The sequence below is a fragment of the Prionailurus viverrinus genome, chromosome B4 (genome assembly GCF_022837055.1).
Source record: "Prionailurus viverrinus isolate Anna chromosome B4, UM_Priviv_1.0, whole genome shotgun sequence".
Lineage (NCBI taxonomy): Eukaryota > Metazoa > Chordata > Mammalia > Carnivora > Felidae > Prionailurus > Prionailurus viverrinus.
Window position 1 is genome coordinate 11,282,041 of NC_062567.1, and position 266,777 is coordinate 11,548,817.

Below are 266,777 nucleotides of genomic sequence, written 5' to 3' on the forward strand. Positions count from 1 at the left end.
AGCCTAGAGCCTGCTTCGGGTTCTGTGTTTCCCTCTCTCTCTCTGCCCTTCCCCCACTCACATTCTGTCTCTGTGTCTCTCAAAAATAAACATTAAGAAAAAAAAAGGAAAGAAGCCTTGGTGGGACATGACTCATTGGGTATGAGGAAGGAGAGGGAGCCACGATGGCACAAAAGACTCAGAATCTGGTTAAATACAGAATAAGGGAGGACACGAAGAGGTCCTTTCTCTGGTACTCAATGCCTTGCTGAGTGTCGGGGCTTGGCGTATGGTAAGGGAACAAGACTGAGACGGGCAGTGTCCAGGGCATGACTCCAGACAGGTACGGCGGCCACCACTGATGAAGATGTTGAATTAGACTTTTGTTCTTAGAACTTAGGGCTTACAAATTACCAAGCACAAAACGGACCTAATTTTATATGGAAAGCTATTTGTGCACACCATCCAAAAAGCTGGATGCCCATATTCTAAGCTTACAGTGAGGCATCTAATAGCGTATCTGTGTGTGATCAAGAGAATATTATTTTAATCAGTTGACATGTTCTTAGCTTGTACAGGTAAAAATAACATGCAGAATGCAATATGTCTGCTTGTGCTATGTAACTTATAGGTATATGTGTTCACTTGACTGGAGGAAGGTCTGAAGTTCAAAGCAGGAATTTTTAATAGTTCATGAGAAGTTTCAGCTTTATAGTAATACTACCATTGTAAAAGCAGACTATAATGAAGTCTGAAGATGACAGCACTTCAAAGGATTGAAGAGTTGCTAACATACTGTTTACCCTGTTATAGTTCCATCCATATATACCTGTGACACTTGCCCATACACATTTTCAAAATGTTCCATGCACATATATATACATATACACATATATATAATATGAATATATTTTCACATGTGTAATACATCATTATACTTAAATCATGACATGTAGCCCAAGAGTGATTTCTCCCTTTTCGGCATGGGAACCCTCCTCTAGTTGGGGAGAATGATCCTATCTCAAGATCTGTCGTGTGACTGGGCAGGGGACAGGGTGGTGGAACGGAGGTTGAAGAGGAAGACCCTCCCCGCTCCCAGGCCACCATGGGTCCTGCTTACTGCTGGGAACTCCTGGACATGGGCGCCTCAATGGGACGCCCTCGCCTCACACAAGCTAGAGTGGAGGAAGATTCCAGGGCGTGTCATACCTCCCTTTATTTGCCTAGCACCTTTATCCTTCACAGGAACCGCACAGCGTGGTGGTGAAGACTGGCCTCTGCATGAGGGCTTCTGCAAGCTTGTCTTTCTCTCAGACAAACCGCTTATATTATTAGGTATGTTATTTCTCTGGTTGGCAGGGGTCAGGTGATCTACACTGGGCTTGGGTGGGGGTGGTTCTGTTCCATGTGTCTCTCACCTTCCTCCTGGTGCAAAGAGCTTGCCCCTGGCATGTCCTCTGGTGATGGCAGAATTAATGGACAGCAAGCTTTATTATGCAAGCATCTTTTCATGCCTCTGCAAGCTTCCCATCTGCTAACATCCCACTGGCCAAAGCATGTCACGTGGCCGAACTCAGACTCATGGTAGAGAAGGATGGGGGGCCTTTTGATGGGGGAATAACAAAGCCAACATGGCAGAGGGCATAGACACAGGGAAGAGTGAAGAATCCAGGCCATTCCTGCAGTCTGCTGTTGAAGTGCGGATCGAATTCCACTGAAATGAAATCCCTGAAAGGCACTGCTGTGTAGGCGGGAAAGACTTTCCCATTATCCTCGGGAAGAGCACCCATGGAGTATTTCCTTCCTTACTCCTGTCCTCAGTTTGCTCATTCTACCAAGCTTCCCTTTTCTAATCTCCATGCTGCAGATCTCAGTCTGCCCTGAAGGAAAGGCCGCTTCTCACTCACCAGACCGCCACATGGTGCCCATCCCTGTCCACAGCATGGCGCTTCTGCATGTCTGAGCATTGAGGCTAGTGGAATATTCATTAGGAGGCTTTATTTTTATTTTTTTCTTTCTTAAATTCTTTTTTTAAACATGAAATTCATTGTCAAATTGGTTTCCATACAACACCCAGTGCTCATCCCAACAGGTGCCCTCCTCAATGCCCATCACCCACTTTCCCCTCCCTCCCACCCCCCATCAACCCTCAGTTTATTCTCAGTTTTTAAGAGTCTCTTATGGTTTGCCTCCCTCCCTCTCTAGCTTTTTATCCCCTTCCCCTCCCCCATGGTCTTCTGTTAAGTTTCTCAGGATCCACATAAGAGTGAAGACATGGTATCTGTCTTTCTCCGTATGACTTATTTCACTTAGCATAACACTCTCCAATTCCATCCACATTGCTACAAAAGGCCATATTTCATTCTTTCTCATTGCCAAGTAGTATTCCATTGTATTTATAATCCACAACTTCTTTATCCATTCATCAGTTGATGGACATTTAGGCTCTTTCCATAATTTGGCTATTGTTGAAAGTGCTGCTATCAACATTGGGGTACAAGTGCTCCTATGCATCAGCACTCCTGTATCCCTTGGGTAAATTCCTAGCAGTGCTATTCCTGGGTCATAGGGTAGATCTATTTTTAATTTTTTGAGGAACCTCCACACTGCTTTCCAGAGCGGCTGCACCAGTTTGCATTCCCACCAACAGTGCAAGAGGGTTCCCGTTTCTCCACATCCTCGCCAGCATCTAGAGTCTCCTGATTTGTTTATTTTAGCCACTCTGACTGGCATGAGGTCGTATCTGAGTGTGGTTTTGATTTGTATTTCCCTGATGAGGAGTGACGTTGAGCATCTTTTCATGTGCCTGTTGGCCATCCGGATGTCCTCTTTAGAGAAGTGTCTATTCATGTCTTCTGCCCATTTGTTCACTGGATTATTTGTTTTTCGGGTGTGGAGTTTGGTGAGTTCTTTATAGATTTTGAATACTAGCCCTTTGTCCGATATGTCATTTGCAAATATCTTTTCCCATTCTGTTGGTTGCCTTTTAGTTTTGTTGTTTCCTTTGTGGTGCAGAAGCTTTTTATCTTCATGAGGTCCCAATAGTTCATTTTTGCTTTTAATTCCCTTGCCTTTGGAGATGTGTCAAGTAAGAAATTTCTGTGGCTGAGGTCACAGAGGTTTTCTCCTGCTTTTTCCTCTAGGGTTTTGATGGTTTCCTGTCTCACATTCAGGTCCTTTATCCATTTTGAGTTTATTTTTGTGAATGGTGTAGGAAAGTGGTCTAGTTTCATTCTTCTGCATGTTGCTCTCCAGTTCTCCCAGCATCATTTGTTAAAAAGACTTTTTTTCCATTGGCTATTCTTTCCTGCTTTGTCAAAGATTAGTTGGCCATACTTTTGTCGGTCGAATTCTGGAGTCTCTATTCTATTCCATTGGTCTATGTGTCTGTTTTTGTGCCAATGCCATGCTGTCTTGATGATTACAGCTTTGTGGTAGAGGCTAAAGTTTGGGATTGTGATGCCTCCCGCTCTGGTCGTCTTCTTCAATTTTACTTTGGCTATTCGGGGCCTTTTGTGTTTCCATACAGAGTTTAGTATTGCTTGTTCTAGCTTCGAGAAAAATGCTGGTGCAATTTTGATTGGGATTGCATTGAGTGTGTAGATTGCCTTGGGTAGTATTGACATTTTAACAATATTTATTCTTCCAGTCTATGAGCATGGAATGTTTTTCCATTTCTTTGTATCGTCTTCAATTTTATTCATAAGCTTTCTATAGTTTTCAGCATACAGATCTTTTATATCTTTGGTTAGGTTTATTCATAGGTATTTTATGATTCTTGGTGCCATTGTGAATGGGATCAGTTTCTTTATTTGTCTTTCTGTTGCCTCATTATTAGTCTATAAGAATGCAACTGATTTCTGTACATTAATTTTGTATCCTGCAACTTTGCTGAATTCATGTATCAGTTCTAGCAGATTTTTGGTGGAGTCTTTCGGGTTTTCCATGTATAATATCATATCATCTGCAAAAAGTGAAAGCTTGACTTCATCTTTGCCAATTTGGATGTCTTTGATTTCCTTTTGTTGCCTGATTGCTGATGCTAGAACTCCCAACACTATGTTAACAGTGGTGAGAGAGGACATCCCTGTCGTGTTCCTGATCTCAGGGGGAAAGCTCTCAGTTTTTCCCCATTGAGGATGATATTAGCTGTGAGCTTTTCATAAATGGCTTTTATGATGTTTAAGCATGTTCCTTCTATCCCAACTTTCTTGAGGTTTTTTATTATGAAAGAATGCTGAATTTTGTCAAATGCTTTTTCTGCATCAATTGACAGGATCATATGGTTCTTATCTTTTCTTTTATTAATGTGATGTATCACATTGATTGATTTGCGAATATTGAACCAGTCCTGCAGCCCAGGAATGAATCCCACTTGAGCATGGTGAATAATTCTTTTTATATGCTTTTGAATTCAATTTGCTTGTGTCTTGTTGAGAATCTTTGCATCCATATTCATCAGGGATATTGGCCTGTAGTTCTCTTTTTTTGCTGGGTCTCTGTCTGGTTTGGGAATCAAAGTAATGCTGGCTTCATAGAATGAGTTTGGAAGTTTTCCTTCCCTTTCTATTTTTTGGAACAGCTTGAGAAGGATAGGTATTATATCTGCTTTAAACCTCTGGTAGAATTCCCCAGGGAAGCCATCTGGTCCTGGACTCTTATTTTTTGGGAGATTTTTGATAACCGATTCAATTTCTTCGCTGGTTATGGGCCTGTTCAAATTTTCTATTTCTTCCTGTTTGAGTTTTGGAAGTGTGTGGGTGCTTAGTAATTTGTCCGTTTCTTCCAGGTTGTCCAGTTTGTTGGCATATAATTTTTCATAGTATCCCCTGATAATTGCTTGTGTTTCTGAGGGATTGGTTATAATAACTCCATTTTCATTCATGATTCTATCTATTTGGGTCCTCTCTCTTTTCTTTTTGAGAAACTTGGCCAGAGGTTTCTTTTTGAGAAACTTGGCCAGAGGATTTTGTTAATTTTTTCAAAAAAGCAACTCTTTGTTTCATTGATCTGTTCTACTGTTTTTTGGGGGGGACTCTATATTGTTTATTTCTGCTCTGATCTTTATTTTTTCTCTTCTTCTGCTGGGTTTTGGGTGTCTTTGCTGTTCTTCTTCTATTTCCTTTAGGTGTGCTGTTAGATTTTATATTTGGGATGTTTCTTGTTTCTTGAGATAGGCCTGGATTGCAATGTATTTTCATCTCAGGACTGCCTTCGCTGCATCCCAAAGCATTTGGATTGTTGTATTTTCATTTTCATTTCCATATTTTTCTTAATCTCTTCCCTAATTGCCTGGTTGACCCATTCATTCTTTAGTAGGGTGTTCTTTAACCTCCATGCTTTTGGAGGTTTTCCAGGCTTTTTCCTGTGGTTCATTTCAAGTGTCATAGCATTGTGGTCTGAAAGTGTGCCTGGTATGATCTCAATTCTTTTATACTTATGAAGGGCTGTTGTGTGACCCAGTATGTGATCTATCTTGGAGAATGTTCCATGTGCACTTGAGAAGAAAGTACATTCTATTGCTTTGGGATGCAGAGTTCTAAATATATCTGTCAAGTCCATCTGATCCAATGTATCATTCAGGGCCCTTGTTTCTTTATTGATCCTGTGTCTACATGATCTGTCCATTGTTGTAAGTGGGGTATTAAAGTCCCCTGCAATGACCACATTCTTATCAATAAGGTTGCTTATGTTTGTGATTAATTGTTTATATATTTGGGGGCTCCCGTATTCGGTGCATAGACATTTATAATTGTTAGCTCTTCCTTATAGGTAGACCCTGTAATTATTATATGATACCCTTCTTCATCTCTTGTTACAGCCTTTAATTTAAAGTCTAGTTTGTCTGATATAAGTATGGCTACTCCAGCTTTATTTTGACTTCCAGTAGTATGATAGATAGTTCTCCATCCCCTCACTTTCAATCTGAAGGTGTCCTCAGGTCTAAAATGCATCTCTTGTAGACAGCAAATAGATTGGTCTTGTTTTTTTATCCATTCTGATACCCTATGTCTTTTGATTGGAGCATTTAGTCCATTTACATTCAGTGTTATTATTGAAAGATATGTGTTTAGAGTCATTGTGATGTCTGTAGGTTTCATGCTTGTAGTGATGTCTCTGGTACTTTGTGGTCCTTGCAACATTTCACTCACAGAGTCCCCCTTAGGATCTCTTGTAGCACTGATTTAGTGGTGATGAATTCCTTCAGTTTTTGTTTGTTTGGGAAGACCTTTATCTCCTTCTATTCTGAATGACAGGCTTGCTGGATAAAGGATTCTTGGCTGCATATTTTTTCTGTTGATCACAGTGAAGATTTTCTGCCATTCCTTTCTGGTCTGCCAAGTTTCAGTAGATAGGTCTGCTACTACCCTTATGTGTCTACCTTTGGAAGTTAGGGCCTGTTTATTCCTAGCTGCTTTCAGAATTCTCTCTTTATCCTTATATTTTGCCAGTTTCACTATGATATGTCATGCAGAAGATTGATTCAAGTTATGTCTGAAGGGAGTTCTCTGTGCCTCTTGGATTTCAATACCTGTTTCCTTCACCAGATCAGGGAAGTTCTCAGCTATGATTTGTTCAAGTACACCTTCAGCCCCTTTCTCTCTCTTCTTCTTTTGGAATTCCGGTGATATGGATATTGTTCTGTTTGATTGAATCACTTAGTTCTCTAATTATCCCCCTCCTGATCCTGGATTTTTTTATCTTCCTTTTTCTCAGCTTCCTCTTTTTCCATAATTTTATCTTCTAATTCACCTATTCTCCCCTCTGCCCCTTCAGTCTGTGAGAGGCTGAAGCAGCCTCCATTTTATTTTGCACCTCATTTATAGCATTTTTTAGTCCCTCATGACTATTTTTTAGTCCCTTGATCTCTGTAGCAATAGATTCTCTGCTGTCCTCTATGCTTTTTTCAAGCCCAGCGAGTAATTTTATCACTATTATTCTAAATTCTTGTTCCATTATTTTGCTTAAATCGGTTTTGATCAGTTCGTTAGCTGTCGCTACTTCCTGGAGTTGCTTTTGAGGAGAATTCTTCTGTTTCGTCATTTTGGGTAGTCCCTGCGGTAGATGGGCGGGTCGCAGTCAGACCCAATGTCTGCTCTCAGGCCACCGCTGGGGCCACAGTCAGACTGGTGGGTACCTTATCTTCCCCTCTCCTAGGGGCAGGACTCACTGTGGAGTGGTGTGGCCCCTGTCTGGGCTGCTTGCACACTGCCAGGCATGTGGAGCTGCTTTGATGGGATCTGGCCAAGGGCGTATCAGATGGGGTGGATCCACAAGGTGCAAAGGGGTGGGAGGGGCAAGCTTAGCCAGCTTTGGTGTCAGTGGTCCCCTGCGGCAGAGGCCCTGCAGCACCAGGAGGGAGGCAGGCCCATCAGAAGGATGGATCCACAGAAATACAACGTTGGGCGTTTGCACAGTGCAAGCAAGTTTGGTGCCGTGAACTGGTTCCCTTTGGAATTTTGGCTGGGAGGTGGGAGAGGGCAGTGGCGCTGGCCGGTGCATTTGTTCCCCGCCGAGCTGAACTCTGTCTTCCGGGGCTCAACACCTCTCCCTCCCAGTGTCCTCTCGCCCTCCCACTTTCCGAGCAGAGCTGTTGACTTAACAACATTCCGGATGTTAAGTCCCGCTGGCTGTGAGAACACACTCCGTCTGGCCCCTCCGCTTTTGCAAGCCAGACTCGGGGGCTCTGTCTTGCTGGGCGGGCTGCCCCTCCACAGCCCCGGCTCCCTCCCACCAGTCCGTGTAACGTGCACTGCTTCTCTGCCCTTCCTACCCTCTTCCGTGGGCCTCTTGTCTACGCTTGGCTCCAGAGAGTCCATTCTGCTAGTCTTCCGGCGGTTTTCTGGGTTATTTAGGCAGATGTGGGTGGAATCTAAGTGATCGGCAGGATGAGGTAAGCCCAATGTCCTCCTAAGCCACCAGCTTCCTTTCTTTCCTTGGAGGCTTTACAGTACAGTCTGCTTTTCCAGTGAAGCTCCCTTCAAGGTTTTCCCACCAGTGTGCATTGCACATTCTCTTTACACACATATTTTCCCTCTCTCTCCCTCCCCCCCGCCAACACACACATCTCATTTACATCCCTTCCACACCTATGGATAAAAACTAGTTCTTGAACACAGTGTGGTCCAAACCCCTGAAGAGAAAGTACAATGTCTTCTGTATTTCCCTGTCTTCCTACCCAGCCCAAATGAAATGTCTGCCCCATGAGGCATAGGCAAAGCCACACATCATTACTTTTCCTTGACCCATGGTCTTTCTCACTGTCTGTCCAACAGGAGAGCGAGTTAGGAGAGATTCATTCTTCTAAGTGTACACATAGCATCTTGATTTAAAAATAAAGTTTAATATTTCAGCATCACAGATCCTGAATTACATATGAACGGACATCAATGCTGATGCAGTTAGCAGACCTCCTAGGTGTAGGATTAAACTGGAATTCTATTTGTCGGGGGTTAATCCTTTATTACCTCTGGTTTCCAAAAGATAGGAACAAAACATCAGATTAGTCCTCTAAATAACTAGGTCACTAGACAGCAATTGTTTTAGGCCTTGGCAGGACATTATATGAGATCACGGTTTGCTAAAATGAAACTGGAAAAGTCTAGATATTTTGATCTGACACACTAAGTTTATTCCAGCTTTAGGGCTTCTAACCAGTAGCTTTTTGGTATGAGGAAAACTATTTAAAGTACACCATTTTCCAACTCTGATATCCCTGTGGCTTTGGGAGTCAGTGTCAATCTTCATGAATGACCTAAAGAATGAATTTCTCAATCCATATATTCTTCAAATAAAGTAATGTATATCTAACTTGTAAGGTGTTCACAGGTGTTGAGAATATATCACCATATGCATGAATCTAAAGAGAGTTTGGAAAGTAAGAGAGGACAGGAATTCTCTTGTTCTAATCCAGACTCTGTAACTTGAAGGACCCAGCTCTGTGCTTTCATACTGAGAAGCTGTTATTATTTTTAGTAATAATAAATTGAGGTAGAATTTAAAATTAAACTAAAATTTAGAATTTAAAATAAGTTCTTGGAGAATTTAAAAGAGATCATCGAGGTCATGAAAAACAATTTAACTCTATTTTCTTAAGTGATTCTGTCTCCTTTGTTTATTTACTTAGAGAGAGATTGGGAGGGACAGAGAGAGAGAGAGAGAGAGAGAGAGAGAATACCAAGCAGGCTCCACACTTCAGCATGGAGCGCAATGTGGGGCTCAAACTCATGAACCTGAAGTTGTGACCTGAGCCAAAACCTAGAGTTGGACACTTAACCACCTGAGCCACCCAGGCGCCCCTTAAATGGTTCCTTCTCTAGTCTCCACATAGAATATAGCAGGTGCTCTTTTTTTTGTTCTTGGCCTCTGGAGGTAGGCAGACCCAGATTTGAATCTCAGTTCTTCCACCAGCTATGTTGTAGACCATCAAGCTATTTACTCTTTCTAGACCTCAGTCTTCTGGAAAACAGGGATAATCCTAGTATCTGCCTCCTATGGTGGCTGGGATGAAAAATGCACAGGAGGCACTTAGCAGAGGGCTTGACCCAGAGTGCAAGCTTAATGAATTTCCATTTTGTTGCTGTTATTACCTTTACTATTCCATCCCAACTCCTTCCTACTTCTGCCTCCTACTCCTTCTATAGTCCTTCAGGGATTTCCTGTCAGATAATATCCCCTAGATGTTCTTTTCTCTATATTAGCCATCCTCTTCACATTGTGTGCTTGAGGCTTGTCCTATCTTTGCAGCTTTTCTCAGCAGTGATATCCCACCAGGGCAGCTGATGCCTGGAGCTTGCCGGCTTGCACAGAAGCCTGAGGCTGAGTGTGGGGTAAGAGGCCAGTGGCCAAAGGGAAGTGTGCAGGGCTCTCCCCCTGGAGCGGGAGCCACCCCGCCCACCCCACGTGTACACTGATGGAGACTTCTGTTGAGGATCTGGAAGAAAGTGGTGGGAAGAGCAGACAGGTGCAGCAGAAGCCAGAGACAGGGCGGCTCAGTGGGCTCTGACTCTGACCTGTTGGGCAAACGGTGAGACCAGACTTATGTCTGTTGTTAGGCACCGAGGGCCTCATCTTCTTTCTCTCTCTTTTTCTTTTTGGGTAAACTCCCCTGCCACACACAACACGTGCCCAGTGAATGCTGGTTATCTTTGCTTTGTTTTCTTGTCTCTTGTCTGTTTTCAGCCGTCCATCACGGTAGCTGTTTCTCTCAGCTCTGGTTATTGCACGTTTAAGAACTGTGTTGACCAGTGGGGCTAGGGTTCAAGCCCTATGTCCCCAAATAGAAGCTTTTCTTGGGATTCCCTTACACAGTACCAGCACCGTTGGTTTCTAACCAGGAGGGAATCTAGTCTCTCGTATCACAAAGCTCACATCTGTCCATTGAGTCTTGAGAATAAGATGGTTTTTTTCTAAAGAGAAGGAAAGTGGGGAATGAGAAAGTCGGGGGTGGCAGCAGAAAACTGCTGAGCAGAAGAGTCAATCATATGACAAACGCAACCATCTTAATCTTCTAATATGTGTGTGAAGCAGTAGGTGGCAGGGGGGAGGGGCAACGAATATTTATGCATCTATTAGGTACTTGGCAACACTAGTATATTACCTGTGTGAGTAGAAATCAAAAGACATACAAAGATACCCTCTTTAAACTCGTCAGCCTATCATTAATTCATATGTGCTTTATCACCTTGTCATCTATCTGTCTTGATATTTTTGCAAGAGGGTATTATGACTTGAATTGTGTTTTCCCAAAACATCGTGTTGAAGCCTCCCCCCCCCCCCCCCCATATCTCAGAATGTGCCTGGATTTGGAGATAGGGTCTCTAAAATGAGATCATTGGGATGGACCCTAAACACCTTCATTTCAGATTTCTGGCTTCAAAAAATATGTGACAATAACTTCCTGCTGTTTTAAGCCACCCAGTTTGTGGTACTTTGTTATGGCAGCCCTTTCAGGAAGCTAACACAGAAAAGAAATAGGGAGTTTTTAAAAAATTAAACATTCTCAGAAAAATAAAAATGCTTGCATATGCTCTGACCCTACAATCAATTAAGTGAATGAAAGTTAAATCTGAAATTTTTAAACCAGGGGGGCCCCCTGTTACTGCTTAAAAGATCATCCAAAGACAGGTTGGGTAGCAGGGCAATTTGCTGATAACTTGGTTCTTTCTACAACACAGTGCCCAATCAAGATATGCAACAGCAGACAGATACTAAGAACATTCACACTGCGTCCTATCATGGTGCTGAAAGAAGTTAAATTCAAGACTTTTTATTGTCAAGAGGCGCTCGTATCAAGCTACATTTCCATATGGGTTTTGGCTAACAATCATAAATAACAGAGAACTTGCTCATGAACAATCCCAAAAGGCAGTGTGTCAGGCAGATGGCATTTTGGGGGTGGGGTCGGGGAGAGTTTAACATGGCAAGCAGAGTTGTGCTTTATGTGTGTGCTGGCCATTCTGAACGTGCCATTGACTTCAGCAGCACTGGGGGGTTATGGTTTTGCTCAGCTCCCAACTGAGTCTAAAGTTGCAATGCTTTAAACTTTTCATGCTAAAGAAATCAACCTTTTAAATTTTTTTTTAATGTTTATTTATTTTTGGGACAGAGAGAGACAGAGCATGAACGGGGGAGGGTCAGAGAGAGAGGGAGACACAGAATCGGAAGGAGGCTCCAGGCTCTGAGCCATCAGCCCAGAGCCCGACACGGGGCTCGAACTCGCGGACCACGAGATCGTGACCTGAGCTGAAGTCGGACGCTCAACCGACTGAGCCACCAAGGCGCCCCAAGAAATCAACCTTTTAATATCATCAGAGTTCTGAAGGAGAAAATCTGCTACATTTGGGGAGAAGAACATCACACCCTAGGGAGGTAGTATCTTAGCATTCATGGATATCAAGCAAAGGTTTTCACGTTTAAAAAAATTTTTTTTAATGTTTATTAATTTTTGAGAGACAGAGACAGAGCATGAATGGGGGAGGGACCGAGAGAGAGAGAGAGAGAGAGAGAGAGGGAGGAAGACACAATCTGAAGCAGGCTCTGGGCTTTGAGCTATCAGCACAGAGCCTGATGTGGGACTCAGACTCAGAACAGCGAGATCATGACCTAGGCTGAAGTCGGACGCTTAACCCACTGAGCCACCCACGCGCCCCTAGGTTTTCACGTTTTTGATCTCCTTGGGGGTGCCAGGGTGCTGTGTTCTATAGGCATAACCTGTAAGGCTCTGCGCAAACTTCACAGAGCAAGTGTGCAACTTGGAAGGGAATTTCGCTTTATCACAGAACCTTACATTCTGATTAGAAAATACTGATGCAGGGGTTCCTGGTGGCTCAGTTGGGTAAGCATCTGACTCTTGATTTCCGCTCAGGTCATGATCTCCTGGTTTGTGAATTCGAGCCCCACATCAGGCTCTGCACCAAGGTGCAGAGCCTACTTGGGATTCTCTTTCTCTCTCTCTCTGCCTCTCCCCTGTTCACTCTTTCTCTCTCAAAATAAATAAATAAACTTAAGAGAAGGTATTGATGCATTTAAGTGTCTACATATAAAATGGCTGGAAGGGACAAAGATATCAACAGAATTTGTTGAGAAGAGCGAGTTCTCACTGCACACATCCAAGTACAAAGCCTTTTACTTCTGTAAAAGACATGGGAAGATGGTTTTTTCCCTCACCATGAACATGTTTAGGCTTTAACCAGTGTGGTTGGCCTAGAATAGACCCTTCTGTGTGTGTCACGGGAAGTCTTGCGCCACTCAGGCAAGTTGGTACTGGGATGGTGCTTTGATGGTCAGCTCCCATATTACCAAATCTCAGATTTGGTTTTGCATTTTTTTCATCTGGGATACACAGGCATCCTTGAAAACCACCATAAGCCTTTAGATATATATATATGCAGGCTTTGAAGTGTGAGTGATATATAATATGAAGTGAGAGATTCATCTGATAGCTTGCTTTAGGCTATAAGGAAGGCTTGGGAATGTGGGGTTCTTCTTGTTGGGATTCATGAATACTGGCCAGACAAATGGCAGGTCTTTAAATGTCTTACAGGGTATGGCCAGCACATTGGTCTATATTGAATGGTTGATAAATATTAGAACTCAAAATTAAATGTGTAGATCAAATAACTGAATTCTAGTGAAATACAATTAAAGTATTTCTTGGAAACAATTACCAAAATATTTTAGAATACTGATAGAATTATGAAGGAAACAGTATATATAGGTTAATGCAAATTGATCTAGTGCTCTTAAGAAGCAATCTTTTCAAGAACCACAAAAAGCTTCTATACTTTGACCAAGTAAAGACATGTGAAGTTCATTCATTGAAGTAACCAAGAGAAGCCTCATGGATGAAAGTTATTCTTAAAATTATTCTTATTATTCTTAAAATTATTAAAGTTAATTATTAAAATTATTCTTAAAATTATTCTTAATGGTATTCTTAAAATTTTTTAATGTTTATTTATTTTTATTTTTTAAACTTTTTTTATGTTATTTATTTTTGAGAGAGAGGGAGAGACAGAGCATGAGCAGGGGAGGGGCAGAGAGAGGGAGACACAGAATCCAAAATAGGCTCCAGGCTCCGAGCTGTCAGTACAGAGCCCGACGTGGGGCTTGAACCCACAAACCGCAAGATCATGACCTGAGCCAAAGTTGGACGCTCAACCAACTGAGCCACCCAGGCGCCCTTATGTTTTTTATTTTTGAGAGAGACAGAGACAGATCGTGAGTGGGGGAGGGATGGAGGGAGGGAGACCAAGAATCCAAAGCAGGCTGAGCTGTCAGCACAGAGCCGGATGTGGGGTTCGAACCCACAAACCGTGAGATCATGACCTGATCTGAAGTTGGATGCTTAACCGACTGAGCCACCCAGGTGCCCCTCAATTTAATGTTATTCTTAATAAATGAATCTGTGAAGAACTATTTCTGATGACAGGAGGGATGTTTAAGCAAAAGATGGCCTACTAATCGAAAAGAACTTGGGGTAACTATTAAAATAACATTGCATGAACACTATGAATAATGTGTGCACCCTGGGACTTTGTGATGGAAGTAGATTACAAAAGTACATGTTCCCTGTGATTATTATTATACGCATAGGTATATTTATTTATTTATTCTAGAAATGTTTGTGAGCACTGACTATATAGCAGAGGTTGGTCCTAGGTCCTGGAGACACAAAGGTGAAAAGATTATGTTTCCTGCTCTCATTAAGGGTCAGTGCAGTTGGAAGATAGTCATGCAAACGAAAGGAAAAGGGTAGTGATTCGTAAAATGCCATTAGGCAGCTGGAGACACAGCTTGGCTGAAGACGCAGAAGAGAGCTTCATAAAGGAGCTAAGATTTTGGGGAGCCTGTGTGGCTCAGTCGGCTAAGTGTCTGCCTCATGATTTTGGTTCAGGTCATGATCTAACGGTTCATGAGTTCAAGCCCCACATTGGGCTCCATGCTGATAGTCTGGAGCCTGCTCGGGATTCTCCTTCTCCATCTCTCTCTGCCCCTCCCCAGCTTGTGTGCACTTTCTCTCCCTCTCAAAAATAAATAAATAAACTTAAAAAAGGTGCTAAGATTTTTATATGGACAAAATTTGAAAGGCAATGTAGAGAAAAGTAATCAGTTGTATAAGGGTAGAGTTATTAGAAGTAACTTAAAAATGTTTTTTAAATACCTTTATTGGGATTTAATTAACATATTATAAAACTTACCCATTTAAAGTGTACAATTCAGTATTTTTTGGTGTATTCATGGAGTTATGCAAACATCACCACAATCTAAGTTTAGAACATTCTCATCATCCCAAAGAAATGTTGTATTCTCACTCTTCCAGATTTCTTCCAACATTAAATGTCTTTATAATAATGAAAAATCAAAGCATAAAGACAGAAACGTTTGATCTGTGCTATTGTGGGAAAGCTGTACGTTGTGTGCAAAACAGACCACAAGTATGTCATCATGTCTTTAATTTTTCATTTTATTAGTGACAGGGTTAATAGGCATGTGAAAATCTTCACAGATATCTACACATGTATTTAAATAAAAGAAGAAAAAAAAGGAGTTGAAAAAGTGGGGGTTTCAGTGGTGACTAGTCCATGTTTATTTACTGTATAAAAATCTCCAAGTGTATAAAACTTGATTTGCCCCTTTTTCCACGTCTTCTAAGCCAGCTGTAAGAATTTCAAAAGGGATATCTAAGATATACATAGACTCTAACAGAAGCATTGTACAACATGAATTATGAAAGTGATCGGCAGTGTTATGGAGAGAAGTAGATACTCTCAGTGCATCGACAGAGTGTTCCTTAAGCGGCGGTGCTGCTCGGGAACTGATGACCGGTGGGTTCACCTGACCTCAGGTGCCCCCTTTCCTCCATTTGCTTCCACATCTGAGGTGGCAGAGGGGGCCACTGTGTGTGTGATGGTCCTCTGTCAAATGTCCGTTCTCTGCAGAGAGGACCACTCTTGGCTGAGACTGTGAGGAAACCTCAGATCTCGCTCCGTTCCGGGTCCTAGTCTTGTTCCTGGCATCTGTCCTTTCCTCCAGGTGTCTGTGTGACCCAGCTCATGGGGTCCTACATTTATGTAGCCCTAGCAGTTCTGAGTTTCTTCACAAATGTTAACTTAAAAGGCAATGGGTGGGTTTTCTCAGGGTCCTTCTAGAACCCCAAATCCTTAGGAGCTAACCTCTGTTGGCCCAAAGTCAGGCATGATGACAAGAGTTAGGGTGTTATGTGGGGGCGGAGAAACCTGTTTGGCACTCCTCCAATCATATATAGACAGCCACCTCCTTGCCAAACCAATTCTACCTGGAGGACTAACACAGAAGACCTGCAGAGCCTTGTGTGGGACCCTCAAACTCTCGGAGGCACCTGCGGTTCTCACCCATAGTCGGCCATATGCCCTGGGAGCCAGACTTCTGTCCTTACAGACTTGAAACTGCTACCGTGACAGGATTTAATTCACAACTGGGAAAAATATGAACTGCGTCAGAGTATCCTTCCATGAGCCTTGCATTTGGTTTCCAAGGAAGATCTGCAATTGTAGCCAAATGGCTGGCCTCCAGGCTAAGGCACAACAGAAAATTTAGTGTCTCTGAGTTTGGCTCATCTTTCAAATAAAGTGTGATTGCTGACGCTGGGAATACAACTTTTCCAACTGCTTTGTAAACCTAAGGATTTTGGTCCACTTGCTCGATTATATGTAATAGGATATTAATTAAAAAAATAACTAATGCCAGTGTAAACATACATGCTTTAGATATGTAGGTCTATAAAATATTGCACATAAATATAAAATTTGTTCAGCATTTCTTCATGGTAATTTTTCATGATCATAAAAAGGCTACAAAACTGTGCAGATTATATAACTTTGGCTGGTCAAGTTTACTTCAGAAACAATGACATTATACACGACTATGGATTATTTACAAGAGTTTTAAACATCAACTTTCTGTGGTGGTTAAATTTTAGGTGATGGGAGAATAGCTTAAATAAAGGTTATTTTCCGAAGTTGTGTATTATAAAGATTAGCGGTAAAAATGAGTAGTAAGGTTAGAATAGGAAATTCTAAATAAAATTCTTAGGAATCCCTTTTCTGGGTTCATCTCACATCTACATAACTTTGTATTTCTTTCCCATGTATGCTTGATGTGTCTTCTCTGTGTATATAGATTTGAGGAATAGTAGAGAAATAGGTTATTTAATCCCAAGCTAAGTATTGCTGTTGTTCCTTATAGATATTAAAAATAATGTTCACCCATATTGTAAAACTGTTTTTGTATCAATGGACTCAGAAATTTTACCCTTACTTTTAAACACCACACAGGTGTGAGAGGACCTTGAAATCTGTGTATTACTAATTAAGTCAATAGAAAGCATTTTTTTTTTGTATGAAAGGAAATATAAATACAACTTTTTGCCAAGCTAAATCAAGCAGATGTGAGTCCTCGGTAAGTGTGAATCCAAGTGATTTCAGGTAGCAGGCAGCTAAGTATTAAGTGAAACTGTCTGCTTTTTCTTAGCGCTGTCTAAAGATGTTCTGTGAATTTATCTGCACCAGATGGTTACCTTAGAAGGAAATTTAGTGAGTGATTTCGAGAACCAGCTAACCAAATCTTAATGTCCAAATCTTCTAGATGACCAGGATATCTGCCCAGAGACATGGAAAATAAATAAATAAATTGTTATCCTCAGTTACAAGATTATCTTTGTCGTTTCAAAAGTACTTTCACAGTACCAACAACATATGCTTGTCTCCCTGAGCCATAACTTCATTAGAAATGCTTCTTTTCCAAGGGAGGTGTCAAATATTCCGCTGGATACAGTAGTGTTGGAAGGTTCGGTCCTAGTTCACCTTCTGAAGTTGACCGTAATTCCGATAGTTCATCTCTGTGACTTGAGTTGGATTTACCTGGAAAGCAACTTGAGTTCCCATGCCCATTTCAGAGTGTCTGCCAAAGGCAGAATGACTAAAGCAAAAGATGTCTTCCGTGATGGCTAATGGTTTCCACAGTGTTGAGGACGTTACCTCTCCCAGAAGGGTCTCTGGGCTCCGTGGCGTCTTCTCCAAAGTGCAGCACAGATGAGGTGATCTTTCTGGGGCCCTTCCATTTCCTAGGTCGCTGGCAGGTACAGGGAAACCTTTGTTTAACCTTTATGTTCCTTCTTTGCTTTGAACAGGACCAGTGCTCGAGTGTCTTGAACTTTGCTTTTGCTTTTCATGTCTCAATGGTTTTCTCATCTGTGAGTTGTTCCCTGTCATTCATGTCATCCTGGGGTGGTCTTGCTCTGTCAAAGAATCCGCACTGTGAAAAAGAGAAACGGGCTATACAATCAAGGTGTTCTGGGAATGGGTGAAACTCCTCGTTCTAAGAATTTTCACTTTATTGTATTTTCTATAAGAAACTGAAGCTCTGTGGATATTATCTGGCCAATTCTCTGAATTCGGAGGGGAAAGCCGAGGATCCTTTACCTGCGGTGACGAATTTATTGCATAAGGCAGTGTTCGTGCTAGTGGGAGAATTTCCCTGTGTTATATAATCCACTTAGAGACCTCATATATTTTTCCCGAGATTATAGCAACAAGGCCCAAAGATTTCCTCTCTGCTTTTCTGCATGTTTTTTGGAGCCAGCAGAAGTCCTAACTGCTGCTGGCCAGGGAAGGGGGACTCTCTCCTGAAGTGTGTCATAGGCTATCTCAGGGTGGAATTTAGGAAAAAGAGAGGAGAAACTTGCATATCCCTCTGTACTTGTGGAACACAGAGCATATACAGGAAAAGTAGATTGTCATTCTTTGTCTAGAAAGGTCATTCCTTTAAATCCCAGAACATCTAAGCAACTTTCTAAAGATCAACCAACAACTTGGGGAAGAAGTGATTCTAGAATCTTAATCCTCCTGAATTTCAAATTAGTATTTGGTCTAGGAGAATCTAACTTTCCCTAGAAATCTTGACCTCAATCCTTATTTATTGCTTCTTACACCAGAAGCCAAATGCATTGGGTTTTGTTGATAACTATTGAGTTGTCTTTTTTTTTTTTTCTGCAAGACTAGGACCATATTCTGTCAATTGCCACACTGTCATTTATAGAAACAAAAATGGTATAAATAACAGAATAACACAAAGGTCTATTTCAAAAGGTAAAAAAATTCAGTAGACCGTGTAGGCTCAGGATGGCACCAAACAATTGATAATGATCAGGAAAGCCGTTATTTAACTCACATGGCAAGGTTTTCTCCATTTTTTAAGCATGCCACATATTGTTTTAAAATAAAAATACACTATGATTTTGGGGAACCCCAACAATAGCGGTTAACTAAGATGTGACTAGATTAATTACTCTTACAGTCATGTAATTGTGCCACTGTTTCTTTTTTGGAATGGAAAGGTCTGTGAAACTTGGCAGTCGTGTTGGTTTTCAGGCCAGAAACACATGAAAGAATTCATTAAGCCTTCCTAATGGAGATGGACTTATTGGCAAGATCAAAAAAAAAAAAAAATTCCAAGCATATAACATGCATGATCTATTTGGCCCAAGAGTCCAAGTATCAGTTAACTACTATATTAATTGCATTTGTGGTGCTTAAAAAGAAACATCTCAAACAATTGCTGATGGGACCATGTCAGCAAAAAGCTTGAGATCTTGATTAATTAAACGAGAAAAAGAAGGCTTCACAGTAACATTTTCACCACAAGTATATTGGAAAGAAGATCACAGGTCTTAGCTAAGAAAGTCTAACTTTCTCTGTATTTATTTACAAGAAATCTCCAGATAAAAGCAGCATTAAACACTCTTAGTCTTCTTAAATGTCAGCTACACAGGCATAGTAAGTTTGCCAAGACAAACAAGACACAATTTTCCCTTTATGTCTGTTAAAAATCCCCAAATCGTGCCTCTGGCATTGTCTTTTCAAATCACTAGGTGTATCCTTGTAAATCCCCTCAGTGGCCTCTCTACTCAAAAAGACAAACAAAATAAATAAACTTACCTTCCATAAAGCTAAGGTTAAGATGGCCAGAACCAATAATCCAAGAAGTATTGCTAGTATTATTACCCATAATGGGATTGAGAAGGAAACATTTGGGGTTGCCCAGATAACTGATGTCTTAATCTGAAATGGAAAATAAAGCAAATGACCTCAAATTTGAAAACTGTTGGGTGAAATAAAGTAGTAATTACCATACAATACTGGGAGTAGTTCTGAAAAGATCCATATAATAGTCAAAATCATCCTAGGGGAGATCTGAATGTCTACAGAACTCAAACAAACTCTTAAAAAACAGCACATTCTGAGGTCTCCTAGGTTGAATGGAAGATCTAATTACAGACACTTGGTGGGTGTTTGGCTTAGAACAGCCCAGAAACCCTGGAATGGAATTGAAGTGGATCAAGACTGAGAACCAACAAGGTGAAAAGGAATGACCTCAAATTGGGCTGGACCTTTTGTGGCAGTAATGACTGCCATTGACCCTATGAAAGGCCAAGTCTGTCCACACACATTTCTCTACAGAACTGGGCTAACCTCACTGAGAAGTGAGTTGAATTGGATCCACTGGACTGTTGAATGTGCAAAAAGATTAGAAATCACCTAATATAACCACCACTACCCCCCCCCCCGCCATTTTATTGATGAGAAGATTGAGTCCCAGAGGAGCTAAGTGAGTCACACAACTAATTAATGCCACCACCTCTTTATCTCTAGCTTCTGTGTTTATGATGGCCCACAGCCTCACTAGCCATCTTGGAGTTTATGGAAGTAAGCAAAGTGAATGCTAATTGTCTGGATGCATTGGGGTTGCCTTCAATCCTAGATCCAGTTTTCAGTTGCTATTAGAACTCATTTCATTCCCCACTGTCGCAAGGGAATTTGGAGGAAAAGGAGACCTTCCCAGCAGGACTGCATGCTCAGTGTCCATGAACCACCCCTCCCCTCCCCCATGAGCAGAAGCAGCTCCCCTATTGCCCATGTGCTGGGGAAATGTGTCTTTGGAGACCCCGATGGCAAAGAAGCTGTAGACCCCCAGACAAAACCAAGAGACCCAGTCACGCTGCTAACACCTCTGCCAAAGAAAATAGAAATGAAAATGTTCTTGGATCTGAAATGTTATTCATCCAGGCAGGTCTATCTGGTTTTAGAGAGAAGTAAGTACTGCCTCAGTTAAACCAGGCAGAGTGCTCCTCGTTTTAACTGTGTTGGTTGGAAGGATCATAGGTCCAGTTCTGATACATGTTTGGGACCTCTAGGTCACAATTCTCTAACCCACCAGTCAAGAGATGATGGACTCATAGCAAAGATTGGTGGCTCTGGAATGTGTCTTGGCTGGAAATGTATGGGTGTTTTCATAGCCTGTACCCAAGTATTGGGCCCTGACCATGATCACCTCTTTCTTCTGCCTTCTTAACTAGATTGGAGCATCCTGCCTCTGGTTTTCTCAGCTTATTAGGCTTTTCACTGCTCCTTCATCTTGGTCCATTTCCCCTATGCAGCGGACATACTGATGACTTAATTCTCTCAATTCTCCGGTCCCAAGTATCATTGATATCCAGACCAAACAAAGGCATCAACAGTAGTGAGACTGCTAGTCATTCCACTTGCTCACTAGTGCCAGGGACTTGCTCCCTGCTCTCAGTGAGGAAAAGGCTGGCCATAACCTCCTCACCATTTATACCTTCCTCCTTTGCCCGTTAATGCCCATTGCCAGCACAGTCCCTATTTCATCCAACACATCAGCAGGAAATGCAACAATTCCATGACCATGATGGGATTACCCTCGCCCTGCTTGTTGCAGTCTAAGGACAGGACACACGGCATGTGAAGAAATGATGCACTGAAGGACTGAAAGCAGTCACAATGCCACCTGGATTCTGCAGCCTAAGTGACTTACTCTAAAACAATCCTTTGCATGTATATGGCTACATGAGCAAGATAGGGACTGATGACTTCTGAATCACTTCCCTTTATATTCTTTTCCCTTAGTAAATTACATCTAATACCTATGAAGTCAGTGCTCAATCCTCCTCTTAAAGTGTTTGGAGGAAGGACATGAGGTGATCTTTCAAAATGAAATAACATTACTGGAAGCAGACTCAAACAGTTTTGGTAATGAGAATTTCAGAATTTTGAAACTACCAGGGATGGTATTGATCATGTATGTATTCACTGGCCAGTTAGGGTGGCCCAGGAAAGAGAAAATCTGGAGCCACGGCCAATTCTGGGGTTTCTTATAAATGTTTCTTCCCCCACCCCCCCCCCCCCGAGCTCTAATTTCACTGAGAAAACAACATAGTTTCAGGCTATATTTGGTGCATGTGTTAGAGATTGCCAGAATTTACTAGTAGGTACTTTACAGTAATACAGCTAAAAGGGTTGAAAGAAAGTCCATAGACTATTCTGTTCATATTGTTAGCTTAATAAAAAGCAATGGATTGGGAGAAGAGCTACTAACGACTTTGCTGGGTTTCTTGGCTACTGTAGGCTTTGATGTTATTATTTAAAAAACTTCTCATTCTTGGGGCACCTGAATGGGTCAGTCAGTTGAGCTTCTGACTTCAGCTCAGGTCATGATCTCGCGGTCTGTGAGTTCAAGCCCCGAATCGGGCTCTGTGCTGACAGCTCAGAGCCTGGAGCCTGCTTTGGATTCTGTGTTTCCCTCTCTCTCTCTGCTGCTCCCTGCTCATGCTCTGTGTCTCTCTCTCTGCCAAAAATAAATAAACATTAAAAAAAATTAAAAAAAAATAAACTTCTCATTCTGTAGAAACAGGTAGGGAGGTCACTTACAAAGAATAATGCTACATATGAAGACTTTTTTTTTGCAGCAATGATGGAAAAATATGCATAAAATATTAAATTGAACAGGATATGCTTATTAGAGTCTCTTGAAGCAGAGAACAGCATATAGGTACAATTACAAAATCTGTTGGCTTTTTGTTTGCATTCACTTCCAAAGATGCTGACAGTAGTGTCTTAAAAATGTCTGAGACCAGATGATTGCTACTGTCCTTTTCAGTTCCAAAATTCTGAAATTCTCATCACCCAAACTGTCATCAGTCTTCTCCCAGTAACATTATGCTCACTTAAAAAATACCACTCCTGGGGCGCCTGGGTGGCGCAGTCGGTTAAGCGTCTGACTTCAGCCAGGTCACGATCTCGCAGTCCGGGAGTTCGAGCCCCACGTCGGGCTCTGGGCTGATGGCTCAGAGCCTGGAGCCTGTTTCCGATTCTGTGTCTCCCTCTCTCTCTGACCCTCCCCCATTCATGCTCTGTCTCTCTCTGTCCCAAAAATAAATAAACGTTGAAAAAAAAAAATTAAAAAAAAAAATACCACTCCATGGGGCGCCTGGGTGGCCCAGTTGGTTAAGCGTCTGACTTTGGCTCAGGTCATGATCTCACAGTCCGTGAGTTTGAGCCCCGCGTCGGGCTCTGTGCTGACAGCTCAGAGCCTGGAGCCTGTTTCAGATTCTGTGTCTCCCTGTCTCTCTGACCCTCCCCCATTCATGCTCTGTCTCTCTCTGTCTCAAAAATAAATAAACGTTAAAAAAAAAATTAAAAAAATAATACCACTCCATTCCCCTTCTCTGGGTATTTTAAACGTTAAGATTACACATGTCATGTACATTTCCTGTAAATCATCATATGTAATTAACCAGGAGGAAAGGACAAAGAGTTCTAAAAGAACACAAACTCAAAAACTTTCCTCCTGTGCCTGCATTCTGCTTTGCTTGCCAGCTGCCTTTAGGACATCCATGTGGCACTGAGGCTGCCCAATCTTCTCAATCTAAAATGGGAGCAGCTGCAAAGACCTTCCTTGGCCCCTGGTGTTTTCCTAAACTTATCTAGGCTTTTCGGTGCCTAGTCAAGAAGTCACTACACCAAGGCCAGTGGAAATATGGAAAATCAACAACACTGCCCCAGAGCATTTCTCCAGATTTCCAGGGCAGGAGAGCTCATCGGTTGTTGCTGGAAAGAGGTGGATGAAGAGTCAAGTGTAACACGTCATTGGAAGAGTCACACATGTCTTGGAAAGAGAAGTCTTTCTGAAAACACATTGATCAGGGAGTCATGTGACCTATTCATGTCTATAAATGGCAATGGGGGCATTTCATCTGTGGGTGGAAATAGGTAAAGCCCAGCCTTTCGTGAAACTCAATGCTTTGTATAAATTAGAAACTTGAACTGCAAAGGCAAACTTACTAGGGAAAGACTTAATTGACTACTTTTATATGACCAAAGCTTATTTAAATCTGTATCAGTGCTATGGAAATTTCAGAATGGTTTGGGAAAGCTTGGCACAAAATAAAATGTTGGAAAATACTGAAGCTTTGTTACTCATTGTTTACGTTCATCTTGTAGCTCATTTTGATAAGCCCACAAGAAGCTTACATTATCCATTGGAAAATAAATAGTAAGAAAAATAGGTCTTAATTGTCAGAGTTTGTCATGACTAAACACTAATTTACTGTAATAATTTTTCACTCATTTCAAATAAGACTTATTTAACACCCCCGTGTTCTCTGGAGCTCTGTAGCTATTATCACCAGCTCCAAACTGGAACCTTGTATAACCCTGCAATAGATCAGTGCTGTCCAACAGAAATATAATGCAAGCCACATGTGTAACTTAGGAATTTTTTGAAAGAGGAAAAAGAAAGATGAGACGTTAATTTTAATAATTTATTTAACCCTAAATATCCAAACTATTATGTCAACATGTAGTTGATATAAAAATATCCACAAGACATTTTATTTATTTTTATTTTTTATTTTTTTTAACGTTATCCATTTTTGAGAGACAGAGCCCAAGCAAAGAGAGAGGGAGACACAGAATGTGAAGCAGGCTCCTGGCTCTGACCTGTCAGCACAGAGCTTGACGTGGGGCTCGAACCCACAAACCGTGAGATCATGACCTCAGCTCAAGTCAGATGCTTAACCTACTGAGCCACCCAGGCCCCCCTCCACAAGACATTTTAAATTCTTTTTTTTTAACGAAGTCTCCAAAATCCAGTGTGTATTTGATATTTGCAGCATATAACAACAAACCAGATTTTCAGTGGCAAAAGCAAAATGTAGTCTCACCAAAAAAATATAGCTGCATTTAATGGACAAAAAATCTTAGACTGCTACAGTTTTTAGGTTTACATTTAAATGAGTTAAAATGAAGTCAAACTTCTAGTTTACTTCTTCAGTCACAGTGGCTACATCTCAGGTACTCACTATCCACCTGTGGCTGATGGCTACCATACTGGACTACACAGCTCTAGAACATTCTGTATAGTCTCACACAAAGGTGTGATTTGCCTGATTACCTAAGCCCCTCCTTGTAAGAATCATTCATCTAGAAGGTGGTCCGATGGCAGAAAGGGTGGATTGAGGACTAAAGGTTTCCTTTAAAAATGCAAGTGATTATATATTTCAGCTGCTTTCAGAAAGAAGGGTAGGGGACCTGGGTGGCTCAGTCGGGTAAGCGGTTAAGCGTCTGACTTTGGCTCAGGTCATGATCTCACTGCTCGTGAGTTTGAGCCCTGTGTCGGGATCTGTGCTGACAGCTCGGAGCCTGGAGCCTGGAGCCTATTTCAGATTCTCCATCTCTCTGCCCCTCCCCCACTCATGCTCTGTCTCTCTCTCTCAAATATCAATTAAAAAAAAACATTAGGGGCGCCTGGGTGGCGCAGTCGGTTAAGCGTCCGACTTCAGCCAGGTCACGATCCCGCGGTCCGTGGGTTCGGGCCCCGCGTCGGGCTCTGGGCTGATGGCTCAGAGCCTGGAGCCTGTTTCCGATTCTGTGTCTCCCTCTCTCTCTGCCCCTCCCCTGTTCATGCTCTGTCTCTCTCTGTCCCAAAAATAAAAATAAACGTTGAAAAAAAAAATTAAAAAAAAAATTGAAAAATAAAAGAAAGAAGGGTAATGTTGACTAACTGAAGTACTTAAAATTTAGGGTGAAAAAGTTAAGTGTGTGCCAACCAATCAATAAACTGTTTCAATTCATCTTTATCAAGAACCTGTAGCTATTTAAAGAAATAGTATAGGGGCACCTGGGTGGCGCAGTCGGTTAAGTGTCCGACTTCAGCCAGGTTACGATCTCGCGGTCCGTGAGTTCAAGCCCCGCGTCAGGCTCTGGGCTGATGGCTCAGAGCCTGGAGCCTGTTTCTGATTCTGTGTCTCCCTCTCTCTCTGCCCCTCCCCCGTTCATGCTCTGTCTCTCTCTGTCCCCAAAATAAATAAACGTTGAAAAAAAAATTAAAAAAAAAATAGTATAAAATTTTAACAATTCACTTATTATAATTATCTGCAATCTTAGGAAGTGAGATCCATAAATTATAAATGGAATTTAAACTTTCTTAAAGTGATGCTAAGTAGGGAACATTTAATCTTACGTTCATCATGTCATAAATCTCGTTGTTCTTTATTACGGTTGAAGGACCATATATAACATTTTAATATGCCTACATTTTATCATTGACGTTTATGATATGTTTTTGTATATTTGACAAAATACCAAGGTAGAAGGAAAAAGCTCCCTTGTATTTGCAACTGTAATTAATGTTGACATCTGTATTTATGTCTCACAAAATCTTGTGTAAACATACTTCATAGGGGTCGCAAGAATGGTTTAAATGTACCAAGATACCCTACCTACGGTGCCATTTAGAATAAAATAATAACATAAAGTGGACCAGCTGAACACACATTTTAACATTTCAATGGCCCCTATGAGATAAGCAGTTTGAACTCCACAAATAATTGTTGAATATAATAACTCTATTTTAAGGTTCTAAAGCTGTGCTAGCAATGAAATGGATTTACGGTTTCTGTATGAGGTTTTTTTCTTTAAAAATATTTTTTAATGTTTATTTTTGAGAGAGAGAGAGAGACAGAGCATGGACGGGGGAGAGGGCGAGAGGGAGACAAAGAATCCAAAGCAAGCTCCAGGCTCTGAGCTGTCAGCACAGAGGCCGTTGCGGGGCCTGAACTCAAACCTGAGCCACCCAAGCACCCCTGTATGAGGTTTAAGGAAAGATTTTCATTAACTAGTTTCTAATAACTACAGTTGGAGTTACTAGACAATAATATTCCCTTTCTGGATGTAAATTATAGAATTTGGCTTCAGTGGCACCACATACAAATGCCAAAGATGATTATTAAGCAAAGTGTTCAAATAACTGAATCCTGTTTTTTTCTCTGCTGCACTGTAATGACTCTGTGTTCAGTCTATTCCTTGCCTCATGCAACCTTTCCCTCACCTCTGAACACGGCAAGAGTCATGCTTCATGAGTTCATTTGTCACAAACAGACATCCTGCAGGTAGCAAATGGGGATTGCTCTCTTCTTCAAAGAAGCTCACACCGGGCTCGAAAAAATGGCTGAATCATGACCTTGTTGCCAAGGAAGTACAAACAAACTAATCAACCCGCACAAGGGCCTAGGAAAACAAGCCACCAGTCTCTAGTCTCGTCACAAAAAAAGTATCCGAGAAGGTTTACCCAATGGCAGAGTAGGGATTGGGGTTCATAGTTATGATTCCCAACTACCCATTCCAACTGATTTAGCGCCTTAAAGCAATTCTCTTCTGCTGCTTTCTTTTCCATATAAGAAGGACCTTTGAGAAGAACTTGCTAGAAGAAAACATCAGCCAGCCCAAAGCCCAGTCCTCTCAAAGCAAGCCACAGGAAAATCATTTCCCTTGAGCGTGGGATGGGGCAGATCTGCGAGACCTCAGAGAACCTTCATTCCGAAATGTTTTCCCAATAACCTTCATGTCCATGATGTGGTAAATCATTCACCCCAGATAACAAGGCTTTTGAAAAATGCAATGACAGGAGTGGTGGGGATGGGGGAAGCACATGTATCTGATGATTTTGTGGATCTTTTGAGATGGGTTGAGAACAGCAGGCTGTCACCTGTGGCCAGTGCAGAAAGACACAATACTGTTGATGGGACTGACTGTAACATATGTTTCTTTTATGAAACACATGCTCGGAGAAAACAAAGGGACCCAGATTTATCTCCCTTAGAGCAACAAGCCTTTGAACCTCTTCGGAAGAACATCCTATATTAAAAACCCAAAGCCTCTGTCTTCTAGGTTGAACATAAATCCAAACTATGGTAGACATCTTGCTAAGGAAAGAGAGATGAGCCACATAAAGAAAGATGTGGCAGTGCTTACTTTCAAATGCTACCAAAGTTTACTCAAATACTTTGACATTTCCAGTTTGGGCTTCCTCAACCTATAGGGAGAGGGTAAGGCATTTTGGGAGGGTTGCTATTACTGACTTGAATACCTTGTTCTAGGTGTAATGCTTGGGCTCCTCAGACATCATTTTATTAACCTTCTCGACAATGCTTTCAGGTGAAGATGGTTAACAGCCCCAACGAAGCAGAGTGATTTCCTGAAAGTTTCTTAATTAGAGTGGGCGGAGCCAGGATGAAGCCTGGAGAATGTGTTTTTTTTTTTAAACGTTTTATTTATTTTTGAGACAGGGAGAGACAGAGCATGAACAGGGGAGGGGCAGAGAAAGGGAGACACAGAATCTGAAACAGGCTCCAGGCTCTGAGCTGTCAGCACAGAGCCCGACACGGGGCTCGAATTCACGGATCATGAGATCATGACCTGAGCTGAAGTTGGACGCTTAACCGACTGAGCCACCCAGGCGCCCCCCGGAGAATGTGTTTTGAAACACATTGGAAATGTGGGTCTTGCTCCATGCTGCCAGACTAGGTGCTAGAGATTCTCAGCGCTTTCAATGTTTTGGGGGTTTTTTGTTTTGTTTTTTTTTTTTGAGAGAAAGAGTGAGCACAGGGCAGGGGCAGAGAGAGAGAGAGAGAGAGAGAGAGAGAGAGAGAATCCCAGCAGGCTCTACACCATCAACACAGAGCCCACTGTGGGGCTCAGTCTTACCAACTGCGAGATTACGACCTGAGCCGAAATTACAAGTTGGATGCTTAACTGTCTGAGCCACCCAGGCGCTTTTAAAGCACAGTGGCAGACCTACTGAATCCTGATGTTTGGGGTGAGGTCTTAGCATGTTTTTATCTTTAAAGTCACATGAGTGATGCTTCTTTGCATACTCAAGAGTTGCAAATCACTAATCAATGGATTCATCTAGTTTAAATGACTAAAAGTAGATCAGGCTATAGAGAGATTAAATTTTATAATTATATTTAAGACCTAGGCTGATAAGACACATTATGATAGTATCAACTTATATACCATCCACAACAGTGCTTCTCAAATTGTTCTGGGTACACGATGCCCTGAGGATTTTGAGAAAATGAAGATTCTAACTCAGCAGGTCTGAGTTGGGTGTCAGTAATGTTTAATCGCCTCAATTTGAAAATAACATTTCATTCAAATGAAGCTCATAGTGTACTTTTCTTTTCAGGTGAAAATTATAGTTCTTTGCCTGGAAAGGAAAGATGACTGTCTAAGGTCATCCAGCTGTCCCTAAGGAAGAGACTCCTTCCTCCCCACCTCACTCACCATGCTGTCCTTAAAGTTAAACAATCAGAAAATAAGTAAATAAATAAACAGAATTAAACAATCGGGGCAATTTCATTATAATGATCATTGCTATCTGGACTCCTTTCAAACAAAATGGCTTGATTAAAAAGTGATATTAGTCTGGGGCACCTGGGTGGCTCAGGTGATAAAGGATCCAACTCTTGATCTCGGCTCAGGTCATGAGCTCATGGTTCGTGAAGTTCAAGCCCCGCCTCAGGCTCTTCCCTGACGGCGTTGAGCATGCTTGAGATTCTGTCTCCCTCTCTCTCTGCCCCCCCCTGCTTTCTCTCTCTCTCTCAAAATAAATAAATAAACTTAAAGAAAAGTGGTATTAGTCCTGCACTCTCAAGTTTCTCAAGTTAATGTAATAAGCACTTAAATGTAGCACAAGTTGAATAGTGATTTAAAAAATGATTAGTTCAGTGAAATTATTGTGCGTCTATATTTTTCAGATACTTACTCCTATGCTCCCCTCTGGGAGTTTTGCTGGCTGATCTTGATAAGGCATCTTCTTAACTTTGAAGGACACCAGGGATGCAAGAGAATAGGGATCATTTTTTCTCTGAAATTAAAAATATATATTTAAATATATTCCAGGTAAATCTTTTAGAAGTTACAATGGCAGCCAACTGTTTTCAGTGTCTCCCATTTCCAAAGCAAAATTCCACCTTCTTTCTTTCTTCTTTTTCTCTCTTGAAATAAATTTTTTCCCCATCCTATGATCCATCCATCCATCCATCCATCCAGACATCTTTGTAGATATCCATGCAACTGTCCATCTTAACCGCCCCCCCAACAATCCATCCTCTTCTTAGTTCTAAAAAGAATTTGGCTTATTAACAAAAGACTTGGTACAATGATGTTAGAATAAAAGCAGAACATCAGAGTCCCTAAAAGGAGTCAGTACGAGGATTACTACAGTTGCTGCGAGTGAAGAACAAAAGGGAGGTATAGTGAGTTACAAAACTCTTATTATATGATAGAGGGAACCGTTTTAGGAGAGAGACTGGTACTAAATTATAAAGGAATTTATCACATTTCATCCTATCAGAAGACCCGGGAAGGCTCTCTCAGTCTTAGTACTGTTAGGATTTGGGATGAACGCGGGACTGTCCTGAACACTGAAGGATGTATAGCAGCAGCTGTGGTCTTTACCCGCTAGATGCCAGTAGCACCTCAACCCCAGGTGTGATAACCAAAAATATCTGTAATTATTGCCAATGTCCCTGGGAAGCAAAATCCCTTTGGTTAAGAACCACAGACTTAGAGCCATAGCGTTTTTGAGAAAACTTTTCAGCATAAGTTTTTGTCTGTTTGTTTAATTGGTTCTCAGATTAACTGTTGATTAAAGCCAAAGGAAAATATTTAAGAGCAAGTCAAGGAGAGCCGTTTTGAGAATGTAAGCCTCTGTGGTTCTCCTCCATTTAACTTGAGACAGTGATTACAGCTATCCAGTCTTGGGCTGTAATTGGCTCACAAGGCTCTTGAGAGGAGAGTGTTAAAATTTCAGCAGTTTTGAGTATCAGTCGTTAAACAGAACCATTATTAAAGTTTAAATATACATAACCTTCAGAAAATTCGATTTTTAAAAAGGTAATACACACTCAAAGCTCACTATTTCTTAATTATTTTATTATATTTTACTGGTGTCTGTGCTCTGGATATTATTTAGGTCTATTGTACCTGGGAGTGGAAATACCACGTGATGGTGTACAGGAGCCTCACCTCCCAATTCCGTATTTGGTGACATTGTGTTGGCAGCTTGAAATCGGCCATGGTGGGGATATTTACACCATGGGAATCAGCAAATGCTACATATTGGAGCTTTTCTCCCACTCCCCCAGAACAGTTTATTAAACATTCACGAGCACTTCCCCACCTATAATCCAATGTTGGGTTGCTTGCGGCCAGTTCATCAGGTTGGATTGTAATAATTTTGTTTACATTTTTTTTTACAAAGTTCTTTTCTTTTCCCCCCTGTGGCTGAATTTTTTCCCTCCCTTCAATAAACCCCATTTCCTCTAGATGATAAGCATAGGCTAGACCATGCAAAACTTTTAAATACTTGAAGTCACTCAATCTTTGACTTTTTCTTTGTTTCTACCCTAACATTCCAGGATAAGTAACTTTATTCATTTGGAAAAAATTCTTTTTTTGGTGGCTCCTGTCTTCTAGCTTTTCCGTTTTACCCGAAAGCTGGATTTTTTGTTTGTTTATGTGAGAGGTTATCTTTTAAAACGTGGAAAACCTTGGGGCACCTGGGTGGCTCAGTTGGTTGAGTGTTTGACTTCGGCTCAGGTCATGATTTCACAGCCTGTGAGTTTGAACCCTGCTTCCTGCTCTGTGCTGACAGTTCAGAGCCTGGAGGCTTCTTCAGATTCTGTGACTCCCTCTCTCTCTGTCCCTCCCCTGCTTGTGCTCTGTCTCTGTCTGTCTTAAAAATAAATAAAAGTTAAAAAAATTTTTTTTAATGTGGAAAACCTGGCTAATAAAATTTTGTGTGCACTTGGTGAATTTTTAATTTTTTATCTTTCTTTTTGTGAGAGAGATTGTGAGCAGGGAAGAGGGGCACAGGGAGAGACAGAGAGAGAACCTTAAGCAGGCTCCACACTCAGCGTGGAGCCCAGTGTGGGGCTGGATTCCACAACTCTGGGATCATGCCCTGAGCTGAAATCAAGAGTTGGACGCTCAACTGACTGAGCCACCCAGGCGCCCCTGATCTACTCTTTATTCTCCAAAACAAGGTTTCTGCCACTCCTTTCAGTAGGAAAATGTATTTTTGCCCATTTTTCTAAGATGCTCTGGAGCACTAAGGAATGAGAAACGTCAGCTATTAGGCTACGATCAGCTAGGCACACCAAAGATTCACTCCTCTTGTGGATGCAGGTCAAAGGCATGGTGCAGGTTAAGTATTTAATTCGTGAACAATAGTTGGGAGCAGATTCATTCCATGTTTAAAGGTGAATGCTTTCAGCCATGGTCTTTACATAACTACATTATTCTTGTTATTAAAATTTTTTTTAATGTTTATTTATTTCTGAGACAGAGAGACAGAGAGCGAGCGGGGAAGGGACAGACAGAGACAGAGACACAGAATCCGAAGCAGGCTCCAGGCTCTGAGCTGTCAGCACAGAGCCTGACGCGGGGCTGGAGCTCCCAAACGGTGAGATCATGACCTGAGCCGAAGTCGGTGGCTCAACCAACTGAGCCACCCAGGCGCCCCCATTATTCTTATTATTAAAATAAATCATGGGGCGTCTGGGTGGCTCTTGCTTAAGCGTCTGACTCTTGATTTCGGCTCAGGTCACTATCTCACAGTCATGGGATGGAGCCCCACATCGGGCTCTGCACAATCTCTCTCTCTCTCTCTCTCTCTCTCTCTCTCTCTCTCTTCCCCCTGCCTCTCCTTCCCCCTCTCCCCTGCTATCGCTCTCAAACAAAACAAAACAAAAAAGCTCTTCTTCCATATAGCAATCTATTCATGTAGCTGCAATAGGATTGAAAAAGCAGCTGGAGTTAATATCCCTCGACAATATCTCAGACCTTCAACCTGCCCCAGCTAGCAGTTAATCCTCAGAAAATGCCCAATTCCTGTTATGGCTGTGTCATTTATACCCTGGTTTTCAGCTCACTAGCTGCCTCTGTTATTCACTTGTGCACAATGATTTGCTTATGGTCTTGGTACTAATAAAAGTCCTCTAGTTGGTAAGAAATGGAGAGTGAGGCTTTTGAACTGGTTAAATACAGAGTGTGGCTAGTAACATCATGAGTTCTTTCCTTCCCACCTTCCCACTGCTTAATTCCTTCTCAAGAATTGTTTTTGACCACACAGCCCATGTGTAAGTTCTCAACATTTACCAGAAACAAAGCCTTGTGAGACGACAAAGATTTTACTGGTAAAATCTTACACTGTGAAGGATTGTTTTAAGCCACAGTCACAGGACAGGGTGTCATTTAGGATTAACCTAAATAAAATCTTTTTCTGACCAGTTTGCACGTTCACCAAGTGGACAGAAGCAAACACAATGCAGCAAATCATGTCATGCAAGAATTGTAAACTTTCTAGTTTGGATTAGGAAGGCAGAAAATGTTTACCTCCTTCTGGATTGCATGACCTCCAGTATATAGTATATTCTTTGGGAGGGTGGGGAGGGAGGGAGAAAGGGAGGGAGAGAGAGATTGCAATAAAACACTCCTCTTTGGCAGTCACATTCCAAGAGAGGAGTAAGCAGAAACTGGGGTGGGGGGGGGGTACTGAAATTTGGGCTATGGCTGAGGGTAAATGCTGGTGACTTGGGCCACTCTCTCTGGTATCTGGTATCAAAGTGGTACTTTGTTCCGATAGGACTTAAGAACGTCCCTGCAGATTGTTCTGGTTTGACTCTGCTTGTGCTAAATATTTATAGTTTGCAAACTTCCTCAATTGGTATTGACTTCTTCCAGACTTACTGGGTCATCCTTAACAGGAAAATGAAGATGGAATTTTCTTTTTTTTTTTTTTTAATGTTTATTTTTGAAAGAGAGAGAGAGAGAGAGAGAGAGAGAGAGTGTGTGTGTGTGTGTGTGTGTGTGTGTGTGTGAGCAAGCAGGGGAGGGTCAGAGAGAGAGAGGGAGACACAGAATCCTAAGCAGGTTCCAGGTTCTGAGCTGTCAGCACAGAGCCTGATGCGGGGCTCAAACCCACGAACTGTGAGATTGTGACCTGAGCCGAAGTTGGACACTTAACCTACTGACCTACCTGGGAGCCCAGCCCCAAGATGCAACTTTCCCTCTGAAGTCCTCCTGCTGGAATAGATTAACATCACAGAACTGACACATGACATCGAAAACAATCATGTTTCCCTTGACTGTGGTGTTGTAATGATTTTAGTCCTGCTCCACCGAAATTATTCTCCCTTATTTCAGTAGGATGTGATGATACCCAAAGTAATAGAAGGGATGGATGGTCATCATTGAGAGCATATGGGCTTGGGAATTCAGCAAGACTCCTCCTCTCAACTCCTCAACGCTGAGATCAGAAGTAACAGCCCCAAAGTACAGGGACCATGAGCAAATTGATGGAAAATACATGCTACTAGAAAGCAGTGCCTGGTGCAGAGTTGGTACTCCATGATATTTGTTGAGTGAATGGATAAATAATGGTTTAGCTTAAAAAAAAATCAAATAAATTGGGTACTGCACTTCTCCTTGGTTTAGGCATTCAAAACTGGGGTGATTTTGCCCCCAGGGGCTATTGCCAATGTCTGGAGACATTGTTGGTGGTCACAAGTGGGGTGTGGGTTGCTACTGGCATCTAGTGGGCAGGGGCCAGGGATGCTTCTAAGCATCCTATAATGCACAGGCCAGGGCCCCACAACAATGAATTATCCAAGATATTAATGCTGAGATTAAGAAATCCTGCCTTAGGGGGCCGCCTCGGTGGCTCAGTCGGTTGAGCGTCCAACTTCAGCTCAGGTCATGATCTCACCGTTTGGGAGTTCGAGCCCCGTGTCGGGCTCTGGGCTGACAGCTCGGAGCCTGGATCCTACTTCGGATTCTGTCTCCCTCTCTCTCTATCCCTCCCCAACTAGTGGTCTGTCTCTCTCTCTCTCAAAAATAAATAAACATTTAAAAAAAAAAAGAAATCCTGCCTTAAGTTAAAAAACAAAAACTTCACGACCTTTTAAAAAATACCTTTAACTTTCTATTTATCTTCTTTTTATTTAAATTAAATAAGATTTATGAGACAATGGAGGTATTTTCAATCACACAAAACGTGAAAATACCGAGGTATGAAATTCTATATTTTAATAGCTACACTCGACAGGATTCTACCATTTGATTTTCTATGCACAATGAACCAAATGAATTTTTTAGTAGTTAAAATATGAGCAAGAACGTATAGACTTGGTGGGGGTTTTATTTTAGCTCATTTCCCCCTTTCTAAATCCTTTCCAAACAACAAGGTCACAAACAAAGTAGTCTCATTTAAATAAACAGCTCTTTCCAAACGGAGAAATTAATCTGCTTAGTATAAGAGATTTAAAGCCTTGACAATGCACACAACCAGCAGAATTATCTGCAGCAGTGTGGGATGCCACAGTACAGAGAGGCCAAAGTAGCGAAGAAGAATCTATGAATCACACATATGTGTCTCTTCACCGAGATGCCTCCTGGCTGGAACCCAGACTGTAGGAACACTAAACAACTGCAACTTTCTAGGGCAATCTCCCTTCTCCCTTCTTTTAAAAAAATTTTTTTTTTCAACGTTTATTTATTTTTGGGACAGAGAGAGACAGAGCATGAACGGGGGAGGGGCAGAAAGAGAGGGAGACACAGAATCGGAAACAGGCTCCAGGCTCTGAGCCATCAGCCCAGAGCCCGACGCGGGGCTCAAACTCACGGACCGCGAGATCGTGACCTGGCTGAAGTCGGACGCTTAACCGACTGTGCCACCCAGGCGCCCCTCCCTTCTCCCTTCTTAATTGGGTTCTATTTTGACCCTCCTGGGCCTGTGGCTTGCACTGTGCTCTTACACTCACCATCATCCCACTGGCTAATATTTACTGAAGAACTACTGTGTGTTGGGCACTGGGTATAAAGAGGTGAGCTAAAGAGATTTATTTGAATCTGAGTTACTGTCTAAAGGTCTTAGGGACACAGGGTATTTAAATGGTCTTCACCTCAAAGCTGGTGAAGGAATATTACTGAGCCATAAAAAGGAAGTCCTGTCTTTTGTGACAATGTGGCTGGACTTGGAGGACATTATGCTAAGTGAAATAAGGTAGACAAAGAAAGGCAAATACTGTGTGAAATCACTTCCATGTGAAACCTAAAAAAGCAGAAATCAGAAATAGAGTAGATCAGATTGGTGGTCGCCAGGGGCTGGGTGGGGTAATTGGGGACAAGTTGGTCAAACGGTACAAACTACCAGCGATAAGATGAATAAGTTCTGAAGATCTGATGTATAATTAACAATACGGTCTTGTGTTCTTGAGAGCTGTTAAGAGAGTAGATCTTAAAAGTTAACCACCTGCCCTCCACAAACATGCCAAGGTAATTACATGAGGGGTTGGAGGTATTAACTAACTTCAGTGTCGTAGTCATTCCCAAACGTATACGTGTATCAAATCATCACCTTGTACACCTGAAATTTACATACATTGTATGTCAACAATATCTCAATAAAGCTGGAAAAAATAATGTCTTCAGCTGATGGGAAAGACGACCGCCTGATACCGGCTCAACTCCTTCATAGACACTTCTCTTAAAAATGTTTTAAAATTGAGGGGCGCCTGGGTGGCGCAGTCGGTTAAGCGTCCGACTTCAGCCAGGTCACGATCTCGCGGTCTGTGAGTTCGAGCCCCGTGTCAGGCTCTGGGCTGATGGCTCGGAGCCTGTTTCCGATTCTGTGTCTCCCTCTCTCTCTGCCCCTCCCCCGTTCATGCTCTGTCTCTCTCTGTCCCAAAAATAAATAAACGTTGAAAAAAAAAATTATAAAAATGTTTTAAAATTGAAACACTTAAAAATATTCATAAAAATTTTAAGTTAAAAATTAAATCAAAATTTTCAAATGAAAAAAATTCAATCTGTTTTAAATTTTAAAATGACAACATTTAAAAATCCTTTCTAGAAAAGCTTCCTGCTGAGCTTTTGAGAAGAGGTTCCCTGCAGGGTGTGTGCATATGAGTCAGTGTTGTTACCTGGAGGAAGGTCTTGGCCCATAACCGTGATCTGACTTTTAGGACGGCGCTTTCTCCTCCTTCTAGTCGCCCCACCACGCAGGAGATTTGTAAGCACTCGATATTTGTACAATTCTGCAAAAAAGACAACAGCGATGTCTTTAAATTGTGGTAGAAAATCAGCATTGAAGTCAGTTTATCTACATTGCATTTTCTCAGAAGTCACCGCCTAATCCATAAATTATTCATTTAAATAACAAACAACTACAGTGAAACAGCTTGGTAGTAATGATGCATCAATTTTACTGGTAATCAAATTTAAGCTTTTTTTTTTCCCCCTAAGAACTTAAAACAGTCTTCCTGCAGCAGTGATTGGACTGTTTTGTTTCATTTTCTCAGAACTTGGGAAGACATTTCTTATAGACATTTACAACACCTGACCCTAAACTGAGCAAGCCCTGAAATGGCTTCAGACAAAGCTCCCTGTGTCTGAATTATCTCAAAGACCCAGTGTTAGCAACGCATGGACAAGCATATCTCTATGACATTCTTCTCCCTAAATTACTTCCTGCTTATAAAGCAGAATCTTGCAGGTTCCATCCATTAAGCTATTTTTAAACTAGTTTCTAGGTTTGCCAATTTATAATGGGTAACTTTTCCTATATGAGATGCATCTTTCTGGGAAGTATTCATTAAACTGATGACATTCTACCTGTCAAATCATATTTTCTGATTGGATCCAGTATGGAAATAAATGGACAACTCCCCTCCATTTTCTGTGTACCCATGTGTAGGATGATACTTTTTGAATTGTACTCCCTCGCTGATTTTAATTTAATGCATAGGCTATACTCTATTTATTTCTCATGTCTCAGGCACTGGGCACTGGCCTATAGATGCTCAATAAACATCAGTTTATTGGACATTATGTGCAGGATTTAACGGAGGCATTTCACTTTAAGTAATGGATAAGCCACAGAGGTACATGTTGCCATGAAAATCTTTTTCAAGAATCTCAGAATTCTCTAAAAGCAAAGCAGTCAGTAATGTGTATCTGGTAAATTCTGGGAAGGCCAAATTTCTTTTTTTTTCTTTTTTTTTTTTTTAAGGCCAAATTTCTACATGCTATTTCCAAATTGAGGTGGCTGGGATTTTTGTTCTACTTGGGCTGGGTGCTGAGGTGTGTGGGGTTTTGTGCCTCCAGCAGGAGCAGGAGTCCTGCAGTCCCTGCAGTCCCTGTCACCTGTGAGGACCTGCATGTTTACCTGCACTCCATTACTGACAAGCTGTGTATCTCCAATCCCACCCTCTGGAGGCAGAGGAGGGGAGTGGGAAGGAGGTGATTCTTATAAATCCCTGGAGCTGTTGATCCTGGTGAGCTAGCTCTGTTGGAGGATTCTGGAGACGGTGGTGCTCAGAATGAACCTTGAAGGGTGAGAAAGAGTGAGCTAGGCAGATGAGGACAAGACCAGTGCGCGTTCAGAAAAGAGGAGAGAAGGGTATTTGGGGCAGGGTGGACAGGTGGAAATGAGATAGGAATGAGAGAAAGTCTAGGTGGTAAAGAATTTTCCTATTTGAGCCAAGGAATTGTATTCAGAAGATCCCATTTAAGCAAGAGTTATGATTGGGTGTGTGTTTTAGGGGCAGGTGGTATGTGAGGCAAGAATGGCGGGAGGAGAGCAGGAAGCAAGGAGGGTGATAAGGGCTTGTTGCAAGAGTCCAAGTGGGAGGCAAGGAGGCTCTGAACCAATGCTATGGGGATGGAGAGAGGAAGACAAAGTTAAGGGCAGCTCGGGAAGCAGAACGGGATAGTTGGTGACAAATTGGAGATCTTGATGAAGAAGAGGGAGGATGGTGGGGGGAGCCCTTTTGGCTTGGGGAACTGAGTGGATGGGCACCGGCATTACTGAGATTGGGAATTCTAGAGAAGCACATTCTGGGGATCATGGAGACAGGGTTTTGGACATGTTGGGACTGGCGTGGCTATTAGACATCCAGATGAACATATACGCTGCACCCCTCGGGTCCAGAGTGCAGCAGGGATGGCTAAGATGGCAGGAGGCACGTGGGTATGGCTGGAGTTAAGATCTTGCAAAACATTTCTCTTAAAGAGTGAAGTTGGTGGGGGAGGGGTGGGGCCCAAGGATGGAATGCAGAGGTACAGGGGCGGATAAGAAGCCCAAGAACAATTCTAAGACGACGCAGGCCAACAGGCTAGAAGAGAACCAGGGGAGAAGGTTTTTGGGGGAGGCCAAGGGATGCAACTGTTGCAGGAAGCGGTTAATAGTGTCCTATGCAGAAGAAGGTTTGAAAGATAAGGTTTCTGTAAGCTGAGTAGGGAAAGGACAAGAAGAAAGCCTGGAGATGAAGAGATGGGGTGGTCACTACAAGAGCAGCAGGGGCCCAGGATGAGAAAGGCAAGGACATTCTTAGGCGGAGGAGAAATTATATTTCAGTGCTAACGGATACAAATTTTTCCTATGCAAAGTGGAAATTATGATCCCAACACAGGATGTTGGCATTTTGCACTTTCAAATTCCTAATCAGAAATGGGATTCAGTAAGTTGTTTTTAACTAAACAAAAACCATAGGAGGTCTTATTTAACTTTTGATTTTAGAATAAACTTTGTATAATCACTTTCTATCCAGGACTGTTTTGACTTGAGGACATGGGGAGGCAGAGGATTTGCAATTTTCAAACCAATAAGAGAGAAAGAGAATAAAGCATGAGTTCATAAGGTCAGACATGGAAATCAAAAACTGCCTTGCTGTCATCTGCAAGTAATAAGTTTCTATGATATTCAGAAATTAAAAATCATCTTGCCTTAAAAATCCTTAATGAGAAAGAACAGGAGGGGGGGAGAAAACCTAACCCTACAACAGAAGTGCATATAATTTTCAAGAGAATTTTAGTTACTGATCCCTACTGCCTCTGTGAACTCATGAGACATACACTATAATGGAAGTTGATTTTTCTAAATTGTTGGTTCCCATATAGGTCTGGGCACTGGTTCTCCAGAGGGCGTTTGCATTGGTACTGCAAATTAGAGAACTCTGTAGATGCCAATCATTGTTTTTCTTTTTTAAAAATTAAATTATAAAATTTTTTATTGAGGTATAATTGATTAATTTTATTGAGGTATAATACACATAATGTATTAGTTTCAGGCGTACAACAAAATGATTTGGTATTTGTATATATTGTGAAATGATTGCCACAATAAGTCTAGTTAATATCCATCCTCACAGATAGTTACAGTTTTTTTAATGATAACTTGGAAGATCTCCTCTCTTAGCAAGTGTCCAGTATGCAGTGCAATATTATTAGCTGTAGCCACCATTCTGTATGTCACATCCCCAGGACTTAAATCATTGTTTTCTGTTCTTTTGTCCCTCCTGGAAGGTTCCCTAAAATAATAATATGCAAAATTGTATTATTTTATCCTAAGCTGAAGAGCATATCAATTTCCCTACTCTCGGGTTTTGAAAAACATGACCATGCCATAAAAATTTATAGGGACTCGGGGGCACCTGGGTGGCTCAGTCGGTTGAGCATCTGACCTCAGCCCAGGTCATGACCTCAGGGTTCCTGAGTTTGAGCCCCACGTCGGGCTGTCTGCTGTCAGCCTGTCAGAGGGGAGCACGCTTCAGATCCTCTGTTCCCCTCTCTCCCTGCACCTCCCCCACTTGTGTTTTCTCTCTCTGTTGCTCAAAAAAAAAAAAAAAATATATATATATACACACACACACACTGTATATATACGTGTGTGTGTGTGTGTGTGTGTGTGTGTGTGTATATATATAAATATATATATATGACTTAAAAATTTTGAAGACTTGAAAAAAAATCTGCCAATGACTTTTGGCCAGGTTACTTCAGGTACTTCTATTATAATAAACATTCTTCCCTTGATTTCAGTTTAACTGAATAAGTCAGACTTGCTTGTTGTATTTTTCTGTCCATCTCTGCATTTGAAACTTTTTATGAATGTTAGAACATGTTCAAGACAAACATTAAAAAATTTTTTAGCCTTTTTAAAAAATGTTTTTACTTATTTTGAGAGAGAAAGAGAGTGAGAGAGAGAGAGAGCACAAGGGCAGGGGAGGGGCAAAGAGAGAGGGGAGAGAGAGAACCCCAAGTAGGCTCCGTGCTGTCAGCACAGAGCCTGACACAGGGCTCGAACTTAAAACTGCGAGATCATGACCTGAGCCAAAATCAAGAGTCAGACGCTGAACTGACTGAGCCACCCAGGTGTCCCACATTTTAGCCTCTTTTAAGCGTAGAGGTTGGTGGTATTAACATTGACCTTGGAAGGAGTGAGAGAACTGAACAGAAACTACTGACTCTTGAGCACTCTTTCAGTTTTGCAAAGGGCTGACTAAGCTCAGGACGGACCTCTGACATCCCCCAGTGCTAAGACTCTGTAGGATTTTGGCCCAGGAAATCAGAAGGCCCCCTTCTCATCTCTTCTGGACGAGCAGAGGAGCGTGAGATGTAGGGGCACGTCTGACCTCCCAGGACCCGCTGCCCACAGCTTCTTTCGCACTCTTGTGCTCAGTGTCTGGGGGCAGGCTCACAGAGAGAGCTTTGTGTTCTGCAAATGCATTCCCCGCCACGGTTTACGTTCTCATCATTATTTCTCTAACATGGTCTGCATGGCAGCTGGAGAAGAGTGAAAACACTATAATGCAAATACTCCTTTGTCCCCATGGAAACGTCGCTTTCATGGCTCACTTTGTGTAGGGCCAAGACATGGTGGGCCTACCTGAGCACTGACTGACAAGGAGAAACTATAGTTGAAGTTAAAACCATCTGTGTTTGGGAGTTCTGTCCTATCCACCCTTTCCTCTCCCATGTGCGTGCACTGAGACAACTCACGAGGATTTTTGCGGGGCTCTGTCTATGGGGCTCTGGCACACGCACGTCTCTCTTCCTGACAAGATGAGGGATGGTCGAGTTCCGTAGAAAGGCGCTCAGCTCGGGGGTGTCCTCTGGGGGGGTGGCGGGCTGCAAAGAGAAAGCAAGAGATGGCATGTCAGTCGCATAAATGCTTGCCTCCTTTCCATCAGCCTTGAACTTGAGGCATTTTTCCCCCTCAACTGGCCATGAGTCACATGAGAAGTCAGACCTGTCCTGATTTACCAGCAGCATGTTCAACAGCAAAATGAACTGCTCTGACAAGGACCAAGGCTTCCCATTCTCCAACGATAGGAACTCCTGAAGGATGGGGAATGCATTCCTGGAAAATTTATCTCGTAAGGGTCCGATTTTAGCAGAAGTGATTTCCCCATAAGGGAGTGACTTTTCAAGCAGGAGTCATTTACTTGTTACTTTAATCTCGTTGCATATTGGGGCTGGTGAAACTCAGGAACCTTCTGTGTGGTGAGACGGATCCTGAGGTGGCAGGAATGTGAGGCGATGGCCATAGGGAAACAGCGTGATGCGGTCAGGGACCCAACTTTGGCATGTCTGAGCCCCACACTCCTAGAGTTGTAAAACATTCTCCCTCAGGAGTGAATTGTGTTCTAATAAAAACGACTTTTCCAAAGCATGCCAGATGAACACTGTGCTGTGAGGGAGCTTGTTTTTAGCCCTGAGTTTGTTTTGTGAGTGTTCTAGAACTTATGATTTTTATCTGAGGCTCCATTCTGGGTACATCTGATAGCTGAATAAATTTTTTTTTTTAAAGAATAAATATTTTTAAAGTTCCAATAAATCTCACACAATATCCTATTAAAACTCTTCATTTTAAACCAACTGAATATAGAACCTTAATTTTCTGTCTCCCTAGGTTCCCCAAACACATGTTTTCCTTTCTAGTCCCAGGAAAAATAATAGTATGCTTATTTCTATGGGATGAAAAAAGATACTCTTCTATTGCAGATGTAGGATGCACCACAAAAGATGAAATGAGAGTGCTCAGTGTGTCGTAAGAACCTAGAAAAATCTAGTGGATAAACAGGTAGAGTCCAGACTCCTTAGTATGCCATGCATAGCCTACTTCTCCAGCCTCACTTCTTAACCAAGAGCCCTTCACGTCCTGCTTTGCACAGGATGCACAGAACCTCCGTCCACTCCTGATGTGCACCAGGCTGATTCCCGAGCCCCTGTTTGATATCCCACATGATGGCTCCACTCCCCCATCAGTACCCATCAAGCTGTATGGTAACTGCTGATGAGTTGCCCAATGAGAAGATGTAAAATAATAAGGATAGGGTTACATATAACACCGAAGGAAATACCAGGAAACAGGGCGAGGAAGAAGATCCAGGGAGGAAATTGGATGTAAGAGACAATCCAAGAAAGTATGGATCTAGGGAAGCCCAAGGAAAAGGAAGCTGCAAAAATAAAGAGTGACTGAGGATGTCCAATCCTGCAGCCAAGTAAAGAATTAGGACTAAAAGGAGTCATTAAGTTTGTCACATAAGAAATTATGGACACATCATCTAGCAGTTCCCCTCTGGGTATTCATCCGAAGAAAGGGAAAACACGAGCTTGAAAAGATCTATGCACCTCCATGGTCACTGAAGCACTACTTATAGTAGCCAAGATACGGAAGCAACCTAAGTGCCCATTGGCAGATGAATGAATAAAGATGTGGGGTACACACACACACACACACACACACACACACAAATATTAGCCAAACATTAAAAAAAAGAAGAAAATCTTGCCATTTGCGAAAACATGGATGACCTCACGGGCATTATGTTAAGTGAACTAAGACAAAGAAAGATAAATATCATGTGGAATCTAAAAAAAAAAAAAAAAAAGACCACCCCAAATCCCCCCAAACCCAAACTAAACCTCTAACTCATAGATACAGAAAACAGGTTGGTGATTGCACAGTTGGGGGACTGGGGAGGGGGGTGAAATGGGTGAAAGTGGTCAAAAAGTACAAACTCGCAGTTATAAAATAAACAAGTCCTAGGGGTGGAATGTAGAGCATAGTGACTACAATTAATATCGCGCTGTGTATTATTCCTGTAGCGGTCGCAGTAGCAGTAAAATAATAGCCCATAGAGAAGAAAACTCTTCAGCTTCCTGTGTGGTTGCATCAGATGCAGCTTGTGCACAGATAAATAACACGTTTGTGGTGGCCCCTGGTGCGTCATCACTTACAAATACTTAGGAGTGGTCTCTCAGCAAAACACAGGACTTACTCTGAGCCAGAGAATGAACGAGACCCACAGCAGGGGCTGGTAAAACGTGCTTCTTTCTTTTAGCGATATTGTTTTACAGATAGAGGAATGTCCCTCCTAAACACCACACTGAGAATGTCTTCCAGTGACTTCCAAACCAGTGTTCTGAAGTGGCATTCCAGAAATTGTTTCAAGATACAAAACAAAAACCCAAAACACAAAACGAACCAAAACCAAACAAAAAAACAAAAAAAACAAGGGAGAAGTTATCCAAGAAACCTGTTGTAAACAACAGGTACAGCCTATTTTCTAGATGAACTTTTGGAGCCTGTTTCACAATCGATTGTGAAGCCACAGGTCATGTGTTTCCTTAATCTGAAATCCTTAGCGGTGAGGGCCTCTTAGCACCCCTGTTAGGCAGACGTTCGGTGCAGAATACAATTTGCTAAGTGCTCCGAGCAGCTGGTGGCAAACACTCAAGTATCTTCTTCAGAACAAATGTGAAAATTGCTCCTTTCTGTAATAAGGAAATGATTGTTAGTAAATACGGTTCTTTCCCCCCAGCTGCTACTCAGATTTTGACTCCAACAGGAGTTTTCTATTTTCATGACTCTTCACCAAGCTTTTCACTCTGGGCTACGTTTAAATTTATGAATTAAAGGGATACTGGATAGCTGGATTGCGCAAGACAGCTGGAAATGCAGCTTTTGAAGAACACAGTTGGGTGAGGTAAGATTAAGGGCTCTTTGAACCCAAACAAACACAACGCATGCTCTCGTCTTCTTGTTTGTGATTTGTCTTTGCACCTCAGGTAGTCCTAGTTCACAAAAGATGGTGGACTTTCTTTCATATAACTCTTCGTCTACAATTAAGTCGAAGTAGGGACAGACCATGGAGGTCAGTCTACCATGTAATTTTCCTTAAGACATAAATGTTAAGTATTTGTCAGGAGAGGAAAAAAAATCCACTTTTTTTTTTAAAACATTCTGAAAAGTTCATGCGAAGAATGACTAAAAGAATCAATTCATTCCATTGGCGATTTTGAAGCTTTTCTTAGTTGTGGGACATGTTTTTGCATTTTAAAATTTACAGGAGGACCTGAGGACCATCTTAAAGAGAAGATAAGGCAGGGGCACCTGGGTGGCTTGGTCGGTTGAGCATCTGACCTCGGCTCACGTCTTGATCTTGCCGTTCGTGAGTTCCAGCCCCGCGTCAGGCTCACTGCTGTCAGCCTGTTAGTGCAGAGCCAGTTTTGGATCCTCTGTCCCCCTCTCTCTGTCCCTCCCCCACTTGTGCTCTCTCAAAAGTAAGTAAGCATTTGAAAAAGAGAGAGAAAAGATAAGGCAAAGAGAAATTGACCCTGGAGAGTGTATTCCCTTTGGTGGCTGAAAATCGGACCTATAGGCACTGTTAAAAAGAAAAGGTGGGGCACCTGGGTGGCTCAGTTGGTTAAGTGTCCGACTTTGGCTCAGGTCATGATCTCATATTTGTGAGTCTGAACCTCACATCAGGCTCTGTGCTGACAGCTCAGAGCCCACTTCTGATCCTCTGTCTCCCTTTCTCCTCTGCCCCTGCCCTGCTCAATCTCTCTCTCTCAAAAAAAATAAACATTCAAAAAATTTTAAAAAAGTGAATGAAATAATTGTATCAAGGGGAACATGAGAGAGAGAGGAGAGAACACAAGTGGGTTGGGAGCTGTAACCAGTGTTCCTGCATTCTGAATTAATAAGAAGCAGTAAGTAAATGGAGGCAGTAATGAAGGAAAAAATTCTCTTAAGTGTAAGACACAACTGCAAATTTGCCAAGCCAAGCCACAGTCTGTGTGCTCACCGATTAAAAAAAAAAAAAGAAATAGAAAAACCAACAACTAGTTGTAGAGCTCTAATCCTTGGCAAACAGCCTCTGTGTTTCTGTGTCCACGTTTGTACTATCTGGTTGTAATTCGGGCTTCCTGTGAGAAGGATCTGGTTCCAGACAGTTGTAACCTTCTGCCTTCCAGGCTCCAAGGTCCGTGCTTTGGGCAACAGTGGCTTTCTCTCTTGTTGCCGTCACCCTAGCCCAGCCTCTGTCCCATCGTTTGTGCCTCCGGCTTCTTTCTTGCGCTGGGGCCCAGAACGTGGTGCCCTGATCTCCGTGCAGGTTGAATTCCGGCACCTCGCGTGCCCCCCGCCTCCCCGGGGTACAGTCTGACATTGCGCAGCCCTTTTGTCCAGTTCTTATACTTGGCTGTTGGTGATGAAACCTCGCCAACTTCAAAAAACATCCTTTACTCTTTATGCAACTTTGGTTCCTAAATAACGTTTGTTTTTTCAGCTACATCTTATCGAGAGATCATAGCTTGTCTGGAGGACTCCCCAAACCCCAGGATAAAGTTCACCAAAATAAGGTAACGGATAGTTTGAAATCCTTCTTTGACTGCCTTTAGAATGGCTGAGAAATGCTGTATCCAACTGTAAAAATTTATTTCAAGAAGGATCTGGAGTGAATTAGATGTAATGGATTGGTTGGGAATGCTGCAGACAGTTGAATGTTTCACAATGTTTCAGATGGTACAACGTGAAGAGACTGCCGCGCTAAAATCCTGTCTCTGGGGGCGCCTGGGTGGCTCAGTCGGTTAAGCGTCCGACTTCAGCTCGGGTCATGATCTCACTGTCCATGAGCTCGAGCCCCGCATCGGGCTCTGTGCCGACTGCTCGGAGCCTGGAGCCTGTTTCGGATTCTGTCTCCCTCTCTCTCTGCTCCTCCCCTGCTCGTGCTCTCTCTCTCAAAAAAAAAATAAATAAATAAACATTAAAACAAAATTAAAAAAAAAAAAATCCTGTCTCTGAAGCCTGGAGGCAGAACCTTCATGGCCATCTGCTCATGCTCCTAAGTTCTTAGAAGACAGAGAGATGAACTTGATGAAGTGAAACCATCATGGGAAGAACAGAAAACAAAACACAGCAACCATTTCACTGGGTGGCAGAAGTGAAAGCAGGAGTGAATGTACCCCAGGTGCTGCCCCACCCTTTGGTCCCCCTGTGCTGGGTTGTGTGGCTGACTCACTTTTCCTGAACCCCATCACCTGCACACACTCTCATTTACCTTCACACTTGGGTGTTTGAACAGCATCAACAAAGCAGGCTAAGCGAATCCCCACAAAGCCTGATATGAGGCAAGTATTTAAAAAACAACTCACAAACTTCTGGAGGCATTTGAGTGTTTCCTTGCCTGCACTCCACACCCCCCAAATTTAGTCACTGATGCTCTGTATTTGGGCGAGAACTTCTGCCCCTTGTCTCCCATGATCGTGGTGGTGACTTTCAAAGGCAGACTGCTCTTCAAACTTTGGGGACATTTGGGCCACTTGGTGGGATAATGAAACTGTACCGGTCACTGTTTGGAAGACTGAATTCTGTTCAGACCTTATCAGACTTTGAGGTTTATGTGAGGAGACTCACATTTGGAATGCGTGTTCAATTTACAGATGGGTTATATTTCAGATGATTTTAGACTAGGTGTTTGGCACTCAGAATGCATTTCTCTTTAGAAGCAATCTTTTAAATGGTGGTTCAGTTTTCAGGCCAGCCCACAAAAAAACCCTTACTTTATCTACAATATGGCTTTGATGAGTAAAACTATGTATTTTCAATAAAAAAGCCAGGAGGTTGCTATAGGAGTAATTTTTTTTTTTAAAAGCAGAAAGAAGCCATATTGTGTTAAATACATTAGTTATATTAAATGCTATAAGATTTAATTAAGCAGAAAGGAGAAATTATTTTGAAATGTTGTAGAGCGTCTGCAGGGGATATCTGGGGAATTGCAAAGGTTTTAGAGTTGGTGGTGGTAGGTACTTGGAGCGGATGGCCTAGAAAATGCTTCTAAGGAAATCTGGACAGTCTCTTTATTATCAGCACATTTCCTGAGACATTTGTGGGAGCTGCAAAGAGGCAATGAAGAAGGGAGCTACTTTCAGTAGTTAAGTTGGAAAAATGAGAATATATACAGAAGGGGGAAGTGGACAAAAAGGCGTTTGTGACCCCGAGAGAAAGGGACTTTGCTGCGGGGAAATCAGTTGAATGGTTGGAGAGGCAAACATGGTGGGGAACTTGAAAACCGTCCAGAGGATACTTGAGAAAGTTGCTGTGGGAGCTTTCCCTCTGACAGACCTGTGGCTGGCCTGGGATATTGTGGTGGCTTATCCAGTGGGGACTACAGTATCCCCAGGAAGAACTTAGAGAAAATGAACTGCTCGTAGATGCAGATGTTTTAGGAGGCACTCACTAATTATTGCTCTATTTATAAAGAAATTGTAGGAGCACGTGGGTGGCTCAGTCAGTTAAGCATCCTAGTCTTTTTTTTTTTTTAATGTTTGTTTATTTTTGAGAGATAGAGACAGAACACGAGTGGGGGAGGGGCAGAGAGGGAGGGAGACACAGAATCCGAAGCAGGCTCCAGGCTCTGAGCTGTCAGCCCAGAGCCCCATGGGGCGGGGCTCGAACTCTCGAGCTGTGAGATCATGATCTGAGCCAAAGTCGGATGCTCAACCGACTGAGCTACCCAGGTGCCCCAAGCAGCCTATTCTTGATTTTAGCTCAGGCCATGATCTCACGGTTCCTGAGATTGAGCCCCAAGTTGGGCACAGCACTGAGCATGGAGCCTGCCTGGCATTCTCTCTCTCCCTCTGTCTTTGCCCTTCCCCTGCTCAAGCTCTCTCTCTCTCTCTCTCTCTCAAAATAAATAAACTTAAAAAAAAAAAGAAATTATAGAACCGAATCATAAGAAATTTTACCTTGGTGGGCAAATGAGATTGATTGATTACTAGGATTTAATTTTTGCCTAGATGAATGTATTTTGACTGCCTGTTCCTTTTGCTACACCCACTCTTTCTCTGCTTCCTAAAGAACTAAGTTAAAAAAAGTATATTTACTTTAAAATATCTATATTATGGGGCACCTGGGTGGCGCAGTCAGTTAAGCGTCCGACTTCAGCCAGGTCACGATCTCGCGGCCCGTGAGTTCGAGCCCCGCGTCAGGCTCTGGGCTGATGGCTCAGATCCTGGAGCCTGTTTCCGATTCTGTGTCTCCCTCTCTCTCTGCCCCTCCCCCGTTCATGCTCTGTCTCTCTCTGTCCCAAAAATAAATAAATGTTGAAAAAAAATTAAAAAAAAAATAAAATATCTATATTAAAAATATAGCAATTAACTTTGATGTAAGGATCTGAAATTGATACCTAAGTTAAAAAAGTTTCCCACACCTATTCTAGATCTAATAAATAATTTGTTCTTTACTAATTTCAATTCATATTTAAGACAGAGAAAAGAATGCTTGGCTCTGTATTATCTAGGAAGAAATAAATTGCCAAGTAAGTTTATAGCAACTTCACCAAGAAATTATTTAATATCTTAAGCAGAAAATAACTTTCAGGTACTCTCAGTTTTTGATAGCTGCTAATATAAAATTTACTGATAATTAATTTTTAAAATCTATTCACTGATAAAATCCCTTTTAGACTGTCCGGGTTATACATGCTACATATAAGTAAAGGTACTTGGAGTACCTGAAATTAAAAACACTTCAGGTTTTTCCTTATTCTGAATTTTAAGAATTCATGAATTGTTATCATTTGTTATTTTGGGGAGCTATTCCTTCACCCTGTAATCAAATCTTCTTATATTCAATTTCCACAAATTGAGAGTTTTATAAAAGCATAATTAAGTTGTATTTGAAAAATTACTAGCCTTAGGTTTTTAAAAGATGTTTATTTATTTATTTTGAGAGAGAGAGCATGCTTGAGTGGGCAAGGAGCAGAGAGAGAGACAGAAGGAGAGAGAGAGAGAATCCCAAGATCCCAAGCCCCAATCAGGGCTCGATCTCACAAAGCGTGACATTATGACCTGAGCCAACATCAAGAGTCAGACGCTTAACTGACTGAGCCACGCAGGCACCCCCTAGCCTTAAAGTTTTAATCAAAGGCTATACTTTAAAGAAAATCTGTGTGGCAGGGAATGCAGGTGCACGAATCTGTCAACACTGAAGGCAAACTATCTATTGGTATTGTTCCAGTCACTGCGAATAATTGTTAAATCGCAAGAAAAAAGAATTCATAACCAACATGGGTCATATCACACAGGTTACATAAAATATACAAACATATATAAATAGTGTCATATATAAACCAAACATTACACTCGGGAGTTTAGAAACCTTCCCCATGATCACGTGCTCCAGGAATCCACCCACGACTGAAGTAGAGAACCCAGTAACTACAGCACATGAAATGTGAAAGCTTTAATTGCTTAGATGTTACACATTATTAACATTTGAAGATGTTACTTTATAGTAAGCCACTGTCCTTGAAGACATTAAAATCATCTCAATGAAGAGCCAAGAGAGAGGAAATGGAAAAAAAAAAAATCAGGGAGGCAGTATTTTAAATAATTTTGTGGAATACAAGTGGCCTTATTTATTATTTCCCCTTGAAGAAGGAGACTTTTTGCCCTATAAATCCTTTAATACTGAACCCCTTTTACTCTTCCTCTCTTGGAATAGAAGGCACGTTGGGTTGAAGAAGAAAGCCTTTCATAACTGGCCACGTCTCAGCGCCACCTGTTCGAGGAGAGGCAGACCCGCGTTCCAAATCGTTGAGTTAGTATTTCATGAAGCACCATTTCTAACAGAGACACTCTCTCCCTGAGCTACTAGACAATGTTCATTCTTAACACGAAGTTCTCTTTTGAGGATAACATCGGGTTACAAACGTTTTTTTCCCCCTCCATTCAAATGTGATATTCTCCAGCGTTGATGCTAATTATGTTCTTTTCTTCCCAGAAGAAACTTAAAGCCAGATTTGGATCTTAATGTGAATGAGATGAGCTCCTTGGACATTTGAGCTCCCAGCATGGATGTCAGGTGGGGGTTGCAGAGGGGCAGAGTTTCAGGCCCCCCTCAGGCCCTGCCTCTAAACAGACCTCCAGGTGATTGGCTATGCTTAAGAATTGGAAAAACACTGCTCTAGGCTTCTCTATAAGCTGCACTGAAGAATGGGGTCCAGAAATTTCCAGTCTGGGGGTTCTCAGGGCACTGAGATGGCCTTTGGCAAATTATCGCATTTTACTACTTGCTATTGGCAACATCTGGAGAAGCCCATTTTGGCAAAGATCCTTATATCTTTTGGCAATGTACCAAAAGGACTCCAAAAATAGCATTTGGTACGAATTCTCCAAAACACGACATGTCTACTTATGATTTTGGTTTGGTTGTGCTGCAAGTCAAACCATATGCAAAAGGTACACATTCAAATAGACTAAATAAATGACAGGTCGCCATGAGCAACAGAACCAAGAGAAATGTAAGTTTTCTAGGAGTGACAGTTTAAGTTAGGTCTGGCATTTTAGCCATAAAACAAAAAGAAAAGGCTGGACAGATTATCACTGAAAGAACTTACTCTTGCAATTATTTTGCCTTAAAAAATAAAAGCTACAGTTTTAATTTTTTTTTTCCTTACCCTAATAAACAAGCAGAACAGCTTAGTTGGACCAGGCTCCTACCTTTATATCTAGTGGGTTGATGTCAGGATTTGTTTGACACTGCAGAGGTCCGAGAGTTTGAATATGAAAAATGTAGAGGAGAAATTCATCCCGGGCAGAGAATGGCCAGCCCACCTCCAGGAGAGTGTCACTGATGGTACTCGGTCCAATATTGTGCAGCTACAAACAAGGAATACATCAAATGATGGTACAGCACAAAACAGAAAGATGAAACCAAACTCCACATACTTCATGCCCAGTCTAAAGAAGCACATATTTTTGGCTTTAATGCATCTGGGCTACGATAGTGTCTATACGAAAACAGAATCTTTATCAGCCAGAGATGCTCCGAAAACAGGTGCTGGTGCTCAGACAAGAATCTTCCATTTTATGAAGCTTTAAGGGCAGATTTCGTTAGCAAAGACCATGCAAAGACCAGGTCCGATGATGATGTTTACCTTAAATTTATATTAATTTAATCACAGTGCTAGAAATGCAATTTTAATTATGTGCTTTCAAAACCTAGTTACTCTTTCTTTACATTGAAATCTGCCGTTTTCCTGACTACCGACTTGTCAATTGTAACCATCTGTGGTGCACTGTCTTTCACCCTCTGGAAAAATGGTTATCCATCAAATGCTGAAGACCATCCAGCCTCACCACAGTTCACTGCAAGTGTGCATTTCAAAGCTGGGCTTCTTCTGTTTTAATCAGTGAATCTCAAAGAAAGGCCACATCTCATAAAGAGATGAGCATTTTAAACACATGAATCCTATACTCACAGGACACAAAAAACAGCTTGAGAAGTTCACTAAATGTATTTAAATTTCTTGTGGTTTTGAAAATTCACTTCAAAGTTAGCAGGAAACTTTTGCCCCCTTTTTTTTTTTCACAGTTCTGATCATTATACTGATCAATGAAACAATTTATAATTGGTTTTGCTTATTAGGCGGCTCACTTAGTTCACATTATCAGAGCAACATGACATCCACTGATAACAGTATATTTTGAGACATGAGAATAGCACGGAAGAAACATGTGACGATTGCTTTGTCACCATGGATTATTACCCTAAAATCTTATGATCGGTTTCTTCTAAGATTAGAAGCAGGGCTTCCCTGAGAATCACTGAGCTTGAATATGGTGGCCGACTTTAAAGTTTCACCCTTCTTAAGAAGAAACTGGTGCACACAAGTTTAATCAATTATTTGACAACATTTTTTTTTTTCTTTTCCAGCGAGGTTCTTAATCCAAGTGGCCTTGGGGACTATGTTATCCTTTTGCTATCAAGAGAGTTTAGGGCAGGGGCGCCTGGGTGGCGCAGTCGGTTAAGCGTCCGACTTCAGCCAGGCCACGATCTCGCGGTCCGTGAGTTCGAGCCCCGCGTCAGGCTCTGGGCTGATGGCTCGGAGCCTGGAGCCTGTTTCCAATTCTGTGTCTCCCTCTCTCTCTGCCCCTCCCCCGTTCATGCTCTGTCTCTCTCTGTCCCAAAAATAAATAAACGTTGAAAAAAAAAGAGAGTTTAGGGCAAAGCTTTGATCCGGCTTTGGACAGGGCTGATTCTGAACCTCAGGTTGGGCAGATGACAGAGGTTTTCGTGTTGACACTGTGCAGGAGTTGATGCTTCTTTCCCACATATGTAAACAGCTCATCAGTTTTGAAATGGCTTCATTGTTAACCTTAGAGAATGCTATTCATGTCCCTTGTAGCTTGAGATGAAAGTCACAGTCAGGATTATTAGGTCAGTGGAATGAGTTATACAGGAAACAGACAGCATTAAATAAAAAGGGACCTCAAACAGAAGACGGCTTGGAGCATCATTTTTACCAAAATTCTATTCCTGATCCTTTGACAATGAACAGGAATAACTACTCTCCACTAAGGGTATTTATTTTATTAAAAAAAAAAAAAAGAACAACTACTAAACTAGCCCTTTACTACATATTAGTTTCTAACTCTAAGAAATTTAAATGTTTCAGTAATTTTTGTAATGTTTATTTATTTTTGAGAGGCAGAGACAGACAGATCGTGAGCAGGCAAGGGGCAGAGAGAGAGGGAGACACAGAATCTGAAGCAGGCTCCAGGCTCTGAGGTGTCAGCACAGAGCCCGACGCGGGGCTCGAACTCACAGACTGAAAGATCATGACCTGAGCTGAAGTCAGGTCATTTAACTGAGCCACCCAGACTCCCCTAAGAAATTTATATGTTTCAGATGATGCGTCAACAAAGTTACTCTGTATTCACAATTTAACACTTGAAGTAGAAAAAGATCATCAGGGCTTTTTCATGAGCTGCTGGTTTCCTTCTGGAAAATATTTTTCTAATTGAGGACTATTTCAAATCTCAGAATAAGTTTTATATATATATATATATATATATATATATATGGTTATAAGTTATATATATGGGTTTTAATATATATATACATGTATGTATATATGTGTGTATATATATGTGTGTGTGTATATATACATACATATATATATACATATACATATATATATTTTGTACAATAGTGAATAATCCATAAAATTTTCCCTGTCTGGTACCTTCTGGTTGGTGACTTTCAGTTTAAGAGGTGGGTAGGTTTTAAATGTTTCTACATTTGAAAATGTAGGAAGAGGCAAAATACAGTTTAGGAAGCTAATCATTTTGATGCTTAGGCTGTCCAAACGTTAAAAGAGGAGGAATTAAGGAACATTTAAAAGAGAACAGTAGGGGCGCCTGGGTGGCTCTGTCGGTTAAGCATCTGGCTTTGGCTCAGGTCATGATCTGGTGGTGCTTGGGTTCAAGCCCCACATCAGGCTCAGCGCCTGGAGTCTACCTCAGATTGTGTCTCCCTTTCTCTGTGCCCTCCCCTGCTCATTCTCTCTCTCTCTCTCTCTCTCTCTCTCTCTCTCTCTCAAAAATAAAAAACATTAAAAAAAATCTATAATAAAAAGAGAACAGTAACAAGATAAAATAGTCTCACTACATAACGGCTCTTACCACTAAAAAGCAAGCGACTCATACAGTCCCCCGCTCCAATATGATAGCAGCATATAAAGCTCAGATCTTGGATCGGTGTCTTTCAAAATGTTACTAAAAGTTTATTTGGTAAAGAGTGTAAGAGAACACTCCCAACACAGCTTTAAGACAGACGAAAGCTACCTCATAAATATGTTCCACCACTGGTCCAACTCCCTCCTCTTTGTGGAGCTCCTCTTCTGGTTCCCAGTTAGGAACGGGCAGAACGATCTGCGGAGGGTGCGACACTCTGAAACACGGAGCGTTTTGTTAATTGCTGCTGATGACACAGGTGAAGAAGGCTTCACTAGTGGACGGTATACAAACAGCAACTGGACAAAGTGGCCCTCAATTTATTTGAACTATTGAACTATAGACTTATAGTCTATATAGACTTATAGACTATTTGAACTATAGACTTATTTGTCTATAAGGAAAAAAGTATGGAAAGTGATGTCTAGCAAAACAGCTAAAGGAACAGTAAAGGATCTAAAACATCTTCCGAAGGCTCTTAATTCCTAGTCTCTAGCTCAGAGATGGACCATTTTATAGTATCTCATCTCTTGGGCACTAGGGGGCAGAGTGGAGAGCATTCCTGAGTTGAGATGGATAATTAAACATATACACATATAAATGTATAAAGCTACCTATAGGTCCTGTGCAAGTGTATGAGTGTGTGTGTGTGTGTGTGTGTGTGTGTGTGTGTGTACAGGATATAAATGCCTGCTTCAAGCCATACCAAGAACTGGGACTTTTTTTTGTGGATAAAAATCTAGAATACCGTGTGGTGTGTTAAATAATGACTTGTGAAGAAATGTAGTTTTTAATTAAATACTTCAGAGGAGAAAAGCAGCCACTTGTGTACTCCTCCTTCTGAGATTTCTTGGGCTTTCCCCAAGGCTAGGCCCAGAGCCAAAATAAAGCCTGATGGAGTTCTAGAGTTGTCTTCTAGATAAGTGAAGGGTAAGAGACAGAGAATCACATGATTTAATCATGTAAGTAGGATATTAACTTGATACATGGATATTTCTTGCCTGCCATTTACACTTAGAAAGAGAGCACTGGGTGAATACAGTACAGTACCTGGCATTATTCTATAGTAAAAGCTGGTTACAAACCAAATTGTTATTTTTATATAAGCTTAAAAAGGTGAATTCCCAAAAGAACAATTTTTTTTTTTTTTTTAGCAATTTTTAGGTAAGGTATGTTTAAAAGAATTCCTAGACCTTGAACAGAACAGAACTGTTAAAAGCAACTCGAACAGAAAATCCGTCTTTTGGCAATCAGATGTCTTAAATGCCCTTTCAAAGGCATTAGTACTTAACACAGCCTCTAGCAACTTCAAACAGCTGTCTTTATTTTCCCCTCTGAGTAATCTCTTTCTAAAGCAGAAAGCAAAATTTACTGGGCTAAATACTGACCCAAGGGCAAGTAACTTAATTTTCTGTGTGCCCCTATTTCCTCATCTGGAAAATTATGATAAACTCTTCGGGTTGTATACCACAAATGATTGGAAAACAACTCAAATGCTCTTGGTCAAAGTTAATTTGGCTGCATTGTCTTCTGGGGGTGAGTGGAAGAAGTAAGTGTATTTTTTCAACTGACAACCCACAGAAATTCTACTAAATTATAAAACGCTTTGCTTTCATCCTTAATGGGCAACTGTTCAACAAAAAGTGCAGGGCACAGCCTTGCGGGGCTGGTACCTCAATGTTGCCCACCCTTGTATTGCTTTGTTGGTATGTGATACTCCCCCTTCTGACTTGATTTGATTAATCCATGTTCAGACCAAACTCTGGGAACTTGGCGAGGAGAAGAGTACAGAACACAGAAGGTTACTTTCATTTATCCATTGTGAGGCTCTAGGGAAAACTTTTGTTTGTTTTGTTTTGTTTTTGTTTTTGGCATAGAGAACAAGTATAGGACACGTATAGAACAAGTGTGAAAATTTTTTTCTGAAAAAGTGTGTTCTTATGATCATCAATCCTGTAAGACTGGTCATAAATGCTCCAGTATCACAGAACCATAAATACTTAGAACTTGACAGGTGCTATGGAGGCGATGTGTTCAAAACCCCTCATTTTATTTTATTTTATTTTATTTTTTATTTTTTTTAATGTTTATTTATTTTTGAGACAGAGAGAGACAGAGCATGAACGGGGGAGGGGCAGAGAGAGAGGGAGACACAGAATCGGAAACAGGCTCCAGGCTCTGAGCTGTCAGCACAGAGCCCGATGCGGGGCTCGAACTCACGGACCGCGAGATCATGACCTGAGCCGAAGTCAGACGCTCAACCGACTGAGCCACCCAGGCGCCCCCAAAACCCCTCATTTTATACATGAAAGGAAAACTGGTGTTCAGAAAAGTAGAGGTTAGTTGCAGGTGAAGACCAGAGCTCAGGTTTACTCAGTACCCTCCGTTTTATTTCCAGTATATGGTTGACCCTTGAAAAAAAAGATTTGGACTGTGAGGGTCCATTCATATGCAGATTTTTTCCATATATAAGATACAGTACTGTAAATGGTTTTTTTTCTCTTCCTTATGATTTTCTCGATGACTTTTTTTCCCTCTAGTCTACTTTATTATTAACATACAGTATATAACGCATATACAAAATATGTGTTAATCAACTGCTTAAGTTATCGGTAAGGCTTACTGTCAACAGTAGTTCAGTTTTGGGGGAATCAAAAGTTACACGTGCAGGGGGTTGGTGGTTCTAACTCTTGTGTTGTTAAGAGGTCAACTGTGTTAATGCACCAACAGGGGCCACTAAGCAGCAGTGATTTTAGCAAGGACAACTTAAACTTCCTGCCCCATTTCTGTAACAAAATCATATAGAAATCTGTAAGGAAACAAATAGTCTATTATAGGGCATGGCAGAATCATTCAAAAGGTATGGCTCACAAAATTCAGTTATCTACCCTCTAAGACTTTTTCTTTTCTTTAAAAAAAATTTTTTTTAATCTTTATTTTTGAGAGACAGAGAGAGACAAAGACAGAGCATGAGCAGGGAAGGGGCAGAGACAGACAGAGACACGGAATCCAAAGCAGGCTCCACGCTCTGAGCAGTCAGCACAGAACCCGATGTGGGGCTTGAACCTACGAGCCATTATATCATGAGCTGAGCTGAAGTCAGACACTTAACTGACTGAGCCACCCAGGTGCCCCTAAGACTTTTACAAATCTGGGGAAGCCGTGGCAAAAACAATGACTCTCTAAAGATTCCAAATAAATAAGTGAAAGGTTATTCCTGGTTTCCAAAATTATTATTTTTTTTTAAGAACGAAGAAAGAGTGTAATCAACTATTAGCCTAGGATAAACAGCCCAAACAGCCCTTACTGAATAGTGCTCACATTCTAAGATGGAGGACAGACCATTGTTCCATGGAGATGCACCAGTAATATGAAGTGTGGGGCACCAATGGTAATACTAGACATTAGGAAGGGATTAGGGAAGCAAGGAATTGGGTTTTTGATAAGTTAAAGTCTATATGCTATTGGATGTTCAAATCTGATTCTGCGGTAGTATGGTAGGGACCCTATTTTCGTAATCCTATTTTCAAACACTATTAGTCCCAAATAGCAGACTATTATTTATTGTGTGGAGCAACAGTGGCTCTGACCGCGATGGCCAGTGTCCATACAGACCATGGTTGTTCATGATGGTAGTGTCCCTTAATCAAACCCACTCAATCCTGATTATATTACAAAGGACATGATTTTATTACTCGTTGTGAGCTCAGTACATGTGGTGCTGCCTCTTGTGGCCAGATTTACTTCTTACAGACTTCAAAGCTAAATTAATCCTTTGTCCCAACAAATGACATGTAAATCTGCTGAAAGACAGTGTTGACACCATCTGGCTTTAAAATCAGTAGAACATGGGGTGCCTGCGTGGCTCAGTTGGTTGAGAGTCTGGCTTCGGCTCAGGTCATGATCTCACGGTTTGTGGGTTCGAGCCCTGCGTCAGGCTCTGTGCTGACAGCTCAGAGACTGGAGCCTGTTTGGGATTCTGTGTCTCCCTCTCTCTCTGCTCCTCCCCTGCTCATGCTCTGTCTCTCTCTCTCTCTCAAAAATAAATAAACATTAAAACAAATTATAAAAAAAATAAATAAAATCACTAGAACAGTTCTCAGTATTTTTCCCCATTAAAAGAAATCAATCCATTTGAGTTTATTTTTAAAATTATAAAAATGAAATAAGAACTGCTAGAGATAGTGGATGATAAAATATATTGGAATAAACCAACTGGCAAAAAAAAAAAAAAAGATTTTTCTGGAGACTGAGTGTGGAAGATTTTCAACACAGCGGCTGTTGGTTCCTTGAAGAATTAAACATTGGAACTAATATTTTTGCTGAGTATTTGGAATAAAGAGTTTTATTTTGCAAAATGGTTAAAAAGAACTTTATCACTACGTTAGAGAATAAACTGTGGTCAAATGCTGGACATTTATCTAGCGATTAAAAAACCTGCACCCAGATGAGAAATCCAATATTAATGACCTGCTTTGAACATTGGTAAAATGAATAGAAAATGTCCTTCTTTTTAAACTTAGAAACATTGGTGTCATCATAAATGATGGCAGAAATGCACTTGTAAATATTTGTCTTACAAATTGGATACATAAGAATAAATACAGTTATTTTACGCACTGTGCCGCCTTGGACTGAGTTATGTCTTATGGAATAAAAATAGATCCCAATTTAAAATTTGTTTTGGAATTTAAAAAGTTTCAATTTATTTTTGGTTAGCAAAACAAAGAAAAACTGAGCTTAATGAAGTAGACAACATTTCATGTATTCTAAGGTATAAATGTTAAAAGTATGTCAAAATAAGATAGTACAAAAATGCTTATTTCTTCTCTGATTTTCTTTAGTGTTTTTCTCAGACAGGGGAGTTAAATAAGAAATGCACAAAAATGAAACATCTGGATTAGCTCCAATTATCTATAAATCAAACTCACTTCCTGTGAGTCAACTCATGAATTGAGGAAGAAATCACAAAGGAAATTACAAACGCTGTGACTGAAAACCCAACATATTCACATTTTGGTATGTGCTCCAGCAATTCTTAGAGGAAAATTTACAGCACTAAATGGTTATGTAAGAAAAGAAGAGAGGTCTCCAGTCAATGATTTAATTTCTACATAGAGGAACCAGAAAAAAAGAGAAAATCGAACCCAAAGTGAGCAGAAGGAAGGAAATAATAATAACAAAAGCAAGGGCCAATGGAATAGAAAACAAACAAACAAACAAATTAAAAGAGAGGGTAAAAAAAAAGAAAGAAAAAATATGAAACCAAAATGAAACCAAAAATCTGGCTCTTTGGAAAGGTCTTTAAACTCTCGTTAGAGTGACTGGCGGCAGGGGGGGAAGCAGGGGAGTAAAAGATAAAAATTGCCAATATGGGGAATGATGAGGTCCTACATACATTAAAGGGCAAATGAGAGATTATCATGAGCCATGCATGTAACAACTTAGCTGAAACAGACAACTTCCTTGAAAGACAAACTGAATGTTTCCCCTTAAGATCAAGGTAGGATCTAAAAACAAGGCAGAGATGTCTTTTTGCACCATGTCTATTTGATCCTGCCTTGATACTCCTAGACTGTGCAGTATGAGAAGAAAAAGAAATAAAAGGCATAACTACATAGTAAACAACTTAACCTTTCCCCCAAACTGGTCTGGCCTTTGGCCTCAGCTTCTGAGAGGTAAAATCTAAGCTCTAGAAATTTTATGCCTGAGAGGAAGAAGTATCTTTGTTTTCTTGGGGGTCTTGGGTCCCACTGGATATTCTAACTATGATTTAGAGTGAGAGTTGCCCACATCAGAAAGACCAACAGTGTGATTCAGGGTGGGAGCTTGATCACATCATATCAGACAACCTGGAGACTGAGATCAATTAAGTGGTCAATGAATCGGTCATGCCTACGTAGGCAATAAAAACTGTGATTGGGGATCACAGTTGGATCCTGGGTTGGGGATACTCCATATATACTGTTATATACGAGGAAATTAACATGTGCTGACTCCATGGAGGATAACAACAGAAGCCTTGTGTCTGGTGGTACTGTCCCCAGGCTCCAACTTATACATGTCTTCCCTTGGCCAATTTTAATTTTTATCTTTTCCCCGTAATGAACTGAGCCCATGAGTATAATAGTTTTCAGTGAGTTCTGTGAGTTCTTCTATGTGGATTATCAAACCTGAGGGGGGTTTGGGGAACCATTCAAATCTGCAATTGGTGTCAGACATAAGGGTAATCTCTTGGGGCACCTGTGTGGCTCAGTCGGTTGAGCGCCGACTTCGGCTCAGGTCGTGATCTCACAGTTTGTGGGTTCGAGCCCTGTGTCGGGCTCTGTGCCGACACCTCAGAGCCTGGAGCCTGCTTCAGATTCTGTGTCTCCCTCTCTGCCCCTCCCCCACTTGCGCTTAGTCTCTCTCTCTCTCTCTCTCTCAAAAATAAACATTAAAAAAAATTTTTTTTAAAGAAGTAAGAGTAATCTCTTGTGGGTACTATTCCCTCGAACTTTGGAGTTGGCTAAACTTTTGCACATACAGATGAGATCAGTCAGGATAAAAAATAAAACTTTGTATTCACGGATGACATAGGAATGTTATAGAAAATTCTAGGAAATCAACAAACAATAAAGCTACTAGAATTTGTAAGTGACTTTAGCGACATCTCAGGATATATTGCTTGCATTTCAAGACTTATTATACATGTAGATCAATGGAACAGAATGGGAGGTCTGGAAACAGCTTCACAGATAGACAAAGGTGTCAAGCAATTCAATGGGGGAAGGATGGTCTGACAACCAATAGCATAGCAACAACTGGATATTCTTATACCAAAGTGAGCCTTGGACCTTACCTCAGATCAGATTAAAAAATAATTTAATCATAGACCAAAATGTAAAATTGCAAAACTTGTAGAAGAAAACAACAGAAAATCCTGCGACTCTGCAGAAAGCAAAGATTTTTTTTTTTTTACAAAGGACAAAAAGAGGGCAAACTATAAAATATTTAAAGTCGAGTTTCATACAACTAAAAATTTTTGCTTTTTGAACATCACTGTTAAGAAAATAACTAAGCCAAACCATAAACTGAAAGAAATATTTCAGTAAGAAAATATTTGCAGGACACATATCTGTTAGATGATTTTGCATCCAGAATATATAAGGAACTTTTACAGCTTGATAATAAGATAGACAATAATAAATGGGCAAAATTTTATTTATTTTTAAAAATTATTATTTTTTAAATTATAAGGTTGGTTTTCTTAATGTTTATTTATTTATAAATTTATATTTATTTTGAGAGAGAGAGAACGTGACTGGGGGAAGGGACAGAGAGCGGGGGAGAGAGAGAGAGAATCCCAAGCAGGCTCCGTGTTGCCAGAGAGCCTGTGAGATCATGACCTGAGCCAAAATCAAGAGCCAGATGCTCAACTGACTGAATCACCCAGGCACCCTGGGCAGAATTGTAAAAGGCACTTCAAAGAGAACCCTAATGGCAAATGAGTTGTGAACAGATGCTCAATATCACCAGTCATTAGAAAATGCTAATTAAAACTCCATGAGATTCTTCTCACATACTTATTACAATGGACAAAAATGAACAAAAAAAAAACCAAACCTCAAGCACATGCCTACAAGCTCACGGCACAGCTGGAACTCCCATCTGCCGGGGGGGGGGGGGGGGGGGGAGGGGGGGGGAACGTCAAATGAAAATGGCACAGCCACTTTGAAACACAGGTTGGCAGTTTCTTGTAAAGTTAACCATACCTTTGCCATACAACTCCACTCCATTTGTGAAAACAAATACCCCAACGAAGACCTGTATGTGAATGCCTCTAGCAGGCTTATTATTTATAGCCCCAAACTTGGAAACAACCCAAATGTTCACCAACCTGTGGATGGATGAACATTTCACGGGACTTCTGTATAATGGAATACTTCTCAGCAATAAAAAGAAACAGACCACTGATACATGTACGAACATGGGTGTTTTTTTCAAATGCATTATGCTAAGTGAAAGAAGCCAGATTCAAAAGGCTACATTCTGTAGGAGTAGATTTATATTATTTTTCTGGAAAGACAGTGACAGAAGATAGATCAAGGTTTCCAGAGCCTGGGAGTGAGGGCTGGGTCAACTACAAAGGTGCATGAGAAGCTATGTGGGGTGACAGAACTGTTTTACATTGAACGTCCTTGTGGTGTCTTAACGCTTCAAACTGAACATCTAAAAAAAAAAAGGGTGAGTTTTACTTTATATAATTTATACCTCAATAAACCTGACTTAAAAAAAGATAAACCCCATAAACTGAAAAGATATTTGCAACCTCCGTAGCTGATAAAGGATTAGTGTCTCAACTCTAGAATAGGAAAGAGGGGTGCCTGGTGGCTCAGTTGGTTAAGCATCTGATTTCAGGTCAGGTCGTAATATCACAGTTTGTGAGTCTGAGCCCTGCATCAGCTCAGAGCCTGCTTCGGGCTTGGAGCCTGTCGGCACAGAGGCCACTTCGGATCTGCTGTCCCCTTCTTGCTGTCTGCAACTCCACCGCTCACATTCTCTGTCTCTCAAAAATAAATGAATATTAAAAATAAAAATTAAAAAAAATAGAAAAGAGTTCCTATGAATATGAAAAAAAGTCTCTTAGTAGAAATGTGTCTTTAAAAATGAACAGAAATTACCCAATTTGGGAAGAATGGAGTCAGCAAATGCATGAAAAAGCTACTTGGTCTCATTTAGGAATCGGGGAACAGCAAATTGAACCTTCAGTTAGATAGTATTTCTTATCCATCAAAATGAAAAACTCCACCATTCTGTGAGTTTAGTTAACAAAGTGGAGAGTTCTTTGAATGGTAATTTGGTATAATTATTTTGAAAAAGTTTGGTACTATTTAAAAAAAAATTTTTAAATGTTTATTTTTGACAGAGAGAGAGAGACAGATCATGGGGGGGGGGGGGGGGGGAGGGGCAGAGAGAGAGGGAGACACAGAATCCGAAGCAGGCTCCAGGCTCTGAGCTGTCAGCACAGAGCCCGACGCGGGGCTCGAACTCACAGACCACGAGATCATGACCTGAGCCGAAGTTGGACGCTCGACCAACTGAGCCACCCAGGCGCCCCAAGTTTGGTACTATTTAGTAAAATTAGTGTACATTGTCTGATCCTGAAATTCTACCTCTAAACAGGTACCCTTCCCACCTTCTTCCACATGTGTACCATGAGGTATGCACAAGAAAGTCTGTAACAAAGGAAAAAGAAAAGCCCCAGTGTTCATCAAGAGTGGAATGGATGAGCAAGTATCGTGTTGCTTTACAATGTTAGAACCTACTGCAATTAAAATGAATGAACTATAGGCACCTTCCCTAGAGTGGGTGAATGTCAAAAACACTCATTTGAATGAAAAAAATCACAGAAGCATAAACAAACAAGATTTTGCGTAGCTAAGGTTCAAAGAACTCTCTCACAGGCCGCACGGCATGATCATTTATAAATATGCACCTGGAGGCAGGCTGCCTGTACTTCCATGGTACCTCCCCACTTCCTAGCTGGGTAGCCTTCAACCCCAAAATTCCCTCATCTGTACAGCAAGGATACTGGTCCACATTAAGAGGTGCCAATGGGTTGGGGTAGCACATGGAAGGATCAATCCATGTTAGGTATTCTTTTCTAATCCACTAAGTGGCACCTCACTGGTCCCAGGAGGACAGGCAGGGCTCCACCTCCCCACCTCCCCCACCCTCACAGAGGGCAGCCAGAGGCTGCAGTATCCTGGAGACAAGGGCTCTGAATGCAGTGGCCCTAGCTGCCAACATGGAGAAGTGGGAACCACTCAGGACTATGAAAAGGATAAGGGAACTGGGATTGCCAGAGCCCCAAAGACAGTTTGGCCCAGAATACCAAGTCCTAGATTGTCCTGAAGGAATAAGAATTACAATGAAATCAATGAGGTCCACATTTGTGTAAGATAAGAACTCTATCCCTCCATTTCTAATGTCTTTTCATCCCCCAGGCATGGATTTCCCAAGATAGTAGTTCTTCTAAGCCTTTTACTTGACCACTTTCCTCTCATCTCTCAACTGATTGCTTATTGGTACATTTTTCAAGGAATAGGACAAAAGGAAAAAGATATAAGACGGAGATCCCATCAACCCTCACATCTACAAGCTAGCCATTTGTTAAACTCAACATGTGGTATGGTGAGGCTAGGTTTTCATTATATTTCCAGAATAATTTTTGGAGAAGTGAGACTCTCAGGGTATCAACTGTCTGTCTATTTTATCTGGCGTCTTATCACTAGTTTTTATAGTCTGATTACTGAACTGTCAGTTTGGGGAGTAAAGTGATCTCTTGTTTTGATATCCTTCGAGTCAATTACCATACAGGGTTTACTCTAGTTTTTAATGGAAGGCTAATGAAGGGTAGAAAAGCATGAAATTTATAACCAGAGTGAATTGTGATTGCTAATGCATTAGGAAAATTCCATATAGTTTTTCCTAGTGTTTTTCATAACTCTCACATACCGGAAGCCATTATTATAGTATAACTACTACAATATCTTGATTATTACTTACCCTCTTATTTCTACTTGAGCTACAGCAGTGATGTTGATTTGCAGGCTCACAAAATTGCTGTCTGGGTTGTCCTTGTTGGAACTAAAACACAGCGACAATATGATTTCAATATATTTTCTCAGCCATGTTACAACATATGATCATAAAAAACATTCCATATATAAAAAGAATAACAAACATTACTAATACAGTCATTCAGAAAACAATGGCATATCCATTCTACGAAATCACAACCATCTGAAAGTGGAAATGCTAAGATTTTCTATGGGTAAAAATAATGTAACTTTCCATGAGGCGGCATCTTATCTGAAAACACAACAGACATCTAGGAAAGCTAATGCTTTTTTGTTTCAATGGCTAAACCAAAAAGGCAGTGAGCTGAATTCATTTTCCACCTTCTGCCTTGGACACATTCCTTAACTTCTCTGTGCATCATGTTTATTGCCCACCAAATGGGAAAGGACGGCACAGTGAACTCCTGATTCTCCATGCTAATAAAGAAGAGAACTGGCAAGAATAATCCAAGAGCAGCACATAATGGAAAAAGCGTTTGCATTTGGCTCTGGAATGCATCATACCATACATTGTTTTGGCAGCAAATTTATCTTCCTTATGGTTTATTTCTGAAGTAATATTAAAATAAGTGCACATTCACTGCATCCTCACTGGCTGACTAGGGTGGGGGGCAGGGACTGAATTAGAAGCATAGCCAATGGCAATGGCAGGAAGAAGCAAGACCCCAGGAAGTCTGGCAGCTCAGACTGATGCAATTAGGAGAGGCCATCGATGCTTCCCAGGGCATCAAGAATCTCAAGATAGAAGGTGAATGTTTAATGATGTTTCTTGGACAGTGGCAAAATTATTTTTAAGTCTGCTTTTTTTTTTTTCTCTCAAGCAAATATAATCACGTATGAAATTTAGCTTTTGAAAAATACATGTGTTGGGGCACCTGGGTGGCTCAGTTGGTTACGCCCCCGGCTCAGGTCATGATCTCGCAGTTCTCAAGTTCGAGCCCCGCGTCAGGCCCCGTGCTGACAGCTCAGAGCCTGGAGCCTGCTTCAGATTCTGTGTCTACTTCTGTCTCTGCTCCTTCCCCATTCGCACTCTGTCTCTCTCCCTCTCCAAAATAAATAATAAAAATATTTTAAAAATTAAAAAAAGATGCCCGTGTTAAGCGGGCAGTAAAGAAAATGAAACACGGTCTCATGAGAGGCTTGACCAGTAGCTGAGCTTTGAATGCAGATGTCATTTGCCTTTATTACCCTCTTGTGCTTCCACTGAAGTCACCCTCATATCCCCAAGATTATGCAGCTTTCAGCAAACAGATGTGGCCACACCACCACTGACAGGTCATGTTTATATCCAGGTCTCATTAAGAAGAGAAAGCGTCCGCTTTTCATCATCGACTTTCACACAGATTCAATGGATAATGCTTTAACACTGCAGGAGTGGTAATGGGGTATGTTCTGACTAGCTTTTGAAGCTTCCCAAATGTGGGAGCTGGAAAGGAGATGTAAAAGTCAGCTTTCAAAGGAGGAGGAGGAGACAGAATCGTCCCCGCAATGCTTTTGAAAAGCCTTGTCTGATTGTATATACTGATAAGGCCACTTAAACCACAAACACACATAAAAGATATAAACAGGCCAATGTCAGGCTCATTTCCTGCAATAGGGCATCACTACTAAGCTAGTGATGAGCCTAGGGGGACTTGTTCACCAAAGTTTGAACCCCAGTTTCCAGGCCACTTTATTATTATCACATCTGGGGAAAATCAGTTAACTAAAAAGGTTTTTGGGGTTTTTTTTTTAAGGCAGAATTCTTAATTACCAGCAAGAAGTCATTAAGTCTACTTGTTGTACATTGCATGGCTCTGAATGCATTATGGGAAACTCTTCAGTTTGGAAATTTAGGTCTCATTGTTGCACATGTTACCCAGACTTGGTTCTATTTTCTAGTTCACACTGCTTTGCAGCAGTGAATGTAAAAATGATGAAAAAAAAGTCATTTCATTTAAGCGATCCTGTAACTTCATTGTGTTTTGTTTCGACGTGGTTTAAGTAACACACTTGTCTTTACTCACAAAAAAAGCCAGCAGATGTCAAGCCCTGAAGTCATCTTTGGACAGGAGTCTAACATGAAGCTTACGGAGGCTATTTTACCATGTAATGAAAGCAATGGCAGACGTGGAGACGAAACCTGGTTGGCTAATCAAAATCATCTTCTGTCACACAGCCTTGTCACGACACTAGGTACTGCCATCAGCCAGTGGTGTCAACAAAATCTCCCGGTAAGAAAGGCACCAGGCTTGATATACAACTTAGATGCTTCCTTGACCTCTTTTCCTGGAAGGAAACCTCCTTCACTAACACCACTGCTACATTCAAACAAGCAATCCATCACCGTCCGGGATGCTGAGCTATTTATACTGTCGGTGCTAATTCTGCATGGGAATGATGGATTTCCTCTCCACAACTACGCCCCATGTCATGCACCAAGGATAAACACGTTTTTCATTTATCACTCTGATGCTATTTTCCTTTTCTTTACTGTTCCCTCTTTTCTAACATTCCCTCTGTACTCTCTGTGGTCTTTGGAATGTTAGCAAATACAATACGATGTTCATTTCACCGCTGCTGAGGAAGCAGTTTCACTGATATCACAAAAGACCTGTTTGTATGTGGGAACTGCTATCTGAGACCCGCTCTACACAGGGAGGAGAATGTTTACATGTCACATAGAGCTGCGCCATGAAGAGACCATTTAATGAAAACATTTGGTAACATGAAATATTTTAAGTTGATTAATACATAAAGCCCGTTTCTCTTTGGGTTCTGTTTGTGGAAAGGGGCATTAAAAGTGGGTAATGGCGATCAATATGGTCAAAAGCTTAAGAACTTAGACTTCAGAATATTTGGTTTAATTTACTTTTGGTTTTAGCACATCTAAATTGAACGCACACCATCCATAAATATTTATTTATGCCTTTGGAGTCTGCCAACGAGGCATGTAGATAAATGCTCACTCGTGAATACTTCACTATTTGAGTGTTAAGTATTCTCAAACATTTTTATCTTGGAAATGTCTGTTTTTGGAATTTGATGCTTTATGTATGTTCCTGTAGCCTCTCTGGTTCTTCCTTCATTTCCACATTTTTATGTTTTTTTCAGAATAATGTTAAAATAGTCATGAGTTTCTATAGCACGTAAGGATGGAATATCATCATGGTCCACTCTTTTAGACGAAGCGAGATGTTAGAAGTGTGACCGTTTCTATCTTCCATCAAATTTAGCACTTTTGTTGCTAAATTCACTGGTTGGAGGATGATCTCCAGGATGGGTCTGGGGAAGGCATTTGGAATATCAGTTGTTGTCCTTTGTCCCCAGAGTGAACTACTAGTTTCATTTATTCTGTTATCTGTAGCTGCAATCAAAAGTAAGAATGATGTGTCAAGGAATTTGCTTTGCATCTTTGTAACAGATTTTATTTCTAAATAAATGATTTCTATTTTGTGAGGATGTATCTTCATACCATTTGCGGGACTGACATCACAGACAGTGATGGTAAGAAATAGAAACTTTAAGCTGCTGTCTGGAGTGATGGTTCTCAGTATAGGGTGCCTTTACTTTTTTTGTCTGAAAAAGTTAAAAATATAAGCAAAGATTCCCCAAATCAAAATATTTAGGACTACCTAAACCTTTTGGAAAATATACATTTATGTAGACATAAAGAAGTGATTTAATATGCTTTTGGTAAAATGGTATTACAGAAATCATTGTGTCAGCGTCTCATCACTAATATGGGTAAAAAATTTTTTAAATCTCTTAAGAATCAGCAGAAAATATTAAGTTAAATTTTTAAAAAGACTTAATTAAGGTCAGAAAAGGACACAAGGTAGGTGAGAAAAACCTTCCTTCTTAGAAATCTATCACAAAATTTAGGGGATGTGGTTTGTGATACAGGTTGCAGATTTTTTTTTTTTTTAATGTTTATTTATTTTTGAGAGACAGAGACAGACAGATCGTGAGCAGGCAAGGGGCAGAGAGAGAGGGAGACACAGAATCTGAAGCAGGCTCCAGGCTCTATGCTGTTAGCACAGAGCCCGACACGGGGCTCCAACTCACGAACCACGAGATCATGACCTGAGCCAAAGGTGGACACTTAACCGACTGAGCCACCCAGGCGTCCCGCAGGTTGCAGATTTTAAAAATCTGCTATGTTCTTATACAGTTTATATATTTTATTTTATTACTATTTTTAATTTTTTTTAACGTTTTATTTATTTTTGAGAGACAAAGCATGAGCGGGGATGGGGCAGAGAGACAGAGGGGGACACAGAATCCAAAACAGGCTCCAGGCTCTAAGCCCAACATGGGGTTGGAACCCACAAACGATGAGACCATGACCTAAGCCAAAGTCGGACGCTTAACCGACTGAGCCACCCAGGTGCCCCAAGTTTATATATTAAAAAAAAAAAAAAATAGAAACCTTCAATCCAAGTAGCGATTAAAAAGTAATCCATTGCACAAAATCATCGCTCTCTAATCACTTCTTACAGGATAGAAGATAAGTGTAGAGATTTATCCATATTGCACACTAGTATTTGAGGACCAAATTGTAGATACTGACTTCAGAGTTGTGTTATAGAACAAGCGTTCACCCAGCTGAGTATGTGCTGTCGACATCAATGCTGTTTGAGCTTTTTTTTTTTTTTAATGTTGTTCAAACTTTTAAAATCGCAGACCACAGAAAATTATTGTATTTCACAGGTTGTCTTACTGTGCACATTTACATTTCTCTAATTGGATCATTTCATGAAGAAGACTGTGATATATTGTATTCCATTCACTTTCCTTTTCTTTTAGTAGTGGCCTGGAGTCATTACATTTATCCCATCACTGGCTAATGGGTTTAAGTCCACACTTGGGCTTTTATGCACACTGCTACCTCCAAGTCTTTCCACTCATTAAATATTGTTTTTGGCCATGAAGGAACAAACAGAATAGACAGTGAAAAGGTAAGTCACACTTGAGTCTCTGAAAAGTGTCAGTCTTAGAAAAAAGGGGCAGCTACCTATATGCTTTGTCTTACAGTTACCAGAAAAGGCTCTGTCCTCTGAATCTCACCTGCTTCCTGCCATGGGGCTCACAGTGAAACCGTCAGAGACCCATTCATTCCTGACAAGTTAGATTTCAAGTTTGCAAACGCATAATCGATCCCCAGCTCAGAGCCTGGCAGAGATATTGTTGGGGTGTTGGTGAGGGCGGGAGAAAGGATGTAAATCAGAATCAGGAAAAATGGAGGTAAACCAGGGTGCGAGGGTACCCAGGACAAAATTTTACTAAAATAACTTGGCTTACAGAATGGATCTCTTTTCAAAAGCAAACAAACAAAAACCAAAAACAAACAAACAAAAACTTACAACACTGAAAAAACCAGACACAAAAAATGATCTGTGAAAAGTCTGGCTTCTAATTTCAGGTTAAGGAGTTTGATTCGTGGCCATTCATCTCACTATGGATCTCTCTAATAGTGGATGCTGACCATGATTTTAGGCATTTAAAGATCTAACCTTCTGATTTGGAGATCGAAGTTAATGCTCATGTTTGTTTTCTCAAGACGTGGAACTGCAAATCGGAGGCCCAGAGAGTACTAAAAGAAAAAAAATCACAAGACACTAAGGTTATGACAGGGAGGGACCATATACACAGCATAAAAATCTTTTTAAATCATCCCTGCACTTCTCTCTCTCTCTCTGCCCCTGGTGGGATTCTCTCTCTGCCCCTCGCTCACTTGTGCCCTCTCTCTCTCAAAAAAATAAAAAAATAAAAATCATCCCTGCAAATCCCTATCTCATGTTGCTGCCCCTTTCCCTGCTTCCACCCCGGGGGTTGCCTAGAGGAAGTCACGGAACTAAGACTGCAGAGGCCAGACATTCAAGTCCCTCTACATTGTGGTTCATTCTCTTCATTTAGTCCTGTACGAATTCTTCTGCCACCTTCCCATGTGCTAAATTAAAAACAACCTAAATATACAAGAGGCAATTGATCTGGAAAACTGTAATGCTTGTGTTTGATGCACATTTACGGCGTCATTGAAACTGACTGCGAATTGGGTCATTTGGTGGGACGCCTACGCACATTCGCGGAAAATGCTTCTAATGGAACGATGACCGATAAAGACAAAGGTTACAAAGTTGTACATGCAGTGTGTTTCAGGTATTGTTTTAAAAGTTTGTTGGTGGATGGGGCGCCTGGGTGGCGCAGTCGGTTAAGCGTCCGACTTCAGCCAGGTCACGATCTCGAGGTCCGTGAGTTCGAGCCCCGCGTCAGGCTCTGGGCTGATGGCTCGGAGCCTGGAGCCTGTTTCTGATTCTGTGTCTCCCTCTCTCTCTGCCCCTCCCCCGTTCATGCTCTGTCTCTCTCTGCCCCAAAAATAAATAAACATTGAAAAAAAAATTAAAAAAAAAAAATAAAATAAAAGTTTGTTGGTGGAAAAATGACTGTACAGGAGTGAGGGTGTACTGTAAAAAAATATATATATACCAGAATACTATGCTATGGTAATAATATTAAGGTTATGAGCGTAGGGATTGTTTTTCTACCTTTCTTGATTTCCCAAAGTTTTAAACCTGCTCTTATTTTTTTTATTCTGAGGACAGGTTTTTAAAACTTTGGGGAAAATTAGTCCAATGGTAATATCAATAAGGAAGTAAAAATAAGAGCCAATAATTCTGTCACTTACTCTCCTATGTACTGTGCTAAAGCCTTACATGCCTTGTCTCACATAATCATGACAACCACCCCATGAGGTGGGTACTCTGTTGACATTTTACACTCTGAGCAGTAATCTGAGGATTAGGGAGATCAAGTGCCTTCCTCCAGGTGCACAGCAAATGAGCTGTAGAGTTGGAATTGAAATTCTTGCAAGCTGACTCTGGAACCTGCACTCAAGGCCACTACACCCCGAGACTCAGATCATTGATTAAAAACTCGTGTTAATATGAACCAGTAGTAATATGAACTAATAATAAATCATCATTCTAATCATAAATCGTCACCATTTCCCTAGCCCTTACTGAATGCGTTACAAGCCAAGCACTGCCCCAGTGGCTTTATATATATCATGTCAGTGCACTGCTCCAAACTTTCCTAAATGTGGTGATTCTCCCATTTGAATGTGACTCGTCCAAGGTATCACAACTGATGAGCAGCAAAGCTGGGATTTAAACCCATGTGTATCTATTAAGCCTATGCATCCTTATGCCCCAGCCATGATGAATTCTTTTATGATATCAAATGTGCCATTTTTGGTCAGACCCCTGGGACTTTGCACATACACTCCCCCCCTTCTTTGAAAACCTTAAAACTTTGCTGCTTTCTTCTACTTGAAGATGTTCTTCTCATGCTTCAAAGCTCAGGACAAGAGATCCTCCTGCAACATACTATCCGATCCCACAGGCCCGGTCAGGCAGAAATTTTTCTCTTTATTTCCCCCACCTCCTTCTTTGCAACCTCCGATAGTGTTAATGTTGAGTTTCTTATTGAATGGGCGTTGTATATTTTCATCTTGATATTGTCAGACTCTAGCTTGGAACCAGGCATACAGAAGGGATGCACTAAAAACAGTTCCAGTGGTGGGGATCTTACTCTATTGGGATGAAGCCTGGCTAATGTCGGTCCTCATTACAGAACAATTCAGCCTGGGACAAAGATACAATAAAGATGTGACAATTTCATATTGTAAGAGACACATGTGTTCTCAGCTAGAACCAAACACCAAATATCTGGGCGTTGATTCTAAAGGAACTTTGCTGAACCACCACTTACTCGTCTTCCTGCTTGAGAGATTTTCCAAGTTTTTATAAATCCTGTTGGCACCTATTTTATAGGACTATAGCTATTATATGAAAATGACATTACTACTTACAAATCAGGAGGAATACTTCTGAATACTACCTTGAATGTTTTGTTAAATTAAAATAAAATGTCACTCGAAAACTTTTTTTTTTTTTTTTTTTAAATATTGGTGTGGGACTTAACTAAATGTTTCTGGTGATTTATGATGCTTTTTAATATTTAGGGCTGCTTTTATATTTGGAATTTTACTACGATCCACTGAGAGTATTTTTTTTTTTAAGTACAAAAATGAAGAAGTAAATAAATCAAAGTGTTTTAAAAGAAAACAGAATGCAATAAAATTTGATGTGTTTTAAGGGCATTAAAGGGTGAGATAAGAAAGCTATTAGGTTTCTTCCACTAGAGACCTCACAGATAAAGGAATACAAACAATTTACCTCCTTGACTTCCAAAAAATTACTTGCTGGTAAAATGGGCAGACATCATTTCACACATAAACACATCCATGGTCAAGACCACACTGCATTTTTACCCTCCACTTTGAATGACACCAGTGGCCAGTTTTGCTCCAAGATTATTATTTGTTATTAATGACCTTGGATGATCTCTGGTTGAGGTTGAACACTTGTAATACTGAAAAAGGAATGAGTGCCTGGTCATTTTTATAAAATGTCATGCAACTGCCACGGTTCCCATGTCAATCTGTTCCTCTTTAGTGTTAGGTAGGCCTCTTCTTCATGCCATCTTAGGTGATTGGGATTTTTCTTGATAACCAGCAAAAGGATTTGTTAGTTTCTGGACAAAAGGATTCTAATGGAAAATGTCCCAATTTCTCAGCTGAGAAATCCCACTTCTGTCTTTCATGGCTTCGTTTAAAAATCTCATCTTGTCTGTTATTCATTCGTTTTTTATCCAAATACTTTTCCCAATTTTGCAGACCAGACAGAACATGGACCTTTGTGTGAGGTCCCGGTTCGAATCTTGGTTTCATCGTTCATTATCTGTGTGATTTGGGGAAATTTATCTGATATCTCTCAGTCTCAATCTCCTCATCTATAACATAGGAGAAATACTCAACTAATGGGATTGTTGGTTGTGAAAACTTAACGAGATAACATAAAAAAAGTTCTTAGTGATGCATTTATAACACAGAGAGCAAATCAGTATATGTTAGCTAATAAAAAACTGTTATAAAATTTTATCTTTTCATTTAAATAGTTACTTCTTTTGGGCTAACAAGTGAATTTACCAGACTATAGCTTGGCACACTTTATAGAGCATAAAAAGTGTGTAAAAAAAGCAAAAATATTATTTAATTTTAGAGTGTAAAAAAGCAAAAATATTGTAGCAGAATACCCTAAAGTAAAAATTGGGAATAGGAATTACTTGATACTTTCAAATGCATCAAAATAAATGTGAGAGATCTTGGGCTAAAAGGTTTATTTACTGCAGGACTTCTCAGCACCTTTAAAATGCGAATGTGCACCTAAATGTTCCAGAGGAGAATATGATACCCAGCAGTGACCACAGAACTCCCTTTAAAGTCTTATCTCAAGGGATCAACAGCTCTTTGGAATATACTTTGGGAAGCTATTCTAATACAAACCCTATGCAATTATGAATTTTTATGAAATTTTTTTCAAAATAGGCCACTTCATTGATAATCATATCTAATTTAAAACAGAGGAAATACATATGTTTAGTTTATGAAACATTTAAATATTCAGTATTTGCAGATTTCAGAATTTTTTTCTGATTTATGACTTCATAATAAGTATGTCCACTGGGATATTAATTACAACAAATTCCTATGTGTACTTAAATGGCAATTGCATAAAATTAACTTATTGTCCACAAGAAAAACCCGAATGAGAAGTTCCTAAATCTGGAAACAAGGAAAAGAAGAACAAAAACGTGTCTTTATTCTTCCAAATTCACATTACAGATCACTATTAACTCTTTTTTCTTGCTACAAAACACATTTCGGTATTATTCTCAAATTCAAATGCATGGAAAATATAGACCTGGCAAAGCTGACTCAAAACCTAGATCATGGTAACATATTTAATATGAAAATCCTGTGAATGATACCCATACGGGACGTATGTCAAAAATCCAAGTGTAATCACCTTTGCTAAAATCTTTACTTATGTTATTTCTTAAGTCATTTATGGACAATACCGAGAAAACAATTGAACTGCCGTGAGACTCAAAGAAACAAATATCCCAAGAAAAGATCTGTAGTAAAAAAGAAAAAAAAAAGTCTTCATAGATGTGTACCATCCAAAAGACATGTTAAGAGTAAAATCAAAAGACGGGGCGCCTGGGTGGCGCAGTCGGTTAAGCGTCCGACTTCAGCCAGGTCACGATCTCGCGGTCCGTGAGTTCGAGCCCCGCGTCGGGCTCTGGGCTGATGGTTCAGAGCCTGGAGCCTGTTTCCGATTCTGTGTCTCCCTCTCTCTCTGCCCCTCCCCCGTTCATGCTCTGTCTCTCTCTGTCCCAAAAATAAATAAACGTTGAAAAAAAAAATTTAAAAAAGAGTAAAATCAAAAGAGAAAGCATATAAAAGTATCCATCTTTACGTGTGTTTAACCTCAGGGTTCCCACCCTGTATAGGATACAATGCAACCCCCCCCCCCCCCCCCCCCCCCCCCCCGCGGTCGTTTCCTGCCTAATCTGTTTTTCGTTACCAGGTGCTAAACAGCTGAGTGCCAGTGGGGGCGCTTTCCACGAGCTGTCTTTAAAATGCAATTAGAACTTAGGAAGGGCTTCTGGGTTTCTCTTACATTTGTTCCAGCCACCATAGGGTTGCCAAGGTCACACACCACCATCCGGCTTGTATTTTCCATCTTGTACTCACAGCTCAGTGGACGTAGCCCCTGCAGTGGGAAAGAACACCAGCATGGAGCTCGGGGTGGGGGGTGGGGTGGCAAATAAGTTACATCCGGTCACAAAGGCAACGCGGTGTGGGCGGCAAGCTTCCCTTGATTTCAAACACCTGTGTGGGCCTCCGTGCCCAGGAGTTCACGGAGTGACCATTAACTCGGAAGAGACGCTTGGGAGCCAAAAAGATCAGAGTTTAATTTTAGAAGGAGGTTGGAGCGGTAAGCGCGATGTGTTTCACGGAGGGGCAAAATGCTTACCAGGTGCAACAAGGAACGTTTTAGAAATTATTTGCACTATTGCTAATGTTACATTTGGGCCAGGAGGATCACAGATGAGTAACCACCATGGAACAAATTTATTCTTGCCAAGATGAAATGGCGGCTATTAGCAGAGGGTATCGTATGCCTCGGTGAGCATGTGCAAGAGAACTGCTCTGAACACAGATTCCTACACACCATGGTCCTAATTTTGAGGTGACACAACGATCTTTGTTCGTTCCTCTAAATACTCAAGACGGGAAGAGAACGCTTTCGTGTTTCCCCAGTGCTTCCCGTCTCCCTTCTTCCCCTTACAGCCTGTTCTCATCAGAAAGTATAAAAACTCAAGTTTGAAGAGGCGTTTAGAGCTCTGTGCAGGACAAGTTCTCAAGGTTACAGCAAACGAAAGGGAGAAGTGAGGGAGCTTTATCTTTGAACTTCTTCCCTCTGAGTCAGGTCTCTCTCGTGTCTTGATGCTACTCCCAGCTGCCTCGAAATCCGCACCTTGCTGTCCACCCTTAGTCCCTTTCCATTTTCCAAAACCTGATGTCCCTGTGGCCCTGCTCCACCTCCGGTGATAGCTACAAACGTTCACCCCTTATTTCCCTCTAACTTACGAAGTGCCACTAACATGACCCGTCATCCTGATACCCAGAGATAAGCTGACAACAGGAGGACCTTCACAAGGAGCAACCTTTTGGGAATTTCCGCCCCAGGAGAGGTCCGTGGAAGGAAGAGCGTTCCAAGTATGAGGACCATCTGTCCATCTGTCAGCTCTACTGAAATTTCATTTAGGGAAGTAATGTGAATTCTCATGTAAAAGTTTCAGAAATCACCCTCTATCCCATTCTTCCCACTTCACTGAGAAAAACCAAGATCCAACACCAAAACAATGAGAAGCTAGACAAACAACCAGACATCAAGGTGAAAAATTTTGTTAATTTTGCTTCGAGAAAATTAACCTCAGGGGGACAGGGGTTTTTGTATCTCTATTATTCCCAGTGCCTGGAGCCGTGTTGGGCACAGAGCAGTAAATGGTGTCAGGAGACAGCAGAAGCGGATCACACGCTTTGCTAAGACGGGGCTGAAATGAATGGAAACACAACTAATTATAAAATCCTCCCTCCTGGGGGCGCCTGGGGGGCTCAGGCAGTTAAGTGTCTGACTTCAGCTCAGGTCATGATCTTGCAGTCTATGAGTTGGAGCCCCACGTCCGGCTCTGTGCTGACAGCTCAGAGCCTGGAGCCTGCTACGGATTCTGTGTCTCCCTCTCTTTCTGTCCCCTGCTCACACTCTCTCTCAAAAATAAATTAAAAACCACACACACACACACACACACACACACACCCTCCCTCCTGCAGTCAACCAGGTAGGAACACCCACTGAAAAGTCTGTTCAGAATGATCAGAAAGGAGCAACTGACTGATATCTGGAGGCACCTTAATATATGCTCTCTCTAAATAACTTGCATGACACATTAGTATCTAGGCAGCTAAGATACATATTTTCAAAAAGCTGGTAATGCTCTCTCCTCTGAAAGATAGTATTAGCATGTATTTAAATTCTTTTTTTTAATTTTTTTTTTAACGTTTATTTATTTTTGAGACAGAGACAGAGCATGAACAAGGGAGGAGCAGAGAGAGAGGGAGACACACAGAGCAGAGAGAGAGGCTGACAGCACAGAGCCTGACGCGGGGCTCGAACTCACGAACCGCGAGATCATGACCTGAGCCGAAGTCGGACGCTTAACCGACCAAGCCACCTAGGCGCCCCAAAATTCTTAAGGATCTGTAACTAACCCTAATTGTACAGAGATGTTTGTGTTCAAATTATTAAGTCAATCCTGAAAACAGAAAAAAAGAACCCAGCAAAAACGTTTTTTAAAATGTCCACGAGCCCTTTGAATATATAATTCAAAGTTAGTTTCTATAGTAAATATTTTTATCTTATCTAAAGGTTAAAAGTTATATGTACATTTTTCCCAGCTTTCTAGAAATAGCTTTTTCACATCAATCAAAGATCTTTTCTTTCCCCAGTCCCTCCCACCCTTTTTCTTTTTTTAACCTTTACTTCCTTTCTCTGAGTGAGAGGAACAATGATTGTTTTTCTAGATATTTCTAGATTATTTTCCTTAGCTGTTCCAGGGACACTCTTGCTGTAATCCATTTATAGCTCTTAACATATTATTCATTCACCAAAAATATGTACTGTGTACCTGCTATTTACCAGGAACTGATAAAAACTCCTCGTCCTCACCGCATTTCCAATTACTGTAACAACCGTAATAAGTAATCACAAGCATTGTGAAAAGCAATGGAAACATAATCAGTGCAGTTTCAGTTTTACGATAGGAGAGATTCATAGTGATAGAGAAGGTTATGCACTTAGATGTAAGTAGCAGATTGAAGGAGGTGACATCAGGCTGCTGGGGGGCAGTGCAGACCGGTGGTTAAGAGCACGGGGTTGGACCCACCAGTGAGGTGTATGCTAGGCAACAGCTGTGTTAGGCATGTTAGTAAATCTCTCCTCCTCTGTAAGTGGGGGATACCGATAGCCTTGCTGTTTTGCTACAAGTCCACTACGAAGATTGAGTAAATTAAACCCATATAAGATCTCAGAGCAGTGCCCAGCCCATCTCGATTCTTCAATACACGTTTGCAGCCTCAATCATGACCGAGCTGAGACTTGAAGGGTAAAGAGAAAGAAGTGAGCTGGATAAAGGGGAGGAGGGAGTGGAGTTGGTGCGTCCGAGAGAATGAGCAGCAGCCACAAACTCTTGTGGCAACAGAGCACACGTGTACTCCAGGAACTGGAAAGAAATTCCGTCCTGCTGGCATGTAGGGTGCGGGGGAAGGGAAAGGATCCAAGCCCAGGGACGAGAGGCTACAGAGGTGAACAGGGGTGACAGAAGCAAGGGCCTCGGTAGTTACTGAGGGGCTTTGGGCTTTATCCTCAAAGCAATGGGGACTTAATGAGGGGTTGCAGCAAGAGGGTGCTGTGGTCAGATTTACATTTTAGGGAGAGGACGACCCCTTGCAGAGAGGGGAGGGGAGGCAGGGAGATGGGGAGATTAGTTAGGAGACATTTGTGACCTCGGCAGAAGATCAGGCCAGCTCTGATGAAGGCGGTGTCAGGAGCAGTTAGGTGGAGAGAAGAGATGAACTGGGGACAGAGGTGGGCTGGAGAAACGAGGTGGCTCCTGGTGCCTTTCTCTGACCCAGGCCATGGAGGCGGGAGAAGCGTGAGTCTGGGAGGTTGACAAATCTAGTTCTGGACACGCTGGACGTGAGGTGGCCAGGAGGCATGGGAGGTGGTCCGTGAGGTCCCCCGGATACCAAATGCACAGAGACAGAAAGCCGACCTGTGGTTACCAGGGGCTGGGGGAACAGGTGTTAGCGTCGCGTGAGTACAGGGTTTCCATCTGGGAAGATGAAAAAGTTCTTCGCTGGATGGTTTTACGTAAAGGTTGCGCAATCATGTGAATGCACTTAATCCCATTGAATGACACACTTAGAAATGGTTAAAATGCTAAAATATATTACATAGATTTTTGCCATAATAATAATGCCAATCATAATCATCACATAAAGCACACAAGCCCTTATTCCTAGAACGTTTTAGAAAAAGTCAGCAAAGGGAAGTATGAAGTCTGGCTCGGTGAAGGTTTCCAGAGAAGGAGATGGTCAGCATTTATATTTTTGAAATGATGAATGTGTTCAACAAAAGAATAACAAAACTTACAATCAGATAATCCTAATACGTTTTCCCCTGAGAGAAGATTGTCTAAAAAAAACCCTTGAGCTGAGTTCAAAAACAAAGGTACGCAAACCTCAAACTGCTTAGAGAGAAAGAACAAATTAGAATGTGGCTTCAGTCATGCGAGATTCAAAGACTGAGCTAAGTCTCTGCCCAAGGGAAGCTGATGGAAGAAAAAAAGTTAAGGGGCTTATTTGAGACTGTGGACGATGTCCGTTGTAATGTTTACAGCCAGAGATGGAAACGATAAGCATTCTCCCGTATTTTCCATGCAACCACGTCCACGGTAAACTGGATGTTTTGCTAAAAGAACATTTTAGAAAAGACGCTTTGTTTAATGAAGTCGGGGGTGGAATGACACAAAGGAACTGAAATGAAAACATGAGTGAAGCCACGGAACATTTTTAAAAATAACATACTCGAGCCTCATTTCTTTGTTTGTTTACATAGTATTTGCATGTAAGTGTGTACAGGTGATATTTTTCCATAAATTTCTCCAACAGAAACTCGTAATGATTCTATGACTGTCAAAGATATGTGATGATCACTCACCTGGATTTATTTATCTATTTTTCACTAAGAAGATAATTTAACCAACACAGAAACCGCACGCCTAGAGGGGTGAGTAGAGAATTTAATAATCTCTGCATCTATAAATGCCTATGAAGTATCAACATTGCAACAGTTTTCTGACATTAATTTTTTTTAAGTTATTGTCTACTTTTTTTTTTTTTTAATAATTTCTAGGGGTGCCTGGGTGGCTCAGTTGGTTGGGCGTCCGACTCCGGCTCAGGTAATGATCTCAACAGCTTGTGGGTTTGAGCCCCTCGTGGGGCTCTGTGCTGACAGCTCAGAGCCTGGAGCCTGCTTCGGATTCTGTGTCCCTCTCTTGTTCTGCCCCTCATCCACTCGTGCTCTGTCTCTCTCTCTCTTAAGAATAAATAAAAAACATTCGGGGCGCCTGGGTGGCGCAGTCGGTTAAGCGTCCGACTTCAGCCAGGTCACGATCTCGCGGTCCCTGAGTTCGAGCCCTGCGTCAGGCTCTGGGCTGCTGGCTCAGAGCCTGGAGCCTGTTTCCGATTCTGTGTCTCCCTCTCTCTCTGCCCCTCCCCGGTTCATGCTCTGTCTCTCTCTGTCCCAAAAATAAATAAAAACGTTGAAAAGAAAAAAAAATTTAAAAGAATAAATTAAAAAACATTAAAAAAAATTTTTAAAGTAATCTCTACACCCAACGTGGGGCTCGAACCCATGACCCTGAGATCAAGAGTCACATGCTCTTCTGACTGAGCTAGCCAGGTACCCCTGCTAACATCTCTTGAGAGAAATCGTTTTTCATTAAATTATTTAGTCTTTATGGGGCACCTGGGCGGCTTAGTTGGGTATGCAACTGACTTTTGATTTCAGCTCAGGTCATGATCTTGTGGTTCATGAGTTTGAGCCCCATGTTGGGCTCTATGCTGACCGCGCTGAGCCTGTTTGGGATTCTCTCTGTCTTGCTCTCTGCCCCTCCCCCGTTGCTGTCTCTCCCCCACACCCTCAAAATAAATAAATAAACTTAAAATTAAAAAAAAATTATTTAGTCATTAGAATGTTCATACGCCTCAAAGTATGTGGTATTTGGAAATTAACAGACATTTAACAAATAGTAGTTCAATGAACAAATCCCTCGGCATGTCTCAAAGGAGTTCCTGTTGTGCCTCGTTCTATGTGAAGCACAGAGGTGGCCATGAGGGAATGTTAAAGTGGGTCTCTGTCCTTGATTGTGAGTCTGTACATTTCTGAAAATGAGGGACTTTCCCCACTGTCCTGCAATGTATTTTTAATGTGTTTTTAGACCAAGTGATTAAAAACACAGCAGAACCTGAGGATACCCTGAGTGGGAAGATTCATGTTCTGATAAAGGAGAGGAAAGATCGTAAAAAGCATTGTCAGTTTAATAAATGGTGGCATTGCCCGACCAGCAAATAATGACAAAGACCTGGCTTTTCTCGGTCCTGGTCCCCAAAAGGTGGGCCACGAAGAAAGAAAAATGAACGTGTTTCCTTTCCAGTGCCTGTCTCTGCTGTTATCAGTGCTCAGCTGGGATTGGTCAGACCTTCCTCTATAAGCAATAATGAAAACCAGAGCTCCCGGGACCTGCTTGAAACGAAGGGAACTAAAAACAAAGGCCTGAAAACAGCCAGCGAGGGTGGGAGTTAACAGGGGAGTCTAGCTGATAGATCACATTAGTGAGATTCTTCTCTCAGCCAGCTGTATTCTCTTCCTTGCTTCAGCTCTCCATCTTTGGCCAACTGATCTTTGCACTATGGCCAAGAAAGATATTAATATTACTTAAGACCACCTCCCCTTCCTGGCTCACTGCTATTATGATTAGCAAAGCCGGGTGCCATTTTGTTCTCCTTCATTTGGGAAGAAAGTCTCAGCTAAGATGGTTCTACTTAATGTCGCTTTGACTTCAAATATATACCTGAGTTCTTTCCGACTTCAAATACTGGGCAAGGCATTACCTTGTTGCTGCGTTCAATCCCAACATAATCTGCCTCTTCTGGTATCATCACGAAGAGTTCAGCTTCGTAGGCACCTTCTCCTTCATTTCTTGCATTGATTACGAGCATAAGATGATTTTCATCTCCAATGATGACCTGATACTTATCTCTAAAAACGTAGTTTAAAAGGAATATTAGTTACCATACTTCTCTGGATTCACACATATTTTATCTAAGGACTTGGAAGGAAAGAAGGAAGATGGGGAAATATGAGACTTGGATAAGAAGATGGATGGATCATCACGGGGGGGTGGTGAGAAGAAGTAAGAGAACTGCATCTGTATGGGCAGAGCAGGAGGACATCCAGTGGTGTGCTGGTAACGCTGAACATTACCAAAAAAAAAAAAAAAAAAGAGTACCAATGTGTAGCATTTGCTGATTCCAGCGGCATAAATCCTCCCACTGTGGTCAATTTCAGGCTACTGACATACTTAATCTGCCAGAAAGAAATCCAGGAAATCGGATGATTGGTTCCCAAGCCAGAATAAGGCAGCCCTGGCGTATCACTCAACACACCCCACAGGAAGACGATGAGCAGTGGGTGAAAAGGCAGAGACGTTTTAGAAACGGACAGGGGGAGGTGTGGATGCCAAGAGAACCGTAAGAGGGAAGGAAAGAGGCAGATACAATAAAGTCTCAGCCGGTGGAGGATTCTGAGGTATTTTGAGGAATTTTCCTTCTCTCCAAACCTCAAACTGAGCCGATTTTGCCACTTTTAACCCTTAATCAATCACAGCTGTTGTTTCGGACCCTGGCTCAATCGTGAAGTTTGGGAAGAACATCCCCTAAAAAGACTGCCAAGCAGATTCCCAAACACTGGTGGCGAGATGGGCCTTGGGTGGGTGTGTGTTGGGGATGAGAAGCCTGAATCTGTTTTTCCCGACATAGGATGTTGTCCATCTGACTCTTGTTTCTTGCCCTCACAAGATGCAGTGTAGTTACCAGTGCTAGACTGGTGACTCTCCATTACAGGCAACCGGAAAGACTTTTGATTCTTAATTTGACTTGGGGACACCTTCTGCCTGACTCCCCAGAGTGCCATTAAAATAGTTGTTTCAGCAAAGTAAAAGCGATTACGGTTTGACAACTTTAAGGATGCTTTTGAGCCCCGCACAAGCTGGTTTGGGCTAAGGCGGAAACAGAACCAGCCTGAGTCTCTTGCACGCACGACTCAGGCAAGTACGTACAACTTGAATCACCCCCCAGATGGGTTTACTTTGAACAAAAGCATTTTTTCTCCCGCTTTTGCTGAAAGATGAAAACAGCCCAAGCAAAATCTTGGGTGTGTTCATTTCACACCGGTGACAAAGGACTGACCCGAAGTGTTGCCAAGCTCAAGAATTTCACACAGGGTATTTTTTTTTTTTTTTGTAGTCATTGGAAGTGTATACTTTCTCCAGAGAAGCTTTAAATAAACACCTGTATTCCATTAGATAAAACGCACAAGTTTATTTATTTAAACTTACGGTCTAGCTGACAGCTTCAGGTCAGGAATGCACATGTTGTCTTCTCCACAGTCCACCAGGATGTGAGCCTGTGTTGTGCAAACAGGCATCAGGAATAATCTCGGAAAACCTGAATCACATCCTTTTTTCTTGACAACTATGAACGATTCCACAGATTAAACCAAGGCTTTCGTTTCTCTCTGTGTGAATTCTGCCCAGCTAAAAACCCGAAGCAAGGCAGTGATCTTCCGGTATAACTTCGTTTACATAATAGCCTGATCCCCATTCATTCGGAAATGTCCATAAAGAAGGTACTCGGGCAGCACTTTGAGGATCAGAGGCTGTATTGATTCCATTACAGCCACATTTTGAACAAATTAAGTCTTGGTTGCACAAGGGGAAGGGCTTCTGAAAACACAGTGATGCAGCGTTTCAGGAAACACGTTAGGAAAATCTCCCAAACGTTACAAGTTTGTGCGCAGGAACGAAAACAAAAGAGGCTGGATTTGGTGTTAAGGTCACAGGAGCGCTGCCCAGGGCCTGACCGAGAATCAACCATCAAAGACCGTCGGGGACCTACCTGCTCGGTGACAGTGTTTTCCTTGTAGTAATTCAATATTGGTTTCACGTCCAGGCCTTCTTTAAAGGTGGATTCATCCAAACTGTAATTCAAACTAATGTTGATTGGAGATAATTTATCTCGGAATTCGGTTTCATCCTAGGGAAAATAATCACAAACGCAAGGAAGGCTCTGTGAAATAGCTACATGATGTTAGTCTGCGAGAAGCAGGCAACATGTGACCTCAGTCAGTGGACATGAACGAGGAGGTAATTATCACGGCAGCGGGCTTAGGTACACGCTGACTGAGGTGGTATATAGGATTAATTAACACATGCTCGGGAACGAAACCGTTTAGAGTTGTGGCTTCGTTGAAATAGATGCTTCTGGAGGCAGTTTTCAGGTTCTGCAGATCTCAGTGACTCACACAAATTGGTTAAATTGCAAAGGAAAAAAACATACTCATATACGCAATAAATGTCATGGAAAGTTTCGTGAATTTTTATTTTCATGAGGTTGGCCGCATTTAGGAGTCCTCTTGGGCTCAGGAGAAGAAAACATCTTGATTCTTTTCCTCTCTTATTATCTCTTTCAGCTTGCATGAACTGCAAAACACCTTCAGCACCCTCGGAAAAAACAAACAGAAGCCCTCCAGGGGGAGAGGGTCGTACCCCCAAAGGCCCGAAGGGCGGAGACAAAATAAGAAAGAGGATAACCTCACGACTGGTAAAAAAGCTGGGATAATAGTGTTATATATATTTCAGCTCTTTTATTCCACGGTAGGTCTTGGAGTTACTGTAAATATACATTTCTTTAAAAACAGAATTATAAATTACTTTCAATAAAGGCACTGAATGCCTGAACGTTTTCCCAACTTGGCTCTGAAATGCACATCGATAACATCTGGCCGAGCATCCTCACGCAGGAGAAAAATTCAAATAAATTGCGTTTAATGTTTATGGTTTTTTGGGAGGGAGGCAGTGAGATATAAAAACCACCTGAGCGAGTACTATTATCAGGCTAGTGTGCAGGACAGAAAGAAGCTTTGGGAATTAATAGCCACATGCTGTTCGGTCAGCTGAATAAAAGCTCAAAAATGGAGCGTGTGGCCCTCAGAAGAAAGTTTCCTCCTATAAAATGAAAATAGATGTGGATCTCTATGGACCCGAAGGATGGTCCGGTAGAGAAAAAAGGTTGGAATTGGAGTCTGAACGTTAGGAGGCCAGAAGGGTGATTCTGGAACACTCACTCGGAGGTAAACGACAAAGTCCTGGCATTGGAGGGATTTCTGCCGCTTGATGGTGAGAGAGAAAATGAAATGTGACTGATTGTTGTCAAGGAAAAGCGTGCGTTTGACGGCTCCTTTTTGTTTCAGAGTATCCAAGTATACCTCGGCGGTCAGGCCTAAGGGACAGAAATAGAGCAAATATAATCAGGAAAGGCAAAGTATTCAGTGAATGCAGTGCTCGAATGAATTTCTATTTCCACTTGCTTATTCAGAAAACATTGTTTTCATAGTTGGGATCAAAAACAAATACACGAGCTGCAAAAGTTTTATAAAATACTCCCCAAGCTATGAAACTTGTTTTGTAATGGTTTGACACAGTCACTTCCCCCTCCCCCATGATGATATCTGTTTTTACAGATAATATTAACACCAATTATTCAAGGAATATTTACAGAGAGGTTTCCATATATACAGTAGAAATCTTTTTTTTTTTTTTTTTTTTTTTTTCAACGTTTATTTATTTTTGGGACAGAGAGAGATAGAGCATGAACAGGGGAGGGGCAGAGAGAGAGGGAGACACAGAATCGGAAACAGGCTCCAGGCTCCGAGCCATCAGCCCAGAGCCTGACGCGGGGCTCGAACTCCCGGACCGCGAGATCGTGACCTGGCTGAAGTCGGACGCTTAACCGACTGCGCCACCCAGGCGCCCCAAGAAATCTTAATATTAGAAACAGGCTCATTGAAAGTTTAATAGGGTCTGCAGAGGAACATTTATTGTTAACTTTTCTCAGTGTAGCATAGGAGTGTAAAAATGAAGACATGCTCACCTATTGTATTTGAAATGCTCTGGCCCGCTACTGAAGCACATACTTTTAAAGAAAAGCTACGGAAAATAATAGTCAACAATGTATTGGTTAATAACATTTTGAATCTGAAATAGAAATCTTACTTCACCTCACCCCAGGTCAAACGAATACATCATTTTTCCTTTATACTTCTCAGTATACACACACACAACTAACTAAATATACATATATTTGTAAAAAAAATACATACATACATATATACATACATACATATACATATATATGCATACATATACATATATACATACATACATACACACACACACACACACACATATATATATATATATACATATCTCACCAGTTGACCATAATACAATTAAGACAACTAACATTAATACATAGGAAGGTAATACTTTAAAGCATTACTAGCAGCTAACTGATTTAATCATTGGATTAGTTAATTACTGGCTGCTTTGATTCAACAAATACAAATGAATATCGTCCATGTGCCAGGGAGGGAAGAATAAGGCAATGCAGCTGGGGAACAGCCAGTCATAGAGCCTGGAGATAAGCAAGAACATGACTCCATTTGAGGAACCTGAGGAAATTCAGTATGGTTGGTGCATTTGAGCAAGGCCGGAAGCTAGAGGAGGGGAGGCTGGTTGGGTTGATCTGTGGGGAACAGGGCTTTGAAAGTCATGTTAATCCTAAGAGGCACGGAGCCCTATGGGATGATTAACCGCATCCCCACCCAGCTTAGGAGGAGATGGGGACCTGGTGGTAACTTGCTGGGTGTGGGTATAATTTGAGGCAGAGACATTCCAAGAGGGCAGGGAGAGAGAAGGAACATAAGGAGCTGAGCGTGGCTGTCTCAAGCTGGGTAGGCACAATGATATGGTGTAGAGAGACTATAAAAAGAGGGTAGATGTGCATAAGAAACACCTTATAGTTTTGCTGGGAAATTGACCTAAAATCCAAAGAGATGTCTGCCATGGTTTGTAGGATGACCGGCACTCGGACCTGTTCTGTGGGCAAAGAGGGAATGAGAAATGGCCAGTTGTCTCTGCCTGGCTTTGCACAATGTGCTCATGTCCCTCCTGAACAATGGTAAGCCGTAACAGCCAGCATTCGGAATGGGGCTTTTTCACATTTCTAAGGAAGTAAAAATAGAAGAGACTACTTAACAATGATTTAAGGACACTCTTGATGTTTTCATTAATAAAATACTATAGTATAATTTGAATATTTCTACAGCATCCAAAAGCTGTAAATAATCCCCAATCATACTTTAATTATGTGTCAGCTTCCTGTGTCAAATATAATGAAAATGTGTCACATCTGGGACTCATCTATCTACCGTGACCTCAGTCAATGTCTCCCTTCAGGGTAAATAATTTGCCACATGCCATTAAGCCAATAGTTTCCTGAGATGTCTCTGCTATTACAAGTGTTTGTACCCCTTCCCCAGAGAAATCACAAATTCCAGCCCACTTCGACTTTAATTAGAATTATTTAAGAAAGATGAGTAGTTAACCATATCTTTAAATTCTGCAGCAGGTATGGCTTTCAGAACTGAAATATTTTCTGTGTCCAACTTTTTTTTGGGAAGTACTTGGCTGTGTGTTAAAATCATAGACAAAGTTCATTAACTTTTACAAGATAAATTCCTATTTATAATGAGATTGTCAACTTAGCTACGTTAAAGTAATTTTATAGATAGGACTTTGACATTTCAAAAGCAATGGAGTTTTTGAAAAAGTAATAAATGAAACTATGAATGTGAACATGATTGTCTCTTTGCGAGGAGGTATTTGATCGACAAATGATGTTAGCAGCTGAGTTATGAATTGTATCAGTTACCTGTCATTGTTATTCTTAACTCCCCCTTTCTGTTACCTTCAAATCATCAACTGGACGACTGTAACTTTCTCTTTTTTTAATTTTTTTAACGTTTTATTCATTTTTGAGAGAGAGAGACAGAGCATGAACGGGGGAGGGTCAGAGAGAGAGGGAGACACAGAATCGGAAGCAGGCTCCAGGCTCTGAGCCATCAGCCCAGAGCCCGATGCGGGGCTCGAACTCACAGACTGTGAGATCATGACCTGAGCCAAAGTCGGACGCTCAACCGACTGAGCCACCCAGGCGCCCCTGTAACTATCTTTATACAGGTTTAAAATAACTGCTACAACTGATCGAGTTATTGTTAGTAGCACCTCAACCTAAATGTGCTAGTTTGTAGACGTCTTTCACAGAAAAGAGTTACCAAATCAAAACGTTCCAAGCCCCCTGGTTCTGATCTAAAAGGAAAACCTCAAAATTTTATAGTAGTGGACAAAAATATTCATTCTTTTAAAGAAAATTTTTATTATCGGGCACCCGGCTGGCTTAGTCCCTAGAGCATGAGACGCTTGATCTCAGGTCCTGAGTTCAAGCCCCACCCTGGGTGTGGAGCTTACTTAAAAAAAATTTAAAAAGACCTAGTTTTATCAGGTGTCAGAAAATGTCATCCAGTTATAATAAATAAAACATTTAGAAAATTTTTATTACTGAAATATGGGAATATTTCAGTAATACAGTAATATAGTAATATCACATACAGTGTTCTATTTGTTTCAGGTGAACAACCCAGTGATTGAACAGCTCTGTACATTACTCAGTGGTCACTGTGATAAGTGTAGTTACCATCTGCCACCAAACTTACAACAAAATGATTGACTCTGTTCCCTCTGCTGTCCTTTTCATCGCTGTGACTTACTTATTTTGTTAACTAGAAGTCTGTACCTCTTCCTCTTCCTCTTCATCTATTTTGCCTATCTCTCCATCCCTCCCTCCTCTCTGCCGACCACTTGTTTGTCCTCTGTATGAATCTGTTTCTGGGTTTTTTTGTTTGTTTGTTTATGCATTTGCTTTGTTTTTTAGGTTCCCCGTATGACTGAAATCATATGTTATTTGTGTTTCTCTGTCTGACTTATTTCACTCTAGGTCCATCCATGTTGTTGCAAATGGCAGAATCTCATTCTTTTAGGGCTGAGTAATTTCCACCGTGTATCTATACCCCATCTTCCTTATCCATTCATCTACGGACACTTGGGTAGCTTGGCTATTGTAAATAGTGCTGCAATAAACATAGAAATCCATATATCATTTCGAATTAGTGTTTTGTTGAAGCATTCACTCTGAATTTAGCAAACTATATATGGTACGTAAACATACACATATATTCGCTATGTGTTTTATCTGCCAAAACATTTGGTCCACTCACGGTCTACACCTAATTATAAAGTACTCTTGCATTTTCAGGGAAAGCTGTGACCTATAATTAATTAGAGTTAAAACTGCAAACTTGAATTTATGGTCACATCCAATATGGTGCATTAGTCTGAATAGGTCTGATTGGAGCAAAGACAACAAATCAACCCAGATCCTTCATCACATAAGTTCTAAAGGAAACTGACGTCTGTAGCGCTTCTAATATATCAGAAAGCAGGACAATGCGTTATAAATCCTCTGACGCCAGCCCCAACCCGATGTACAGTTGGAATAATGATGCTGTGGTATAATGGTGAGCGTAGCCATGCTTGATGGAAAAAGAATGAGGCGGATGTGAAACAGGATTTAAAAGTACAAAGCAGTTCAGTCTTCAGCCTATGCAATTTAATTCGATTTCAGTGACAGCAAATATCAGATTTTGCATGAAGGTAGGCATACTGGAAAAGGTGTTCTCAGATTTGAAAAGTGGATAGGGATGATCTTTTACATTCATCAATTAAAACATCTTACTAAATGCTTTTTATTTTTCTAATTGATTAGTAACACTATTAATATTTGTTGTGCCATTTTTTTTTTCTAATTTAGAAATACCAGTAGCAGATCGTTTCTAAAAGGACACAGCTGTTTGAAAGACAAAGAAATTTACATTGGCAGACATGAAGAACTATTTCCCAGTCCGGGTTCACTCAAATAGTTTTCAGATGTAGAATACAAAGTTCGATCACATACAGACATTACTACAAGAAAGCACATCAACAAATGCCTGTCAATTATTTTGGAAATACTGACCGAAATTCCTAAAATAAACTTACAAAGTGTCAGAGAAACACATTCTAGACTGAGCCAGCTGTTAACTTGCATCTCCTAGTACTCTGAGGCACCATTAATTCCAAATTTTTGCATGTGAAAATGAAATGTTTTGCAGAGAATGCATGCAATAGGATGAAATAAATAATTATAAAGACATATACTATGCCTTTTCCCACATAACAAATTGCATTTTACCTTAATATGATGTAGTGCAATAAGGAAAATGGCTCATGAAAAGAAATATGTTCTTTTACATAATAAATAATATATATAAGCATATATGTATAATAAATATATAATAAATATAATAAAGTAATACCCTTTCCATAAAACCAAACAGACCCCATCTCTGTTAAAAATACTTATATTTTATTTATTTGTTTATTTATTTTTAAGTTTATTTCTTGATTTTGAGAGAGAGAGAGAGAGAGAGAGAGAGAGAGAGAGGGCACACGCCAGCATGAACAGGGTAAAGGAAGAGGGGAAAAGAAAGAATCCCAAGCAGGCACCACGTGGAACCTGATGCAGGGGCTCGAACCTACGAATGCTGAGATCATGACCTGAGCCAGGAAACCAAGAGTTGGACTGACTGAGCCACCCACACGTCTCTTATTTAAAAACAAAACAAAACAAAACAAAACACCTAAAAATCCTTTAAAAAAAATGATGTAGTTCAAAACAACACTTTATATCAAAGTGTGCCACACACAGATACTTCAAAGAATCCAGCCTAGGGTCCATTGAGCCATGAACCAGGGAACACCAGACTCTTTGGGGAACTGAAGACTTAACACTCTTGCCCAAGTAGCTCCCACAGAACATTTCAGTTAATCACGCCAGGGTAAGGATAGATGCTGACTCTTTCACATATTTTCTCAGATCAGGTTTTCATTATAATATTTTATGGTTTTAAACCCTTTGAAAATGTGCTCAGGGCACTTCCCCGCTCTGTCCAAAAACTGGCAAAGGAGAGGGCATGCCTTGCAGAGCCTTTGCCCAGCAAAGGACATTCTTCAAAGACTTGTTCAGGGTCCCCCTCACTCCCCACCCTCCACCCACGATGGCTTTGACTCTGGTATGAACTCCTGTCAAAAGGCCATCAACAACATGCTGAAACTGGCTGGAAAGAAGTTCTCTGAGTCAACACTGGTTTGTTGTGCCTCTAACAATTCTCAGGAACTGAACATACTGTCTGAGTTCGACCATACCTTCTGGAAAATGAGGGCAAATCTCAAACACTCCCAAGTATTTGTTGATTTTTCAGAGGCTATGCCCTGTTGGCATTACCCAATGAAGACAGACCTCTGACCCTTGAGGACCTACATACTGAGAAACAAAGTGACACGTTCCCAACCCGTGTTACAACTGAATTCCATTTGTACTTCCTTCAGATGCCTGGCAAGATTGAGAAGGAACACTTCCAGAAGCCATATAAGTTGTGTTCTCCTATGGCCCACCAAAGGAACCGTAATTTTACGGCTATTCCTGATAATGCGATCACAGCCACAACCACAGAGTTTAGAGCAGGAAAATCACTATTTTTATAATGTTTACCTCCTGTCAAATTGTGCGTGCTAAATCACGAAACTGACATGTGCTTTCAGCACAGGAAACTGAGTAGTTTCACTAAAGCCTGACTAAAAGAGAGAGACATGTATGTCTGGAAAGGGGTCTCCATAAGCATACACAAATACGAGAGTCAAGGTATTTTCTCCTATTTGCAGTGCGGTTAATATTTATTTCAGCATGCAAAGAATCCAAAAGAGATCACCAAGATTAGTTACACTGGGAATTTTCCCAAATGTTTTTATGTTTCTCCTTTCACCTGGAGCCTGTAGACTGGGGAAGTAGCCTTCAGGTGATAGGTTAACAACAAAAGATCAGCATTATGTCATAGATCCTTCTCTTTTTTTCTCTATCTGTATTTATTTCTATCCCTATAGGTTGAAAAACACGAGCTCGCATTCAGGCCTCCCATTCCAGCTTAGCACCACAAGAAATATTCTAAATTCCCTCCTTTCTGTGTTTGTACCTTTCTTCTCCCAGGCTGAGAAATATTGCCACCATTCTCCTCATCACACTTACTTACATCTCCAATCTCTCTGAATATCGTTATCTTAAAAAAAAACATTTCTTGAGCATCACTGCCACACAATGTTACATTAGTTTCAGGTACAGGATTTCGTGATTTGACAAGTTTATACGTTGCGCTCACCAGGGTAGAGCTACCATGTGTCCCATTACACGGCTCTCACGGTCAATATCGTTGACTGCATTCCTTATGCTATGCTTGCATTCCTGTGACTTACTCGTTCCGTAACCGGGGGCTTGTATTGCCGTCTCCCTTTCACCCCTTTTGTCCAACACCCCCACCCCCTTCCCCTCTGGTCGTTCTCTGGATTTATAGTTCTGATTCTGCTTTTTGTTTCCTTGTTCATCTCTTGTAAAGATTCCATTTACGAGTGGAATCATGTGCTATTTGTCTTTCTCAGCCTGACTTAATTACCCTCTAGACCCATTCATATCGTCTCCAATGGCAAGATCTCATCCTTTTTTACAGTTGTATAATATTCTATTATATATATATATATATATATCCGTATATTGTAATATATTGTAATTTTGTACATGTAGCAATATATCACATATGTGTATACAGTAGGAATGTGTATGTATGTATACACATCACATTTTCTTCGTCCATTCAGAAAGACTAACTCTTTGCCACTCAGATTGGGTGCGCAGACCCACGGCATCAACATCTGACTGGAGCTTTTCAGAAATGCAAAGTCTCAGGCCGCACCCCAGGAGTTGCATTTCCCGAGATGCCCGGGTGATTTGAATCCACAGCAGAGTTTGAGAAGCGGCGGACTAACTCACCAGGCCACAGGTGACACAGACTCCGGAATCTGGCATGTTTTATTTTCCAGATTGATAATCATCGGGTGCAGCAAAAGCTGGGCATCCACAGTCACGACTGGCCTTGCTCTGCAGGGAGAAAACAAGAGGTTTCCATGAGCCACATGAGCAACACTGCACTTCTAGGGACCACTGCCAACGTTCCCAGCCTTCAGGCCAAGAATTTGCCTCACTGCACGAACAGGTGGGCTCCAGACTTAACTAATTACCTTAAAACACATGTCGTCGCTCATGACTCCAAATGAAGGATGCTATGGGCCCCATCAAGCAAAACTGTGTCCACAGACTCGCTTTGTTTATGGAGGGGGTTCAGGGTATTTGGTGCTATCGCCGTGCACTGCCTCTCTGGAATCTGCTCTATTCCTATCGGAGCAAATGCGTCATTCTGTATTCACTCGTGCCTGTAAGTACTTGAGTTTTGCAAATTCTCTCATCTTACGTGCTGATGGTGTTTTATTTTGACTGATAATGTTCTATGCAAGCTTTGCAGATTTAGCTAAACTCATAAGGGTGGGTTGACAAGATCATTCTGGACTTCACGCAGAGCAGTGGCTGTCGATCCTGACTGCACAATATAAGCATTCCAGGAGTTTCCAAAAAGGTAATATGTCCAGGCCCCACCACAGATGAAGTGCATCAACTCCTCAGGGGGTCAGGGCCAGTCACGGGAATGTTAAACAAACTCTCCAGGTGGTTCTAATGCTCAGCCAAATTTGAGGAGAGGGAGGAATGTAGAGCAAATGGAGTTCCACCCACCCAGGTGAGGCTAACCAGAGAAGCAAGTAACTCATTAGGGGAGGGGACAGGGCAAGTTTTGAACCTGGGCTCCGAGATTCGAGAGCTAAGAGCCAAGTCCCCAGATGACAACAAGAAATGATGTCGCGTTGGGTAAGTTTCCTTTGACAGGAGGGAGGGCCGTGCCTTGGGACAGTGTGTGTTCATGATTATCACAATGGGCCCCACCGGGAGTTTACCCTACACTCCTTACCTCTACTTTGTTACATAATTTTGTTTTTAATATTGTGTTAGCTCCAGGCCTTGAAAAAGCAAGATAGTAAGACCGAGTAAGACATGCCCGGAGTTAGACAACCACTGGGGCAAATACCTATGAGGAAAGACAGGGAGGGAGGGAGAAGCCTGGCGACCAGGCGTCAGCCTGCGAGGCAGGTAAATAGTAATCTTTCCCCACGGGTAGCCCTCCTCTATAAGCACCTTTCAATGCGTTTTCAAAGCAAAGAGAAAAATTCAAACATAGCGTATCGTTTTAGAAGTTCTCCTAAGATTCATATCTTAATTTAACATTATGTGAGTAGGGGCTGGAAGTCTGGTCATAAGGTATGGGAATAAAAAGACAGAGAGATGAGGGGCGCCCGGTGGCTCAGTTGAGCGTCCGACTTGGGCTCAGGTCATGATTTCAGGGTTCATGAGTTCGAGCCCCGCTCGGGCTCTGTGCTGACAGTTCAGAGCCTGGAACCTGCTTCAGATTCTGCGTCTCCTTCTCTCTGCTCCTCCCACGCTCTATCTCTCTCTCTTTCTCTCAAAAATAAACAAAAAAAGACAGATGAAGGAAAGCAATTGAGAGCAAAAATTCCTCCAAACTTTAAAAAGAGCATCTACATGTTCTCCAAAATAAATAGTTGGGAGGTACTCTCTAAGGCAAAAAGAAACAATGGAAAGAACACTTGCATACTGCAAAGCACGTACCTGTAAACAGCTACTTTTCCTGTTCCGAAGGCACCTACAATCAAATCTAAAAAAAGACAAAAACTCAAAACACATGCACACACTTTACAGAAACAATCTCAGCTCATAATCATAAAGAGCATATTTAGCACCCCAAAATGCTGATGGTAGAGAGTGAAGCTCATCAAATGAGAGCGGCAAACTGCACCGTCCTGAAGACATTCTGGAAAGGATGCTGGAACATCACTGTAACCCAGGAGGACACACAGACCAGTACCCTTCTGGACTTAGGAAGGCCAACTTTCTCGAAGTGCTTTAGAAATCCATCATAACACCCTTTCTCCCATCCTCTGGACTTAAGACCTACGTGTGAAGGAAAGCAAAAGGGGAAAACACTGGTGCTTAGTGCCTGTATGTACCAGGCTTGTGACACACATTGTTTTCCCATTCCTTCCAGCACCTGTGAGGCAGGTACTATAACCCATGAAGCGATACATGTTGACTGTCAGGTTGACACAACCATTCGCTCTTTAGGAATAGAGTGGATGGTGAGTATCCTCTTGGCAAAGCGATTAGTAGTTTGTGAAGTAACCGATGTGTCATTATCACGATCTTAAATGACAATAACGTTGGTAATAATAAATAGCATGTGCTGAACACTTCCTCTAGGCCAGGAATTCTTCTGAAGGGTTGACCTTAATGATTCCTTGCGACAAGTTAGGAAGTCTCTATAATTATCAGCACAGTTTTGCAGGTGAGTACATTGAGGCTTAAGAAGGCGAAACTATGGGGGCGCCTGGGTGGCTCAGTCGGTCGAGCGTCTGACTTCGGCTCAGGTCATGATCTCGCGGTTCGGGAGTTCGAGCCCCGCGTCGGGCTCTGGGCTGATGGCTCAGAGCCTGGAGCCTGCTTCTGGTTCTGTGTCTCCCTTTCTCTCTGCCCCTCCCCCGCTCATGCTCTGTCTCTCTCTCAAAAATAAATAAACGTAAAAAAAAATTTTTTTTAAAAAAGGCGAAACTATGAATTCACTGGGGCTGGTCTACCGCCGTGCTGAGTAATAGAACAAGCTTAGGTGGTCTGAGGGGTAATGTTCACACTGATCCCAGTGATCGGCTAATACACAGGTAAAGCAGTCTGCGCTTCTAAGTCTAATGTATCGTGGTTATCCCTGGCAGAGGGCAACCAAACAAAAATAAAAATGACAGTGGCTGAATCTGAGGAGCAAAATTTAGATGCAGATGTGAGCAAACTGGACCTGGTAGAAATAATGGCCACAGAAGGAAACTTGCAACAGTTGAGACCATAAGTGGTTAATCCTAGCAGAACAGAAATGAAAACACACACACACACACACACACACACACACACACACACACACACACACACAAAAGGAGGGGAACGTATCTGGCCGGTCCACATGGAAAACCGATCATGGAATTAAATGGGTTTAACGGACTTTGCAGGAAAATGATTTGTAGACACTCACCTTTCCTGGATGTAGGAGCAACATGGGGCTGTGAACAGGGATGATTCCCCTTGGAGGACGGAAGTGCCCTGGCCTGAGCCCTCAGCTAATGATGGATGGATGCCGATGATAACTGGGGACGCCCACTTCCTCACCCCTCCAGTGGGATAACTCTGAGGCATCTCTGCCCCGTCTCCCACATGTCCCCAGCTCCCGCTGTCCACCGAATCAGCCTGCTTCATAAGCATCTTTATGGTGTTCTCCCTTCCCACGGCCCTCTTCCCTCCTGCCTTAGCAACGTTTCTTGGAACCACTTCTCACAGAAACTCCTCGCTTTCCAATCCTTGTCTTAAAGGTCAGTGCTGGAAGAACCCAACCTAAGACAACAATAATTCTTGTGAAAAATGTTGGTTTTTCAAAAAAAAAAAAAAAAAAAAAAAGAAAAGAAATGGACTCCGACATCTTCAAGGTTAAAACCACAGTCAAAATGCCTCGTGTTTTATAGCCACAGAATCCGATTCAGATAATAGGCTCGAGACTCCAAAAGCTCCGCATCTAAAAAAGTGTGCATGCTAATGTTCAGAAAGGTGAAATGAAGGTCGTTTTAAAGGATTCTGTATTTGTGAGATTAAAAGACACAGATTAAAAGAAAAAAGACAATTTGGGGGCGCCTGGGTGGCTCAGTCGGGTAAGTGTCCAACTTCGGCTCAGGTCATGATCTTTCAGTTCGTGAGTTCGAGTCCCGCGTCAGGCTCTGTGCTGACAGCTTGGAGCATGGAGCCTGCTTCAGATTCGGTGTCCCCCTCTCTCTGCTCCTCCCTCGCTCTCTCAAAAATAAATAGACATTAGAAAAATAATTTTTAAAGGAAAAAAGACCATTTGACAACTGTGGCTCATGGAATAAAATAGCCTTTTCCAAGGATCCAAGTCTTTGAAAGCCAGAAAGCAAAGTTTCTGAGTCTACCAATTTTAAAAATTTTATCAGAATTTCAACTTTTTCAAGCATTTTCACATATATTTTTTCTGTTCCCTTCTTCTTTTCTAGCATATCCGTGCATTTCTGCTATGTCAGAGGAAAAAGAGTTACTGATTTGAAAATACAGACTCCAGTATTCAGACAAGTGTGGGCCACACGGTCCTCAGGGTGATCCCTATTTGTTGAAATGACACCAGATGAGAGTTCTATGAAAAATGACTCAAGAGGAATTGTGTGCTTTGTTTTTGGCTCCAAATAAGGTTAAATATTAATATGCCAAGATTAGACATTTTATAAAAGATGGGTTTTAAGAACGGACTGTCCAGAAATGGCAAAGAAAATAAGACTAGAAGCTCTTCCAAGGCAAGAATCTTTCTTCACGCTTGCACATGACAAGTACTTCATGGGATGGTACAGGTTGCAATAAATGAAGATAGAAATAATGTTGGGATGCACAGCACCAGGTACAGGGCCAGACTTGGAACGGGGGCTTTATAAATCCTTGAATTAGGAGAATAAGTAATAATGAGATAATATACTAAAGATAAGAGAGATGAAGTGCAACAGGCTAGCTAATGGAAAACAACGGTTAAGTTCTGCTAGGGTTTTGTATAGGTGTGCATGCACACGCACGCACACACACACAGAAGCCCCAGCCAGATTCTAGAAAATTCCAGAAAGCAGTACAGAAGCTGCATCATGACTAGATCATCGTTGTAGACAAGAAGGTGAGAAACACCGTCCTGACAGTAATGAACAAGAGGCCTTTTCCTTTAGGAACTTTGATTCATTCCTGTGCCTCAGGGTGGGAATTTGACTACTCTGGAAAAACAAAGTAACTGGCAAAAGAGGCCACAATTTTCTTCAGGAGGATGTGGCCACAGTTATTCAGAGACCAAGAAAGCAGTTATCTACCAGGAAAGTATGTTTGCCTTTGGAGACACCATCTTGGTATTGTGCCTGCTGGAAAAGGCTGGAAACATTGAGGCTCCGGACCTTAAAATTCTGGGATCTCTGTAGGGGGAAGAACTGCTCTTCCAGTTTTTTTCCTAACCAATTTGTCCTTTCAAAATATGGGATTTGTTTTAAAAAGTACTATGCAGTTTCCACATATGTGTATATGTATATATACACACACACACTCACACATGCCCATATTATCCTTATATATACATACATATATTGATGTTTGTGTATATATGTACACACATATGTATGTATATACATACATATATGTCCATACAGATATACATGTGGGTGTATATTATTTTTATATATATATATATATATATATGCATATATATGTGAACACATAATTTTTTTTAACCTTGTGTAATCCCATCATGCTTAGGAATTTAAAGGATAATTGGAAGAAAGAGTAATTTGAGTACTGACACTTGGATTCAGAACTTCCTCCCTTTGAGATAACAGGTCTTATACTATTATTTGATGGATATTCTCCTTTCTTCTAGAAACTTCTTAGAGGCAGATTCTGAAAACAAATTAAAAATTTTGCCTTTCTTTATATAGAGACACAGCCATTTTTTTTTTTTCTTGAAGAAACAGCTGGCAACTAAAATTGGTTCTTTCCCCTTAATCCAAAACTGTTCCCAAAATGCTGGAGTCCTTTGTTATCACCTCACATTGCCTGAGAAGCATAGTTTATTTTCCTTTTGGCTTTTGATGAAACAGCTGAGTACTTTTAAGGATACAAGAAGGGGGACATTAGCATGAATGCAGGATCAGTTGGCAAGAAAAAATAACCCTAAAAATGTGAGGTCGTAGGAGATGTATTACACCTCCGGTTTGTATTTTATTTCTCCGCAATTATGATTATTAAATGAGGAAGAAGAAAAGAGCCAAACTTCTAAAGTGGTACTTGGAAGGAAATTTTAGAGGTGGAAGACGTTCTACGTGAAAACATCAGCTTGGTTTTGAGTATGGATGTAGGTGGGCAGGAGGGAGTGGAAACTTCCTAGGGGGAACAGAGGGGAGTCGGTGGGAGGGCAGACAGCAAGAAGAGGAGTGACCCTGCTGTGTTAAAGGATCACCCAGAATCCTTTAGTAGAAGTCCTCTTGGCCATCCAAGAGCCGCCATTTCACAAGATGTGAGCCTCTTACCAGCCACCTTCTCACTTTTCCTTCCCACACTCATCTTGTTGAAGAATGTACCAATGCTTACAAAAATGCCATCAGACCACTCTTTTTATGTTTTGGAATTAAGAAGCATTTACTATTTTAGAATAATTCTGCACAATGAGAATCACCATAAAGAGCTTCCAAACAAACTTTCTCTCCATCTGTCTCAAAATAAATAAATTAACTTAAAAAAAATGAAAAAAAAAAAAGGAGGGGGGGAGCCTGGGTGGCTCAGTCAGTTAAGTGTCGGACTCGTGGTATCAGCTCAGGTCATGATCTCACACTTTGTGGGTTCAAGCCCCGCGTCCAGCTCTGTGCCCACAGTGCAGAGCCTGCTTGGGATTCTCTCTCTCCCTCTCTCTGCCCCTCCCCTACTCTTTCTCTCTCGTCCCCGCCCCCCAAAATAAATAAACTTAAAAAATGATAACTTCCAGACAATTGAGAAATAGGGGAACATACAACCAATAGTTGTATAAAAAGATTACAATTACTCAAGAGAGAAGGCTTCCTCAAACGTGACCAAAACAATGTGGGAATCACAAAGAAATTTGAAAGTGTAAATTCTTTTGCAAAAAAAAATCGAAGCAGGGTCAAAAGAAACAGGAGAAGATGTTTACAATGTATATGCTTGATCAAATGTGAGTATTTTTCAATGCTTACAAGAATGTCTGGCATGGAGTGAAAAATACATAGTAGTTATTATTAACCCCAATTCATACTACACCCATAGAAATTAATAATAAAGCTATAAATATTCTAGTAAAAAGACCGTAAAGAGGCAATGTACATAAAGATAAATAGCTATAACCAACAAATCTATAAAAAGATGTTCAGCCTCATTTGTCAGCAAAGGCATCCAAAGGAAAGGGACAATGAGGTATCACTCTGACCTTTTGATTGGAAGATATGAAAGGTTAGTATCAGGCAGTGATGGGTGGAGAGCAAAGGACTGAAGTCATGCTGTCTGTGGGAGGGAGGGTAAACGGGCACGATTTTCTTGGGAGGTAGTTTGCAGAGGGCTGTGACAATGCAAACTTTTGACCCAGCATTTGCACTTCCACAAATATATATATATATATATATATATATATATATATATATATATATCCTGAGGCTATATTGGACAATTGTGCAGAGATGTGTCAGACATAAGCTAACTTTATAAACACTTTATTATTTAAAAAAAATTTTTTAATGTTCATTTATTTCTGAGAGAGAGAGACGGACTGTGAGCAGTGGAGGGACAGAGAGAGAGGGAGACACAGAATCCGAAGCAGGCTTCAGGCTCTGAGCTGTCAGCACACAGCCCGATGTGGGGCTTGAACACATGAACCGCAAAATCATGACCTGAGCCGAGGTCGGGTGCTCAACTGACTGAGCATTCAGGTGTCCCTACAAACACTTTAAAGATACAAATTCCTTTGCTGCAATAACTCCAAGAGATGCATCCTTTAATTATTCCCATTTCGAAATGAGGAAAATGAGATACAGAGAAGCTGAATACAGTACGTGACAAGGTCAAGTTTTAAACGCAGGCGGTCTGGCTGCAGAGCTGATCCATTTCCCGTTCTACCATATTGCGTCCCAGCAGCACGTCTACGGGCCATTTTTTCTCTCTTTAATTTTTTTTCAAATTAAGGTATATTTTTCCTAGAGTAAGTGCCTCCTTTCTAAGCAATCGTGTTTCAAGAGCTTTGATAAATGCATCCAGCCATATAACCACCACCATAATCAAGGCATAGAACCGTTCCATTATCCTACAATGTCGCCCATGCTGCCTGTCATCATACCCACCCCACCTGCAGCCCCAGCATCCACTAATCTGTTTTCCAGAATGTCAGAGAAATGTACAGTGTGTGGCCTTCTGGGTGTGGCTTCTTTGACTCAGCTTGGTGCCTACGAGAGTCACCCACCATGCTGTGTCATGAGTCCATTCCTTTTTATTGCTGAGCAGTATTCCACTGTGTGGGTGGCCCGGAGTTTGGCCATCCCCGTCTAGGGGACACTTGAGTTGTTTCCCGTGTGGGGAAGATCACTCTAAACATGCGTATACAGGATTTTGGTTTTGATTTGTAAATTGTCTTGTTGAATCTCTCTCACATCCTTGAATCTCTCTTATAAAGCAAGTGTTTTAATTCAAGTGGAAAATCACTGAGCAGAAGGTAAAAAATTGGGAATTCTAGACTCCAGTTCATCTTGCCACTGGTTTCCTAATGGCTCTGGGCAAGTCACTGTTCTCTGACAGGTGTCTGGCAAAATCTTCAACGTTCTCGTGGTTCGAGAAAGCCACGAGCTCTGTAGAGTTGGTTGGGGTCCCATGACTGTGCCTCCCGTGCTCTGTTTTACTGTCCAGGCCTCTCCCTTGCCTGTCATTCAGCCTTGCTTCGACAGAGTTTCTATCTCCCCTTGCCCTCACTCTGGGACGGCCAGTTTCTGCCTTTCTTCCTGACTTACCCAGACTCAGGCCTGCGACTTGCTTACCTCTGTCACTCAGCTGCCTGAGCTCTTCGTTCAAAGACTTCTGGCTATTGTCGTAGCATTAAGTGATGCTCACAGCTCCCGACATCCCCTCCAGGCCCTTCTCCTCACTGTCCTCACTGTCCAGGCTCCATCTCTGCTAAGCCCTCCCCACAGCGTGCAAGTGTCCCCAAGACGAATGGAGGTTGTCCAATAGAGTTCTATACCCGGCCCCGCCCAGGCTCTCCTCATTTTCCTACAAGGACGCCATTCAGAGAAACGGTGGGATTACAGACGATGTATAAAATGGCGGGGTCAAAGGTGGCGAGTAAATATGGCAATGTTGACTTGTAAATAGGTTATGAAATTGGCTTCAGCGTTTAGCACTAGAGAAACAGCTCACGTCTGCGGGAAGCAGGCATTAAGATAAGTCTCCTCGAGTTTGGCAAACGTGTTAATCTAAAAATAGACAGAGGCTGCCTTTCTTCCTTGCTTTTTTATTGCAACATGCAAAATATTACTGAGAGGGGAGGTTATGAGTTGAGGAAGAAATGCCTGAAAAAAAAAATTGCTTGGTTTTATCCCAGAAAGTAATAATCCTAACAATCTGTCTGAAATGCTTCCAAATGAACTCTGGACAAAAACATTTATGAGCTGGAATGCAGTATTAGGTTGCAACATTCTAATTTACGGAGAGTTTATTTTCCTTTTTTCAAAAAAGAGTCCCACAAAAAAAATAAGAGCGAAATATCAAATGATGAGTCTGTCTTGTGAAAACAGTTTTCCAAACATTACTGGCTTCTTGGGGCGGCAAGGATCACCTTTTTCCCTCCGCTGTTGCTTGATGTTTTACTTGTTGCGTTCTGTCACCAAATCAAAGGCATTTCACTTTATCCCTGGTGTGGCCACGTTAACAATATGTGTGCCGTCCAGTCAGTTGCTAAAAGTCTTGGAGAAAAGTCTGTTTCTTTAGGACCAGTCCCATTTATGAGTGGCTGCCTATTGGGAGTGATTTCATAGTCTCCAGAAGAGCGTGGTATCTCACGAGGCACTTGCCCCACATGCAGCCTGATAGATAGAAGTCTAGGATCCAAACCTTGTGAGGCTTTGTAAGTTCGCTAATTGTTAGAGTTTACATGTTGTAGTCCTAACCCCCAGTACCTCAGAGTGTGACTTTTTTGGGGTCTTTAAAGAAGTAATTAAATTGATATGAGGTCACGAGGGTGGGCCCTATTCTAATCTGTCTGGTGTCCCATAAGAAAATTTGGGCGCAGGCACACCGAGAGGGCAGACCCTGTGAGGACACAGAGAGAAGACGGCCATCTAAAAGCCAAGGAGAGAGGCCTCAGAAGAAACGAACCCTACCTACACCTTGATCTTGGACTTGTAGTCTCCAGAACCACCAGGAAATAAATTGCTATAGTTTGAGTCCCCTAGCAGGTAGTACATTGTAATGGCCGCCATAGCAAACTGATACACTAAGATACACGTTTATAGAGTTGCAAGGGAAGTAGGAGGGGAAGAAGAGAACATTTATGCAGTGGTTCCCTCATTCAGACTTGCTATTGAACACCTGCCATGAGCCCAGTCCTGTCCTCGCTACCAAAGATTCAGCAGAGGGCAAGAAGACACATTGCTTGCCCGTGAGGCACCTGTAGTCTGTCAGCCATCTCTCTGAGGGGACTTGTTAAAAAGGCAGGCCGGTGCCCTCTAAGTCAGAGTTCCTGGGTGTGACCCACTTCCCTGGGTCACTTATATCCCGATAAGAATGAGAGTGTTAGCTCCTTCCCCACCACACATTTGAGGAAAGGAAAGAGTGTATGTTTCTGTAGCTGGTGTGGAGGAGTGATTGGGGGCAGAAAGAAAAGGAAGAGGGGGATGAGAGGGGCTGAACATCCCCCCAGTGAGCTTCACCTACTTCACCATTTAGCTTGAGGGCTGGCCAGACCCTGAGCTTTCTGTTGCACCTTCATGCTCCCGTGAATTTCCGTCAGGGTTGATAAGTTTTTAGGAAACCGGCTATTAGTAATGTCACCATGGGAAAATGTCAGTAAGGAAATATAAAATGATGGCCACATAGAAAGAGGAGCATCACATGAGCAATGTTGGCAAAGAGGAGGTACTGAGAAGGATTTTTTGCTCGTGTTAGTTATTTTGAAAATTTCTCATCCCTTTCTTGTTAGGAGGCTTTAGGCCTAAGTTACCTAAGTCATCACCTTAAGGCAAAGGCGTAGGTCTGGCTCAAAGAGCCTGGATCTCTGCCTTAGAGCTAGATCCCCATCCCTCCCACCTCTGTTTGGTGAGTGTGTTAAGAAATAACAACAATCGACTACGTAGAGGCCTTCACAGTTGGCAAACTCTCTTCACGACAGTCTTGAGGGGTGGAGAAGTCAAGGTGAGGAGACGTGTAGGTGGTATGTCCCAGGCTACAGAGGTGATAATGACCCTGACTCCAGTTTGCTGAGGTTTCTATCATGCTGGCTACTAGTTCTCCTGGCTTAGCAGTTTGAACAGCAGGTGGTAGTCAAATGTCCAGCAAATACAGAACTAGGGTCAAGGGTTCTGCTTGGCAAGAATGAGGGCACCACTTGAATCAGGCTTGCCGTGATCCCAGGAGAGGATGCCAAGGTTTATTTTAAAGGGGCTCAGCATCTCTGTGTACATTTCCATTCTCATTCCGCACAGGAATAAAATCGTTTACTGGATCTAAGAGGAGCTGGAAGGTAATGGTCAGGGCAATAGTGTGTGTGCCAAGGTGTGTGGCTATGAGAAAACTGATTGATTGATTGATTGATTGAGTGAGTGAGTGATTCACTCATTCATTCATTGAACACATATTTACTAGGTGCCTTTTCGTGTCAGCCACTGCCTTGGGCACAAGAGACTCCACAGTGAGCAAATCCAAACCAGTGCTCGCCCTCACCTAATACAGGGTCCAGTGTAGTGGGTGAAATAGATATTTATCAAATAATTGCACACGTGTACTTCCAATCGGAGGTAAGTGTTCTTAGAGAAAGTCAACAGTCAGGGAAGACTTCTTAAGGAAGTGACTTTTGAACCGAGTTCATAAGTGGGAAGTGAACTCCCGGGAAAATGTCCAGGGTGCATAAAGACAGAAGAGATGCTTCAAGTGAATGACTCTGAAATATGGCTTTTAAATCACATATTAATAAATCAAAAATGACTTGCAGAAAGAACATGCAGTGGGAGGTCAGAAATAATGCAGAGGTTCTAAGTCTGCGAGAGCTTCCTCCTGCTCCTCCACATCCTGCCCTCCCTCCCCCCGCCCATAACAGGAACCGTGGCAAGGCATCAAGTTTTTATTAGCTATATCTCTACAAGTAAGATCAAGTATAAATGATATCCTGTCATATTTACTGTTGCCCTGGGTTTCATAAAGAAGCCAGCTTCTCCCCTTTCTGGTAAGGCACAGATGAAGCTTGGAAGTCACTACTCCATCCTAACAACAAGTCAAAAGCTGAATAAACTGGGGGCGCCTGGGTGGCTCAGTCGGTTAGGCGTCGGACTTCGGCCCAGGTCATGATTTCACGGTTCTGAGTTTGAGCCCCGCATCAGGCTCTGGGCTGACGGCTCGGAGCCTGGAGCCTGCTTCAGATTCTGTGTCTCCCCCTCTCTCTGCCCCTCCCCGGCTCATGCTCTGTCTCTCAAAAATAAATACACATTTAAAAAATTTTTTTAAAAAGCTGAACAAATTGGAAAAACCAACAGCTCTTCTGATATCCACAAGAGAAGTGACGTCACAGGGCAAAGAGCTGTGCAGAAGTGGAGAAACTGACAGGCGGATACAGCGAACCGCCTACTGGAACAGCAGCTGCCTTGGGAGCCAGGGCCGGGATGCAGAAACCTGACCAGCAGCTGATGAATTGCTGGAGGCCAAGTGTGGAGGACTCGGAAGACTAAAAACTGTGGGGGGGGGGACCCAGTCACTGGGGGGTGGGGGGAGGTACACCTTAGTGAGTTTTATCTCCTGCGTCTCTACCAGGTTCTCACAATAAATATTAGAGGAAAAATCCCTTTACGCTTCTGGCAGGGGGAGGGGAGATACATGCTCCATTCTTTAAAAAAAATTTTTAATGTTTGTTTTTGAGAGAGAGAGAGAGAGAGAGAGAGAGAGAGAGAGAACATATGCAGGGAGGGGCAGAGAGAGAGGGAGACACAGAATCCAAAGCAGGCTCCAGGCTCTGAGCTGTCAGCACACAGCCCGACACGGGGTTCGAACTCATGAACCAGGAGAACATGACCAGAGCCTAAGTTGGATCATGACTGAGCCACCCAAGCACCCAGATATATGCTTCATTCTTAGCAAGGTCTGCCCTCAGGAAAAACTAAACCAGAGCCGAACCTGCTGGGGTATTATCAGAGCCTAACTGAGCTGGGGGAAGAGAAATACTAACTCCAACCCACTCTTGACATTCTGCTCAACATAAAGGCGGGGGGGGCTAAGAAGCATGTATAAAGTTCACGGTCCAGAGGCTCACTAAAAGACTGAGACCTAATCACGAGATTATAAAACACTTCCCCTCCCCCAACACCTACCATCTCGTTGCTAAGGCCTGTTTATAGCAGTTCCTTTTATTCAGCATATCATGCCCAGTAATCAAAATGTTACAAGACACAGCTAAAAGGCAAAAAATACAGTGAGGAGACAGAAAGAGCAAACCTTAGAACCAGATTCAGATATGGCAGGGATGTTGGAATGATGAGACTTGGAATTTAAAATAACTAGGTTTAATATGCTAAGGGCTCTGATGGATGAAACAGACAGCATACAGAACAGCTGCTCAAGGTAAGCTGAAGGATGGAAACTCTAAGAACCCAAAACGAAATGGCAGAGATCAGTAACACTGTAACAGAAATGAAGAATATCTCTGATGGACTTATTAGTAACCTGTACATAGCAGGGGAGATATCTGAGCTAGACGGTTCTCAGACTGAAAAGCAAAGAGAAAAAAGAGTGGAAAAGAACAGAACAGAATATCCAAGGACTGTGAGACAACTATAAAAGGTGTAACATATGCATAATGGAAATCCCAGAAAGAGAAGAAAGAAAGGAATAAAAGAAATGTTCAAATGATAATGATGAAAATTTTCTTGAAATCAAAGTTCCAGGAAGCTCGGAGAACACTGAGAAGGATAAATGGCAAAATAGGTCACCTGTGCATATCACTTTCAAACTACAGAAAATAACAACAACAAAAATAAATAAAAATAAGAAAATAAAGAAAAAAATTCTGAAAGAAGCCAGAGGGGGAAATACCTTACTTATAGAGGAGCAAAGATAGCATTGCATCCAACTTTGCTCCAGAAACCATGCAAACCAGAAGAGAATGAAGTGAAATACTTGAAATCTTAAGAGAAAACCCCCCCACCAACCTAGAATTCTTTACCCTGCAAAATCATCCCTCAAAATTCACTTCAAAAGTGAAGGAGAAACCAAATCCTTCTCAGGGAAACAGGAATTGAAGGAATTTATTGATAATAATCCTGTCTTCAATAAATACTAAAAAGAAGTTCTTTAGAAAGAAGGAAATGATATAAGTCAGAAACTTGGATCCACATAAAGAAATGAAGAGCTGGAGAAGGAATAAGTGAAAGTCAAATAAAAACTCTTACTTTCATTATCCTAAATGGATCTAACATGTAATAGCAAAATGATCATAGCAACACTGCATTTGACTGTGTGTGTGTGTGTGTGTGTGCATATATATAATTTAGCACGTATACATTTTATTTACACGTTATGCGTGTATGTCATATAAATAGATGGCAGCCATGATACAAGGAATGGGAAGGAAGAATTAGGATTATTTTGTTACTATAAAGTACCCATACTACCTGTAAAGTGCTACAGTGTTATCTCAAAGTGCATTTGGATTAGTTGTAAAAGTATACCGCAAACTCTGGGGCAACCACTTAAAAGTCGAAAGGAAGTATATATCGTTAGTAAGAAGAAAAAAAATGGAATCATAAAATGCTCCATTAAAATCACGAAAGGCATAAAAAGAGTGAAAGACAAAAATAAGAATAAAGAATAAGGGCAACGATGGAAAGTAGGAACGAATCCAGTAGAACTTAATATAATTATATTAATAATCACTTCAAACTTCAATGGTCTAATATACCAATTGAAATATAGAGACTGTCATAGTGGATTTAAAAATAAGACCCAAACGGGGCGCCTGGGTGGCTCAGTCGGTTGAGCGTCCGACTTCAGCTCAGGTCACGATCTCGCGGTCCGTGGGTTCGGGCCCCGCGTCGGGCTCTGGGCTGACGGCTCGGAGCCTGGAGCCTGCTTCCGATTCTGTGTCTCCCTCTCTCTCTGCCCCTCCCCCGTTCATGCTCTGTCTCTCTCTGTCTCAAAAATAAATAAACGTAAAAAAAAATTTTAAAAAATAAAATAAAATAAAGACCCAACTATATGTTGTCTGTAAGACACACATTTTAAATATATAAAGATGCATATAGAATAAAAGTAAATGGATGGAGAAATATATCCATGGTAACATTAATCAAAGGAAAGCAGGGGTAGCTATATTAATTTCAGACAGAGCAAGCTGCAGAGTAAGGAAAGTTATCAGAAATATAGAGAGGCATTACATAATGATAAGGGAGTCAATTCTCCAAGAAGATATAATGATCTTTAACATGTATGTGCCTAACAACACAGTGTCAAAATACATGAGGCAAAAACTAATAGAAATTAAAGGAGAAATAGATTAATCCACTATTATAAAGTATTCAACACCTATTTGATAATGGTAGGTGAAGTGGAACAATTTCTTGAAAGAAACAATATGCCAAAACTAACACAAGAAGAAAGAGAGCATTGGAATAGGCCTGTATCAATTAAATAAACTGAACTAACAATTAATATGAGTTCATCTGTGAATTCTACCAAAGATTTAAGGAAGAAATTATAAAATTATCTACATTCTTTTCCAGAAGATGCATGTGGAGGGAATATGTCCTAACTCATTCTACTAGGCCAGCATTACCCTAATATCAAAACCAGACAAAGGCGGGGCACCTGGGTGGCTCAGTTGGTTGGGCGGCCGACTTCGGCTCAGGTCATGATCTCACAGTCCATGAGTTCGAGCCCCATGTCGGGCTCTGTGCTGACAGCTCAGAGACTGGAGCCTGCTTTGGATTCTGTGTCTCCCTCTCTCTCTGACCCTCCCTCGTTCATGCTCTGTCTCTCTCTGTCTCAAAAATAAATAAACATTAAAAAATTTTTAAAAAAACCAGACAAAGGCAATACAAAGAAAGAAAACTACAGGCCAGTACCTCTCATAAGCATAGATACAAAAGTCTTCTAAATATTTACAAATTGAATCCAAGAATGTATACAAAGAATTATACACCACAACCAAAGATGATTTAGGTAAGCAAGGTTAGTTCAACATTTGAAAATCAATTAATGTAATCCATCACATCTAAAAGCTAAAGAAGAAAAAATCACATGATCATACCAGTAGATGCAGAAAAATAATTTGACAATATCCTACAGTTATTCAAGACCCAAACTCTCACTAAACTAGGCATACAGAACTTCCTCAACTTTATGAAGAATGTCTACAAACACCAAACAACCAACATTATACTTTGTGGTAAGAAATGTGAAGTTTTCCCATTAAGATCAGAAATAAGACAAGATATCCCCTCTCACCACTGCTTTTCAAGATCACAACAGAAGGCCTAGCTAATGCGATGAGACAGAACAAGGAAATAAAAGGTATATAGATTGGGAAAAGAAGAATAACACTATCTTTGTTCACAGATGGCATGATCATCTAAGTACAAAATCCAGAAGAATCAGCAAATAAACTCCTGAAACTAATAAGTGATTATAGCAAGGTTGCGGGATATAAGGCAAATATACAGAAGTCAATCATTTTCCTATATACCAGTTACATATGAATAAGTAAAATTTGAAATTAAAAACACAATACCATTTACATTACCATCCCCCCCAGCCCCCCAGTGAAATACTTAGGAACAAATCTAACAAAATATGTACAGATCTGTATGAGGAGAACTAAGTAACTCTGATTAAAGACATCAAAGAACTAAATAAATGGAGCAATATCCCATGCTCATGGATAGGAAAACTCAATACGGTAAAACCTTGCTTTGTGAGCATAATTTGTTCGGAAACATGCTCATAATCCAAAGCACTCAAATATCAAAGCGAATTTCAAGGACCATTGGCTCAGTTATGATCATGTGACATTCAGTGTCATGTACTACGTGTATTACAAGACATCGCTCGTTTATCAATTAAAATTTATTAGGAATGTTTGCTCATCTTGCAGAACACCTGCACAACAAATCACTCACAATGTAAGGTTTTATGGTATTGTTAAGATGTTACTGCTCTATAGATTCGGTGCAATCCCAATCCAGATCTTAGCAAGTTATTTTATGGCTCCCAACAAACTAAAGTGCATACAGGGAGGCAAAAGATGCAAAATAGCCAATATAATATGGAAGGAGAGCAAAGTTGGAGAACTGACACTACCTTACTTGAAGACTTACTATAAAGCTAGTGTAATCAAGACAGTATGGTATTGGTGAAAGAATGAACAAATCAATGGAACAGAACTGAGAACCCAGAAATACATCCACATAAATGTGGTCAACGGATCTTTGACCTAGGTGCAAAGAAAATACAATGGAGCAAAGATAGTCTCTTCAACAGATGGTGCTGGAAAAACTAAACATCCACAGGCAAAAACAAAACAAAACAAAACAAAACTAGATACAGACCTGATACTCTGAACAAAAATGAACTCAGAACAGAACTGACATACATGTAAAACACAGAACTGTAAAACTTGTATAAGATAACATAGAAGAAACCCTATGGATGGCCTCGGGTATGGTGATGACTTTTTAGATACGATACCAAAGACACGATCCATGAAAGGAAGAATTGATAAGATACAATTCATTAAAATTAAAAACTTCTGCTCTGTGAAAAACAACGTCAAGACAATGAGAAGATAAGCCACCAACTGGAGAAAATATTTGTAAAAGATACATCTGATAAAGGATGCTATCCAAAATACACAAAGAACTCTTAAGACTTAAAAGTAAGACAATGACCCCAGTAAAAAATGAGCCGAAGTCCTTCACAGACACCTCACCAAAGAAGATACACAGGTAACAGTGAGCATATGAAAACATGCTCCACTGTATACGTTACCAGGGAAATGCAAATTAAAGCAACAAGATATCACTACACAGCTATTAGGAAGACCCAAATCCAGATCACTGGTGAGGGTGTGAAAATATAGGAGTTCTCACTCACTGCTTGTGGGAATGCAAAAGGTTGACGGTGACCCTGAGCCTGTTGACCCCAACACACCTCCAGGCTGCAGTGGTATTAGTGCTGGACTCTCCTGGTTCAGTGCACGGCTTTACCTGGGATATTTTCATGGCTTTTGCCCTCAAGTTTCTTTTTCATTACTGCTCGTTCTGATCATTGCTGAAGACTGAAGTATTTGAAGTGTCATTTTGAAATATAAAATACAATCTCTTTTCCCCATTATTTTCCTAATAAAGTACCAATTATTTATGCTATTCAAGGCCCTTCATTACCTGCCCCAAATCTACCTTTCATCTCTCCATTTATGCTCCCATGAGTTTGACCCAAATCACTTCCCAACTCACCTTTTCTTACCTCTGAGCCTTGCTCAGGCCGTGTTCCTCTTTTGGAAAGCTGTCTCCTTATAACCACTTAAAATCATACCTATATCTTAAGACCTTGCTTAACCATTACTTCCCCCAGGAAGCTTACTTTGAACACTTTACTTAGCTACAAGAAGCTTCTATTTTTAACTCATTCAATATTATTATTATTTTTTTTTTACCTCTTAAAACTCTTCTTATATGCTGTTTGTACTATAGTTAATTGTTGGATGCTTTATCTCCAAGATTGGATTGTTTCTTAAAGGCTTGGATTAAGTCAAAATAGTATCAATAGGTCACTTATAACTAATATTTAGCAATTCCTACTAGGTTTTGTTCACAGTGTCAACCGCTTTATACATATTATACATACGTATCTAGCTTAACTTTCACAACATCCCTTTAAAGTAACTTGTCAGGGGCGCCTGGGTGGCGCAGTCGGTTAAGCGTCCGACTTCAGCCAGGTCACGATCTCGCGGTCCGTGAGTTCGAGCCCCGCGTCAGGCTCTGGGCTGATGGCTCAGAGCCTGGAGCCTGTTTCCGATTCTGTGTCTCCCTCTCTCTCTGCCCCTCCCCCGTTCATGCTCTGTCTCTCTCTGTCCCAAAAATAAATAAACGTTGAAAAAAAAAAATTTAAAGTAACTTGTCATGCTTACACAGTCAGCCATGGTAACAGCTAGAATTTGAACTCTGGCCCATGAGGACAGGGTCATTGTTTAATTCAGTGCTATATCCTCAAAACCTAGAAGAGTGCCAGGCACACGAACGGCACTTAATAAGTATTTGTTGAATAAATTAATGAATTGTATTTCAAAAGTACAATTTCTTGAATATCATATAATTAGTAAATATGAAAATACCTTTATCCTTAAAAATGAAGAAAAATGGTGGCTGTTCTCAACATTAGCCGAATAATATTAATGTTGCCCAAATACCTGTTGTTGGCAATTAAAATGAAAAATGTTGACTTACAAAGCGTAGGTTGAATAATGAAAACATGATTTGTTGATTTCAAGCAATATTGATGGTTTGCAATGGAGCTGTAATATATGACAACATGGCAATCTACAGAATTCCATGCATTACAAGTCTTGACATGCTCGTTACCATGACAAAACCTAGTGTCCAGATCTTGATTTCTAAAGATTGTTCTTCAATAAAGAAACTGTAGGTTTTTGAAGAAAGGTTGATTCCAGGGCTGAAGCACCGAAAATACAAGATGAGCTCGGAGCATACTGTGATGTTATACAGTGAGGAAATTCTTGTAAGAGGATGGGAAATATTAAAAGAACACATGATTTGGGGCACCTGGGCGGCTAGTCAGTTAAGCGCTGCACTTCGGTTCAGGTCATGATCTCACAGATCGTGGGTTCAAGCCCCATGTCAGGCTCTGTGCTGACAGCTCAGAGCCTGGAGCCTGCTTCAGTTTCTGTGTCTCCCTCTCTCTGTGCCCCTCCCCCGCTTGTCCTCTGTCTCTCTCTCTCAAAAATAAATGAAAATTAAAAAAATAAAATGAATACAGGAATGAACTGGAAAGCATTCCCAATGGCCAAATATCGAACACAATAGGCAACAAATATAAACAAATGTAGTAATAGTTTATAGCCCCAAAATAAACATCCATGAAATCATACAGATTTAAAAAAATTAAATGGGTAGATGAAACATCATTTTTCTTAAAAAAACTATTTTGTATTTTAATTCCAGTATATTTAACACACAATGTCACATTAGTTTCAGGTGTACAATATACATTATCTATACATTACTCAGTGCTCATCATGGATGAGTGTACCCTTAAGCTTCTTCACATATTTCAATCACCCCCCTGCCCACCTCTTGTCTGGTAACCATCAGTTTGTTCTCTATACTTAAGACTCTTTTTTTTTTTTTTTGGTCCGTCTCTTTTTCTTTTTGCTTGGTTGTTTTGTTTCTTAAATTCCACGTATGAGTGAAATCATACGGTATTTGTCTTTCTCTGACTTATTTCACTTAGCATTATACTCGCTAGATCCAAACATGTTGTTGCAAATGACAAGATTTCATTCTTTTTTATGGCTGAGTAATATTCTTTCTTTATCCACTTCTTTATCCATTCATCTATCGATGGACACTGGGCTGCTTCTACAATTTAGCTATTAATGGTGCAGAAATATAAGGGTGCATTTATCTTTTTTAATTAGTGTTTTTATTTATTTTTTTTTTAATTTTTTTTTCAACGTTTATTTATTTTTGGGACAGAGAGAGACAGAGCATGAACGGGGGAGGGGCAGAGAGAGAGGGAGACACAGAATCGGAAACAGGCTCCAGGCTCTGAGCCATCAGCCCAGAGCCTGACGCGGGGCTCGAACTCAGGGACCATGAGATCGTGACCTGGCTGAAGTCGGACGCTTAACTGACTGCGCCACCCAGGCGCCCTGAATTAGTGTTTTTATATTATCTGGGTAACAGCAGTGAAATTATGGGATCATACGGTAATTCCATTTTTAATCTATAGAAGAAGCCTCCACAGTGGCTGTACCAGTTTGCGTTCCCACTAATAATGCATGAGGATTCCTCTTTCTCCACATCCCCACCCACACTTGTTGTTTCTTGTGTTTTGATTTTAGCCATTCTGATGGGTGTGAGGTAATATCTTATTATGGTTTTGATTTGCATTTCCCTGATGATCAGTGATGCTGAGCATATTGTCATGTGTCTGTTGCCCATATCTATGTCTTCTTTGGAGAGATCTTTGTTCATGTCTTCTGCCCATTTTTAATTGGATTATTTGTGTTTTTTGGATGTTGAGTTATGTATAGTTCTTTATATGTATTTAGACACTAGCCCTTTATTGGATATATCATTTGCAAATATCTTCTCCCATTCAGTATGTTGTCTCTTAGTTTTGTTGATTGTTTCCTATGCTGTGCAGAAAACTTCTCTTTTGATGTAGTCCCAATAGTGTACTTTTGCTTTTGTTTCCCTTGCCTTGGGAGAAATATCTAGAAAAATGTTGCTATGACCAATGTCAGAGAAATGACTGCCTGTGCTCTCCTAGGATTTTTGTGGCTTGAGTTCTCACATTTAGGTCCTTAATCCCTTTTGTGAAGCTGTTTTTAAGTTTATTTATTCATTTGAGGGGGTCCGAGAGAGGGAGAGACAGGATACCAAGCAGGCTCTGCACTGCCAGCATAAAGCCTGACTCAGGGCTCGAATTCACAAACCATGAGATCATGACCTGAGCCAAGATCGAGTCAGACGCTTCACTGACTGAGCCACCCACGCACCCCTGGTCCTTAAATCTCTTTTAAGTTTATTTTTGTGTATGGTGTAGGAAAGTCATCCAATTTCATTCTTTTGCATGTAGCTGTCCAGTTTTCTCAACACCATTTGTTGAAGAGACTGTCTTTTCCCCTTTGGATATTCTTGCCTCCTTTGTTGAAGATTAACTGACCATATAAATAACAGGTTTATTTCTGGGCTCTCTACTCTTTTCCACTGATCTTTGTGTCTATTTTTGTGCCAGTCCCATACTGTTTTGATTGCTACAGCTTTGTATAACTTGATATCTGGGATTGTGACACTTCCTGTCTTGTTCTTCTTTTCCAAGATTGTTTTCACTATTTGGGGTCTTTTGTGGTTCCACACAAATTTTAAGATAATTTGTTTTAGTTCTGTGAAAAATGCTGTTGGTACTTTGATAGGGATTGCATCAAATCTCCAGATTGCTTTGGGTAGTATGGACATTTTAACAATATTTGTTTTCCCAAACCATGAGCATGGAATATCTTTCCATTTATTTGTGTTGTCTTCAATTCCTTTTTCTTTTTTTAAAAAATTATTATTATTATTTCTTAATTTAAATTTAAGTTAGTTAACATATGCAGTATTGGTTTCAGGAGTAGAATTTAGTGGTTCATCACTTACATGTAACACCAGTGCTCACCAAAACAAGTGACCTCCTTAATGCCCATCACCCATTTAGCCCATCCCCCCACTCAACACCCCTCCAGCTACCTTCAGTTTGTTAAAAGTCTCTTATGTTTTGTCTCCCTCTCTGTTTTTATCTTATTTTATTTTTCCTTCCCGTCCCCTATGTCCATCTGTTTTATTTCTTTTTTTTTTTTCATGTTTTATTTCTTAAATTCCACATATGCGTGAAATCATATATGTGTCTTTCTCTAATATAATGCACTCAGCATAATACATTCTAGTTCCATCCGTGTTGTTGCAAATGTCAAGAATTCATTCTTTTTGATCACTGAGTAATATTCCATTGTATATATACACCATATCTTCTTTATCCATTCATCAGTTGATGGACGTTTGGGCTCTTTCCATCTTTTGGGTGTTGTTGATAGTGCTGCTATAAACATTGGGGCGCATGTGCCCCTTTGAATCAGCCTTTTTGTATCCTTTGGATAAATACCTAGTAGTACAATTGCTGGGTGATAGAGTAGTTCCATTTTTAATTTTTTGAGGAACCTCCATACTGTTTTCCAGAGTGGCTACACCAGTTTGTATTCCCACAAACAGTACAAAAGTGTTTCCCTTTCTCCACATTCTTGCCAACATCTTTTGTTTCCTCAGTTGTTAATTATAGCCATTCTGACAGGTGTGAGGTGGTATCTCAGTGTGGTTTTGATTTGTATTTCCCTGGTAATGAGTGATGATTGGATGTCTTTTTTGGAAAAGTGTCTATTCATGTCTTCTGCCCATTTCTTTACTGGATTGTTTTTTGGGTGTTGAGTTTGGTAAGTTCTTTATAGATTTTGGACACTAACCCTTTATCTGATACGTCATTTGCAAATATCTTCTCCCATTCCGTCAGTTGACTTTTAGTTTTGTTGATTGTTTCCTTTGCTGTGCAGAAACTTTTTATCTCGATGAAGTCCCAATAGTTCATTTTTGCTTTTGTTTCCCTTGCTTCCAGACGCATGTCTAGTACAAAGTTGCTGCAACCAAGGTCAAAGAGGTTGCTGCCTATTTTCTCCTCTAGGATTTTGATGGTTTCCTGTCTTACATTTAGGTCTTTCATCCATTTTGAATTTATTCTTGTGTTTGGTGTAAGAAAGTAGTCCAGTTTCATCTTGATGCATGTTGTTTTCCAGTTTTCCCAGCACCATTTGCTGAAGAGATTGTTTTTTTCCATTGGATATTCTTTTCTGCTTTGTTGAATATTAGTTGGCCATACATTTGTGGTCCATTTCCGGGTTCTCTATTCTGTCCCATTGATTTATGTGTCTGTTTTTGTGCTAGTACCATGCTGTCTTGATGATTACACCTTTGGTTCTATCCATCAAGAATATCTAACAAGTGTAAATATTTATGCCCCCAACCTGAAACACCCAAATATATAAATCAATTACAAATACGAAGACACTCATTGGTAAGAATGTAATAATAACAGGGGACTTTAATACCCTACTGACAGCAATGGACAGATTGTCTAAGCAGAGAATCAATATGGAAACAATGGCTTTGAATGACACATTGGACTGGATGGACTTAACAGATAAATTCAGAACCTTCCTTCTAAAACAGCAGAATACATATTCTTCTCAAGTGCACACGGAACATTCTCCAGTATAGATCACATACTTTGTCACAAATCAGCCCTCAACCGGTACAGAAAGATCAAGATCATACTATGCATATTTTCAGATCACAACTCTATGATACTCAAAATCAACCACAAGAAAAAATTTGGAAAGCCCTCAAATACGTGGAGGTTAAAGAGCATCCTACAAAAGAATGAATGGGTTAAACAGGAAATGAATGAAGAAATAAAAAAAAATACATGGAAGCCAATGAAAATGAAAACATGACAGTCCAAACCCTTTGGGATGCAACAAAGGCAGTCCTAAGAGGAAAGTATATTGCAATTGAGGCCTATCTCAAGAAGCAAGAAAGGGGGGCGCCTGGGTGGCGCAGTCGGTTAAGCATCCGACTTCAGCCAGGTCACGATCTCGCCGTCCGGGAGTTCGAGCCCCGCGTCCGGCTCTGGGCTGATGGCTCGGAGCCTGGGGCCTGTTTCTGATTCTGTGTCTCCCTCTCTCTCTGCCCCTCCCCCGTTCATGCTCTGTCTCTCTCTGTCCCAAAAATAAATAAACGTTGAAAAAAATAAAAAAAAAAAGAAGCAAGAAAGGTACCAAATACACAATCTAACCTTACACCTATAGAACTATAAAAGGAACAGCAAATAAAGCTTAAAGCCAACAGAATAAGGGAAATAGTAAAGATAAGAGCAGAAATAAACAATATAGAAAAAACAGACAAAACACAGTAGAACAGATTAATGAAACTAAGAGCTGATTCTTTGAAAAAAATTAACAAAATTGATAAACCCTTAACCAGACTTATCAAAAAGAATGGGAAAGGACCCAAATAGATAAAATCATGAATGAAAGAGGAGAGATCACAACCAACACCACAGAAATACAAACAATTATAAGAGAATACTATGAAAAAATTATATTCCAACAAATTGGGCAACCTGGAAGAAATGGACAAATTCCTAGAAATATACAAACTACCAAAACTGAAATAGGAAGAAATAGAAAATTTGAATAGACCCATAACCAGCAAAGAAACTGAATCAGTAATGAAAAATCTCCCAACAAACAAGAGTTCTGGGCCAGATGGCTTCCCAGAGCAATTCTACCAGACATTTAGAGGAGAGTTAATACCTATTCTCAAACTGTTCCAAAAAACAGAAACAGAAGGCAAGCTTCAAAACTGATTCAAGGTCAGCATTACCTTGATTCCAAAACCAAAGACCTCACTGAAAAGAATTACAGGCTGATATCCCTGATGAAACTAGATGAAAAAATACTCAACAAGACACTAACAAATTGAATTCAACAGTACATTGGAAGAATTATTCACCATGATCAAGTGGGGTTTATACCCGGGCTGTGGGACTGGTTTAATATTTGCAGATCAGTCAATGTGATGTGCCACATTAACAAAAGAAAGGCTAAAAACCATATGATTCTCTCAATAGATGCAGAAAAAGCATTTGTTTGTGTTGTCTTCAATTTCTTTCATCAATGTTTTAGTTTTCAGAGTACAGGCCTTTCACCTCCTTGGTTCACCTCCTTGGTCAACTTTATTCCTAGATATTTTATTATTTGTGCAATTGTAAAAATAATTTTTCTTAATTTCTCCTTCTGCTGCCTCATTATTAGCATTTAGAAATGCAACATATTTCTGCACATTGATTTTGTATCCTGAGACACTACTGAATTCATTCATCAGTTCTAGTAGTTTTTTGATGGAGTCTTTAGGGTTTTCTATATATAATTTCATGCCATCTGCAAATAGTAACAGTTTCACTTCTCTCTTACCAATTTGGATGCCTTTTATTTCTTTTTCTTGTCTGATTTCTGTGGGTAGGATTTCCAGTACTATGTTGAATAAAAGGGCTGAGATTGGCCATCCTTGTCTTATTCCTGAGCTTAGGGGGAAAGCTGTGTTTTTCACCATTGAGTATGATGTTAGCTGCAGGTTTTCCACATACGGTCTTTATTATATTGAGGTATGTTCTGTCTAAAATTACTTGGTTTGGGGTTTTCTTCATGAATTGATGTTGTACTTCATCAAATGTACTTTTTCTGCATTTATTGGAATGATCACGTGGTTTTTATCCCTTTTCTTATTGATGTCATGTATCACTTTGATTGATTTGGGATTATTGAACCACTCTTGCATAAATAAATCCCACTTGATTTTGGTGTATGATTTTTTTAAATGTATTGTTGGGTTCAGTTGTTGAGGAGTTTTGCATCTATGTTCATCAGAGATATTGGCCTACAGTTCTCGCTTTCTCTCTCTCTTTTTTGTAGTGTCTGTATCTGGAAGGCAGTAAGTCTAGATCTTGGATTATAAAATCTGATTATAGAATCAGAAATCTTGGAGAAGCTTTCTATTCATCCATATCACGTTCAGGGGAGGAAAGTCAGGCCCAGAGAAGCTGAGTTACTAAAATAACATTATCTTGGGAGAACTGGTTCTGGAACTCACATGTTTTATCTCTCCATTCATTTTTACTTCCACTTTACTGAATTCAAGTCAAGGAACTCTGTCAGTTGACTTATTTAATCTAATTCATAAGATTTTTTTACAAGAAATGTTAATATTCTAATTTACAATGTATTTATAATGAAATTATGAAAATCTTGCTCAGTAAGGAACATAATGTTTTGCTTTTCAGGAAAACCTGAGTAGTGGGGTTTGAGAAGTAGAAATAAACTTTGACTATAGATTTGAACTTACTTCAACTAAACTTCAAATCAATTTCAAGGAGTTCAAGGTATGACTATCCATTATTCCCTTTGATTAAAACCCTTTTATTTCTTATGTGTAGGTTCTCTCTTGCTTGGTTGTTTGCTTGCACGCACACACACACACACACACACGCACACACACACACACACACACACACACTCATGCACACAGCACTCATTAAAACAAATAATGGGTCATTTTTTTTTGTTTTCCCATTTGGTATAATTGTCTGAGATGGCTTCATGGTATAATCATCATGCATTATGGGCTTCAGCAAGACAATGATAGTCTTGGCATTCAGCCCATGTCTTCCCCTAGTTTTCACTGCCTGTAAGATTTCTGCACCTCAACAGAATCTGTACTTCCCCTCCTCCGCTCTCCAAAGTCTGGGCTATGCATTTAGCAGATGGTCTTGTTATACAATCATGTTTAACAGGATTAGGCTAGATCATTGAATTTTAGGGATTTCTGGCTATCACAGCTGTTTCTTCTTTGAAATGTTTTCACTCAATTAATGTATACAAGATACTCCTCTGCCCAACCCTCATTTTCTAATCAGCACCAGAACAGAAACCTGAATACATCCATATTTGGAATAGGAAAAAGAATTTTGGTGCCAGGAATCAATATACTAATGACTCCTATTTATATATGTATACTGATGATACTATTTACTGTAATAAACCTAAAAAAATACTGAATGGTTAATCTAGATATTAGGAAAATTATTCCAAATACTATTTCTATAGCAGAATCTCTTTATTTCTGTAACTGAATCTCCCCATGTCTGTCCACTATGCCATTCTTTTCTTGGGTACACTGGATAAAAATTCCAGAGTCATCTTTAACATCTCTTCCTCACTAACCCCACCTCCTCTACCTTCTATCACGGCCAGTCATTATCAAGCCTTGACTATTTTTCATTTACATGATTTCTTTAATTCCTTCCTTTCAGTTTCCATTGTCGTCACCTAGTTCAGGCCCAATTTATATGAAATTAAATGCGTCTAACGGGTTAAGAGGTTAAGAAGGAAGAACATTTTCCATTCTTGGCATCCAATAAATCACAGTAGTGAGAAATGGGAGAAGTCCCCTGTGCACCATCTTCCATGTAGGGGTGGGAGGTAGGATGGGGTGAGTGGTGGGGCTACATCATAGCAGGGCAGTAACCACATGACATTAGCAGAAGATTCTAGTGAGGGCCTAGCAACAGGACTTTTACAAGAGATTGCCAACCCAACAGAGTCTCAATGTCAGTGTTCCTCCTTTCATATTCCTATTTGTCTGGGTGGGGGAAGAAAATATATGGGGACTATGGGAATTAAATAAGCAAAAGAAAATAATAGCAATAGTGTGCATAAGAAAATAATGCCTCCAAAATGTAGTCTTGTTTCAAAACTTAATTGGGGGGCAACCAATCAGTTAAGTGTCTGACCCCTGGTTTCAGCTCAGGTCATGATCTCATCGTGTGTGGGATAGAGCCCAGGGGTGGGCTCTGTGCTGACCCTAGGGAGCCTGCTTCGGATTCTCTCTCTCTCTCCTCTCTCTCTCTCTCTGCCCCTCCTCTACTCTCTCTCACAATCTCTTTCTCTCTCAAAATAAATAAACATTAAAAAAAAAAAAAGAGTGGAGGACATCAGTGAGACCCTGAACAAAGAGAGAAAAAAAGAACAAAGCAGAGATTAAGCGACCGACTCTTGATTTTGGCTCAGGTCATGATCCCAGGATTGTGAGATCGACCCCACATTAGGTTCCACACTGGGCATGGAACCTGTTAAGATTCTCTCTCTCTCTCTCTCTCTCTCTCTCTCTCTCTCTTTCTCTCTCTCTCTCTCTCTCCCTCTGCCCCCTCTGCTCATTCTCTCTCTCTCTCTCTCAAAAAAAAAAAAAAGAAAGAAAGAAAGAAAACTTGATTGGAGAGCTGCCATTTATTAAACTATGTTCTATGTAATCTCATTTTAACTTAAACACATCATCTCATTTCACATTATATAAATAATGCCATTTTATCTTTAAACCAACTTATTATATCCAATTTCACAGAGAAGAAAATCGAAGTTCAGAGAGGTTAGGAAATTGTCCTATGCTTTTATACAGCTAGGAAACAGTGGGGTCAAGTTTGAAACCCATTTCGCCCATCTCCAGAGTCCTAGAATGCAGCTTTTCAGCATTTTATGTGGCCCGATATGTCTGTGAAGTAAATTAGCTTTGTTTGTATTCATGTCAATCAGATGGATTTCCTTTTTTGTTCTAAGCCATTTCACAACATTTTGTAAACACCTTTTCCAGACTTAGAAAGTGCAAACACACACAACCAAGTGAAGGAAATATTATTAGCCTTATAATTTCAGATAAGGAAATAGAAACTCAGAGAACTCAAGTAATTTGTTCATTGCCACACAGCCCATCAATGAGGGATGGGAATCTTAACCTGGCCAGTCTGATTTCCCTTCTCCTGTTCCCAGACACGTTGCTAACTTTAATAGGTTATTTTTATACGGGTTTGATGTTTCCCAAAAAGAAAAATATGGAGTATCATCTAACCTTACCCTATAAACTCTCTTGGGGTACACATACACACACACACACAAAATACGCATGCATATATACACATATGCACATATAAGTGTGAGTGTATGTACATGTGTGCATAAGAAATATTCAAAAATAATATTCCAGAGGATATGAACTGTATTTCTCTGCTATGCAGTGGATGGCATAGTAGTAAATCAAGCCACCTTTTGCACGTCTGTGCTTTTGATTATTTCGGGTCCTATGTGACCTGATTTTTCATCAGTCCGGAAGGTGAAACAGCTGTAATTTGCAAAGAAACGCACATCAAACATCACCATCAACCTTACTCTTTCTTCCTGCAAAAGGCAGCTGGCTTGTATCACAAACATGTAAAGCGTATCTATCTTTAGAGAGAGACAGCACGCTATCTAAGGAATGGGCAACATGTGTGCCTGCCATTATCACAGGTAGGTTTCATAGCAGTGTGCCTGGAAGTGGGTAGATGGCAGGCAGTGAAGACAAGGGGAAGCCAACACGGCTCTGCTCGCAGACACGGCTGCTAACACTTGGTGCCTAAAACGAGGTAAAAAGCGTTCAAAAATAAGAATGGGATAAATTACCCCTTCAGAAGCCATCAGTTTGGGTAAGCCCAGGTTTTCAAGTGTGTTCCATTTAACAGCAACTCCTATGGGTTTGACTGATTTCAATGCAGAATGTCAAATCTACCGTTTGCTTGGGGACTTGTCTTTACCTGAACTCTGCAGGTGACCAAGTAGAAAGAGGGAAGAGTTTTGGGATTTTTGTTTCTGATCTATTTAGAATGGAGGGCCACTGAGATCCCACCATGCCTGTGTGTGCATTTAAAAAGGTGGCCCTGCCCCATCCTGGAGGGAGGGAACTCCCTGGTATATGAATCTGCCCTCACCTGCCCCTTGGCTGGACACAACCTGGACATAATTTGTAGCCCTGATCATGGAGTTAGCCTGGCTCCTGGAAGTTTGTCAGGGGGAGTGGAGGTGCCCATCTGAGGAACCGCAGAGCTCATAGTTCTTCCTCAGCTGATTCATTTAATGAAGACCAAATCATTACAGAAGTTCCAAAGGCCAACAATACTTTTATCATAATAGACTTAAAATTCATAAGCATAATGTTCAGCAGCCATGCTTGAATTTTTTCAGATGTTATTGTGTTCCAAAACCGGTTTAGCGTTTAAAGCCTTCAATGTTTCGATGCTCACACTTTATTGTAATTAATTAACTGTCTTTCTTACCTAGAATGTCAGCTCTGGGAAGGTAGTGACAGTGGACGCCTTGCCACTGTCCCCCCAGCACGATGTCTAATACATAGCAAACACTAATACATATGTTTTGACTGAATGAAGGAATTTCTTTACGTATTTTTCTTCTGGACCTTGAAACAAAAGGAACAAACATTCAAAGAGCGATGAGCAATTAACAACCACTTTTATTACTTAATTTTTATAACGAAAGATTTTTGTTTTCAATTATCTTCTTCCCTTCGTATTTCCTAGGGCCATTTTGTTTTGTTTTGTTTTGTTTCACAGGGGCATCAAGGCGTGTATTCCCTGGCATACTTGCCCAGTCCACAAGTCAACACCTGCTTTCTTTGGAAGATGTCACCCTTTGCCGTGGAGTCTATACAATGCCCTTCCCTACAATGTGGGACTGAGATGAATTGTAGACAGTCTCCTTGAGTGAGTAAAATTGCGGCATGCAAAGCCTGCAGATGACACTTCACTATGTGCTCAGAGAACTGTGGTCCAGACAGGGAGAGGGAGAGAAGGGGAGTGAGAGAGAGAGGGGAAGAGAGAGAAGCAGATGTGCAAAGAAAAGCAGAGGCAAGAGTAAGAGAGAGGCATAAAGGAAGTCTTGGCCATCCAGGATCTCAGTCAGTCAGTCCCATCCAGGGGCCTAGGAGAGTTGCTGTCTTTAGGTTTCCTTGAGATATTCCTATAGCCTTAATATAAATGGCTCCCTCTACGGCTTAAGCCAGGTTAAGGTGGGCCAATCCCTAACAAATGGATCCTATATTTTAAATGGAAGCCAATGAGGCATCATTTTAAATGCACAGGTAACTCCCAGGAGATGCAGAGCAGTGCATGCAAAAAAAAACCCCAAAAAACAACAACAAAAAAACCCTGAGTATTTTCAGTGGACCTTCCTTAGTTTTTCCAGATGAGGCCAGAGCATGTATCAGGACCATGCATCCCAATGGCCGTAACCACACAGAGGCGACCTGGAGAAAAGACCCTCGGGTTAGTTTGACAACTTGGAAAGAATAAATGGAATGGCAGAGTTTAGTGAACGGGTCCTTGCCAAAAGAGAACACTGCATATCCAACTACCGTAGGCATGGGAACTGAGCACAAAGCCTTGAGAGCATTGTTTCTCACAGTAAGGTCCTGGGTAAGAACCTCATCTCAGACTCCATAGGTCAAAATAGCTTGCTACTCAGGATGTAGTATGAAGCCGTGAGGCAGTGATATAACTTGGGAAGCCGGTAGAAAGGAGGAGTCTTTCCCACTCCCTTGACCTGAATCAGAATCTGTATTCTAACAAGATGCCCCATTGGTTCGATACTCATTAAAGGGGGAACTTTGTTCTATGTCATTAGTTCTCAGGTGGGTTGAACATAGGAATCACCCAAGTGACTTACCCATGTTACTCTGGTCTGAACTCTACCCCCCTCCCAGAGGTTCTGACTTTGGAGAGTTTGACTCTATACTTGGAGAGTGACCTGAGCAGACAGAGTTTTTAAAGTTCCCCCAAGTGATGGGGCGCCTGGGTGGCTCAGTTGGTTAAGCGTCTGACTTCGGCTCAGGTCATGATCTCACGCTCCGTGAGTTCAAGACCCGCGTCGGGCTCTATGCTGATAGCTCAGAGCCTGGAGCCTGCTTTGGATTCTGTGTCTCCCTCTCTCTCTGCCGCTCCCCTGCTCATGTTCTGTCTCTCTGTGTCTCAAAAATAAATAAAAACATTAAAAAAAAATAAAGTTCCCCCAAGTGATTCTGATGTGCAGCTAAGATTGAGAATCACTGCTTATTGAAGACCACCAGATATATCTTAGAAGAAAGTCAACTTGTTAAATGGATTTTGAGACTCCTGGAAGGCACCATAATCTGAAAGAAGATTAATTTTGATTTGGGAGAGCAGGACCCCAAAGAGAAAGAAAACTATACTTCTTTGTAAGTTCCAGGTAGAACTGGTTTGGAAAAAAATCACAAGATAGACCATGGGGGACCAGGACATACAGTTTATAAAATGAGCTATAGGATTTGGAACGCATGCCACCCAATAGCCTCAGGGTGAGGGAACACTGCTATTTCCCAGGCAAAACCTAAGAAGGTTGAAACTCCATTAGGCTGGAGTAATAAGGTGTCTTGGTGATAACTTAGCAATGGCTAAAGGAATAATCCAGGGGGATAAACAATCTCAGAAACCTGAAAACCTAACCTGTAAATGTCTGGGTCCTAACCATAGCATGGAAGCACATGCTAAGAACGGACCAGAAGAGGCCAGAATAGAATGAGGACTCATGACCCATGGAACTTTCGAGCAGTGGCCACTACAGAGGCCATGGGATTAACCACAGAAACTTAAGCACTGCGTGAAAGGCCTGGAGAGACTGAATTATCCTTCAGGCAGAAGCTAGTAAAAACAGATGATGCACTTGGGCCGGATGTCCCTTTCCTAGTCCCTGGACAACAGGCACGCCCTTTGCCACTCCCTTCCTTGAAAGAGTGGCCTCAGAGACAGGAAAGGAGAAAGTCTTGAATCTAAATGAACATCTGCTCAATTGATTCCTGAATTATGCCTGTGGATTTCAAATCCATCGTAGTGGGGAAGAGAATGTAGTTATTACCACCCCCCCCCCCCATTAGGGTTTTGCCTCTGCACAGGTCTCTGGGGACTTGGCGTCACTCTAAGGAGAATTCTTTGAATGTCATTCTTTTGTAAAGAGATGGGGATCAAGGAAAATGCTCTAGGATCATGAATCACAAGACATCCACATTTCCATTCGAGAGGCAGAACCGGGACCAGAACCCAAGTCTACTAAGAAGATGTACAGTCGCACACCGAACGCCTCGAGATGATCTCAAGGGATAAGAATCCAATTAGTGACACGAATGGTCTTGCCTTAGTGAAGGACATTTACTTTACAGACAGATACACAGACTGCATTAACCTCATTAATTACTATTAATTGAATCAGCCTCAGTAGGTACGGTTAACGAATGGCTTCAAATGACCTTTTTCCGATTGTTAAGAAGGGATAAAAGAAGACATAATTAAGAGGTAACTAGTTGCCAACATCTACCTACTTTAGCTTCTCTCTTCCCTGTCTGCCTTCTCTTTCCCCGCTCCCTCAACCCTCCACCCACCCCCAGAAGAAATATTCCTGGAGATAAAAATTGTCTCATGATCCTCTCCTTCCTGGCTTTTATTTAGGAGACTTGAAAGAAAGTTGATGAACTTCCTAGGCGCGCAATACATCCCTTATTTCCTTTACCTGGCGGAAGGTACAGCCACCTGTCTGTCAAGTTCCCTGGTACTGAGGTAAGTATATGACAAGCATAATGAATAGCAACAGCTTTCCAAAAATAACTCTTCATCTAAGATTACAGCCTATGAGTTGAATTTCATGAATCATCCTGACATATTTTGGGAAGAAATCACATAAGGGACTAATTTTTGGATTATTTAAAATAGAATGGATTATGAATGACACCCTCCTCCCCCCCAAAAAAACCCCACTAACCTCATTGATTAGACTAGTATAGTATAACCTAAGAAAATAAACTTAACTAGACGCTCTTGAAATTGCTGAGGTAGGATGTATTCGTATACGATATAAAACTAAATCTGCTTTGAGCCCATTAGAACGTCTTTGGTGGTGCCAGGAAAGATTTCTGGCAAATTTATGAGAAGATGATACAGTATCCTTTTTGCCTGATGCCAGAGGGGAAGAGAAAACGGAAGGATGGAATTAGTTATGTATGTTTAGGCAGTCAGTGTATTGGAATGTTGCCCCAAACCAGAAAAAAAAAAAAAAAACCCTCGACATATGGAGAGCACCCAATTAGCGTGAACGTGGTGGAATGAGACAGATTTTAATAAATAGTTGAAGCTGTTGGTTAACTAGTAGTAATTTCTCAGTATTTGTTGAAACCATTTTAAAATAACTAACATAAAAATGAAAATTGCATCATAAAACCAAGAAGTCTAATGCTCTCTGCTGAAAACCCTGGGATTCCCAAAACAATCCGTTAAGACAAACTGTGCCTTCCTCCGGCACGCACAAACCGTGAATTATCTCGCTGGGCGGTATAATTTCCACGAGCCCTCAGTCGGAGTGAAGTCACCAAGAACAGTTTACCATCTTTCTTATCAACAAGTTCCTTTTGCTTCTCTTTGAAATACGCAATCTATTTTGAAAAACCCCAAAGGACGGCTAGAAAACACTTAACGCTCCAAAAGCATGAGCTTGATGACAGAAATGTTGAGGCTCATGAGTTAATTAACAAGAACTATGAGCTCAAAAGGGAATTACAGGGTTAAAATAAATTGCTCTAGCTGGCCCTCAGGCAAGTCTTCCTCGATGGACAACAGCTTACCGAGGGGTTTCAAACAAAAACTTTTGTCGCCAAGTTGACAAGTTTTACGTCCAGTGCAGGTTTTCAAAAGCCACCTTGCCTTTCTCACATGGTTTCTTGGCGGGAAGGGGAGTGTTTGTTTTGTCCGCCTTCCCTGTTTTGTCACTTGGGAATCATGGACAAAAGCCCGGGGCCATCTGTGGGTAAGCTTGGCCTTCCCCTTCAGGAGGGGAACCACTTTCACATGATGTGCTGTCCCGAGAACGGGCTTCCTTCTGGGAAGTGGGCTCTCATGGGAAAAGAAAGAAACCCTTACCTGGGTAATCATTCTTGTCTATGTCTGAATCTCCTCTGAGAGTAAAGCCGAATCCAGAAGGGATGGTCTGGGAGGCCCACAATCCTTGCAGAATCTGGGACGCCTTGGTGTGTAAGCCATCCTTGTTCCCATTGTAAATGAGCACTTGGCCTCTTTGGTCCTTGCCTGCAAAGGGTGCCCCGATGGCAATGTCTACAAACGGACACACATAAGCATATTTTTTAAGTCAGGAAGAATGTTTGAGACGTAGAATGAAGTGCAATCGAAGAGCCGTATCATAAAATCCAAAGGCCTTATTAAGCTTTCCATGAAAATTTCATAATACTGCAGCAACCATAAGTTATTTGTTTGCCTTTTATCCATCCTGCAAATATTTGTCGAGCGACTGCTATGTGTCGGACGCAGCAGTTGTGACAGCAAATCAGATGCTGCTTTTCGAACATTCATACTCTAGTGCAGGTAGTGGACGATTTGAATAAAGAAGCGATCAAGGAAATATGGAAAGTGACAAACTCTATGCAGAAGAACCAAAAATATTAATGTGATGGAGAATGGTTGTTATTTTTACATATCTTTTAAAAAATATTTATTTTGAGAGAGAGAGAGCATGAGGGAGCGTGAGAGGGGGAGAGAAAGAGGGAGAGGGAGAATCCCAAGCAGACTCCATGCTGTCCGCTCAGAGCCCAACGCAGGGCTTGATCTCACGAACTGTGAGATCATGGCCTGAGCTGAAATCAAGAGTAGGTTGCTTAGCCAACTGAGCCGTCCAGGCACTCTGTCAGGTTATTATTTTTAGATTAGGGGATCAGGCAAGGTGTCATTAAGGCTCACGCTGAAATGGAAATCTAAGGACAAGATGAAACCAACCATGTGAAATCGGAGGGGAGAGCGCTCCAGGCAGAAAGAACTGGTGTGCAAAGGCCCAAGGTTGGAAAGCACTTGGCCCATTGGAGGAGCAAGGCAGAGGATGATCTACATGGGAACTTAGCAACAAGCCACAGGGAGGGCTGGGTCCCATCACCAGGCTGAGTAGAACAGGTGAGACACCTTTGCAGGGTACTTACGAGTTTCTTGTTAAAAGGAAAAAAAACCAATCTCTTTCACAGAGATTATCTAATGTAATGATTACATCAACCCATGAGGTAGGCAGGACCCATTTTACAGTAGAGGATACAGAGAAACCCGGAAAGGACCCTACCACTCAACTCCCACTTAAATATGGCACTGAATGAAAGTTAACTTCCACACACTGTGTCCATCAGAATTGTTCTAAACAATACACACAAGGGGCGCCTGGGTGGCTCAGTCGGTTGAGCGTCCAACTCTTGATTTCTGCTCAGGTCATGATCTCATGGTTCATGGGATCGAGCCCCGCCTCAGGCTTTGTGCTGACAGTGGGAGCCTGCTTGGGATTCTCTCTCTCTTTCTCACAAAATAAATACATAAATTTAAAAAACATAAAACACTCGAATATTTAGTTTTACATAAAGAAAGAGCACCAATAACACAATAACATAATAGCTCGCCACAGCGGGTGACAATTATGTATCCCCATTTTGTCATTTATTTCTCTTTGCTCCTAAGTTTGACAAGACTAAGTAAATCGTGAATGGATTTTGACTACGTAACAAGGATTATCATTCCAGCTTCACTTAACAGGTAAGGATAAACTATCCCAAATCTCAGATTGTTGTGGAAAATGAAGATTGCATCACGTGGCAGGTGCAAAGGGACCCTTCTTTCACTTCCTCTAGGTCCGTCCACATCGGTCCCATGTTTCATCCCAGTCTGGCATTATTTTGCCCACTTAAAAAAAGTTTATTTATTTTGAGACACACACACACACACACACACACACACACACACACACACACACACACAGCAGGAGCAGAGAGAGGGAGAGAGAGAATCCCAGGTCTCGCTGTTGCCACAGAGCCCAAGACGGGGTTTGAACTCACGAACCGTGAGATCCTGACCTGTGCAGAGTCAGTCACTTAACCCACCAAGCCACCCAGGTGCCCCTATTTTACCCAGTTTATACATCAGTGACATCAGAGGCAGAACACGCTTTCTGCCATTAAAAATGCTTCTCTTGGGGCGCCTGGGTGGCGCAGTCGGTTGAGCGTCCGACTTCAGCCAGGTCACGATCTCGCGGTCCGTGAGTTCGAGCCCCGCGTCGGGCTCTGGGCTGATGGCTCGGAGCCTGGAGCCTGTTTCCGATTCTGTGTCTCCCTCTCTCTCTCTGCCCCTCCCCCGCTCATGCTCTGTCTCTCTCTGACCCAAAAATAAATAAACGTTAAAAAAAATTTTTTTTAAATGCTTCTCTTACCTTTTAAAAATATCATGAAGGGTTTGAGAAAAAAAAAAGATACCTAGAGGAAAATATGGTGATAAGGATGACTCAACAGATAATGTAGCAAAATAAATATATTTTGCATGGTGCCCAGGGATAGGGCAGGTTTTGAAAGCAGCTCATCAGTTAAAGATAAACTTGTCTCTCTTTTTATTATTTTCCTGGAAACATGAACTTGTAATATGCATTTTTGTTTTATGGCACTTTAAAAATTACTAACCATACAGTTCTGGGATGTATGAAAGAAAACTTAACCTTACAATACCCCTTGGCAAAGGTACTAATGAATACTGCTCTGATGCAAACACTCCCTAGGCTATTTTGTTCGAGCAAATTCGAGCAAGCTTTGTGTGAGCTTGCATGTCTTCCTGAGGAAAGGGTACTTGCGAGGGATTCATAAATTCCTACTTTAAAGAATCATAATCCTAAACCAAGAATTTAACACTACTGCAAACACTGAAGTTGCTTTAAGCTGAAATTTACCGACCAATTAAAATTCAGCAAAGCCTATATGTAACTCAAATGGGTTAATCACAAGGCATCATTCTTGTTCATATATCAGCATGCATTTCTTTGTCTTGACTGTACATACGGAAGATTCTTTAGTTTTCTTTGAGTCATTAACTCCAAATATTAATTTAAAAAATAACAGCTGCCTTTATTTAGAGCTGATCTATGACAACTTAACTTTAAATTGTCTTGAGATTTCTTTAATAGTTCATAAAAAATCAATAATAGGGGCACTGGGTGGCTCAGTCTGTTAAGCGGCTGACTTTGGCTCACGTCATGATCTCACGGTTTATGGGCTCGAGACCCGCGTCAGGCTCTGTGCTGATAGCTCGGAGCCTGGAGCCTGCTTCAGATTCTGCGTCTCCCCCTCTCTCTCCCCCTTGCCCGCTCATGCTCTGTCTCTCTCTCAAAAATAAATATTTAAAATTTAAAAAATCAATAATAAGAACTGTACCCTGTATTTACATTGCTGTAAATACTTCTAAGACATCATTGTTTCCTTCATGTAACAGTAACATGAATTACAACACATAAACAATTCCACATATTGGTATAAATTACCATTGTATCCATCTTGGTTCAGGTCTCCTAAGTGTGCCACAGCACTACCGAATCTCCCGAAAGCCTCGGTGCCCGAGAGGATCTGTGGGTCTCTGAAGACAAGAGCACTCACTTGCAAATACAGATAAACTTGCCCTACTTCCCTAGGGCTGGTCTCAAATTCACGTTCCATGAAGAGAGGGGCCCCAATCAATACATCATCCATTCTGCAGGGAACAAAGAGAGAGGTCAGAGCACCGACAGACGTGAGATTCCAGGGGGACATATTTTTTTAATGTTTATTTTTGATAGAACATGGGGTGGAGTGGGGGGAGGAGAAGACAGAGAGGGAGACACAGAATCCAAAGCGGGCTCCAGGCTCTGAGCTGTCAGCACAGAGCCCGATGCAGGGCTCGAACCCGCAGTCCATGAGATCATGACCTGAGCTGAAGTCGGGAGGTCTCCCAACGACTGAGCCACCCAGGTGCTGCCCCCCCCCGCCCCCCCCCTCCGCCAGTGGATACATTTTTAACCAATTAGCTTAGTACATTTCCATTGGTATTTTTCCTTTCCCCAGGTACATTTTACAATCACCGTGTTTCTTTCATTGCTTTGTTATGTCTATGGGATAGAATGTTATAGGAAAAGAAGACTTGTTACACTGAGCTTTTAGACTGTGTTACAAATGACCACTTTAAGAAAACCAGATACTTCACCCTTTTCAAAAGATTTTTAGTGCATTTCCAGAAAATGTCGCTAGACAAGCAAAACATATCAAAAGGACCTAAAAAGGGTTTCTCTCAAAGTGGATTAGTGTTTGTCTACAATAGCAGAATGATTCACATAAATTATGAAGTTTTCTTGCAGTAATAAGGTTTAACATAAATGTTGCCTTCTTCTTTCCTCTTGTTACTTCCATTTAAATAAAGCAGAGGGGCGCCTCGGTGGCTCAGTCGGTTAAGCATCCGACTTCGGCTCGGGTCATGATCTCGCGGCCCGTGAGTTTGAGCCCCGCATCGGGCTCTGTGCTGACAGCTCAGAGCCTGGAGCCTGCTTTGGATTTTGTGTTTCCCTCACTCTGTGCCCCTCTTCCACTCATGCTCTGTCTTTATCTGTATCTCAAAAATAAATAAACATTAAAAAATTTTAAAAAAAAAAGGCGGGGGGATGCCTAGGTGGCTTGGTTAAGCGTCTGACTTCAGCTCAGGTCATGATCTCACTGTTCATGAGTTCGAGGCCCATGTCAGGCTCTGTGCTGACAGCTCAGAGCCTGGAGCCTGTTTCAGATTCTGTGTCTCCCTCTCTCTGACCCTCCCCCGTTCATGCTCTGTCTCTCTCTGTCTCAAAAATAAATAAAGCAGAGACCAGAGAGGGTTATAGTACTACCTAAAAAGATAGAAAACAAATTTTCATCCCAAATAGGACTTGATAGTTGTTCTTTGTAAATGGAGATACACTAGCAGGAAATTAATAATTTTTAAGGTTGAAAAAAATTCAAGAAACAAATACCCATGTGCATTATCTACAGATAAAGATATAGCCTCCCAAGAGAACAAAATACAAAAGTGGTTAAAAGTGTTACCTTCACAAAGCCAATGGGCATGAAGAAGAGTAAAACAGAGCTACCTAAACTATTTCAGTTTTTAAGAACACGTGCATACATTATTTTATTTTAGAAATCTTAAGAAAAGTCACGTCAACCAAAATTCAAAATGTGATCTATACTAATGACCTCTGAAGATGCCCCAATCTTGGGAGGGGCAATAATCCAAAGAAAAATCTGCCTTTGGTTTTTATGCTGACATAGATTAGGCAACATGCAGAAACTTGCCAACTTAACTAAAAATATCACCATTCATCTAAAAGGCAGGAATGAGGGTGATCAGTTACTGAAAACCAAAAAGAAGTCCTCCTTTCAGATAGAAGGCATCTGTAAGACATTGCAACTTCACCCTGACCGCCTCTTTCTCCAACTTCTCGCCTTCCCTGCAGTGGTCAACTAGTACCCAGGTTCAAGAGACATTCTGTGTAACAACTGTATTTAAGACATTGTGATAAGTGACTCAAGGAATACAGCGACAATTAGGTCAACCCCGGTCCTAATTAACTTACAAGTGAAACCAAATTGCCACTCCTTTAACTACAGACAAGGCAGGGTGGAAAAAAGCACACAAGTAATCCAAACTAAATCCTAGAGATCCTGGGTAGGAGAGAGGGCTGGTACTTTGAGAGAGTTAAGCAATGCTCATGGGGGAGACGGCCTTAGACCTGAGTGGGATTCTGACAGGTGGCTCTAGAGGCAGGCTTTCCAGGTGACAGTACCCTGAGCCCAAACCAGTGTCTCTGAGTGGAGTCAGGGTACAGAGAGCGATCCAGGTGGGCTCCGTGCTAGAGGGGTGCCAAAATTTTAATTGGAAAAATACAATATACAAAGAATTCTTAAAACTTAATAATATGAAATCACAGTAATAATAACAATAACATATACAGTATACCATTATATACTACATAGCATATATTATTGTTATATATAACCAATATTATATGTATGGGATATACAATAGATTACATATGTTATCGTTGTTATATATAACCAATATTATATGTTTATGATATATAATAGAGCAATAAGAAAACAACGCAATTAAAAATGGGGCAAAAGATTTGAACAGACACATCATCAAAGAAGATTTACAGATGGCAAAGAGCACATAAAAAGATTCCCAATGTCAAATATCATTAGAGAATTGGAAATAAAAACAAAAATGAGATACTGCTACGAATCTATTAGAATGACTAACATCCAAAACAGTGACAGCACCAAATGCTGGAAAAGAGTGCGGAGCAACAGGAACTCTCACTCATTGCCGGTGAGGACGAAAAATGGGACAGCCGCTTTGGAAGGCGGTACGGCACTTTCTTACAAAACGAAGCACAGATTTACCGTATGATACAATAATCACACTCCTAGGTGGTCACGCACGTGAATTGAAAAAACTTAGGTCCAGAAAAAAAAAAAACCAACCTTGCAATTGCCAAAAATTGGAAGCAACCAAGATATCCTTGGTTGCACCAATAACCTGTGGCACATCATATAACAGAATATTACTCATCAATAAAAAGAAATGAACTATTAAGCCACAAAATGACAGGGAGGAACTTTAAATGCATTTTGCTAAGTGAAAGAAGCTAGTCTCAAAAGCCTTCATACTGTATGATTCCATGTGTATAACATTCTGGAAAAGACAAAACTATAGAGGCAGTAAAAACGAGTAGCAGCTGGCAGGAGTGAGGGGAGGGAAAGGAAGGACTAGATAGAGCACGGGGTGTGTTTAGGGCAGTGAAAGTATTTTGTACGATATTGTAGGTGGATACGTGACATTCTGCATTCGGCAAAATTCACAGAACATAGAACCAAAAGAGTGAACCCTAATGTAAACCGTGCACTTCAGTTAATAATGTAACAAATGTACCACACCAATGCAAGAGGGTAATAACAGTGGAAACTGAGGGTGGAGAGGAGAGAGAATACATGTGAACTCTCTTTAATTCCTACTCAATTTTTCCATAAACCCAAACTGCTCTAAAAAAAATAAGACCTACCAAAAAAAAAAAAAAAAGATAATTGAAAAAGTAAGTTGAATCAGATGATATGGGAAAAGCATGAGTTTTAACGTTCTCCTGATCTAGATTTAAAAGCCAGCTCTTTTAGTAACAAGCTGTGCCCTATTGAACAAGTTACATTTCCTTAAAAATGTGAATGTAGAAATAGGCTACATCATTGGATACATCACTGAAGATCTCCCTCGGTCTCTGTCTCTGTCTCTCTCTGTACGTCTTCCTTCCAAATGTGTGCACACACGTATATAGACAGTCCATACTGTAGTAGTTTAATAAATGATAGGTATTGTGAAGGCACTGGGTTAGGTGTTGAGGGAATACACAATATTTTTACATTATAGCAATGTAAACAGAAAGAGCTCTTGGTAAAAAAGCACAATGCATCCTCCCTCTCCCTCTCCTACCTTGTAGGAGCCAGAAACAAGGTAAAATGTAACTCTGGGATAGTCTGGGGCCCCAGCTACCTCAAGAATAGGCTCTTAACTTGTCTCCCAAGCAGGAGACCTATCGCAGGGAAAAGCAAGAAACACCTTGAATGTTACTTGGCCGACTTGTAAGAAGGAAGGGGTGGGGGGGGGGTGGATGGGGGCGAGGACGGTTATAGATAGACCTGAGGAATGGCTATTATTTTTTCTTTTGTTTTTTAAAAAATGTATTTTAATTCCAGTAGAGTTAACATACATTGTTATATTAGTTTCAGGTGTACAACATAGTGACTCAACATTCTGTATGCACATCACCTTGTGCTCATCACAAGTGCCCTTCTGGAGGTGAGTAGGGGGATGGGTAAATAGGAATGGCTCTCATTTGGGTCTCACATTCCAAAACCTAAGTTGGATTACTACACTTAGGTAAAACGTTAAAAAAATTTTTTTAAACTGGTTTTTATTTATTTTTGAGAGACAGAGCATACGTGGGGGAGGGGCAGAGAGAGGGGAGACACAGAATCCGAAGCGGGCTCCAAGCTCTAAGCTGTCAGCACAGAGCCCGACACGGGGCTCGAACCCACGAACCGTGAGGTCATGACCTGAGCTGAAGTCAGATGCTTAACCGACTAAGCCACTCAGGTGCCCCAAAACATCTTCTTAAAAATAGGACAAGCACATTGGTTAAAAAAAAACAATTCCCATTGCTTGCCATCCTGCTGTGCTCCAAGACCAGAGGAGAGCAGGGATTGGGGTTATTGCCTTGATCTTCCCCCGCAGGTCTCTGGTTGCTTCTCTTTCTGTTATCATTATTGCCAGTAGGCAGGGCCATTCGCTAAACACCTAATTGTGTTGCTGCCTTGTGGTTCAAAAATGTCTGAAGTCACTGGTCTCTGCTGTAGAGATGGAGTGGGGGCCATTTTCTCATTCTGTAAAGAAGGAACAAGCCATAAAATTGGTCCCCAAGGGTGCCAACGTGATGCAGGACTGGCACGGTTGGTGCAGTGCCTTTCTCCCTGCCGACACAAGTTCTAGAAATGGGAAATTATTCACCGCATCATTGTGACAGACTAGCACACCCATGGGACCTTTGGATTCTTGGAAGTATTATGACAACCTTGATTTATTTTGTTAGAAATATATTCCCTAGATAGTTAAGTGTAAGTCTTCTAAAATGTTCTAAATGCCATAAAAACAGAGAAAGACATTTGTTTTTCATTTATAATTGTGTTTCTCATAAGGTTGAAAGACAATAACTGTGTTGGATTTAATTGGTACAATGTGCTTTATAGAATACTTTGCACTTAGTGTCAGTATTATTTTATTACAGCAATACTGCTTAAGAGCCACAATCTATATTATCGTTTAGGCTGGCGTTTTTAAAGCTTGGTTGGCAACACATTAGTGGACTGCAAAATCAATTTTTAAGAACAAAACAGAAAACAACAGCAAATAGAGTGAACACATTACACATGAGAATAAATATTGTTCCATGTAATTTTTGTTTCAGTTGTGTAGTGTGCTGGGCTGCAATGTCAAATGTATTTCTTATTATGGGCCGTAAGGCAAAAAAACCCTGAAAAAAACCATCGCAGTAAGCTATGTGTGCTATTAGACTATTTCACAATTGGTTTTTGTCAAATCCTGGTTTTGAAAATGCCCCCCAATTCAAGTTTAAAGTTTTAAAATATCTATTAGTAAAGATATTTTTCAGTGACCTTCTAATACATAGTTATGTAATAGGCTGGGTGCCATTCTAAGATATATACATTCTCTTAGAGATCTATATACGTATATATCCATGTACACGTATATATACATATACACGTATATATACACATATATATATCTAAGCTATAGAGATAGAGAGATATATATCGTATATATATGATATATTTATATCACCCAGCCTGTATTTTTTTAATCTTAAAACAATTAATGATGAGGAAATAATATCAATGATGAAGTTTTCACTAAAATCCACTCTTTCTGTTTGGGTCATGTTGGTGGTTTGTATGAGGCCTAAATTATTATGTAAAGGCACTTTATAAAAGGATATATACACTAAATTTCATTTTATCCAAAATGTCTAATGTTTAGGCACAATTTTCTTTCAAATCTCTGGGTAGCATACACAGGTTTTATTTGTGTCTCTTTATGTTTAAATCCGCTCTGATAATATAATACAATGCAAGGCTCAATTTCTCATCCTTCACATGTTGTTTGGGACAGAGACACTATAACTATTTTCCTGAAAAGCAAAGCAAAAATACATAGAGAGAGAGAGAGGGAGAGAAGGGGAGAGAGAGAGAGAGAGAGAGAGAGAGAGAGAGAACCCACGAATGAGAATATTCAATACAAAGAGTCTATCTAGATTCAAGTTTTCAGAGTCAGATGGTGTTGTGTTGATTTACTATATGAACTTTTTTATGTTTCTTTTTTCCCAATAGTAGATATTGCACATTAATTACCAGGATTAATGTTTTGAATGTGGTCATTTAGCAGAATGCAGATTAGCAGGCACTATTCTAGAGCTGATATCAACTGAATTGTTTTATGGTGGGCAAAAACTAACATTGCTTATCATTTACATTACAGAAATCAATTTCAGTTTTCTTCTTTCTGCTTTAGTTTTCCAGATTTTCTACTTATTTCAATCATAATGATAAAACCCATGTGACAGAACATACTTGGACTAAATCTACGGCAAAAACATAGTTACCCAAAGCTGATTCCTTTCAAATACATTTTCTCTAAAATGTTCTCAAGTTAACGAACTGCTAAAACCTCTTTAAATTGAACTCCTTTAGGCCCCACAGAGATGAAAACACAACCCAATTGATTAAATTGTAATTCTGTAAGTTTCTGAAATAGTTTAAATATTGTAAGTTTCAAAAGCCCTAAGAAAAAAACTAATTTGCTTGCTTAGGCTCAAGATAAAATATTCTGTCTCCCTTTGTTAAGTTTGTCCAGAAATTCCTAACAGTTTACATTGGCAGAGTTTATAGCTCTGGCTATCTTAAGATAACTAAACTAAAGTTAATTTCACCAGCTTGTTTATATTTTCAAAACAGTCACAGGCTTGATAATATCAACTACCAACCAGCATGCACACCACTGTTTGGTCTAAACTTTTGGAGTGCCCTCACAATACCTGGAGATTTTTTTTTTAATAAAAAAAAAACAATGGGGAAGATTTCCACCAAATTACTAATTTGGTCATCATTACTTAATGACACTGTCTTTTTTTACCCCTGCTATCGAGTTTTGGAGGGACCTTGCATTTGTTGCATGGTGGGTACAGAAGATGATACATCCTGTCAGAGAATGTTCACGAGGGAGTCTGATACACAATACTACTTAATTATCTCTTGGCCGGAGAAGGGAAAGTCTGGTTTAATATCACAGAACATGGGGAGTCCTAACTTCTGAACCATGAACACTCAACTAGACAAGTGTTCTTCTTAATATCCTATTCTGAGTCACAGCATAACATCTACTCAGATCCAAGGTTTAAAAGAGGCAGGCCTTAAAAAAAAAAAAAGTCTTCTGGGAAACTAGAAATTTGGGTAAAAAATGGGAATTGCATCTCAGTTTTAGTATTGAACTTTGATGGGTGATTGATGCTCACTGATAATTCCTTGATCACTGACTGATAAATGCTGGGTAAGCTAGAAAGAGTTTTGTGAATTTATATATATATATATATTTATAGACTAAAATTATTTATGAATCATTACTAATGACTCAGTAAAATGTAGCAGACTAGTATGGCCATTTTAATATAACCATACGGACTGAATTTTCTTATATGCCATGCCACAAAAAACTATAACTGAATTTTTTCTCGTGAATCAGTTGTTTTTAGAATCACTAAAGGCAATCTTAAGGTTCATAGGGGAAAATAACTTTGAAATTAGGATTTTATACTTTTATAAAGTGGAAGTAAGACCTTATAAAAATAATGGAAATTAATAAAATGTACTCTTAATAAACAGGAATGTAGATTCTTACAAAAAATAGGGTAAAACATTTAAACACATATGTATGTTACTCTTTGACCACAACCCTTATTTAAGGTTACTGGAATCTATATGTATTCTATACATATATGTAAATCTGGATCAATATATGTGCAGAGAGTGCATCTATATGTTTTCACATATATATGTATATAGAGATAGTTAAATAGATCTATATATGTGTGTGTCTATACGTATAATCTGAAATAGTCAAATTCATGGAAGCAGAAAGTAGACCAGTGGTTCCAGAGGCGGGGATGGAGGCAAAGGGAGATGTTGGTCAAAGGATACAAAGTTGCAGTCATGTAGGATGTATGCTAGAGATCTAGCGTATAGCACGGTGAGTACAGTTAATAACACTGTTACTAGGAGTTTGCTAAGAGAGTGGATCTCTGGTGTTATCACCACGCACGGGCGCACACACGCACGCGCGTGCGCACACACACACACACACACAGAAGTAACTTTGTAATGGATGGATTGCACAGTTGGGTGAATATAGATGGAGCCTATAGATGGATGTCTTAATTAGCCTGATCACAGTGATTATTTCACTGTGCCTATGTATACCTTAAACATCATGCTGTATACCTGAAACATGTAAAAATAAAAATGGTTATAGAGTGTTTCAGGGACAAATATGCTAATTTCCCAGCTTTAAATTTTTTTTAATGTTTACTTATTTTTGAGAGAGAGACAGAGAGACAGAGAGTGAGGGGGAGGGACTGAGAGAGAGAGAGAGAGAGGGAGACACAGAATCTGAAGCAGGCTCCAGGCTCTGAGCTGTCAACACAGAGCCTGACATGGGGCTTGAACTCATGAACCGTGAGGTCATGACCTGAGCCAAAGTCAGACACTTAACTGACCGAGCCACCCAGACACCCTCCCTTCATGTGTGAATTTTAGATAGCTTCACTGGACTGTAGTTTGGGTTGTCCTATGTTATTAGACATATATTACACAGGAAGACACTTTGAGAAGGGAAGAAACATTGCCAATCATGCATGATAAAATTTTGTTGCTTATAGCAATATTGGGTTTTTCAAAAGTTTCAGTGGATAATAGACATTTTTGCATTTGAAATGGCTAAGAAATTGGGGGCACCAAATATATCGTATCCAGGAAAACTTTATTTGAGATAGGGATTCGGGTTTCCTGTAAATCCCACGCAGCCTTCTGATCTCTGCTAGAAATACTGTCAGAAGTCAGAACGACAAAAGCATGCTTTCTCAAAATCGGGCCACATGTCTCTTGACATGGAGCATCACATGGAGCTTAAGAAAAGTCACGGACACATGCATGATTTACTGCCTTTCTTTTCTGGTTCTGCTAAGATTTCTGAGGGACAGCAGTTTATGTCTCTGCCCTGATGGGTTGTTTTGTGCCTTCCCTGGGGACAAACACCCACCCAGTGAGGACGCTGCTGTTGCCATTTAGTAGTGGTTTTCAGGCCCCTATCTTCAGATCAAGTATAAAGCTAGACACATAAGATGTCTATTTGAAAGTCAACAGTATCAAGTGATTTTTTCCAGAAACACAGGTGCTACAAAGGTGATGGAAAATTGTAGTTTTGTTATTGTAATTTCAGACTTCCTGTGAATTGCCTGTCTTTTATTGGGGTGAAAGATTCTCAGTGGCATCTATAGCTTACTCATTTATAATAGGGCCTTGAATTTACATAGCATTACAGTAACCAAGAATGGCACATGACATCCAGACTGAGAATCTGTGGGCACTTTGTCTTTAAGAATGGCAACATCGGTTGAGGCGCCTGGGTGGCTCAGTTGGTTAACTGTCTGACTTCAGCTCGGGTCATGATGTCGCATGCGGTTCGTGGGCTCGAGTCCCATGTCGTGGTCTGTGCTGACAGGTTGGAGCCTGGATCCTGCTTCAGATTCTGTCTGCCTCTCTTCCTTTCCCGGCTTGAGTCTCTCTCTCAAAAATAAATAAACACTAAAAAAAATTTTTTTTAAAAGAATGGCAATATTGGGGCACCTGAGTGGCTCAGTCAGTTGAGCCTCTGACTCCTAATTTCGGTGCAGGTCACAATCTCACGTTTAATGGCATTGAGTCCCACATCGGGCTCTGCATTGATAGTGCGGAGGCTGCTTGTGATTCTCTCTCTCCCTCCCTTCTCTACCCTTCCCTGGCTTGCGTGTGTGCTTTCTCTAAATAAATAAATAAATAAATAAATAAATAAATAAATAAAATTTTTAAAAAAGAACGGAATATTAAGATAATGGACTCAGTTTTTCGATGCAGTCTAAAGACTTAAGACTATACTGCCTAGTAAGAAAAGAAATAACGTGCATAGTAATTTTTAAGAACATCGAGAAATAACAAATTATACCTGGAATATTCCTGTGTTTGTAACTACCATGTTAAATTTGATCAGCAGGAAAAAGGTCCTTTCCTCACAAGTATTCTTGGTTTTTTTATTAACATGGCCAAAAAAAAAACAAAAAACAAAAAAGAAAAAAGGACTCTAAGTGTTGTCACAGAGCTTTGCTATGGACTGGAACGAACGTGTTTCCAGGAAGGAGGCAGTATCCTGCAGGGCACAGTGTTGACCCGAGGGAGAGCCGAAAGGGTTCAGGGCAGGGTGAAGTAAAGGAAGGGCACACACGGAGTTACTTGGGGCCCCATAAAAACCACATGGCTCCCGGGCCGGAAAAGCCCTTGTGTGTTACCGTCTGTTGAAAGAAACGTGTCTGTGCGTATCCCAATGACCGCCCTGGGATTTTGTTTTGTTTTGTTTTGTTTTGACTAAAGCGTGGGCTTCCTTAATTGGGACATCACACCATGTCGTGGACTCAAGTTCTTTTTCAATCCCACCTCTCCTTTTTTTTTTTTTTTTTTTTTTTCCCCTAAATCACTCTGATAAGTCCAGTCCATTGAGGTTGGAAATTATGAATGGCGGTCCTGATCGTTACTTTCTCTTCACAGCTCGGCTGATGGGTAAAGTAAGATTGGCATTCAAATGTACTTTCAGAATACATCCAGAGTGCAACCCTTTTACTTCCTGCCACAACTATTGCTCTGGCCCAAGGCACTGTCCTGCCCCACCTGGCTTAGAGCACTGGACCCCCAGAAGGCCTCACGGCTGCCGAGACCCACCAGACAGAGCGTGTCTGATGAAACCAAAGTCAGAGGCCATTCCCTTGCTTAGAATCCCCCAGTGGCTCGCGAGATGTGTCCTTCTTGGAAACAGACTCATCCTGTCCATAGCACAGTCTGCGAGGCACTGGGTAAAGCAGTTTATAGATGCAGTGGCTCACAAAGTTTTCTGATCCTGTGCCCTCATCACCTCTCCAAGCCTCTTTCACGTTCCTTGGCTTCTAGCAGCCCCCACCTCCAGGAACCTGAGCACTCTTTCCCCTTGACCCCAGCTCCTGCAGATCTTTCCTCAACTTTCCTCAACCTTAACACCATGGTCTTCCCTATCTACCCCATTTGATATCACCACCTTCCCAGTATTCCCTACCTCCCCTAATAGACTGTCTTTTAGAGAAGTTTTCAGTTCAGAGCAAACTGAAGCAGAAAATACACAGAGATCCTGTACATTCCTGTTGCCATATGCACAGCCTTCCCCCCATCAGTGTCCCCTACTCGTGTGGTGTGTGTGTTATTGTCCATGAACCTAAGGGACCCATCATCATCACCCAGACCCTATAGTTTACACTGGCCTCACTCTTGGACTGAACATTCTGCGGATTTTTAAACTTTTTAATGTTTATTTTTGAGAGAGAGAGAGAGGCAAGTGGGGGAGGGACAGACAGAGAGGGAGAGACAGAATCCAAAGCAGGTTCCAGGCTCTGAGCTCTCAGCACAGAGCCTGACGTGGGGCTCAAACTCACGAGCATTGAGATCCTGACCTGAGCCCAAGCTGGACGTTTAACCGACTGAGCCACCCAAGTGCCCTGAACATTCTGTGGATTTGGACAAATGTGTAATGACCTGGATCCCACACTGTAGTGTCTTACAGAGTTGTCTCACTGCCCTAAAAATCCTCTCGTCTCTGGCCTTTGAACACCCCTCTTCTCCCCACTGACCGCTGGCAACCACTAATCCTTTCCCTGTCTCCATAGTTTTGCCTTTGCCAGGATGTCATCTAGTTGGAGAGATACAGTTATGTAGCCTTTCAGGTCAGTTTCTTTCACTCAGGAATATGCCTTTAAGATTCCTCCCTGTCTTTTCATGCTTGATAGCTCATTTCTTTTTAGCATTGAACAGTGCTTCTGGTTTTTGTTTTTTTCTTCCTATCTAGTGCTCATCATCATCTCAATGCATTTTATTTGACTCATTTGTTTTTTGTCTGGAATTTCCACTTCCCCATGTCTAGTATAGCCCTAATGGGGGGGGGGGTTCTATTTTGTTCTCTGCCATATCCCAGTGCCTAGAACAGCGCTAGTGTATATTAGATGCTCAAGAAATATATGTTGAATGGAAGAAAAAAGATATTTTCCAAAAGGTACAAAAGTGACTAAATGTATCTCCATTCATATGACACCACATAATATATAAAGTACGTTTCAGTCTACGCGAAGGTCATAGCTAATGTCTTTCAAAGATGTTATCTAAAATGCTTGCTTAATCCAGACCCTGGGATGTAGTCAGACTTCTGCAGGTACTTGATTTCTATAAAAATGTGAGCTCTCTGAGAGCAGAGATCTATCTTGCCTCATTTGCCACTATATTCTGGGCACCGAGAATAATGCCTGGCACACAGTAGGTGTTCCAACGATATTTATTGGATGGATAATCATTCTATGTCAACGTATTGGCTTTCTTATTTAATCATTTGTTTTATCTATCGAGTAGGTGGTTTTAGTGAACCAAAGAGATGTTTAATAATAGTTTATTTTTGAAGTAATGACTTAAACACAACTGTAATTTGTTACGGTGTTTGGTCCAAACTCAAGCATGATTTACTGCTATCATCTGAAAAACTAATATTATTTCATCTTTTCCATGGGTGTTACTAGTCTGTTGGTTAAAGCAATGTCAGGAGAAAAAAATGTTTATTTATGTGCACATGTTTTATGAATGTATCACATGCTAAGGGGTAACGACAGACAGATGAGCAAATGCTTCAATGGCTTTGGATTTTGAATGGCCAAAGACTATTCAATTTATTAAATTAAAGATAAAGCTAAGTAAAATAGTCCTTTTAGAAAATAGATGTTGGGAAAAAAAAAAAAAAAGAAAATAGACGTTGAAAGTCTCCAGAAAGACATAAAATAGGAGGGTTATGTCCTCTTCTCCTGAACCAAAAAACAACTAAAACAAGAGAGTCTCTGTTCTGTTGAGGAAGTATGGAAGGATCTACTTCACGAAGGAAAAAAAAAATACGACATCTCTGTGGATGAATATAACATATGGTGAGTGAGGAAGTTCTTATAAACTTACCCATCATTGTTAACATCTGACACTGTGACTGTATATCCAAAATAAGACGCCATCTGTGAAGGGAAACCAGAAGATGACATAGTTTATGTTCAAAAATAATTTTTATAGTCCTCTCTCAATTTTCCCTGAAGGATGAATCTCATTGTGGCAGACTTTTGCAGTGCATTCATAGAGTCCTGGACATGGACAGAGTCTTAAAGTCATTTAGTCTGATCCAACGCATAATTTCCCTCTCAGTACCTCTGACATCTGCTTGGACATCCTCTGCAGATGTTCAACAATCCACTCATTCAATCTGTGGACACAATTATTAGAATTTTCTTTGCAAAACTGGCCGCTCTGTGACTTCTAGTCCTTACTCCTATCTACTTCTGCAATCTTGAACCTCACAGAATAAGTTTAATTCCACTTCCATATGAAATTTCATATGGAGATATTTGCAGCTGGTGCACCAGCTTCTTTCTTAGAGTTACCACATGTGATACCAAAGAACAGATGATACCCCATGAACGCACAGCCAGGAGAAGCCTTAAGTAGGATATACACTCTTTGCTTTGGGTTAAATCATTGAAATATAAAAGTGGCTTTAATTTCAAGGGAAATCATGTCTCAGTATCAATTCACATTGAGTTTATTGTCCACTAAGGTTTCTAAGTCTCTTCTGAGTATAAGTAGTGTGCCACAATCTCTCCACATTTTAGCTCTTAAGATGTTGTTTTTCAAGCTATGTTTTCAACATTTACTGTCTTTTCAGATTTGGCCCATCGTCTCAGCTTGTCAGGATTTTTTTTTGCTTCCATATTTCGGCATCGAGTGCTTTAGCTGACTTAGTCTCGCATAATCTACTAATTTAGTCTACATTCCACGAGAAAGGGTGCTCCACAGAGGGCAGACTTTGGTCTGTGTTGTTCACTCTTCTGTCCGTGGTCCAGCTCAGAGTAGGTGCCAGATACTCTTTGCAGAGGGACTAAATACATGGGTTAACAAGAGTCACTCAATAGTTAACGTCTCCTACCTCTTTTCTCCCCTCCAAACATACGTGGTTGCTAGAGACTGAATGCTTGTGTCTCTCCCTTCGCCCCCCAAAATCAAATATTGACCCTAACCCCCAATATGATGGTATTAGGAGATGACGCCTTTGAGAAGTGATGAGATTATGAGGGTGGGGCCCTCATGACGGGGTTAGTGCCCTTATAAAAGAGACCCCAGAGAGCTCTGAAGCCCTCCTTACACCATCTGAGGACATACGACTATGGCCATGTATATGAATCGGGAAGCCAGCTCTCACCAGATACTGAATCTGCCTACCCCTTGATCCCAGGCTTCCCAGTCTTCCAGAACTGTGAGACATAAACATTTGGGTTTTTTAGCCCCCCAATCTGTGGCATTTTTATAATAGTATTCTAAAGACTAAGATACAGGTGCCAGGTGCAAAAGGCTCTTGGCAGAGGGAACAAATGCACGAGATAACTGTGCAGTAACTCAGTTCTCCCACCTCCCTTCTCTATTCCAACCATCTACAGTGAAATTCTTACTCCTAGTGTGGCACTGTGTGGCCTTCGCTCAGAGGAATTTCATCCCTCACGCACTGAATTCTGAAGTTCAAGACTGAACAGCTAGATGGTACGGAGGGCACAAAGTTATAGACAGGCCAAATTTAATAATATTTAAAGACCTTCTAATGATAAAAATGTGAAACAGAGCTGGACAAAAGAGAAGTCTTGCCACATTTTCCATAAACCATTAAATACCGTCACTTGAGAATAGTTAAAAAGTTGTAAGTTCATCCAGGTTCACTATTGTCCCAGCCTTCCGTCTCCATATTTACCGTAACAGTGCATGAGAGACATTGCCAAACACTTTGTTGAAAACTGCGGAGTAATGGATAGACTAAAGCCCCAATTTGGGGGGAGAATACAAAAAATGTGCCATGCTCATTAAAAAACTCTATCAATCAAAATTGCTTGACAATGACATTACTGCAAATCTGTATCTCTAGCTAAGAGGGGAGCATCTAAGGATCTTCAACCACGATCCAGGAGGCCAAGATGTAACTTGGCCAGACTCTAATGTGGGGCTTCCTAGAAATTCAGCAGTGTGGGTTTCTGGTTATGGGTTGCCCAGAGAAACTGATTCAACTCATGATGGCTCCCTAAACCATATCACATTCGTTGTTTAAAGAAATGTGCCAAATTTCCACAGATCACAGTACCCAGGAAAACTCAGGGTGGTGAATGAAGTATGACCTCAGAGAATGATAGGCAATTAAGCTTTTCTTAATAAGACCTCGGCCAGTAACAGTGGGTGAGGAGCGATATCTGGCCCCTGGAAGGAAGGGACCAGAACCAGGTAGCTTGTGAACCCCCACATAATGTTGCTTTGGGTGGAAGGCTCCAGTCACAGTGAGGAAGAGAGACAGAGTACAAGCCCATTGATTCCGACTGATACAGTGAGACCTAGGAGAAACCTTTATCTTTTCAGAGGGAAGGCATATACCTGGAACTCACCACTAAGCACGCTCCATACAGGACCAGAACATAACAGGATTGCTCTCAGATCCTAGCAGTTAGCGACATTACAACAGGAGAGCTGGGATCCTGTCTGTCAGAGGCATGGTTATATTCCCAGGGCCCGCAACAGTTCCTAGCACACAGTAGGTGCTCAGTAAACATTTCTTTTATGAATGAATAAATGGTATGAACATTGCAATTTACTATGAGTACCGAGTGACATTATTTGATATTAAAAGGTCTTCACCTGTTCACCAGTGAAATTCTGAATAAAAGTCATATCTGTAGAGTTAATGATTGAAACCTGAAATCATAGAAATGAGATAGGTTATATCATTTGACAGAATTGGAGAAAAAACCCCACATTTTAAATTATAACTTAAATCAGTTTTAAATTTGGGGGAAGAGTGGTAAACAGTTAATGCTATGTAAAACAAAAATGCAATCCCATAAGAATGAGCTTTAAAAAATCCAACTGAACTTTTATTTATGGTTAAGTCTCTGACATTCTCAGATAAAATGCATGCTTACTAATCTGAAAAGGGAAAACAGAAATTGAATTCAACTGAATGCTCACAGCAATTAACCTGCTGGCCAGTTAATTCACCTAATTATGATTTTTATCCAAATTCACTTCTGTGTTTATGTTATGAAAAATTGATGATTATGGCTCTTTGCAAAAAAAAAAAAGGTTAAAATTAAAAATGCTACCCAGATAGCAAAAATATTACTTTTAATTCTCTTCAGATATTATATTTACTAGAGTTTTAAAATAATAAACATTATTTAAAATATAACCTTTTCTGGTCACAAGGTGTCTTGATTTTCTTTTCCTACTTTTTTTTTTTTTTAATTTTTTTTTCAACGTTTTTTATTATTTATTTTTGGGACAGAGAGAGACAGAGCATGAACGGGGGAGGGGCAGAGAGAGAGAGGGAGACACAGAATCGGAAACAGGCTCCAGGCTCTGAGCCATCAGCCCAGAGCCCGACGCGGGGCTCGAACTCACGGACCGCGAGATGGTGACCTGGCTGAAGTCGGACGCTCAACTGACTGCGCCACCCAGGCGCCCCTCTTTTCCTACTTTTGTGGTAACTAGCTCTAATGGGTTTGAATAGTGTCCCTCCAAAATTCACAACACCCAGAGTTTCATAAGGTGACCTTATTTGGAAATAGGGTCTTTGTAGGTGAAACAGATTCAGGAAAATGAGATGAAGTCATCCCAGATTTCGGGTGGGCCCTATGTGCAGTGACTGATGTCCTCTTGAGAAAAGGGGAGGACACACAGACATGGCTGGAGGATGGCCGTACGAGGCCAGGGGCAGAGACTGAAATCGTGCTGACATACACCAAAATCAGGTAGTGGCCACCTCAAGCCAGAATAGGTAAGAAAGAGCTGCTAGATGCAGGAAGCGTGACCCTGCCTGACGCTTTGATTCCAGACCCTGGTCTCTTGACCTGTGAGAAAATAAATCCGTGTTGTTGCAAGCCACCCAGTTTGTGGTCTTTTGTTGTGTCAGTCTTGGGAAACTAACACACTAGTGCCATAGCGATCGATTTTCTTATTTCTGTCGTAGGAGCCGTATGAAAACGCTCAGCCTGTCAGCGACAGTGTCTTCTGCAGTTTGTCCTAGATTATGCACAAGGATCATGCTGGCTTCGTGGGTGGGGACCTGTGCTCCGGTCCCCATGTTCCAATGGGCCCCACCCTTGGTTTAATGCCCAGCTGGTGCTCTCCTGAAATTCTTAATCATTTGAACAAAGGGCCCTGCATTATCATTTTGCACTGGGTCCCACAAACTATGTAGTACATCCTGTACATAGATCAGGAAAAAAAAATCTAGCCTCACTTGTTTTTCTTCCTTTTTAGTAAGCAAGCAAGCAAGCAAGCAAGCACGGATCTGTAGGGGCTCACGATTAAAAGACATAGTAAGCCACTTAAAAGTTGCATGGAAGAGGGGCGCCTGGGTGGCTCAGTCGGTTGGGTGTCTGACTTCAGCTCAGGTCATGATCTCACAGCTCGTGAGTTCGAGCCCCGCGTCAGGCTCTGTGCTGATAGCTCGGAGCCTGGAGCCTGCTTCGGATTCTGTGTCTCCCTCTCTCTCTCTACCTTCCTCTGCTCATGCTCTGTCTGTCTGTCTCTGTCTCAAAAGTAAATAAACATAAAAAAAGTCGAATGAAAGGGAACGTTTCTTTGCATGTAGAAGAAAATATTGTACGATGCATTCTTGGTACTCACATATCCAAAATTCTGTGCTCCTCTTGGAACTCCGGCAACCAGCTCTGGGGATAAAAATATTCATTTAGAAGGGGAATTACATATATTTTTAAGCCACCCAAGAAATGAGTTAAAGAGAGTGCTTTTTACGTGAGTAACCATCACTTGAGGAGCTAGAAGTGTGAGGTCACGGGTTTGCATTTTGCTTCTGCTACAGACCACGGAAAACAGAACAGAAGTCGTCCTGTGAGATTTCCTAGCCTTCACCACCAGTCTCCAATGTGTTTCTGCCTGCATAGCAGAAGCCTGACTTCTCAGCTCTGCAATGTGATTCGTAAGTTAAACCTCTGAGTCCGATTTCTCCGGCTTTCACTGTGGTGACATCTTTTGTACTAGTGTGAAAAGTACAGCTTCTGTCACCCTCACATGGCAAAACAAGTTCGGTTACCTAAAGAAAAGCCATCATAAATGATATGAGTCTGGCCCCCTTGCAAGTGTTTGTTGGCAGCAGAATTAGGGGGTGACCTGGCAGCTTAGGGTCCCCCAGAAAGGAAGCGTCGATAACACAAACAGAAGAGGCAACTGTGGGGAAAAAAGTCCATATAATTCAGGGCACAGTGATCCGTCTCTAGATTCAGAAGACAGTGGTTCTATTCTTGGGTCTGCCATATACCTGGGATGAATCATTTACCCCCACTTTTTCCGGTCACCTGCAATAGTGTGGGAGTTGGGACTGGCTGGTTATCAAAGATCTTTTGGCTCTTGTTTCTACAAATCTAAACTATCCTTTGATTCATCGGGGTTAACCTTTTAGTTTAATTTAAATAGGAAGGGTCTGGAAGAGAATCCCCTTCTATTTAAATTCCCCTTCCCCTCACCTGCTGTGGAAGGTCTGGCGCGAGTTCTGGCCTCAACTACATCGGATGTGCTGTGCTCTGGCAGAGTTGGGTGCTCATGCTGTTAGCGTGAACAATCAAAGAAGGTTCGTTTGGGGATAGATGTTGGACTTTTCAGCCGTCAATCCACTCATTCAATCAACAAACATAATAGGCAAATGGAGTAAAAAATAGTGAGCACATTGGACAAAAATGCCCTGCTCTCATGGAGCTCATGCTCTGGTTGGAAGAGACAGTCCATTTAAAAAACAGAGTTGATGAAATGGCATATTTGAAGGGGGTGAGTATGGTGAGTGGAGAAAAACCGAACAGTAAAATGGTACAGGGGGAAATGGAGGTGGGATGAGAAAGGACTTAGGCCTTATTAGGGCACAACAGGCAGGAGAGGACTTGGCAAGAAAGACATTGGAGCCAAAAATGAAGAAAGTGGAGATGTAAATATTATGGAGGTATTGGAAAAGTATGTTCTAGTCAGGTATGGCTACTGCAAAGGTCCTAAGGTAGAAGTGTGTCTGGAGTATTCAGAGAATAGTAAAGAGACCAGGGTGGCTGGAGGGGAGGGAGTGAGGCGGAAAGGGGTAGGAAATGAGGTCAAAATCTTATGAATGGAGACTTTTAGCTCATTGTAAAGTCTTGGATTTCAGACTGAAGGAGTTGAAAAATCACTAGGTCAAAGAAGTTACGTGATCTGACTTCTGTGTCTAAAGGACCACTTTGGTTGCTGAATTTAGAGCAGACTACAGGAGGGCAAGGGGGGAGAGAGAGAGAGAGAGAGACCGACCAGGTAGGAGGCTACTGCAATAAAGCTGGGGGACTTGAATCTGAGTACAAGCTGTGCAGGAGGTGAGAAATGGTCAGATTCTGGTCATATTTGAGAGTTTCGTTAGCAGGTCTACTCATAAATTGGGTATGGATGGGGTGTGAGAGAAAGAGCACAGTACAAGGCTGACTTCCAAGGTATTTGGCTCAAGCAGTTGAGAGGATGGTAGACTGTGTTCTGGGGAGAAGGTCAGAAGTTCGCTCATGAGCACATTAAGTTTGAGAGAACTACTCAAACAGAGATGTTGAGTACTGAATTGAGGTTCCAGATATTAGAACACATATCCCTGAACCTGGAATTCAGCGTCATCTGGAGAAATACCTGGAACCTGGAACTCAGTAGAAGCTGGAAAAACAATGAGACTGGATGAGGTTACCAACAACTCAAAGAAGAAAGAAAGAATCCAAGTGTTTAACCCTGGGACACCTCAATGATATGAGAGAAATTAAAGGGGAATCAACAGCAGAGAGGGAAGGGGGGAGGGAGAGGGAAGAGGGAGCTACAAGTGTCTGGGAAGCCAAGGGAAGAAATGAGGAGGGAATAATGAATTCTTTCAATGCTCATGATAATCAAGGAAGAGGAGGTGCATAGAGGCCACTGGTTTGCTTGACAGGAGCCATTTCAGCTGAGTGGTGAGTTGAAGATGAGAAGGCAGTAGATACAGCGGACAGAGATACAGCAGAGAAGAGTGACAGCTCTTTTGAAGCAGAGTCAATAGGTGCTTGCTGGAGGAGGGAGTGGAGTAACAAATTTACTTCTTAAGGTCAGAGAAGTATGTTTGTACAGTGGTGGGAATGATCCAAAGAAAATCATGATGTGGGAATGGTTGGAGTCCCTTCTCTGAGTCACAAGAGGCAATGAGGTATGGTGCAAAGTCTAGGTGCAAAGTCTTACCCAGGGGCATGGACTGCTCAACCATAGCAATGGGAGGGAAGGTGAAGCATGTCCTTGAAGAATAAAACTGGATTCAGAATAACTAAGCTATCTGGACAGATTTCCAGGAAAGCTATCAGAACCGGTCGCACGCTGCTCAGTTTTCAACAATATTTATTTGGCGTGAATTAAATTGGCATCTAACAACAAACCACCATCAAATATAATGGAGTTGACTGATTCCAGGATCAGGCCTGTCAACCAGAGGAGTCTGAAGGGACTATCCCGTTTGAGATGCATGACAACCACTACTAAGCCTTCCGCAAACCTTCAGAATTTCATTTAAAAGAAATCAACCATCACACTCAGTAACGTTGGAGTCTGTCACCCCACGTAGTCACAGCACTTAGAAGTTATTAAAAGTCATGTTGGGGGCGCCTGGGTGGCTTGGTTGGTTAAGCGTCCGACTTCGGCTCAGGTCATGATCTCATGGGTTGTGAGTTCGAGCCCTGCATCAGGCTCTGTGCTGACAGCTCAGAGCCTGGAGCCTGCTTCGGATTCTGTGTCTCCCTCTCTCTCTGCCCCTCCCCTGCTCATGCTCTCTCTCTTTCTCTCTGCCTCTCAATAATAAGTAAACGCTAAAAATACATACATACATACATACATACATACATACATACATAAATAGAATGGTTTGGAGTTTTAAGACAAGTTAGAACTGTCACTCAACTACAAAAATTCAGTTGGGAGACAAAATAAGTGACTTTTCTCAGATCCATTTCAATAACTCATAGGAAAACCTTCAAAGATCTCTTAATATCCCTGGCCTTGAAATACATGACCTGGGCATCAACCCCACCAGCAAGAAGCAAAAAGGAAGCTGGTGTTTATCGAATGTTTTCCACCCACTAAGACAATGTGCCACAAGCTTTATAATATTTCCATAATTTAACCTCTAAAAAGTAGGCATTCATACCCCTGTGGACGTGTGGAGAAAATAAGGCTTAGAAAGGCTCGGTCACTGTACATAGTTGGTGAGCAGTAAGACTCAAGAACTGAGAGCCACGTCATCGTTTTTTCTACCACACCAAATGACTTTCCTAGGATTGGTTAGGGCCATATCACTTTTTTGGTTTTAGCTCACCACGTTGGACTCTAAAACAAGAACCAAAGATCGTAACCTTTTTTGAGTCATGAACACACTTGGGAAATAGGTGAAAGTTATGGATCTTCTCATTGGAAAAATTCATATGTATATAACACCTTGCATATAATTTCTAGGGGTTCAAACCCTGTGAAGTCCATCCGTCCCTGTACCACCCGGAATACAAGGATCCCACGTTAAGGGCTTCTAATCTACAGTACATCAGGTCAGTCACTAGGTTTCAAAGAACTTCAACTCTTTCCAGTCTGCTTAAGTAAGTAGTGAACATGGGCAGTCTTGGACTTGGTGTGGTCTGATGAATGGATCCATTCTGACGAATGGATCACTCCCTGATAGTGCCTTTACTTTACATATCATTTAAAACTTGGATCCGTCTTCTAGATATTTCTATGATCTAATGGAAAACCACTATGATTTCTTACCATGCTTCCCTGTGATGTGCTGTCATGCACCCCTAATAATTTCCTTGGGTCAGGACTGAATTTTCTCCTGGGGAACTTTCCAACAGGAGTTTAATGCCATGTTTAAAATCATTTGGCATATTTTACAATTTCCTTTGCTAAATCACTGAGTGATTAGAAGATTGGACTTTTCTAAGGTACTAGGAATTTAATTTTATCTCTGATGGACTCTAACCCAAGAATTCTTTCTCGTTATAGCTAATATTTAAATAGTATTTGTTATGTATCAGTATTATACTGTTTTATGAATGTAGGATTAGCTCACTTAATCCTAAGAATCCTATGATACAGATGATACTATCATCTTCATTGTTGTCATCATCAACACCATCCTCCTCCTCCTCAGCATCACTACCATCATCATCATCACCAACATCATTATCATTACCATCACCACTATCTCTCTTTTAGAAATAAAGAAATGGAGGCACTGAGATGTTAGGTAACTAGGTCACAGACCTGGTAGATGGCAAAGTCAGGGTTGAAACCCAAGTGGTCTAGCTCCAAAGTCTATGCTTTTAACTACCACAACAGATTGTCTTTTAAAATCTTGAAAAAAAAAATGTGTGGAAAGAGAGAGCCTTTAAGAATTAGCTTGTATTTAGGGGTGCCTGGGTGACTCAGTTGGTTAAGCATCCAACTTTGGCTCAGGTCATGATCTCATGGCTCATGAGTTTGAACGCCATGTCGGGCTCTGTGCTGACAGCTCAGAGCCTGGAGCCTCCTTCGGATCCTGTGTTTCCCTCTCTCTCCGCCCCTCCTCCACTTGTGCTCTGTCTCTCAAAACTGAATAAAGGTTTAAAAAAAAAAAAGAAATATCTTGTATTTAAAAGAAAAATATTCTTTTAAAGAAAAAAACCACAAAACCTCTGTGTTCAATCCCTATCTCACTGCATAAAGAATGTTTTATTCTCTGTGAATTTCTGCTTTGTAAATCTTTTTGAGATGAAACAGTTAAAAGAGCTCTGGGGCACCTGGGTGGCTCAGTTGGTTGAGCGTCTGACTCTTGATTTCAGCTCAGATCAAGATCCCAGGATCATGGGATCAAGCCCTACATTGGGCTCCATGCTGAGCTTGGAGCCTGCTTAGGATTCTCTCTCTCTCTCTCTCTCTCTCTCTCTCTCTCTCTCTCTCCCCTTCTGCCCTTCCTCCCTGCTCGTTCTCTCTCTACAATACAATACAATACAATACAATAAGCTCTGATGATTTCCAGGGATGGCCCACATTTCATTTACTCTTAATTCTTTGTGAATTCATTAAAACACACTAGTGAAAAGCAGTTAAGGTTCATATGAAACAAGAGGGAAATACTGATTGATTGATGATTCATTCATTCAATAAATATTACCAGTCTTGTATATGATAGGTATTGCCAGGAACTGAATGTTTGTGTACCCCCAAAATTTGTATGTTGAAACCTAACCCTTGATGTGATAGTCTTAGGAGACAGGGCCCCTGGGAGGTGATGAGGTCATGGGGCTTAGATTAGTTTTATGTTTAGAACTTTATCCTCCCACTTACTACAATTGTTTATCAGGTATTTTGTGCTCGCCGTTTAATGCCTGTCAGCCCCACTGGGACTATAAACTCTGAGATTGAGGACCATCTGTTCGCCTCTGTGTGTTCAACATTTAACACATAGCCTGGCACATAGCAGGTGCTCAAGAAAAACTGGAAGAATGCATGAATGGCAAATTCCTTAGGAGGGAGAAAAATGAGATCATACAGGAGTTTACAGAAGGAAGTGAAAGAAGGAGATGACGTTTGAAATTGTACTAAAAAAAAAAAAAAAGTAGCATTTGACCTGTCGAAATTAGAGTAGCTACAGATTCAGGGGACGGAAACCAGAGATGGCAGCCATTGTAAGGTATAGAGGACAGAGGTGAGGGGCATATATGAGAACAGGAGTTAATTCATTCTGTTATTTTGAGCTTGAGCATATCCAAAGGGGAAAAGGAAATAATGTAGAGGTGCTGGGTTGGAGCCTGGGAGGGAGTTTAGTAGGGACACGTCCAATGTGAATGTCCAGAAATTAAAGATGGGGGATCTTGACTTTTCAAATGTGATCTGTCACTAATAGCATGGCTTTTGTGTAGGCCATTTTTTTAAGTTTATTTTTTTTTAATTTATTTTGAGAGAGCTATAGAGAGCAAATGGGGGAGGGGCAGAGAGAGAGGGAGACAATACCAAGCAGACTCCCCACTGTCAGCCCAGAGCCCAATGTGGGGCTCAGACTCACAAACTGCGAGATCATGACCTGAACCAAAATCAAAGAGTTGGACACTTAACTGACCGAACCACCCAGGCGCCCCTCTGTGGGCCATTTAATCACCTGTATTTTTCTCATGCATAATATGGGATTATTGGACTTGTTTTTTATTGCTTAACTCGATTTTATAACGATTGACATTCAGTATGATGAAGTTATTTAAGACTTAAAATGCTGTGCTGAAGTGTATTTTGGTTTGTTTTTCTACATAATATTATCATACGCATTCTGGGATTCCATTATTATACATTTGTGTAGCAAAGAAAATCACATTTATAACAGGGCTTTTCAGGTCCTTTTACCTTTCCCCGTGCTTTATAAATGACTTACATCCAATAATGTCTCTCACCTTGCTCAGAGTCTCCAGTGAATTCCCCAGCAGCAACTGAATATCCTGGGTTAAAGAAAAGGAAAACTAGTCACGTGTTTGAAGGCTTTACAAATGAACTTTATCTAGAAAAATGAAAGAACTGCCATAGTACTGCTTTGGTCAGAAATTTCAACAAATATCATCACATAAAAGTTTAGGGTTCTGTGATGGGAAAAAACAGTGAAACGAACGCTTCCGTACTAAATCCTGGAAGCATAATCGGTTCGCTTCTTCTGAACATGGCAACACAATCAGATTGTGAGGAATACTTCATCATCCCCCTTAAAGAGTAAATGGTGGCCACTGTACCTGAAGGTCGCTGATTCATCAGGATCAGACATGATACTCGGAAAGTATCTTTTGTGCTCAACATTTGCTATTTCTGATCGCCAAGAAGGTATATTTCCTAATTTCTTTAATGATGGTTTTCCACAAATGTCACTTAGCTCTAAAGTGAGGTGAGGTGAAAAACATAACTGCATTTTGCTTCATTTATCAAGCAATCAAAATGCCTATAGGATACTAAAGGTAGGAAACAACCGCGGCACATTGACATTGTATGGTTTCCGCATAATACGTTTGACAACATTCTAGCAACTGGAAGGTCTTTTGTTGTTGCTCTGAAAGCTGGAAAGGACGGCCAACATGTTGCCCCTATGGCACTGGGCAGCCCCACTAATTCATAGTCTCTACAACTGGCAAAATATTTTATGCGCAAGACACTTTTACAGTTAGTGTTTGATTGCATAACTGGACACTACAGCCTAAATCAAAACATAGAAAGTAACCATCGAAATTCCCCCCATTAAATAAGAAATTGACTTTGGGGCTGAGGCCAATGTTTTATTGTGTGAAAGTCATATCCTTCTAGAGTAATTTATTGAAATTTTTAAAATAAAAAAATGGTTGCTGAATTTGAAGCGAAAGTCTGTTACAGAGCCTATAAAATAGGCTGAACCAAAAGAGAAGACTTATATGCCATGGCTGAATAAAAGGAAAGTCCATTCTCAGCTAGTAAGAAAAGAAAATTTGCACAAGCTACCAAAGAACAGCGGATAAGTGAGGAATAAAGTTTGCACCTACATTTAATAAGTTTGCCTTTTGAGAAACAACAAATGTGCTAAATAATGAATCTCACCAAGGTAACTGTCATCATAGGAAGCTGGAGCCACGTCTGTCTGTTTCTCTCGAGCCAATTTCCTTAGGATATCCTTGAACGAGTAATTCGCAATGATATCTGCAATACTGGCAGTGATCACCTGACCTGTGTCCAAACAAATGGATGCATTAGCTGAATGAATGCAAGAGGCAGGCCCTCTCTGAGCAGACACAGAACACCTGAAAAACACATACTCCCTTGAAAACAATAATGGAATTGCTTGCGTTTTTGAAGATGAATTTTTCCACCTGCTACTAGAACTGCAGGTAAAGTTGGTTATGGCTGGGTAGAGCCTTCCATTCTGACAGAAGAACCAAAGATCACTACATAATATTATCTGTCTTCCTGCTGCCTTCACAATACATACTCCCTCTACCTCCAAATGATAAAAATATCTGAGTAAAGATACCTGTAGGCAAAACTTATGGATTAAAATTTTAATCTGGAACATTGCAGATAGAAGAAACATCATCTAACTTGGAGATCATCTAGCCAAATATAACCTCATATGGGTGGGGAAACTGAGGCGCAAAGAGCACGAATGCATTCTCTAAGGTCATGTGGTTTTGCTGTTACAAACAAGCTCTCCTTTGGCATTCTATTAAGACTTTTTGTCGTCTCACAAAATACAGATTAAATCTAGATACTTAATAAATAGACTATGAAATCTGTCACTTATGTTAAAGGAAGGAAAGGGGTGCCTGGGTGGCTCGGTTGGTTATGCGTCCAACTTCAGCTCAGGTCATGATCTCACGGCTTGTGAGTCTGAGCCCCACATCGGGCTCTGTGCTGACAACTCAGAGCCTGGAGCCTGCTTCAGATTCTGTGCCTCCCTCTCTCTCTGCCTCTCTTCCACTTGTGCTCTGTCTCTCTCTCTCTCAAAATAAATAAAATGTAAAAAAAAAAAAAAAAAAGGAAGGAATTACATAATTTTTGAGCCATTTTTTTTATGGTAAAATGTATACAGAGAGCATAAAATTATGACAACAGGAGGCAGTGAGGTCCCGCGAGATCCAGAATTTTAGCAAAACAAAAAAACAAAAAAACAAAAAAAAGGAATCCAAGGCTGGCAACAATGATAGGGTAAGAACTTCGGCTAATATCTCCCAAATAAAGTCACTATTAAAAGTCTTGAAATATGATTGTATTTGGGGTGGTCAAATATCCAAAAGATAGCCAGCTATTTTCCACAATTTCCATGCATTCTCATATTTATGATGGATATCTAAGGGAAAAGTGTGATCTCATTCTTTTTGGGAGAAAACTGGAGATATGCTTTTAAGAAACTTACATTTAATACTAATTTTAAAGCCAAATGATTCTTTGGGACTTCACTGATAATTCATAGTCTTTCTGTTTGAAGTCCAAAAGGAATAAAACTATCAAATCTGGCCATAAATATTTCCCAATGACTCTTCCTGAAATGACTGTTCTGATATTAAGACAACGATATTCACACACGTACTTCTGAACAATGTCTGTAGAATCTGCCAATTTTCTCTGGGTTAAGGCTAAATCCCCCCTTTCCTCCTCCTACATACACACTGCCTTTGCTTTTTTCCTTTAGTTGCTTCTAAAAACATTATAACCTTAAGCCTAAAAAGATTTTTACATTACCTATTGCAGACAATGCTTCTATATCTCCTTGGTATGGCTACTTTTCATCAAATCATCTGTATCAGATTTTTTTTTTTTCATTTTTTTTTTTCATTTTTTTTTTCAACGTTTATTTATTTTTGGGACAGAGAGAGACAGAGCATGAATGGGGGAGGGGCAGAGAGAGAGGGAGACACAGAATCGGAAACAGGCTCCAGGCTCTGAGCCATCAGCCCAGAGCCTGACGCGGGGCTTGAACTCCCGAACCGCGAGATCGTGACCTGGCTGAAGTCGGACGCTTAACCGACTGCGCCACCCAGGCGCCCCAGATATATATATTTTTTTAACTTAAGGAAAGAAAAGAATTCTCTGAGTGAATTAGAAGCAAATCTTTTAAACACATACTTTTTATTTCATAACCACCTACTCCATAAATTATATTGTTTTTCAATCTGCAAAATAATTTCTAAGACTGAAATGTTAATTATTTGATATTCATAGTTGTACATGTATGAATTAAGCTTAACAGTAATTTCACATACCATTTTATCATAAACCCATATCCTGGATCTCTTCTTGGCTTTTTAAAAAGTGTCTGTAGTTTTATATTATTGTATTTTTTTATTTTCACTACAGTGTAGTTAACATATAGTGTCATATAGTTTCAGGTATATGATACAGTGATTCTACAATTCTATGCATCGCACAGTACTTGTCAAAGTAAGTGTACTCTTAGTCCCCTTCGCCTATTTCACCCATTCCCCCTCCCCCCTCCCAACTGGTAACCATCAGTTTGCTCTCTACAGTTAAGAGTCTGTGTTTTAGTTTGTCTTTTTTTTTAACTCGTTCATTTGTTTTGTTTCTTAAATTCCATATATGAGTGTCATCATATGGCATTTGTCTTTCTCTGACTTATTTCGCTTAGCCTAAGTGAAATATGATTATACCCTACACATCTATCCATGTAGTTGTAAATGACAAGATTTCATTCTTTTTTATGGTGAGTAATAGTTCGTTGTGTATATACCACTTCTTTATCCCTTCATCTATTGTTACACAGCTGGGCTGCTTACAGAATTCAGCTCTTGTAAATAACGCTGTAATGAACACAGGGGTGCATACATCTTTTTGATTAGTGTTTTTGTATTCTTTGGTAAATATCCAGTAGTGAAATTATGGGATCATTAGGGTAATTCTATTTTTAATTTTTAGAGGAAGCCTCCACAGTGGCTACACCAGTTTGCATTCCCATCAACAGGGCACGAAGGTTCCTTTTTCTCCAAAGAAAGGATTGAGGATCAACACTTGTTGGTTCTTGTGTTTTTGATTTTAGCTATTTTGACAGGTGTGAGGTGATATCTTATTGTGGTTTAATTTGCATTTCCCTGATGATGAGTGACATTGAGCATCTTTTCATGTGTCTGTTGGCTATCTGGATGTCTTCTTTGGAGAAATGTCTATTCAGGTCTTTTGCCCATTTTTAATTAGATTATTTGTTTTTTGGTATCGAGTTGTAGAAGTTTATATATACATTTTGGATACTAACACTTTATTACACATATAACTTCCAAATATCTTCTCCCATTCAGTATGTTGTCTTTTAGTTTTGTTGATTGTTTCTTTTGCTGTGCAGAAGCCTTTTATTTTGATGTAGTCCCAACAGTTTATTTTTGTTTTTATTTCCCTTGCCTAGGAAACATATCTAGAAAAATGTTGATACGGCTGATGTCAGAGAAATGATGTCAGTGCTCTCTTCTAGGATTTTTATGGCTTCAGGTCTCACATTTAGGTCCTGGATCCATTTTGAGGTTATTTTTGTGTATGGTGTAAGATAATGTCCAGCTTCATTCTGGAGGAACTAAAAAATACATGAAGAAAAATGCATTCATTTTTCCAGCATTCATTCATTCATGTAACCTGTCCAGCTTTCTCAGCACCATTTGTTGAAGAAACTGTCTTTTCCCTTTTGGATATTCCTCCCTCTTTTGTCAAAGATTAACTGTCCCTATAATCATGGGTTTATTTCTGGGCTCTCTATTCTGTTCTATTGATCTATATGTCTATTTTTGTGCCAGTACCATACTGTTTTGAGTACTGCAGACTTGTGGTATAACTTGAAATCTGGAATTGTGATACCTCCGATTTTGTTTTGCTTTTTCAAGATTGCTTTGGCTAATCAGGGTCTTTTGTGGTTCCATACCAATTTTAGAATTGTTTGTTCTAGTTTTGTGAAAAAAAAAAAAATGCTGTTGGTATTTTGATAGAGATTGCATTAAATCTTTACATTGCTTTGGGTAATATGGGCATTTTAACAATATTTGTTCTTCCAGTCCATGAGCATGGAACATCTTTCCATTTGTTTGTGTTGTCTTCAATTTATTTCATCAATGTTTTACAGTGTTCAGAGAACAGGCCTTTCATCTCCTTGGTTAAGTTTATTCCTTGTTATTTTACTATTTCCGGTGCAATTGTAAATGGGATTGTTTTCTTAATTTCTCTTTCTGCTGCCTCATTATTATTGTGTAGAAATGCAGTGAATTTCTGTAAATTGATTTTGTATCCTGCAACCTTACTGAATTCACTTATCAGTTCTAGTAGTGTTTTGGTGGAGTCTTTAGGATTCTCTATATATAGTATCTTGTCATCTACAAGGAATGACCGTTTTACTTCTTTCTTACCAATTTTTTTTTAAAAGAATTTTTTTTTTCAACGTTTATTTATTTTTGGGACAGAGAGAGACAGAGCATGAACGGGGGAGGGGCAGAGAGAGGGGGAGACACAGAATCGGAAACAGGCTCCAGGCTCTGAGCCATCAGCCCAGAGCCGGACGCGGGGCTCGAACTCACGGACTGCGAGATCGTGACCTGGCTGAAGTCGGACGCTTAACCGACTGCACCACCCAGGCGCCCCGCTTTCTTACGAATTTTGATGGTTTTCTTTTTCTTGTCTGATTGCTGCAGCTAGGATTTCCAGCACTATGTTGAATAAAAGTGGTGAGAGTGGCCATCCTTGTCTTGTTCCTGAGCTTAGGGGAAAAATTCAGTTTTTCACCATTGAACATGATGTTACCTGTGGATTTTTCATGTGTAGCCTTTATTATGTTGAGGTATAGTCTCTCTAAAACTACTTGGTATAGGGTTTTCACATGAATAGACATTGTACTTTATCAAATGCTTTTTTTTGCATCTATTGAAATTATCATATGGTTTTTATCCTTTCTCTTATTAATGTGATGTATCATGTTGATTGATTTGTGAATACTAAATCACCCTTGCATACTGGGGATAATCTCGCTTGATTGTGGTGAATAATTTTTTAAATGTATTGTTGGATCTAGTTTGTTAATATTTTTATTGAGGACTTTTTCATCTATGTTCTTCAGAGATATTGGCCTGTTTTCTCTTTTTGTTGTAGTGTCTTTATCTGCTTTTGGTTTCAGGGTATTGTTGTCCTCACAGAATGAATTTGGAAGCTTTCCTTCCTCTTCTATTTTGTGGAATAGTTTGGGACTATGTATTCACTGTTCTTTAAATATTTGTTAGAATTCATCTGTGAAGCCATCTGGTTCTGGACTTTTGTTTGTTGGGAGGTTTTTTTAATTACAGATTCAGTTTTGTTTCTGGTTATCAGTCTGTTCAAATTTTCTATTTCTTCCTGATTCAGTTTGGTAGGTTATTTGTTTCTATGAATTCATCCATTTCTTCTAGGTTGTTCAGTTTATTTCTCCACCTTCATTTCTGATTTTGTTTATTAAGTCCTCTATTTTATTCTTTTTTTTTTTTTTTGAGGAGTCTGGCTAAAGGTTTATCAATTTTGTTGATCTTTTCAAAGAAGCAGCTCCTAGTTTCATTGTTTGTTTGTTTTTTTAGTTTCTCTCTCATTTATTTCTGCTCTAATTGTTATTATTTCCTTCATTTTATTGGTTTTTGGTTTTGTTTGTTGTTCTTTTTCTGGCTCCTTTAAAAGGATACAAAGTTAGGTTGTTTATTTGAGATTTTTTTCTTGCTTCTTGAGATAGATAAACTTCCTTCTTAGAATAGCTATTGATGCATCCCAAAGATTTTGGACCATGGTTTTCATTTTCATTTTTCTTCATGTATTTTTTTTATTTCCTCTTTGATTTCTTGCTTGAGCCGCTCCATTCATTGTGTAGTAGCATGGTATTTAACCTCCATGTATTTGAGCTCTTTCACAAGATTTTTTCTTGTTGTTGGTTTCTAGTTTGATAGCACTATGGTCAGAAAAGATGCATGCTATGACTTTGATCATTTTGATTTGTTGAGACTTGTGTTGTGGCCTAATATTGATCTATTCTGGAGAACGTTCCATGAACACTTGAAAAGAATATGTATTATGCTCTTGTAGGATGGAATGTTTTGAATCTATCTGTTCTGAATATATCATTCAAAGCCACTGTTTCTTTGTTCATTTTCTGTTTGGATGATCTGTCCAAAGTGGCATGTTAAAGTCTCCTACTATTATTGTACTGCTATCAATTACTTCCTTTATGCTTGTTATTAGCTGCTTCATGTATTTGGGTGCTTCTATGTTGGATGCATAAATATTTACAATTGTTACATCTTCTTGTGGGATTGTTCCCTTTATGATTATATAGTGTCCTCCTTTGTCTTTTGTTACTATCTTTGTTTTAAACTTTTATTTTGTCTGTTATAAGTATTGTTATCCTGGCTTTCTTTTCACATCCGTTTGTATGATAAATTCTTTTCCATCCCTTCACTTTCAATCTGCATGTGTCTTTAGGTCTGAAATGAGTCTCTTGTGGGAAGCATATAGATGAAGCTTGCTTTTTATCCATTCTGCCACCCTACATCTTCTGATTGGAGCATTTAGTCCATTTATATTCAAAGTGATGATTGATAAATTTATACTACTGCCATCTCATATTTGTTTTATGGTTGTTTTTATAGTTCTTCTCTGTTCCTTTCTACTCCTGCTCTGTTCTCTCATGGTTTGACAGCTTTCTTTAGTGATATACTTGGATTTCATTTCTCTTTATTTTTTGTATATCTATTACTAGTTTTTGATTTGTGGCTATCATTAGGTTTATCTATAACCTCTTATACACGAAGCTGTCTATATTAAGTTGATAAATGTAAGTTTGAACTCATTCTTAACTCCTTTCCCTCCCAAGCTTTAGATATATATGCTGTCATACTTTCCGTCTTTTTATTTTGTGAATCCCTTGACTGATTTTTATAGATATACTTAATTTTACTGCTTTTTGCTTCCTACTTTTCTTACTCCTACTTAAGGTTGTTCCTTTCTACTCTTTAACATTTCTTGTAGGGCTGGTTTAGAGGTCATGAATTCTATTAACTTTTGTTTGTCTGGGAAATTCTTTTTCTCTCCCTCTATTCTGAATGAGAGCCTTGCGGAATAGAGTATTCTTGGCTGCAGATTTTTCTCTTTCAGCACTTTGAATATATCATGCCACTCCCTTCTGGACTACGAAGTTTCTGCTAAAAAGTCAGTGGATAGCTTTATGGGGTTTCCCTTGTATGTAACCGTTTTCTTTTCTTTTGGTGCTTTTAAATTTCTCTCTTTATAACTACTTTTTGCCATTTTAATTGCTATTTGTCTTGATGTGGACATTCTTGGATTGATTCTGTTGGGGACTCTCTGCACCTCCTGGATCTGGATTTCTGTTTCCTTCCCCAGATTTGGGAAGTTTTCAGCTCTTACTTCTTCAAATAAATGTTCTGCCCCCTTTTCTCTCTCTTCTCTTTCTGGGATCCCTATGATGCAAATGTCATTATGCTTGATGGTGTTACTGAATTCCCTATGCCCTTTGATTTTGCATTACTTTTTTCCCTCACATGTTCAGCTTGATTGCTTTCCATAACTCTGTTCTCCAGGGCTTCCTCTAGTCTACTATTTATTTCATCTCATGTATTTTAAATTTCATTTATTAAGGACATCTCGGATTGGTTCTTTTTTGTGTTTCATATCTCTTTGATAAGGATCATTGATATCCTCCACTCTTTTCTGAAGTCCGTGAGCATCTTTATGATTCTTTCTTTAAATTCTCTATTGGGCATATTACTTATCTCTGTTTGCTTAGGTGTCTTGCAGTGATTTTTGTCCTGTTCTTTCATTTGGGACATATTCTCTGTCTCCTCATTTTGTCTAACTCTCTGTGTCTGTTTCTGTGTGTTAGGAAAGTCAACCACATCTCTTGTTCTTGAAAGTAGTGGCCTTATGAAGGAGAGGTCACGTAGTGCCCCACAGTGTAGTGTCCCCTGTTCACAAGAACCTGGTACTTCAGAGTTGTCTCCTATGTGTGTTGCATGTGCCCTGCTGCTGTAGCTGAGCCACTTTTTCCTTCAGTCCAGTCTTCTGCAGTGGCTCTCTTTGCCTGTTGTGGGCCGTGTTTGGTCCCTGTGCTGTTAGTGGGCCAGTCTGATGCTGCCTTGGGCTTGAGTTGAGTCAGACGAGGCATTTGCCAGAGATTTACTATCACTGAACTGAACAGTACTTTCTCTATATTGTTTTCTGAAAGCTTTCTTTGGTGGGCAGGTCGTTCTGTCAGACCAGCTGTCTGGGGCCACCGTCTGACTGGTGTGTGTGGTTCTCTTTCCCTCTCCCCAGGCCAGGAGTCACTTTGGAGTAGTGCTGGCCCATTAGGGCTGCTTGCACACTGCCAGGCTTGTGGCACCACTCTGGATGTCCTCTGGCCAAGGGTGAGAAAGGGGCGGATTCTCAAAATGGAGGGGGCAGGAGGCAAGGTGTTAGCAAGTGCTTTGCTGGTCCTTTGTGGGAGGGGACCTGCAGCAACTGGGACTGAGGTAGGTTTGGCTGGAGGGGACAGATCTGCTGAAGTGCATAGGGTGGTGGCGGTATTAGCAAGTTAGGTAGTGAGCAGTGGCACGGCCATGCTGGTTCCTGCAGACGGCCATGTTTACGCTGGGGGTCAGGGGAGGAAATGGTGCCTGCCAGCTCTTTGGTTTCTGGACAAGTCCCCCGGTGGTCTCTGCTCCTTCAGCACACACTCTGAGTTTAGTAAACAACTCTCCCTTCAGGTATTTTTCAAGATGCTGCTTCTATGCTGTATCTCCTGTCTGTCTTATTGTACTGTTTATTGTACTGTCTCTTTAGGGGCAGGGACTCCGTTTCCTCAAGCCCTTTTGGCTCTCTCAGAGCTGAGCCTGCTGATTTGTAAAGTTCCAGTTTTTAAGTCTCACTAGTTAGAAGAACTTATAAAAGGCAGCCCCTCTGGTTTTCAAAGCCAAACATAATGGGGACTCATCTTCCCCCTGCGGGATCCCTGACATGATAGTCTGTTTCTTTCCCATCTCTGTGTGTGCAGTGTCCCTCCCTCCCAAGGACAGCCCCGTGGGTCTGGTTAGCTCCCTACCACATCTCCGCCCTTCCTACCCTCTTCAATGTGGCCGCTTCTCTACATTTAGTTGTGGAGTTTGTTCTGCCAGATTTGGGGTTGTTTTCTGGGTTATTTACACTGATGTGAATGTTATCTAGTTGTATCCTTGGGACAAGGTGACCTTAGGGTCCTACTCTCCCATCTTTCCCAGACTCTCAATAATTGTATTCTTCCATTGGCTTATTAATATGATCAGGTGTCTTCCAGTTTAAAAGAAAAATTTCACTCCACTCTTCATCTCTCTCATCGTCTACTCTATCTTTATCCTAAACTTCACAGCCAAAATTCAGGGAATATTCTCTGTCATCTCTATGTAGGCATCCCATCCACATCCACGGCTTTAACTGTCACCAATATGCAAGTGACGGAAGTCTGTACGTTAGCCTAGATATCTTCTCTGAGCGAAAGCCCATATATGCAGATATGAAAAACCCTGGATATCTCGAACATGTTCACATTCAACATAACCAAAAGCAAATTCACAATCTTCCCTCTCCAACCCACTCCCACCTGTTCTCTTCCAGGGTTCCCCATCTCAGACAGTGGGACCCACCTATTAACCATGCAGTCGCAAGTCAGAAGTGTATGCTGGGCCTCCTCCCTTTCCTCACCCACACATAACAACTAAGCTGTCTGTTTTCCTCCAAAGCATCTCTCAAATTTCTCCTCCTTTCCATTCTGCACTATTCCCACTCTCAGAAGCAAACGTCTTCATCTGAACCTTAGAGCTAGTTTACCTTAAAAACTTGTGGTTTGCTCACACCTCACTTTGGCCAACCTCCAATTCGTCTTCCATACGGCAACCAGAGTGAGCTTTTCAAAACACAGATCTGATCATAGCATCCCATGCAAAAAACCCTCCACTGGTTTCCCATGATTCTCGAGACAAGAAACGAATACTTACTATAGCTAAGGCTATCTATTTACACTCCTGCAAGCCACCAAGGATTTCCCCTTGTTCACCCCGGCTTCCCTCCATCTCGCCTGACTGCTCAATTCAGGCCACAAAACCTTTCCATAGAGCCCCTTCTCTCTTTGCTAGTTACCTCCTAGCGAAGTTCAGATCTCAGTTCAGGGGTGCTTGTTTCCAAGTTAGTGACCTTTGGGCAGCTTCTGGCCTGCGCAGCACCTTTATAAGAATTAGAAGGCATCAACCCCTCTGGGCAGATGCTGTCCTACACCTGGTCCAGGGTTCCCTAAGCACAGCACAGGTTGTTCAGAGGACAAAACACGTGCACGCAGCCACCCCTGGAGAAGACTCCTATACTCTCATGGCCCCATCACGACGTACCTTTCCTTCACAGAGAGCATCACGTGTGGAGTGTATAGGTATTTGTGTGAATATTGGATTAATGTCTACATCTCCCCCCAGGTGTTAACCTTGTGAGAGTGGGAACAGCGTCCAGTCCACTCATCTCTGTATCCCCAGCATCTAGCACGAAGTCTCACACAGCCTCACCTAAATGCTTGGTGAACAAATGAATTAAGCTGCAACAGTGTTTAAAAATAGCATTCATATACAGTTGGAAATGATGCCTTATTCCTTGGAGAAACTCTGAATCGAGACCTACAATTCATGTAACAAAGGGTCAACATTTGGTGTTAACGGTGTTTCCCCTCCTCGTTAGTAACCACAAATAGGCATTTCTTCTCTGCTCACAGAACGTACCTTGCCAATAAAAACTCCCGGGTCCTCCCACTATGAGGTCTCCATTCTACAAAACAGAAACAGCAACAATTGGAAAAGAAAAACAGATATTTTTTTTCTTTTTCAAGGTGACAAATCATTGGTAACAAGCATCGCTAACAATTTGTTACACGTAGAAAAGCAATTTTTAAATGAGGCCCTTGTATCTGGGTCACGCAGTGCGTTTTATTTGCCTTTTTTCCTTTTTTTTGCTTTCCACTATTTAGTGTGTTAGCACATTAAATAATTTGCGTTTGCCTCAATTAGCTAAGTTGAATTCTCTCCCTTGAGGATACAGAAATTCAGACTTTTGGCACTGATTCAGGTAAGCAAAATAACGTACATGTTTAATGCTGTGTAATTTAGCAGACATGGTCTTGTGAGCTTTGGCAACAAAAGAAAATATGGTTTCTATTTATCTCAAGGCCACAGTAATGCCTATTTTTTCCATACATCTGCAACCACCCCCTTCCCCCTCTCAGAAGAGAGAGCAAACACCCCAGACTAGCAAATATAGATTTTCCCTTCTCCTTACCACCTCCTTCCATCCTCCGTCCAACTTTCAGTGGGGGGGGGGGGGGAAGGCAATAAAAAAAAAAAAAGGCCACGAAAGAGCAAAATTTGTATGCTGATGAATTTTTTTCTACACTGTTTTCAAACCCACAAAATCTTGGTCCCTTATCATCTCTGTAACTTGGTGAAAGGATGTTGTGAATTTTAACACTCGTGTTCAATCTAATCAGTCAATTACAGCTAAGAGATAAAGCAGTTTTTTTCTATCTTTTTTTTTTTTTTTTTTAGAAACACATTTCTCTCACTGAGTTGTTCAGATTTTCCATGTAAAGGATTATCACTGAGGTGGGGAGAAAGACTGTTGTTTTTCATCATATGTATTTCTGTGCTATTTTAATAAGTTTGTCATCTGCATCGATTGCTTTAATGAAAATAAAGAACGAGCAAAAACATTTAAGGAAGTTGTCAAAACAGGCTGGATACATACCTAAAGGTTCTTTTGTTGGTGGTAGTTATTGGGGGTGGGGATGAGAGCCAGAGGCAGAGAGTAAACAAAAAGAAAAAAGAAAAAATCAAACAGATAATACAACTGCTAGAAGCTACAAGCCCAAACTAATTCACCTTGTAAAAATCCAGACTAAATCCTGCTTGGCAGTAACCCTGGCCTTCGGGATCAGCATTACCTAGAGTGACCAAAATATAGAAATGTTATCACATCATCATTCCCAATATATATTTTAATAACAGCTAGGATATTTTGTTGTTTTCCCTATTGATTTCCCAACTTAAAATGATCAGGGTGCCTGGGTGGCTCAGTCTATTAAGCTTCCAGCTTTGACTCAGGTCATGATCTTGCAGTTTGTGAGTTTGAGCCCTGCGTCGGGGTCTATGCTGACAGCTCAGAGCCTGGAGCCTGCTTGATTCTGTGTCTCCCTCTCTCTCTGGCCACCCCCCGCCCCCCCCCCCCCCCTCATGTTCTGTCTCTCTCTCTCCTTCAAAAATAAATAAACATTAAATTTTTTTTAATTTTAATGATCAATATGTGCTTTATATTTATTTTTTTAACATCACAAAAAATTTTAATGTTTATTTTTTGAGAGAGAGAGCATGAGCAAGGAGGGGCAGAAAGAGAGGGAGACACAGAATGCAAAGCAGGCTCCAGGCTCTGAGCTGTCAGCATAGAGCCGGATACGGGATTCAAACCCACGAACTGCGAGATCATGACCTGAGCCGAAGTCAGAGGCTTAACCAACTGAGCCACCCAGGTGCCCCACTTTATATTTACTTTTAAATTCATCATGAACAATTTATGAAATATATGTTCATAATTTATGAAACATAATTTATTTTTTTGTCCCAAATATCATCATGATTTTGTAGTAAGACCACTAGGAATAACATCCCTTGGAGTTACTACATTGGGTTTTACAAGTCGTGTTTGTCTAAAGAAGTAAACTCTCCTGTCACCTATGTTCTGAGTTCTGCAAGTGGCAGTAACGGGATTCTGAGTTGCCTGTGTGTTCTGCATGAAGCCACATAGGTCATTCCTAAAGAAATGCCTTGAGAAAGAGAGGGGTCAACATGGTCACCTGGGTGGAGGCTTTCTGCTGAGGGCACCCACAAGGATTCCAATTTTAATGATCTCCAAGAGGAAAGTAATTTTAAATTATTCTATTATTACTTAGGTACCTTTGCAAATTGCATTTCTTTTTTTTTTTTTTTTTAACATTTATTTATTTTAGAGAGACAGACAGACTGAGTGCGAGCAGGGGAGGGGCGGAGAGAGAGGGAGACACAGAACCCAAAGCAGGCTCCAGGCTCCAAGCTGTCAGCATAGAGCCAGACGCGGGGCTGGAACTCACAAACCGTGAGATCATGACCTGAGCCGCAGGCAGACGCTTAACCGACTGGAATGTCTTTTGTTTTTTGCTTTCCTTTGATTAGTACTTAACTAATTTTAGCATTGTCATCATCCGTTCTTCTCTAGATGCTCCCTGTATATTTTAATACACTGTTCTATCACATACACTGTATTTTTTAATGGCAATACCTCTTTTTAATTGAAATGTCCGTTAATCTCTCGTGTGTTTTTTAAGCTTAGTTTTTTTTTTCAGCTTTATTGGGATATACTTAATATACAAAAAGCTGTACATCTTTTTTTTTTTCTTTCAACGTTTATTTTTGGGACAGAGAGAGACAGAGCATGAACGGGGGAGGGGCAGAGAGAGAGGGAGACACAGAATCAGAAAGAGGCTCCAGGCTCTGAGCCATCAGCCCAGAGCCCGACGCGGGGCTCGAACTCACGGACCGCGAGATCGTGACCTGGCTGAAGTCGGACGCTTAACCGACTGCGCCACCCAGGCGCCCCAAAAAGCTGTACATCTTAATGGATACATTTTCATGAGTGTGGACATATGCATACACCCACAAAACCATCACCAAAATCAAAGTAATAAGAATTTCTACCACCTACAAAAAATTTCTTGTGTCCCTCTGTTTGTTTGTGGTAAAAACATTTAACATGAGGTTTACTCTCTGCAATTTTTAAAAACAATTTTTTTAATGCTTATTATTTTTGAGAGAGAGAGAGAGAGAGACAGAGTGCAAGTAGGTTAGGGCACAGAGAGAGGCAGACCCAGAACCCGAAGCAGGCTCCAGGCTACAGAGCCCGAGGGGGGGTTGGGCTTGAATTCACAAACTGTGAGATCATGACCTGAGCCGAAGTCGGACGCTTAACCGACCAAGCCACCCAGGCCCTGCAATTAAGTGCACAACATCTTACACTGTATTTTTATAAAATTTACTCCTTATTTTAAACTATGTTTTGTGGTTTGTAGTTCTGAATGCTATAAAGTTTCCTAAAGGTTCATCTGTATAACCTCAAATGTCTGGTTACCAGTTTTCTGGAAGTTCATGTGTGTAAATACTTACATGCATCCAGAGAGATATATACGAATACCTGATATATGATTATGTAAGCCTATATCTGCAATCTCGAGTATATTTAAGAAACGTATTTTTCTAATGTACAAACCTCTTTAGAAATCCTTTTTAAATCAAGTCTTTCTTTTCATTTTTAATATTGTAAATTATTCAAAGAAGAAATATGACCGTCCTTTGAAATTATTTTGCTCCAAAACAGGAAACAAAAAATTAAAAGAAAATACTAATACTTTTCATGAAACTCACTGAGAAAACAACCAACTTCAAATGTTTATTTGAAGCAGTGATTGTAACCGAATATGAGGTAGCTTTTTTTCTCTTAGGGTTATAGTTTATGAGAGCTGAAGGAATCTATCTTCCTGGAATTTCAGAGCATTTATAAACTTTACAATTATGTCCCGGGATCCAGGGAATCATGCTGATCATCCACTACTATTTGTTGGTTTTCAAACTAGAAGGGAAGGCGGTGTGTAAATCATCCCCACCTGAATTATGAATGATAATAAGAGTAGGAGGCATGTCATGAATATGAATGAACAGATTAGTTGCCGTATTGCTCAGCGTATCAGTGGGGTATGTTTGTGGTCCGGAATGAGCAGGAGAAGGCTCCTTAAATTCTCTTTTGAAAATAATATTGCTGATGTTCCTGTTCTGGGATACTGACCATATGCTCGTGAACAAGCTGGCTTTGTGTTAATGAACTGTAAACTCCTGGGGGAAAGACAGGAAGTCAGCTCCTTGGGTGAATTTCTGGAGGAAAAAGTTTTGTAGTAAGAGGGCAGCCACGAGGAAAAGTGAGAACTACTGATGTGAACCAGAGTGGAAAAGGATTCTTGGGAATTGACTTAGCAATTCTGCAATTCGACTCCATTTTTACCTGTGTCAAGCTATTTGTTTATTTAGGAAAATAAAGAGTGAGTCAATTGGCATCATAATGTGCCCGGGTCACTCAAGACACAAGCCGACCACGACTGTTATTTTCAGATGAAGGTTCAGACTCATGGTTCGGTGCCACGTACTGTATTTGAACCTGAGTTCTCTCGTTACAGAGGCACTCAGTCTAAAAGGCAGAACAAAAGACAGTGACGGGTCTTATAAACGATCACCCTCCACATTAGCTGGAAGAGTACGGTAGATCACCTAGGCAAGAGGTGATCAGCTCTCATAGTTTACGGAGATGGGGAAGCATCTTTAGCACATCGGGAGAAGTAGGATATGAACAGGTTTGACGAAACACATTCTCTGTCAAATCTCAGCCGCCCATTAGTTTTCTGATTTAAGTTGGGATTTTCTTTATCCCCCTACCTGACTTCTATCTTTCGCGTAATAGTAATGGCCTCTCATGGAACCAAGAAACACAACACCCTGAGCGGAACACGACTCCAAATATGCCTCTCTGGGCTGTTGGCCGTGCGTGGGACAGTCCCCCTGCCCCGCTCCAATAGCCATTTGCTAAGAGAGCCCTTCCCATGGTCCTTTCCCAAAGCTCCTCTCCCCACCCGGGCCAGGTCACTCCCTACTCTCTCGCTTTGTTATGTTTTTCATTGTTGCACTTTTCGCCATCTGCCTTTGTGTTGTGAATGTATTCTTTTTTAGAAGTTTTCTTTCCGTTGATATATAATTGGCATAGAACATGTTATTACTAGCCCAAGGAATATAACAGAATGATTTGATACATGTATATACTACAAAATGACCACTACAGTAAATCTAGTTAACAGCCAGACCCAGCACTACATACAATTATAGTTTCTTTCCTTGTGATAAGCTTGTAAGATCTACTCTCTTAGTAACTTTCAAATATACAACACAGCAGGTGCCTGGGTGGGTCAGTTGGCTAAACGTCTGACTCTTGATTTTGGCTCAGGTCATGATCTCACACTTCCTGAGATCAAGCCCCATGTCAGGCTCTGTGCTGACACCATGGAGCCTGCTTAGATTCTCTCTCTCCTTCTCTCTCTCTGCCCCTCCCCCACGTGTGCTCTCTGTGTCTCTCAAATAAAAAATACACAATATGGTATTGTGGGGTTTTTTTGTTTTGCTTTGTTTATTTTAGAGAGACAGTGTGTGAGTGGGGGAGAGGGGCAGAGGGTGAGGGAGAGAATCCCAAGCAGGCTTCAAGCTCAGCACAGAGCCCAACGCGGGGCTCGATCCCACGAAGCATGAGATCAGGATCTGAGCCAAAATCAAGAGTCAGAAACTCAACAAACTGAGCCACCCAGGCACCCTCACAATACAGTATTGTTAACCATAGTCACCTTGCTGGACATTACTTCCCCTGGACTTATTTGTCTTGTAAATGGGAATTTGTGCCTTTGACCCTCTTCACCAACTTCACTCATCTCCTCACCCTGCGCTTCTGACAACCACTGATCTTTTTTCTGTATCCCTGAGTTTGGAGTTTTTGTTTTTTATTTTTCATTACGTTCTGCGTGTAAGTGGCGTTCTTCTTTGGTATTCGTCTTTCTCCGTCCGGCTTATTTCACTTAGCATAACGCTCTCACGGTCCATCCACGTGGTTGAAAATGGCAGGATTTCCTTCTTTTTATGGCTGAATAACATTCCATTGTACACACACACAACATCTTCTTTATTCATTCACCCATCAGTGGATGCTACGTTTGTTTCCATGTCTTGCCTAAAGTGCATAATGTTGCTATGAACGTGGGGGTGCAGATATCTTTTTGAGATATTGGTTTCACTTCCTCTGGACCTACACCCAGATGTGGAATTGCTGGATCTGAACATCTACATGTTTGTTGTCTGTCTCCCCTACTTAGAATGTAAGTTTCTTAAAGACTGTGTTTTATTTTCTCTTGTTCTGTGCTTTATTCCCTAAACACAGAATAAGTAGTGCTTAGTGTGTTGAACGGATACATAATCGAGTCTCATTATCAACAAGGAACCTCTGTTTTCAAGCCTTTAAAATAAAATCTTAATTTCACAGATTATTCATTCGGCCGACACTTGTCGTAATGTGAGGAAGTGGGTAATTTATGTCAATATTTTAAAACAGAAGCCATCATCTTCCCCTTGCCAAAATCCTACCCCCATCTGAGTTAGCTGTTCCACTTTGTTATTTAGATGAAATCTCGGTGGCGTCTTTATTAGCCCTCTAATATCACCGATCCATTCTTTATCTGCGTTGTTTTATTTCTGATATTTGCTTATTATCTTGTCTAAATTAATCTTGGATTTAAAAAATATTCATGCAGGGGGCACCTGGGTGGCTCAGTCGGTTGAGCGTCCGACTTCGGCTCAGGTCATAATCTCGCTGTTCATGAGTTCGAGCCTCGTGTCGGGCTCTGTGCTGACAGCTCAGAGCTTGGAGCCTGCTTTGGATTCTGTGTCTCCCTCTCTCTCTGCCCATCCCCTGCTCAATGCTCTCTGTCTCTCAAAAATGAATAAATGTTAAAAAAATTTATAAAAAATATTCATGCAAAATGGGGAAATATTACTTATGGTTTTGGAAATCTAACTTGGGATTGGGTTTTTGAAAAATCAATTTCCCGAAATCAGTTGCTAGAATGTTCCTTCTAGTGACCTTTCTCTCCTCATTGTGATTTTGCGAACTATCGAGAATAAGGATGAAAATCCCGTGGTTGCTCCCTGACAAATCCCACTGATCTCCCAACGACACACGGAAAACTGGAAGAGTTCACAAAAGGACTGAGTAGATCCAAGCAGTCAGAACTGCTGTCCCAAATCCGTGGTGTTCCAGCAAGAAGCGATTAAAACAGCAGTGTCCCAAAGTTGGAACTCGCCAGGCTTGCTTTCAAAGATGCTTTGCTGGAAGATCCCGAGAACGGCCAGATAAGACTTATACTCTAAGCGTGCAGAGCCCTTTTGAAAAATAGGGATTAAACATTTAAGGGAAAAAAGCCCACCATGCAGATAACCCGAGCACACAGCTGCCAAAGAGAGCAACAGCCGGCAGGAACACAGGCTGGACAGAAAGCTGATGTGAGAGGGTCCCCAGTTCCAAGCACACTCGCAAACACCACTCCTGCCGTGAACGAGTCAAGTGGGTGGTCATCGTTCTTTAGATTGCGGTGTGAATTCTGAACAGCTGCTGAGAGTTTAAGGCCTCAACTAAGGAACCAATCAATTCTACTAAAGAAATGTCTACAACACGGAAAAGGACCCACAGAATTCTGGGTCTTGGCCGTCGTGTCGCAGCAAGACGTCCTGAAAGGCCGCCCATAATCTTCACCCCATCTCTTTTTCCTTGTCAGTGAGGTTCTGATCTCGCCTGCCCTGCCTACCATAGAAGGGCTCTGTAGCTAAAGTGCCCTTTCAAAGAATAAAGTCACTTACTGTTCCGACAAGGTGAATACTCCGCATACGCGCTGAAATTCTGAATTGCTACGTAGCAGGTGCCGACCGGGTCCTTCTCAGGTGTTGGTTTAAGAGTTCTCCAGTGGTATAAGGGAGCGCAGGCCTGTGATGCACCGAAGACAAAACATATTTTCGTGGCATCAGTTCCTCATGCTATGATATGATTGAACCTGTTGACTAATGTGTCTACATTCATCACAAACTATGTTAAATTAGTGGCGATTTAAGTGGCCTCCAGCATGCTGGTAAGTACCTCAGTAGGCAGAGTTAATGAAACTTCCAAAACCATTCTTTTTCCCCCAACATTAATCCACAATAGCATCAGAATAAATTAAACATATAGAAAGGAATGAGCTCTCCCCCCACAGGACTTAAAGTTAAACATGTGTAACCTGGCAAAAGTAATTATTTCCTAACAGCAAAGAACTCACATCTTCTTGTCTTTTTTAAAACAGTTGGACCTACTTAGACTCAAATGATCATTTCAGTCAGTAAATCAGTGTGATGTGTTAAACTGAGAGCTCCTTTTTTGGTCTGCTTGTTGCTTTAAGAAATTATTTTCGAATTCAAAGATGCAGACAAGTTTGTAAACCTCTGTTTTATGGATTTCCCTGGCTTATCGCTGATGGCATATCTTATGACTTTTTAAACAATGACTTTCATTTGGACATGCTACTCCCTTATCGCAGTGTTCCTGACTTTATTTTTTAGTTAATGGTTTTTATTCATGACAAAACAAAAATTAATTTAAGCAACAGAAAGGAAATATGATTCTTGCATGAAATACTCTGGTTGCTTCTTCATAAGCTTGGATTCTTAACAAAAGCATGATATTTGGAAGGATATCAAATACAAAAGAGAATATATGAAGTCCTCTTTAAGTAAATTAAGCAACATTAATTTTGTTACAAATGAGAGAGGCAATAAAATAAATGTGTAGAAAATTATAGGCATCTTTTTGACTTGTTTGCTAGCATGAATCCGCCATAAGTGTGTTTTACCTGATTATTCAAGCACTCATTTCGAAGGACACAGAATTACAGATGCCTGGAATATGGAATCACTGGCCTACCTCCGATTTTGATGATATCACTCTTAAAATTCAAAAATGCCAGGAATATGAAGGCAGACACTGATTTTGAAGTCCTTTCATGGGGTGCCTGGGTGGCTCAGTCAGTTGAGCATCTGACTTCGGCTCAGGTCATGATCTCTTTGTGGGTTTGAGTCCTGCATCGGGCTCTGTGCTGTCAGTGCAGAGCCTGGAGCCTGCTTCGGATTCTGTCTCCCTCTCTCTCTGCCCCTTCCCTGCTCACAATCTGTCTCTGTCTCTCTCTCTCTCTCAAGAAAAAAAAAAAAAAAAAGAATAGACATTGAAAAAAAATAAAGTCCTTTCACAATTCCAAATGTGTCCTTGGTAATCTGCCCAATGCGCAACTACTTTTAGTGAAAATATTTTATTTCTATTCTCAAGTGAGAAGAGTGTTTCCACAACTTGACTCTTTTGGTATTGTGAGGTCTTGGCTGATAACCTAAAAACCATCGATCTCATCCTCATTCTTTCATCTTAGGGACCTCTTAATAAACTAACAAACTATGTGCTAATATGTATAACGTAAGGTTCCAACAGTGAAAGGCAGTAGTGTGGGCAGTGTGGGCGCTCACCTATGCAGTGAGGTATTCTGAAAACCAGCCTCACCTGCCGGATCTCACCCCTCCACCCCACCCCCACACTTAGATGCCAAGAAAATTCTTCCCAGTTCTTGCCTAGAAAGTTATCCTATTTATATCTGCTCAGTTTCACACTGATGTGAAATACACTGATAAGATAAATTTGGACTTTGACCCAACTTAATACATACACACATGACATCTGGATAGTCAAAAAGATATTTCAGCATTTTGAAGTCCTAATAATTATCACGTAGGGCATATGTGATACCCTAAATTTCAGTGCTCAAAGGAAAAAAATTAACTTGAAATATATTTAATATTATTGGATTTCCTTTTACATAATTTTGAAAATGGAGACATGCCCCCAAATGAACTATTTTTATTATGAACATGGCATACGATTTTCAGAGATGCATAATGTGTTACAGATAAGTTTTCAAGACTTAAAAATATCAATACAGTACCCAGAAGATTTTTTTTAATCCCACATAGTCATTAGATAGGATTAGCTTTCCAAAGCAATTCACATGTCATATGCCACTAAGGGCTAAAAAAGTTTTTACCAACTGTGGAATATGAAAACCATATTAATGCAAGTATAGTTCTATAGAGACCATACTGTAAATTCTGGATTTGCAACTGGAGAGGGCTGTCTGTATCTTATCCATTACCTGCTTATGTCAAAATCTCCATGGGGGGGTTAACCACAGACCAAATAAAACAAGGTATTTCCTTTAAATACTTATTCTTATTAAAACATAATTCAAGAAGCTTTAAACAAATCCTAAAAGCCAAAGTTATTGCTTTATTGTTGTAAGGAAATTAAAGCCAATGGTTTAAAAAATTCCCCCAAGAAAAAAATTTCCAGATCAGCTTAATATAGTCACTTATTTCTCAATAGCTTAGACACGTAGATGATTGAAATAAAAGAATCATGAAGCCATAGCACTTTAAAGCTGAACGATATCTACTTGAAAGTGAGGGGTTTTCTTTACTTTAAAAAATTATTAATGTACTCAGAGAACTATGTAATTAGCAGTTATATATTTTAAAATATTTAAAGTTTATTTATTTGGGGGTGGAGGGGCAGAGAGAGGGAATATCAAGCAGCCTCTGCACTGTCACCGAGGAGCCTGATGTGGGGCTCAAACTCCCGAACTGAGAGATCACGACCTGGGCTGAAGTCGGATGTTTAACCGACAGCCACTCAGGCGTCCAAGTGTTGCAATATTTAAAAATCTCTAACTGATATGGAAAGCAAGCTTTATCTCCTATAACTTTAAACACTAGAATAAATTCTTTCATTTTAAGGGCTACTAGATTTATTTTTTTAGAATGCTGATAAGTTTGTCTTTAAAAATCTGACATGTCCTGGGGCACTGGTGGGATCAAGCCCTGCTTCCGGCTCCCTCTCTCTGCCCCTCCCCCCACCCCGCGCACACTCTCTCTCTTTCCCTCTCAATAGAAGTCCTTACATGAAAGCAGTTTTGAAAAACTGAGAACATAATATTGCACAGCATCGCCACGACTCATACTTACCACAACTTCGCCTCGGTGAGCTTTCACTGTTGCCCCAAACCACTGATTCGATTTAAATTCTATAGGTTCCTTGGTTCCATTAACTCTGATCTTTCTGTTGTCTGACAAGGAGGACATGGAACCGTTAAGAACCCGTAAACCGTGGCAGCCAAATATAATATGTAACAATGAACACGTCCGTTAAAACTCTTTGAAAAAAAAAAACAATGTTCAGACACGGGGTGGGGAGTTCTCACCAAGCCTTTTCATTTAGGAAAATACCAAATGAAAATGCGCATTTGAACATGACATTTCACAACTTCACTTACAGGAAGCATTTTTTATTGTTACCACTTAATATTTTCAGAGATAACTGTATTGTCAAGTTGACATGAACTCTAATAGCCTCAAATCTATGCAACTGTCATTGATTTGCAAAAGATCGAAGACCAGATACTTACAACTGCCTCAAGGAATTTCAATCTTTCGCAATAGGGAAACCCATAGGAATCTCCCTGAGGGGAGAAGCACATGAGTTAGCTCCTCCCTTGAGTTGGCATGAGTTAGCAAGAAAGATTGTGAAGGACTCCAAGGTCTTGGTTTTTGACGAAGTTAACATGTGTCCACGCAGCCGCAGAAAATAACACCTCAACGTAGTTTTAGACACACTTTGCAGATGTCATAAGAAGGGGGGCCATCTGGGTAGAAACTCAACCCAATTATAACACTCTTCGGGTTTTAATAAAAAGCAGATATCTTTCTTTTCACTCTTGATTCCCACTCAGCATATTTCCCACGTGGCTCTAACCACATGGTTGTCACTGGAGCTTCGTGGGTAATAGCTAATGGGTTTCAAAAGACATTTGCACCAGGGAATCTTATTTATATGTGTTTCCTTTGGTATGCGTTTCATTTTTCTTCATTGACTCTATAATAAAGGCATTACAAAACGAACTTTTAACGCCTCTTAAGTGAGGCCAAAATACACATGTAATTAACATGAAGTTGAGTTTCCATATGATTACAGACTTTTAAAAATTATAGTCAATCTTAACCTAAAATTGACTTTTACATGTTAGTTGAAAATCATGAATTTCCTTCTTAAAAATCTTATGCTTTTGTTGTTTCTGAGTTTTGTTTTGTTTTGTTTTAATTTTTTTTTTCAACATTTATTTATTTTTGGGACAGAGAGAGACAGAGCATGAACAGGGGCGGGGCAGAGAGAGAGGGAGACACAGAATCGGAAACAGGCTCCAGGCTCCAAGCCATCCGCCCAGAGCCTGACGCGGGGCTCGAACTCACGGACCGCGAGATCGTGACCTGGCGGAAGTCGGACGCCTAACCGACTGCGCCACCCAGGCGCCCCGTTTTGTTTTGTTTTTAAAAAAAGAGGTTCTAGGGGCGCCTGGGTGGCTCAGTTGGTTGAGCGTCCAGCTTCAGCTCAGGTCATGATCTCGCGGTCCGTGAGTTGGAGCCCCACGTCAGGCTCTGTGATGACAGCTCAGAGCGTGGAGCCTGCTTCTTGTTCTGTGTCTCCCTCTCTCTGCCCCTCCCCTGCTCATGCTCTGCCTCTCTCTCTCAAAAATAAATAAACATTTTTTTAAAAATTTTAAAAAAATTAAAAAAGGTTCTATAAATCCTTACCCAAAATGCATACAACTGGCAATGAACGGAGCATTTTACAGATTACAGCATAAACTTGAAAAAATAAACATTTATATTTACATCTAGGCACTGTGGAAGATTATAGACCTCAGAGACAATGAATCTTATCACCATGAACTGGGTGATGGGGGCAATTCACTCAGTCTTTGGAGTTTGGGTTTCTTCTAGAAAATGAGGCTGAGAATACCTTCTCCCTTTCCTCTTTCACAGGTGATCAAAGTCACAAAGATAACGTGAGCTACACAAACTCGAAAGTGCCTTCTTTATAAGCTGAGAAGCTGTACGCTCAGAAATCATGTAGCCATCTAACTGAAAATCCAAACCCTTTACAAATATCTCTTAATTCGAAACCTGGAAACTCAACCCAAGTCCAAGAACTGGAAAGGACCTTGCTGACACACACGTACGATGTTATTATTAGTGATTTTTGGTACTCAGCAGCGAAATCAGTGACACCTCTCAAGACTGTCCATGTGGCTCTGATTCATTACAGAGAGAAAAGGCTACACAGTGGCTTTGGAATGTCCAAACTGCTAAAAAGCCATGAAAAGACCAGCACCTCAAACATTTCAAAAATCTTTAAAGGAGATCCCAAAAGAACTTAAGAAAAACAGCCTGCCGGGAGGAAGGAAATGGATCCTGGGGAAAGAGAGAAGCCAGTTCTAAATGGGCCTCATTCTGCTAGGAGAAAATGATGTGACTTTACCTTTGTGACTCCTCAGACGTCCTTTCTGCTGTTCAGAGGTTGAACTGTGTAATAACTAGATTAAAACTGTCAACTGTGGGTTATTGTCCAGCAACAAATTTCTTCTGGACCAAGAATACAAATGAATTGGCTTCACTAATTCCACTAATTCCATACCCAATCCCAAGGATTCCATACCCAAGGATTACAACAGAGAATTCCACTGTCCTGGGTCTATTTACTGAGATCAGCTTTAGTCTAGACGGATCAGCCACTCCTTGATCTGTGAGGAGGGCAAATCACCTTTTCAAACTTCTGCTTCACTATTTCTACAAGTTGTCTGACTTTAAATCTCGTGTCAGAATGTCATAAAATTTCAAACGAATAAAATCTATTCAGATGGACTATGAAAGTCAATTTCTCACCCTCCTTTTCTGAACAAGAGTCTTTCATGCCAAATACCCCAACACAAGGCACTGTGTTATCTCTTGCCCACTGGTGCTCAAGAAACCTCCCATGCATGGACAATGTTTTCGATTTGATTCAATCTGATCTTTACTGAGAACACCCTCCAGGTAATAACTGTAAATACTCAGCATGATTTCAGCCCCGCTGAGCCCTCCTCTGTAGGGCAAAGGGCTGAAAGCCTGGAACATACATTTTCTAGACACTCTTATGAGTAGGACCCTTGTGGAATGAGAGACTCAGGAAAGAGAAGATGGAGAAGCCATTACTTTCTGGTGGCAGGTGCAGGCACACACGTGGGCATCAGCTGTGACAGCTGTGATGTTCTTCCCGCAGCTCCGTAAAGTACCCCTTGATAATAATCCCCTCTTGGTGCATCAGTCAGCGGAGATCAAGTCCTGAACTTCCATATTGCTTCATCTGCAGGCAGTGACCTTCCTGACCTCCCCACACCCCCAGTGTTTCCAGGGGCCAGGCGAGCCCCTTCACCTCTGGATGCGATCCCTTCCCAGCTGTACTACTCAAAGTGGTTTTTGTTTTTTCTGACCAAACTCCCGCTGATACAGTGATGACAAGGGGTAAACAGTTAGGATAGAGACACGTAGATCTATAGCAGAAGAAAGGCACTGGTTACCCTACATGCACTGTCAACCCCAGAGAACTCTTGGAAGGGCCTGTGATCATGGGAGATGGTGGAGACTGATAGTCACCTAAGAAGCAATTCTTTCCTTGGCATATCACAAACTATGGAGAAAACAAAGTCAAAAGCTAGGGAAAAAAATTCATAGTGAATGCATGTGATTTAAGTCTTTCTAAGCAGTAAAAGAGTAATGGGGCGCCTGGGTGGCTCAGTCAGTGAAGCGTCCAAGTTCACCTCAGGTCATGATCTTGCGGTTTGTGAGTTCGAGCCCCGAGTCGGGCTCTGTGCTGACAGCTCAGAGTCTGTAGCCTGTTTTGGATTCTGTGTCTCCCCCCATCTCTACCCCTCCCCTGCTCACACTTTTTTTTTCTCTCTCTCTCTCAAAGGTAAACATTTTAAAAAAGACTATTAAAATTAGTAAATAAATGAAAATCGAGGTGAAAGTTTTTTCAAAGAAAAGGTCAGTAGATACAACTTGTAAAAAGCTCCCAAATCAATAAAATAAAAGATTAACATTCTACAGGAAAAAGCTCTAAGGGCTTGAATGGGCATTACAGAATAAAGAAGAAATTAAAAAGCCTGTAAATTCCTAGAGAGGCCCTGAGCCGCAAATTAAAACAATAATGGCTTAACACTTGTCACCTACCAGTTGGGCAAAAAATATTAATATTCACTCTGTTTGCAAGACAATAACTCGACACAGCATTTTGGAAGGGCCATTTGGCAACACCTACCAAAGTTTTAAATGTACATTTAAAAAAAAAAAAACTTTATTTTTTCATGTTTATTTTTTGAGAGAGACAGAGACAGAATGCGAGTGGGTCAGGGGCAGAGACAGAGGGAGACACAGAATCCGAAGGAGGCTCCAGGCTCTGAGCTGCCAGCACACAGCCCGACGCGGGGCTCGAACTCACAGACCGCGAGATCATGACCTGAGCCGAAGTTGGACGCTCAACCGACTGAGCCACCCAGGCGCCCCTTAAATGTACATTTTTTTAACCAAAGAATTCAACTTCCAGGATTTGGTTCGAAGGGAATAATTACATAGATGCTTTAAGATGCAAAAGTGAAGATAGTTGCCATCCTGGTTGTGATAGAAAACTGGAACTTAAATATTTATACACAAGGGATTCAAACTGAAATTTCTGTCCTCTATAAAACAGACCACTACCCAACTGTTAAAGTACATGTGACGGATTTGTATGCACTGATACAGAAAAATGTCTACGAAATATATATACATTTTTTTGTGAGCTCTCCCGAGGCCTTAAGAAAGTAGACAAAGGTACAAGGACTTAATATATCAAACACTTCCATTCCCACCAGGCAGAATTGATGACTCGGCTCTTCCACATTTACAAACATTACATTATTCTTTAACATCTATCCCTAGTTCCATTGCCCTCTCTTTCTTCTCCAGAGGCGTCCACCATCATGAAATTGATGTGTATACTCCTGGCCGTTTAAAAAAGAATGCCCATGAATCCTATAGGACAGCGGTCTGCAATTTGTTTTTCTTAAAGGTGATAAAATAAAATACTTCAGGTTTTTCACTCTCTCTGCTCCTGTAGCAGCAACAACCATAGACAGTGTGTAAAAGAATGGGCTTGGCTATGTCCCCATTAAACTTGACGGGCAGACACAGAAATTTGGAAAGGTACAGACCTTTCATGCGCCATTAAATGTTACTCTTTCACGAGATCTTCCCAAACCACTACAAAATGTAAAAGCTTCTCTTAGCTTACTTACTGGCCACACAAAAACAGATAATGGGTCAGATTTACTTGTAGTCTGACAACAGTTTGTTATTGAGTAGTTTGTGTGTTCCTTTCAACTGGAAAAAAAATGGTTCTGTGCTGGCGGCATGATCCGTGGGTAGATAGCTAGAAAATAGGTAGTAGGTTAGTAGATAGCTAGGTAGGTAGATACATTTAGCTCATTCTTTCAAATTCTTGCTTGGTATTGTATCCCGCTCCATACCCAGCTCTATTTTTTTAGTTTAGGTTAGGTTAGGTTTTTAATTTTATTAACTTAATTTTATTTTACTTTTTAAGGTTTATTTATTATTGACAGACAGAGAGAGAGCATAAGCATGGGAGGGGCAGACAGAGGGGGAGACACAGAATCCGAAGCAGGCTCCAGCCCGACACGGGGCTCCGACTCACAGACCACGAGATCATGACCTAAGCTGAAGGTGGACGCTTAACTGACTGAGCCACCCAGGTGCCTATTTTAATTTTTTATTTTATGCATTTTATTTTATTTTATTTTATTCTATTCTATTCTGTTCTATTTTTATTGTTTTTATATTTTATTAATTTAATTTAATTTAATTTAATTTATTTTATTTTATTTTATGAGAGAGAGCAGAGAAGGGGCAGAAAGAGGGACAGAGAGAATCCCAAGCTTGATCCCATGAACCACGAGATCATGGAAGAGTACCTTTCCAGCACCAGCCTAGAGATGACATTGCTGGGTCATAGAGAGTCACCACATCCTCTTTACCAGCTTTCCCAGAGTAGCTACAACCCACAAACACAGCAGCGGCACACAAGAGTAGGGCCATCAGCTCCTGTCATTGTAGGATTTTAAAGTTTTTGCCAATTCTGTTTTCACTGGTGTTTCCCTGATCATTAGCAAGTTGATCATCTTTTTCTATTTATGGCCCCCATACTTTTTACCTCTGTGACTTTCCAGTTCACATCCTCTGTTCACTTTCTTGTCTGATTTATTTTATCGATTTGTAAGAAGTTGACATATATTCTGAGGATTGATTCTTTTGCTTACGTATATGTTGCAAATATCTTCTCCCATTTTTTACTAGTCTTTTAACTGTGCTTATGGGGCTGTTGTCCGTCTGGAATTTGTTTTTTTAATATGACATGGCAAAGTATTATTTATTTATTTTTGCAACATTTATTTATTTTGAGAGTGAGACAGTGTGAGCAGAGGAGGGACAGAGGGAGAGAGACATAGAATCCAAAGCAGGCTCCAGGTTCTGAGCTGTTAGCACAGAGCCCAGTGCGGGGCTCAAACCCACGGACCACGGGATCATGACCTGAGCGGTTGTTGGACCCTCAACCAACACAGCCACCCAGGCGCCGCCCCTCTTATTTATTTTCAGCAAGGCCAGTCGTCACCACACCAGCTATAGAACAATCCATTTTTTTTCTTGGAGAGTTGTAATTCCACATTGCGGTGCTGAACTCCTGACATGATCTGGCCCCTGCCTGCCTTTCCAGCATCCTCCTTTCCCAGGTTCCCATCCTTTCCTAGGTCCTCCAACTGCCCAGGCTCTGTGAGTCACAGACACATCGACTTTCTGTCCCTTGAACAAGCTCAGCTTTTGCTGTGTCTTCATTGCGTTTACTGTTCTCACTGCCACAGTTTTCCACAGGGCTGAGCACGATCTGAGATGATCTGATTTGTTGGTTGGCATGCTTCCTGTCTCCTTCAGAATATACGTAAATCCCATGAGTAGAACGTTCTCTGCTTCAAGTCTGTATTGCCCACTTTTAGGACAGTGCCTGACACACAGTATTCCCTGCATGAGTGTTTGCTGAATGAATGACCAAAGCCCCCATGTATTCGTTCAGAAGTCTGTCTAATATTGTTTACTATGATCTCCCTTTCATTTAAAATATGATCTGGGTGATACTCTGGTTTCTCTTCAGATCGCATAAAATATGATCTGGGTGGTGCCCCTGGTTGGCTCAGTGGGTAGAGCAATGCAACTCTTGCTCTTGGGGTTGTGAGTTCGAGTCCCATGTTGGGTGTAGAGATTACTTTGAAAAATAAAATCTTTAAAAAATAAGGTAAAATGTGATCTGGAAAAAAAAAACAGAAATAAAAAACATAAAGCCTGGGTGGCTCAGTCGGTTAAGCGTCCGACTTTGGCTCAGGTCATGATCTCACAGCTCATGGGTTCCAGGTCCATCTCAGGCTCTGTGCTGACAGCTCAGAGCCCGGAGCCTGCATCAGATTCTGTGTCTCCTTCTCTCTCTGCCCCACCCCATCTCTCTCAAAAAATGAATAAACATTAAAAAAAAAAAAAACCACCAAAAACCAGATTTGTAGGCCAACCTGGAACACTTAGATGGGTGGTAGTAATCAAGTTGATTTGGCCTGACTTCCATCTCTGGGCTTTGAAGCCGACTTTCGTCAATCAGGAGCTTCAGTCTCTGGGCAATCTGGGTACAAATCCCAGTGGGTGGCAAGCCTACTAGCTTTTGGTTCCTTTTTCACGGGAGTATTCATTTCAGAGCAGGAGTGAGAGAGTGTAGAATATGGTGCACATGTGGGCTCCAAGCAGGTTTTTCTAATCTTTTAGCTTAGTCAAATGGGAGGAATTATAAAAAGTGAAGATAGATCACCCAGGGGGAGACAGGAGCTGAAACCGACAGAGGTGCCGCGGAACATTCTGGTAGATGAGGGGATTTTTGAAAACTATTTATAGATAAGTCCTCGACCTCGTGCTGGAAGACAGTAAGCTTCCTTATGCCTTCAGTCACCACTTGGAGTGCACAGCCTTAGGGATTTTCTTAAAGCTGTTGCAGGAGCTGTCCAGACATTTCTAATCAGGAAGAGGGAAAAAGAAATCTTTAAACGTTTGTCTGTAATCTTTCCCATAATCAGCGTGTGCTCTAACAGTTTCCTTCAAATTGAAACTACATATCTGAGAACAGGGACTACTCCTTTGTAGGATTCAAAATAATATAGCTGTGGCAGGAGCACTCCTTGTCGAAAAGAAATAAATCCAAGAAAAAAACCTGTGTTGATTTTTATGTCCCGGAAAAGTAAACTTCCCAATGTATGATTCCCGATACCCTAAAACCACTATTAAAAAAAACAATAAAGGGGTGCCTGGGTGGCTCAGTCAGTTAGGTGTCTCTCTGGCTCAGGTCACGATCTCACGGTTTGAAAATCTGAGCCCCGCGTCGGGCTCTAGGCTGACAACTCTCTCTGCTCCCCCCACCCCCTGCCGCCACAAAAAACCAAATAGACGTGTTTTTAAGCATGTTTAAAAAAAAAAAACAAACCCATTAAAGAACACCTCTGTAGCTTTCATACTTTTTTTTTTTTTAATGTTTATTTATTTTTGAGACAGACACAGAGCGTGAATGGGGGAGGGGCAGAGAGAGAGGGAGACACAGAATCAGAAGCAGGCTCCAGGCTCTGAGCCATCAGCCCAGAGCCCGACGCCGGGGCTCAAACTCACGGACCGCGAGATCGTGACCTGAGCTGAAGTCGGACCCTCAACCGACTGAGCCACCCAGGTGTCCCTGTAGCTTTCATACTCTTGCTCATTTTGTTGTGGTTTTTTAAGTGTTTGAGGAAATACCACATTCATTTTTCCATGTCATGTTCAAGACACGTGTCATTCTTTTTTCCACCCAGTTTTATTGAGATAGAATTGCCATGCAGCACTGGAGAAGTTTAAGGTGTACAGCCTCGTGATTTGATCTACATACATTGTGAAATGATTACAATAACACATTTAGGAAACATCCACCATCTCCTACACAGATACAAAAAAGAAAAAAAATTTTTTTTCCCCTGATGGTGAGAAGTCTTAGGATCTCTCTTAACACCTTTCATATACGCTACACAGCAGCGTGAGCCTTAGTCATCGCTTAGAACATTCCATTCCCAGGCCTTGTTTATCTCACGACTAGAGGTTTGTACCTTCTGACGACCTTCGTCCAATTTCCCCCACCCCTGGTAACCACAAACCTGCTCTCTTTTTCTAATCTTGTTTTCTTTTAGAGTTCACGTGGAAGTGAGATTATACAGCATTCGTCTTTCTGTGTCTGAATTCACCTGGCATAACGCCCTCCAGTTCTAGCCACGTTGACACAAATGGCAAGGCTTTCCCCTTTTTAATGGTTGAATAATATTTCAATGCGTATATATACCGCATCTTTCTCCATTCATCCGTTGACAGACAGAAATGCATTATCCTGATTAAATGAATATTCTATACGTTTATTTATAGACATATACATATATGTATACAACATACAAATAGGTGTCTATGCACGCAGACATGCGCTGAACAGTTTTCCTGTCTTTATCGAGTAGATCGAATCTAAATGCCCTGCCCTCCACAGCATAGTTCTGGAACCACACCTGATCTCCAGGTATGGCATTTCCTTCCATCCAGGTAACGTCCTCTCTGCTCCCTGTCGAGTCTCACTCCTAGACTTCATACATGATGTTTCTCTTGCAAAATCGTGTTCTTCCTTGTTTGCCAACTAATCGAAATCACTTCCTTAAAAACCTGCTTTACCGAGAGTAAAGCGGTGGTTACCAGGTGACGGGGGGACGGAGGAAAAGAATGATGGTGTTTAACAGCACACACTTGTACTGACTAGTAAACAGGCCACAGAGAGCTAGTGCATGGTGGAATGAATATGATTAATATTACTTTTCTATAATGATGTAATGCGATATATATGCTTCAGTGGCAACCACATTACAATATATAAATGCATAAAATAACATGTTTTAAGTTTATGAATTTTATCATGTCAAATTTATCAAATATAAATAGGTAAATAAGCAAATAATTAAAATAATGAAGTGAATACAAATGGACCCCATGCATTACGTCTAAATAGTGAAACGATGCTCTTAAGTGGAACCTGAGAAACTTAACAGAAGACCATGGGGGAGGGGAAGGAAAAAAGAGAAGTTAGAGAGGGAGGGAGCCAAACCATAAGAGAGTCTTAAAAACTGAGAATAAACTGAGGGTTGATGGGGGGTGGGAGGGAGGGGGAAGTGGGTGATGGGCATTGAGGAGGGCACCTGTTGGGATGAGCACTGGGTGTTGTATGGAAGCCAATTTGACAATAAATTTCATATTAAAAAATAAAAACAAAATAAAAAATGAAACTAAAATAAATAAATAAATAATAAATAGTGAAATGATATAAACCAAACTATTAAGTCAAATGTATCTGTCATAAAAAAATGCTTTAAAATGCAGCTTCAAAAACTCTTTCTCCTCAAATTGAAATTTTTTCAGATTTTTGTTCTTAAAAAGTCAAACGATACAAAGTAACAAAACTTGTATAAAGAATTACATAAGGGGCTTCAAAGTTAGTAAAAAAAAAAAAAAGAATTACATAAGGTACTTAGAGGAAGGTCACTGGAATCTTACCCCTTGGACATAGTAGCTGTTAAGTTTGGTAAACCCCTCCAACCTTTTAGAATTTAAGAGGCTTCTGGCTCATTCCTCTAGTTTAAGCCATTTCTTTACTGGCAATCATGAGAGTTTTATTTAAAAAATCTTTTTAATGTTTATTTTTGAGAGAGAGAGAGAGAGAGACAGAGACAGAGACACAGAGACAAAGAGAGCACGAGCAGGGGAGGGGCAGAGAGAGAGGGAGACACAGAATCCGAAGCAGGCTGCAGGCTCTGAGCTGTCAGCACAGAGCCTGGCGTGGGGCTCGAACCCACAAACCATGAGATCATGACCTGAGCAGAAATCAGACGCTTGAACGACTGAGCTGCCCAGCCGCCCCATGGAAGTTTTATTTTAAATTATTTTTTTCATATCACTATTTAAATGCTTTATTTCATACATATTATACAGTTTTCCTCATCTAGATGGGAATATACATCTTCTGCTACAATTATTTCCACATCTATATCGTCTTGCCAAGAATAAAGGTCGCATTTCCAAGTTCATGTTTTTCACAGCCAATAGTGCCTAGCCAGCGTTCTTTAGACTTTTGTTTCATAATAATCTGAATGAGTTTTCTACATCATATAATATCGTTTGAAATGCTTTTCGTATGCAAGTTAACCCAGGTCACATGTAAGGTTTGTTCTGGAAATACATATGGAATTTTGGTGGGACGGTGCAAGTGATTTTGGCGGGGGGGATATTCTAATTCATGATGCAGCTAGGGGAACATCTCTCCAAAGGGACATGGTAGGCCATCTCTTTAATCTGGTAGACCAGATTAAAAACGAGAGAAAAGAAAACTTCCCTGGTAGGAAATGAAAGTCTGAAAGGCAGGGACGGACAGAGCAATTGTAGAGAGGCATCACCTCTGACCTCATCTGCTCCCACACACTCCACTGGTGTGCCCCAGCTGGAAGAGTCTTCTCTCGAAGCTCGCCGGCCCCCTGGGACACACAGGTCACACAGGCACACCCACGCATGCACACACACACACACACACACACACACCTCTCTTCAGCTCCAGCCATTAATGATGCCCTCTCCTGATACCCACAAATCCCCCTCCAGGCAGGGAAAGAAGCCCTTCTTCTGCACACTTAAAGCCTTTACTTTTTGCTGTCATGTCACATGACCATAGACTACCGCTGCCAGGCGTTGAGGCTCTCACCCACTGGACCTGAATATCGCAAGGTCAGAGAGTACGTCTGTCTTGTTCGCCATTTATACCTAATAAAATGGTAGCCCCATGAACCAAGCCGGGAGCTTGGAGTGCATCCTTGGCAATCAGCAATCCTCCCAAATTCCATTCGCTAGTCAGTTCCTGTCCACTCTTCCTTCCGAAGCCCTCTCTCAAGTCCATCCATTTCTTTCTATCCCTCTTGCTACTTCCCTAATTGTGACCGCCCTTTCTTTTGGCTCCGTTTCTGCAACAGCTCCCTACTGGTTTCTCTTCCTCCAGGCTTGCCAGTTTTATGATTTTTTTCCTTTATGTTTATTCATTTTTGAGAGAGAGAGACAGAGTGTGAGTGGGGGAGGGAAAGAGGGAGACACAGAATCCGAAGCAGGCTCCAGGCTCTGAGCTGTCAGCACAGAGCCCGACGCGGGGCTCGCTCGAACCCACGAATGGTGAGATCGTGACCTGAGCCAATGTCAGACGATTAACTGACTGAGCCACCCGGGCGTCCCAAGGCTTGACACTTTTAAATTCATTCTCTATCCTGAAGCCGGAGATCTCACGCCACCCTTACCTTTCAGAGTCATCCCTTCATTCCCAACCACAGTGATTTTCTTTGAGCTCCTTGAATGCCTGAGGCTTTCTCTCAGCTCTAGATTTTCTCACACTCGGAATAATTCCCTGGTCTCAAATGTCTTGGCCAAGAAACAGCTGGGGAGCTGACAAGTCTCAATATGGCTTATATGTCACCTTCGGATTGGCAGGAACACAGCATGCTTCTGTTTAGCGCCCAACAATTTATTTGTTTCAAGAAGTAATGAAAACCTCTCAGCATGGGAATCTCAGGAAGCAGATTAAATGACATAAATCTCTTCAATATGACCTCAAAGCAATGCTTTTAAATACAGGATATGATTGGGTTTCAGGATGAAGACTGCATAAACTGGCCTCCCAATAGCGTTTGAAAATGTGTTTACACTAACTCCTGTCATATGCTTCCCTTTTCCTTGGGATCTCATCTCTGTGGCCAGAAGATGTAGTAAAAAGGATCCCAACCATTCATCTAACAAAATGGTTCACTCTCTGGTTAAAAAAAAAAAAAAAAAAAAAAAAAAAAAAAAGAATCACCATTCCTAATGTTACCTAAAATAGGCATTTCAGAAAGAACTCAAACCTTCTGTGTCTGCAGTGTATTCTCTTGGGAGATTAACACTCGGGATGGACTTGTTCCCTGGGAGATCTTAAATCCTATCCCAGAAGAGTAGAACCATAACATAAGGTGAGCAGAGGCAAAAAAAAAAAAAAAAAATTTATTCCTGCCACCAGTAAATTCAGATTTATAAATCTTCACGGTCCCTGCGCACTGCCTGCGATTCAATCCTGTGACTTCACTGCTCGATTCATTCTGCCCCGGGACTACTCTTCACCCTTCCTCCTTCTGCTAACCTGCTCCTGCTCCCTTCTCATCAGCCCATAACCTTGCTTCCCGGTTCACGGAGAAAACGCAAGACGTGAGAAAAGGTCATTGTCTTCATCCTGTCTCCAGACCCACCAAGCTCCTCTCAGTGGTGCCCTTGTTGTGCTGCTGTCCTGTCCCCGAGGAAGAGCTGCCCCTGTCCCCTCCGTCTAAGAGTCCCCACCCACCCCTTTACATCCTTTCCGGATTTTGTTCCTACAGGTCCCCTTCCAGCGTCTTTCAGTCGCTGCTGCTTCCCTCTCAACAGGATGATTCCTATTAGACTGCAAACATGCACTAGTATCTTCTCAACAACTCCATTTCCCTGAGCCCATTTACAGTGAAGGTCCCGGGCCCCTGCGATCCGGGGGGGGGGGGTCCTCTCCTCTTATCTCTCCCCACCTCCACGGCAACCCCTTTTGTTCCACAGCAATAACTTCCCATTCTCCCTTTCCTCCACCTCACAGGACTTGCTTCACTGGCTTCATGACTTCTTCTGCCTCCGTGGCTCTCCTTGTCAATCCCTCCAATATTTCTCCAAATGTCAAGGTGCCCCACGACTCAGTCTCAACCTTGATCTCCCCCCTTCTGTTCCCTTCCCTTCTCTCTTGGTTGTACTTTGCTTCCCCCTTCTCCGGCCACACTCACGCCCCAAGGCACGGTCCCAATACCGTCCACACGCTCGTGGCTTCCCAATCTCAGTCTCCAAGCCTTGTGCTTGAGCTCCAGCTTTCTTCATTTGCCCTCCCACGTGACCTCACCCGGATGTCCAATAAGCAGCTCACATGTCACCTGTCTGGATTCGACTCCTGATTATTTTTCCCCAAGACTTGCTCCTTCCCCCACTGTTCCCTGTCTCTGTCCTGTTCCCCTATGACTCGGGTCAAAATTCTCTCTTTCTTCCACACCTTGCTTCCGATCCATAATGAAATGCTACCGCCTGCACTTTCAAATGAATCCCAGACCCAACCATTTTTCAACCCCAGCTGCTGTCACCAAACCCCAGTCTCCTTCCGCGCTTGCTTGCCTACTGTCTGTTAACCTGATCCTTGGGGAAACGTATTTCAAATGATCTTACTTGTCTACTCAAAACCACCAGGGGCTACCCATCACTCCTTGAATAAAATCCAAAGCCTTGACCCTGGCCCTTCAGTTATTATGTAATCTTTCCTCTACTGGGCTCTCTGGCTTCATTTTCTGTCACTCTTTCCCCTGACTTGGGTCCAGCTCAGTGCCCTTTATCGATCTCCCAAGGGTACTCTCATCTCCAGACTTCAGCAATGACTTTACTGTAGGCTGGAACACCACCCGACCCTCCATACTTGGTTCCCTCCCTCACTTAATTACTTTAGGTCCTTGTTCTGATATTCCACCTCCTCAATAAAAGTCTAACCACCTGTGGTAAGCAAAATAATAGACGCCCAAAATGTCTATACCTTAAACCTTCCCCCCCCCCCGCCCCCAAACCTGTGAATATTTTAGGTTGCCTGGCAAAGGGAATTAAGGCTGCAGATGGAATTAAGGTTGCTAGGGAGCTGAATTTGAGATAGAGAGATTATCCTGGATTATCCAGACCGATGTCATATAAAGGGTACTTGAGAGTGGAAGAGGGAAGCAGGAAAGGAGAACCAGAGACTTGAGAGCACAATGACTCAGCCTGACATTGCTCGTTTTGAAAACCGACGAGGGCTCTGAACCAAGGAACGTGGGCAGTCTCTGGAAACCAGAAATAGGTTCTGCCCGCAGAGCGTCCCTCAGGGACACAGCCCTGCCAGCGCGTTGATTTGAGCCCAGTGGGATCTAGTTTCCACTTTGGCCTCCAAAACCATAAGATAATCGGTTTGTGTTGTTTGAAGCCACCACGTGTATGGTAATTTGTTACAGTGGCACCAGGAAATTAATACCGCCCAATCAAAAATAGATACACGGGTGGGGACACACCACTCTCTGTCACCTTGGCCTTACCTTTCTTTTTCTGTCACTGGCTGTGCACCATAAACCCCACAAGAGTAAGGAAGGCCTTGGGCTCTCTTCATGGCCACACTTCGACTCTTTAGACTGGTGTCTGCTTACGGAAAACTACTAACCCTGTTCTAGTCACTGAAATTTGATTTTATTGCCTGCTAACCTGAAGCTTCACTTTCGCTTCCACTGTTGTCTTAAGATAATATTTTTAGAAGTAAAGGTGGGTTAAAATGAACCGCAGGGCACCTGGGTGGCTCACTTGGTTAAGCATCCAACTTCAGCTCAGGTCACGATCTCACAGCCGGAGAGTTCAAGCCCCAGGTCAGGCTCTGAGCTGATTAGCTCAGAGCCTGGTGCCTGCTTCAGATTCCGTGTCTCCCTCTCTCTCCCTGCCCCTCGCCCACTTGGATGCAGGTACGCTCTCGCGTGCTCTCTCTCTCTCAAAAATAAATTGATATTAAAAAGTGAACTGAAATGTGCCTTGAGGGGGGAAAAGACATTGATTTTACGGCACGTATCCCAAGAAGGCTGACTGAAAGGATGAAGGGCATTCGGTCTTCCCAGACAACATTTGTGGTAGAGAATGGAGTCCAGGCAGACCAGGTTAAGGACTGATTTTTGGTAGAAAGTTGCACTCAAATCCCTGCTGACAGAAACACCTTCATTTCCTTGCCATTTATGTGCTCTCTACCGGAAGTGTGAGGGTTGGGACTGCAGCCCCGAAGAGCTATGCCATTTCAGTCCCCCCCCCCCCAAAATCTGTCCTACAAAATATGTCCATTAGGGATAGAAGAAAAATCAGTTTTAATCACAGTTTTCAAAGCCAACCTCTTTTACTACATTTCCTATCCTACCTGGTATTCTTCTATAGGTTGTAGACACAATTTTGTTAGGTGCGGATAAAAAAAAAACAGTGTGAAGTAAGTTGGCATGGCCAACCTCCGGAGCATGCTTTGGCCTACCAAATGTGAGGAGAAGTGGTGAATGTCCATTCCGGGCAGAAGCTTTAACAAACAGTGTGCAACGCTCTACCTGCCTCTATAGCTGGAGTGATCTTGAAAGCGGTCATCAATGAGGAACCTCCATTAGCCTGCATCCTTCATAAGAACCTCCTTACCACCTCACATTAAACATACAAGGGCGCCTGGGTGGCTTAGTCTCTTAAGCGTCCTGCTCTTGGTTTTGGCTCAGGTCACGACTTCACAATTTCCTGAGTTTGAGTCGGGCACCCGGCTGTGTGCTTCCGGTGCGGAACCTGCTTGGGATTCTCTCTCCCCCTTTCTCTCTGCCCCTCCCCTACTCATGTTGTCTCTGTCTCTCTCAAAATAAATAAATCAACTTTAAAAAATAAACACACAGTGTGAGCAAGCGATGCACCTGGGTTGTCTGAAGCCAGAGATTTGGGAGTCATTCGTTACTACAGTAATTCCTGGGTATGCTTTGGCCTAAGACACGTGAAGATCAATAGTGACCAACCAATAAATGTTTTACCTATGAATCCTGTGGGTTTCCTTAGTTCATGAATTCTCGGTGCCATTCCTAGGAGAACATGCACTGACAGTCTCACAGAGGCTTCGATTTTACGTGTCAACTTGCCCAACTCAGGGGGTGTCCAGATATTTCACTAAACATTATTTCTGGATATGTCTGTGAGGGTGTTTCCACATGAAATTAGCATCTGAATTGGTAGGTTCTGTACAATGGTGCACCCACCATAGAAGGGTGCAGCCCCTTCTATGTGTCAGACCATCAAGTCCACGATCCTGATGATTCAGGGACAACTTGAAAATGAAAACAGGCGATACAACTCCATCTTCTTATTTTTACACATATAAGGGTTACTGAACACATCCTTAGTCTTCAGTATTTGTAAATGGAAACACCCATAGGGGCGCCTGGGTGGCTCTGTCGGTTGGGTGTCTGACCTCGGCTCAGGTCATGATCTCACGGTCAGTGAGTTTGAGCCCCGCGTCGGGCTCTGTGCTGACAGCTCAGAGCCTGGAGCCTGCTTCGGATTCTGGGTCTCCCTCTCTCTCTCTCTGACCCTCCCCCGTTCATGCTCTGTCTCTTTCTGTCTCAAAAATTAAAAAAACGTTAAAAAAAATGTGAACACCGATAGAAATAGTACATTTTTAATCTACTCTACTATCTACACTCAATCTTCAAAATACTTCAGTGAACTCAACAATTCCACTTAGAAATTTTTGCGTGCTTCATTTTACTAGTTTTCCTGATCATAAATAAATACCTATTCACAGTTTTGAAAATGAGGTAAAAAATGCATTAAAAAAAGAAGAAGAAGGAAAAAAGGGGCACCTGGGTGGCTCAGTTGGTTAAGCATCCGGCTCTTGATTTCAGTGCAGGTCATGATCTTATGGTTCGTGAGAGGGAGCCCTGTGTTGGGCTCTGGGCTAAGAGTATGGAGCCTGCTTGGGATTCGCTCTTTCTCTCCCTCCCTCCCCTACTCGTGCTCTCCCTCTCTCTCAAAATAAATAAGGAAGAAAAAACTTTGGTTTTAATCCCACTTTCCGAGGACAGCCTCTCAACGTGTATTTTTCTTCCCTTCAACATGTCTAGATACAATTTTGAATTTTATGCTTTTCACCTGCCATTAAAACAAAACCATTTTCCCATATTAATACCGATTCTCGGTAGGCTTCATGTTTTATGATTATAATACTTAATTGTACGATTATGCCACAATTTACTTGACCACCCAGATCGAGGATGTTTGAAGACATTATATTTTAGTGTTTATACCTCCGTTCTCCTAAAAAACAATTGGCAGCAACTTCACAATTAATGTCTAAAGTCTATTTCCCACTGGGAATGGTAGGAAGGGAGAAGCCAAAAGTACCAGAAAGTCGTTACGGGGAGAGAAGGTGCTCTGGATGGTCAGGGACACCAGGGTGTGGGTCCAGGGTGAGTAGGGACATGGGTGTGTATGTAACACACGTTTGAGAGACACCCTGTGCTGTGCTGTATTGTGAATGGAGCCATAACCTGACCAGTGGGAGCGGGTTCACCCGGCTACACCCGGGGCCAGTGCTCTGCATGAAGGTGGGCTATGCGAGGTTCCTGCATACACCTATTCCTGTAGCAATGGTGTGTGCCTTTCCAATCTCCACACATCCCGGAAACCAGGGCAGACGGATACAGAGGCTTCTGCAACATCATACACAAATCTGCGTCCTTATGTCAGATATCTGAGGTAAAGAATAAAACTGAACTAATATTCTTATGTATATGCCCGGCAGGGTACTTAACGCTGACTGTGAAAACTACAGGAAATGTTTGAGGTGGGGTCTCCTTAGCCTAATGAAACCAGTGAGGGGTCCCATGCCTGACTTTCAGTAAGGATAAGAAAATTACACAAGTATGATGCTTCATTGCAAAGATTTCTTCTTACTCAGCATGTTTTCATTGACAGTGCTCTTACCAAACATACTCCGAACATGTAATCCTTTAAATTGCTTTTAACGTTTGTTTATTTTTTAGAGACAGAGAGAGACAGAGCAGGAGCTGGGGAGGGGGAGAGAGGCGGTGGTGGGGGGGGGGGACACAGCAGGCTCCAGGCTCCGAGCTGTCAGCACAGAGCCCAACGTGGCGCTCGAACCCACAAACCGTGAGATCATGACCTGAGCCAGCGTCACATACATGTTTAACTGACTGAGCCACCCAGGTGCCCCTGAATATATAATCCTTTACTTAAAGAATACTGAAGAAGGTCCTACACGATGATCGGACCAATGGTCCCCCCTTATTTGGAGGCGGTGGCCTAAGCTCTTCAACGATAATGTGTGTCCTTATACTGCCAGTTATTAGTTCCAACGGTCCAGGAACTTAAAGACCACATGCTCATAGCAATGGTCACAAAACCAAACTGCATCTCCACATCGAATATACAACTCTCTGGCATTCTCCATAAAGATTTTCTTTTTCGTTTCCAAACAGACAGATCCACTCTTGGTAATGGATCATTCTCTGGGTTTTGACAAAAACACATTAGCCACGTACCCACTGCCACAATCAAGGCATAGAAAGTTCCACTGTGCGTCGACCCCCCTACCCACCAAACTCGCTTGTTCTGCGCCTCTGGGGAGTCAACACCTCCTTTCCAACCCCAATGCCTGGCATTTTTACAAAGACTTGTTTTGTAATCTATGCCTCGTTTCTATGGAAAACAATTAAAAGGCGAGATGAGGGGCGCCTGGGTGGCGCAGTCGGTTAAGCGTCCGACTTCAGCCAGGTCACGATCTCGCGGTCCGTGAGTTCGAGCCCCGCGTCAGGCTCTGGGCTGATGGCTCAGAGCCTGGAGCCTGTTTCCAATTCTGTGTCTCCCTCTCTCTCTGCCCCTCCCCCGTTCATGTTCTGTCTCTCTCTGTCCCCAAAATAAATAAACGTTGAAAAAAAAATTTAAAAAAATAAAATAAAATAAAAGGCGAGATGATCACTTTTACCAATGTTTATGGATCTAGAAAATTTGGCAGACCTTTGGGGCCATATACTAAATAACAACGGTTCAGCAACTGGACTCTGCAGAACTGAGATTCAGCTCTGTTTCTTCCAAACTGGTGTGGGAAGTGCCTGGCTCACGTCCAACAAAATAACACCAGTGTATTAGGTAGAATATTTCTAGTGTACATCACCTATTGGTGAATTGCGATTTTCTTACGTACCTCAACTACCCATAACAGAATTCAAATTATGTTTAATCTATTTTTGGATTTCATTATATAGGTGCACCTTGCTTGATGCCTTCAATGTGTTTTTGCTAAGGATATACTTAAACCGAATTTTGAAAATTAAGTATTATTTTCTAAGTGAGTGCTTTTAGTGGGATCAATGATAAGTCTCCTATCTATCTTCCTCGAAAATCCCCATTTGTGTATCCCTTATTTGTGTAATCCCTATTGGCGTCAGTCAGGGCACATCTGATCTGAGCTTTTCTTGGAATATCGGCGACGCTCTATTCGCACTTGCATAGCTACCGGGCTCTCTACACACAACAGCTAAAGTCTGAAGGCGCACATCTCAACCAGTCACCTTAAGGGTCCGGGCGCTTTTGTCTGCTTTCAGAATAATTTTAAGACAATTTCCCACCTTTCTCCCAGAACGCTGCAGCTGCTACACAGGCTATTCCTGCCAAAAGCCTGGAAGCCTGTTCCATCACGCAGACTTCTAGCTTCTTGAAAAGAATTTTGCAGATCAGGCAACAACAGGCGCCTAATGTTCATACAACTCAACTAGCCGTGGAGCAGATCTGTTTCCCATTTCTAGTTGGAGTTTCAAGGACTTCCTTTTTCTAATTGCTTCCTCGGTTGCTATGTGCTGTAGGGACCACGGCCTCCTGCCTTCTCGTATCAGGACTCGGGCGCGTTCTGTCGTCTGAGAGTCTGAGCCAATTGGGACAAGCTTAGGGAAGGTGGTTGCATCTGTCAAGGGCCATGTGTCAGGCATGGTAGCCATCACGAGCTGCTCCCAGAATAAGTAAACCATCCAGCAAAACCACCCTCAACGATTCCGTGGGATCCACACTGCATGTATATGTACATGTATGTTTCTGGTTAGCAAAACTTATACTAATTATGGCATGATTAATTCTTAACGGAGGTCACGTTGAGGCTGCCTCCTCCCCTTTTCCACTTGCAGTTGAACTTCCCAAAGCCCAGATTTCTGCCGCCCGTGAGTTCTGTCACATTGGTGTTATTTCCTCTGTCATTTACTTGATAGCTCCGACCTCCGTTTTTCTTCTCTTTGTTCCTGAACAAAACCTGATTTCTTTCTGAGGGAGCTGGGAAAAGCAAGACTTATGCGACCAATATGTTTCCCAACCCCTCCCATGAGAGAGGGCACACCCAATATTATCAAAAAGCACCCCCTGTACCAGTCACAGCGCCAGATGCTTAAAGCTGCCTTCTTATTGCGGGCTCACTTAACACAAAATAAAACAGACCCCCAACACAAAGGCTTCCTTCCGGTCCCCAAGCTAAAACACAACTCCCACGAAAAGTCATACCGTTTCAGAGCTTTGAGATAATCCTAACCAAACCGTCTTCCATTTCAAGGTTTTGTTTTGTTGTTTAAACACAAAGATACTAGATAAAGGCCAGGCAAATTCTGGTACTTTTTCTCAGAGGGTTCCGAGTCTCAGTGGCACCCCCCACCTCTTCCTGTTCCTTCTTTCAGTGGGTCCCTAATTGCCAGTGGTTCCCAGCTGCATTGCCTCCCCGTTATTCTTAGCGATAGGATGACTCTGACGGGTAATTAGCTCATGCCATTATCTTTCTGCTCAAAATGTCTCACTTGTGTATTTAATTAGGTATTTGCACACCGTGCCTGTGCTACTATTGTTGCAATTTGCCCATCATTCCAAAGATGAGGCTCCACTGACTCTACGTCACTCTTCCCCCCTTTTGGGGGCAGGAAGGCTGAAACGTAGCAGCTTTATTTACCGCACACATGGGCTTAGAAACCGCCGGAAAGAGAACTAATGAACCTGGGAGTCGATTTAGGAAGGACGAAACACGAATCTGGCAGATGCGATGTTTGACATTGTTTGAGGCACGGGGCACAGGTTAGGGAGTTTCTGAGGCAGAAGTGAAAGAGATCAATTTGGTGATGGGGGAATTTTATTCCAGTGAAGTAAGAGGGAAAGACAGAAGGGAGATGAGAGAAGTGCTTTTCTGCAGCTCCTTGATTTTATACAGAGCAGGAAAATTATCTATTCTTTGCACTTTGCCCCTCCCCCACTGCCATATGCTTCCCTCAGGTTTCCTTTCTCCGTACTTGAAAGGACCACAGATTTTAATAGTATTCATGCATTTGAAGTGTGAGGCTATTCCTGGTTTCCTGTTTTTGAATTTATGGTGAGGAGGAATTTTTAAAATCCAATAAGATATGGTAATATCCAGTCTTTATATGAGGAGGTAAAAATAAAATAAGCGATTATTTAATGAAAAAAAAAATAATAACATGAACTAAATGGAAGTTGAAAAAAGAAAAAAGGCAGTTGACCTTACATAAACTGAAGTTCAAGATCACAACCAGATCCAGGGACTGACTTATAGGCCAGTCTCTTTCAACGACTAAGCCGAGTTTAGTTGGTTACCACCGTGAACACGAAATTGTAGACACCCCAGGGGCCTGCACACGTTGAAGCAATGTCATTAAAAGGTCAAATTCACTTAGAACACCTTGAATTCAGATGTAATAGTAAAAGCAGACCCAGAGCTAACACACAGGGGGAGTCAGGACTATCTTTTCAGAGGAATATTTGCAATATAATCTGTATTTCTGCCTGAGACATCACACTAGTCCGTGAACGGCAGCTTCAGCACTCAGAGCCACTACTAGGTCAAGCAGAGGAACGTTCTTCCTCTGTTGGGAAAACTACGTTGCCGTCAATGGGCAGAGAGTAAGACAGGAGGCAGGTGACTGGGGACAGTGAGGGGACACAGCCCGCTGTGGGGAGCTCTGGCAAACCAGGGGCATGTACGACCCATCATTCCCGTGGAGAAAAAGACTCCTCTGACCTCCGCTTTCTGCAACCCCCGACCCAAACCGCTTTTCCCTTCCAGATCCTCTCTAGAAGATCATTTTAATTGCAATTTGTGAAGGTAACTGGGGGGCGAGGGAATGGAACGGGGTGGGGGGGGGCAAGCCATGTCTCAGCTCCACAGGATTGGACCCTGAATTTGCACCCTATCAGGACCAGGCTTCTCCCTTTCCTGGAAGGAAGGCAGGGTGAAGAGGCAGGCTCTATAGCAGGCAGACCTCTTTTCCAACCGTGCACCGACCGTTTACCACGGTGTGGCCTTGTGTGTATCTTTTTTTAACACGTTTGATGTCAATTTCCTTATTCATAAAACGCATGTTATGGATTAGAAATAAGTGGTATACAGTAGGTGATCAAAACATGTAAAGCATGTGGGAACACGGACGGCCAGACGCCCGAGTCAGCAACCCCTTTGTTTCTGCCTTTCATCCTTGCTTCCAAGATCACACTCTGCACAAAGAACAGAGGCTTGAACTGGAAATCGCTACACTGACGCCTGGCGCCCCTCCTCTCTTTCCCTGCCTTCCGGCAAATGGCAGCCACTGGCACTTCCGTCGTCTGGGGCACCTGGATAAGAAACCGGTAGAAATGAGGTGTCCTGTGCTGGCTAGCACCCACTCAGTAGCCAAGGTCAAGCCGGGCTGGGGTTCCCAGATTCCTTTTGCCCCACCGTTCCCAGGCCATTCCCAGCAGCAACCAAGGTTCCTGGGCCCACAGTACCCCCTGATGGCTAACACGGGGAACTTTCTTTACTCAAAGGCTCTTCTCTCGGGGCGACTCGCCCAAGCTTTCACAGATCACTGCTTTGTTCGTTCCATCACAGACCATTCATTTCTCACGAACGTGTGGTTGCCTAAGCTGTTTTTGGTCTTCACTTTTTGCTCAATGATTTCAGAAACGTCTATCTCCCTCCTTGCTTTTTACCCCTTATCTTACTCCTTTTATGAGTCCTCAAATCATTGCGGTTATGGTTGCTAAGTATAATTGTAGGATAAGGACATCTGTCTGGCAAAAAAAAAACACCCTAAGAAACCTCCATTCATTTAGAAGTAAACTACGACATAGCGGAGAACCACAAGCATTAATCTCTAAAGCCCTTTGAGATATCCAGAAGACTTCCCCAGAACTTGCACAGAAGATGCCATTCACCCCTGGCTCTTTCTCCAAGTAACACTGATCTTTGCTCGGCATCCTTACCATTTTTCTATTTACTTAATTGCTAAAATTGTACTAGTTTGTCCCCTACTGTTTCATTGCAAACACAATTCGGCTCCAATAAGGGTTAAGTGCATTCCTGTGGGCTATTCTGGAAACCAAAGCACAGTCTTTCAGCATTAGTTCTTTATGGGAAAGTGAATTCAAATCTCCAAGCAGTTGCTTGAGGAGGAACTTTTGGAAAATCTACCTATTGTAATTCAACACTGGAAATTTTGGGCTGGGAGTGTTCAGTTTTTAAAAATTCATACTGATGTCTGTATTCTCTGGTTTTCATCTATTGAACCATGACATCTACTGGGATTAGCACTTAGAAAGGTATTCAGATGTGACTTATCCGGGCAGACATCGGTTCTTCTTTTATCAAAGGAAAAATATACTAACCAGATCCTGATTTGGTATGCTATGGGAATGTTCTAGAAGGTTACAAAATTCATGTCCATGACTATAGATTGCTTCTCGGTAAAAAGGCATTAACATATCTTAAAGTATAAATATTTATTTCCCTTAACTTAAATCCAAATAATACGAATGTTTTATGTCTTTATTTATCAAGGCTTAAGTTTTAAAGACTTTGAAAAATACAATTGATTTTGATATGGATTATTAAAAATGCCATTAACTTGATGCTTAATTCTTCTGAATGAGGAAATTTATTCTCAAGCTGGAGGTCAGTAATCAGAAGCATCTAAAATCCCAATCAAACAACTAATTGTTCTATAATTACAAATTAACATCAAGTGGCTTAATTTTTCTAATTTCTAATAAATTTAAAAGTTAAAGCTTGTAAAAATTGGGATGAAATAACTGAGTTATGGTAACTGAGCTATTGTGACTATATATAGATACATATGAAAGACATAATTTGAAAATGCTTTTATAAAATATTTTCCTTATTTGGTCATAATTCAAGGTAAGCCTTGCATACAATTTTTTCTTTGAAATGATTTCCATATTGAAAGAACTGAAATTATTTTCTCTTTTAAAAAAATGCAAATCGGTTAAAAACAGGTAAATACCACCCATCCAATTTCATTAAATGCTGTGAAGATGAATTTTCTACATACATCCTAAATGCACTCTAATGTAACAATAACGAAAAATGAGGTCATAAAATAGTTGTGTGGTATTTTATAGCAAAAGGTATTTTAAGTGGTTGATCATCCAAGAACATTATTTGAGTCCACATTTTTCTGAAAAGAGATATTTGGTTTGTGATAATGTATACCTTTTGAACTCATAGAGTTTTAGAGGTACAAATGAAAACATCCAGTGTTAATGCTTTTGAAAGCATTACGTTTAAATTATTTTCTCAGGACCCAAAGAGAAAACACCAGAGGAAACAGAACCAGCCTGAATTGTTTAAAATGTATTTGCCCTTTAATTAAATAAGAAACATCTGTCTAGGGATTTTGGAAATGAATGTAATCCATCCACACTCTGCCTGTACTAGTTTGCATCCAATGTCCAATATTTTGAAAGAAAATTCTTTCTTTCTGTAAAGAATTAAACAGCAACATGGAGCGATGTCTGGGTCTATAGCAGCTGAGTCTTGCCTCCGGAGTCTGGGCACTGGAAACGCTAAGGATCTGTCTTTCCCCAGATCTGTCCTTGGGAAGCAACCAAATTCTCTCCATAATCAAGATTAGGGTGGAACGCTTGTATGTCTTCAAAGCATCCGCTCACCCTGAAACTGCTCATCTGGGGCAGTAAGGAAACAGAAGTTACTAGGACATATCCAAATACTCAAGGTCAAAATACCAAGGTTCCCTGTCTGGGGTTCACCGTTCATTTTCCTCCCCTTCACTCAGGCTCGAGTGGAGGGACCCGGACAGCCCACAACACAAACTCATCAGACGGGCCGCATGAGGAGAAACAAAGTGGGGGAGTTAACTCCACGATGGCTCTGGTTCTTTGAAACGAGGACCCACGTTGAGAAGGACAAAGATCACTTACTGGTGTTGTCAAACGGGATCTGCTTGCACTGTGCAGACCCCTCGGCGGGCCAGGGACAGTAATAGACCGCTCCCCCTTCCACGATGTCTGGCTGGCTGGTGTTGGCTTTGGGCGCCCCCACCAAGACACTCGCTCTGCGAAAGGGTTGGAGAAAATCACTCCTTGGGAATCATGAGAGCGTGCGCGTCTGATGCAGTCTCCGTGGCCGCGTGCTCGCCGAGACTAGGGGCGGGGGCGGGGAATCGGGGGTAGAAACGTATCTCTGATGGAGACCGACTGTCAAACTTGATTTCCCGTTGGAAACCTACGGGCGCCGGAAACCTGGTTTTGAAGAGGGTGCAAATAGTCCCAATTCTTCTCTAGGTGGAGCTGTGTATGCAGTGAGATGAGAGAAGGGGAAAAAATAGCAAAGGGCAGAGCCCAGCCGCTTGCAGCAGACCGCACTTGCGCCCAGACGCTTAATTGTTACAGGCTACGCATAAACAGACTTGGATCTGTTCGGTCCCGTTTTCCCCTTTGTACGAGGCTCGGGTCTTTGCTCGAGTCCTGGGAGCCACTCCCCTCCCCCCCGCCCCGGACTTGCGTGTTCTACACAAGTGGCACATCATTAATTTAAAGTGGCACATCATTAATTCAAAGTTCACAAGGCACATCTAGCATGGAAGGGGGGGGGGGGACAAGTGGCGGGGAGCCCGAGGGGACCCCAAGTGCGCAGCGGGACGGAATCTCAGGAACCTCCCTCCATCGGGCTGCGGGCACAGGCGCGGGTCTCCCGGGGCAGAGGGGCAGGGACCCAACCTGTGGCCGGGCTCGCCCCCCCTTTGCGCAAAACTCCCCGCGCGGGGCGACTTACGTGCGAGCGGCAGGTATGTGGAAGTCCACCGCGTAGCCGAAGTAGCTGCCCTCGGGGCCGCTGTACACGGTGAGCTTGTCCACGTCCAAGTTGAACGCCTGCGAGGCGGGGGTCCGCAGCACGCCCAGCGCGGCCGAGAGGCACCAGAGGGGCGCGAGCCACTGCGCCCGGCCGTCCCGGGGACCGCGGCGGGCCCGGGCAGACATCGCCCTCCGTCCCGGTGGATGCTCACCCGGGGAGCGGGAGCCCAGGAAGCCGGCGCGGCTCCTTGGCGGGCGGCGGCGGGCGGCGCTCCCCCGATGCTCGCGTCCCGGGTCGGTGCGCGCGGCGCGTCCGCGGTGACAGCCCCGGGCGCTTCGCCGCGCGTCCTCTGCGGTCTGCTCCCCGCCTGCTCCCCGGCCGGCTCGGGGGCTGGCCGACAGGGGTGCCGGCCCTCCTCTGGCAGCGGGCGGGGGGCCCCGCGCGCTCGCGGCGCCTCCTAGCGGCGGCTCCGCGGGCTGCGGGGGCCGGAGCGGGTGACTCCCGGCCGCCCGCGCCCCTGCTGGAGGCCGGCGCCAGGCGCCTGCTTCGGCCGCCCGGCTGTCCCCCCGCAGTCGCATCTCAAGGAAGCCCTGAATCTCGCACATACCAATTCGGGCCATTGCTTTTGGAAGCTACGCGCCCCCCCCCCCCCCCCCAGCCAACCACACGCGCATAGGACGAGAGTATGCTCCAGCTTCTCCCAAATGGAATAATGTGAAAGCCTCACCACCCCCCCCCCCACCCCCCCCCCCACCCCCCCCCCCCCGGCAGCGAGATAAAGCCAGGCGAGTCTCTGCACCGCCTCTGCAGCCTGATGACCCTTCAGGGTCCATGCGTGTTCATCTGTGGCTGAGGGTTTAAATCCAGCAATACTCTCCTCTACCTCCACCCTATCCCCCCACCCCCCACCCGCCTGCAGAGGTTAGCTAGAAAACAAAACCTCGAGGCTTTATTTAGGTCTTAGGGCATGTAAATGACTTGGTGCTAAATCTTCGGTGACCCGGTGTAATTGTGATCAAGAGTAACTAAGTCAGAAATGTTCGAATTTAAAATATACCCTGGGGTGGAGGAGGATAAAAGGTAATAGACTGGAAACTGCAGGAATTCAAACTTCGGTTCCAAAGCAGGGACATTATTGATCTCTTTCTGTGCCCTCGGTCTGGGGGAGGGAATGAAGAATGAGTAGGTGAAGAGGGAGAAGAGAGAGATGTGGTATAGACCCACACCACACGCTTTTATGGGGAAGCAGGGCTAATGCGCCAACAGAGAGAGTAAGCGTTAACCTGGGTGGGGCTGGGGCTAGACAGCAAGGAGAGGTGAGCAGTTGCCAAAGAATTTGAAGGTGATTTGGTGGCAGATGTAGACTTGGGCTGCAATTGGAATAGGAGGCTGGGATTTAGGCAGCGTGGGCTGAGACCTTGAGGAAAAGTGTTAGCAACACCAGGCTGGGAGGAAACTGTCGTGTAAGGGATAGAATAAAAGAGAGGATTGGGGAGTGTCCGGAAATAAGGATGGATCTCCGGAGACAGAGGATCTTAGAAACAAGAACATTTACTGAGCCTAAGAGAGCCAGTTCTAGAGCAGAGGCATGACGTACCCACAGGGATTCAAAACATTTCCTGGCGGGGAGGTGTGGGGGAGGGGGCTGGACGGGGGCGGAGGGGCGTGGCCGTTGTTAGAAGGCAAGGAAAGCCAAGAAGCTCTTGCCCAGATGTTAACAGGGGACGAGGCCCTGGACGTGATTAAAGAAAGAAGGGAAGGAAGGCCACCATGCTAATGAGAAGGGAAAAGGTCAGAGATTAATGGCAGAATGAAAGTGAAGGAGAGTCGAAAGTGAGTCCGAAAGTGTCCACTTAGAAGAGAAGACTACAAACTGTAGCAATGGGCAAGGAGAGGATGGGGGTCACGTGGTGAGTCAGAGGCTGCCTTTGTTGAATCTGAGTTACAGGCGTGGGAGCCCCCAGAGGCTCTGGAAGCGTACGTCCCAGGCAGTAGTCAGTCTGGCAGTGCAGGTCTGGGAGGCTATCCACAGAAAGACTCTGAGCCCACTGGAAAGCTGGACTTTCTCATTTCTGTCGCATCAGACCTCACTTGGTGGACTGATTTGAATTTTTTGTCATTATCCTTCTTGTCTTATCCCTGTAACAATAGTAAAAATTAATAGGCTATCTGATTACCTGGCAATATCATCACATCTGGATGATTTCCTAACTGGATGGTCCTTTCCCAGACAAGGACTTAATAGTAAATGGCAGACAACGTTTTTCTCGGGCCAAGAGTCCTTTTGTGTTGGACAGGGAGTCTGCAACTCAGGTCAGGTTACAATGTTAATAAAAGTGATGTTCCTTGTAGTAAATCTCAATGAGTAATTCATATGCAACATACACAGGGGCACATTCAGAGCTGTGGCTAACACTGAGACTAGGGGGTAATAACCTCAACTCCTTATTTGCTGACGCTGACATGATGAAATTTGGAAATTCCTCATATTGCAGGCAAGTCTTTGGTAGGAAAACAATACCTAAATTGGTAGAAAGAACTAATGTTATATCAGACGAGCTCTTGGCCCCCATACTGACTTCGTGGACAGAAGTAGCTATATATTATAAAATGCTTTGATTTCTATATGGCAGCCTATCACCAAGGTATCCCTTTGCTTTGCAGTATTTCCAGTGTATTCTTTATCCTTTTATTCAAGATAGAGTAGGTAGGGAAAGAAAATTCTACTCATTGCCATACAATTGGGTATATGTACTGTTCCTCTTTTCTAATACACACTTGTTCTTAAATTACACAACATGCCTACATTGTTAATAGTGTCAGTTTGCACTCTATAGAGAGGTTTGGGGAATTGCAACAATATACATATTTACAGAGCAATATACATATTTACAGAGCAATATACATATTTGCCCATTAAGGTTTGGGGAATTGCAACAATATACATATTTGCAGAGCAAGGTCAGATATCAACACCAGTTCCCCATGCCATTATTAGGTCTGTAAGAATTTTTTTTTTTTTAAGTTAGGATAATAATGAGGAGTCACCTTTCTAGATTTAGTAAGCTCTTCTGGGCTAACCTTTTGGGCCTGCCTGTGAGTAGTGGTGGAGAGGTGGCATAAAGCAGACGAATACTTCTCCAGGAGGTCCTGGAACAAGATTTGGTGGCACCCCGGTGTCCAAAGACTGGAAGCCCTGTGACCTCCCTGGGAGGCCAGAAGCCTGGGAGAGCAGTAAATCCCCCAAGAAGACAGGGGGAGAAAAAAGCCAAAAAACAAACAAAACAAACAAAACCCTGTAACAATCGCAGGGACAGGGTTAGTCTGCGTAGGTGTCTTGTACATTTCATGACTCTGACACGTGGAACCATGCCAATCAGTAAGGCCTGGGGTGCTGTCTAAGAAACACATGAACAGTGACAGGTCTCAGGCTGAATGAGAAGTTTGACGTTTTAAAGATCTACCAGCAGTGATTTATTTGTCAGAAGAGCACGTCTGGGAACTGTTTATCAGGCATGTGAGTACGTGTGTATGTTTAATCCTGGGAAAGGTATACATTGTTGTTTTCCTGAAAAAGAAAAGAACCCAAAGGTCAAAGATGCAAAGGATTTGGCCCCAACTCTCCAAAAATAAATAAGGAAAAAGCACCACAGGAAAAAAATGATCTCTGGGTTGCACTGAGTACTTAAAAATAGAGATGCCAAAACATTTGACCACTAGTGCATACATACTTTTTAACAGAAGACCAGATACGTTTGTAACTTAATAACCAAGCGTTATTCCTGCCATGTTTAAATCTATTTCTTTAAAGGATCAGTTGCGATCCTGCCTTCAAATCAGGGGGTAGGAGAGTCCCCACAGGACTATTTCATTCATACAACCATATTTTCAATATGTTAATTAAACCATTTACAAAATAAAGCGACGTAACAACAGTGTGCTCTTGAAGTTTCCATCAGCCTTAAAAATGAATGCACCCAAAACGAATGGTAGTTTTTCAATCTCCTCTTGTATTTTGGGTAATGGAGGTGATCTTGGGTATTTTGTTCTTGTTGTTGTTGTTTTTTAATTTTTTTAATGTTTATTAGTTTTGAAAGGGAGAGAGGGAGAGAGAGAGAGAGCAAGCAGGGGAGGGGCGGAGAGAGGGAGACACAGAATCAGAAGCAGGCTCCAGGCTCTGAGCTGTCAGCACAGAGCCCGACGTGGGGCTGGAACTCATAAACTGCGAGATCATGACCTCAGCCAAAGTCGGTTGCTTAACTGACTGAGCCACCCAGGCACCCCTGTCTTGGGTTTTTCATTTGCTCCACGATGCTCAGTTTTTCTGCATTATTAGAAACAACTGTTACTAGAAACTGGTCAGTTAAACTTACTGAGGGCAAACTTTGAAATCCGTCGTGTCTCTGCTAACATAAGCTTATGTCTGAAACTTTTCTGTTCCGGTACCTGGAGGGCGACTCTCCCTACAGTAATTATCTTTTTGGTAATTTTGTTGGCAGCTCTCTCTTGTGATCTCCCTTCACCACTTTACTAGCCGCTTTTAAGTTCAAAGCGCTGCAGACATGGTCCCCGTGTTGGCACATTTTCAAGCACAGCCAATAGTTTAGCTGAAGGAAAATTCCCACTAGTCAAAAACAGACTCTGACTTGATCTCTTTTTAGAATGAGCCTTTTAAAAATGGCTCTGCTTTAAACAAAAATAAAAATAAATAAAACGTATCTTCCTCTAAAGGTAACTAAGGAAAATAGTGCTCGTTCCGATCCTTGACGTTTGGGCCTAAAGAAATCTTCCTAAGAGGCAAAGCCCCAGGGACACCCTTGGCTCCTGAATCCAACCTACGCTTGTCTGATGGGTTGGTGAGGTGGGCCTTTTTAGGTTACTACTGGCCGAAGTGACTAAAGCAAACTTCTGGGGGGAACTTCACATCTTGGCTGTAAACTTGGAGTATGGCAACTGGGAATCCAGTTCTCCCAGAGCTTATGTTTGCCACCCACGTCCCCAGTGCCAAGTAAGGCTGTCGGGATATATCCAGGGGGCTTGTGATTATTATTAAATTTCAATAAGGTTAACACCGTAACGTGGTTCAGGGCACGTGCCCCGCTAGTCTTGGGGAAAGTGGGTCACTTAAAATGGGGAACGAGGCAATTTCCCCACCTGCGCACATGCCCGATGACTTCGTCCCTTTGGGCTACCAAAACAAAATACCGCAGACTGGGTGGCTTATCACAAACAGAAATTTATTGCTCACAGTTCTGGAGGCTGAAAGTCCGAAATTGGTTTGCCAGCATGGCTGGGTTCTGGTGAGAGCCCTTTAGCAGGTCGTGGACAGCCTTTTTCTTGTTTTCTGTCATGGCCACATGGCCAAACGTGGGTGAGGGAGGTCCCTGGGGTTCCTTCTGGAGGACTTGGATCCTCCTCATGAGGCCCCCACCCTCACGGCCCAATTACCTCCCAAAGGTAACCTCCTAACACCATCACACTGGGAGCTAGCACCATATGAATTTGGGGGGGGGGGGGGGGGAGGACACAAACATGTAGGTCATTGCACCAGGACTGGAAGGCAGAGGCTTTCCCGTGGACCCAGGATAAGACAAAGGAGCGATGGTGTGGGCCAGAGACAGCAGCTATGGCCCGCAACAGCCAGACACCTCCTTCATATAGCCCTTGGGGAAGGCTGAAGGACTCAGGGGAGGCATCGACCCTCCCCTAAAGTTGGTGGGAAGCCATGGAGGAAGTCCTCCAGTTCGAGGGGGAGGGGAATGCTGGGGCATCCAGTTTATTAGTATGAGTGTATTTTAAACCCCAGGCTAGATTGCTGTGTGTATTCCCTTTGGAAGACACCACAAGGGTGCCTAGGACTGCCCTCTAGTGTCTGGGATCCTATGGAATTTTCTCAGGAAAAGTGGTTTCATCTCACAACCATTTAGATGACTTTTTTTTCATTTAAGTGTTTCCCCAAACTGCGTTGATCTCTCCTACAGTCATCACCATCTTCCCCCCCCCCCCCCTTATTACAGCTTTGCAAATCATTAGGCAAGAAAGAAAAAAAGAAGAGATAAGGATGGAAGGAAGGTTAACCGTTCACCAAGTATGAGCTGGGGCTATGTCTCTGGTGCTGTGTCAGTGCTGGAGATAGAGTCGTGAGCTAAGATAGAGTTTCTCCCTTCATGGAGCCTGTGATCTAGTGACGAGGTAGGTGGCAGACAAGGTAGCAACCTGGTAACAATATAATTAATGGATTTTTAAACTGATAAGCATCAGGAGCAAAACTAAGAAGGTGTGCTTAGAAGATAATGGGGGTGAATATTTTATATTCTAAAATATAAGGTGGTTAAGCTCTTATGAGATATGTTTCCTCAAAGAATACAGCCATGTGACAAGCCAGAGAATGAAACAGACTCTTCAGGCCACAACTTGAAGAAATATATACGGTCAGGGCGTCTGGGTGGCTCAGTCGGGTTAAGCGTCCGACTTCCGCTCAGGTCATGATCTCGCAGTTTGTGGGTTCGAGCCCCGCGTCGGGCTCTGTGCTGACAGCTCGGAGCCCGGAGCCTGTTTCGGATTCTGTGCCTCCCTCTCCCTCTGCTCCTCCCAGGTTCTCTCTCCCTCTCTCTCAAAATAAAGAAGATTGAAAAAAAGAAAAGGTCAGTTTTAGTAGAATTCACTGGTGTACACAGAATCAAATTAGGGCATTCAGCGCTCCTAGAATTCCAGTGTATTTTGTCATCTGTGCATTACATAAAAGCCTCCTCCTTACCACAACAGTGAGTTACCCATGCCCATGGCCTTGATCATTTCAATTCTCTCTGTTCAGGAATGCCCTTGTCTATTTCCAGTGTTAGCAGCCTTCAAGAGAACAACTTGAAGGTTGGAAGTGAATTTCTTGTCTTCTACTTAGATTGCTTAAAACGTGACTAATTGACTTAAGTTGACCTTTCTGGTTTTTATTGTTTTGAATTATTAAAAAATATGTCCTTTTCCCAAAGGCCTCTGGGCACATGCACAAAAAAATAGAAATATGACAAGTTAAATTAAAACCAGCAGATGAAAGCTCAAATACCCTCATAAAGGGAAAAGAAAGATGCCAAATAGCGTTACTGGAAGGAGAAAAGTAAACCAAATGGATTATGCTTAGCCCAGTTTTCAGCTGCTTTGCAAGGAGGACTTGTTCGAGGTAGGTCGTAGAGTAACTTCCTGTAAAATCCTTGAAAAACTTTTGTCACTGCTTATTATCATACAAAATCAGGGAAATAACGGTAGTCCCAGAAAGAGATGTGTTCTAAATTGTGATTCTTTTTTTTTTTTTTTTAATGTTTATTTATTTTTGAGACAGAGAGAGACAGAGCATGAACGGGGGAGGGGCAGAGAGAGAGGGAGACACAGAATCGGAAGCAGGCTCCAGGCTCTGAGCCATCAGCCCAGAGCCTGACGCGGGGCTCGAACTCATGGACTGTGAGATCGTGACCTGAGCCGAAGTCGGACGCTCAACCGACTGAGCCACCCAGGCGCCCCTAAATTGTGATTCTTTTAATAATAATGTTGGGATTGGTGTCCAGCCCTTAGTCCCTGTGTGATCTCACACATTTCATCTCACTCTTGCAAGGTGACAGATTAACCCTAAACATAGCGAACATTTCTGTCTTGAACCCTAAATTTCTGCCGTGAGCTCAGTCATGGTATGATTCTCTTTGAAAACCAGTTCATACGTGTTGAGGCCGTGCATAACATAGGCATGAAGAGCATGAATTCCAGAGCCAGATATCTGGGTCCAGAGCCTAAATTTGCCGCTTACCTGCAAGACTTTGGGCAAGTTACTTACCACTTCTATGCCTCAGTTTCCCCAACTGCTAAATGAAGATTCTAACAGTATATCACAAAGATTTATGGGGATTCAAAGAGTCGAAATGTATAAACCTATAGGAGAGCCCATATGAAAAGAAATAAGGGGTCCCTGAGTGACTCAGCTGGTGAAGCATCCAACTCTCGATTTTGGCTCAGGTCACGATCTCACGGGTTCGTGAGATTGAGCCCCATGTCAGGCTCTGTGCTGACAACACAGAACCTGCTTGAGATTCTCTCTCTCTCCCTCTCTCTCAAAAATAAACAAATAAGCAATTAAAAAAAGAAAAGCAATTAAAAAAAGAAAATTAAAAAAACAAATAAGCAATTAAAAAAAGAAAAAAAAAGAAATGATGTCATTATAGAATGACATCATTTCCTCTCAATTATCCACATGTGCCTACCCTTCACCAAGGAGTACTCAGGCACTCACTGTGGGCCGCACCCTAACCTGGAGATGATCATACTTTTTTTTTTTTAATGTTTATTTATTTTTGAGACAGAGAGAGACAGAGCAGGAGCAGGGCAGGGGCAGGGCAGGGGCAGAGAGAGAGGGAGACACAGAATCCGAAGCAGGCTCCAGGTTCCGAGCTGTCAGCACAGAGCCCGGCATGGGGCTCAAACTCGTCAACTATGAGATCATGACCTGAGTCGAAGTCGGAGGCTCAACTGACTGAGCCACCCAGGCACCCCTGGAGATGATCATACTCTTAAGCACTGTGCCCTTCTGTCGTGGTTGAGCTTTCTTAATTAATACTCCTTTGGGCAAAAGCAGTTTGGGGAGAGGTTATCAAAAAAATCTTGAGGTGTTTTTGGGTAACAAATGATGTTTTAGGCATATTAATTTAAAAGTTATGTAGAGGAGGGAAAAACAGAGGATAGTTGGTACATAATTAGTCTACATGTGAAAAAATAAAGATTAGAATTAAGGTGGTACAGGGGCACCTGGCTGGCTCAGTCCATTCAGCGTCTGACTCTTGATTTTGGCTCAGGTCGTGATCTCACGGTTTGTGAGTTTGAGCCCCGCGGCAGGCTCTGTGCTGACAGCTCAGAGCCTGGAGCCTGCTTCGCATTCTGTGTCTCCCTCTCTCTCTGCCCCTCCCCCACTCATGCCCTGTCTCTGTCTCTCTCAAAAATAAATAAACATTAAAAAATTATATTAAAAAACTACAAAAGAAGTAAGGTGGTACAAGGCAATGGCTGTTGCTAGTCAAAAGTTCTGTTTTTAGTGTGATGTGTGTAGTTGTGATTTTTAAAAATTTATGCTTCTATACTTTTGAGTTTTAACTTTGAATCTCTGGTTTAATGTCTTAAAAAAAACCTCTTGGCTATTATGTTTTCAAGTGTTGTTTCTTTTCCACTCTTACCTCCTTTTATCAAAAAATATTTTTATTTTAGTTTTGGAGAGAGGGAGGGTAGGTGGGGGGGGGGGGAGCAGGGAGAGAGGGGAACGGAGGATCCAAGTCGGGTTCTGTGCTGACAGCACAGAGCCTGATGCAGGGCTTGAACTCACACACCATGAGATCATGACCTGAGCTGCAGTCAGGAGCTCAACTGACTGAGCCACCCAGGTGCCCCTGCTCTTGTCTCGTTTTGAGACTCCAATTAGGGTATGTTTGACCTTCTCATAGTATAGTCCTTTAGAAAAATAGAAGATTCAGGGTGCCTGGGTGGCTCAGTCAGTTAAGTGTCCGACTTCGGTTCAGGTCACGATCTCACAGTTCATGGGTTCGAGCCCTGCATTGGGCTCTGTGCTGACAGTTCAGAGCCCGGATCCTGCTTCAGATTCTGTGTCTCCCTCTCTCTCCGTTCCTCCCCCACTCATGCTCTGTCTCTCTCTCCCCTTGAAAAACAAATAAAACCATTTTAAAAAAGGAAAAATAGAAGATTCTTTTGGGGAAACATGGCTGCCGATATTGGCTACCAACTCTTCTGGACATTGGCTCGACAATTCCTTTGTGACTTATAAATGCTCCAATGTCTTTAAGACTAAGGGAAAAAAATATTTTGTCAAGTTTTTAAAATTATACTTAGCAGGAGGGTTAGTTGAAATATCTACTCTGGCATTACCAGAGTCTGAGTCTAGATAATTTGGGTGAATTATGTGGCTCCTTTTAGAAATGTAAAATTCTAATGTGGGACTTAGTTTAGGGAAAATGATTTAGCTTCAGATATTTTGAATTTGAGACAATATTTATACACACATATAGAGTTGGCCAATAGTTGTTTTGAAATACAGGAGAGAATCTTGATAAATAAGTCAACTGATTCTTGCATTAGATTTTGCCAGTGGAGAAGAATATTTACCAAAGCATTTATCTCTTGCTCAAAGGTCCAAATTGCAGAAATATTAGGTGACTTGCATCCTAAGGGGTTACTAATATTTATTGGTCATGAACTTGATGCTTCGCTTTACCGTGTGTGTGTGTGTGGGTGGGTGGGTGTATATATATATATATATAGTCTCTCTGTCTGTCTCTCTTTGTCTCTCTCTCTGTCTCTCTGTCTCTATCTCCCTTTCTCTCTTCCTTTCTCTCTCTCTCTATATATATATGTGTATATTATATATAATCTCTTTAACATATTTTTAAATATTCCATTTTAAAAATGAGGAATATGGGCTTAAGTAACTTGCAGAAGGTCACATGTCTGCAAAGTGGTAAAACTTGAAGATAAATCACAGAATGTCTCTCTGATTCTCAGTAACTTAGTTTTTTCTACTACTTCATTTCTATTTTCTAGATGTGGGGTAGGAAACTATCATCAGACTCCTTGAAAAATCAACATAAGGGACGTTCAAACAAGTGCTAGCACTGTGTGGGCCTCGAGACAACACCTAGTAGCCACGAGCAGACCCAGGGACCAGCCTGTGTGTCTGATATCATTCTCCAATAAAAGGAGTCAAGGCCCCTTAGAGAAGTGGCTGTTTAGGGCTGGGGGAGGCAATATGTAAGACCAAACTGGAACGTCTTGTAGTGTAGAAAATAAGGGAGGACTCAACAAACAAACAGATGGGGGCGTGTCAAGGGGACACGAGAGTCAACTTAAAGAGCTCCCAAAGTCCACTTGGACTACGAAATAAATAATATAGTACTGGATTACAACCCAAAGTACAAAAGAAATCATCATAATCCCTGTTATGGACTGAATTGTGCCCTCCCCCAAACCCCACCAAATTCATATGTTGAAGCCCTGTCCCCCAGGGGGTACATATTTGGAAATAGGGCCTCTAAGATGGTAAATTATGGCTCATATGGGCGGGACTTTAACTCCATAGGACTTTAACCCAATAAGAAGAGGAAGAGACACCAGATCTCAATCTCTCTCCCTCGCTCTCTTTCTCTCTCTGCATGTGCACACAGGAAAGTAAAGATACAGTGAAAGATGGCCATCTGCAAACCAAGAAGAGAGGTCTCATCAGAAACCAACCCTCCCGTTCCCTTGATCTTAGACTTCCAGCCTCCAAAACTGTAAGAAAATAAATTTCTTTTTAAGTCATCCAGTCTGTGGTATTTTGTAATGGCAGCCCCAGCAGACTCCTACAAGTCCATAGTGATATAAATAAATGATTGAATAAGTAAAGAAGTGGGGAGAAGAGACAAATTCCCATATGGAAGAATTAAAAATAAAATATATATATATATATGTAGACACTGTCCCCTTAAGAAGGTGAAGCATAACTTCCTCTCCACTTAAGGTGTGGACTGTATGCAGTGACCTTCTACCCAGTATGGAAAGGGGGTAAATGGTCAGAAGATTAACATCATCAGTGGAAATTCGTGTTGATAATGTACCTTTGACATGACGTGATGAGTCATTTCATGACCATAGATACCTCTGCGGTCTTCTTCCCCAAAACTATAATTCCATTGGATTAGTGTAATCAAGAGAAAACCATCAGACAAACCCAAATTGAGGGACACTCTACAAAATATCTGGCCAGTATTCCTCCAAAGTGTCAAGGTCGGCTAAAAGAAGCAGCCTAAAAAAGGTCACCCCTTAGAGGAGCCTCAGACATGACAACTGAGTGTGATGTGGTACCCTGGAACAGAGAAAGGACTGGGTAAAAATGAAAGCCATCGGAATAAGGTACGCGATTCGGTTAGTAATGTATCAATTTGTTTGGTAAGTCTGACGAATGGACGGTACCTAATATAAGCTCTTACCAATGGGGGACACTAGGCACAGAGTATTCTACAGAGACTCTCTGTACTATTTTGTTTGGCGAATTTTCTGTAAATCGAAAACTATCGTAAATTTATAAGTCTATTTAAAACAAACATACAAAATTACGTATTTTTTTATATCTTCCCTATAGCTTCTATCTTACGTTGTGTCTCTGAATATTCCCAAGTGAATTTTTTAAAAATGTGTTTTACTCATTTAATTTTGGAGAGAGAGAGAGACCACCCGACTGAGCCACCTAGGCACCCCCTCCGCCCGCAAAGTGGATTTTTTTTTGCTGTATCTTGGGAGGAGAGTTTAGTTTCTTCTCATGCACCCATGTTCGCAGTTCATATTATGCCACGTCTTGGCAGAAGCCCAGGAGGTAAGGAAGGTTGGGGGCGGGGGGAGGGCTCAAAATGAAGCAGGTTTATGTGTATGAATGAGGAATCCCCGCAGGTATACCTTTTGCTTTTTTCTTTTTTCAAGTTTGTTTCTTATCGAGAGATTGAGAAAGTGCACGAGCAGGGGAAAGGCAGAGACACAATCCCAAGCAGGTTCAGAGCCCGAGGCGGGGCTCGAACTCAGAACCGACAGATCATGGCCTGAGCGGAGATCAGAGAGTCCGTTGCTTAAGGGACTGAGCCCCCCAGGCACTCCTGCAGGTATACTTAAAAGATGCCTGTGCCGTCCCTGTATTTGAGGTCTCCACAGCTTCGTCCTTCTCTCCCTTAGTCATCAATTTCTTTCTCCCTTTGTAGGCAATCTCTGAAAACTCCTGAAAACAATATTTGCTTTTAGATGTTTTGGATTAAATCCTCTATTGTCTTTTTTTCCTTTGAATCCTCTTGTTCTCCCTTTTCCCACAGAGAGACTCCCAGATTTTTCATTTTAAGATTATGTTACTGAACCAGATGAGCCAACTTCATCCTTGGCTTCTCGGGCTCCCAAGGAAAAAAACAAAAAAGGAAGAAGCCCATGCCGTGGGATTCAACAAACACTTCGACCTCTTCCCTTCCAGACGCCGTCAGCTGCGCTGTTCCAATAGCACTCACAGCAAATCTACGACTCCAAACCCCATTCCTCCTGGAGTTTAGTGCTGGCTTTCAACCAAAAACTTGCTCCAGCTGTACCGGCTTCTCATTTTCTTAACCCTTTCCTCTTCTTTACGTTTGGAGAGAGACAGAGGAGAGGGATTACCTCCTTCTACCCCAAAATGTCTATCAACACGCGGCTACACTGGCCGCTGAGATTACAGCAGGAGATAAAGCGGGGGGGGGGGGGGGGGGGGTCCCTGCCCAGGCAGAAGCTGCTGTCTAACGGGTGGGCGACAACCACGAAGCACTTATTACTGCTACAAGCGTTATTTGCCTGTGTGATCCCACTTAGTCCTGATGATGTGGCCGCTCTTGTTATCCTCGTTTACTGACACACAGATGCTGACTGACTTACCCAACGTCATGCAGCTAGTCAGTGATGGGGACGCAATTTAAACCCAAGGGCTCAGTTTCCACAACGCTTGGCTCCCTAACCGTTATAAACATTGGTAACAATTGTTCTTTGGGGGTAGGTAAATACTGTCCTGGTTCTTTCTGTAATCTAAAAAAGTACATGCTCCTTAGACTATGTATGTATCTGTAATGTCTATTATAATTCTGAAAAGAAAAAGCAGTTCTCTTCTAAGGAAAATGATGCAGTTGGCATTCAGTAGTTGCTTATGTGGCACGGCATCCATCCCTTGTCTTTCCCATTTCCATGGGGGACCTCGCACCCCCTCTACCTTCTGGCCCTCTCCACCGCCTTACAGAACATTCAGGCATTTCAGGTGGGATGGACGTCAGGATAGGCTCTGATTGGCGCTAGCCAGATAGCCTGTAACATCTTTCTGGCCACATGATTGGTAGGGGTGAGGTTAGTGCTCAGGTGTCAACCAATCGCGCGTCTTTTCCTCCGGATTAGGAAGGAGGAAGCACGCACCTGCCCTGATTGCTGCTGGCCGGCGTCATGGAGGAGGCGTCATGGAGGAGGCACCAAGAGAAGCAGAGGTAAATGGAGCCAGAGTTCTGGCCGAACCGTGCCTTACATCTGCCTGGCTCCTCAGCTTTTCAGTGATGTGAGTCGTAAATACTCTTTATTGTTTAAGTCACTTTGAGCTGGAGTTTCTTTTAGTTTCATCGGAACGCGTGCCATCCGATACAAAATAATTTTTATATTAGGCGTATAAATTCTCAATACGGAGGTTTTTCAAAACAAATTTCGCTAGAAACTAGGAGACCCCCCCCCTTTCCCCACCCCGCCACTAACTGATCTAGAAAGCTTTGAACATTCAGAGAACATTTGCAGACAAACTTGAATCTCTGACTTAGGTGAAAAAAAAAAAAAGATAAAATCCACCTAGCCCAGGGATTGCTCAGTTTCACACGTGAAGATAAGACTGTGGGGTAAGAGTTTGGGGTCAGATGTAACAGATGCTTAGTTAATTGGCCCACAGTATGCTGGTTTCAGATTGTAGCCTACAGTTGTGTTGGATTTTGTTGCTAAAAACACTCCTGTTTTTGCCAAACAACACTCTTTTGGAGGCCTGCCACCACAAACACAGAGAGCTTGCTGTGATGAAAGTTTGTCCTTTCGGTGGGACCACGAGACACCACTAGATTATAATAATGTGAGAGGCAAGACATGAGTCTGTATGCCTTCAGTTAATCGCCTCCTACCCAGTAAATGCAAAAGCCCAGCTTCATTCTCAGTAACCAGTAGCTACGAGTGAAGGTAATAGTGATGTGATTAGGACTTGAAAATGTACCGGAAATTGTATTCTATCTAAGGGTGAGCACACATCCAAGGACGTTCCCTCCATGTCCAATTTCATGTTCCATGCAGCTATCACCCTCTGAGGATTCAAGACCAAAGCTAATCAGCAATCAGCTGAGATGTAGCACAGTCTTTTACCAAATAGGGAAGACACAGACTGGAGAGAATTGAGCCCTCTGTTAGGAAATAACCGCGTAGTTTTCAGTTTCCCTATTAGCTTTGTTGGCCCAAGATGCCTGTGGAATAATAGTGAAAACGGCAGCCTTCCGCTCTCCTCTTAGAACAAAATATTAAGAAAATAGAGGTCTGGCTCCAGTGGTAAAAACAGAAGTGGTTAGAAGATTTTACCTTCCATTTTTTAAAAAATATTAACCACTGTCTCTGACAAGTGGGACATAGATGGGCATAAATCATATATTTATTCCCATGGGAAGAAAATATATCTGAATCTCTGCCCTGTTCTATTAAAACTAATGAGGATGAAATTCATGTCTAGTGCAAGTATAACTTGACATACAAGCAGTGCCTAGGCTCTGGACAGACTGTGCCCTCAAAGCCAGTTTTTTTTTGAGTTGGATGGAACTTGGAACATAGTTTTTGATGGGAACGAATGTGATTGTCAAAAAACCAGCCCACCTAGTTTGTTCACAATGACCTTGTAATGGAACAGTATGTCACAAAACCCAACCATGATGTTAATGGTGCTTCTGGGGTGAAATGCTTCAGACCACATTAGGTTGCTGTCCCTCTCCCTGGATGCAGTGGGACTGAGGTCCTTCTTGGCTATTCCATAGGGACATAGCAGAGTAGTGTGGAGAAAGTCCTTGATGGGTAGGAATAGGCAAGTCCGAAGGTCTCTGCTTATGACTCCTCTCCTTTAAAAAAAAAAAAAAGTTTATTTTTGAGAGAGAGCACAAGCAGGGGAGGGACAGAGAGAGAGAAAGAAATAAAGAGAGAGAAAGGAAAGAAGAGAGAGGAAAGAAAGAAAAAGAAAGAAAAAAAGGAAGGAAGAAAGAAAGAGAAAAAGAAAAAGAAAGGAAGGAAGGAAGAAAGAAAGAAAAAAAGGAAGGAAGGAAGAAAGAAAGAGAGAAAGAAAGAAAGAGAGAAAGAAGGAAGGAAGAAAGAAAAGAAAGAAAGAAAGAAGGAAAGAAAGAAAAGAAAGAAAGAAAGAAGAAAGAAAAAGAATCCCAAACAGGCTCCACACTGTCAGTATGGAGCTCGACTCAGGGCTCGATCTCACGAACGATGAGTTCATGACCTGAGCCAACATCAGGAGTTGTGTGCTCAACCAACTGAGCCACCCAGGTGCCCCGTGGCTCCTCTCCTTTTTAAAAATTCTTATCTTCGGGGCACCTGGGTGGCTCAGTCGGTTAAGCATCCGGTTCTTGGTTTGGGCTCAGGTCATGATCTCACAGTTTCCTGGGTTTGAGACCTGTGTCAGGCTCTGCGTGGGCAGCTTGGAGCTTGCTTGGGATTCTCTCTTTCTCCCTCTCTACCCCTCCCCCACTCATGCTGTCTCTTTCTCAGATAAATAAATACACTTAAAAAAATTCTTTGAGGATATCAGGATATAGATTTTGCCTAAGGTCATTTCATAGACATAGGAAATCATAGGGCATAATTCAATTCAAAGAACTGGGAGGTTTCAGTGAATCTGGACACAAGCCTAGTCTTTTCTGATTTTGCCGAACACCTCTAAGTTCTGTGTATTAGAATTTTCAGCACCTAAAGAGAAGTCAAAATCGAATAGATGTCAAATATTAACCTGACACGAACTTCACTGTAACAAAGGCCTTGTCATCATCTTAGTTTCCTTTTCAAGGCAAACAAAATTCAATTTCTCTTTGAAATGTGAGCAGAGTTAGAATTTTATGTATTATTTGTGAATTTTAATTTCAATTTTAGGAAGTACACATTAACTTTTCTATGAAAAACCTAAGTACATTTCTATATATTTAGTCACTGTGAACAAAAACCCTTCTTCAGTAAAATAAAATAAGTTACATACATCTTTTGGTCTGCTCAGAGTTGTAAGTTTGGAGAGGAACTGGAGATTTTTCAGCAGCGTTCAAAATGGTGACCTTAAGACTTATTCATTTGCAAGGACTAAATTCCTTTTTTTAAAATGATAATTCTTGTTTGCAGATGACAAGAAACTTCAATATACTTGTGGGGGTTTTATGTATGTCTTAGCAGTTTACAAAAGAGAAATGTTGTAAATATATAACATTTATACATAACACAGAATATTATAATATTTATATTTTAGGCATTATTGAAGGGAAATATGCATGTAAGTTACCCAAGCTAATGATAATCCCAGATGAAATTAATATTTCTTATTATGACACTTGGTCCAGGTTGTTATTAACGAAAAAATATACTGTGTAAGCTCTTCAGGATTGGCACCTCTACCTTCCATGTTCTTTGAAATTCTCTAAAGATCCAGTCTCTTGCTCTCCATCTTTTTATGTAGATCATAATAGTACATTTTATACTTGGGCAGAATAACTACTCGCGGGTAGTCTCTCTTTCTTCCCTTTTGTTTTCTGATTACCCCCAGCTATTCAATATTCTAGTTACTCTCTTCAAGTGTTAATGTCTCTGCCAATGTCCTCTGCTACTCTTAATTCTTTCTGGTATTCCACTGTAATGATCTCTGCTCGCCTCACCAGCTTTCTGTTATCACGGGCTTCCTGAAATTCCACTATGCTCCAATCTCCTCGCTTGGCAGGAAAGAACCAAGAACATAAGCATCGGATAACTATCGCCTGAGCATATTCCCGTGGATGTCAGGCAATATGCTATGTGCTGGGGATGAGATACATGGTCTCTGCCCTCGAGAAGTTAACATCCAGGCAGATTGAGCAACCTGGTTAAGATGTTCCAGGAGCTTCTGTCCTTTGCTAGGAAGAGAAAGGGCTGTTGGAATGAATAAGTTGGGGGCCACCTAGCCTGCCATATTTACCTATCAGATATATCCCCGAGCATTGTCTGGGCGCTAAGCAAACATGCCAGGCCAGTCGCACTTGACAGAGAGACAAGCAGACATGCCAAGATGGTGGCCGTTTTATGCATACGTTCCTTTCAAAATTAATCACTCTGAGAACATTCCAGTTTTCCTACAAAAAACACAAAAAACCAGTCCCATTCTTTCTTGACCACTATGATGATGTGTCATACTTTGAGGAAAACTGCTTTGGACTTTAATCAGTCCATCGCTCAGCCAGTTAACGTGTTTGGCGAGCACAGGTTGTTACATGCCAGATTCCAGGCATTCGGCTGAGAACAAGACAAAGCCCCCACGTTTAGGAGTTTGTGATCTATTGGAGGGGGTGCAGATGAGGATCCATTACGTTGTCCCCTGCTTCATTTCTCTTAGGCCTGCTCTAGTTTCCTTTAAGTCCTATGGGTGCTATCCCTAGCCGGTTTGGTTTGCTTGGAAGAGCCAAACTTGGAACTCCTTAACTTCAAAGCCCGCAGTGTGTGACAAGGCCCCTGACCGTAGCTCACTCAGTGGTAGTAACAATGGCTTCTCTGCTACCGTGGTTGATTTTACTGGCTCTGCGAGGATCACTTTTCAGTAGAGAGACCGTGGTAACCGTAACGACTCTGAATGGAGTCACAATAGTGTTGTTTTGCCAAGTTCTTGTACAAGATAGACGGTCTGCCAATTGTGTGTGCTCCTGTGAAACTCATAAAGGTGGACGTGATCCATAATAGGAGTAAGAGTTTTTCCAGAGGTATTTTAGTTTGATTTTTGGGAAAACAAATGGTAAGCCAAAGCCTGGGATACAGCCTTCAAAGCCTTTAAGGGCAAATAATCCAGCAGAAGGGGGTTTAACCGTGTGAGATTCCCCTCCTCCTTCGTCCTAACACTGCCTACACCTTGCTTTAATGCATTGAGAACATGACGTGTGTCCCTCTATTCTTATTCGGGACCCTATGCTAACATGCGCTGGAAACAAGGACTTTCTTCAACTAGCACCATCAGGTTTTCTCATTATTCCCCACACTGTGATTTCCAGAGGGAATGAATACCATCCTGGTTAGGTTGGTGTGTCTTTTTGGTTGGGGGCCCATCGATGCCTGCTTCATTCAGCCACCCATCTATAACCTGAGGGAAAGAAGAACACCCCTATATCTGACACTTGAGGATCTGTGGCCTTCTAAGTTCATTAGGGTGCCCACTTGGCACTGTGGTGGTTAATTTTACGTGGCAACTCATCTAGGCTGTATGCTCATGTATTTGGTCAAGGCTTCTCAGCGTGTCTGTGAGGGTGTTTTTGGATGAGATCATCTGGTCATGATCTCATGGTTCACGAGTTCGAGCCCTGCATCGGGCTCTGTGCAGGCAGTGCGGAGCCTGCTTGGGATTCTCTCTGCCCGCACCCTGCACATGTGTGTTCTCTCTCTCTCTCAAATAAACTTGAAAAAAAGATACTTAAATGTTATCCAACAAGACTTTTAGTGGCCTTAAGTCTGCCATGACATTACACTATGTTGCCAACTACTGGACATGTCCATTGATTGACTCACTGATTTATTCAGAAGAATTTGGACCGTCAGAACCCATTCTCCTCTCGATCAAACTGAGCACTTAATACCAGGAACTTTAAAATGAAATGTGACCTAATTATTGGACATTGTGCTCAAAGAAGGAAGTGGTGCTAATGTAGACTAGATAGTCTGTTCGTCTACCCCAGCTCCCATGTTCATGGATAGGGATGTATGTGGCTGGCAAAAGAGCTGATGTTCATAATCTTATACCCTGGATTGATTTCACTCAGATACCATCTTTTTCCTTGCTTTCTCTGTGGAAATCATCCAGAGAAAGTTGACTCTGTTCATTGACGTGTTACCTGTAGTGGTCACATTTTTTTTCCAAGGACTCCGCTTTCTTAGAGTGCCCACCATTCCACTGTCCTTCCCTTGTCATTACTATCAGAACAGAGCCTTGTTGCCACTGGTTGCTCATGTTCTGATAGCGAGTGTTTACAAACCATTGGTCTGTTTACTCAAGTGTGGTCAGAAAAACAGTGACTCTAGGGGCGCCTGGGTGGCTCAGTCGGTTGGGCGTCCGACTTTGGCTCGGGTCAGGATCTCGCAGTTCGTGTTTCAGATTCTGTCTCCCTCTCTCTCTCTGCCCCTTCCCCGCTAATGCTCTGTCTTTCTGTGTCTCTCAAAAAATGAATAAACATTAAAAAAAGAAAAACAGTGACTCCAATCCTATTGATTCAACTTTATTTAACTTCCTAAGTGAACTGCTTAGGAATAAGTGTTTTCTATCTGGCTGGACTAAGCTGACCAGAACAAGGTTATATGGTTGAGTATCTATTTTAAAACCTTTGAAAATGACCGATTTCTAACTTCAAACACGTTCACAGATTAGCTAAGCATATAACTGCTCCATAGGTTACCTGGTCCCATATGTCCTAGATTATCTGGCCACATAATACTTCTACAGTCTGGCCACGTGATACCAGAACTTAGTCCCTATTTTGTCTCCCACTTTTGGAGAGCATTGATCTTGAACAGTAGTTCACCACCTTGGCTGTGCCTCTTGTGAGGTTTCAAAAAGTATTGTTTTCAAGCTTTGTGCTAAAGTTCCACCTCTGAATATTATGATTCAGTAGGCAGAGGAGGAGGCCCATTGATCTATAGTCATAATATTCTAGGTGATTCTGTTGTCGGACCGAACAGCTGACTGTTCTAGACCTTCCAAGTCTGGTTCCATCTGTCCACTGTATACAGATGATCAGCCATGTGGATTCTATCAATTGATACTCTAATATTAACTCCAGAGTAGAGCCCCTTACTAAAAGACACATGCGCTACATATTCCTAACAGAATTCAGTTGTAATGACTCACCATAGCTCACTAGCCAGAACACTCCGTTTTGTATCAATCATTGTTCCATTCCTGCTGGTCCCCTGCCATCCCTGGCACCACTGTTAACCTAACAGCTGGTCGGTATTAAGGAAGCTATCCCTGTACACATATAAGGAGTTCCATAGCTAATGCTGGGCCCCTGGGGGAGGGAGTCGGGGAGATTTGTGAGTCTGGGCTTACCTCCAAACACAATGTACATTCTGCCCGCACCAGCTGCTGGAAGACCCTGACTTCTGAATCTCCAAGGTAACGAGAAGCTATCTTCAAGGTCTTCCTGCCCCATACATTCTACTCATGTTCCTCTTGATCACCAAAACTCAAGATTCCCTTTTCCACCTTGGATCTCCAAATGTGTGTTAGAAGACGTTCTGGGCATCCGGTGACATTAACATCAGCCCCTGGGAAGTGTCTGGGTCAAAGAGGTAGTTGGGGTAGTTGAGGTAGTTGCCACCAGGGGGTGGGCAAAGGGTCTGGGAACGCCCCCTAAGCCAAAGAAAGTGGTTGCAATAGCTTTTATGAAAAGCAACTGCCCCCTTGAGTTTTAGTGGGATGAGTCACTTAGATGCCACCTCCCACCTGCTCTCTTTCCCACCAGGAAGCGAGGGGTGGCACTACCCAGGGCAAACCCTAAGGTCCCTAGAACACTGCTGAGGTGCTATAGGAGGATTTTCTGGTGTGGTTTGGCTCTTGGTTTTGTTTTGTTTCCGAGAACGGTAAAGCCCAAAGCTCAATTTGTTTTTGATTAGTTGCAATTGCTGCAAAGAGACCCTTTGTCTTGGGCAAAGCCAGGGAGGAATGTATAGAGCAGTAATGCAATCCCAGATACTTGATTGAGGGTCTGTAGTTAAGGCCAACCGTGATAGGTGCAGACAGCTCTCTGTAGAGGGGACTGAGGCCGTAAGTGTATAGGGCTGAGAATCAGGCTGGATTCAGAAGACAGGGTTTTGAAGGCATCTGGAATGATGGCTAAGGGGGCTCTGGGAATATAGGTGAGCCGTTTCCATCAGAGAGCCCGGGTTTCTGAATAGGGCCGAGTTATGGGGTTACATCTCTGTTTTCATGAGGTCCTGGCCAAGAGCTGTGTGTGTGTGTGTGTGTGTGTGTGTGTGTGTGTGTGTGTGTCTGTGTTTTGAATTTAGCTCTAAGAAGTAGAGCTAGGGAATCAGAGGCTGTCTTGTGGGCTTCCAGTGTTCCAAATTTTTTTTCTCTTAACAACTCAGACATTCTAAATCTCATGTGGAAGTATTCAGAAATACAATAACTGGAAAGACTTTAGTCAAGCCATTAACAGCTTGCTGGCACTAAATAAGGAAATGCGAGACGATCCCACTGGTACTGATGAACCTTTGTGTGGATTGCTAAACTTTTCCTGGTCACAGGAAGAGGCGGCCACCCGGTGGTCCTTCCCTGCCACATCTGTCTTCTGTGAATTTACAGCTCCGTGCATACTAAAAGAATAATGAAAGTATCTTTTCTTTTTCTCATCAAGGTTCTGGGACCCACGTCTGCCCTCCTCCTTTGCCCCTCTCCCCTCAAGAAAGACACTTCAAAGCATGTATCTAAGTTAGGAACGCTTCAAATTTTTAAGGAAATTAAATACAAATAAAACCTCTCAAGTATAGATTACAAAGTCTATCATTGTGCCATCAAGTTCATTATATAATAACATAATCCTAGCAACCAATGGATGAAATTTCAGCATTTAAATCCTAGACGTTGAAATGATGACATCACAAAGGCCAATGTATTAAATGCAACAGAACCATGGAGCTTCTTCAGTTTTTACTGACAGCACTAAAAACGTGCGCTAATTTAACTGCATACCTTGCCTTTTATTAAACCACTTTTATTGTGTTTCCCACACTAATTGTCAAGACATTAAAGGGCAGAAACCAGGCACAGGGAACATTGCTTTAGTACCAGGAAATTGATACACATCATGTCTCAGGGCCAAAATATTTTTCTCCCATTGCAAGAAGTATTCATATCTGACTCAATCTATATTTTGGAAATCATTCCACCGTTATTAAGAGTTCTAGGGTGGGGCGCCTGGGTGGCTCGGTTTAGTGTCCCACTTTGGCTCGGGTCATGATCTCACAGTTCGTGGGTTCAAGTCCCGCATCGGGCTCTGTGCTGACAGCTCAGAGCCTGGAGCCTGTTTCGGATTCTATGACCCCCTCTCTCTCTCTCTGCCCCTCCCCTGCTCACACTCTGTCTCTCAAAAAATAAACATTAAAAAAAAATTTAAAAAAACTTCTGGGGTCTAAATTCAATGAAAAAATTATAATTTTTTTTTATTATACACCCACATTTATAGGAAAAATTAGAATACACAACTAAGCATAACAGAAAATAAAAGGAACCTTATTTAATTTAATCTTAATTCCTTCCCAGAGTTAAGCCCTGTTAAAACCTTGGTGCACATTCTCTCAGGTCTTTTGCTATGTTTGTATGTATGTGTGAAGTCGGGTGACCAGTCATCCCAATTTGCCAACTGAAGAGTTTCCTGGGATATTGGACTTTCAGTTTTACCACGGATCAATCCTGGGCAAACTGGTAGAGTTGGTCTGTGCAGGTGCCTCCGTGCACACGCACACATACGCAGTAATAAATAACACCGCTTTTATTAGAAACTGTGAATGCAAGGTCAACACTAAGTTCTTTACATGTGTTATCATTATCGTTAATTTTCAAGAGAGAAACTGAAACTAGGAGAGCGGTTGGGTCATTTGTGAGTGTCCTGTTCCACCCTAAAGGCGTTTTCCCTTTGGGACGGGGTATAGTAATGTCAACTCTTGGTCAGCCACCTGTGTACTTTTTTCTAGCTTGTCATTCCTGTTCTAATTTTATTTCTGGCTTTCTATAGACAGAAATTATAAAATTTTATGTGTCCGTGCTATAATTTTCCCTCTTTATGTCATGCTTAGGAAGTCTTTTTTCTATCCTAAGCCCACATAAAGTCACTTAGAATATTTACTGGTTGTATTTAGAATTTTCTCCAGTTTTATCGAAGTATAGTTGATCTATAATGTTGTATTATTTCTGGGTGAACAGCATGATGTGATACATGTATATATTGCAAAATGGTTATAAGGTTAGTTAACATCCGACATATCAATGGTTACAATTTTTTTCTTGTGGCGAGCACTTTTAAGATCTACTTTCTTAGGAACTTTCAAATATCCATTATAGTATTGTTAATTGTGGTCACTATGCTGTACATAACATCTCCAGGACTTAATTATCTTATAACTGGAAGTTTGTGCCTTTTGACCACTTTCACAAATTATGCCCCCCCCCAACCCCTGCCTCTGACAAACTCAATCTGTCCTGTGAGTTCAATTTGTTTTTATTTTAAGACTCCACATAGGAGTGAGATAATACAGTATTTTTTTTTCTCTGTCTGACACAATTCATTTAGCATAGCGCTCTCAGGATCCGATCCATGTTGTCACAAATGGCATGATTTCATTCTTTTTTTATAGCTGAATAATACTCTATGGTGTATATAAACCACATTATCCATTCATTGGTCGATGGACACTTAGGTTGTTTCCATATCTTGGCTATTGCAAATAATGCTGCAGTGAACCTGGAGGCATAGATACCTTTTTGAGGTTGTGATTTAATTTCCTTCAGGTGAACAACCAGTAGTGGAATTGTTAGATAATTGTCCTAACAATTATCTATCTAACAATAGAAAAATTGTTCTATTTTTCACGTTTTGAGCAACCTCCATACTCTTTTTGCATAGTGGCAGCCCCAATTTACATCGTCACCAGTAATGCATGTGGGTTCACTTTCCTCCTCACGCCCACCACACTTGTTATTGTCTTTTTGATAATGGCCCTTCTAACAGGTGTGAGGTAATATCTCGTGCTTTTATTTGCATTTCCCGGGTTAACGATGTTGAGCACATTTTCATTTACCTGTTGGCCATGTGTGTGTCTTCTTTGGAAAAATGTCTCTTCAGATCTTCTGCCCATAGTTTAATCAAATTGTTGTTTCTTTTGACTATTAAAGTGTATGAAACCTTTATATATGTTTGGATATTCCTTAGTTACATGATTTGCAAATATTTTATCCCATTCAGTTGGTTGGCTTTTCATTTTGTTGATTTCTTTTGCTATACAGAAGGTTTATGGTTTGATGTAGTCTCACTTGTTTATTTTTGTATTTATTATTGCCTTTGCTTTTGGTGTGAAATTAAAAAAAATCATTGCTAAGACCAATGTCAATAAGCTTATTCCTTATGTTTCCTTCTAGAAGTTTTATGATTTCAGGTCTTATGTCCAAGTCTTTAATCCATTTGGGGTTGATTTTGTGTATGATGTAAAATGGAGGTCCAGTTTCATTCGTATGCATGTGACTGTCCAGTCTTACCATCACTATTTAGTAAAGAAACTAACTTTCCCCCCCTCGCTGTTTTGGCTCCTTTGTCATAAATTGACCATACATATATGATTTATTTCTGGGCTCTCTATTCTGTTCTACTGATCTCTGTATCTATTTTTATGCCAATATGATATGGTTGATGATAATAGCTTTGTAGGATAGTTTAAAATCAGAAAGTGTGATGTCTCCTGCTTTGTTCTTCTTAGCCAAGACCACTTTGGCTTTTCAGAGTCTTTTGTAGTTGCACATGAATTTTAAGTTTGTTCTATTTCTGTGAAAAATACCTTTGGAATTTTGATATGCATTGAATCTGTTGGTTGCTTTGGGCCATACTTATTCTTTCAATCTGTGAGCATTTATTTGTGTCTTCTTTTATCACTGTCTTACATTTTCAGTGGACAGATCATTACCTACTTGGTGGAATTTTTTCCCTAGATATTTTATATTTTAATCTTTTTGATGCAACTGTAAATAGAATTTTTAAAAATGTCTCTTTCTGATGAATCATTATTAGTATATGAAGCCCAACAGATTCTTTTAAGTTGATTTTGTAACCTGCAAAATTTGCTGAATTCACTTACTGGTTCTAACAGGTTTTTTTTGTTTTTTGGGTTTTTTTTTTAAGATAATATCCTATCATCTGCAACTTGAGATGGTGTTATTTCTCCCTTTCTGTTATGAGTATCCTTTATTTATTTTTCTCGCCTAGTTGCTCTGCCTAGGAGTCACAGTGTTCTGTTGAATAAGAGTGGTGAGGGTAGACGTCCTGTCTTATTCCTGATCTCTGAAGAAACCCTTTCAGGTTTTCATCGAGTAGAATGTTGGCTGTCAGCTTGTCATGTATGGCTTTTTTCTTTTTTTTATGTTGAGGAATGTTCCCTGTACACCCATAGAGTTTTTATCATGAATGGACAATGAGGTTGTTAAATGCTTTTTTCTGCATCTACTGAGACAGTCATCTAATTTTTATCCTTTGTGTTGTTAGAAGGGTGTATCACACTGATCTGCAGATGTTGAACCATCCTTGAATTCCAGGGATAAATCCCAGTTGAACATTTGTTGAAGTTTTTGCATCCATATTCGTCAGGGATATTGGCCTGTAATTTTCTTTTCTTACAGTGTCCTTGTCTGGTTTTGATGTCAGAATAATACTGGTCTTGTAAAATGACTTTGGAAATATTCCCTCCTCTTCTATTTTGTGGAAGAGTTTGAGAAGCATTGGTATTCTTTAAATGTTTGATAGAATTCACCAGTGAAGCCATATGGTCTTAAATTTTTGTTCGTTGGGAGATTTTTGTTTACTGATTCCATCTCATTAGTAGTAATCAGTGTGTTCAGATTTTATAAGAAGTTTCTATGTTTCTATACATTTTTCCATTTCTTCTAGATTGTCTAATTTGTTGGCATAATTGTTCATAGTAGCCTCTTATGATCTTTTGTATTTATGTGGTTTTACCTATAATCTCTTGGGTTTCTGATTTTGAACGCTGTTTTCTTTTTCTACCTTGATGACTCTAACTAAAGGCTTGTTAATTTCACCTTTTCAAAAGAAACAACTCTTAGGTTCAGCTCTTCTTTTGTATTTTTTAGTCTCTATTTCATTTACTTCTGCTCTGATCTTTATTGTTTCCCTTCATATCACCTAACTGTGAGGTTTAGTTTGCTCTTCTTTTTCTAGTTTCTTGAGGTGTAAAGTTCAGTTGTTTCTTTGAGATCTTTTTTGTTTCTTAACATAGACACTTACTGCAATCAGCTTCCCTTTGAGAACTGCTTTTGTTGTTTCCTATAAGCATTGGTATGTTGTATTTCCGCTTTAATTTGTAGACAGTTTTTTTTTTTTTTTGAGAGTGAGCTCACCTGAGATGTGGAGGGGCAGAGGGACAGGGAGAGAGAAGATCCCAAACAGGGTCCACACATAGGGCAGAGCCAAATGTGGGGCTCAATCCCACAACTGTGAGATGTGACCTGACCCAAAATCACAAGTTGGGCACTTAACTGAGGTGCCCAGGTGCACCTGTCTGTACATATTTTAACATTTCTCTTCTGATTTCTTTTTGGACCCATTGGTTGTTCAGAAGCGTGTTATATAACCTCCACACATTTGTTAGTTTTCTAGTATTTTCTTCTTATATTTGATTTCTAGTTTCATACCATTGTGGTCAGAAAAGATACTTGATAGGATTTCAGTCTTCCTAAATGTATTAAGACTTGTTTTGTGGCCTAACGCATGACCTATGTTGCATTATTTCCCATTGTGCTTGAGAAGAATGTTCATTTTGTTGCTTTTGGATGAAATGTTCTGGAAATGTATATGTCCGTCTGGTCTAATGTGTGGATTCAGTCCAGTGTTTCCTTATTGATTTTCCATCTTGATGATTGTTGAAAGTAAGGTATTGAAGTCCACAACTATTACTGTATTACTGCCTAATTTTCTTTTCAGGTTTGTTGTATCTGCCTTATATATTTAGGTGCTCCTATGTTGCATGAATAAATATTTACAAATACAAGAATATAATATAGAAATATGCAAATACAGTGTAAATAAAAATGTATATAATTATATACAAAAATACATATCTAAATATATAATTACATATGACATATGTATACATACAATTATATACATATATATAATATAAACATTTACAAATGTTATATCCTCATTGGATGTTAATCCTCGTTGGATTGACCCCTTTATCATTATATAATGACCCTGTTTATCTCTGGTTAGTCTTTGAAAGTCTATTTTATCTGGTGGAAGTATAGCTACTGTTACTATTTTGTAGTTATTTTCTGGCTGTTATACAATTCGTCTGTTCCTCCTTCTCTTGCTCTCTTCCTTTGGTACTGGATGACTTTTCTGTAGTGGTATGCTTAGATTCCTTTCTCTTTACCTTTTGTGTATCTGTTACAGGTTTTTGCTTGGTGATTACCATGAAGCTTCTGTAAAACATTTTAAGCTGATAACACCTTAATTTAGAATGCACATTGAGCTTTACATTTTTGCCCTCCTCCATGTTTTATGTTTTGACGTCACAGTATAAATCACTTTATGTTGTGTGCCCTGTCGCAAAGGATGTAGGTAATAGTTTTATTTTTTAACCTTCATGCCAGGTTGATATGCTAATTACCCACCAAGATGACGTTAGAGTATTCCAAATTTATATTGACCTTTACCAATGTGATTTATACTTTCATGGGTTTTCTTGTTACTAATTAACATCCTTTTGTTTCCACTTGAAGAAGTCCCTTTACCCTCTCTTGTAAGGCCAGCCTAGTGGTGATTAACTTGTTGCATTTGTCTGAAAAACCTTATCTTTCCTTAAATCATGAAGGACATCTTTTCTTGGTAGAGTATTCTTGGTTGGAATTTTTTTCTTTCAGCACTTTGAATTGTGCTACACCCTTCAGCTTATGGGGGTTCCCTTAGATGTAACAAGTTGTTTTTGTCTTACTACCTTAAAGATTCTCTCCTTGTCTTTAATTTCTGCAAGTTCATTACATGTGTCTCTCTGTATTCATCTTAACTGGAACACTCAGGCTTCTTGGTTATGGATGTATGTTTCTTTCCCCTGGTTAGGGATGTTTTCAGCATTTTGCCTCTTCTTATTCTGTGACTCCTATAATGCAAACACTGGTCTGCTTGATGTTGTTCTGTGAGTCCCTTAATCTACACCTTTTTCATTCTTTTTTCTTTTAGCTCTTCCACTGGGTGAATTCCATTGCCCCATGTATGAATTAAAAGATCCCTTTGTTCCATTTCATCTATTCTGTTGGTGAACCCCATTTGTTGAGTTTTCAGTTCAGCTATTTTGTTTGGTACTTGCTTATATCTCTTTGTGGACATTCTCACCCTATTCATGCATTATTCTCCCAAGGTTACTGAGAATCTTTATGACCATTATTTTGAACTCTTTCTCAGGCAAGTCACCTATCTCCATTTCATTAAGGTCTGTTTCTTGAGTTTTGTCTTTTTCTTTTGTTTGCAGCATACTCCTCTGTTTCTTTATTTTTCCTTGACTCTCATTGTGGTTTCTGTGTATTAGATAAAATGGTCACCACCCCCAGCCTTGAGAGAGTGTTCTCCTGTAGGAGATGAACCTTACCATGCAGCCCTGCCCTAGCTCCCTAGCTCCCTAGCTCTTGGGTTTTCCTCTGAACATTGTGATTGTCCAAGTTGCCTTTGTTCTTAGTGGCTCCCAGTAGTCGAGGGTGTGACAAGACTTTTCAGCGTCCAAAAGGGAAGGGTCTGAACACCTAGATGCAAGCTGATGAGAAGCTGGGCTGTAGACGGCATTTCCTTTAAAAAAGTTTTTTTTTTTTAATTCATGTATAGTTGACACGCAATGTTACATTAGTTTTAGGTGTACAACATAGTGATTTGACAAGTTTACACGTTGTGCTATGCTCACAAGTGTAGATACCGTCTGTCACTGTGTCGCACTGTTACAATATCCTTGACTATACTTTCTATGCTGTGCCTTTTATTCCCATGAACTGTCCATTCCATAACTGGAAGCCTGTATTTCCCACTCCTCCTCACTCATTTCGCCCATCCCACCACACGTCTTCCCTTCCAGTGACCGTCAGTTTGTCTTCTCTTTTCAGAGGTGTGATTCTGTTTTTTGTTTATTCATTTGTTTTTTTAGATTACACATAGGAGTGGAATCACGGGGACTTGTCTTTCTCAGTCTTATTTCACTTAGCATAATATCCTCCGGGTCCATCCACGTTGTCACAAATGGCACAATCTCATCCTTTCTTATGGCTGCGTCATATTCCATTGTGCGCGTATATACGCACATCTTCCTTATCCATTTGTCTATTGATGGAAATCATGCCATGCGTCTTTTCTGACCACAAAGGTATGAAACTAGGAGTAGATCACAAGGAAAAACTGGAAAAAATACGAGCATGTGGCATCTCCACAACATGGTGCCGAACAGCCAATGGGTAACAAAGCAATCAAAGAAGACATAAAAAACCAAACACACGGAGACAGATGAAAATGAAAACACAGTGGTCCCCAATCTCTGGGACACAACAAAAGCAGTTCTAAGAGGGGAACAGATAGAAATAGGCAGCAACTTTCAAAGTTCACCAGTAGAGCTCTTTCAGGGAAGGACTGGGAGATAGGTGTTTCTGTCTGCCCCCTCTGCGTTGAGCGCTGGGGTGGGGGGATAGCCAGTTTTTTTGTTTGTTACAGTCCTTTGGAATCAAGTGCTATGCCCTGTGGGTGGCAGCTGCTAAAACTGGCTGAAGCAGGGCCCACAGATGGTGTCTACCGACCTCTCCGTTTCTGGAGAAGATTGCCATCAAGGGCCCACAGATGGTGTCCACTGACCTCCCCAGTCTCTGCAGAAGTTTGCAGTCAATGCCTAGCTTTGTATTAATTTAGAAGTCTGAACCTCAGGATGAAGCTTTTAAGAGGAGCAGGTAGGCCTCTTTCGTGGCAAGACTGGGAGATAGGCATTTCAGTCTACTGCCTCTGTGCTGAGCCACCTATGCCCTGGGAGGACAGCCACAGTGACTCCTTGTGATCCTGCTCATTGGCTATATATAGCCTCGTGGGTCTTGTGGACCCAAGCACCACTGGCTCTCAGAGTCAGGTGTTTTGGGGGCCCTTCTCTCTGGTGGAAGTCTTAAAAATTGGGGCACTAGTTGTTCGGTCCAACCTTTCACTCCTAAGAGAGAAGCTGGGATTTGTGAGTTCCTTCCCAATTGCACGTTACTGTACCAAGGGGTAGGAGTTACTCAGCTGGTTTCTGGATTTCCTTGAGAGAGAGTTGATTCATATCATGGCAGGTAGGTTGTGTTCATGGAAGGAGAAGGCTCCTGTCTCTCCATCTTGAACTGGATCCCTTACTAGGACTCTCCTGTCACGTGCATTTGAATATATTTTATTACTAGGTGTGAGGTAGGAACACAACTACTTTTTTCCCCCTCAAATGGATACATGTTGACACATAAATCATCCACCTTTCTCCCATGTTTGAAACACTGCATCTTCACCACACACATACGTATGCGTGTTTGTGCACTCATGAACTCATTTCTGCAAGCTCCGTTTGACTATGTTCATCTCTCTGCTGCTGGGTCTGTATCACACTGTTAATTATCATAGTTGGGTTTTTTTTTTGGTGTTTATATATTCATTTTGAGGGAGAGAGTGAGAGTGTGAGGGGAGAGGTGGGGAGAGAGAGAGAATCTCAAGCAGACTCCATGCTCAGCAGGGAGCCCGACGTGGGGCTCAATCTCCCGAATGGTGAGATCATGACCAGAGCTGAAATCAAGAGTTGGATGCTTAACCAATGGAGCCACCCAGGTGTCCCTCATTATCATGTTTCTATTATGAGGACAGCTGGGCAGAAGTGTTAATTGATCCCATCCCTAATGTAGGAAATATGAGAGTAAATATGGATCAATAGATAATAAGTGAGCCATGAAAGAATGTTTCCAACGCAACTGTCCTTTGTTGGGTTCAGTAGGAGGAACAATGTGTATTTCAAGACATGTGTTGATGTTTTAAAGTTCCCATAGAGACAGACTGCGGAGACCCCCAATGGGGTTTAACCTTGCAAAGTTCTTAAAAGAGGTAACAGACAACTTTCAGTCTCGTGTCTGTTTTATTGCTGCACAGCACTGTCTGATCTCCTGGTGTTCTCTCACAATGAGCATGCTGAGACAGTTCCCTCTTCTTTCTTCTCTTTCTTCTTCCTTCTCTCCTCCTCTTCCCCAGCCCCCCTCCTTCTGTAAGCAGTCTTCATGCCCAGCAGAGAGCCCAACACGGGGCTTGAACTCACAACACTGATACCAAGACCTGGGCTGAGGGGCACCTGGGTGGCTCAGGCAGCTGAGCATCCGACTTGGGCTCAGGTCATGATCTCACAGTTTGTGGGTTTGAGCCCTGCATTGGGCTCTGTGCTGACAGCTCAGAGCCTGGAGCCTGTTTTGGATTCTCTGTCTCTCTCTCTCTGCCCCTCCCCTGCTCATGCTCTGTCTCTCAAAAATAAATAAACATTAAAAAAAAAAAAAAAGACCTGAGATCAAGAGTCAGACTCTTAACCCACTGAGCCCCCCAGATGCCCCATACTTCACTCTTTCTAATTAAGTTCCATGTCTTTCCTGGTTAAATAAGGAAGTTTGAAGGGATGGAAAGGACAGAACAGCAACAAGAAAACTGTGGGAAAGAAACAGCTGTAAAATTGTAAGGGTCTCACAAAATGTTGAATTTTGGTCCCATTTTCAAGTGGCTCAGTGGAGTCATTCACGTTTTCCTTTTTGTCTTTAACTATGATATTAACAGTAAAGATAAAAAAAGGAAATATCAGGGACACTACTTAACTGTAATGATAAATGTTTTTCCTCGGTTAGTGATGCTGTTAAATACCTCAAGCTGGCTTTATCAGTTGGCTCGTTACATATAGTTTAAAGCACTGAGAAAAAAGACAAGTTACTCCTCCTTTTGCTATAATTTTTTAGTGGCCGCAAATTCATTTGTCAACAAAAACATGCTTGGCCTGTTTGCAATTTGCTTTGTCTGTAAACAAATGATAAACATAGTTGGAAAGGCTTATCAGGTTTTAATCAACAGGACAATTGTTCTGTGGTCTAGTCCTTGAGAATGTACACCATTCCCCCCCCCCCTTTAGTTACAGTGTTACAGTGTTCAAGCAAAGGCCTCAAAAATAGCCAACTGCCAGACAAAGACCTTCTAAATTCAGGCTTTCTTGGGGTTTGTAATCCACTCCATGCATCCTAAGAACTTAATTTAGTTCATAAAGATTGCAGTGAGCAAATGAGCTTTCAAAGTCAAATGTAAGCCAAAGATATAAGACATGTTATCAGGTTGGTCCGTTAGTGCAGAATAATCAAAAGGGCAGATCTTCCATAATCAGTAGAAATCTGCAATACACCATTGGTTCTCAGATTATATGGCAAAACTCTGCTACGAGAACGCCCCAGACTGTTTCTATCCCTCTGAAATTTATATGTTGAATCCAACTCTCCAAGGAAATGATATTGGGAAGTGGGGCCTTTGGAAGGTGTTTCGGTCTTGAGGGCAGAGCCCTCATGAGTGGGATGAGCGCCCTCATCAAAGAGACCCCACAGAACTGCCCTGCCCTTTCCACCAGGTGAGGACACAGCAGAACAAAGGCTGTCTGTGAGCCAGGAAGCGAGCTCTTACCGACACTGAGTCTGCCAACAACTTGATCTTGGGTTTGCCGGCCTCCACAACCGTGACAAATAAATTCTCATTGTTTATAAGCCGCTCAACTCTGGTACTTAGTTATGGCAGCCCAAATGGACCCACACAGAGACACGTCAGCCTCCGACTTGGCAATATCTTTGTCACATGCCCTTTTTAAAAGTTGGGAATTTCTTCTGTGATGTCATTTATCAATTCACTTAGCAAATGTTTCTCAAGTGCCCGAGGTGTGCCGGACACGAGGTGGGCGCATAGAACAAAAGTAGGTAGAAGGTCCTTCAAGTCACAAGGCTTACTTTCTAGAAAGGAAAGACAGACCATAAAAATCATAAAACCAGGAAAGACCTCGCATACCAAATGGTAAAAAGTGGTGTGGAGAAAAGGAACACGAGGGAAGGGAGATAGCAAACGCCTGGTCAGCAGTTGGTAGGGGGGTGTCGGTAATTGATTTAGAGCCGGATAGGAGGGCCTCATGGATAAGATAGCGTGTGAAGATTTGGAGGAATTGAGAGAGTGAGCCATGTGGGTATCTTCGGGAAGAGCGTTCCCAGGAGAGAGAGTGGGAGGCCCGCAGGCCATGCCCAGTGGATCTGGAGCACAGGGAAGCAGTGTGGATGGAGTTTGGGAGGAGAGGCCCGGAGGTGAGGTGGGACTGACAGGAGAGGATGAGGGGCTGTGCAGCGTAGGGGACTTCCAGGCCGTGGAAGGGTGTTTGTTTCCATGTGAGTGAGATGGGAAGTCTTTGGGGGATTTTGAGTGGAGGCATGACTGTTGGCTCTGACCTTAACAGGATCCCTCGGCTCCTGTATTGAAAATAGATCCTAGGAGCGCCTGGGTGGCTCTGTTGGTTGAGTGTCCAACTCTTGATCTTAGGTCATGATCTCATGATGGCGAGATCGAGCCCCATGTCGGGCTCCGTGCTGAGAGTGCAGAACCTGCTTGGGAGTCTCTGTCTCCCCCTGCCCCTCTCAAAATAATTTTTTTTTTTTTTTTAAAGAAAATAGATCCTGATGAGTCAAGGTAGGGGATGCAGAGGTCCCATTTGGAGGTTTTTGCAGTAATCTAGGAAGAAGGTCATGGAGATACAAAGAAGCGATTACCTTCTGGATATATTTTTAAGGCACAGCCAACAGTGTTTGCTCATGAAGTGGAGGAGAGGAATGAAGACAGTGGGAAGGGTGTTGGGCTGAACAGCTGGAAGAAGGGAGTTTAGCTAACAAGCAGCAACCATGCTTATCTCACTGATGGCTCTGGCTGTGTCTCTGGGTTTCTTTTACTTTGGGCCGCACCACTCTACTGATTCCAATTTTTTTTCTTTTTAATTAAAAAACTGAAAGAGCAGTTTTAGGTTAACAGAATAATTCAGCAGAAAGCACAGAGATTTCCCATGTGCCCTCTGCTCCCCATCATGCGCTGTGTCCCCCACAATCAACATGCCCCCCCCCCCAGAGTGGGACATTTGTTACGATTGATGAACTTACACTGACACATCAGAATCACCCGAAGTCCATAGTTTCTGTTAGGGGTTCACTCTTGGTGTTGTATATTCTGTGGGTCTTGACAAACGTATCCACCATTGCAATATCCTGCAGAATAGTTTCACTGCCCTGAAAATCCTCTGTGTTCTGCCCATTGTTCCTTGCCTGTGAACGCCTGGCAACCATTGATCTTTTTATTGTTTCCAGTTTTGCCTTTTCCAAAATGTCCTATAGTTGGAATCCCAAACTAGGTACATTTTTCAGATTGGCTTCTTACACTGAGCAACAGGCATTTACATTTCCTCCATGTCTTTTCATGGCTTGATAATTCACTCCCTTTTTTGGGCTATTAGAATATTCTTTGGTCTGTTACCCTACGACCCAGCAATGGCACTGCTAGGAATTTCCCCAAGGGATACAGGAGTGCTGATGCATAGGGGCATTTGTACCCCAATGGTTAGAGCAGCACTTTCAACAATAGCCAAATTCTGGAAAAAGCCTAATTTTCCATCAGTTGATAAATGGATAAAGAAGTTGTGGTTTATATATACACTGGAGTACTATTTGGCAATGAGAAAGAATGAAATATGGCCTTTTGTAGCAATGTGGATGGAACTGGAGGGTATTATGCTAAGTGAAATAAGTCAGGCAGAGAAAGACAGATATCATATGTTTTCATTCATATGTGGATCTTGAGAAACTTAACAGAAGACCATGGGGGAGGGGAAGGAAAAAAACATTACAGAGAGGGAGGGAGGCAAACCATAAGAGATTCTTGGATACTGTGAACAAACTGAGGGCTGATGGAGGGTGGGGAAGAGGGGAAGGTGGGTGATGGGCATCGAGGAGGGCACCTGTCGGGATGAGCACTGGGTGTTGTATGGAAACCAATTTGACAATAAATTTCATATTAAAAAAATATTCTATAGTCTGGATGTCCCACAATAAATTTATTCATTCACCTACTAGAGGTTATGTGGGTTCCTCCCAAGTTTTGGCAATTATGAATAAAGCTGCTATAAACATCCCTGTGCAGGTTTTGAGGTAGACACAGCTTTTTGACTTTTTTGGGCAAATACCAAAAAGTGTGATTCCTAGATCACATAGGGAGATGTTGTTTAGTTGTGTAAGAAACCGGCCAAACTGTCTTCCAAGGTGACTGTACCATTTTGTGTTCTTGCTCACAGTGGGTGAGTTTGTGATGTTCCACATCCCCGCCAGTGTTTGGTGTTGTCCGTGGGTTGGCTTTTGCCCATTCTAGTAGGTGTTCAGCAGGATCTCATTGTTGCTTTAACTGTTTCTTTTGTCAACGGTTGCCAAAAGTCTGTTTCTAAAACATAAACCGGCCTTTCCCAAAGACCCGATCCTCCTGGATCACTGAGGCCTTTTGGACTTCCTCTCAGATTTTAGAAACAGCTGCTTGGGTCTCAGATCAGACGAACCAAGAAACAAGGCTCTGTATCGGGCGTTGCTAGTGGCCAAAATCATCTGAGACCCAGAGCCTACCGGTCATAGCTTCCATACACTTGGCTCTCTTTGTGGCCGTTGGTGTCTGTGAATAGCCCTGGGACTCTGTTAGTTTCTTTTTTTTTATATGAAATTTATCGTCAAATTGGTTTCCATACAACACCCAGTGCTCATGCCCATCACCCCCCTTTCCCCTCCCTCCCACCCCCCATCAACCCTCAGTTTATTCTCAGTTTTTAAGAGTCTCTTGTGGTTTGCCTCCCTCCCTCCCTCTCTTTTTTTTTTCTATGTGAGTTTCTAAATCAGATCATTCCCTTTGCCGTGACTTGCTGTCCCCACTCTCTGCATAGTCTGTCAGAGTGCATCAACATTTCAGCCGTCATACTGAGGCTACTAAGTCTCAAATTTGCACCTGCAACCCTAAATTCTAGCCTAACTTCTCACCTAAATTCTAGCTCTGTGTTTCTAGGTACCTAGAGAATATCCCCCTCACGTGTGTCTCTCTCTCTCTATGTCCCTCTCGGGGTCTCTGACGTTGTATGTCTCTGGGGTGTGCGAGTGATAGTCTTGTGTGTTCATCTCTTTTCCTCACATCCATGGGTCTTTCCCCATCAGAGTGTATCCACTGATAGGACAGTTCTCATCTCGGCTACTTGCACCCTAATCCAGATGAGGAGCTACCCAGAGTCCTGTGGTAGCTCCCCACCTGGTCCCTCACCCTCACTGTTGCTCCTTTATGATACATCCCCATAGAGCAGCCAGAGTGACCTATTTTCCCCAGCTTTCTTCGGATGTAATTGACATATTGTATCAGTTTAAGGTGTACAACATGTTGATTTGACAACAGAATGAATGGTCTTTTTTATTTTATCTATGTGTCTGTTGTTGTTGTTGTTGTTATTATTATTATTATTATTATTATTATTATTATTATTTGTAGAGTGTGAACAGGGGAGAGGGGCAGAGGGAGAAAGAGAGAGAATCCTAAGCAGACTCCACACCGTCAGCACAGAGCCCAAGGCAGGGCTTGATTCCACGACCCTGGGATTGTGACCTGAGCCAAAACCAAGAGTGAGCCACTCAACCAACTGAGCCAGCCAGGCACCCCATGAATGAGTGATCTTTTAAATTCAATCCTGTCACGTCCTTGCCTCACATTTTCCAGTACCCCATCGCTGTCAGAGTGAAGTTCCAACTTTTCACCGTGACCCGAAACTCTGTGTTATCTCCCCTCTGCCCACCTTCCCTCAACTGATCCCCTACCCTTATCCCTCTCAGTGCCAACGTTCCAACACGCAAAGCTAGTTCCCACCACAGGGCCTTTGCACTTGCTGTTCCCTCTGCCTAGAATGCCTTCCCAAATGCTTCCTTCACTAGCTCATCCTTGTCATCCAGCTCTCAGGTTTCCCTGATCTTCCAAGGTGATGGGGTTACCACCCATCCGTCCCATCCACACTCTACCGCATTTCCTAGTTTCATTTCCTATATGACGTTTATAAATTACTATGGGTAATTATCTTATGTGCCTACGTGTCTGCAGTCTGCCTCTCTGCAGCAGAGTGTAAGCTCCCCGAACACAGCATTCTTGTCTTAACCCCCACTGGGGCTGGAGCTTAGACCAGCCTCTGGCACATTGTGGGAGATCAAAACATATCTGCTGAACAGATATATTTGAAACTCACCACTTCCCTCCAGTAACTCCTCATCCAATTTTTTTCCATCTGATTCCAAGTGACTTTCTTCCTTCTGCATTTTCCCAATCCTCTACGTGAAAATTTTGGAGTCTTCCCCATGGCTTCCTTTTTATTTGTTCCCCGTGTTCCATACAACCCTCAAAGCAATTCCTGTCGATCTTTCTTTCCTGTGATTTTTTTTTTTTTTTTCAGATTCCTCCTTCCCTTCCCTAGTCATGGCCCATATCATCGATCTGTTTTTCCATCTTTGGTCTTTCTCTATTTTCCCAACATTCTGGAGAGTGAGGCCAGACATGTTTCTAAAAATTTGATTTCAAATGTTATGCCCAAATAGGGTACATTCCTTTTAGGAGTCGGAGGCAAGTACAAAAATATCACTCTGTACAGTTGTTGCTAAGTAGAAGCATAAAGAAGTGTATGTGATTAGCTATTAGAGTCACTGATCAACCACGAGATCTTATGTATGTATTTTGCTGTTGAAACTGGTATCCTTGAATTGTATCCAGAAACCACCCATTTAAATTTAAACTAGTAGATGTGTCCTTGGTAATCTGGTGGTTTTTAATTCTGAACTAATAATCGCACAAGCCAATATTATTAAGTCTTTAAAGTAGAAATTTTTAAATTTTTTAAATTTTTTTTAATGTTTATTTATTTTTGAGACAGAGACAGAGCGTGAGCAGGGGAGGGGCAGAGAGAGAGAGAAAGACACAGAATCTGAAGCAGGCTCCAGTCTCTGAGCTGTCAGCACAGAGCCCGACGCGGGGCTCGAACCCACAAACTGGGAGACCTGAGCCGAAGTCAGACACTTAACTGACTGAGCCACCCAGGAGCCCCTAAAGTAGAAATTTTTAAAGAGTGAAGTCTGGTTTCTCTGTCTAGCATTGTCCGTGGGACTCATTGCTTTGACTCTAATTGACCAGTTCCAGTGATTAAGATGAAAATATTCTTTGGCTTGGAGAATGATAACTGTAGGTGTTATTAGCTTGCTATAATGTCCTTTTGGCAAGGCAGAGTTTTTATTTATTTATTTATTTTTTATTTTTTATTTTTTTACTGGTTGCTTGCTCCCCAAGGGATCAGAAATTTGGTCTCCTATTCAGATCTCTCACAAGGACCTGTTGGCCGTACCTGAATGGTACTGAGTTTCAGTGCAGGTAGATTTCCCAAGAAAAATTAGGGAATTGACATTGTCATTTATAAATCAAGCTCTTGTGAAGTTGGCTTGGGTGAAGTGATCTCACAGGAGTTCACACCTGGCTTAAGTGATCAGTTTGCAAGGCTGGATGTTCAGTCTGTATTTGGTCCAGACACTCCCTGAGATGGTTGTGAGAAGCTGTTCCTTTGGCTGCTCCCAATGGCCCACATCCCCGACACTCACGTCCTGATGTAGTCCCCTTGCTCACCGTCTCTGCACTTGGCTGTGTGTCTAACCTTGGCTGTTGCAACAGCAGCTAATGAAACATGAGTGGAGACCTGCCGGGTGGCCAGCCTACAGCAGCTCAGCCACACAAGCAAGGCCATTGAGAATTTCCCCCCATCCCAGGGTCCCCCTCCTGAGACATAGTTTTCCTTTCTTGAAACACCTTTGGCCTTTCTACCCTAACTTCAATTGCATGTCCTTGACATACAAATAATAATAAGCATAATACAGCCTTTATGAAGCATTTGCTATGCACCAAGCACAAAGATCACTGGTTTATGATGTGTGATAATAATTCTGGGTAGTATAAATCTCAAAAGTTTTTTTTTTTTTTAAGTTGATTTATCTTGAGAGAGAGACAGAGGGCGCTCAGGAGCAAGCAAGTGATCGGGGAGGGAGCAGAGAGAGAGGGAGAGAGAGAGAGAATCCCAAACAGGCTCAGAGCCTGGCATGGGGCTCAAACTCACGAATTGCGAGATCGTGACCTGAGCTGAAATCAGGAGTCGGTTGCTTAACTGACTGAGCCACCCAGGCACCCCAAATGTCAAAAGGTTTTAACTCCCCCCAACCCTGCCACACCCCGAATCACTGGCTTAAACCATAGTTTGCCAAATGTTCCTTTCCCATCCTTCAACAAATTCTTTGCTAGAGTAATTAATTCGGCAAATGCTTACTGATTTCCCACTATGTGTTAAACCCTGGTGATACAGTCGTGAACAAAACAAGCAAACATCCTTGTTCTCATTGAGCCTACATTCTGTTGGGGAAATATAGGTAAGTGTATCAGTTGGCCTTAGAGTTAGTTATGTGGTGGTAACAACGTTCAAAAACAATGATGACATTTGCATTATATGGCCTTCACAGGCTGGCTGCTGTTTCTGTGAGGCTCGGGATATATGGGTAAAGAGAATTTCAAGAAAAGGGAAAGCAAGTGCAAAGGTCCTGAGGCAGGAATGTGCATGGTAGTTTGAAAACAGCGAAGAGGCCAGTTGTGGCGGGAACATCTGAGGGTCTCTGTAGGGTGGTCATAGGAGTAAGATCAAAGAGGAAATGGGGGGGTTATGGGTACAGATCATATCTGGCAGTATTAGCCGGTGTAAGGACTTAAGCTTTGATTCTGAAGAAGAAAGGCGACCCTTGGAGGGTTGTGAACAGGAAACTGACATGATCTGAACTGCATTTTAATAGGATTGTTCTGCCTGCTGTGTTAAAAATAAGATGTCGTGGGGCAAGACTGGGAGCTGGGATATAAGTGGGGAGGGAGGCTTTTTGGAATAATCCAGCAACAGAGCATGCTGGCTTGTACCCAGAATGAAAACGGTGTGGTGGTGAGAAGTAGTTGCATTATGGACATATTTTGAAGGTAAAACTGACAGGCTCCTTTGCTGGTTTGATTGTGTGTGTGGTGGGGGGGTGGTGGTGGTGGAGATTAAGAATAATTTTAAGAGTCTTTAACTTGCAGCTCACTTAAAATGAATCTAGTCTAAAGCTTGAATTTCAAACTCAGTGTCAGTCTCCCCTCCCTCCATTCCCCACCCTTACTGGGACTCTGCCTACTTGGACGAGGGGTGAAGGGGGTGCTGGGGGTGATCCTCCAATGTGCCGGGCAAGCAGGGAAGAGGGGGGAAGGGACGGAACCCGAAGGTCCTGCAACCCCTTCTTGGCTGACACTACTCCTTTCCAGGGTAACCCTAACCTGCCATCGATCCTCCCACTCAGGGGTGCCCAGTGGTGTTGTCTCAAGGGTGGGGGCACGGATGAGCTGTTGACAGTGCGCTGAGGGGCCCCCTTCCGCAGTTCTCTGATGTGTGAGATGCTCTGCTCCCTGGGCTGCCGTCCCAGCGAGGCCACCTGGAAATAATTCCAGCCCAACTTCTCCCCCTAGTGCCCCGAGTCAGTAGGAATCAAAGCGGTTCCAGTGTCGGGTCGCAGCTTCCCTTCCCTCCTGTTCAGGACAGCTTAAGAACCTGATCCCGGGACCACTGTCAGAGGAGGTCTTTCATCGTCCTATGCACCCCCTGTTACAAAACATGTTTCTCCTGATGCCTTTCATTTGGTTTCAGGGAGGGGAGCCTCCCTACCCACTCCCAAACCTGATCTGAGGAGGAAATGCCCTCTGAATATTGAACTCCTGCAAGGATGACCGCCCCAGAGACCCTCTCTGCTCCTCCCTTTCCTCTCGCTTTCTCGCACAAAGGAAGGAGGTTGGTGGTGGGAGAGTGGCCAGTGAAGCCGTGCAGCACTGCTGACGTGGGAAAACCAGTATCAGACTCTTTGGGGTCAAGATGGCAGAGAATTTATTACAGAAGGAAGGGTGCTCATTGGCTTGGCCTCCTGCCCCTGGAGACCAGACTCCCTGCTTGTCAGTCTCACTGTGCCTCTGGCCTGGGGACAGGTAGGTCCTGATAGTTAAGAGACTTGCATTTGAGCCCCTGCTCGGTGACCTCGGGCCTCAGTCTCTGAGTTTTTGCTTTCTCACCTGGGTAGTAGGGGTGTAACATGAACTCTACCAGGTTACCTTCTGTCTGTCTTTCTGGAGAGCCTTCCTGCCTGCTGTTGGAAAAGAATTCCATCTTGGATTTCACCTTGGGGTGAAAACTCGGCTCATGAGATTTCCCTTACTCAAGTGGGTGGGTGATTATTAGAATGGATTACAAATGGGGATTGTATTGAATAAGGATTTAACACACCACGGTTGAGTTTGTTCATTAAGGTGTTATTAGAACTACAGATGTAAGTGAGATTTGGTTGCTACCTCTTAGAACCCCAAAACTTATTGCGGTGATTATTAACGTTGTAAGTGAGGTCACAGACCCACATTGGGGAATGTATGACAACTGTGACCCTGTCCCACAAGAAGTTGGATTGTTTGGGGCCTTGAATATTTTAAACGTAGTTCTAGTTTTCCTGTCTAGTCCCAGCAGATGTGTGCACCATCGTTGTTAGAAAAAGAGTATTTTTGGTTGGTCAGGGTACAGAATCATTAGTGGGCAAATGAATAACCTCAACATCAGTAGTAAAGATTACAATACCCACCACTTACTGAGACTTTACCTTGAGCCAGAAAATTCATGCCAAATATTTAGAATTCCCATGACAACCCATTTCCCAGGTAAGGAAAACAAGAAAAGAAACAAAGCAACTTATTCAAGGATGCAGAGCTACTGAGTGGTAGGACCTGTGCCAGGGGTCCTCTCCGACCTCAGAAACGTCCACTAGATTAACCTCTGGCTTCAACATCTGGCAAGATTGTGTATTTCAGTTAGGATTCTGGGGCTCTGCCACATGGGCAAAAGTGGTACCAACCTCCTTGAAATTATAAAAATGAGGAGATGAGAAGTGTGCCCTCATAGGAAATTTGGCACATGAAAAAAACTCACCATGTTTTGTTTGTTTGTTTGTTTTTCTGGGGCAGTGTGATTTTGACATGGCATATTTCTCCTATTAAATTTTTACATAATCATATGTGCGTTTATGTGACAAAATGTTTTAATTTAATTCTGCAAGACAGCTAGCAATTGCTCGCAATTGCTTTCTTGCTCAGAATATTTGTTTGGCATTAGTCACTTGGTTTAATATGGAACACCAGTTAGTGCGAACACGAAAAGAAGTGCATTGACAGGGAGGAAAATATTATTGCATAATATAACCACTTTGTTGATAGAATGAGTTAGTGTTCTTCAGTAGAGATGTTTAGCATTAATTCTGATTTGGAGCTTGGTGAAAAAAATACTTGTGCTGTGAGTCTTCTACTCAAAATACTTTCCTAGCCAAACATTTCTTTTCATGCTTAGAAACTTGTTTGAAATTACATACGCTGATAGGATACATACTGTATTTACATGCCAGTTAATCATGGGATGCATTTTTTTTTCTCCAATTAGTCATTTTTACAAATTCGGGACTGGTGTGAATTTGATGTGCAGTACAAAGTGTTTCCCAGGTCTCTCTGGCAATTCTGAGCTTTTCACATTCCATCTTCTTCATGAGGAAGAGGTGAGCAGAAAAAAAAAAACATCCATTGATCATCTAGTATGTGCAGATATCTTTGATATCTTACTTAGTATGTGCAGTGTAGTATTCACCAAATTCTTGTGAATGAGATGAAGATCCTTTTCAACCTCATTTTACATACGATACATGTATAGAAGTATTTTGGTTGCCCAAATCCACTCTAGGGGCAAATATTCAGAGAGGAGACCAGGCTTTTTTGTATCTCATTGTACTGAGCTGTGCAAAGTCGTCCTGTCTTTGAAAGCATGGGTGACATTGGCTGTTCTCTGGACTTAGGGCCACCATGGCTTACTGGCATTCATGGGAAGGGTACGAGGGAGAGACAAGACCAGCCTAGCGTCTGAACCTTGCTATGTTCTGATCATGTGATTATGGGCAGTAACTTCATGTCTTAACTTTAGGTAGTACGCTTTAAGATGGGAAAACTTCTATCCTAGTATTGTTGAAAAGTCTTAGGACAAGTCCAGTGGCTGATGCAGGGACACCATAACAGTGGTATCTGTAATTATAACTGAAAGACTTTGAGAAGGTCATACTTGACACACTGTAGGAGCTAATGCTGAACTTGACCCACAGTGTGGCTTTTTTCTCTAGTTGGCCTCTTTTTTCTGATGGTTACGAAGAATCTTTATGCTAAGGAATAAAACAAGAGGAGATGTTTTCAACTGGCTACTATTGAGTGTAAATTAGAGTAGAGAACAATCACAGCTTAATTCCTTTAACTTTGGTAACAAATGTGTGAGGCGGACATAATTATTCTCATTTTACAGCAGAGGAATTAGAATTCAACCGTTAAGTAGCCAGCACGCTGGCTGGTCTAGCAGCTAGATTTTACGATTTCAAGTCCAGTGTTCTTTCTGCTCTATTGTCTATCTTCCTGGAATGGACTGGGATGAGCCTAAAATATCAATGGTATCTTGTGTTACTTATTTAGCAATTAGTGTTTGATTTAAAAAAAAAAGTTTTTTAATGTTTATTTTTGAGGGAGACAGAGACAGAATGCGAGTGGGTTACGGGCAGAGAGAGAGGGAGACACAGAATCCGAAGCAGGCTCCAGGCTCCGAGCTGTCAGCACAGAGCCCGACGCGGGGCTCGAACTCACGGGCTATGAGATCATGACCTGAGCTGAAGTCGGACGCTCAACTGACTGAGCCACCCTGGCGCCCCAGTGGTTGATTTTGAGAGAAGAGGAATATGTTGGTTTCCTTAGCCTTTACCTGTCTCTTTTGTTTAGTTTGTCTATGAGTATTATACGTCCCTATCACTAACATCCTTTTTCATTTGAGATAGAGTTGATCTATAACATTGTATTAGTCCAAGCTGTAAAATTTAATGATTTGATATACGTATACTGTATTGCAAAGTGATTATCATGGTAAGTTTGCTGGAGCATCCATCACCGAACATAGTTACAGAGTTTTATTCTTATGATGAGAACGTTGAAGATCTACCTTCTTGGCAACATTCAAATATATAGTACAGTATTGTTGGTTATATTCACCATGCTGCACATTAGATCCCCAGGACTTAATTATCTTGTAACTAGGAGTTTGTACCTTTTGACCATCTTCATCCACTTCAAGCACCTCTCACCCCACCCCCATCCCTGCCTCTGGCAACCACCAGTATGTTCTCCGAGTCTATGAGTTCATTTCTTTTTGATGCACATATAAGTGAGATAATACAACCTTTGTATCTGACTTATTTCACTCAGCATAATACCCTCTAGGTCCATCCATGTTGTCACAAATGGCAAGGTTTTCCTTTTTCTCCTGGATGAATAGTATTCCATTGTAAATGTATACCACATCTTTATCCATTCATCCAATCATGGACTTTTAGGTTGTTTACATATCTTGGCTGTTGTGAATAATGCTACAGTGAACATGGGGGTACACACATCTCTTCGATAACGTGTTTTCATTTTCTTTGGAGATGCACCCTGAAGTAGGATTTCTGGCATTTCTGTTTTTAAGGTTTTGAGGAACCTCCGTACTGTTCTCCATAGTGGTTGAATTGGGACACAATCCCACCAACAGTGCACAAGGATTCCCTCTTCTGCACATCTTTGCCAATTTTATTATCCCTCATCGTCTGGATGATAACCATTCATATAGGTGTGAGGTGATATTGTGGTTTTAACTTGCATTTCACTAATGATTACTGATGTTGAGTACCTTTTCATGGACCTGTTGACCATTTGGATGTCTTCTTTGGAAAAATGTCTATTCAGTTTCTGTGTCCATTTTTAAATCCAATTGTTTGGGTTTTTTATTGACTTGTAGGAGGTTTTCTTTTAAAGTAAATTTTGGATATTCAATCATTATCTGTTGGGCTTGCCAATATTCTCTCCCATTCTGTAGGTTGTCTTTTCATATGATGATGGTTCCTCTTGCAATGCAGGAGGTTTTAAGTTTAATAGAGTCCCATATGTAGATGTTATTTTTTGTTTGTGCTTTTGGAGAAGTATCCAAAAAAGTCATTACTAAGACCAATGTCAAGGAACTTCTTCCCTATGTTTTCTTCTAGGAGTTTCATGATTTTGGAATGTTATGTTTAAGTCTTTAATCAATTTTGAGTTAATTTTTGTTGGTGGAGTAATACAGGGGTCCGATTTAATTTTTCTGCATGTATTTATCCAATTTTCCCATGATCATTTGTTGAAAAGACTATCCTTTCCCTTCCAGATGTCCCTTATCAAATATTAGTTGATTATATAGGTGGGGGTTTCTGTCTCTATTCTGTTCCATTGGTCTTTGTGTCTATTTTCATTCCAGAACCACCTGCCGTGATACTAGTTTGAAATCAGGAAATGTGATGCCTCTGTCTTTTTTTTTTTTCTGATTTCTCATGATTTCTTTGGCTTTTTGGGGTCTTTTGTGGTTCATTACACATTTTGAGATTGTTTGCACTATTTCTGTGAGAAATGTCATTAGAATTCTGATAAGTATTGTATTGAATCTATATAGTGCTTTGGGTATCATGGATAATTTAATATTAATTTTTTCTTTCATTCTACTAATATAGTGTATCACATTTATTGATTTGTATTTGATGAATCATTCTTGCATCCTAGGGATAAATCCCACATGGTCATGGTATGTGATCCTTACAGCAAATTCTTGACTTTGGTTTGCTAACATTGTGTTGAGCATTTTTGCCTCTTTGTTCATCTGGGATTTTGGTCTATAGTTTGCTTTTTTTTTTTTTGAGTGTCCTTATCTGGCTTTGGTATCAAAGTAATACTGGCCTTGTAAAATGAGTTTGCAAGGTTTTCTGCCTTTTCTGATTTTGGAACAGTATGAGATGGATTGGTGTTACTTTTTTAAACATGTGGCCAAATTCACCAGTGAAGCCATCTGGTCCTGGACTTTTCTTTGTTGGGAGGTTTCTAGTTACCAGTTCAATCTCCTTACAGTAGTTAATCTGAATATATTTTTTATTCATGATTCAATTTTGATAGGTTGTGTGTCTCCAGGAATTTACCCATTTCTTATAGGTGTTTTGACATAATTGTTCATAATAATCTCTTGTGATCCTTTATATTTCTGTGGCATCCACTGTAACTTCTTCATGTTCATTTCTGATTTCATGAGTCCTCTCTCTTTTTGTCTTGGTGAGTCTAATTGTCACTTAAAAAAATATTAAAAAAAAAACTCAGCTGTTAGTTTCACCAATCTTTTCTGTTTTCTGTTTGTGTCTATTTCATTTACTTCCCACCTGACCTTTGTTCTTTTCTTCCTTTTTCTAAATTTGGGCTTAGTTCTTCTTTTTTCACTTTCTTGAGGTATAAAGTTAGGTCGTTTATTTGAGACTGTTCTTGTTTCTTAATGTTAAGTGTTGATTGGTATAAAATTCCCTCATCCCATAAGTTTTTGAATGTTGTATTTCCATTTTCATTTGTCTGCAGATATTTTCTGAATTCTCCTTTGATTTCTTCTTTGGCCTGTTCAGTAGCATGTTGTTTAATCTCCATGTATTTCTTAAATTTTCCAATTTTCTCCTTGTAATTGCTTTCTAGTTTCATGCCATTGTGGTCAGAAAAGATGCTTTACAGGGTTTTATTTTTTTATGTGAAAAATGTTTTCTAATGTTTTATTTTTGAGAGAGAGAGAGACAGTACGAGTGGGAGAGGGGCAGAGAGAGAGGGAAACATAGAATCGGAAGCAGGCTTCAGGCTCTGAGCTGTCAGCATGGAGCCTGATGGGGGGCTTGAACCTATGAACCGCGAGATCATGATCTGAGCCAAAGTTGGACACTTAACTAGCTGAGCCACCCAGGTGCCCCTATATGATTTTAATCCTCATAAATTTATTAACACTTGTTTTGTGATCTAACACATGATCTATGCTGGACTATGTTCCATTGTGTTTCGGAGGAATGTGCATTCTGTTGCTTTGGGGTGGAATGTTCTGGAAATGTTGTGTAAGTCCATCTGGTCTAACGTGTAGATTCAGTCCAATGTTTTCTTACTGATTTTTATCTAGGTAATCTATCCACTGTTGAAGATAGAGTACTGAAGTTCCTACTATTATTGTGTTGCTGTACATTTCCCATTTCATATTTGTTAGTATTTTTTCTTAATATATTTAGGTTCTCCTCATATATTGGTGCATACATATTTATAAATGTTATATCCTCTTGTTGGATTACCCCTCTTTTTATATATTGACCTTTTTATGTCTCTTATTATAGTCTTTGACTGAAAGTCTATTGTGTCTGATAAATGTGTAATATCTCCTTATTTTGATTTCATTTGCATGGAATATCTCTTTCCATTCTTTCCCTGTCAATCTGTGTGTGTCCTCAAAGCTGAGATGAGTCTCTTGTAGACAGCATATAGTTGGACTTTGCTTTGTTTTTATCCATTCAGCCACTCTGTCTCTTGATTAGATTGTTAATTTCATTTACATTTAAGTAATTATTGATAGGTATAGACTTATTATTGCCATTTTTGTGATTCTGATTTTGTGAGCCCTTTGAAAACTGTCTCTTAATTCATTATAGCCTTATGGGTCTCATGAACCAAAGCCCTATTAATCTACAAAGCTAGATGTTTTGGGAGCCCATCTCTCAGATGGAAGTCTTGAAAGCTGGGGTACCAGATGGGGTTCGGTCTCTTCAGTCCTCAGTTGAAGTTAGGAGTTGTGAATTCCCAGTTGATTGCATGTTGCTCTACTGGGGTTGGGGCTTATGGCAAGACTGTGTCTCATCTCCTACTTGTTTCATTGTTTTTTTCAGCGGTGTTGTTCACTTGAAGGGTTGGAGTTGCTCAGCTAGTTTCCGGATTTCTATATGTAGTGGTACATGATGTGTGTCCTTAGGAGGGGGTGAGTGAAGGAGTCTCCTGGGTCACCATCTAGAACTGAACTCCCTTAATCACCTTCTTTTCTTTTTCTTTTTTTGCTATTTGTGTGTGTGTTTTCCTGTTTCTCCTGATTATCCTCTCTCCACATATTTATGTTTTAGTCCTTTCACATTTCTCTTATCAAAAAGTGCTGTCAATTATTGTGTAAGGATACAATTTAATGTGTTGATTCCCACTAGCCACATTTCAGCCCTGAAAGCTAGGCTAAATTTGCATGTGAATTCTTTCTTGTGACAAAATGTATACATAACATAAAATTAGGTATTTCAATCAATTTTAAGTGTACAGTTTAGTGGCATTAATTACTTTAACGATGCTGTGCAATCAGTACCACTATTTCCAAAACTTTTCGTCACTCTAAACAGAAACTCTGTACCCAGTAAGTATTCATATGTATTTTTAAAGCCATCAACATAACCTGATGAAAATTATATTTCTGAGAGTATCTCAAATATCAGTCTCCAAGCAGGAGAACACATTTTACTTAGGGAATCTAGCAGAGGGTATCACTATATAGATTGCTTACTTCAATTCCATTCTCCATCCCAATTCTCTGTTTCTTCTTTGCTAACCGAATTCTATTTGCTTCAGGTGCCCATTCCTCAGAATTGAGGACCTAAGTGACAGTTTAGTGTAAATCCTGATTAGTCTAGACGTTTGACAGGTCTCAATTCTCCTTGTGTGATTGATTTAGGTTTGAGCATATTGCCCAGTTCTGGCCAATGAAACATAAAAGGAAATCAACTGGGAGGTTTCTAGGAAAGCCTTCCCTTTCCTAGGAGGAGAAAGATTCTCTCTCCTCTCTCTTTTTTTAAATTTTTTAAATGTTTATTTATTTCTAATAGAGACAGCATGAGTGGGTGAGGGGCAGAGAGAGAGAGAGAGGGAGACACAGAATCTGAAGCAGGCTCCGGGCTCTGAGCTGTCAGCACAGAGCCCAATGTGGGGTTCGAACCCACAAACTGTGAGATCATAACCTGAGCCGAACTGGACGCTTAACCGACTAAACCCCCCAGGCACCCCAACTCTTTGTCTTTCTTTGATGGAAGTTGCCACAAATGGACATGTGGCTTGGAGCTATGGCAGACAACTGGCAACTGTGATGATTACCAACCTGAGTGCAAAGCGGGTATTAGGAGACAGAGAAGTATAGAAGAACTTGGCTCCTTGGTGACACTGCTAAAATACTGAATTAATGAGTCTTGGAGCATTTTATGACTGGAGTGGTATACATGAGTCCACCTCCTCGATGTTTAATTCTTTCTACTACATCCCATCCCTCACACTCCCACATCCAATCTACTTCATCTTGGTCAATTTTTTTGCCATCAATTCATCACATAACAGTCCGTATAATTGACTTACTATGTATGTTGTTAGTTGTCTCCCTGATAGAAAATAAGATCTGCAATGACAGGAATTTTTATTTACTGAGGTATGCCAGGTACTTAAGGAAGTGCCTGGTACATAGTAATTGCTCAGTAAAGATCTACTGAAGGAAATAATACATAAAGAAAATCCGTGTTCGAAGAAAAAAAATTGACAAGCAACTGTGAAGCTGTAAATAGGTACACTAGAAAGCAAAAATGGTAGGAGCAGGGACCCACTAACAGGAGAATTTACTGTCGATCATGAAGTCATAATGGAAAAAGTCAAAGTCAACTGCACCTGCCCTGTCTTAACGTGTCTAATATATGTCACCTTTCCCTATTCAAGGTTGCAAGATTTTTACCAGCCATATTTTCATTTTTAGTTTTAGATGAGGTGTAACTTCCATACAGAAAAGTACCTCAACCTTCAACATGGAGTGCTGTGGTCTTATGCACATGAATATACACCGATAATCTTTGCCCACATAAAGATAGAATACTTCTGTACCCTGATAGTTTCCCTCATTCCCTTTCCTTGTGAATGCCAACTGAAAAAGTAACCACTCTTCTGATTTCTGTCATCATAGATCAGTTTTGCTTATTCCCCACTCCCCCAGTTTTATTGGGCTATTATTGACATACTGTACTGTAGAAGTTCAGTTGTACAGAATAATGACTTGACTTACATATATTTTTAAGTGAATAACACAATGAGTTTAGTTGACATCCATCTCATATAAATATACAAAAAGAAAAAAAACCTTTTTTTTCCTGTTGTAAAGAGAATTCTCAGTTAAGTTTTCACATATACTGACATATACCATCAGTAGTGTTAGCTAGAGTCATTATGATGTGCATTACATCTTCCATACTTATACGTGGAAGTTTATACCTTTTGACCACCTTCCTCCAATTCTACCCCCCCCCCAACTCTGGTAACCACAGATCTGATCACTTTTTCTATGAGTGTGTGGGTGTGTGTATGTGTTTGAGAGTCCACATATAAATGAGATTATATAGTATTTATATTTCTCTGACATTTAAAAAAATTAATTCATTTTGAGAGAGAGCACACACAAGTGGGGGGAGGGGCAGAGAGAGAGGTGAGAGAGAGAATCCCAAGCAGGCTCCGCTCTGTCAGTGCAGAGTCGAATGTGGGGCTTGAACCCATGACCAGTTAGACCTAAGCCAAAATCAAGAGTTGGACGCTTAACCAACTGACTACCCAGGTGCCCCATGTCTGACGTTTCACTTAGCATAGTGTCGTCAAGGTCCATCCATGTTGTTGCAAATGGCAGGACGTCCTTATTTTTATGGCTGAATAATATTCCAATGTATATATGCCACTTTTCTTTATCCATTCATCCATTGATGGATCCTTAGGTTGCTTCTGTATCTTGGTTATTGTGAATCAAACTGCTGTTAATGTGAGGGTACGTGTATGTTTTTGACATAGTATTTACATTTCCTTCAGATATATTCCCAAAAGTGGAGTTGCTGGGTCATATGGTAGACCTGTTTTTAATTTCTTGAGAACTCTCCATATTCTCCCATAGTGGCTGCACCAATTGACAATCCCACGAACAGTGCGGAATTGTTCTTTTTTTCTCCATATCATCATCAGTATTTATATCTTGACATTTACTGCTATTCATTCTAACAGGCATGAGGTGAGTTTGTCATAAAGGTCTTTATTGTGTTGAGTTCTGTCCCTTCTTTATTTCATTTGTCAAGAGTTTTCATTGTGAATGGATATTGAATTTTGTTCAATGATTTTTCTGTGTCTATTGGATAATCATTTGAGTTTTTCTTTCATTCTATTAATATGATATTTTACATTTATTGATTCACACTTATGATTTCATTGAACTTAAATCTCAGTTTTAGAGGAATCAACTCTTAACAATATTATGAATACAAATCTATGATTATGATATATTCCTGTATTTATTTATGCCTTTGTCTCTTAGCAGTGCTTCCCAGTTTTCGGTGTAGAGACTTTCATGTTGTTCTTTGGATTTCTTCCTAGATATTTGATGTCTTTTAATGTCACTGGAAAGGATAATGATATTTTCCAATTGCCGAATCATGTCTATAAAAATATAATTGTTTTTGCATATTGACTTTAAACTCAGCAAGTGGCTGAATTAACTTATGAATTCTAAATGTTTGCATAGATTCTTTTGTGTATTATTAATCATAATACTTTCCAATGGTCGTACATGTTATTTCTTTTTGTTGTCTTACTGTCATGGCTAGGACCTAGACAGGGCAATGCTATACAGAAGACACATAATGGAAAGTAGTGATTCTCCTAAATTTGGTGGAGAAAGTGGTTAACATTTCACCATTAAGAATGTCTTTTGTAAACATCCCTTATCATATTTAGAAGTTCATTTCTAAGTTGACTGAGATTTTTAGTTTTTATTAATTTAATTTTAACTTTTAATTGTAGTTGACATACATTAGTTTCAGGTGTACAACATAGTGATTCAACAATTACATACTTTATCAAAGTAACAGTTACACACATTATGAAAGTAAGTACACCATGATAAGTGTAGCTACCATCCGTCACCTAACAAAATTATTACAATGTTATTGACTGTATTCCCTTTGCTGTACGTTTCATCCCTGTAAATTATTATTAACTAGAATTTTGTACCTTTTAATCCCCTTTACCTATTTCACTTACCTCCCTACTCTTCTCCACTCTGGCAACTATCAGTTCTTTATATTTATTAGTCCATTTCTATTTTTGTTCTTTTGTCTGTTTTTTTTAGATTTCATATATAAGTGAGTCACATGGTATTTGTCTTTCTCCGTCTGACTTCCTTCAATTAGCATAGTATACTCTATGTCCATCCATGTTGTCATAAATGGCAAGATTTTACTCTTTTTCACGACCGAGTAATATCACATTGTGTGTGTATACTACACCTTCTTTATCCATTCTTCTACTGATGGACTCTTAGGTTGCTTCCATATGTTGGCTATTGTAAATAATGTTGTAATAAACATAGGGGTGCATATATCTTTCCAAGTCAATGTTTTCCATGTTTTGGGGTCCCAGAAGTAGAGTAACTGGGTCATATGGTACTTGTGTGTTTAGTATTTTTGAGGAAGCTCCGTGCTGTTTTCCACAGCAGCTGCACCAATTTACATTTCCACTAACAGTGCACTAGAGTGCACAACAACAAGTGTTGTCAACACTTGTTATTTCTTGGCATTTTGATACTCTTCTGACTGGTGGGAGGTGATATCTCATTGTGGTTTTGATTTGCATTTCCCTAATTGGTGATGTTGGGCAGTTTTTCATGTGTCTATTGGCCATCTGTACGTCTTCTTTGGAAAAATGTCTCTTGAGATCATTGTTCATTTCTAAATCAGATTATTTATGGTTTTTGGTGTTGGGTTGTATTTATGTATTTTGGCTATTAGCCCCTTATTGGATGTATCATTTGCAAATAATTTCCTTTTAGTAGGCTGTGTCTTCATTTTTATAATCTTTTGAAACTTCATTTTATTTTAATTTCAGTATAGTTGACATAGTGTTATGTAGTTCCAGGTGTACAATAAAGCGATTCAACAAGTCTGTACATCACCCAGTACTCATCATAACAAATGAGCTCCTTAAACCCCATCCCCAGTTTCCCTCAATTCCCCTCCCCCACCTCTACTCTGGTAACCATCAGTTGTTTTCTGTATAATTATGAGTCTTTTTCTTGTTGTCTCTCTCTCTTTTTTTCCTTTGCTCATTTGTTTTGTTTCTTAAATTCCACATGAGTGAGATCATATATATTTCTGTCTCTGACATATTTTGCTAACCATTATACTCTCTTGTTCCATCCATGTTGTTGCAAATGGCAAGGTTTTATTCTTTTATGGTTGAATAATACTCCATTGCATATATATGCCACATTTTCTTTATCCATTCATCTATCAATGGACACATGGGCTGCTTTCATAATTTGGCTATTGTAAATAATACTGCAATAAACTTAGAGATACACGTATCCCTTTGAATTAGTGTTTCTGTATTTTGGGGGTAAATACCCAGTAGTATGGTTACTGGATCAAAGGGTAGTCCTATTTTTAACTTTTAAGGAACCTCCATACTGTTTTCCACTGGTGACTGTACCAATTTGCTTTACCACCAATCGTGTCCTTTATAGTCACCACCACTTGTTTTTTGTGTTTTTGATTTTAGCCATTTGACAGCTGTGAGGTGGTATCTCATTGTAATTTTGATTTGCATTTCCCTGATTATGAGTGATTATGAGCATCTTTTCATGTGTCTATTGGCCATCTAGATGTCTTTATTTGGAGAAATGTCTGTTCGGGTCTTCTGCCTATTTTAAATTGGATTATTTGTGTTTTGGGTATTGGGTTGTATAAGTTCTCTGTATATTTTGGATACTAATCCTACATCATAAATGTTATTTGCAAATGTTTCCCCATTCAGTAGATTGCTTTTTGCAATTTAGTTTTATTGATTATTTTCTTTGCTGTGCAGAAGCTTTTTATTTTGATGTAATCTCATTAGTTTATTTTTGTTTTTATTTCTTTGACTCAGGACAAATGTCTAGGAAACTGTTGCCATGTTTGATGTCAGAAAAGTTATTCCCTGTTCTCTCCTCTAGAAATTTTATGGATTCAGGTCTCACATGTAGGTCTTTAATCCATTTTGAATTTGTTTTTGTGTATGGTGAAAGAAAGTGGTCCAATTTCTTTCATTTGCATGTAGCTGACCAGTTTTCCCAACATCATTTGTTGAAGTGACTGTGCTGTTTCCCATTGGATGTTCTTTCCTTCTTTATCAAAGGTTAATTGTCCATATAATTGTGGGTTTATTTCTGCATCTTCTATTCTGTCCTGTTGATTTATGTGTCTATTTTTGTGCCAGTACCATAATGTTTTAGTCACTACAGCTTTGTAATATAACTTGGAAGTCTGGAATTATGATACCTCCAGCTTTGCTTTGCTTTTCCAAAATTGCTTTGGCTATTTGGGATCTTTTGTGGTTCCATAAAAATTTTAGGATTTTTTTGTTCTAGTTCTGTGAAAAGTGCTGTTGGTGTTTTGATAGGGATTGCATTAAATATGTATATTGCTTTGGGTAGCATAGACATTTTAACAGTATTTTTCTGCCACTCCATGAGCATGTCTTTCCATTTCTTTGTGTCATCGTCACATTCTTTCATCAATGCTTTATAGTTATCAGGGCACAGGTCTTTCAACTCTCTGGCTACTAGGTTTATTCCTAGATATCTTACTATTTTTGGTGCAGTTGCAAATGAGATTAACTAATTTCTCTTTCTGCAGCTTCATTATTAGTGTATAGAAATACAACAGGTTTCTGTACACTGATTTTATGTCCTGCACCTGTACGGAATTTATCAGTCTAGTAGTTTTTTCATGGCATCTTTAGGATTTTCTATTTAGTATGATGTCATCTGCGAATAGTGAAAATTTTACTTCTTCCTTACCAATTTGGATGCCTTTTATTTCTTTTTACTAATTGCTGTGCCTAGGACTTTCAGTACTATGTTGAATAAAAGTGCTGCGAGTGGACATCCTTGTCTTTTTCTTGAACTTAGGGGGAAAGCTCTCAGTTTTTCCTCATTGAGTATGATGTTTACTATGAGTTCTTTGTATATATGGCGTTTTTAAATTTTTTTTTTAATGTTTATTTATTTTTGAGACAGAGAGAGACAGAGCATGAATGGGGGAGGGTCAGAGAGAGAGGGAGACACAGAATCCGAAACAGGCTCCAGGCTGTGAGCTGTCAGCACAGAGCCCGACGTGGGGCTCAAACTCACGGACCGTGAGATTGTAACCTGAGCTGAAGTCGGTGCTCAACTGACTGAGCCACCCAGGCGCCCCTATATGGCCTTTTTAATGTTGAGGTATGAGTCCTCTAAATCTCCTTTTTTTGAGGGCTTTTATCATGAATAAATGTTGCACTTTGGGTCAAATGCTTTTTCTGCATCTATTGAAATAATCGTGTGGTTTTTGTCCTTTCTCTTATTGATGTGATATATCACATTGATTGATTTGCAAATATTGAACTACACTTGGATCTTGGGAATAAATCCCACTTGATGGTGGTGAATGAGCCAACAACCTTCATGTATCAGGCAGGCAGAAAGCCAAGCCATGTTCTTAGGATGTAAAACAAGACAAGCAAGAAGGCAATAGATTTTTGGCAGGGAGAAAGGATCAATAACCAATAGGTCTGGATTTGGAAAGGAAGAGACGATGTGAAATTTTATTCCCCGCCCCCCTTTGCTGGGCTTAGCAGGTAACCTATTTACAAAAACTCTTAAGAATTCTCCCTGTGTTTAAAAAATACTTTCACTGTGGCTTTTAGCTTTAGCCTTTGACTAAGGAGTAAAAGATACCTGAAAGATACAGGATCACCTATAGCCTTGGGTAAATTTTTTTAAATTTTTATTCATTTTTATTTTTTATTCATTTTTATTTTTTATTTTTTTCCCATTTATTTTGTAAATTTATTTTTAAAAAGTAACTGTTTACTAGTCTCTTCAGAGGGGAAAGGCCATTCAGACAGAGGATTACTAGGATGAGTACTCAACTAAATGACAGAGGGAAACAGTAGGAGTTACATCAGTCTTGTAGTCCTTTGGTGTAGGTATCTTTTCAACTCTTTTTCATCAGCTTTTTTGGAATGAATTTCAGTGAAACTACTTGGGAAATTTGAAACCTTCAGGAGGCTTCTGCATGCCAATTGAATAGGTATCCCATTCCACTAGGGAACCCTTGTTTTCAAGTGCACTTCTTAAGTGATATTATCTAATTAGAACGATTCTCATAATGGCCATTGTATTTCTAGGTTGTAATTCCCCTGAGGGCTAGCTGCAGTTTGGTAGGACCCTAGCTTCAAATGGAGTTAACCCACATTTCTGTCTGGCCTAATTTTGGGCCCCCCTCCTGATGGTCACCAAGCTAAGTTCCTCAGGACATGAAATAAGCGTAGTAAGATACTGCCATTTTTGCTAGGTATCTGCAATTTCCGGGACTGAAGTTCTTAGGTGTACTGGAAAGCGGTGCTTTTGACTCTTGAGAATTTAAGGATCCCATTAACTAAGACTTTGAGTTTCTCAGAACCAAACTAATACCTAGAAGAAGGGATGTGCCTTAGGGGTGGAGACTGTGCATGATTTACAGTGTACTTCATTACACAGAAGTTTCTTGAAGTTGGTGGGAGACAGAGTGTCAATCTAACTCATGCTGTTGCCAAATTTTTCCATTATGGGAGTCTTCTTGAGGTCGTGAGCACCCTCCTCCTGTCCTTTAGATATTTGACCTGTGCCCACCAATTTTTGCAGCTTTTTGGTCTCCAAGATCCCTGTTAGCCATAGCTTTTATCTACATGAAACAAGGCAAATGAATGTGGGCACCTTAATGTGTCAAAAGTAATCGAGAGATACTACTGTGTCCAGGACACAAGGCCCTTTGTGTACCCACCAGTTCCCATCGAAACTTACTGAGGTTTTCCACCTGAGGATTGTGGTCCGAAAGGCTAGAGGCTTAGCTCTAGCAGACCCTTCTGATGGTTCAGTTGGGCTCTGTGCAAAACTGCCAGTTCATGTGGGCTCCAGGCATTACCATCTGCCCTCTCAAGCTGACCTGTCCTGTAAAGGAAATCCAACTCCTTTGGGAGGTCAAAATGCAAAAGTGACTGGAGCTCGCAATTGAGAGGCGCTTTCCCACAGCCCTCAAAAATGGCAAGAAAGTGAACTGAAAAGCTTCTCAGGTATCATGTCTGTGTTTCTTGTAGTCCCTGAATGCTGCTGGAGTTCACTTCAGATCCCGTTGCTGCCACCAAATCTGTTAAAGAACAAAAATTCAACCAAGTAAATTTTAAAGATCTAATTGTCTTTATTAAATGACTTATGAATCAGGCAGCATCCCATCTAGTACACAGAGGGGGACTGAGGAGTTGTATAAATTGGAAGGTTTTTATAGGAAGGAGGGTGAGCCAAGAAAGTTATTAGTAAAATAAAAGGAAGGATTGTTTCAGGCAAGATCAACTTCCCATAAGGGGTAAGTCAGGAGATCTTATTATGCATACCATTTCATCTTCCTTTGGGGATGGAGAGGGCCCATGTGACCTATCAACACATTGATAATGATCAGAAAAGTCCTCACTTACCAGTTAAGAGAACGTTTCTGGAGGGGGTAAAAACTGCAGTTAGATTAGGCATTAAGCTCCAGTTTATTGACTTGGGTCTTAATCTAAGTCATACCATTTTGGGGCTGTGATTTTCTTTTTATCAGTTCTAATAGTTTTTGGTAGAGTCTTTAGGGTTTTCTACTTAAAGTATCATGTCATCTGCAAATAGTGAGTTTTACTTCTTCCCTGCCAGTTTGGATGCCTTTTGTTTCTTTTTCTTGTCTGATTGCTGTGGCTAGAACTTCCAGTACTATGTTGAATAAAAGTGGAGAGAGTGGACATCCTTGTCTTGTGGCTAATCTTAGAGGAAAAGCATTTAGCTTTTCACCATTGAGTATAACATAAGCTATGGGCTTGTCATATATGGCCTTTATTATATTGGGGTATGTTTCTCCTGTGCCTACTTTGTTGAAAATTTCTATAATGAATAGATGTTGAAATTTGTCAAAAGCTTTTTCTGCATCTATTGAGATGATCCTATGATTTTTATCCTTCATTTTCTCAACATGACTTATCTTGTTTAATTTGCAAATACTGAATCACTGGAATCAATTTCATTTGGTTGTGATGAATGATCCTTTTAATGTATTTTTGAATTTGATTTGCAATATTTTGCTGAGGACTTTTGCATCCATGTTCATCAGGAATATTGGTCTGTAATTTTCTTCTTTTGTAATGTCTTTGTCTGGTTTTGGTATCAGGATAATGCTGGCTTCACAGATTGATTGGAAGCATTTCTTACTCTGGCATTTTTTTTTGGAATAGTTTTGAAAAGCACAGGAATTAACTCTTTTTGGAATAGTTTGAGAAGCACAGGTATTAAATCTTCTGTAAATGTATGGTAGAACTCACCAGTGAAGTCATCTGGTCCTGCACTTTGATTGTGGGGAAATTTCTCTTCCTTCCTTCCTTCCTTCCTTCCTTCCTTCCTTCCTCCCTCCCTCCCTCCCTCCCTCCCTCTCTTCCTTCCTTTTCTTTTTCTTTTCTTTTCTTTCTTTCTTTCTTTCTTTCTTTCTCCCTTCCTTCCTCCCTCCCTCCCTCCCTCCCTTCTTTCTTTCCTTTCCTTTCTCCTTTCCTTTCTTTCTGATTTAACTTCGTTACTAGTAGTCTATTTAGATTTTCTGTTTTTTCTTGATTCAGTCTTAGAAGTTTGTACATTTGTATGAATTTTTCCACTTCTCCTAGGTTGTCCAATTTGTTGGAGGGTAATTTTTCATAATAGTCTCTTATAATATTTTGTATTCTTTCATGTCAGTTGTAACTTTTCTTTTACTTCTGATTTTATTTGATTTCTCTATTTATCTTGAGTAGTATGATTAAAGGTTTATGACTTTTTTTGTCTTTTCTAAGAATCTGATCATAGTTTCATTGATATTTTCTATTTTTTTAGTTTCTATTTCTGCTCTGATCTTTATTATTTCCGTCCTTCTCCTAATTTAGGGATTTATTCTTTCATTCTTTTTCTAGTTCCTTTCAGTATAAGACTAAACTGTTTTTTTTTTAGACTTGCTTTTTTTGAGATTTTTGTTTTCTTTAGACACAGTCCTGTATTGGTATATACTTCTCTCTTAGAACTGCTTTTGCTGCATACCAAACATTTTGACCTGTAGTGTTTACATTTGAATTTCTCTCTAGATATTTTTTGATTTTTTCTTTGATTTCTTATTTGAACTGTTGGTTATTTAGTAGCATATTGTTTAGCCTCCATTTGTTTGCATTTGTTTTAGTTCTTGAAATTGATTTCTAGTTTCATACCATTGTGGTTAGAAAAGATGCTTGATATAGTTTCAGTCTTATTAAATTCATTGAGACATGTTTGTGGCATAATGTGTGATCTTTCCTGGAGAATGTTCCATGTGCTCTTGAAAAGAATATTTTTCTGCTGTTTTGGATAGAATGTTCTGTATATATCTGTTAAGTCCGTCTGACCTAATTTATCATTCAAAACTACTGGTTCCTTACTTTCAGTG

The 266,777-nt window shown here is 41.3% G+C and overlaps 1 protein-coding gene across 1 annotated transcript; it reads right to left on the reverse strand.

Annotated features, from left to right (window-relative positions):
• Window positions 1-14,929: 14,929 nt before the first annotated feature.
• Window positions 14,930-221,675, reverse strand: ITGA8 (integrin subunit alpha 8). The gene is made up of 31 exons (XM_047868227.1): window positions 221,670-221,675; window positions 206,462-206,864; window positions 205,609-205,742; window positions 179,659-179,759; window positions 176,428-176,551; window positions 169,789-169,850; window positions 168,637-168,682; window positions 157,952-158,077; window positions 156,793-156,837; window positions 149,981-150,024; window positions 147,989-148,045; window positions 145,232-145,284; window positions 131,776-131,981; window positions 128,352-128,543; window positions 94,911-94,956; window positions 93,168-93,275; window positions 86,226-86,281; window positions 85,420-85,574; window positions 84,192-84,329; window positions 83,633-83,700; window positions 82,128-82,275; window positions 75,508-75,600; window positions 70,435-70,514; window positions 64,866-64,946; window positions 54,426-54,531; window positions 51,297-51,455; window positions 41,505-41,633; window positions 36,647-36,760; window positions 29,425-29,526; window positions 19,458-19,580; window positions 14,930-17,775 (listed from the first exon to the last, which is right to left on the reverse strand). Exons 2-31 carry the CDS (start codon window positions 206,665-206,667, stop codon window positions 17,689-17,691), a joined length of 3,189 nt encoding a protein of 1,062 aa, XP_047724183.1. The 5' UTR covers window positions 206,668-206,864; window positions 221,670-221,675; the 3' UTR covers window positions 14,930-17,688.
• Between the last annotated feature and the right edge of the window lie 45,102 nt (window positions 221,676-266,777).

Excerpts from the sequence above, each read along its gene's own strand:
- ITGA8 (XM_047868227.1), bottom strand. The coding sequence starts at position 206,667 with ATGTCTGCCCGGGCCCGCCGCGGTCCCCGGGACGGCCGGGCGCAGTGG. Across the intron at positions 176,552-179,658 it reads CTCACCGAGGCGAAGTTGTG|GCCTGCGCTCCCTTATACCA; the intron begins GTAAGTATGAGT and ends GGTGCATCACAG. Across the intron at positions 148,046-149,980 it reads GAGCACAGAATTTTGGATAT|GTTTCAATCATTAACTCTAC; the intron begins GTGAGTACCAAG and ends CTATGATTTCAG.